Source organism: Anopheles coustani, chromosome 2 (genome assembly GCF_943734705.1).
Source record: "Anopheles coustani chromosome 2, idAnoCousDA_361_x.2, whole genome shotgun sequence".
NCBI classification, from domain to species: Eukaryota; Metazoa; Arthropoda; class Insecta; order Diptera; family Culicidae; genus Anopheles; species Anopheles coustani.
Window position 1 is genome coordinate 69,342,354 of NC_071289.1, and position 286,587 is coordinate 69,628,940.

A 286,587-nucleotide genomic window follows, 5' to 3' on the forward strand; every position below is an offset into this window, starting at 1 on the left:
CCCCTGGGAAGGCAACGATTCGAAGCGCATCAGCACCCGTCATGTTGCGGGAAGCGACAAATAAACTAAAGCCACATACTCGAGCCCAGCCCGGCTCGATGGCGATGGCGACGAAACTGTAGAAGTTTTATCGCGCAAAAAAAAAAAACAGGGAAATATCACAGTTGAACGCAATACAAAGAATGACTTAACTTGTGAGAAGTAAAATTCGACGAAGCTAGACCGAATCAACCCGGGGGAGATTGCGAGCCCGAGCGAAGAAAATGGCCAAAGTAAATGCTTCGCGTGGAAGCAAACAAACCACTCCCCGACCGTCTGGCGTTGTTTAGAGGCATGAGATGTCTTTCAAAGGCTTTTGGGGCTTAATAAATGCGGCATTTCGAGTTCTTTGTAGTTGAAATTGAGCACAAAACCACATCCAAGGAGTGTCCGTGGAAGCGGACACCTGCGCGCACGTGCTAAAAGGTGATTGATAGGTCAAATTTATAGCTAGCATTTTAAAACCATTTATCGTTAAAAACATCAAACGTTGATGTCAATGCAACGATTTCGGAAATGAGTTATTACCCGTTATTATGGAGGCGCGTTTCGATTCTTGTCTCGATCTCTAAATAGAATGGAGATGTCGAGTCGGGGTGAAAAGTCACACTCATTTCCATTAGGCCCATTTCCGTTAGGTCCACTCGCATTCACAATTGACGCCACAATTGGCAACGTAAAAATAAAATTTATTTTTGGCGCGTTTAGGGAACGGTAGCCTGCAGTTCAACAATGGCGGCCTAACTTTGATTACCCAAGGTTGGGGGGTTTTCCCGAAGGTTAGGGGTTTTTTTTCGGGCCGTTTACTTCCTAGACTGAGGCCCCCTCTCCGTTGCGACGACCAATCTCGGGGTGTGTTGTGTTGTGCTGGTGCTGCCAAGGAAACGGCCCGAGTTCCGAGGAACCGATTGGTCACGCGCATCCCCCCCAATGGAGAGGGAGTTCGAGATCAAGGAGCTTTACGCTAACCAATTGATCTTGCCAAGCGATGGCCAATTGGTCGCAATTTGCCCGGCTGGCTGGAAACAATCAACGATCTCAGCATCGACACCACGCTCGGGACAAGCAAAAGGGCTCGGAACCTATCCCGGCCGTTTCGTGGCGTGGCGGAATGTATTTGCGATCCCTCGAAGCCCTTTGACAACTTCTTCGAAGCGTCAAGCTGAAAGTTCGATCGGGAGAGATGTTTCGCCCCAAACCGTCGATTAAAATCAATGAAAGAGCAATAAAGCTCAATTTACTCATCACGTTGTGGCCTCCTTCCGGTGTCGTCGTCAAACCCCCCTTTTTCCTCACCCGAGTGCAACACTTGCACTGTTGACTCGCGGTTGACTCGCGCCGATCGTAAACGGATCGATTGCCACACAGGTTGTTGGAAACAGAGGATTCGATTGGTTTGCGCAATCCCACTCCTCCCGTTCGAGGCAAGGGAGGTGGTCACGTGAGTCGAACTGAAATTGACAGATTGACCCATCAGCAGCAACTCGTCAATCTAAATGCGAGCGATACGGGTGTTTTATAGACAACGCAGTTCAACAGCCTTCCACGTGGCCCGGGATCGTTAAATGGGTTGCAGACAAAACAAAAGCCAACTAGTGCTGCACTAAAACTACAGTACCGTTCCGATTGTGGTGAGCGATAAAATTTAAAACAATATTCGCGATTAAGATTTAAAACATTTTGTTCCAGTGTTAAATCTGGTGTCCTTTATTGTTCGGTGTAAAGCAACCGTACAGTATCACTTAAAGTAAATGATACACTTTAGTTTTGAAGTACTTTAGAATAATTATTCTCTCAAAACAATAAATAAAATCTTTAGAATGAACAATTATGATGATGTTCAATTCAGTAAGAAGTAATTATCCTGTAGGTCTTTTTAATCTAAATTATTACTCTCAAAAATAAATATTTTTGTAGCTAATGTTTAGGTTACGTTTCATTTTAAATTAAAAAAATTAACACATAATCATCAATGGGCTTGAATCGTCAATGGCTTTGAACTGACCGTAATTTCTACCCTAAACTGAAAATGGTCAATTTAAAATGTTATTTGTAAACTTAGCTTGATTGATTCGCTAAACATGTTTAATTTGACTGATTGATTTTAAAGCTATATTTCATTTTTTTCCTTTTTTGTACAATGTTTCTTCTGCGACAATTGATTTAAATTTCCAAAACTGCACAACACCATAATCGATAGTGCAGCTTTGTTAACGAGCGTTTTCATTTTTATTCTTACCGTAAAAGTGCGCAATATAACTCGCATCGTACGGCTCGTGCCAAACTAACCCGATCTTCTTAAAACACGCCGCAAACATTCTCCCGTTGTTTGACGGTTTCGCCAATTTGATGTGCCATAAAACTCGATCATAAACGACGTACGTAAACTCCGCATCCCTTCTCAGGTGCAGGTGACGGAGGGAAGAACTTTATGGGCCGTTTAGGTGATGGAAGGAAGAAAAAACAACTTTGAAACGTGTCAGTGAAGCGTGCCACAAACACGTACACGTTGGGGTAGGTTGGAAAAGCTTTGGGTCAGCTAACCGGTTGAAGCGGGTCGATCATGTGCGGTTTATATCGTCGGACGAGGAGACTCAAGGATGCGTGGTAATGAAAACAAGAAATAGAAATAAAAAAAACTCTATCTATTCCCCGTTTGAGATCGATGGGGAGGAGAGGGGTGATGATCGTTTTCAAATGTCATGTTCGTGTGTATCGTTTCGTTACGCCATGCTACACAAGCGAAGCACGTGTTTTATGAGCTGGTCTTTGCCCTGGCATAATTAATTAACTGATTTGATCGTTTAATTTTATTTATCCAATCATGTTTATCTGCTGGTGAATCCTTTTTTCAGGTAAAACGCAGCATCAGAAATTCTCAACTTATCTAAATTATCTAAAAACCACACCCTACACCACCCTGTTACACCCTTGACCGGCTGATCATGACTCCAACATTCAGACGACATAGCGAGTGGCCTTTTTTTGCGACAAAAAGACGTAAAACAAATTGAATTGAAACGCGGTGGAGGTTGAAAACATGAGATCACTTTTCTGCACCGTGTCAACCTGCCACTCGTCTGTACCACGCAATGGAGGCTGGCGGATGCCGATTTATTGACTCAATGCCAAGCGCTGGAGCACGTGCCGTCATCAATTAGATTAGTTTTCAAGCGTTCCTATGTGACACATGTTCTGTCGAACGAATTTGATAAACATGATCGTATAAAAATAAAAAGATGATCCCACCGGAAGAAGGATTTCAAAGTGACTAATTTCTCAAAGTTTGAACGGATGAACGAATTTGAAGGGATGATCGTATAAAATAAAAAGTACGATCGCGCCGGAAGAAAAATTTCAAAGTAACTAATGTCTCAAAGTTTGAACGGATGATCGTATAAAATAAAAAGTACGATCGCGCCGGAAGAAAGATTTCAAAGTAACTAATGTTCAAAGTTCGAATGTCCGGTCTAAAATGATCTTGACTGCTAAAAATTTAAAAAAAAAAAAACAACAAATTCAACCTGACTCGCGTGCCATTCGTGCATTCAACAGCGTATGTTTTTAGGTTCGCTAATATTTACTTAATAACACACCTAGAACGTTACGTCGCGTTGGAAACACGTTATAGTCTATTTTGGTATCCATCAATTGATCCTTTCATAAACAGGTTTGTGTTTGCCCCTTTGAACGAGTTGTGGGAGTCTACCCTACATGATTCTATTTTTAGGAACCGCCAAAAGCACTTTGCAAACAGGATGTACAGTTTGCACAAGTCTGGTCGCATGTTGGCAAATAAGCAATTTCACCCGAAATGAACGGAAACAACGAGGCTTTTGAGGGAACGTCATCGAAGATAAGCTGTTGTTGGGTGATCGGGGTGGCTATACTTCGCAACCTGCGACTGACCCTATCAGCATCATGTATTTCCTATCATTTTAGCAACGGGTGCACATAAATAAGAAACTCGTTAAGGCAAGGGTCAGAACAAGACTGAGCGATAAAGATGATTTTAATAAAATCCACAAAATAATTAGATGGAAAAGAACTGACCCAAGGGTCAGGGTAGCTACCAAACTACTGTTTTTATGAACAGAAAAAAAAACGATTCTGAATTCACAACAACGACCGTAATGGTTTGATTCAAAATAAGCGTCCGTCAAACATCGATGGTTTTGTTTGATGAACCTGTTTAAATTGAACTTTGAAAAATTTAAATTTCAAGTTCATGTTTTATATGATGTAGTTTACAAATTAAAAAAGGTTTCGAGCGCTACGTAAAAATAAAAGAACGTAGGGACTACGTAAAATGTAAAGAAAATACAATCGACTCCAACTCTCAGGTTGATGCAGTTTTTAGGTTTTGTTGAAAGATCAATGAGGAAATATTTATAATGCAGTAAAACATGCAGACACAAGAACAAAACAGGCTAGCCTAAACAAAACAAAAACCAACCAAATACCAAGCAAACATTGAGAAGGGTTTTATGTAGGAATGGAAAAGCAAGGAATCATTAAAAATCCTCGGTGCATAACGTAAACTAAGCGTACATAAATCATGAAACTTTATCATGAAAATAAAAAATAAAAATATGAAAAATGTGATAATCGTAATAGACGAAATTTAGCAATGAAAAGCGATTTAAACAAGCGATTTTCCAACGATAGTGAATCATCAACGACGTGAATCGACCACGAATGGTTTCATGTGCATGGTCAACATTCTTCCGCTGCATTTCCGAGCTTCAAATTTCGAACGTGCCCCGCACGTTGCCAGGGCCTGAAAGCCATACGAAACCGAACCCAACAACACGGGAACACTCTGCCGCCACACGGCGCAACACGTGACCGTTCCAAAACCGGATTAACGATACGGCACGCATCATCGGGCAAGGGAAGTGGTCCTGGCTGGCGGCGAGGGAACGGTGTCTTTAACGGCGTTTGTACGTTGTTCTTTGGCCTTCTTCAGCCTTCGGGAAACCTTACGCGGATGGAAGAATCGGGCCGAGACACCCGATGCACCCGTGAGCCATATAAAAAAAAAGCAGGCAGCATAAATGCACCTTCGGTCCTGGTTGGGTTCGAAACGTGCTTTTTACGTGTTCCGTTCCGTGGTGTTCGTTCCCGGTCGCTTTTCGTTTGTTTACATTCTTTCGCTGTGTTCGCGAGAGGACACCTTTGGTGGTTTCTTCTCCACCGTCTTAACCTTTCCTTTTCCTTCCGCACGGAAACATACACGCACACAAACTCACAGCAACCGGCAAGTTGCCCTTAAGGTGACCGCGCGCGGTGTGTGGACAAATCGGAACTCGGGGGTAGTTTATGTTGGAAGGGCACGAAAATCCAAGTAGCCATGCCTTTTTTTACCGGGTAGATTATTTGTCAGGCGAATGGCTCTGCGTGTGTATGTGTGTGTGATCGCAGCATGCTTCATCATTATCATCATCATCATGATCATAGTTCGATCGTGAAGTAAAGCAATTTTTGGGCTCATTCCGGGTGAGTGATTTCGTTTCTAAACAGGCCAGAGTGAGCTAAAGAAGATGCTGTGATGATCACCGATCTTTAATACGCTGACTGCCATTGATATCATTTTTGATAGCTGTCATTAGTTCTAAAACGGGTTTGTCTCATAAATAAATGAAAATGGAACATAAAAGTTTTAGTAATATTCAATTTCAATTCTCTGGGAAGCTAAAATAATAAAAATAGCTTAGCCTTCAAAAATCGTTGTTTTCATAAATGTTGTAAGCAAATTGTATTAAAAAATAATGTACTAAAAAAGTGTGTCGTGTTGAGCAAGTGAAAAACAACACATTACCAAGATGAATCATTTCACCTTACTGGCGTTCGAAAATGTTTGATGATGCCAATCATAATGATGATGACGTAGGAAAGCCTCTTCGAGTACAATTTTCTCGATCACGTTCGACCCAATGAAAAAAAAAACCACAAAAAACGTAAACAACAACATCTCGAAACGGAAACCACCAGCTCGAAGCATAGAGCAATGCACTGTGCAAACCAACAAAAATCTATGTTCGCTCTGGGTTTGTGTGTGTTTGTATGTGCCTATTGAGTATCGAAACACATTGTGCGCTGTGTTTGGGGAATATTTTCTCTTTTGGGCTGCCAATGGATAAAAAAAAAGACCCACCGGCAATTTCTAATACGTTTTTTTTTCGTACTGCAAACTGCACGCAAAATTCCTCTCACTGAGATCGATCGCAAACAAGATGATTTTTTTACGGTTTGTTTTGGTTTGCTTTCCGTTCGTTTTTTTTGCTAATACGCCCCTTTAAATTGGTTTCCACCAATGCCCGAAACACCACCCTTTCGAGCAGTGGAGAAAGGCGCCAGCAACAGTAGAGAGGGGAAAGTGCGCTGCGAAGATGGAATTATGGGAGGGAAGCTGGTGGAAGCGTGGCGAGGGGTTGGGAAGCTGCGATCAATGCGAGTCCCATTTGTGTGGCCGTTAACAAATCCACTCGATAATCTTTTGCAACAGTATGATGTGAGTGTGACACATGCTTTCCACGATCGATCAAGATCCTCACTTCTAGACACTTTGCACATCAAAAACAAAAAAAAAAAACAAAATCTTGGAAGTGCATTAGCATCGACACGCACACGCACGTGCGCACTCGCGAGTGTAATTCGCATTCTCATTTGTTATTTTGTTTCTGTTTTCATTCACCGCGACGGATCGGTTTCGATTTCACGCTCTATCCGAGCGAAATGTAACACACCAAATCAATCGGCCTTCTTCAAGCCCGCGATGGCGCACTGTTTCGGTATGGGCACGCGTAACACCAAACTGCTGCTGCAACTCGTTCGTGCTGCCATTTGCTCTATCGACACCTCTTGCTTGTTGCTTTTATTTTTTTTGCGCATGCATTTCTGCTGATCCGACTGGCAGAACGCGAAATTCGAAACCGATTGATCCGATCGCCCGAACACCGGATGTGTGCCACCGGATACACACCTACCGTTCCGCACAAACTCGCGTCCACCGTGTATCCTACAGCGATTTTCCTACAGCGATACCGTTTTTTTTTATTTTGGTCGCTGTTTTGTTGTCACACCAATTGCACCAGCAATATCGGTTAGCGGAATGGCGATCACTCGTCCAGCGACGGGAAAGGCAGCTTACGGGAAACGTGTTTTGTATGGAAAAATCGCGACAACAAAGACAGAAAAATCAAGTGTCCAATACGTATACACGCGCCGCGAGTCAAATCAGTACTGAAACGGAAAACTATAACCGAAGTCGCAACCGTCAAGGGGCGGTGCGTCACTTTACGAACTATGCGCCCGGCCGTGGTGTGCTGGCCAAGAAGGGATTGGTCCGGCCCAATGGGAACGAGACAGGGTGAGGGTGAAAGCGAGATGGCCGACAGTCAAGCACTGCCTGACGCACCGGTTGAAAAGTTACCGGAATGTAAGGAGTTTTCTAGATGCACACGATTAGCTTTGACATCCAACGTTCCCGCCTGAAAAGAAATAATCTAGTTAATAGACCGTACATTTATTAGATTTTTTTTTTGCTATGAATTTTAGAGACTTTGACCTATTCGGTCATTCGTCTTTAAACTTTATTAGATTATGTCTGTTGATGATGGAATAATTTACGCAAAAGTTTAGTTTTATTCCTGAACTATTTCTTAGTGATCATACTTGAGAAATACTTTGAGATTCATTAGTTGATTGATTAAAATGATTTTAAAAAAAATTCTTAAGCGAGCAAGCTACACAATAAATAAGGAAAATTATACACTCGGAAAAAAACGGAATAAATTATAATATTTTGCCTCAAGCATCATTGTGCGGAACATGATTAAATTTAATAAATACAAATAAACAGTTTAATTAGTATCTTAGGGTAGATCTGAGTTTCTCTTTTTTCTTTCGAATAATTGTCGGTAATCAAAGGTATTTATCGGTATATAATAATTATAGCATTAGTATAATTCGAGCACGTAAAAATGGTTGCTGGATGGGCATAATTCTATTCTTAAGTGATTAAAAACCTTTTTCTACCTCCAAATTAGTCTCAATCAATTCTTACATAGTTTTCTTAAACAGCTATCCAAACAGATTCCTTTTTTCATGTTTCAAGTTCATTTCTAAAATCTAACTACCAAACTTTCTTCTACGGAATAAAAGTTGGAATTGAAAATAATATTACTGAAAAAAACTCGAATTAAAAAGAAATGATTAAAATTCAAAAGTTAAAACCCATCGTACATACATTTTAATTTTTTAAATTTTCTTCTACCAACTTATCCACCCTGCCGGTGTTCGCGAAAACTCACGCGACCCTCGGCGCACTGGCATTTCGCTGTTGATCATCATGATGCTGCTTCGAGTGCCCACCGCCACCCGATGTCCGCTCTTGGCCTACCAGCATCTGATCGATACGGATGCTTACCAATACCAACACCGTCACCCCTCGGTGATGACGATGACGATATGGACGATCTTCAGGAGCTCACGCGGCAGGGAAAGCATCATCTCCTCTCAGGTGGAATTTGCTGCTCGCAATCTTTTCCACGCGTTCTTTGCTTTGCGCTTTCCTTCTTTCACGTTCTTGCCTCCTTTTCAACCTGAATCCTCCCCCATCCCCTACCCTTCACAGCCAACACATGTTGTGTTTCCCTTTTCGCATGGTTCGTTTTCCCTGCCGCCACCATCGCCCCTAGCGTTCCATCTTCTCCAGTTGAACCATTTCTTCGCCGGTCGTCTTACCACCACCCCATTTTTTTGGCAGCCTCTTCTTTCGTTTCCATGCCTAGCAGAATAGCGACGATGTTTTTCGATGAATTCGAGCACGATGATTTATGATCGCGGTGCAACGCGGGCTTAACCTTGAATATTGAGTCGCGGTTTGTTCGGTTTGTTTGATTTTCCCCCCACGGAACCGGTTCACACGAGAGGAGTTTGTCCAGGGAGGTTCGTCAGAGCCATTTTTGAATTTTTTTTTAAATTCAAGATTAAAAATAAATTGTTATAGATCGATCATAAATTCAAAAGATTTGTTAATGGTTTTGTTTGATAACCTCGTTTATGGTTTAAAAGACATGAATGATAAAACATAACTTAACCAATTATAGAAAAATATTGGCAAAGTTGCTTTTAGTCAAGCATAATTTTAGGAACAACATGCACGTATGTAAGCAAAGAGAAAGATAACAGTAAATCAAAGTCGTTAAGTGAATGAATCACAGGGCGGGTTCCTAAGAAAAATATGTTCTTATCTGCAAAGGGAGTATCCATTGCTTTCATGGATTATTTGATCTTGCTACTTGTTTTACAAATACGGACATATACTACTATAAAATCAATTTTAAAATTATTCGTCTGTTTTCTTTGCTTTCTTAAGAGAAAATAATGGAACAAAATCAATGATATTTTAATGAAAAAGTTGTCTATGTTTTATTCTATCAACGCAACTGCACTCAAATCAAAACAATTTATTTTTAAGGGATGAATTTTCTTACCGTAAAATCCTTTAAACATTTCTGTCAAATACTTTAAACATTGCTGATTATGATGCAATACTTGCATCAACGCAATATTTCACATCATATTAACAATACATGGGCGAAAGGAACGTGTTGTCCAGAAAACCAGATTGCAAACGTCATTAAAAGTTCAAAATAATATCGAAAAGCAAAAAATGCAAAATATTTCATTGTTGTCCGCTTGTAATACGACCACCAACGTCACGTCTTGCGGCTTCGAGGACGTGAGCGGACTTTAGAAGTGAATAAAATCTTGTCCTTCATCATATCTGGAAAGAATGAAATGCTAACGAGCGACACAATATTCACAGCGTTGTGTAGCTAATGAGTAGATAATTAATGTGTTTCAAATTAGAAGCACTTCTACATGATTTTTTCTCATTAACCATTCAATTTTTTTTTTTTTGCATGTCATCACCACCGACCACGTGAATTTGCGAATAGGTATTTACTTTTATTATGACCGGAAAACTAATGCCAACGCAAACATAAATAAATAAACAAGACCATTATTTGTTATACATTATCGGTGTGAAAAGACTAGATTTGTGACGAAAGCGTGAACCGGAAGGCGGGACGAAGTGTTCAGAGGGAAAGAAGACTATCTCCCCAAAACCAAGCGCACGCTAATTGATGACGTCGTGGTGCTAACGAACCGAAAACATGTTCCATTTAGCGGCCAAATTTTACTGTTCCATTACAGTACGTCGGTAACGTATTTGCATCCATTTAGCGTCGGCTGGACGTTACCGTATTTAACGTTCCAATAATGAAGATGCATCGCGCGCTCCACCGGACAAGGACGACAAGGGGGGTAAAATAAATAATAGGAAAAAATATTGGCAATGGACGAGCAAATCGTATTTAGCTGCGGAACGCGAATATCAAGAGTTTTTTTATTTATTTTAAAGCACGATAACCGCTGGCGTAAGGTACCATCGATTAGCGGCTTCGTAGACCGGGATGAACCGGCTCCGGCAGGTTAAAACAGGCCAGTTTTGTTTTTCCGAATCAAAGCCCGATGTATAACAATGAATGGAAAAAGTATGTCCTTAGGAACCATTAGCAGATGGGTGTGAAATCCGTTATACCGCACACATTTCTATTTGTGATGCTTTGATTCTTTTTTATCGGTTTGTGAAGAAATGTCAAACATTCCCGCGACGGGACGGGCTTATAGATGAAGGTTTTTGTTTAGTTTATTTATTCGTCAAGTATTGTAAGAATACATTGCCATGCAGGGTGTTTAAGGTAGTTGATTTTGATCCTTGTCGGGCAACATTCGCACGATTCTTTTACTTTTATACAACGACCGCGTAGAATTTTTAATTTTTATTATTTTTTATGATCTTCAACCACCGGCCAACCATTTTTGTTTCTTAACGTTCTTCCTTGCATCTGTTGAACATAAAATAGAACAGCTGGAAGTTGTTTTAAATAAATCTCACATGAGTATCGAAAGAAAGAAAAATAAACAACGCAAGTTACGAGTTAACCTGTTAGTAATGTTACAAACAGCTTGTGCTCTTAATTAATCCTCAACGTAAACTGTCCTTCATTTGTGACTGCGACTCCGCCGTTCAAGGACCTATCCACATCTACGAATGTACACGGTCCTCGGACGACTACACTTTCGTTTTTATCGTGGTCGTTCTCACTGTTCACACCGCATATACACACTTTGTCAGGCTGTCAGTATCAACTCCTAAACGCTAATGATTAGTACAAGATTCTCACGTTGTTTAGCAACCGGCCGCTAATAGCCGAACGTCCGCCCTGGGTGGTACTTTCGAAGGGACGCGAGCCGAGCACAAGCCTACGTCACGCACGGGCCACGTGCGCTGTTTTGTGGGTTCAAAATAAAATAGCCCCAGCCAAACACACGCCACTTTTTCCTGCCTGTTCCAACAGCAAAGTTTATACTAATGGTTTGATTAATTCGTTGATCAATATGATGCCGTATAAAATTGTACGTAGGCCTGTATGTATGTGTGTGTTTGTGGTGATAGGATGCGCGCTCTACATGAGTTAGACGTATGTAGTTTTAATTTCTTCGCCACGGTAATATCTAAAGTTTGGAATATCATTCAATCAGACTTCTGAAAAACCCCGTGCGGGCGCGATAAATAAATCATCGATCAATAAATATCCGGTTCTTGTTGGGAATGGGGGTTGAATAAGGGAGAGCGATTTATGATTTAACAAGCGCTAGTTTCCTTGTAGACGGCACAAATAAATAAATGAATGAAATAGCGGAGTTAAAAGAATACGCGATTGAAATGATAATACTCTCCGGGGAATATACTACACGAGCAGACAAAAAGGATAACTTTAAAGGGATACTGATCGTGCATTTCGCTGCACAACGCATCTAACAAAATGAGAGCAGAAATGTAGGGGCACAAAAACCATAGCTACATATGGATAAAACAATATTCAAAACAACAATCGTGGACATTAATACTGCACAGTGGCCACTGAACGATTCAAAATAAGAGAGAGAACGAAAACTAACCGTACATAAGCCTAACCTTAGACACATCGTCGCTTGATGTGATGTTTGTAAATCATGATGAAGAATCACAAGATCCATTCGCGTTGAACGATTGGAGGAAATGAAAAGGGAACCCTCCTGCCTAATTTTTTTCTCTGTTTTCTGCTCTGCCTTGACCGGACTTCTGGTTACCTTTTTTGCTGTTTCCTTTTTTTTGTTTTACGTTATTTTAACAATACCTTAGATATACATACAGTAGCTTCCCTTTCGCCATAGACATGAAGCAGCTTTGTTGTGGTAGCCTTTTAACACACTGGTAATGCAGTTTAAGGGTATATGAGCGAGAAACCTATCGTGACCGGGGGCTCGGGAGGGGATTAGTCTTGGTCTTGTCTTTTCGTACCGCTGTCGTACCAAGCGTTCAACGCAAGCACTGGGTTTCCGCGGAGGTTTAGACACTAACTATATCTCTATATATCTCTCTAAATATATATATATAATACACAACTAAGATGTACACACTGACTGATGAAGAGAGATGGCGGTGATCTTCTTCCTTGGTTTCCTTTTCCACGATTTCCGCCCAACAATCAATCGGTAATTGCAACACCACACGTACACGTAGTGGAAATAAAAATCTCGATAGAGAAGCACGGAGGCCCCAAAAAGAGAGAGGGGTTTAGCCAGGGTAAGCAAATAGAGAAACAAAAGTAGGTGCTAACAAAACAAATATCCTACGAAATAACAAAAGTTCCACTGGAGGAGTTATGGTGGTGCCCTACGTTTGAAACGGTTGTCTGGGGGTGAGGTTTGTTGTCCCGTTCCCTAAGTTTTCCACTCCACCGGGAGCGTGCCTTTAAATCGGTGGCAGTGCCCACAGCGTGGCCGTCTTGTCTGCGGACGTGGAGAGGAAGGAGAAGTCGACCGGATGCCAGCGGCCCGATATCACCTTGTCCGTGTGCTGCGCGACGACCACCGACGGTAATGGCATCGTGAGATCGCCTTGCAGATCGGTGAGGACGAGCTTGTTGTCGTAGCCGGCGGTCAGCAGATAGTACGCGGAGGGTGAAAACCGAATCGATCTGAAAGATGAAGAGAGGGCATTAGGGTATCATTAAGGAGTGACTTGGCCGTCGTCGTTGACTTACCTAACGTCGGCGGAATGAGGTTTGAAGCACTGGATCGGTCGGTTGCCCCGGATGTCGTACAGCACGCAGGAGCTATCCTCGTGTCCGGACACTAGCAACCGGCCGGACGGATCGACGCAAACTGCCGCCACCGGTGAGCCTTGCCGCGATCCCGGCGACGTGGCGGGGGTAACCATGTTGACGCATCCACGCGTACGCAAATCCCAGAAGCGTACGGTTTTGTCCTAAAAGTAAAACACAAACCATTAGCGAACCATTCGAATACGTCCGACCTATAGCATTGGCTTCTTCATCCAAAAATACCTGCGAACCGGAGACGAACATCACACCACCCCAGTTGTACAGCGACAGCACGTGACCGCCGTGTCCGCTGAGCGCCTGGAACGGGGTGGACGTTTCGCAGTCGGTGACGTAGATCTTGCAGTCGCCCGCTCCGCCACTGATCAGCAGACTCGATTTGTTCGAGCTGTCCTCGAGGAAGCACAGATCGCGCACCGTTCCGTCGTGCATGGTCAGCTCGATCTCCTGCCCCTCGAGCTGCTTCTGCGACTCGCTGAAGCGCATCAGCTTCACGGTTTTGTCATTCGAGCCGGTCGCGATCAGGTCCCCGGCCGGCGACCAGGCCATGCAGTAGATCGAACCTTTGTGGTGCTTGGTGCGCTTAAAAAGCACCGTCGGCTGGTACGTGCTGTGGTCTTCCCTGTGATGGGAAAGGAAAAAAACGTATAACAAATTAGTGAAACGAATCATTTATTTTATTCGTTTGTAACATGCTTGATATAATCTATCTATCTTTTGTTTTTCTCTCCTAATTCGATAAACATTCTTTCTTAACGTTAAATGTTCGTGCATTCCATCACAGCCAGACTATGTCTCGTACGGAAGCACAGATTTGTTGTGGTGTACTGCATTGACATTGACAAACATCAAAACGAGCGGATGCACACGAATTGAGTAGCGACATTTTTAATTAAACGTGAAAATTGGCTTTACTTTACTAAGGCACACCACCTTTTTGACATCAATACAAACATTAACAAAATTTCCAAAAGATGTGAATTAATATTTCCCGAAATTTATTAGCAAAGAAGTTAAAAGTGATGAAACAATACCAGAACCTTTAGAAAAATGCGTTTTATAATTTGAGACCCATGGGAATCGTAAAAACCTTGTACCTTAGGGTTTGTTGTTTTGAAATGTTATTATATCTTCAGGCTGTAGCATACTGCTCGTCTCTAAATTTTCTAAATAGTGGTGTTTGTATTAAAAAATAGACACTATTCATATTCTAATCTTCATGCACAGAAACGTAAAACGCTTGCCACTTTCTGTTGAAAGTAAGTAGAAAGAAAGTAGAGTAGCATTTCTTTTAAATTCAGAACAAGTTTGACAATTTTATCAATTAAATTGAATCCTCCGTGACCAAAATATTAAACCAACTACGTTTACATGTTGGAACATCCAGCTTTATCGTGGGCCGAACTTTTTAGATGTTGTGAGACATTTCCTGTCCGCCGAACTCCAGTTACTCAAACAAAACGGCTCGAAGCTCCTGTCAAACATGTTTTCGTAAAATCACGACAACTTGATCATCATGGATGTTGTAGTTTAATTAAAGCCAGACGAATGGTAAAAAAAACTTGGTACTTTAACCTGGTCATATATAACTAATATACCCCGCCGCTATTAAGGCGCCATCTGAATATTTTTTTAAAGTACTAAAAAGATAAAACTTCACAATAAAATTTACTTCATTCAATTAGCTTGGTCAATTTTTATCCTATCGCCGACGACAATCTCTCTACTTTTTAAATGGAAACATCATAATAACAGTTCAATATGTTTTATGAATGCCTTCTACCATTATCATTTTAACTTAAACATTCCCAAGAGAAATAAAAACCAACATGTCTTTTTTGTTAATAGTTAATCGAATCGTTTAAATCGATTACAGATCGTCCCTTTCTGTAACACAACGATCAAAAAGCACAACGAGTCATTGCGGTCGATCGCGATCATACAGCGATCGCAGCATCACAGCTTTGCCAATCAATCCGGTCGGATGAAAAAAAAACAAAGTGGAGCTGCGTGTTTGGTTGTGGTTGCGGTTCCATTTCACTTGCAACTTGGCAACAATGTGTTTGGCCCGGCGGTTAGCCAAAAGCGTTTAAAAAACCCCCCAACCAACCCGATATCATCCAAGACTTTCAGTACCGGTCTTATTACTGCCCCCCTAGCTGTGCGCGATGTGGAAGGAATGGAAGGAAATAAAAAGGGAAAACTCATCCATTTCCGCTCACCAGCTAGTTTCACATCTTTTGCTGCGTGCAGAAGAAGAAGAAGAAGAAGGAGAGACGTATGGGGAGGAAAGAAAAAGAGTCAAGAAACACGTTGATTATTGTTGACGGCGTAGATTACACCGTGTAGAGCAGATGGTGGAAAGGATTGACTCTAGGAGAAAAAAAGCTCCTCGGTGCGATGTGATGCATGAGGTGCAACAGAAAAGACGACTAGAGCCTTCGTGCTTGTGTGTTTGGGCGATGCTGATCGCGAACGAGACTTTGACGAAGGTGGTTCTGATGCTTTCGCATGCTTTCCCGGCATGGTCCGGGAGGTCGATCGTGAAATGGAGGTGCACGTTTGCAGGCAAACGAGTGGCATGCAAAGCGAAACCAAAATAAAACCGGTAGTGATTTACGAAAAAATGGCACAGGATGATCCGTCCCCAGCCTGGAGCAACATTCGGTGATTCGGTGGAGAAGTGAAATCTAACCTCTAATCTAAGCACATGCCGGAGACAATGGATTTTATACTTCCGATGACTCGGAGCTTCTACCTTGCATGTGTGGGTGTGTGGATATGTTGGTGTGCACTTGAACTTGAGGTTGGATGACCTTAAACATGATTTTCATCCACTATCCAATTCCTTACCTTATCTCCGAAAGCGACGGGTACTCGCAAATCCGGAACGTCTTCGAGTTGGAGCCGACGGCGTAGATACGCCCGTTCGGGTGGAACTCCGCACACCGTACCGCCTGTACATCCTCGAGCGTCGTCACCGCCACAAACCGAGGCCGATTTTGATCCGATTGCTGGAAAAGGGGAGAGAAAAACAAGGAGGATAACATAAGTCACGATGTACCACGGTTGGGGAGAGGTAACTCAAATTGATCATTTTGCTGCAACTTTGCTGTGAGACAATGTAAGGCACCTTCAGAAAAAAAGGTTCCGGTAAGTGTTGTTGAACACGATATGCAACCCCCCCCTCAACTTCCCTTCTTTGCACGGGAAGGTCGTTGATTGCCTGCGGAGAAGGAAAAGTGCAACGGTCCGGCCGGTTACACCCCGTATGATCGATCGATAAGGTATTGTGGACAGGATTTTACGTTGCGAACGTAAACAAGGCGAGCATGGACACGATCGCCAACATGGGTGCCCAAAGCATGCATGCTGATCCTCGAGGGGACGACTTTCTTTTGCGGTACCTTTTTTCTTTTTCTCCATACGGACACGATGACGTTATGCTCACACGGAAAAAGGTCAACAAACCGTGGGAAGTTTGCAACAGAGTAATGTTGAACTTTTTGTCGGCACACGAGCCCTATAATCTGCATAATATTTACGGTTGATTGAGTATGGCGTTCTTATTTTTTTATGTGAGCCTTAATTAAGTATTATATGATCATATCTTTGTTTTACTGTTATACAACCTTTATACAAGCTTCGTTTGTCGTTTAATGAAGTTTATTCACTCATTTTTCGTGCCTAATTGTTACCAAATGGACACCAAGTATTACCAAACCAATACCAAATCCATAACAATTCAATGTTTTTCTGCTTTGACACAAACTCTTGTTCTGAAATATTATTTTCAGTATTTTAATCAGGTTGGAAATGTTTAAATTTGATGCTTGGATAATTCTAGATGTTTTTTCGAATGGAAATATTCAATGAACACTAGAACTACCGGATCAGTCGTTTTGACTGGTCAGGTACTTTTTCAATCACATTTATTTCTTAGGGCTGAACAATTCTACCAAATGTTAATGCATAACTTTCACACATCCAAATCCAAAATAAAATTTTCTTTTTAATATTGAAAATAATTTGCGCTAAAATTTCAAGCGTAAAAACTGCGATAGTTCTTGTGTTAAACTAGCAGTCGGATATATACAAAAACACATAGACGGAACAAATATATCTACTTATCTTACGTGCCATTTGCAAGAAACACAAGAACAGATAGTAAGAGTTGAGTAAGAAAAGGTTTGCAACAAAGGTTTCCACTACTTAATGACACGAAATAAAACTTAATTCCACACCAGCTCCACGCTACAATACCATAACAAGGGCAGTTAATTTAGAAATAGACATGAAATTAAATGTTCGGTCACCAACGTCACGGTGTAAAACATCGATTGGGTTGCCCTTGCCATAATTTTATTTGTCCTAGTTGCTAATTGGAGCGCCGTTGCCTCCAAGTTTGACTATTTTAAGACCATTTGTGGTATTTCACAATGAAGCTAGTAAAGTTTAGGCATAATGTAACGCATTCCGTTTGCTAATGTTTGCCTTCATGGGCAAAACAAGTGTTGTCATTATATTATTTATTTGTCAGCCGTTTGTCTGCCGGTTCAAAATCCTCATTAAAAGGAAAGCACCACAGCTCCGTTGCGTTGTGTCCTGTTTCGGTGAAAATGATGTTTATTGCTCGAACTTTATTACTTACGCAACATTGTCCGCGTTCACCAATTCGTGCGCAATGTCAACGTACACTAAAAGTGGCCCGTAAACTGTGTACAGTGGAAAGTAAATGGCAATATAACTTTCCGCGCCGAGTCGCATTCGAAGCCGGATGTAGGACTGCACCATAAGGATCAGGGCTGTGCCCGGGCTTGGGAGGTTGGCAACCGGCAGCCAGCCAGCAGTTGGGGTGCAAAAGTTTCACTTTAAATCGATTATTATTTAACGGTAGCCCCGGCGTCGGGGTGATTACTTTTCCGCTCGCACCAAGTGGCCACCGATTTGAGCTCTGGTTGGAGACACACACACACACAGAAAGAAAAAAAAACCAGACACAATTGTCCGTTGGTCAGATGGCAACCTCCGACTCAAACCCGTCCAGACACATGATCACACTCTCGTCAACGGTTCGCACAAATCCCCATATCCCGTGGAAGGAAAATCCACTTTCCCCCGCAGGGTGAGCGCAGACATGTCGAAACCGGGTGGATGTGCAATTTTCTGCAGCCCCATTAAACCCGCTGGCTGCTTGCACATAATTACGCGGATAGACTAGCGCGCTTAGTTCTCCGTGGAGACATTCCAGAGAGAACTAAACAAGACGCACAACCGTCTCGAGTGCACCATCTTCAAAAGCAACCAAAATCAGGTCCTGTTTCTCGTTGGAAAAACAGTTTCACAGTCAAAACAACCATAATAAACACCAGCTTCCCCCGGGGTTTGGTAGGAGGCCATTGCTCCGCCTTTCTGTCCAATGTTATGTTGTATCTCCTTATCATCGGAGGCAAAAGGAAAAACCCCCGTTGACCGATGCAAACGAGCTCGGATAAGTGAGCTGGCGATAGATAAGAGGTGTTATTTTCACGCCATTTTCATTGCCAAATCTCACCCCAACATATGCAAACACACAGACAGCGAGACACACTAATTCGGCCTGCCAGACGACGCGCGCGCCGCAATCATCGTAACAGCAAAATCGTAGCAAATGCGCTTTGGGGGAGAAAGTTTTCCAGTGGCCGTGCGAGAGATAATTTTTCCATCTGCACGTCGGATTTTCGTCTTCCGGCTTTGGGCAGAAGCGAAAAGCGCAGAGAGTGATTCGCGAAACGGCAAGGACAACAACGGAGCAACACGAACTGTCAGACCGACTGTCAAACGGAACCCATTTTCCCGAAGCCCCATGTTCGAGGCAAGCTTGTAATTAATTAAACACCGCGGCGGCAACCCGGTTGGTAATTTAGCGGAAAGTGAAATGATGGCAACCGATGCGCTCCCGAACTCTTTCCCTCCCTCCACCCCTCCCCTCATCATCGAACTGGTTAAGCTTAAAGCCCGTTGAGTAATAAAAGTGCATCATTCGTTTCAGATGCACTTTTCGATCGGCTTGCTGGTGGGCAGGGCACACACCGACACATGCACACAACGGCACTCTATAAAATTGCAGCAATAAAAGTCGGGGGGTCTGGATCTTTTTCTCCTCTTCTTTCCATCTGCAGCTCGATCTGCCAGCCGGGTAATACCAATGCGGAGCTGCGGATTCGAGCAGCGCCCTTTCGCTCGTTTCGGAACTTTATCTTTACCCGGCAACGACTTTCCACTTGATTGCGCGGTACGGTGCGGTGCGGGGCTGGTGATGCTGGTCATTTACTTTTCAACACGTCCAATTATCGTATTTCTGCAGGCTTGAACAAATCGAGCATGGAGCGAGCGCGCAAAATGTGTGACGACGCTGGCTTCGGGATCCGCAAAAAAAAATTGCACATTTCTAACTCGATTAGTGTGTTTGTGTTTTCCTTTTTTTCTTTCTGACGCTGTGCAGCGGGGATCAACCCTTTTTTCGTGTGCTTGTGGTGTTGAAAATGAATGTGACAAGGGAATAAGAAAAGAGCTTTTTACTTTTGAAACCAACGATGGTTGAAGTTATGTAAACAGTTTCAAAGGTTCCCCATTATTAAGTTCATAGAATCTTTCATAAAGAGAAAAATAAAATACACACAAGAATAACCCGAAAGGCATAATCTAAAACCTCACCATAAGTAAGGTAGATAAACTGACAAAAGTAAACGAGCGATAAACTCCTTTACAAGCAGAAATTTGAAACTAAATCGGAAAAACAAAATACTGCTTTACAAAACATGTTTTCGTCCCATTATTAGTTACGCATCTCCAGTTTGGAATACGTAATTGTGAACTATTATAACAAGTGTCAAATGAGTAGCATGAACTTCATAAATCAACTTGTCCTGCAAAGGAGATAAGCTAATAAATTAGGCTAGGTTGAGATTTAGGTTTAAGAAATGTAATTAATTTTTTTTACTGAGGGTTTTTTTCTATTTTTTTTTCCACGGTACGGATTGCAATGCTCTTCAAATATTCAAAATGGCAACGCCAAAAGGTATTCAAAAATATTGACGGAAACAAAAAGTGAACCCGTTACAACAATGTTATGGATGATGTAAATCACCAAAGTATTATTACTAAATAAATCATATACTTTTAGTACTAATATTACTACTACTAGAGCCAGTTGAGTTCCTGTGTGTGTTCATGTTGATAAAGAGAGCTGTTTTATTCGGTGTAACAAAACAGTGTTTCTTTGCTCTAGGAAAAAGGTTTTTTGTACGGTTGAGTGATTCAGATTTCATCGGCGAACATTAACACATTGTTACACACAACTGTAACGATAATCTGATGCAAGATTATCTTTTCTTTAAACCAATCAAACGTGCCAGAAAAACTTCGTATCTTCAAATCATTGCTGATCGATCTTTTTCGATGCTGCGGCGTTTGATTACCTTTCCGCCTGTACCCGCCAGGGTAGAAAAGATCGAAAATAAGTGAGTTCTTGCAAACCAGGGCATTAAGATCAGCCCCTCCCCACGAATACTTGCATCCGGTGTTCTCAGGCAAACGCCCGATAAGTATTTGCATAATTTACCCATTAACCCGGCACGATTGGCCTCGCAGCGCTGAAGACCTTTAGCTCGGTCAGTGCCTAAACAACGCGTCAGAAGAGTGGTCAACAACGGCTAAATACCGCCAATTTCTAACGCACTTGTTTCAACAAGGGGGCCTTTCTTGAAGAGGCAGAAGACGATAACCACGTGAAATCGTGCGCAAGCGAACCTACCCAACCTCATGTTTCTACTGGTTTTGTTTTTTTGTTGTTTTCATCTGGTTCGCATCTTCGATTCGCTTTCTTTTTCTTATCAAGTGCACCTACCGGCGAGCTCAATTGTGATGGAAATTTCGTAACATTTTCTTCAACGAGTTTATCGGCCGTATTCCGTATTCCGGAAGCCAACAAAAACGCAACACAATCAGATGCTGATGGGAGGATGGAAAACGCGTTCACGAAAAAAAAACGATATGAGGCTGGCAAATTTTGGCGCTCTTTCCACATCCCGATCGGATTTCCTTCCCCGCCACCGCCACCACCACCACCGCCACCACCAACCAACAGCAATTGCTCGATCGGTTACACACATAATTGCGCGTTCGTATATCGCCATAACCCTGGATGAGGGGATGCGGGACGGACGCGAACAAAGGTGCCGGTAAAGATCCTCGCGCACGTAATAATGGCACACGAAAGAGGAGCTGCCGGATCGGGATCTCATCACGCCGAATCGATAGCAATGGTTCGACGATCCACTTTAGGCGATCGCAAATTGTGTGTACGGCAGTTTAAAGTGGCGCAAAAGGAAAACGGCGTGATTTTTAAATACCACAAACACAAAAAAGGGACAAACTTCCATTGCGTCCACCAGTAGAATTGTGTAACGTGTTTGCCACCCCATTTTTGGGTGGGGGGATAACTTCCACTCAACCCAACTCCAACCGTTCACTTCCTCCCGTAGGTTTATTTCCATTTCGTAACGAACAATTCCCCCGGTAACAAAAAGGTGTGAAAATGGACACGTTTTTCCATCCGCGGGAAGTGCGGGGGGATGGCGAATCGAATGGGGAGAACGCGCGGCCCGCCAGCAAAGGTGTGTCGATCTGGTCCGCCCCTTTCTCTCGGTGGTCCGGGAATGAAAAGGCGCTCGGGAAATCGAATTGTGCCAGGCGAAGAATGGAAATTGAATACTATTAGGGGGCCCGAACCTAAATGCCGAAGAAGTGGGTCACCGACCAACCGGGTCACGGTGCGCCGGGGGAAACCGCCGACGGTGGCCGACGGAGGGAAATCGAATACCTCAGCCCGGAATCCCGTACCTCCAGCGAAAGGGTAGATCTCTCGCTCGCTTAGCGAAGGGTTCGCTCGTTCTAAAATAAAATAAAAACCCCCGTTTGTTTTTCACCCGATCGTTTGGGCCGGCACTGTACCGGCACTGTAGGCTGTATATGCTGGTTTATGAAGTAATTACGGCCCGGAACCAGATGCCTTCGGGCGGCCGTGAAAGGCAACGCTAGACGCGGCGCTCCGAGGTCTAGGTTGGACTTTCGAACAAGGTAACGACGACGAACGGGGCCCATTCCCGCCGGTGGGGACAGGTACAGTTAGCTCGTAGTCAGAATAGGCTCCCTAAGAGGGGAAACCTCTGGCATCAGTCCTGCCGCGGGGGGCCCCCGACTGTTCCGCATGGAATCAACCGAGGGCATCAAGGGTTAGTAGATCGGGAAAATGAAATTTTAATGACGATTAAATCTATATTTACGGCGTCCACAAGCTTCTCCTTCGGGAGAGATTAGTGACTCAAGTTAATAGCAGAGAACTCTCCAACTCCGGAGGTTGGCAGAATGTAGACAGAGTGTTAATCAAACTGTTCACTACGGTAGTAGTACAAACCAACCGAAGGGAATGAGTGTTCGTTCGGTGGACTTCGGTTCTAGGATTCGGGTCAATCTTCACATTGGCTGTCCATATCAGAGCACGGGGAAAAGAGGAGGAGGGGTCTTGCCCGCTCACCCAACAAGAAAACAATAAAGTACAATTAAACCTCATCAGCGATTACCAGTCCGAGGCGGGTCTTCAGCACCATCCACGCGCCGAAAGTGATCCGGCACACAAGCACACTAAGCGCGATGGAAGAAGATAAGACACATCGTGGCAGAGTGGCCTTACCATCCATCTGACCACACACTCGGGAGGGAGTTGCGGTTCGGCACGGTTCGGTGGTGATACCTTCATCCCACGGTGAAGATTAACCAACCACACGATTCACATACACCGTCGTGCCGGTCGCGCACGTTTTAAACTTCAAAAGCAGGTCATGTGCAGCACAATCGGACGCGATCGACGACCTCGTTGTTGTTCGTTGCGGGATAAGAGACGCCAAAGTGTTGAGTAATTTCTTGCCGCGGCTTGATAAGCGGCCACAAGCCCACCACAGTTGGAGGGGTTGGAGAAAATCTCAAGTGAAATTCGACGCGTCTGCGATAAGCTATTTACAAAAATTACAAAATTTGATTCAACGTCGGTCGTAGGTTGGATAATGAAACACAAAGTAAAAAAAAAACCTAGATTTGTATAAAACAAAACAAGATACCACTCATACTAGGTTAGTCAATAAGTTTTGAAAGCGACAACCTTGGAGTAATAGAAAACCCAAATTCCTCCAAATTCCTATGCCATTTTAATATTTCATCTTTCATATGATCTTGCTCCAAATCTCATTTCGATCCGTCAACTCATTCGTGTATACAAGCGTTATGTAGTTGACGTGTTGGAGCATTGTGTAATGATGGAAAAATCTGAATATCGTTCTTCATTGTTTTGGAAGATTTATTGTCGACTGAGATCCATGAACAAATCATAAAAAAACTAAAGCAGTCTTCTCCTTCATTTCCAACCATTCATCGATAGGTTTTGGAGCTTAAGTCCAAAAAGTGCATCAACGCCAGAAAACATTGGAAAAATACAGGATAAGGTTTTGGAAGATCACCGAACGACTGTGGATGTGATAGCTGACATCTCACATGGAACAACTTGGCATATTTTGGTCGAGGTTTTGGGGCTCAGAAAACTGTGTGCAACAAAAACATGTTCGTATTCGGGTTCTGAGCAACATTTGGACCGATTTCGAAAGAACAAGCCCGATTTTTTACGCAGATTCATCACTTTGGATGAGACTTGGATCTACCATCACGATCCTGAATCAAAACAAGAGGCTAAATAGGAGTGTTTGTGTTCAGGAGTCGGCCAAGAAGGTGTTAGCTTCAGTGTTTTGGGATTCAAAAGGGATCTTGTAGGCAGATTATCTTCAAACTAGTAAAACTCAATCAGCTATGACTATTATTGGTTATAGCCGTCGTAGAGGAGTATTTTAGGGACCAGCCAGAAACCCATTTTTACCCGTTGGAAGATCGTTGAACCAAGTGCATTGATCTTCTGAGAGACTATACTGAGCAAAAAAATGATAACCTAAAAAAAGGTGTATTTGCATGACCGCTTTCAAAACTTATTGACTAATCTAGTATCTATTAGGTTTGCGACTGATATGATGTACCAAATGTTATCGAGAACAGTTAACACACTTATTTTAAAAATATACAGCACACAAAATATTGGCTTCAGTGTGTGGTAATGTGATCCAAGCCAGCGATAAATACGACATTTTAATGGAGCCACGATTCATCACCCACAGAAAACATTCAGACTTATTAGTAGTAAATATTTCTTGCAAAATGGTTACACCTCCATTAACACAATGACGAAACGATTTTTCCCCGCGGAGGTAAAATGGCGTCCTTCACATCCATCATGTCTGCCTCTGTTTTGGCCTCTATTTGCTTTATCACCCATTGCAAAGTGGTTCCATATTCATCGATCGCTGCATAATACGGATCATTAGCAACCCCTAGCGCTCCGAGTCCGATCGAGTGCGATCCGGAGTCGCATCATAACTTCATTAGCGCCCCAAAACGATCGCAGATTGTACCACCGGACGACGCTAGTTGGAGAATATGTTTTATGTAAGCAAGCATCGGCAATAGGTGAGAGGATATGGATGTTGGAAAAGTGAAAACCACCAACAGTGGTCCACCTTCGTTTTTGTTTTTTTCAAACAGGTTCACGCACCAATTCCGTGCGGCATCAAAACAGAAACAAAACCCTTCCCTTTCGAAAGAGCAAATTAACATACGCCCAAAACGATGACAATGCACCGCAAGGGATTGGCCCCTTGCTCCGTGTGTCCAAGCCGTGTTGGAAAACCCCACCCGCTCGGCCATTGTGGTGGCCAGTAGTGGAGCATTAAACTGCACGGTTCATGCAAAAGCGGCCCAGCGGAAAGAAAATCGTCATAAAGAAATTTCCATAATTCTAATGCGAAAGCGGAGCGCGACTTCAAGGGCTAGTTAGTTAGGTTTAGCTGACCGCACGCCAACCGGATGAACGATGCTAGGGAGAGAGGACCCTCTTTCAACCCTCATGGACGTTTTATACATATGTTTACCATATGGGTTGCACACCGCCAAACGAAAAATCGCAACTGCACGTACAAATACGCGAGGCACGATCGCAGTGGAGAGATTTTATAGGCGGTGGTTTCACTTTTATTTTCCACCAACAACCGAGCTCAGCTAATGAGTTGCAGAACACTGGCAACCCAGCAACAACATTCCGTCGATCGACCGTGTGCTCATTAGGGTTAGCTTCGTTTTTATTTTTTTGGTCTAATTTAATACCGGCTGCTACCGATCGTTTCCGAAATGGAAAAAGCAAAAACCGGTGAAACTCTCGGCACAGGAAAACAAAATTGCAAACCCACGCATACGGCCTATCCACTCTTGACCTTCTTTAACCTTTGCAACACATAGGCGTGGGTGTGTATTAATAAAAAAAAAAACAAGAGTAAGAGAGTAACAACACACGATCAGACCAACACGAACTCGGTTTTTTATGATTTGGCCTTTACTCTTTTTTATGATTTCAGCTCCCCGAAGGTGAGATAATTGGCAACCGGGAAAAAAAAGATTTCCCTCCTGTTCCGACGTGCAGGTGTCAACATGGCTATTACATGTTTCGCACCGTGATCTAGATTATTTGCCAACTAATCGGTGTTTATTAGGACGCAAAGCGTTTTTAAACAAAACGAACTGAATGATACGATTGATGATATTTTAAACTTTCTTGTGCCAATTGATATTTTGAGGCCCCATTGGCGGATGGGGTCCCTCTTTTGTGCAGTTGTGTTGGTAAAACAATTTACTTTCCGCGCACTTTTCATCTGATTTTTACTGAACTGTTTCTATTCATCAACAAAGATAGGAAAGTGTATTTCCTTTTAATATTATAATTATTTGTAATTCAATATATTTTACGTTTTATTGTTGGGCACATTTGAAAGCTAAATAAGTGGAGTAAAATGTTGTGAGCAATATAAAACGTCTCATCTGAATTCGAAACAGGTTTGCTTCGCACCGGAAAACGGCCACGCAAAGTCCCACCGGATCGGAAGAGCAAGCGTAATTTGCAATCTGTCCAATGGAACTAGCGGTCGGACTGTTGGAACATCAAATTGGGCAATCTAAATTAAAAGTCCATCAAATCGAGCGAGCGGAGACCAATAAATCACGGACGAGACGCATGCATCCCTTGCGCCCGGGCAGCATAACGGTGACATACAGCTCATCACAACCGCGAAAAGACCTGCTGGAATGCATGGAAACAATTTCCGGCAACGGGGGTTTTATGTTTTCTTTTTACTCACACAATTTTATTGGGTTCCGTTCAGTCGGCCAAATCAACCGGCAAATGCCGCTTCCTTCGCCCCGAGGCCGGAATCGGATCTTTTAAGGAACAGTTTTGGCAAACGAAGGGAAGAAAACGAGCGAAGATGGCCATAAATCCCACAGGGAAGGTAGAGAAGATTCCGATCAACACCTTACTAAGCGTTGGGGCCATTTAGTACGGAGGGAAGAAACATCGATCGACCCGTAAACCGGTGAACAACTGGTGTAAGGCGCTGTGAAACAAGAGCTGTTGATTTTTTCCCGATCTCTGTCTCTCGCTCTCTGTTCGAGTAAAATAAAATGATTTTATAACACCCAAATTAAATACAACCTCAATTTAGCCAGAACCATCTAAGGAATGTTGCTTCTCCAAATTATGTTTAATTTTAAAAGAACTTTTTCTACCATTTCCCAGGCAAGATAAAATACAGTAAAGGGAAAAATCGGGGTGTAAAATACGTCACGAGGTATACTCGAATCGAATTTCTCCCGGTGTCAATTTTCCCCTCTCGTTTTCCCCAACGTTGGGCCTTCGAATGCAACTGGGAGGATCGAATTGTGGCAATAAACAAACGAATTGGTTCCTCCAGCACCGGTTCCCAAAGCAACCGCAAGCAAAAGAAAGACGACGACGGAGACATAACAAAAAAAAAACAACAACACATACACAGAAGAGTTAAAAATGACACCTTCAAAGTCGTTCGATTGGCGTGGAAAAAAGTAACAATAGCAGGAAAATAAAAGAAAACATCCAGCTTCCAACCGGCAGCAGTCTGGCTTCGAAGGTGTTTTCCACTCCGCGACGTGAAAAGATCGACCACCAGTCAACCCACGACACAAACGAGAGCAACGCGAGACCAAGCGACGAACCCGCTGTTTCTTCCTCCACGGAATTATTGTTCCACGAAACTGTTGGGTGTGTGGTTTTGGGCGAAGAAAGTTCCCGTATATTTTCTTTCCCCATCTCTTCCTACCACAATCCAATCAATCCCCCTTCTCCTCCCGTTCACTTCCTTGGTATAAAGTCGATGATTTTAATTGTAATTAACTTAGCGGACTTGGGTTTCCTTTTCTTCGCCCGACCATGGTCTGTTTCTTCCGCGCCACGAACGTTGGTGGTTGTGGGCTGGGAGAGTCGCGAATTATTGCGGTGCTGTGGGTTCGTAAGGTAAGGAGGAGGCAGGTGCCGAAGCGGCCTATCCAATAAATCACACAAATGCTACGCACTACATGATCGCGGAAACGCCACACCCGGAGTATTGGCGGAGGGCCCGTTGGAAGTAATTTCATTTTCGCATGTTCCAACCCCGTTAGATCCGACGAAGCGTAACGGAGGTCGCCCGGGAATTTCCCCCCGCACCCCCACCCCACCAAATGTTGGCATATTAACCTGGTAGTACTGGCTGTAGTTGATGTCGACGTTGTCGAGCAGGTTGTCCACCGAGCGGTGGTTCTTCAGCGACAGCAGCTTCTTCCCGTGCGTCGGCACCGTCGGATGCTGCGCCGGACCGGACGCGTCGTAGCTATGGCCACCGTTGAGATTGTTGCCGAAGTTGTTGGTGTAGTGGCGCAGGGCTCGCTGCTTGCCGTGCGCGTTCGGCGCCGAGGAGGTTGACTGGTTGGGGCTGACGACGCGGCTGTTGCTGCCGCCCAGATTGTTCGTGCCGTTCGCGCCACTATTGTTCAGCGGATGGTGCTGCTGGTAATGCGGCTTGCCGCTGTGGCCGTTCGCAGGCGACGAACCCGCCGCCACCGACGACGCGCCGGACGTCAGGACGTTCTTTGTACGATACTTGTAGCTGTTCTCGATGATGAACCCGCTCGAGCCAAAGTCTTCCATCGACTTCGAGCGCGATCGCGTCGAGGCGCTCACGTTGAAGAACTGCTGATGCGGTTGCTGATGGTGCTGCTGCTGATGGTGCAACTGATGCTGCTGGTACGTTTGATGGTGGTGCTGTTGTTGCTGCTGCTGCTGCTGCTGATGCTGCTGTTTTTGCAACCGTTGCAGATAATTGTTCTGTTGCGTGGTCGAGTGGCGCCTGGAGGAGTACGCGTTCGCACGTACGGACGAAGATAATCGGTCCGATTTTACCGACACGACACGGCACGAGAGAGCACATCGTTACAGGTTGACGGGGAGATTGGTTTGGCGGACGCGTGGAGAAAAATTGGTGATGGTTAGAAAACTGTGCGAAACACGCAAAACGCACCTTGCGAAGCGGATTTCGCAAGCAAACGGGAGTCTTGGCTTTGTTCGGAAGGAAAATGTGTCCCCAGGCGTATTTTTCATTCGAGACAGTTTGCAACGCGGGCCTAGTTTCACCCAAGTTATGTTGAAATTGTCTTTATTTTGTGCATTTCATTTTTCTTCTTTTCATGTTTTCGAAAGGAAAGCTTCCGTTACATATGAATGTTTGTTTATAGAATAATTTGAGCAATCAGTTTTTGTTCCAAGTTTATTTCTGCACTCCTTCCAGACTATCGCTTTTAGTAATGGCAGACGCAAATTTCATCTTTGAAAACTATTTTTAATTGGGATGCAAAGGCATGCGATTCTTTTAATGCTATTTAAACATGTTAACTAGTCTTGTGCCTTATGAATCTTTTGGCGAGATTCATTTATATGAATCTTTCACTTAGGATTCATAAATCTCCGAATTCGAATCTTCAAACGGTTATGAATGTTTCGAAACCTTAATGAATCTTCATGATTCTTTTATGGATCTTTGACGAATCTCTACGATTCTTTCATTGGCGTGGATCATGCAACAAAAACAAGGGCCCTTCTATCCAGGTTTGGCTCATCACTTTTCATCAGTTGATGAACCTGATGGGATTCATGAATCTCTCATTGAAAGATTCTTGAATAGAAGATTCCAAGAATCATTCAGATACATGAATCTGAAACTGAATTACACAAGTCTAATGTTCACTATTTTGTGAACTTTTTTGTAGATTTTGAAAAATTAAAATGGTTAGCAATTGATTAGGAAAAAGTCAACAATAACAAAACAGAACAGCTTTTCTAATATAAAACGTTAAGGCAACCCGAATGGTTCCTTTTCAACAATTGATTTCCAACTACGGCTGGTAGAAAAACAGGTTCAACCAACTAGTTAACATTTGAACATTGCGTGACGTGCGATAAAATCACCAACTATTTCCCGTTGGGAGTATGTTGGACGCTTTTAGCTTTACAAACAACGAGCTAACAACAATCTCCATAAATATGAATCACAACAACCTTGGAAGGCGTTGCTCGAAAGGCTAACGTCGCCGATGAATAATTCAACTTCGGAATCGAAGAGGAAACGTTTTCCTATCGCAAACGCAATTGACGTTTTAATTGGGGCCAAATCTTTCGATCGGAAACGGAACATGTTTTCCACCGCAAACGAAACCTACTTCAGAGGCCCCCCCGAAAAGCAGCGTAGCAGCTCCTGCTTAGTGAAGTGTAAAACGAGTTTCCCGGCCAGTTCCTGCGGCGATCGTTCGCAGCGTTCCTCCCTTTGCCCTAGTTGCACATCACACCCGGGGTGGATTGGAGAGGCGCCACCACCCGGCGTATTAGATGGCATTCTTTTCGTGCGTGGAGAAGCGGAACTGTACGTGACCAAAGCGAAGTCACCGCAAAACTGGTTCTCCGCCGGCAGTTCGGGTTCGTTTTCATCGCTCGAAAGCAAACAGTCCCAGACCTCATTTTGAAGGTTTTTAGTGCATCGGTGCGCATATGCACCGAGTCCAAGAACCAGTTTGAAGGCGTTGCACATAACCCTAACCTTGATGGCGGCACTAGCTCCGTTTTGCATGCGGTACGAAAAGTGGCTCAGAAAAAAGTCAATACACGACAGTTTAGTTTTTCTCCTTCACGTCCAAATGGAGCGCGGCCACCTTAAACGGTTTATTTGCGGTTAAAATGTGGAGTGTGCCAAATCTAAATAAAAAACAGTGACCAACTAATGGTGGCACCGCATGCAACGGGCATAAATCAAGCGGCTGTAAATTGTGTCCAGGGCAGGCGAGGAAAAACATTTTCAATCCGAAGCGATTAACCAACCGGGGCGGGAAAAAAAAGGCGACCGGTACAATCTTCCCTAACGGAATTAAATACCTTCTGGAAAGCGAAAAAACATGCGACTACGGGGGGCTTCCGAGATGCACCCGGAAGAGCTGGAAATCGATGGTCCATTGAAGTGCAGTAGCAGGTTACAGTTACCGCACGGAGACAAATCTCCCTCATTGACCTTCATACGGCTAAACGGAATCCTATCCCCGAGGGGAGGAAAATCCCGTCAGGCGTCGGACCACCGATGACGACATCGGGGAAAAAGCTTTCCTTTCCAAGATAAAATTGATTATGTTGTCCCCAGGGGGGGTCTTCCGGAGCATGATGTTTTGCATGCCATTTCTCTGCGATCCAATCATTAGCGCCGATCTGGTCGGTCGTCACCGTGCTAATGGGGCGATCCCGTTGGGCGATTCGTTTTGCTGGTGGAAAATGATTTCCCTACTGGCAGCTGCAATTATCGGACTATTTACACGCCCCGCTCCGGGAGATAAGACCCGTGAGCGCTTCCGAGTTGATGCGTGAGCGCGTGCCACCACCGCGATCGCGGAAACATTAACCACATGACCAAACATCAGCCACGGGATATTTGATACCTCGAGCGCTATATTTTTTTTTGTTTTTCGGTTATCTTTTTCATTTCCATGCGAGATAAACCTGTCAAATCCGATCAATCCGACGGCTCTCGGAACACCTTTGACAGTGCGGAACGGAGTGAAAGTAAGGATAATCTCTTTGCAAGCAAACCGTAGCAAATTGGCAAAAAGTGCAACTGCAAAGCAAACGGAAAAGGAGAAAAGGCCGTTCGTTTTGTTTTTGCAACGGTCGAAGGTAGCTTCTCTTCGGTCAATAAAGCTGTCAGGCCGGTTTTTGGCCGGTGAGGATGCACGACCTGTATTCCTCCTGTGGCATGGAGGAGTTTTGCTGCCCGATGAATCATGCAAATATTGAAAATGAGTGATGAGGGTTACTACCCCGCATGAAAGATGATCGTGAAAGTAACCTTATATCACCGGTTTGGCGTGCAAATAATCGAAAATATTTTGCAGAAAAGGGTTTCGACCGTCATTCAATGAATGAATAAACGAATATGACAGGTGTGTTGCTTCGACTAACAACTATTGCGAAGAAAGCACTTGAGATTAGTTTAACAGGTGGGTAGATAAGTTGTTGTCCTAAACATAAAAACTTTTTTGTATTCAACATAATTGTCTTCGAGGGCAATGGAGCGCATAAAGTGATCTTCTATCTTTTCAATGCCTTTTATAAAATAATTTTTATCTCTAAAATCTAAAATAATTCTTTTACCTCTAAAATAGGCCTCTGCTTCAGCGATTACTTCATCATTGGAGAAAAATGTCTTCCCAGCAAACATTCTGTTAAGGTCTGCAAACAGAAAAGACAGTAGATGGGGAAGCAATTCGAATCCCAATTCGTGGAGTTTCGCCATCGTTTTTAATGGTTTGTGACACGGTGCTTCTGATCGAATGTGAGAGATCACGCGGCACTCACTTTGCACAAAGCTTTCGCATATCCAAATCTTCGTGAATCATATGATGCACACGTTCCTTAGATATCACAGAAGCTTCTGCTATTTCGATCAATTTTATTTTACAGCTAACAAAACTATGTTGTGGACTTTTTTAACACTTTCTTGCATTGTGCTTCGGTTGTGTCAATACGGCCACTTTTAGAATCTCGAAAACCAATACTTAATGGTTGAAAGTGATGGCGCAGAGTTCGGGTAATACGTATCAGGCAATTGTTTGGTTTTAACAGTGTTTTTCCTCATCGAAAAGCAACGATGGATCAGCACATGAAATCCCTTACTATCCATGTTTCGGATCATGGCGGACATGGCTCCACTCAAAACAATATATCTCGTAATCTAATCAACTGACAACTGTCAAACTTTGACACACATGTTTTCAAGGCTGGACAAAACTGGTTAAAAATTAATATATATAAGGACAACAACTTATCAACCCACCTATTAACTGGAAAAAACTTAAATGCTCTGGACAGAAGCAAAAAGGGCTGCTCAAGATTAAGCTACTTTTTTCAATATAAGCTAAAACGTTAGCAAAGATGCTACCAAATTAATATTTCAAAAGTAAGAAAAACTTATTGAAACTCCAATCGTAAGCCAAAAGCGACGTAACAAACTGTAGGCAAATAAACTAATAATCGATTTTTGTATTCACATTTAACTAATCTAAAGTTTTTCCGCTCCAGCTCGCTTCTAATGTAAACATTGGATTGATAATTGAAAACATCAATTTCAATTCCAGCGCAATAATAAAAGCATCGTTTTGTTGCATGAGCAACATTAATGCACAACCCATTGCAAGAAATTGCTGCCGGAAGGGAGCATGAGATAACAGATATGCAAACAGCGAGTGAAACGGTGCAAAACACATTAATCTTCCTTAACACCCTTACGGGCGAGTTAATTACAGACTTAAAAAAAAAAGCCGTCTACAATCGTTTGGCAATTTGCAGAAAACCACTATCAGCGGAAACTTGACGTCCAACAAATCGCTCGATCTGGTCGACATTCCATTCCTGAGGGCATGTATTCGCCACAAACACACACTTCGAGCGTGAGTAACCGGACTTCCCTGACTCGCTAAAAAAAAAGGGAAACCAATTTCCGTTCGATTTCCGATTTCTTATCCCGGCCATCGGTGCGTTTGTTATTTTCCGATCAGAAGGCGCCCACCCGAGGCGCTGGGGACATCCGTCTTGTTTTTCCTTCCGAGCAGAGCGTCGCCTCGACCGTTTGGCCGTGTGTTCGTGGGGACCGCCACGCGTGTACCTCATGCGTCGAACGACCTCCATGTTGCTATCGCTGTCGACGATCGCCGTCATGCCGGCGATGTTTTTCACCTTCCGCGAGGCGATATTGTTCACCACGTAGTTGTTGTTGAAGTCGTACCCGGTGGCCGCCGCCAGCGACGCCGACTTGACGTTGAGGAAGAAGTCGCTGTTCTGGCGCTTGAGGGCGCCGCCGGGCGGTGCGTACAGGTACCGGGGCTGTGCACCGCCCCCGCCGACGCTCCCACCGTAGATGCTTCCGGCGGAACTGCCACCGGCACCGCGCAGCCCCGGGAACCCCCCGGCCACGCCGGGCGAAAGGGCCGGACCGAGGTCGGACAGGCCGGCCGACATCCAGCGCGACTTTCCCCCACCGGCCATCGGGACCACCACGGTCGATCCTCCTCCGCCTCCTCCACCACCACCGGTGGATCCTCCACCTCCGCCGCCCGGGATGCCGTAGTTGTAGGTCGGGGGCCACGGCCGGAGGCGGCGGTCGGAGTAGCGCTTTTCCGTCATGGCGTTCACCGGAAGGGCGCGATCGTAGCGCGTCATGGGCGCGGGGACGATCGAAGAGGCCGCCGTCGTGGTGGCCGCCGTCAGCACCATCTTCTCGCACTGCTTTTCCTCCCTTCGCCCTTCACCGGGGGGGTGGTCCGGAACGTGCGGAAGAAGGGGAGCAGCTCACAAAAACAACAAGAAGAAAAAACCCCTCGCGCAAATCTCTCTCGAAACCGTCTGAAGCGAAAGAGGTTCACTTTCGCCCGGCGAGCGGACTGCTAGAACCGTGTGCCTTCACGTGCGTTTGATTTTTCCAACGCTGTCGACACTTTTATCACACACTCACACACACTGACACTGACACTGACACTTTTGCCGTTGGATGCCGGTGCCACTTCCGCGCGGAGTTTCTTCTCAGGACACTGAGTCGCTTACGATTGCCTTCATTTTTCAGCTTCAATTTTTTGTCGTTCACCTACTACCGATCGATTACAGATTTTTATGATCTCGATTTAATCACTCGTTACGAATCACTCACTGAAGGAAAATGGAAATTTTAGCTTAAGAAAACATATTTTTAATCCGATTGTTAAGTCACAAAGAAAAAGCTGCCACAACTCAAACCCCTTTTTTCCTTCCGCAGCGAAGAAAATTTCAAAATTTGTCCGTTTCGTATCCAACCTCAGAGAGGTTGAGAGGGGTTTATCGTAAATTTTCGCAAGCTCGTTGAAGTAATTAATCCCCTCAAACAAAGATGATAGATGGACCGCAGCAGCTTTCCGCACGTAGGTTATTTTTATCGACGGTGGTTTGTTTTAATTTTTTTTTTAGGTTTTGCGATCGATCATTCACCCGCTTGCGTTACAAATTTGGAAACTATCGTGCGTGTGAGTATGGGATATTTTTTTAACCTTTTTTCCCAAACACATCAAACGGAAAAAACAACGAAAAACGCATGTGTTTGCGTGTGTGTAAGTGTGCCCATGCGCTACGCTTTCGAGCGTGATTTACGATGACGGAAGATGACGCGGCACCGAAGACGGTAACGGATGCGGGAATTTCGAATTCCACCGATAAATAACCTTGTCCGGCAGGACGTCGTGGCTGGCCGAAAAAAAACCTCCCTGGACCACTTCAAAATGGGTATAAAAATATAAAATCATACAAGCACACACGCACTAGAAATGTGTGGCGTCGGGCGAAGAGAAAAGACTCTCCGCGAGGATCCCGCTAGAAAAGGCCACTTCGCTCGCTCGTTCGGTTGCTTGCTTGCTTGCTTTTCCTTCGTGTGTGACCATTAGGGTGCAACCGACCGAACACTACACCCCGCGTATTGGGCCAACCTGGGAAAAGGTGAGAAGAAAACTGCCTCAAACACACTGTTGCACGACGAAAAAGCGCTGCTTAGCCGAGGGAACTTGCGGGAAGAAAAACATAAAAGTTCAACGTGGGGAACGTGGTGATGGGAAAGAAAAACAAACGCCACAAAAGTGTGGCAGACAATGCGGGCCTGAAGACGAGATGGCGACGACGAATGGGGTCCATACCAAATGGGAAGTAAAACGAGAGACAAGCTCAACGGTGAAAAAACGGAACGGTGTAACTGTAACGTCGCGCTCGTAAAGGGGCAGTGTGTGTGTATGTGTGCGCTACTTCTTGAGCGCGCGTGTTCTTCAAATGTTAAATTCTGATCCTCCACGAGAGCAAGGTGTTTTTCCATTCATCATCCCGCGGCGGTTCGGCGAAATGGTTGTTCGGTTCACTTCCATCTTTTCGAGCGCAAACACTCTCCACTACCATCATCATCCCACGACCATATCTCGCGACGATAATCAATGGGTGGCGGTTGGGCACAGTTATGTTATGCTGCCGTGCTGGCAGCAGACCATCATAACAATCCTCTCCTCACCGCCGCCCCTTGCCGGGGGGAAGCAACCTGTTTCCCGCGTGGCATCGGCGCAAGAATGTGTACACCGGGCGGCGGCCGTTTCCCGTTGCAGGAAGATGAGTATGGCGATGAGAAAATCCCCACACCGATTGGCACAGATATGGCCGCCGCCGCCGCCGCCGCCACCACAAAGCAGCACGAAGAGATGATCATCATGATTCAGAACTGCTTTCGATCGATTGCACGTTTTTCTTTCCGCTTCCACGAGATCATTTCCAGGAAGTTCTTCGTTACTTCTCGTTGCCACTAATCAAGAAAGCAGAGAGAACCGATCGCGTACGTGTGTATGTGTGTGTTTTTTTCTTCCACCTTTCTCCCGATTAAGATGATGATGATGATTATTATTATTCTCGACGTATGTAGCACATTCGTGTTTTGGGGTGCAACGGAATGAAACTTGCTGTTTGTTTGCAGAATATTTTCCTGCCTTCGCGGTGTTTCGTCTTGTTTTAAACTCTTGCCCGAATGGTATTCTCACAACAGGCACGCATCGCTGAACACATCCCTAAAACATAAAGCGCTACTAAATTCGCCATGGAGCGAAAAACGCCGTTTCGCAAACTTTTTTCACACAACACATTTTATAAGTTTCAGATAAAACGCACCACTCTCGTAACGGGCAAGGTTTTCTTTAGCTACGGATTTGAAATTAAAATGTTAAACACTAAAAAGAGGCACGTTAATTAAACTACACACACGTTAACGTTCAGCACGGTGCAACCGTCCCGCGAAAAACCCGTCCGGCACGCGTGAGAGCTGTCTGCAAACTGAACCGTCAGCCTTCCCTCGGCAGAGGTGAACCCCTGGCGCCACCGTCTCGGTTTTCTCCGAGAGTCGTGAGCGTTTCTTCTCACTCGCGAGGCGGAGAGGCGATCGGGGGGTTACACGATCGTGTACGGCGCGCGAGATGCGAAGAGTTTGTGCAGCTTTTCCCTGCCCTCCCCAGAGGAACCTTGGAAAAACGGACCCCAACCGAGGCGAGATGGGAGTGGATCGCGTTAGAAGCGAGTTCGGGTGATGTGCGGGGCCACCCAAAATGGTATCATCACCTGCCCCCGTGGGGAGAAGGTGGGGTAGGAGAGTGCTAGCGAACGCGAAACTGAAGCGAAACCCACCCAGACGGGTTGTTCAAGATGGACCAGGTGGCTTGAGCTAGCTTGAGTTGAGCTGTTCCAGATGAATCTCTTGCACGAAGCTTCCCGTGATCTTTCTCTCGGCAACTATTTTTTTTTTTAAGGAACACACTCCTAGTTCTCTTCCACTCCAACGCTCTTTTTGGGAGGATGGGGGATCTATCGATGATCTATGTAGATCATAAGTGATGATGTTGCCACATAATCGAACATTGATGCAGATTTATTTGCGTTATTTCCATCATCACTATAAACAGGAAAATCAAAGAGATATTGTTGGATCACCGTTTTGCATTTGTCTGCAACCGTTTAGGGGCCTTTTTACTTTCTCCCGGGGTGTTTGATCATTACTTGATTGTTGAATCAAATTTAATAGCCAAATTTGAGTACAGTAATTTCCTATGACATCACGAGTTTTTATTTAGGAAAACGCGAAGATAGCGTTTAGGCGGTGGAAAATGCGCAGATAATTATAGTTTACATCGCACCAAGAGGTGATTCATAGGATGAGCAAATTAATCAGCTGCTTGGGGCCCCAAGTTGTCGAAGATCCCGTCCTTTTAGCCCATATGTTTTTTATATTAAATTTTTAAACTAATTTTTATTATTTTTCAAAAAAGCTACATGTCTTATCAAATTTGCCAATAAATTGTTCTTGGAATAAGAAGAGGTCAGCAATCGGCACATTATTGTGTTTTTAAGTTAAAATATAAAATATGGATGCACTAACATATATAAAAACGATTAGTGTAAAGATGGCTTTGCAGAAGAGGAAAATTCTCAGTATAGTTTGAGGACATGAATCTGCAAAAGAATGCCCAGCACATTTCCAAACATAGTTCTAATGCTTTGCATTACACTAACCTTTCCTTTTTTTTTGAACTATTCCCTAAAAAGGACTGTTTCGGTTTTTAAAAGACTCAACAACTAACAGCCTCTAGAACACTTCATCCGCCTCTGATTGCACCCCCACTTTTTTCTTACTATTTCCTCCTGGTAGCTTCCTTAGGAAAAATTATTTTCAAAAAAATGAAAAGGATTTCAAAGAAGAGAAAAATTATTCAGTGCGTCATTGACCAAACAAAAAGCAAGACAGTGTGGAATCTCTACCCGTTCCTTTTCCTCTGGCTTTGAGATGCGCTTCAGTTTTCTCTCGTTGACTATTTTTATGATTTTGTTTATTCGCTTGTTGTTATTAAATGTTTACTACTTCTCGCATTTCTCCTGATTAATGTTCCTCCTTTCTCCAGCGACGAAACACAACCGGTACGGAACAAGAAGTAAAAGTGTGCGCGAGTGTACGGCACACTAATACATAATAGGCAGATGAGCGGAAAGTAGATTAGTTACAGTTTCGAAATTAATTAATTGCTTCCACCAAAAGGGGCTGATAAATTCGAGCGCCAAATTTAACAAAAGGGTATCTCGGGGTAACAAAAGGGTAACAAAAGCTGCTCGTCGTGATGTGTTGGTGGGGGGTGGGGAGGGGTTCGAAAAAATTAGCCACATTTCCATGCACGATGGCTTCTCGATGGAGGAAAGCCGAGCACCGAGGGCCCGAGACACACGCATGCAATGCGTACCGAGAAATTATCTCGCCGTTGCCGAGAAAAATATGTAAATGATGCTGTGCGCCGCCTCGCGCCACAAAGCGCCCGCCACACACCCGGGGGGATGGAATGGGTCGATGTTTAAAAGGCCTGGCAAGGTAATGTTGGATCGGCGGTAGCGCGGGGGTTGCCGGAAGAAGCCGTTACGCGTTGAATCATAACAATAATTTTTGTTTTCCTCCGCGCTCGCGATGCTCATCGAAGCCGTCGAGATGTAATACCAAATTTCGGTTTCGTTCGATTGCAAACCAAGAGCGGTGCAATCGAAACCGGACACTTTGGGCGATGAGGTAGCCGCCGGGACCCTTCGCTTCCCCGACTTCCCTCCCCGTTTGGTTGAGTTGAAGTAAGAGGTGCTTTCTTTGCCGGCAAACTTTTTCCACTCCAAAGGCGGCTCGGTTTGGAAGCGTCGATTTTCTTGAGTGGCCTTCGCGGGAGGGAGTGAGATTTTTCGGGTAAGGTACCTTTTTTTTCCTGCAAGCTTCGGGAAAATCGAAAACAACAATAAAACAAATTGATCACCCATAATGCACCGAACCAATGCAGCTATACGCGGACGGTCGTTGCATAATGGTGGCGAGCGGGAGTGCACGAAAGCAGAAAACATTTCGTCAATAGCCGTTTGAAAAACATAAATACCGAACAGTACGGAAGCGCTAGTGTTGATTGCAAATGATCACTTGAACCGGTGTGGCTCGCGGCATTCGAACGGAACGGGAATTCATGCCGAACCCGTTACGATTGAGAATAGAACGTGAGATTAACCACATAAGAACACACTCTCAAATTTAGAGATAACAATGATAAAACAAAATTTCAACTCCGAGCACCAATTATCGATTCTAAACTACGGCGCGGGGGAAATTTTCCACAGCAACACTTGCACTTTATCCGCCACGGCGTCCGTACAAACCCTCCCACCTGGATTGAGGTCACGAGTGGAAGAAATAAATGGGGAGGTAAAAAGAAGTACTCTCGTAGAAATTCCTTCGCAGCAAAACCGAACGCGCAGGCTAAGTAAAGTATGAGAAAGGGGCTCGGAAACAAAAGCAATTCACTCGCGCACATCATAAAGCTAATCTCGGCTGACGGAGTTGTTGTATACTACGATTTCATTTTTGCTAATTCATCGCCAGTTCTTTTCGCTCGCTGCACTTCACACTCCCGAAGCTGCCTGCGGTGGTTGCTGATGAAGGTTTGTGACTAACCCTGCAAACCAGTAGCGCATCTAACTATTTTTGTTTTTTGTTACATCCTCCTCAACCGCCAACGTCAGTGAAGCGGGAAAAGTTACTAAAATTTGAAAAAATAACAGCCTAAAGAAATGGAATAAAATCGTCCACCGCAACGCACAACGCACATTAGGGCAGGAGGGAGGTAACACCCCGAAGGGTGTGGTGTGGGTAAGAATTGCTGAAAGCAAGCGTTTTTCACCCCTCCGGGAGGGAAAAGTCAATTAAAAAAGATGAAACCATTTTTTCCCTCCCAAAAGCAGACAATGCTCCCCGGGGGTATTTTCCTCGCCGCGCGTCTGGAGCACGGATTAGCTGCGGCGGATCAAAATTGGAGGTTAAACAAAACACAGGCCCGTAGGAGAGAGAAAAAAAAGAGGAAAACCAAAAAGAATTACTCTAAATTAGTTCGGTGTGTCTTGTCAACCTGAACAAACCACACCCGTGCAAAAAAGAAAGAGCGAATGAAAAAAGGCCAACTGGTTGAAAGAGATGCACTATTTATAGAGATTAGCTGCCAGAGAGCTTTAAATTGCTGCACGCGGGGGACGTGAAAATTTTCGCTTTCACTCGGAAAAGCGACATCCCCCGCCGAGCGCCACCGCCCGCCGCAAGAGGTGACGCGGAGATGGTGGCAAATAGAAAAAAAAAAACAGTGAACCACGACACGCCTTGACAAAACAAAAGACTTCAACCCGGACCAGCCAAGCGACGAACCCGACCGGTTTTATACTCGGCGACCGAGGTTGTGCGGATGGTTTATATGCATGACACTTGCTTGTTGGTATTTCATTTCACAAAACTGCGCGGGTCATCGATGTCAAATGGCTTCGAAGATTTTTTTTCCCTCTATTTCTGGCATATTTTAAGCCGTGGTACCAGAAGAGACTTTACATCAAAATTTCCGAATTTGACCTCCCCCACACCCGGGGGTCTTCCTTCAGGGGGAACTTTCTCCATGGGCTACCCGCGACAGACGGGAGTGTCACTTGCAGTTGTCGCACAACAATCGGAACAGGAAACTAATTCACTCGAGGCACAATAGGGTTGTACTCTGGCGACTTGGAAGTTGGCCGCACGACAACGTTTTGCACCTTTCGGTGGCTGCGGGCGCCAGCTGCTACTCTCTGTTACCCGACAACCCCTTTAAGGCATTAACCCCTCATCTCTTGCACCACACGCTCTTCCTTCACTTTTCCCTTCGCCGATCGGGTCGAGTCACAACAAAGTCATTTCGGTTGGTATGAAATAGATCATCCTAATGCGTTGGTACGCTTGTGAAATGAACATAGCCGGATCAGGGAAATATAACAGCACAAACACACACACGGGACACGGCTTTCGCCTCGTAAAGTGATTAAGATATTACGAGCGAAAGGACGCCGCTGATCCCGTGCCGTGGTTTTAGCAAGAGGCGCGGCATGATTGATCGATTTCGAGCAGATTTAACTCTATTTGCCTGGAACGATCGATGCAGAAGAAAGTTGGGAACATGCAACAGACTAAGCGAGTAAATTAAGGCACATCTCGCACATGTAGGAAACAGATTATTTGGGTTTAATATTGACAATCATTCAGAGATTTGGCTCTAGAATACATTGCTTTGGAATCTGTGATATTGCTTTTTAGTGGCCATTTTGATCGCTCTTTTTAAGACGCTATAACTTCTCTGTTTTTAAAGATTTTTCTAATTCGCAAACGGATTATTTATATTTGTTGGTTATCTTTTAGTCTTTTTAATTTTTTATGCACCTTTTCATAGCTAATTTCGCTAGCTTGGTGTCTCCAAAAACCAAAAACGCCAAAAGATAGTCAACAAATATACTAAAAAGCAACAGATTTGAAATATACCTTCAAAAACAAAATAAAATCGGAAGCGTCTTAAAAAGAACAACAAAAAAATAAAAAAGCAAAGTGGTTCTCGGAACTGGTCGAACAGAAAAATAATAATTTTTTGTTTTACATATATCTTTGGAATTTAAGAAAGGCCTTTTTGAAAACTTGGCTGCAGTTTGGTTTTGAAGCTATTAAATTTTAAAATTGTGTTGCGGTCAAAATGACCGCTTTTTGGATTTGAGTGTTAAGCGCGTGTCTTAAAAAGGAACACAAAAAACGGGAAAAACCAGAACAAAAATGAATGTCAAGGAAACACGGCACCATTATTATTTACACGTTCGTGTACGTTGAAACATTGTTAAGCTATTCGTGTTCTGTCTACAACCTCCAACAACTATGGACAATTACCGTTTCGACACATGTCATCGGTAATCGTTCACTTCCGACTACGGTCACCGTTTATCCTTGCTCCTGTGACATACTCTAAATTTTATTTCGGAGATATCGCACACCAGTGCGGGCAACGGAAACGGATTTCCAAACCATTTTCCTCAATGCCAATGCGACGGGGTGCAATTTGTCTAATTGCTGCGCACAGCAACAACGCGACGAGCGGACGAAATAAAATGCACGAGAAAAACAAACTCAGCCATTCTCACACAGAAAACGTGAAACAAAGGCGTAACTTAACTTAACCCTGCACCAACGAAAACCGAAAAAAATGCAAGTCAATAGCAACCTCTATTGCTTTCCGTACCACACCCCTTTCCGCCCTGCCGTTGGGGTGGTCGAAGGAAACCCATCCAAGCGCGGTGCCATAAATCATTTCCCACCTGGTGACATTGGTCGTTGCATCATCGCGTTTTGCTTTTCCTTCCTGCCGCCGGCCGAAGGAGCATCTTCCCGTCAACCGCTTGATTTTTCCCCCGATCCGCACGGTATGGAGAAAGAAGATTGCCGCAAAAATTGGTCGCCTGTGGGAGTCGCTCGGGAAAACAATCGCAGCCTCAAAGATTTCTACCCCCGCGTTTCTCACACCGTGGCGCAACACGAACAACAGAGATAAGGCCACCATCGCCAGCAGCAAAGGTCGGGTTGAGGTCTCTTTTAGATTGGGTTCTTTTTCGCTGGCGACTTCCCAGGCCAAGGCTGGGCGATGGGGGGTGGGGTGTGCGCTTTGCGCGTTTGAGGTGGGTGTTGATAAAAATTTGCTACAATTATCTCTTTTTCCTATACTTTCCCTTTTTTAGCCTGTGACCCTGCCCCGCACCGGTCACCTGTGACGTTCCTCTTCCCCCCGTACCTTTCGGTGGGATTTATGATGTCTGTGCGCGCACTCTCGGCATACTTTTATTGCGCGGAGAGTTGGTCGAATTGTGTTCCCGCGGATTTGAGAAAAGAAAAAAAAAGTCGCCATTTTCTGTGGCCACACCGTTTCTGCGCCGATTTTCGAGGGAAACATTGACGAATGTGTCGTCAGTTGTGTACCGCCGTTTGCTTTTTGTTGTTTCTTTTCTTTTTTGATCGAAACCGAAAGCGAGCAGATTCCACGCTTCTTTTTTTTTTTTTGGTTGAGAGAGATTGATGTGCCTTACGTCACCCGTCCTTCGCACCGGCACCCCATCGTCCGGGGGCGGATATTAGGTAAAATCGTGGAATTTTTCACATTGGGACATTTTTCACTTCGGACTCACTTTTAAAATTTCCCAAATAAACGCTGTCACTCAGCGAGTGATGAGAATTTCAAGCGATTGGAGCGTTCCATGGTTGAAGGAAACCTGCAAATCAAATTTTGTCACAATTGTTTTCCACCTTTTCCCCGTCCGGGGGTACAACGTTGGTACACGATATGCGATAAGAATCGTTTTGTTCATCATTCAGAGCTGTCTCACTCTGTTTTTTTGCTTGCGTTTTTATTTTCTGCCAACCGATAAACAATCACGCCAACATAAGAATGGGTGAGAAACCATCATTGAGAAACAACTTTTCGAAAACCCCGAAAATCATTCCGAGCAACAATCAAACCCAACTAAAGACGATAGGAATGGTAGCCCGGTGTTGACTCCCATCTGTCATTAATATGATACACGATTAGGAAAAGCGAAATGGAGAGCAAAATCTTCTTTTTGAAGCATGCCGATCGTAAAATGCTGGTCTTGCTAGCAAGCAGCTTTCACTGATTCGGTTCCTCCACAGCTTTCGGCAAGCGCAAAAAGTAACTAAACGCGAGAGAAGGAAGCCGACATGCGGTGGAAAAATTATGAAATTTAAATTAGATTAGCATCCCACGTCCGCCACGGACCCCGACCCCGGGAGGGAGGTCGAGGAAAAGGGAACTTGCGGCACTTTACGTTCCACAGCACAGGTGGAATCAAAACAAAACCGAACGCTGTGTGTGACGTAAGTGGAAATCAATCCACCGAGGTGATTTCACAGCGTGGAGCTGTACTTTTGGTGGTTCATCGGGAATCAATAGCATATCAACAGCCGGGGAAAGAAGGTAGAAAATTAGGAGGCAACATTCTGGGCACATGAATATCTGTCGGTAGGAGCACATGGCATGCCCGAACCAACGCAAACGATGCAGGTACTTCTTTGGCATGGAGCACACGCTTCCAAAGTTCCATTGCCCTAACACCTTCGAGGTTTGAGTTTCCATACCGCAAGCGAATAGAATACAGCTGGATGGTGTAATGATGCAATTATTTCCATTCAGAAAACCAGCGCGTCGGAACAAGTACGCGTGTTCCGTTTTGCCGTTCCGATAATTTAGATAAACGGAATAACTACGCAATGTAATTTCCTCAGTATGGCTGCTAGTGATGCCTTCTAATCCCTTTCAAGGCATCGTTGGTAAGTAGGAGCGGAGGTTATCGTCGGGTTTTAGGTATCAATACTTCATGGGCCGCGTGCCTAAAAATAAGTTCTAGTAGCCGGACGCGTGCTGGTATTATTAACAATTTTCCGTACGCGTTCCGCTGGCATCGTTACCACCATCGGCCGAACATTAAGGAAGGGAATATGTATGTATTTCTTCACTATCTTGCATCACCTGGTCATATTGTAGTTAGCGTTAACTAAGGCAATTTTTCGGCTCCAGCTGCCACATACCTTTCATTTGCAATGGTTGAGTTGGCCATCTCAAATCGTATGCGTCTCTTAGGATCATTATGTCGCAATGCTTACCTAAAACGAGAAGAAGAGGAAGGGTAAAGGAAAATATTTAAAACCATTCGATAAATGTGACGAAAATCAAACACACATGAAACAAAGGTGTCGCATAAACTTAAACGCTACGAAGTGAAAAGCTGTGATCCGATCCCAGAGACGGGTGCCTCTGAGGTAACACCATGGTAAACGGCCACACACACACACTGTTTGTTAACTTGAAGCGAGATAAATGCCACCACCAACCGTACGGCCTTAATTGCAAGGTGGGTGAAAATCTTCAAATAATCGTACCACGCTCACTTGGATAACTAGGTGTCAAAAGACGACAACTGGGTTGTCAAATTGTGTTTGCCCGTGTCAGCCTCCTTCGACCGACTTTTGCGCCGAAGAGGAAAACACATCACCGCATACATCAAGCATATTGGGCTGGGTGGACGAAAAACCCTGACCGCGACGTTCGCTAAGAGATGAGCAAACGGTTTGTGTGAGAAGGTGTGGCTGTGAAGATTGGCCACCGTTTCGCTGAATTTTCCATTTCGTTTATGAATCCGCCCCGCACCGGTTGCATCACGCCATGTGTGTATGTGCCCCGAGATTTGCTTTGTTTTACGCCGCCACCGACTATCACTGTTGGACGCTTTTCTTATGCTTGAAAGTTTATGATTACGAAATCATCCTTTTCCCGGTAAGAGGAGGCAGAAAAAAGAAGTTGCCCACGGTGCCCTCCGCTGACCCTTTTGCGACATGTGAAATGTTTATTAGCCAACTCGTACGTCTCCGAGGGCTAAGCGCTCTGCCGCATCCGGTACGTCGATGGTTGTTCGTTTCCTGTTAAACTGCCGTGACAAATGGTGTACTGTTTGTCGCAACGAAACCCGCCCATGGAAAGTAGAGCTGCCCTTTAAAAAAAAACCTCCCCACAAGTGACTAATCCACCGAGCACACTACGCAAATGAGGACCTTCCCATGGGTCGTTGCTTACGCGCTGTTTTGGAAATTTAAAAAACAATCACCAAAAATACTAACTCGCCTAAGCCCGAATGCTTTCCCGACCATGCTGGGAGCATGCTTTTACGCGTGTCTCTGGCTGGGAACTTAGCGAGGCATTGCTAATTGCCTCTCATTAGCGTATTATCTATTCCGGGAACGGAGAATCGTTGGCGTTGAGTTTGGCCGCTAATCAAAATATCAAATTGGTGCGTAAAAGTGTAAAACATAAATTTAGAACAACAAACAACAAAGTATGCATGTTAACTTTGGTGGCGCTAAAATAGCTTCGATGGCACTGTCGGCATGTTTTATTTTCGAATGTTTTACTTGGCCTTTTAGTGATAGAAAAAATAAACAAAACTTTTATTAACCATACTGAGATTTATTTAAAACGATACTACGTTGCCAATCTGATTTGTGACCCAGTTTGACCAATCATTGGACCATTTATGAGAGATAGCGAAAAACTACATTTCTGGGACAAAAAGTTTGGCAACTTGTGCCAGTGATGGTTTGCTCAACCAAAACAAGAAAAGACATTTATTTAGAAATTGACAAAACTTTGACAACCTAACAAATCATTTCAGAAGTCAGCTACACTTATAAATATCCTGCAAAAAATTACGGTTTCACAGAACTTAAATGTTGAAAATGTTCGAAACTAGTGGTGGGTAAATTCGACAAAAAATCGGAACCGCTTCCGAATGACTCCACCAATATCGGAAGCGGCTCCGTAAGGTAGGTGCAATACTCCGAGCTCGGAACCGTCCGGAGCCGTCCGGAACCGTCCGGAGCCGCTAGTTGACAGTCGGAGCCGTCGGAGCTGTCGGAGCCTTCGGAGCCGTCCGGAGCCGCTAGTCAGCAGCCGGAACCGACCGGAGCCGGAGCCGTCCGGAGCCGTCCGGAGCCGTCCGGAGCCGTCCGGAACCGTCCGGAGCCGTCCGGAACCGTCCGGAACCGTCCGGAACCGACCGGAGCCGGAGCTGTCCGGAGCCGCTAGTCGGCAGCCGGAGCCGTCCGGAACCGTCCAGAACCGACCGGAGCCGGAGCCGTCCGGAACCGACCGGAGCCGGAGCCGTCCGGAGCCGTCCGGAGCCGTCCGGAGCCGGAGCCGTCCGGAGCCGTCCGGAGCCGTCCGGAGCCGTCCGGAACCGTCCGGAGTCGCTAGTCGGCAGCCGGAACCGACCGGAGCCGGAGCCGTCCGGAGCCGTCCGGAGCCGTCCGGAACCATCCAGAACCGACCGGAGCCGGAGCCTTCCGGAGCCGTCCGGAGTCGTTTTGAGCCGTCCGGAGCCGGGTCCGGCGGCCGACTAGCGGGTCCGGACGGTTCCGGACGGTTCCGGACAGCTCCGGACGATTCCGGGCGGAATCGTGGGTTTTCCAAAGCCGGAATCGGAGCCGGTTTAAAGATGCTCGGAAGCGGTTCCGGGCGGTGGGTGCGGTTCCGAGAACCCATCACTATTCGAAACAAATGTTGCCAATTTGTTGCGCCAGATGGCGCTGTGAGAGACAATCGCATACAAGTTGAGCGGAGTAGGCCGTTCGAAACAAACCGCGATCGATTTATTCAAATCGATCAAAAACTTTCCTCCATATTAGTTTACACAGTCCTATAAGGTATAAACAAAACAACACATATTCAAAATGCTAAAAATAACATTTCCATTACAATCCGTTAACGTGCAAGATTCACTTTAGGCATGGTGACGCGATACTTCATTTGAATGACCTTTTTCGAACGGAGTTTAAGAGATGCAAAAATAAAGACATAAGCATGACATGTTAACACACCGTGTTCTGACGCACACTTATTGCGTCGTGTCCATTTATTTTGCACTAATTAATTTTACATGGGTTTTGTGCAGTGCAGAGGCGTCGTTGTCTCCGCAACAATCAGCAAAAAAGATCCCCGTATGAATAGCACTTTACCGCCACCCCTTGGGCATCGCAATCAACAGGTTCGTTGGTTTATGATCGTGGGAGGACGATTATTCAAAAAGGTACCCTCTCTTAAGACATCAAATCAAATGTGCGCGTTTAAAAATGTAAAACGGAAAGACAAATGGGAGGTACAAGGCAGGGTACAGAGTAAGGGTTGGGTACATGGTGTGTGTCCGTCGCCACTCTTTTTCTTCGCTAATGCCACCATCCTAAAGTGCACACATTCCAGGCACGATCGAGATTTTAGTACCGTACAGCAAACTGACTTTTAATGCATTGTCTTTGTCGTCGGCGATTGCAGCCAAAATATGGCGGCCACAATTGAAAAAATGGGGAAAAATCACAAGTGACACAGCGGAGCGGACGGATCTCGATTGGGCGGCCAATGTCGAACGCGACGAGATGGCCAGAGATTGACGATGGAGATGTCGATGACTCGTCACCGTCCGTGTCCGACGGCATCCGGACGTATAAGGTATGGACCGGACAATAATAATATATTGTCGATGCGTTAGAAGGTTCCGGGCAATTTGTCACCTTCGATGACGCCTTGCTTTATCTTAAGTTTTGTGTAAAACAAGACACCAGTGAAGCAAACTAGCACAGCCACGATTGATTGAATGCGGACATGGCAGGGAGGACCACAGACGTCGAAGCTGGGCAATAAATAATGTATCCCAATAGCTTTCTATTCCACTTTTTGTAGAGAGAAAGAGTATTAATAAATGATACACCAACGTACTGATTTGCAATATCTTTAGGCGATGGTTTGGGGGGGAAAGAGAAAACGTTGCATTTGGGATCAACATTAGCATAATACGGACCAATATTCCTACTACTCGCACCCTGACCTTTACGGACATATATCTTAACAGGATACAATTGTTAGGTAAGGTTGTAATTGTAAGGTGATAATTAGTGGCATACAAAAGGATTCTATAAACAAGCAATCAACCCATTAAACGTCCTGTACAATAAAACGGAGAATAACGCTACCAGATGTACGTCAAGGGTGTGCCTTCCTTGGTTATGTTAGATTTCACACATATGGTACAATACCAACCTGTCGCGTAGGGTCAAATATTGGAAGAGCATTCCCCAAATCGGCTGCTGGTGTTTACAGACCTTGCGGGGAAGCTAAAATAAAGAGCCTCGTAAAATCAAAACGAGCTCGACGGGAATTAAGACGCACGCACGCATACACCCCCCCACCTACAACCTGCGACGAGTGCGATCGGTATACTCGACAGGATCTTCTAAGACGATTCTTTTGATGGCACTCAACCTCCAGCGACAACAGGTGCGCTGCTCTCCAGTGGCGAGCGATAAAACACCTCCTCGGACGGACTTCCCAAGCAGTCGCGAATTACTTTACGACGGCAGGGCGCCACCAGCGATAGATACAGAAACCATCACACGACCACCATCGGTTTAACGATCGCTCGTTGGGCAACGTGCTGAGGAGAACACATAGAACGACGAAAGAAGTGTACCACCACCACCGTCAAGAAAACGATATGGAGTAATGTCGTCTACATCCGCGTGAAACCGTTTACCTTAGAAGGCGTGAACTAGAATCCCGATCCTCAGACGAACCTCAACATTCGAGAGCCAGTCTAAACATCCTCCCGCCTCTAGCCTGCCCGCCAACCAGACGCGGCCCAAGAGGTTTATCTCGGCATAAAATCACAATATTTTGTCAGACCATTTTCGGGTGTGCGTTCGGGAATCTACCTCCCGAAGTGTGCTCTAAATGAACTCGCCATCTACACTACATACATGATGATGATGATGATGATGATGATGATGGTAGAGTGGCGTTATTAGGTCAACGAAATCGGATCTTCATCGAATACAGATCGAAGCAGAGAGCTTCTCTGGTGTGGTGTGAAAGTGAATGTGTATGTCGAAGAAAAATAAAAAGTTTGGCAAGCGCTTTTTTTGAAGTCGGTACACATGACGCGACTTTTTAACAACAAGACATAGCTCTTAACGCTCTCGTTACTCCGGGCCGTCCCCGAAAGGAAAGGGAAACAGGGAAAAACAAAACCATCAACAACAAAGCTGCAAAGCTCCGTCCAGACTCCTAAGTCCAGTGCTTTGATCCATCCATTTTGACGGCTCAGGACCGTGTAAGGAAACGAGATCGTTAGGCTCACGAGTACCCTCCTTCTTGACTGCCAGTCGACCCGGTTGGCCAGTGACGAAACGTCGAAACGGAGCCCCCAGAATCGGCCAAACTTTAGCGCGAGTGGGTGGTCAGTTTCGCGTAACGAGATGTGACAGATTTTTCTTCACCGTTTTATTTCTTTGACATTCCGCAAAGCGCAAAGGAAAGGAGCGGCTGGAGCGCTCCCTCTCTCGAACGACTCAAAAACAAAACGTGTTCAATGAACCCTCGAACGAAGCCGTTTCGCCAAAGATAGACACACCGCGGGACAAATGGGAACTGAGCTTTCGATGTCATAATAACGGATCAAAAATAAGTACCGGATGATTCATGCCAATGCGTTGTGTGAATGCTTTTGGAGTGAAGCATACAATCATCGATGGTTTAGGATGATTGGAGGAGGATGAACGGAAAGACACCGACGCCGAACTCCTTCATCTGCTGGATGGGGCCGCCAAAACCGAAACCCTAGAACTTGTTTGCTCACTTAACACGTCGATCACGTTTCCCTCCGGCGACGAATTATCAAGGGAAGTGCGACATTACATGCAGTTAGGAAGGTAACACTGGCGTACTGGCAAAGAAGGAAACGGAACCATTTGCATACTTATCTTCCTTCGTCATCAGCAACCTGAAAAGATTGCATACGCGATCAGCCCGGCTGGGGGCTCCACGCTCCTGCCTAACCGGTGTAACGCCTGTTTTGCGGCAATCGCTTTTAATCATAGTACTTTGTAGTGACATTGTACACCCCCGGCCCTTTCCACACCGCGCTTGCAACGCGCTAGAACTTACGCCAACGACGGGGAGCGCTCAAATCAGCTGCGAGATCGTCACTCCGGTGGGCGGCTGAATGTACCCGTGGTCAAAGGATTTTGTCCAGGTACAAACCGGACCCCCACCCGGGCTGTTCGGTAGCGTGTTCGGATTCGGGTGACAGCGGCTTTCTTACCGGGCAACCAGTTTACTTGCTGCCAATCAGGCAACTTTTGTGTTGTGTTGTGTCGGGATGTATACAAGATCGTGTATGACATGCGCATGACTCAGCGCCGATCGCCACCTTCACCGTCGGAGGGTAGGACGTTCTAGATTGACCGAAAAAGTTACCAACCTTGCCTGCCACAGGGGAGAAATCTGTGGTTCTTTTTGAACACCACTAAGATGCTGCTATTTACCAAAACAATTCACACGGGCGCGCGCTCGTAATGAGCAACGAGGTAAACAACGTTAGCTTGGAAAACACCGCTAAAAAGGTGATAGAAAACCTCCAAAACAAATTGCACAACAGAAAGCGGTTTGCCTGGTGATCATTTCCGTGATTCTAATAAAAATCCATAACGTTCACCCACGCACACAATGGCGCCACAACCAAACGGAGAACCGATCAATCCGCGGCACCGAATCGAGAACGAACGAACAATCGATCGAACGTCGTTCGTCGTGTCAAGGATCATTACCATTTCTATAATCACCTCGCACAATTACAACGCTTCCATTGAACACCGTAGTTCATACAAGATCGTCTCCATCGTGCTTTAAAGGGACTGCGCGAGACCGATGCCGTTCGCCTTCAGCCGGCTTCCGATCCTATTTTGTCACTGTGCGGCTGAGGCTGGTTGGTTTGGTTCAGCTTCGATCTCGTTGGGTTAATTACACAAGCCGGCTTTCACCGGATCATTACCGGATCGCGGGAAACAGATTGAACCGCGCGACCTCCATTCCATCTCGGCGACGGCGTGAAGGACGCTCGCGCGGGCCGTTCGATGGCGCTTCACATAACCTCAAACAAAACGGCCGACGACAGCTGGTAGCAGTGGCGCTCGTGTCTACACCCGCCTTGTGGCGCCAAGCCAGAGTCGGAACGGTATACATCTTCTTGTCATATGTGGAGGAAGAAAGAACCGGGAAGAACGAGAAAAGAACAGAACAAACCGATGGGAGCGGTATGATTGAAATTATGCAAACCACCGCCCTCGGGATGTGCTTCGGTGCTCCGGGCAGGAACGGTCCGTCCGTGAAAGGAACGTTTTATGATCCACGCGATCCGGCTCCGAAGGCTCCGGCCTGATGATTCGACCGATCGATGATGCCGATAGCACCATCTTTGGGTTGCTCCGTACCGCACCGGGGAGACGTGGGATCGTCCAACGCGTGCTGCCACCCGTGTTGAGTGGTTGAAAAGCTTTTGAAAAGATCTCCGAACACACAAAAATGTGCGCAGTGAGTACTGGCGAATTGCCATTTATAGTCGTTCGCTGGTTCGCGGATCGCTGGATCGGATCGGATCGGAGCCCCGTCGGTGTGCGATTATGATGACGGTGTGTGATTGTTTTACCCTACCCTCTACCCCACCCCTTTTTTGAGCTGATTTTTGCATATTGTCCTCCACCCGATGTCGTGGGTTTTTTCATGGTGATGAATTATTTTAATAGTAATTGAGCGATCGCGTGCGCTCGAACACTATGTCCGAGAATGGAATGCTGCGTTGTTCTGACGCCGCAATTACCTCATGGGTGCTGGCCGAGTCGTCGCCGAAGCTGCTCGAGAAGCTACTGTTCAGCACCTTGATGCGATCGATGTCGTTGGTGGGACCGCTCCCGACGCTCCCGCTGCTGGCACCGTCCTCGTCACCCCCGAATAGGGACGACGCATCCGAGAGTCGGCGCGAGTGTCGCCGTCCGGCCACCGGATCAAGCGAATCGATCGAGATGCGCCTTGAATACGACGAGTAGCTGGAATCGTTAGAGTTTCGACGATTGTTGTGGCTGTTGTTGTTGTTGTTGTTGATGATGATGTTCCCGAGGCCCCCGGGTGGTGCCGGGGAAAAGCCGAGCGGTTTCGCATTGATACCCGAATCGAAGGACAATCGTTTGGTCATGTCACACAGCTCGTGCTCACCGCTGTCCTCGCTGTCCTTCGACGGCGAGGCGGCCTTCTTCAGGATCGAGTGCAGCTTCATCGACGAAAGACTATCGTCCAGATGGAGGCTGCTCCGCTTGCTGTTGATGCTCGAGCGGCGACTGACCCCACCTCCACCGATCGAAGGCTTCCGCCTCAGGTCCACCGTCGACACGGAAGTGTTCCGCAACATCGACGGAAAGTCGGACGGGTGTTCCATCGGTCGATTCGCGGCCGGCTTGATCACGTTCAGCACCGGCATACTGTCCCTCCGACGTGGATCGGCAAACCCGGATAGGCTCTTCCGGGCCGGGGCCGTCTTCATCTGCCCGCCAGCCGCCGTCCACTCGCGCAGATCACTGATGCTAGCGATCGAGTTACGGTTGCTCAGCTTGCTACGGCGCCGTGCGGCCATTTCCGCCTCCCGCCCAACGTTGTAGATCGACCCATAGGCGGTGCGTCCGCCGACACTCGACAGATCACCGACCGAGCTGGCGATCGAATCGCGGCGCTTCACCGAACACACCGAACCGCGCCGGTGACTCCCGTGGACACTGCACCGGCGACTCGTGTGCGTCTCGATGATCTTCACCTCGTTCTCCTTCTGGTTTTGGTTGAAAATTTCCTCAATCTTCTTCAGCTGCCGATCGACGCCACAGAACGATCGATGACGATGCGGATGGTGGTGGTGATGATGGTGATGATGATTGTTTAGATTTGCCATACTGGTTCTTGTTTTGTGGCTCGTTGTCCGGGAATGTATGGTGTCACCGTAGCTCGAGTTCCACCGCGTTGCCCAACACCGTTTGTTTTGTCAACACTTGCTTCACCTCACACAGCGATTGACAAATCGTGACTCACTACTACTGATCGCCAGACCGATGGAGCACTTTCGTCAAACAGATCACCGTTCCCGTGCAGAGCATAGTTAAACGCTGAGTGGTCCACAGACTGATGACACGGCTTGTCCACTTCCAGAAAAGGGAAAATACACACAACACTTTTTCTCCACCAAAGGGTTTACCTCAAGCTAATAATCTCTTTAACCTTTAACAGGACGATTGATTAATTGGTAGGTTGTTCCAACCGCAAGAAACAGGCCAATGATAACTAAATCGAAAAGAGTGAATCGAAGATCAAATTACAAACACGCACTGGAATACCAACCCCGAATGAGGCAGTACGCAAACTTTCCGCGACACGATCGAACCGACGTCTCCAGCAGAACTGATTCGTTTGAACGTTCTGTGTCGCAACCGATCTCCCTGGGCGGCCAACGAAGACGACGACGACGACGACGACGAGTGTCTCGCGCTGTCTTGCCGTTTCGCGCGACTCGCGACTTCCCATCGTTACCGCATGACGCACACACGCTTAGGTGCCAGTCCAATAGTTGCGTATTTATTTACGACGCCGACATCCGAACCCCTCGCAAAACGGATGAAAAAGGAGAAGATTCTTCGATCCAGAATTTATGTTTGACGAATTCGATTTCCAGAAGAGTGAAATGTAAGCCTTAACCCAAAAAAAATGCAACAGCCGAATAAAATCATCTTTTTTCCTTTATATTGCGAGACATAAATCCATCTCAAATTTCACCGCACTTCCCTCCGATGGCATATATTGGCACGTTATAAAATTAATTCAAATTGCAAACTCATCGATGTGAATCCATTTTTGGCACATCTGGGGCATAAGGTTATGATTTTTCCTTCGACGGAAGCCAACACTGTCAATCCCTCAAACTCCTTTTTTGCTTCGTTAACTTTTCAATTATTCACACTGCATGTAAACTCCGGTCCCGTGCGGTGCGGTATGTCGAGCAGCTGATCTCAAATTGAACGCCCTTAACCCACCACACATATTGGTCACTAACCTACATAAAAACCGATTGCAAATCATCGCCCAAAGCAGCGGCAATGCAACGGCGAGTGACGAGCGAACTACTGGCTGGGACTTTCGTGGGCGACATTCAAGGTTCACCATCATCGGCATACCATCATCTTGTCCAGCGTTCCTCACTGCTTGTGCCACACGGTGTACTGAACTCACTGAAGGATTTAAAATAAATTCCATTAACTGTTTACTTTAACTAGCTCTTTAAAGAGCATCTCTTCCATCAAGTGACGGGGCCGTACCGTCTTTTCTGATCAGCGATTGGATTGAGATTGCTTTCGCCTTCGCCGTGAGTGTTCGGAAAAGGGAAAATATAAATGTTTTTCCCGTACGAGGGCCACTCGAAAAACACTTTCCATGCGGTAGAGATTTTGCACGTAGGCAAAGGCATACGCATACTAATCATGATTAATGCTGCAACGAGGTCAAACAGAACCGTCCAAGCTGCATTGCGTTGTGCAGGCCCTATTGGCCGATTGGTTTAATTGAAATGGTATGCGATGCTATAAATTGATGCCTTGCATGCGGACAGAGGTGGGTGGATGTGGAAAGAAGACTTTACTGCAGAAGAAATGAACACACTTAAATGTGATCCAACACAGGGGCTTTAATAAATTAGGTCATCAAACTCTTCTCTGGGAGGTACTCTTCTAAGGTTTGTTTTAAAAATGACAGTAAAAATTATTCGTTCAAACAATTTCGCCTCTAGCGTCATTTATAAAAGCAAGCATGTTGTTGACAAACATTTCAACCCTTTTCTACCGTCCATCAAACCACCGTTAATTGACGATTACGTGATAAAACTATCAATGACTTCTGTCACTTGCGTCACACACAAGCCAATGTCGGTCGATGGTTTAAAAATGAAAACTGACTAATTCCTCCAGCCGGGCGGAAAGGAAAGGGGGACCAGCCTATGACATAGAATCTTTCGAGCGCGACCCTATCATCGTCCCGTACTCACCCCCTCGTTCCGTGTGTTCCTTCTGGGCAGCGTTTCGCAAAGAGTTAAGCAAATATTGGCTCATTCTTGAAACTCCAATCGACGACTACGGGCCGCCGATTCGTTGGTACATTGAAGTGAATGAGCGTATGAGTTCGGGTTATGGATAATTATTACCCTTACGACGCTGGGTTGGTGGTGTTGGCGTGTGGGAGGCGAAACAAGTATCCCGAGCAGTCGTTGACTGTCTTTCGTTAAGCATGTCAACACGAAGAGGATTCGAATTTTGGGGGCTGAGAGTTAATGGGGACGTTTATTTTTTTATGTTAACGCCATCACCTCATCCGAACAGACACTCTTTTTTATGCTCTGCTGCTTGCGACAAGTGGACGCTGATCAATCAGTCCAGTGAGCCTGAAGTGTTTTGTGGTTCAAATCTACCTATCTTTGATCATAAAAAAAACCCTTCATTAAAATCGAAACCGTTTCGCCGAAAGGCGCCACCAGCCGATACGCCAACTTGCAGACGACTGTCGCCAGTCAATAAAACGTCCAACGACTCCGCAGGACGCATAAAAGATACCCGATACCATAAATGATCGTATCAATCTCTATCGGGTCGAACATCAAATCAGCGGGAGATCGGGCTCAAGCTCAACCGGAAGCGTGTCACGGTGCGAGAGTTATGATAGTGTCATGATGCGACAAAACACTTCCCATCGCTTCGGTCCCTTCGGCTACGAGATCGTCGATCGGTGGCGGTTGTTTCTTGATCATGAACTTGCCGTAAAAGGGATGCTTCACAAGCTCGTAGAGTTGGGGCGCACGTTGGAGCTTTACCGGAACGCTGAGCAGCACACAGTGACGCGATGGCATTGGGGAAGGAATTGCGGCCGAAGGTCTTTGAGTGATCCCACATCGTTTTGATGCCCTTAGCGAAGGGTGTCGCAGTAGCGCGGGCCGTTTTGTAGAAGCACACACCTCAGGCGTAGGCAGAGTCCATACTGCGCTGCATCAACGACACGGATGGAGATCCACATTCACAAGGGGGGACCCTATTTCCAAACAACATTGCACACAAAAGCACAAAGTGTACAAGTGCTGTGTGCAAGCTTGTTTACAAGAGATCAGCTTGAATTCCCCACCGATTGATTTTATTAAATCCACCACCCATCCTACCCAGCTCCACACATCCTGCCGAGAGACCACGACTTAACAAACGTGTCACTGAATTAACAACTCCACTCTGGTAATCCGGATCCGCCTCCGATTAGCAGGTCAGGTCTCGCACGATAGTGCAAAAAGGTAAAACCGGGTAGTCGGGCGTCCCACACGGGATTCCGGCCGTTGTAGCGTTCACCAATCCTCAACTTCAACGCTTACTACACACAAAGCACAATTAGAAACGGATCAAACTATACCGTGCCTCGGACCAGTTTGTCACAACACAGGGATGACGATGAGCGGATGGACAGTGTATATATGTATATCTATTTGGTTGCTCCAATTTATCGGCCAACACACAAACGCCCACGCTAAGTCGGAGATATCGGAGGCAACTGATTATTTGCAATCAATACTTCCGCACCCGGACCCGGATCGCCAATTCGCCGCTTTTGCGGGCTTTGCGTGCCAAAGATATTCAAATGATGCGATTGAGGTGAGCAACGTTACGTTTTTGGGGAAGTGGTTGGTCTAATTTGCTGATGCTTATAAGTAGAGTTGAATCTTGTTTATTTGTTACGCTCCTACGCGCTAAAACTTTGTTTTGGAATGGATTTTGATTTGTTTTTCTTTAAAAGCGAAATAAGAAAAAAAAAAACTCATACTACAACTACAGACTACATACTACAGGGTAAGTATTTCACACATCTAAAGCATGTATCATAGGAAATCTCAGATACATAACATAGCAGCTCTTGAAGAGCACAGCAAATATCGGTAAATGAGTTCCTTTTTTTAGGGCGTAAATATGTTAAGACATTTTTTGTTATAATTTTGAACTTAAAAACCTTCTAAAAAGTAGCAATTATTTAGATAACCAATGTTCATCAATTGCCACAAATACTTTTCTTTTGATTGCTTTTCTTATGAATTTCTCTTCAGACGTGCATATTCGCATAACTTATTTAGATGAAAGATATCTATTTAACGATATCCGAAATATGTAATAATTATTGTTTAAGACGTATATGATCTTCTTTGAAATCTTAACTATCGCGACTGAATCAAGAAAAATTATTTATCATTCCAGCTTGTATTTTGTTTATAGAACACCAGAAAAATATCACTTTCCTCTTCTACCCATCGGTGTAGAAAAATTATTCTTATCGAAGTGTTTGTCCTTCAAATAAAATTATTTTTAAATGTTGCCTAAATGTATTGAGCACAATGGTTTCCGAAACCATTTTTCATATCAACCTACAGTTTAGCAATACCGATTCGTGCAAAACTTACCTCGAAATCTCTGTTCCCGATAATGTCCTCCGATGGGTGCGCTCCCATCACCACCGGGGGCATCCCATTCCCGTTGGTCTGCACGGGCGGTGGAGCCGGCGAGGGGGCCGTATTATTCATGTGCGCCGGCGGAACGATGGTGGGATTTCCGTTCATAATGTAGTCACTTTCTTTGTTCTGTTTCTGTTGCTTGAATTTTTCATACAGTTCACCTCCACCGGCACCCGAATTACTGCTGTTGCCGTTGGTTGCACCGTTGTAGTTGTGAACTGCGGGTGGATTGTGTCCTGGTTTTGCTCTAAAAAACAAAAATAAATTATTGGTACACTTTGTTAGAAAACGTACTTTAGCAATTTGTAACGATTACAAGAAATACTCACGTCGGTTTGGGCTGGTCGTAGATAGCGCCTGCAACGATTGGTGGATGTGGCACCCCCGGCGGCGGTATCAGTGGCACCGGACTATTGGCACTGTTGGGCCCGGCCGTACTTCCGGGCGTTGAGATCGCCGATGCTGGCACCGAGTGTGGTTGACTGTGGTGCGGTAGCCCCGTCGGGACCGGCTGCTGGGTCGTCGTTATCTTCTCCGACAGTGAGTCCCGCCGGGAGCTCTTGGCTGTCGAGCTGGTTGTGTTGGGACTGTCCCGCTCGGCACTGTTCTGATGAATGTCGCACGCTTTGACCACGGCCCCGGCGACCGCCTGCAGATCGGGTGATTTCGATTGCACAGAAGCGATCTCGTCGATCGACGGGAGTCCCTGCTGGATGTGGTTGGGCAAACCAAAACAAGAGAGACACGTAATTAGTATGCGTATGATACTGGTGACCATCGATTGTAAGCCGTGGGAGCAGTAATGTATGAATGGGAGGATTTGCAATTTGCATTAGCCGATTCTAGCAGACCTTGAGCAGGTTGCAGCGAGTTTTATGCCTACGTCCGTCATGCAGAGCTCCCACGTTAGTTAGGAACCAAGACGTTCAATATTACTATCTACCTAATTGAAAACAACAGAATATCTTATTACACTTGCTTGCTCACTGCACCGCTTAGCGCAGGTATATAGTGAATATGACTTACAAATTACATGACATCAAACTAAAGTGAACAAAGAATGACATCTTAGAATACACTACAAAAATGTGTCGTAACTCATTCTAAAAAGCGGAATAAAAAACACCTTCCAAATTACTTTTTTGATTGTATTGTGTTTCAACCTTGCCTCTTCTTATGCCCTACGACCTGAACTGTCCCTACAATGTACCCGTGACATAATTCCCTCCGAAATGACCGAAACGTGATCCCAGCTGTGCTTTTCTACTTCCGGGTTCGTGCACTGCAATCACGATAAATCTCTATCCCCGTTTCATCCCACGAGTTCCCAATGATTCCGGGGGTTCCGTCCCGATTGAATGGAAAGTCAATTCGGTTAAGTAAATATTGACACTCCGTGGTTCCGTGGAAAAGCTGCACCAACATGGTGAAGGCCCGAGGTTCCAAAAGTCGAGAGCGAACAAGCGAATGGCTCTATGTGTATGTTGTATGTAGTAAATGCAAACAGTGTTTATGTTCGGCCCGTTCTTATGCATTGCCTAAGATTTGTTTGTTTTGCCGTTATGTGAATATAGTGTCATTTATCATCGTTCAAGTTGCGGACAGGCGTTTGCGTTTCAAATACTTTGTTTACACACTTCCTAGAGAGCGATGCGCTGGTATCATTTAGTTTTTCAGTCCACTATGAATGCAACCGAAGCAAAGGGTACTACTTTCTTCCTGACACCTGACGGTGGTATGTTGACAGTCTAGCAATCAGGTAGAGGTATTCCTAAGCATCTAAAGACATGAATTTCTGCCATGCACACGAGCGCATACTCCACGTGCCATTCACTACCTGCAGTCATTGACCCTACGCGAGCTTATCATTATCTTTATGCATCTAAACGGTTGGCCACAATCCACCACCCGGAGCGAGAGCGAAAGAGTGGGGATTTGGGTTTGATATCGATTTTTCTTCCTCTTTATACCACTCGCAGAAAGACCTACTTATTTTCCCTGTACTCAAGGTAGCAAAGGAATCCGTCGACACTTTCTATCAAACATAAGTGGCCCGTGCTGCGGTAGGGCCGTCCCTACTGGTCTCGTGTAGATTGCGTTGCCAGCTTGATTATCGTTTCTTAATCTATCACCTACTTTTTCCCCCCCACGATAATAACACGCTACTACGAGTGGCTTGTTAAAACCGGTCCTAATGGTAATGGAGCACACCACTCGGAAGTGTCTCGTTTACTACAGGTTACCCGTTGCATAATGAAGAAAAAAAAGTCACGAAAGGGAAAAGGGACACGGGGGGTCGGGCGCAAAATTCGGCATACCACCACGGCAGGTTGCTCCCTGCTTCGAGTTGTGGGTTTGGTATCGAGGAAACGAACCTGATACTCGGCAAAGTTACTGCTGCGGTACGCTTCGCCCCCGTCGCCGTTCTCGAATAACCGGTCCACGCTGGAGGTCATCAGTTTGCCGCTGCTCGGCTTGATGCCGGTTAGGTGGAAACTGGCGAAGCTGGAACGGGACATCGGAAACGATTCGTTCGGTGCTTTCGGATCTGAAAGAGGAGTTAGGAAGCAGGAAGATACGACTCGTTAGTTAATCATAACTGCTCCACTACTAGGGTCGAGCTGCCGGGTGCCAGAACTCACTCAAACAGCTCGAAACGGCGTCCAGCGAAGGCAACAGCGAGCGGGTCATGATGTCGGCCGCGCTGCGGGGTCGCGTGAATGGCATCACAGAGTGGGGGAACGTTTTCGGTTTGATCGGCGTGATGAGCATGTGTTCGGTCCAGGAGGTTTCCAACGACGGTTTCTCCAGCCGTTCCACGTCCACGTTGAGCGTTTTCTGCTCGAACGGCACCGAGAACGTGTCGGCCGGAATGCTCTGCAGCCAACTCAGCAGGGAAAGATCGGAATCGGTAAATCCTGGCAAGAAGGAAAAAAACAACGAAGAGGTTTATTTATTATATCGTGCTAATTTTCAAACATCACCAGCCAAATTATTAATTGCGGATGAAACTGCAATACTTAAATTTTTAACTCATATACTTAAATATTTTATTGTGCCTTTATGTCAAATTATAAATGCCATTGACCTTTCAAATTGCCATTGACCATGCAAAGTAGTGTCATATTAAGTAAAAGCAATATATTTTTAGAACAAAGATGTAACGGACGAAATCGAGTTACATATCGTCACTTTGAGAACAAATTGTTTTAAAGAAAATTATCCTTTTTCTTGGTGAAAGTCCATAAACCACATAAAATAACATACTATTACAATTTTGGGATCCATTTTCTATAATTAGATTTCTCAAAAGTCCAAGTGAAGCAAATTTTATCAATTACCAGGTGTCACATAAATGGATGATACAACATTGCTACTCTGGCTACCAAATAGATCGACATTACTCCGCAATTCCAAAACGATGTTCCAGAATCCGTCTAATTTTGAACTGGTTGGCCTACAAATTTAAAGGAAATCCTTCATTTGCATTTAAGAAATAATCGCTTCCGGAGTTTTCGGCTGTTGAATTATGATTGCCATAAATTTTCATGACTTCACTCTGCTATCACAGAAATTTCCCTAACATCTATTCCCATTTGAATATTTTGGCACATCGGAATAACGACGCTCTTCTAAAATAGTATCATCGATCTACAACGAAGCTGCATATTTGGCTTCCCCGTGGCAACTAGGAGGACGTTATACTGCATTCCATTCCCTCGCAGCCAAATCGATCGCCCGCGCACGAGGAACCTTTTTTCTTGCATCTCATAAATAAATTCCCACCGTTTCATCGGCACTGCGGCACTTGAGGGCAATCGTTACGACTAGAAGTGGGTCACCGCAGGGACCCTCGCATCAATTTGAGTCCACCTTCATGTTTTCTTGTCGGGGCAAACATGGAAAAAAATAAACGGCCAGAACCGGAAAACCTACCTATCGAGCCGTCCAGCACTCGCGAGAAGTTAATCTTCTGACTCGCCGCATCGGCCGCCCCGGTTGCCTTCACCTGGCAGTAGTTCACGCACGACTCGTACAGCACACCCTTGATCAGCAGCTGCACCAGCCGGTCGTTCTTCGCCGACGCCAGCCCCCCTCCTCCCCCGGCGCCGCCGGCCGAACCGAGTTTCTTGTCACCCGGCAGAAACTTTTCCACCAGCGGAAAGATCTCCCGGAAGCACTGGACGCGCGCCTTGCTGGGGTTCCAGTCCCGGTACTGCAGATGATCGCCCAGCTTCGGCAGCGTCAGCAGCAGGCAGAGCCCCGAGTACTCCTCCTTCGTGGGGCACAGCTTCTCCAGCTCGCCGAGCACCTGGACCACCTCCTCCACCGCGCCCTCGACGTTGTTAATCAGCGGCGGACCGGCCGCGAGCCCGCCCGCCTCCGACTTGATGCACAGCAGCTCGATGTACTTGTGGCGCAGGATGCTGTACTTGAACTGCTTCATGTCGAAGTTCTGCAGCGCCTCGAGCGGCTGGATGAACTCCACCACGTCGTCCCACTGGCCGTCGAGGATCAGCTGCCGCAGGAACAGCACGTCGTCCGAGTACTGCCCATTGATGACGCCCGTTTCGCGTTCGAGCGACAGCTGCGAGATGTGCAGCTCGCGGTTGTTCAGGAACTCCAGTGCCAGCCGGACGATGTCCTCCTCGCGGAGTGATAGTCGCGCCGGGGCCATACTGCTCACATTAATAACGGGGCTGGGGCAGAGTCTTTCAGTCCTGAGCGCACCTCACATACAATCGTCCCCTCCCGCTCTTCGGGACGGTCCGCCCTAAGGGACGGCTGGAGCAACCTCCACTCCAAACACACACGAAGACGTGAAGATTCTGCAAATAGAAACGACGGACAAACGGGGAATTTATTAAAATTGTAATTACATTCCATTCAGATCGAATATAGAACCCCTCACCCGTAGAGGGTGAAGTCCTTAACGCCCCCACCTAACCATAAAATAAAGTGGGAAAACACAACCGAATACCACTCACGAACAAGAGGGTTTAATAATGTGTTCCGACACCACAAAACCACCACGCGAACAATCGAAAGAAGAGGGATAAACATACTCGCCCATAAAGCCCACGAGCGGCTTCGAGAGAACAAATCGAACAAATATCTCGTAATGGATAAAGTTAGCTAGACGGGGTGATGCTCTTTCCGTTTCCGCTGGTCGTTAATCTCCTGTCGGTTTCCGTTCCTCATCGACTGTCACATTAAGCGAGTGAATTGGGGGTGACTTTAACTACATTTGCTATAGAGAGTAAGTGGAGGTAACAATGCAAAGGAGGAAATGGTGGAAAAATGTTTTCATGGGTTTGGTTCATGCATAAAACATTTCAGCAATGGTTAGTATGCTTTTTTTGCTGATGAATTCGTTTTCTGTTGGATAGTAAATGTTTTGAGGGCATAATTTTAAGCAAATTCAAGGAATTTTAATCATTTAACATGTTTTCTGCTAGGTTCTATTTTAATCTGAGATGATTGATCCTAGCAGAGTCCTTCATGGAAGATGGATTTACTGGTGAGTAACTTCTTCTTCTTCTTGGCGTAAACGACCTCTTGGTCATGCCTGCCCGTTAAGGGCTTACTTGTTTCCCTGTTGTACGTGGATAGTCAGTCCTCTCGTACAGGGGAGGGTCCGGTCTCGGTTGGGATTCGAACCGGCGCTACCGCTCGGCTGTCGCGGACCCCTGGTGGACTGGTGAGTAACCTGATGGTTGAATTTATATTTTCCATTTCTTGAAAGAATTCGAATGATTTCTGGCATTAATCACCGGCTTTATTCCTCCGTTATGAATCACAAGCAAAATTGATCATAGATTAAAGTGAACCGATTTAATAGTTCGATAGGATCCAGGGCAATTATTTTGAACTAAGTAAGTAATTCGAAATTACAAATAACCGCATGAAAATCACACCCAATGAAATTTCACATCCAATCACAATCCAACGAAAGCCTTTAAAACTTTATATCACAGTGTAAAATAAACTGACAGAAATTAATGTACAACTAATAGGGAGCAAAAAAACAATTGCTTATTGACCTACCACGCTGTAAACAAATTCAGGCCAGCAGGTTACGAGGTTAGACTGACATTGCATTCGATTTGATATTTCCACCTCTCTGGGCGGAGGAACTTCGACATCGGAAGCACTCGCGATCGAGAGGAACCAAAAAAAACCAAACAACTAATTAATGTAGAAAAAAGCCCTGCTCCAGAGCCCACCGGACAGCGCACGAAAGGTCGACTAGGCCCCGCCACGGGAGGGTCTTGATCCCATAACTTTCACCGGAAGGCGTAGGAAAAGCTCACCCTCTTCACCATTGCAAAACTCTGTCCAAACATTAATGGGCCACCATTTACGACAAAGTGGAAAGCATCTGTCGGGCGGCACGGGATCCCCGGGTAGGAGCCCTCGGTTTTTTTTTTTTGCGCTCGAAAGAGATAGGCTGAAGATGAAAGTGTTTTATGGAAAAGCATAAAAATGGGTAGACAACCATGGGTTGCACCACCGCGGGCCGGTCGGTCGGTCGGTCGATCGATGATGATGATGATCGGACGCCTAACGCCGGCTAGCGCTAATTTATGCTTTACAAAGGGGTCAATAAATCTGCAATGGCTGCAACAAACCCACGGGCTTCCATAGCAGGATGGGTTGATCCAGTTGGTTGACGACGATTACTTTTGCAACCCGCAACGTCCAAGATGGCCCACATGGAGGAAAACACGCAGGAAGGCAACGAACGAGGCAACGGCATTTATAATTCATGCCATGATTTATGGATCCACACGTGTGTGCAGGAGGATGGCCGACACGTTCTTTACCGAAAATTGCTGAATTACGTTACGGTCGTTTCAAAGACAACGCACGCCAACTGCATGGAGGGACGGAAGTAACTAGTTTCTTCGCCCATACTTCCTTCATTCGAACCCAAAGAGCCCTTTCCCATTAATTGATTACCTGTGATGAAACGTGAAAATTGCGTTTAGGACGCTCGTTGGTGCAATTTCCCGTCCCGCGGTGCGCTTATGGGCGAAGGAAAAGTGAAATCTGAACGCATTTTGCTTCACGTGTTACCTCTGCTCTCCCTCCCGATGGCGTTCCTTTGCGTGCAAAAGGAGGAAATAAAACATGCAAAACAAAAAACAACCACCAAGTTTAAATTCCGGTTCAGGAACAGACAAACGAAAGAGAAAAAAAAGTACACCGACGTGAAGGAAACCTCCCAACGTTTAAACAGAAAAATGGACAGCCCGAAGTGAAAACATGCATTTTTCGAATTAATTTCCCACCGTGCGGTGCCGCGCTTGTGCCAAAGAAAATCGCAAGCTGACCGCCCGTTCGGCAGCGGAAGTAAAACGCACCACCGACGACTCTCTTTCGACGAGAAAAAAAACCGGCGTAAAATCGTCTTGTCCAACCGAACCGAATGGACCCTTCCGGCAGGCCGTGTGCGGTCATGCGCAGGCAGCGGACGAAAGGGAAAGGTCCAAGGGGGACCCCGTCGTAGAATTTTCCGTTTTCAATCGAACCAATATCGATCCAAGCGGGTAGAAAAATACAAAATAAAACGGGGATAAAGGCTGTGACCGGCAGTCGTTCTAACGAACCGTGAAATTAAAGTCGATCGTCTTCCACCGACCGACGCCTTAGGTCGGTTTCGTACACGATTTCAATCCACAATCCGATTTGCTGCGGGTGGAGCGCCGTGGCGTATCGGGATTATTTCATCCGCATGGGGGAATTGTCGAAAAGGACAGCCGAAGGGAACGGAGGGTTACCGATCGACCGAATAATATGATTACTACAAGATCAATCTGTAAACGGCGGAAAATGGTTAGCAATGGCTGATCTTTTTAATCTGCTGCTTCGAAATTTATTATTCAAACGTACTTGCGAAACGATCTCAAAACGAAGTATCATATTATTTTTTAACAACAGATAATGATGTATGGATCTATAAAGCTCCAGCAACTTATCTCTAATGAGGAATCGCTTTCACAGCACGTGGTAGATAAACGTGCAATCAAACGACATGAATAAACCCCTATCATTGTTATTATTTTCTTCAGATTATTATCACACCGTCTTAAACCCGTATCGCCCCCAATCAGTACCGGGATTAGAAAAGGTTACACGAACCGAAAGCCCACCCAGATAACGTCGAAGCACAGAAGAAGAAAAAAAATGCTGGTGAATAATCGCGCCGGAAGCGGACGCATCACATTTCACATCACCTTTTATCTTTCCGACCCGGTGGAGCCGTGAATAACTTCTTCTTTCCGCCGGTGACTCAAAACAAACGAGCTAAATCACCAGAATCATGAGCATTTAAAAATGCATGAGAGCAAGAAGATGATGAACGGCTGAACGATGAAATATGGAACAAGACGAATGAAATCGGAAAACTTGGCCGAGGAGGTAAAAGACCTGGCAAAGAGACAACCAGAGTGGAGTAGAAAAAAAAATACAAAAACAAAAACTACAAGCAGGAGGGTACCTTAAATAAAAAAAAACATAGAAAACATAAAATAGAATGAGCACAGAAAAGGGGTACACAGCGGAGGATAAAAAACATTTCCGCACGTGTTCCAGATGTCCCAGATGCACCCGGAGGAAATCTATTATAACAAATAATTCCACCATGGCAGCGATTCGTTTGCCGATATAAAAGAAACTATTTTTCCGTGCATTATCATTTGGGAAATGGAAAAAGTTGCATCTCATGACACAACCACCCAAACAAACTGCACGGAACTGCGTTCCGGGACACATCCCGAGGCCCATGAAATCCACGAGGAAGTAGGGGAACAAAAACGCGAGTAGGCACTTTTCCTAAACGTACACTCCCCAGACACTACCAGACGAAAATATCGATTCATGACGACGTGTGCTTTCAACACTTCGGAAATGGGACAACGGCCACGGCAGCGGAGGGGGGGCACAGTGAGGGAAGCCGAGAAGCAACCAAAGTGCTGCTGGCAACTCATAATGGAAAACGGAGAAAAAAACCGAGCCCTCCCGAGGGAAATGGGGAGACAATTGTTGGCGAGAAGTACACTCGACCCAGCGTTATTATCAAACAACGCCGAGACTGGCCCTTCGGTAGGAGGAAAAGAAAGAAGTGACTTTTCATAACCAGACCAGCCCTCCCCTAACCGTACTACCCCTTCTTTGAGGGTGGCAAAAGAAACAACTAAACCGATAATTTCCATTTTCATTTGCCATTTAAGTCATTCCTTTCCTCATACAATTTCTGCCTCTTTTTGGTGTATTTCTACCGTCTTTTCCGCACCTTGATTGAATAACTTTTGTACCCTATCGAATGCGTCATTCATTAAAGATTTTCCCCAAGCCTGGCAGCTATAGTTTGCGACCTGTCAGCGGTTTGTTTTACTCACTTACTAACTCACTCGGTTGGATTTTTTTTCATTCACCGAGGCGGACCCGCGCAGACAAATCGACGGCAGGTTTGTTTACAACCGGTGGGTTTTGATTTTTCCGTTTTTTTTCTCATCGCGAAAAAACGATTTCCACCAACCCTTCTCTTCCGACCATCTTAGACACGCGGTGCGCCGAACGACGATACTTCTCGTCAGCCCGTGTCATTTATAGCAACCAACACGCCATCGTTTTTCCAAATCAGCCAATCGATCAGATGTTCCCCGAGCGAGCGCGTGTTGAAAAGGAAAACATTTCCCTCCACCCATCAGCGGTGGCCCGTGACGGTTTGCCAGACGTTTCACCATGCGTTTTTCCACCATTCGTGACTTTTCAGCGATCCGATGTTGGTCTCCCGGGAAGCTTTTATTGTATCATGTTTCATTCGATTTCTGGCGACGACAGACAGGAGCGGCGAACAACCTACACCCTCTCTCCCTAGGGTGATCGAGAAAACCATACCCACGTAGGACAACTAAATCAACCTCTCCATCGCTAGGCCACAAGTTTATTTCCATGGCTCGATGTTCTCCAGCTGCGATTCGATTCCGCACTCAAGGTTGAAGGAAAATAAAAGACCCCCGGCTCGCTGGGAGGTGTAGCGACCGCGCCGGTCGAAGGAAATGTTAATGGATTTTTAAATTCCACGTGTTTACGGTTAGTTCGACAGGAGATCAATTTAATCGCCTGGTCCGAAGTGGTTGGAAACAAAATTTATTTAATTTCCACCAAGTGGGAAACAAATTAATCAATTAAGCAGGGTGTGTAAAGTTTATCAAACGATCAGCCGTTAATTATATGCGGCCTACAACCATTCATATGTCGGGTTCACATTTGTTCACATTAATTGGTGCCATAATAACCGCACCCGAAGTGGATCTTTAATCCAAATCATATTTCCGGCGTAAGATAGGACGCATTTTGAACTAAGACAGCCGCTTGTACATCAGGCATCATCCGTTCTCGATCGGTAAAGTAAAAACGAAATAAAACATAGTTCCACCTTGGTGGGTTTTGTAGCTTCCCGTCAAATAAACACATTGTTAAGCACAAAAACCCCCCATCGAACTCGCCACCACAGATGACTGCTGCTGTTTCGGTGGATGAGTTTTCGTGCGGCGTATGTGCTCTGAAAAGGGCCTCGGACACCACGCGAAACCAATCCAACCCGATTTGCTGCTTGGAAGCCAGCCGGGAGAAGGAGCAAAGGAACGGCAATTATGCGGTTGCACCTTACCTTCGCTTTTGCACTGGAGCGTTATTAATTATGCTTCGGTAAGCGGCCGACGCAAATGAGGGAAACAGACTAAAAAGGGAAACTAAGGGGGTTCAGTCGGGGGGGGGGGGGGGGGGGGGGGGGGGGGTTTCACGTTTTTATGCAACCTTTTACTTCTTGCCGAGGGCTTACACTTTTCCTCCAATTGGTTGTTGTACCATTTCAATCGATTGGTATTGGCTAACACCACACGAAGGAAGGTAACTTTCTTCGTTGGGATTAGGATTATTTTTGCATACTGTTATTAGTTTCGTTCCAATCTTGCACGTGCACTTTTCTACTGTTTTTGTGTGCATGCATTCGTTTGGGTTAATTTATCGCTACGCTCTTACCTAAAGGTACCAATTACCAATGATCGAGCACACTTCATAGGGTATTTTCTTGTTTTTATGCACTTCCGATTAATAAATGGTTGCAAGATCAATAAAACAAAGTATATCTTGCGGGGTGATGAAAGAAAAAATGTGAAGGGTTTTTAAGAAATCTTTTTAGCATCTCGATGGAACAAGCAAAATATACCCTGATCCGTGGCGCACCTCAGTTCGAACAAATAAACCCCATTTCCCACCTACGACAACATTTCAATCGAATGCCGTTTTCTGTGGGAGCTGAACACAAAAAAAGGCCAAGCTTAGCGCCAACGAGGAGGGAAGGCACAAGAATCGGCAAACCCACCCACCACCGGTTTCAATTTTACCGCCACAAATACCGACGTCCATCTAAGGCACGATCATTTCCTCACAAATCCCACACGACAAAAAACATTCCGCAGACACCGAAGAAATCAGCCGGCTATAGTTTTGGGCGCATTCGTTCTGACGCATTCGAGTCGCGTCATTTTCCGCATCAAACCGTCGCTCGGCAAGGCGGCGTTTGTCCTCCCCGACGTTGGTCATAAAACCATCCGCATGGCGCATTGTTCTCCCCCATCTTCCCCTAAGTCGAGCACTAAAGATCCACTATCCGATATGGCGCAGAGCAGATCATTATTCGCGATCGTTTGGATGAAGAGAGGCCGCGGCGTTCGGTGACTGATTTTGTTGTTGTGTTGTTGTGTTGTTGTGCGCCTCCCCGAGCCGACCACTTCTCTGCGCTCGATGGTTGGCTTAACGAGCGTTTACTACTAGAATAAGGCGGCCCCGGAACCGGGCGTTCCCCGACGATCGATCCACACACACACACGCCTCGGCCCGTCTTGCCCGGCTAGCGATGATAATTAAGCCCTGTGTCGGATCTCGGGAGGGGAAAAGAAAACGAAACGCTCCCCATGTAAGGTAATTAACTTCAAGCATAGAACATATGATAGAGCACCGAAAACACTTCACCCACCGGACCACCAGTCCACCAGATCGTCGGGATTTTGAGATGCTTGTTCGTGCAAATATTTCTTTTCCATGACACGGCCCGGACCAGAAATGAACCGACAGTGCTAAGTGAAACAGCCCTGCTACTGGGCAAGTGATTTTAAAACACACTAATGAATGAAAGAATAACGCACAGGGGATGAGGATCAAGGCAAGGCAAAGCCACCGTAAAAGGGTTGCAGGAGGTGGTGGGGGGTGAAAAATGATAAACATTAAAGCGCAACAGCACAAGCGCGCGAGATGGCAAACCGACCACGAGATGCAATCTTGAGCGAATCGAACCAATAATAATTGCCACGCCGGGTTTGCCGGAGCGAGCGATGGCCATTTTCCGGCGGAGGATTTGCATTGGCGTACCTCCCTCCACCGCCAGCCTTAGCAGCTCGGCAGTCTTTCAGCTCCATTGGCCAGAACGGACGTGGGTTGGAGGAAATGGAAAATGGTTCTTTGCCGGTGCATTATTGTTCTGTAGCATGCAACTTTTTCGCTGCACCAAGCTGCGTTTTACTGCGCCCAGCACTAGTTGCACCACCAATTATCGACGAAACGGAGCGATTGGAGCGATAAAGACGCAACGGTATCGTCGTGCAGAGTGTGTGGGAGGAGGGTGGGGTGTTGGGGGTATAGTTGATTATGGTACAGTAAAATGTTTCACATTTTATAGTGTAAGAAAATCGCTCCAACAGCTCGAAGCACGATTATTCTTCGAATGCATTCTTTACTTTCGTGCGTAATTCCTATATGGCTTTAGGGTAGAGTGAGGCTATCATGCACCCCTTTCAGTTAAAAAGTGGAAAAGCCAAGGAAAAAATCTTTATCTCAGACATATCCAATTTTAGACTGTTTGCCTTTGTTTGTTTGTCTATTTTTTTAAAATAATTTTCAAATAAAAACGTGTTATGCAAATGTAAACATTTGACTGAAACACTTTTCATGTTTACGATCATTTGATGATGACAACAAAATTATAAGAAAACATTTGGAGAATTTTTCCAGGGTACTGGGAGCTACCCGGTAATATTACAGTCTGAGAAAACTCAGCAAGTAAGTATATTGCAATATGATAAAGGTACGAAGATGAGTGTGTAGGATTTGTTTCATTTATTTTTTTCCAATAAACAAATGTTGATTGAGATGTTCTTAAAAATTTTAAAAGAACATTACGTATTTTTAACTTAAAAGGTAAATCGGTCCATGAGCGCCGGGGCGCACCACCTCGACGGTGTGGGTTCGAATCCCAAACGAGACCGAGACGTACACATAGGGAAAACGTCTCGTAACCCCTTAACGGGTAGGCATGACCAACACGGTCGTTACACCAAGAAGAAGACATTTAAAGGATACATAAACCTTTCAACATCATTTGTGGCAACTCAACCAAAACATTTTACAAAAAAATTTCAAAATTTTCCAACAGATTTATATGTAATACTATCGAGAACAATTTTATACACTTTAAAAGAATAAAATGTTGCAGCCACTACTGGCTAACACCTAAATAGCCCTTCTAGTAGATTTGCAACACTCGCAAGCGCCAGTATGCCCCACGTTACTCTATTTTTCTAAATCATCATCTGTTCTTATTCTAAGTGAATAATAAAAAAGTTATGAGAAAATGAGTAAAAATAAAATGAAAAATACCTTTCTTATTGCTTTGATTAGCTCTACACAGGTAAATAAAAGCTCTCGGAATTTGTTAAAATACTTCACCGACTCCTATTTTATCTCGACACGTGCTACGAGACACACATCTGCTAGACACTTTCGAGCAACACTGCTGAAAAATTCATCAACCGAAAGATATTTATATCAGCGGGCGGACAAAATCTTTTCCGCAAGCAACGGAAAAAGACGCGAAAAAAGGCATCCACGGTCCAACGAATGCGCAATCAATTTGGCACGGCCTCCACCCTAGGTGGTGGTGGTGGTGGCAAATTGCATCCTATTTCACGTCACTTACCCCGCGGTTTGGCGCATCCGGTGATAAACTTAGGAGATGTATTTTTTTTTTTCATTTCATCCGGCTGCTTCTTCCGTCGAAAAAAGGAAGGAAAACTCAGCCCAGTCACACGGAACGTACCGGGCGCGCGCCAGACGTCTCGTGCCCAGACAGTCTCGGAAATGTGAGATATGTACATGCCCGTTTCTTAAAGACGCCTTTTGTGAATGAGGAAACGGCCGACGTCTGCCGTGGGGACGTAGGAAAACTCCTTCCCAAATGCAACTGCCATCGATGCGGCTGATGGTGGTGGAAAATGCCTCCAACTTAGACACAAATCCCAGCTATTGGCCCACACGGACGACACCAATGTCCGGGCAAGTGTGAAATAGACAGCAAAAGAAAGGAAAAAGAGAAAAAGAGAGAAAAGCAATACAAACGAGCTACTCGCACGCACCTTAACATCGCATTTTTACAGGAAACTTCAGCGAATAAGGTGTTTTTGGTTTCTATCTGAACGTTTCTTGCGCCGAAGTGAAATTGCACCAATTTGCCAATTTCTTTATGGTACAATCATAGCGACGTACACAGCAGGTTTGTGTGTGTAGCTACATGTGTTTTCTCTTATTTTTATACAACAATCAGCCCAATCATCGCCGAATTTCGTGCGGTTCTCCGGCACACTGGGCCAACCAATGTCTGAATTGGGAGCTGTAAACAGGTCATCAATAAGACAAAACATTCCACCCTTGTTTTTTTCTCAACGATAGCCGGCAGACTTAAATCAAACGAAGAGGTGGTACTCGAAAGTAGATATATAATAAATTCAGTTTGTAAATTAATCGTACATATAAAACAATTCCTCGTGGTGAAACAAATCGCCTGCCGCCCGAGAGAAAGAAAAAAACCCATTTTCCTATTCTCTACGCCACATGATCGCCGAGGTATGGAAAATGTACAAGAATGGGTCTCTTTTTTTATTGGCTGCCGGAAAACTTCTATCGAATACAAGCTGCATGCTGTTCCCTTTTATCTCAACGTGAGCCGAATCAAAGCGGGGTATTATTTTGTGTAAGCGAACCCAAACAAGCTATCGAACGCATTCCATAGTGCGTACCAATGAATATCAAAAAAGATTGATCTAGCTATGCTTCTATTCTTGCTTAGGGGGAAAAGTTATCGCTTTATCAAAAACCCCCCATTCGGCTGACAAGAAACAAACATTGATCTTCGTTCACCTGTCCAGGTAATCGAATGAAGAAAAAAAAACCGGCCGGCGAATGACAAGGCAACTATTTGCCAAAGCAAAGTGAACAAGTAAACATTAGGAAAACGAAGAGGCGAGGGGAAACGAGAGAAACGCACATAAATTCCATCGCACGCATGATCACGGCTAATTTCCGCGATCCGCTTTCTTTGATAACGCCACATCACATCGCCATTGCGGGGAAGGAGAAAAAGGCATCGTTGTTTTTTTCTTCCAACTCATTTCCATACAAGACCATCCCGAACAGGCGACCAGTTTTCACTCTCCCGGTCACTTGACCCATCGGTGTAGGTTTCGTTCGCTGATGAGCCATGAAATTGACAGCTGATGGACAAGTTGCGTACGATCAGATGGGTCGAGGAGTCGAGTTCCGTTACGAGGACGATATAAAGGGAGGCATTATTTACACTTCACTTAGGCCTTGAAGGTGACTTCCGAGCGGGAAAGGAAAGCTTGGGCCGGGTTATCAACGGCATCTCGAAGAAAGTTGTCCGTTGCCTTCGAACGGGTTCTTGAACCAGTCACCTCTCCTCTGCTTGGACGGCGCCGGATGAGCTATCAGAATGTGTGCGCTTACGATGCTGTTACATCATCCGAACGTTGTGTATTGTGTTCGGTGGAATGTAACGTTAATAACCACTCCAAAAATGGGAGCCTAATTAAGTACCGATTAGGGGCAATGGTCAATGTTTGACCTGCAGTGTAATGAGTGTGTGAATTGTAACGGAAAATATCCCGTAACGAATCTTTCCTCGATCAATCCTCCACATTAAGCTTATAACCTTCCAGCGAGTGCCTTCTGTTACCAACACCATAAGGTTTTTGTATGCCATGCGAAAAATTTACAAGAATTCGAAGATCGTTTGTGTTTCGATACCTTTTGATGTCCGTAAGATTAAGTCATTAAAATATAATTAGGACACTGCATGTAATTGAGCAATCAAGACAGTGTTTTTCGAATAAAATTTCAAACAAAAATGAAAACCACGAAAAACCAAAGAAATAAAAAGAAAATCGACGGCAAAAATTTCAAACGTGTTTGATTAGAATTGATATAAGGAAATACTTTTCTAATCGTTTTAAAGCTTTTCAGGGCACCGGTTAAAATTTGAAGTCACTTCCAAGATTACATTATTACAAGAATATTTTTTACAATTATACTAAAGTATTGCATTTTATAAATCAGCATTTGAATCCACTAATTTTTTTCTTCTATTAAACGATCCTTGGGGTCAATAAATAAAATGAAGATGAATTCTAATCTGTTTTTCGCAACGCAGTATCTCGGTTTCGACGACATTTCCAAACAAGAAACATATTTATATGAACACTGTAAAACCCAAAAAGTGGGCTCTAAAGAGAAAAACGTAATGAAATTTTAATGAAAATTTCTCAAAATAATAGACCAACAGTAAAATGCCGGAGCAAAGAAATCCCTTAACTTGCTTGACTTATGTTATAAACTAGTGCCCCGGACTTAAATAAAGGATCATTATTTTTCAACACTTGTTCGCCAAGCAGGACGCCTGTGTCAACGTACACCTTCTTTTCCGTGGAGAGAAAACTCAACTTCTCGCATTGCTTATCAACTTTTCCATCTTGCGTTGAAGTGTGGAAAGAAAAATTGCCCCTAAATAAACACAAGCGAATCGTGCACGTGAAGCTGGCAGTGCACTATTTGTTTTGCTCTCGCCGTGTCGTGTGACCAAAAGGGATTAGGGCGAAGTGGGAAAGGGGTGGGGTGAGGGGGGGTTGGGGGTCTTAGGGAAGGCTCAAAAACACTCCAAAGTCGGAGTGGACCAGGCAAGCGATCAAACAACACGATGGTGGTTCCTTTCGCGCGCACACACCAGGCAAGTACCAGACTTCCCGAACAGTGCCGCTCCACACGTGCACCACCACCACCGGGGCAACACACAATAGCGGTAAATGCATAATTTGTCCATCATTTATGAATTCATCTCGGGTCCCACCTCTCCCAGCCCTTTGAGGGCACCCTCCGTTAGGTTTCCTCTTTTTTCCAAGCCGCCCCGAAAAGAAGTCGACTCAGTATCTTTCTTTCTTTCTTTTCGTCTTAAACGATATGAAATGGGATTTCATAAAACGTTCACTTCAATCACACACACCTCTCCCGTGGTACAGTTTGTTTGCCCCCCTTTCTTTCCCCGCAGTTATGGTTTAATGTTTCTTTTCTTTTTCGTTAAAAAGTGTCTGCTAGAAAACTCATCTCGTTTCACCGCCATTGGCCTTGAGTTAAACCGGGAAGACATGCGATGAAAATCGTCACCATTATGGCACACCATTGGGCCAGATTTGGTCGCGTGCGCCCGTGAGACACCGACTCAGCCAAGAATCGTGTGGCCAACGTACGGAGGAGGCCCAGTTTTTGCCGGTGCAAATCGACCCCGTTTACTTGGCGCATTCCGACGAGGCAAAATCGAGTGTCGAACACGACTTGCAACATAATACAAACTCCCACCGCTCTTTCGCTCTCTCTCTCCCTTCTCAAACGGAAGATTAAGGAGCGAACGGCGCATAATCCATGGTTGGGTTGAAAACTGAAATCCGAGTCTCGGAACGTCCCGGAACATGGGAGACCGTGTGGAGCCGGCCGGGATACGGAGCGCCGGGTGTCAATTCTGCTGCAATGCAACTGGTTTTCCCTTCGTCCACCCTTATCCTCTTCACAGTCTCCAACTAATCTGTACAATTCGATGCACCAGAAAGCTAGCGATGCGATCCGTTAGACCGATTTCACGTCATGTATGACGTTCTTCCACCAACTCACACACAAGTTGATGCACATCTTCGGCCCGGTGGCGGATTATGATTACGAAAACGTCTTTGAAACGGATGGAACGCAACGCATAACGGCGGGAGTAGAATTGTGACCGTTCGACAAAAGGGTGTAAAAAATGTGCTGGAAAATTACACCGATGCTGATGAGCTTGTTTCATCAATTCCAGAAGCGAATTGGGCTGAGTTAAATAATCTTCGGTTGTTTATTCGCTATTATCCGTGGATGGTTAACGGCGTGTAACATTAGAAGCAATAAATTTGAATCACCATTATCAATTTTCTATCCTTAATCAAATCTTGGGTTCGAAGGGTTCAAAGAGAAGAAGAATTACCATTAAATGAAGGGATTAAATTAAGCAGAATCGAAACCATTTCTTGAACGAGCAAAAGATATTTAATATTCATGGCCACAAGCAGTAGTGGTGGGACTTTACTGCAACGCACTACAATTAATGAAATTACTGTCAAATTTATGTTCTTTCGTCAGACGGCCCCTCGTTTGTGTACGTGAGGCCAATGCATTTTTTCATGCAGTAGAGTCAGAATTAAAAATATTGATATTACCGAAGCACCGACACGCAACGAAAAAGAAGGAACGTGTGTAGAATTTAAACGAAAGGAATTTCCCCCTGCCGGCGTTCGAATGACGCTGACCTAAAAATACAAACATACACAAATCCGTTACAGTCACCCTCTGTTCGGTTCTCCTTACCTCCCACCTCAAGGCATCAAAAGGCCAGTATCCCCAGTGGTATTACTGTGCAGAAGTGGTAGTATTACGGCATTACCGTATTACCGCGCACCCGAAGAAAAACAAGTCCGCACCGCAAGGTCAAGGCGAGAAGGATGGGCGAAAGAAATGCGGGAGCAAAAACAAAAGTAGACCGCGACATGGGATTATTGCAGGACGCGAAACGCAACCAACAGAAAAGCTAAGAAATATCGATTCGAAGGGATCTTAGGAAATGGTAGACTAATGTGGTAGCTGTCAAGCATCGGTTCCTCCGCTCATGTATCTTTTTCCGGTTTTTGGCCTGTTGAAAAACTGGATCCCCCACCGCACGGGAACCTGAGAACAAGCCGGCCCGGACCGGTTTCGAGATGGTTGCATGTACCGGGCGTTGCCACACCGGCCTTTGGCTTGGTTCTTGAATTTCAAAGAAAGCAGACATACGTCAATTTTAAATAACACTAGCAATGAGCAAAGCAACCCAACCCCGCGCGTTGAGTTGGAACGTTTTGGAATATCCCGTGTGTCAATTCATTTCGAATATTGGAGCCTTTTGCGGGACCGATTTGACATTCAAAACACATTTCGTTTGTGGCTCGCGGAATAACAATGCGTTGCCAACGACCGATCGAACACGGAAGAAAGTTTCACCAAATCGAATGAAACTGTCGAAGAAAGGCGAAGACGATTTCCATTATCTTTGCACCACCACCCCGATTACTCCAACCTACCTTTTTCTTCCCGGAGCTCCTGGAGTGACTGCGAGAGCTAGAAGCGAATCCGATTACGTCGTCCTATTGTTTCCGGTGATCGATTTGCTCGAAGATGAACAGCTGACAGACGATGGTTACTGGATTAGAAACACTTTTCACGCACAGACACACACACACTGTCGATGACTACTTTGCATTGGAAATTTGCAAACTCTGTGCAAGTTAGAAAACCGGTCAACACTTCTTTTTTAGGTTTTTTAACATGAAATCATTTCTCTTTGCACGATGAAGATACAAAAAAAGGGAAAGCAATTAGATGCAACGCAGCAAGTAAGGGCGAAAAGGAAGAAAAACGACCCTCGATCAGCAGCCGGCAATCGTTTATCCATCGATAATTATCTTCGGAAGGTGTGGTGTGGGTAATGAAAGGAAAAATAGGGAAAAGGGGAAAAGTGAGCTGATTTTGTTATTGCAGCGGTTGTCTCGAGCCCCAGAAAACGAAACAGTTAGAGAAGGGGATGACGAGGGGTGAAGAAACAACACACTCGCGAATGCATCAAATTTGCATACGATTTACGAAATCAGCTCCACCGCCACTCTGCTGCCGGCCTGAGACGATCTGCGAATCGTTTTCCCTTTTTCCTCCGTTTTCTGCCACACAAAACGTGTTGCAGATGAATGGATTTCATTCGATTGGAGCTGTTATGTTTTCTTCTCTTAGCGCCGCACCTTATGCTGTCCAAAGTTGGGGTTTTATTCTTGAAGGAAAGTAAACGTATTTTAGCTAAAAGAAGAAAAAAAACCTTGCAATCAGTAACATTTTCCTCAGTTTGTAAATGACATCACCACACGTTTGGGAATGGATGCCGATTTTCTATCCGTTTTTCAGTGACATTTATCTCGCCCACTTGGATTGCAACAGCTGCAGTGGAAATGAGCGATGATTCGATATGGCTTATCGAAAACGATGGCCATCGCATGAATCATGCCTGGAAATCTCTGGAATACCCAGGAGGGAAGGACACGGAAACACTTTCTTTCCACATTTTTCGTTTCGGTTCTTCCACAGGATACCGGCGCACGCATGACACTAGCACGAAACCGTGGATTGCCCTTCGTTTTATATTGTATCGTCACAACAAAGAACAAGCACCACTATTGCACCGCACTAGAAGGGTCACACTCCATGACCAGATACAATTTTCTTTACGACAAACTCTCCCGATAAAGCAGACTACACGCCTCTAACTTTCTACTAAGGGGTTTTCCGTAGTAGGAATTTTCTTGCTGGAAAAATGTGATCACACCCAAAACAACCACACAGCTCTAAACAATATGGACATGCCGGTTTTCCAAAGGTAAAACACCAGGTTTTCTTCTTTTTGTTGCGTGTTCGTTCAACATTTACTTGTCGCCTTGGTGTCCATTGTTTTATGCAAGGACCTTTATGATAGCACACTTGTTTTTTTTTTTGCTTTATGCTTAATTGCGTGGGGAGCGACTCCCTTTCTTTTCTCGCCATCGATAAACGGGGTAAACCAAACAAATTGCGCACCTTGGAGAAATACTCCCGACATTCACATAAACACGGACACGGGTAAATATTTTATCGAGAGGCTTTGGAAGGGTTGCAATCTTTTTATCGATTACGCGCCCTTGTGCGTATGCACTTGGGAATGCAGAAAGAATCAATGTTCCACCCGAATGACAGCTGGAAGCTGGAACAAACGATCCTCCTTCTTCGAGCTGCAGTTTGTGACTAAATGAACTGGCTGTCGAATGAAGCACTGCGAGGTACGAGCTGTCATTTGTGCTGACAACAAAATATTTACCCTTTGACCAAGGTTATTAACAAAACGCCTCAAATACCTTGGAGATAAATTCAAATTTTTGTTGATTTTACTAGTTTGTTGAAAAGTTTTAGGTGACTGAATCGAATTTTACAAGTCAACCCACACATAAACAGTTCTTTGAATTCAAAGAATATTGTACGGATGAGATTTCTTCACTCCTCTTATTTTTTGAACAAAATGGTAGTGTGGGAAAGATGTAAAGTAAAACCCCAAAAAAATAGGTTTAAACACCATTTCGTAAATTAATTCGCTACCATATTGAACCGTCGTCCGTGCTATGATTTCCGTCGTTTGCTACGGAGAACCGCATTCGATTCACCATAGCAAACAACGGATGTCATGGCACAGACGACGTTACAAGGTGGTAGCGGCTGTATTTATAAAATTCTTATTACACCGATATTTGGTTCTTGAAACTGATTTGCAGAATTAACCTCTTGCTTTGGAAAAAAAGGTTACTTGAACAAAGCTAATTCGAGCCAATTTTAAACTTGATAATTTTGACCGATTGAGGGAACCGTACCTATCCATTGTCCCAATTGTCAAATGGTAAATAAACACAAACAACAACAAACTGGAAAAAGTCGTAACAAATAAAGGAACATAATTTGCGGTGTTAGATTCAAAATGTTAACAAGTCTTTTGCAAGGAAGATGTGTGCGATTGAACTGGAAGTCGGTCGTGTTTTTGATGATGTCGCTCATATTATCGCATATACGAATTACACAATCATGTAAGTTTGGTAACCTTTGTAAGCGAGGAGTAGTCGTCGAATTCGGCTAATGATTACACATTTTACTTTTCCAGCCGTAAATTCCAATAATCCAGAAGTAACTGTAAGCAGAAAGAAACACCCTATACTGTGCAATGCGTTCTAGTCTCACATGTTATGCTCTTTCTTTTAGCCTACAAAACTGGAGAAAATAAGTTCCGACATTGACCGGTCGGCTGTCACCATCAATTCGAATGTAACGAACCGTAACCTTTCTGCTCGTAGAAACCACTACTTAATCACATCAATTTACCATCATCCACCTTTTCCAGACCAAATCATCTTCTGATACAAGCCACTGCCCCAACGAAACTCTCTGCACGGACCTGCCGAACTCCTGCCTACAGTGTACCTACATTCCCCAGTGCAGATACGGGGCCGAAATCAACGTTTCCTGCCTCCCGAAAACGAATGTTGTCTGCCACGGAGATATGCTAAAGACGACGGCTAACCCAACCGAAGTCAAGCGACCCATGATCTGTCGTTACTGCTATCAGACCGAACGATGGGAACACAACTGCGAGCAGAAGGGTGGATGCAATTCGATCGACTCGCAGTACAAGACCAACTGCACCGTGCACCCGGAAATACTGTGCATGGGCAATCGGACGTTCATGAAAAAGATCCCGTGCAATTGGACGCAGGGCTACCGTTGGTCGACGACGCTTATTGTGAGCATTACCCTCGGCGGGTTTGGGGCCGATCGGTTTTTCTTGGGCCACTGGCAGGAAGGCATCGGCAAGCTGTTCAGTTTCGGTGGATTGGGCGTATGGACGTTGATCGATGTACTGCTCATCTCGCTGCACTATCTGGGACCGGCGGATGGGTCGCTGTACATCTAAGGTACACATTTTCTGAAAACATCTTACTAGTAAGGCTAAATTGTGATACGACGTGTTAGTAGAAATAAACTCAACCATACACATTGTCATTCAGGAATAGTCATCACCCCTGCATTTACGAAAAGGCTTGAAAGAATTTAACCATTGGAAAATTATCGCTCATAGAAAATGAAAACTCAATTTAAATTTTGCTATTTTTTTATTGGTTTTCTTTTTTTTATATGTTTCACAAGTGTCGACATTAAACCGTTTTAGATTTGTCATTTTCTTGCGGATAGAAATCGCACTTCGGTGCCTCCGTCTACTTGGATATTAGTTTAAGACGAAAACCCGAAATACGCCCTCTTCCGAAGAAAGATGAAAACGTCATCTTGCCTCTGTTGTATTCAGCCGGTTGTTGTTGCTGGGTACTCTTGATGTTGATGTTGCTAAATTTCCCATCGCCTACTTTCGCGTTTCCTTGATGTTGGTTTTTCATCTCTCGAATCAACTCGAATCTCTCGAACTGGTGAAGTTGTTCCTTGTTTGTGTCCACGTTTTTCACGATGGGCTGCTTCCCATTCACTCCGGCACGATCGAACGCTGTCCACCACCGCGTGTTGCGTTTTGTTCTTACTTAAACATTAATAAATGGGTCTCCTTCGATGGTTCCCTTTTCTTCCCTATGTGTGTTTTACTTCCCTTTGCTTATTGGATATTCTTTTTTTGTTTATGCTTCTTAGAACCACTGCATTTATTTGTGGTAATTGCTGTTACTAGGTGGCGTTCACACTACATTGCATATTATTGTTATTACATTTATTCATAGTATGTTTTGCATCCTCTTCCGCTCTACCCACTGCCTCACACCTCTCACACGTTCTTCGCACAGGCAAACTGTCCCCATTTCTAAGTGCTCCACACTGTTTTGCTTGGCGTCTCCTCTTTCTCTCATCTTCTTGTTGCATTCTCACGCATCTTTATTACTAGTACATAGTGTGTGTTTGCTTTTTTTTGTTGTTGCATGGTTTCCTTATTTAAGATGATTTTTACGATAGTAGTTTTGCTTACCTTTGCTTTGCTCTTAAAATTTTCCACCTTTGTTTGCTATTGTTATGTTCGTTAATCTTTAATTGATCCTTCTTCTGCAGCAACTTAATTTCCGCACCTTCTGCGTATTTAATCGTTTTAAACTATGGAGTTGCATTCTTAGTTTTTCTTTTTTAATGTTAATCATGCGATCTATATTAACCGGGAATAAAGGATTAATTGTTATTTCATTTCAATGTTTCTCATGCTGTTACTATGGTTGTATGTTTTTTTAAATGTATTTTGTTTTTTTTTTGTAGCTCCTCTTCTCCGGATATTGACGGTGGAGAATTGCGTTTTCTACTGTTGCCTTCCAACCAGACATTCCCTTCTTTTTGTAGCTTACCGGCAACTATCGTGTATCGTATCGTGTATTAATAAATTTCAAATTTTATTACTTAATTTCATTGTATCTTGTTAATTATACCGCGAGAGTTTGTATCTCCACTTTCAACAAACAAAGGAAAAAAGCTGGACGTGTGTAATAAAATAAAAACAAGGAACACAAAGCCTTACAAGAATCTAAAACAACGCCTAAACCTTCTGCTAGATACTGTGGATATATCGGCGAATTTCGGACCGTCCGAGCATACACTGCCGGCTTCTGCACAAGATTTACCTCCTTCTTCCTCATCTATTCATGGTGGTTCTCCTTCGATGACGGTGGATTCGGTTCAGTGATTCTCAAGGCAACCAAACACTCCAAACACACACACACACACACAAGCGGCAACTAACGGTGCTGGGCCGGTTTCAAATTTGAGCGCTTCCACAGAGAAATTGCTAAAAATATAATTCTTGTGCCTTCACACCGGTGCGTTCGCCGTTCGTGCACGGCCAGTGTTGTTGTCTATTTTGAAACGCGTTTTCCTTCACGTTAATGGAGCACACCGCAACACCATTAGACAAAAATGCATGATGAGAAAAATGCCCACCCGGGGGGTGGTGGTTTGCCGGCAGAAAGTGGTAGTTTCGGCTTCCCGAAAACGCTCTCACACGAATATCTACCGATGGATTCTTTTGGCGAGAGAACAACATAAAAACGTTGTCTTTTTAATAAAAGCACAAAACAAAACCAATCATTTGTACGCTGTTCTTATGCTAAGGACTTGCTTTGTAAAGGTAAGGTAGCGCAGGTTTAAATTATACAAGCCAAGGGGTGTTTAAAAGACAGAAAAAAAATAAAATAAAATACAATGGACCACAAATCGTTACACAAACGGTCGTCGTGGTCGTGTGCTGTGTTCCAATCGGAGGATTAAAAAACTAAAACGAGACACTAAAACAAAAGGTAAAATGAAATCATCAAAGGGTGTGTTTTATCAGATAAAATCAAAATGCGACAACGCAACTACACACACACACACACATTTTAAAAGGGGATTAAAAGGAAAAGAAAGCATGAACGTGACTCATCTTCGATAGAGTAAATTAGCAGCAGTCAACTAAACTTCGATCCTAAGAATAGGCCGAAAAATTAGGGGACAATGGCGATCATCACGTGGTGCATGTGATCGAAATCGCTCGCTGCCGACCACGTGATCTGCGAGGTGTGTAAGGTTAGAAAGATGGAGAGAACCTAACCACAAATCGCGAGCGATCCCTTTCCCAATAGTTTCACGCTTTTGCAGCAATTTTTCAATTGCAATTATCGTTCTCTTTTCTTTTCCCTTTGCACCGCCGGTGTTGTTGATAAGATGCTCGCTAACCTTCCCCAGCATATGTCCGCTCTGTCTCTCACTCGCACTCGGTTTGCCTTCTAAATCAACTACAGTAATTATAGACACGGAAAATCTTGGGGACTGCGCGACTGACTTCATCCACAACTTGACCCCTGGGGCTCTGGTAGCTTATTTCGTTTAAACTTTTCGCGTGTTAATTTCTAGTAAAAACCTTCACGAGGCTGCAAGTCCGCGCGGAACCACTCCTACTGGCCTAACGTTCCTTTCGCTTCCGACACCAAGACCAACGGGGGAGGGTAGTACAGCCTCGTTCCGGTTGATAAGACTGTTAGAGCTTATTGTTGCTGGTTGCAAGTAGTGTATAATAATTCCTTTTACATTCGCTACTCTTAGCGTTGCTTGTCTCTTGTTGCACGTAACTCCAAAAAACTTGCGGTTATATTACTCAATGAAACTCAAACGCACACTCAAATATTCTCCCGGGTTCCTTTTTGCTTAGTTTATTTCATGTTTTGTGTGGTTTTGCTTTCCATCTTGATCGTAAAATTCCAACATCATTGTTTTGTATTGTGTTCTCCCTGGATAAAAGTTCAAGATTTTACATTGGACATCTTGCTCCTGTGGCAACATGCGAACAGCCACTTAGAAGTCATGTATTCTTTTACGTAAATGTTTGCAAGATGGTGTAAAACGTCTCCAACGGAAGCCATCGTAAATGATTAAAGAAAAAGTTAAACCTGCTAAACTATTGTTGAAAGGTTAAAAAATGGGTTTTCCCACAACGGCCCAACCTTTCGTGTGACATTCGATCATCCCTTCTCGGTTTCAAGGGGAGAAATGATTTACATTTCAAAGTTACGAACGCGTTACGAAAGAAATAACTAATTTTGTTTGATAGTAGTGTAATGTCGTAGTTGCAGAAGTACTAGCATCATTTTATGGGGTTGATTTTCTCTTTGTTCATTTCCACCACTAAGTTCTTCTTTGTAGTGGTTTCTATCCGAAACCTTCAAACCGAGCGTCTCGGCCACACACATCGGCTCTAGACAGTTCTCCCTTTTCTAACAGGGGGAGGAGGAACACCCTGCGGTTTCATAATACCAACCGATCAAAACACCATCGGAGCACTTCAGTTCCTTTGGTCCTGTCGAATGCATCTTTGCATGGTTTCAGCAGGTGCATCATTGTTCGTCCTTTCCACAAACACAAATGGGGTCCTGTTTCTTGTTGCTGTGTTGTTTGATGCAAGCGATGTTAGCATACCCATACGCCTGGCCTGTGCGCTACTGGACTGACACTGCTGTGTCCCCTGGTGTTACTATACTTGCATTCCCTTTGGCGACTCTTTGCCCTCCAAACCCTTCACAACCCAACCTCTGCTTCTGTGTCTCTTCCCTTTCTTTGGCGTCCCCTTTTCGGGCGCGTCGAATGGCGAGATCTTTCAGGGACGCGCGCCAGCGGCAGCAGCGGCAAATCAAGTTCTTGGGGATCTCGTGCGTTCTTGATGGATGTTTACTCTCGAAATTTCAACACATGATATAGTTGTTTTCCATCTTTTCGCGTTCGCGCAAGGATTCATCATTTGCTTTCCATATAGCTATATATCTGTGTGCTGTTCCCTTTCCTACGAGTTTCTACGAATTTTTAATATTTTGTTTTCTGATCTTTACCCATACTTCTTCATAACGCCCGTTTTCACACGCTTGTTTCATTTCATTTTGTTTTATTTAATATATGAAAATGCTTCACACTTCTTCCGTTTTCCTGCATGATAGGTTTTTTTTTATAAAGGATATCGGTTCATTTCATCATATTCTTGTCGTAATCAATGCAATGTGTATTATGCTTTTGTTTTGTTTTAATCATTAGTAAATGGTATACTATCTTTCTTTTGCTATCGGTCTTCTTCTTCTTTACGCTCTCCGGGTATTCGGGTATTGATCCCGTATCCGATTTCTGTTGTTCGAGGCCTTTTGAACACACGCACCGAGCAAGGACGAACGTCGAAAACGGACGGCGTCGATATAGGATCGTTCTTAGAGCAATTGATGATGACAACGGGATCGCGATTGTGTTCCTCACTCTTTCTCTGTATCTCTAATCTAGGACACCTCTTCCTTTATCGCGCCTTTTTGACGATCTTTTCGTACGTTTAAATCTTTTAGCTGTATGTTATATGTTTCTGTCAACCACGCGGTAGTGGATCAGCTGGAAATCAACTCATTCGGAAAGAAGGATATAGTAGGCTGTACTTACACACTTCGTTTCCTCGACTTTCGCAGGGTTGAAAGGGGAACCCAATGGTGTTGAGCGGTTCCGTTGGCGCCAGTTCGATGTGCCTTGCATTCCTCGGAGTGACGGTCAGCCTGCTTTTCTTGATGTTTCCATTGTGGGAGTTCCGATTCGAGAGGGCTCGGTGCATGTTGTGCCGCGCGAAGATGATGCTGTTAGCGCGCGCTCGTTTTTCTTCTATGATGATCTTCTTCCGGTCGTGGTGATGATGATGGTGGTGGTGGTGGTCAAGAACCCACCATCTCGTGGTCGTCGTCGTCGGAACCGTTGACTTACGCCGAGCTCTCAGTGGTTGTGTTCTGGACGGCATTGTTGTTGCCGCCAACACCACCGTCGTTACGCTGGCGCGGAGCGTTGCGACCACGGCGTGGGAAGCGACCACGACCACCGACACCACGTCCCTGCATGCCACCGCCGCGACGCGGAACCATCTGCTCCTGTCCACCGCCGTTCTGCTGGTAGTCGTTCTGATAGTCCGGTCGGTATCCGCCACGGCGTGGTCCCGGTGGGCCTCCCATGCCACCACCGCGTCCTCCGCTGCGGTAGTTGCGACGGAAGAACCGGCGCGGACCGCCACCGCCACGTCCACCCTGACCACGCATGCCACCGTTGTCGTCCATCATCTGGCCCTGGTCCATGGGGCCATTATCGTTCATCACCATGTCGCGACGAGGACCGCGTGGTGGAGGGCGCGAGTAGTACGACGAGTAACCACCGCGGCCACGGGGGCGATAGCGGCGGGGTGGTTGCTGCTGCTGCTGCTGCTGTTGATGTTGCTGCTGTTGCTGCTTGACGGACTGCTGCTGATGCTGCGGTTGCTGCTGATGTTGTTGCTGCACCTGCCCATCCTGGTGCTGCTGCTGCTGCTGCTGTCCATCACCCTGACCACCGTCCTGCTGCTGGCCGTCTTTCGGAGGGCGCGATTGTCCAGGGCGGCGACCGCCGCGCTTCTGCCACCAGTGCCGGTAGCCGCGACGCTTTTCCGCTGCGTACTGGCTGCCCTTCACCGGTTCACCCTGCGGGCCAGTAACGTTGGCTGCTTCGTTGCCCTTCTCGCCGATTACCACATCAAACTCCACCTGCTCGCCGTCGCCCACCGATCGGACCGCCTTCTTCGGGTTGTTCTTCGCGATCGCCGACTGGTGGACGAAGACGTCCTCCTGCGTGTCGCCGCGGTTGATGAAGCCATATCCGCTCTTTACGTTGAACCATTTTACCACTCCCGTCACCTTGATGGCAATGATTTCTTTTTGGGGTTGGGCAGGTTGGGCGGCAGCGGCCGGTTTCTGGGATGCATCCGGGGCTGGTGGTTGTTGCACTTGCTGCTGCTGTTGGGGTGGTTGCTGCTGCTGCTGCTGCTCCGAAGTTTCCGTCTGCTGCGGCTGTTGCTGTTGTTGTTGTTGCGGAGCCGGGGCCGGAACTTGCTGTTGCTGCTGCTGTTGCGGTTGTTCGACAGCGCTCGCTGCTTGTTGGTCAGCCATTTTGCAATGTACTGTTTGCTACGCGATGCACCAACAATTAACCAACTGCGGCTGTGCTGGAGAAATCAGGGAGGGTTGGTTTTTCTTTGGCTCTGGATTTTCTGAGCGGTACACACCCGGTGGACAGTTAGAGCCCGTGCGCTCGTCGCTGGTTTGTCGAGTTTCTAGCGAACGATGGTTGCTGCGATCTGCGGTGCGGTGTGGTTAGGTTTTCCTTGCTGCTCCGGTGGTTTACTCTTTTAATGCGGAAGGTGTGTAGTAAAGGCAGACACACACGCACACAGCACCCCGTGCCTAGCTCGCGATGGACTTTTGCAGAAAGAAAAACTCGGATGTTCGTGCGCGTTTCGCGGGCCGATTTTTAAGGCTTTTGCTTACTGCTGCTGCTGCTACGATGTAGCGTTGAACGCGATAGTCATACTATTCGGGAGCGTATATTGATGGTGAAATTTTCAACGTTTTATCAGATCGCCATCTAAGAAGCACACATCACATTTTTCTCTTTTCACACCGGGTACCGCATGTCGGAAAATGTCATGATGGGGTTGCGATGAAAGTTCCGATCCGCACCCCCTTGTCGGTGGGTTCGTTCCTGACAGCGGAACGGTGGACCCATTTCCGAGAAGCCGCAATTGCCTTCCGGTTATATTCAAAAATTAATCGAATCGCGGCGCCGTTGTAAAGCATTTGATGTAGATTTAGTAAAGATTATGTACAAAATGATATCAGACGAATCAGAGGTTAGTTTTGAGGTTAAAAAACGGACTGGGGAAATATTTTGCATGTTCAATTGAAACACCACGCTTGAGCCGCCATTAGTTGCTACGCCCGACGAAGCTGTGGTTACAATCACCCCTTTTTATTTTTGTTTGGAAATACTCAACACAGATTTAAATTGATATCCGTGTTGTTAAATTATCCTTTTCTCTGAAACATCAAAGTCAAATAACTTCATTCCTTTTTTTTTGTTTATTGCCACTTGAGGTTGCACAAGTTTCCTTTATGTTGTAACAAAAAGTTAATGATTGTCCTTTCCAAACAAATTTCTAAACGATTCAAAGTAATAAGCGATAAAAAAAGGAAAATGTATAATTATAAAGTTTATGCAAATATTTTAACCATTTTATTTTAATTAAAAATTTCGGAGTGAATCAGTTTCGGACAAATCAAAAATAATTCAGATAGCGTATTTTTTATTTATCGCACAGCTTATGTATCTTCCATGCTTTGCGGGTAGTTTCAGCTTTTATTCATATTATTTTCCCGTATCATTATATCATCGTTCTCCCACTCTGTTCATCCATGTCACATTTTTTGTTTTGCTATCTCCTCTGGATTTTTCAATCTCATTTTTTCCTGTGAGCTGTGAGGATCAGTAATTACTTCTAGTCGATTTGTTGTGTATTGTTTTTCTTTTCTTCAACTTTTGCTGCTGTTATTTTGATTTGAACGCAATATACAACGATTACAAGTGCATTTATTCTCACTTTTTGATCGATTTTCCTCCTTCTTCCCGTTCCTCTCTTTATTGTGATGCAGTATAGTTATCCTATTCAATAATGCTGCCATCGATCACCGACAGTGTGTGGTCGCACTCTTTTCTAGCGCACGTGTCCTTTGAGCGCGTGTTATTTTTACATGACATACTTCTATCCATTTTCATTTGACTCCAGGGGGATCATCTCTGCTAAGGAGAGATCGAGCTCTGGTCAATCGATAGAACAGAAGGAAACAAACGAAAAAAAAAAACAACAATGCCAGCAGCAGCAAGTGTTGGAACTTTTCTTACGCCATTAAATTTAGGGTACGGTTATAAATTAAACATTATAACATATTACTATTATGTATTATCACACAAATGTTTGCTTATCCATTCTTAATTCTTGCTCGCTGCTAAAGTTGCCTACCGCGCACACACACACGGGCGCTTTCGTTTTCCTTTCATATATTTAGTTTTGATTTCGAATCGTATCGAACGTTTTGTGTGTCCGGCCATACTAGCACGGTAGTATTTGCGTACCCCAGAACTATGACACATTCTGTCCTTAGTGTGTTGCGGGCCATTTAGAATTTCAATAACATAACCACATTAAATCCGTAAAGCTGGAACGAATGCACAAGTCACGCTTCGCGTTCGGTTTCTCGTCATGAATAGCAATTGAGGGGAAAAAGGGAGATATCCCGCCGAACATATGAATACGTTCAATCTCTGGAGTCAAAGATCAAGTATAGTAGCGTGCGTACGAAACGTACGCACCAATTCGATCAGATGGCCGGATAAATGGCCGTTTAAAAGCTTAAGCACTCGCACAAAGACCGGCGTGTTAAAAATGGTTGATTGCAAACAACATCCAATGGTGGGATACATTTTTGTATGTTGGTTTAAGTATTTCCTGCACTACATGTGCGTGGATTTTGAATGTTTTCTTAGAAGAAGATACTGGACTCTCTGCTGTGCCTACCGAACGGGAGCATTACATTAAGATGTGTGCAAAATAGAAGCTAAACTAACGACCATTTATCCATAATGATAATGGAAATATTATTATGTTTTTACAACGGTAAACCTAGATAAAAAAGAAGCCGTATTCATTTTAAAACATAGAGCATAGTGATGCTAGTCGTTTCCCTTACGTTAACACGGTTAAAAGCATTGAAAATAAAGCTCGAGTTTTTTTTCTATACATAACCTACAGTCATAAAGTTAAGAGGAACCGAATCGCAAAATATTTGTTTCTTTCCCGTCCTGCTGTAATCGACCGGTTGTGTGTGGGCTATCAGCGGATTTCCTGCTTGTGGTGTTTGCTTATTCCTGATTCCAGGTTATCTTGGTTAGGCTTTGTCGATAAGAACGATTCAATTGCTCTAACTAGCTGCACTTAGGAAAGGGGACACACGGGAAGCGAAGGAACGAAAGCTTGTACTCGTTTCGTCTAGTAGAAGAAAATATCGAATTCGACAAAAGTTCGTCACTTCGATCTTGATTTGCCAATACGTCAGACACGAAAAAAAAACTATTTGTATACAAAAGCAAATGCCCACTCCCTTTCTAAAGGAGTGTCTTTTCAAGAATGCTAGCAAAACTATTCGAACTCTACCACCCGATTATGGTGCAAGATAAATCGCACGATCGATCAGGGTTGTTTTCACAATAATACGTGAATTTCTTTTCTTTGCGTACGAAACCTGAGGTGCACCAAGCCAATAATGCTGCCCCCTTCCCTGTCCCTGCCCCTGTTGTGTCGGCATCAAATTTGAGCTACTCGTGCGAATGTATACGTGCACATGTCCTGCGCTCCTACTACTGCTGTGCAATTACTAAGGGGGGGTGGAGGTGGAGAAAAAACTTCAAAATATCAAAAATATTTTGCGGTCTGCACATCTTGTTTACTTGTGTTTGTTTGTGTCTCTCAGTTCTCGTGTGACTCTTGGCTTTTGTTACGCAATTTGTCTAAGTTTTTAATTTTTCCATTATTCATCCGTGTTTCCGTTTCACTGCAACCCTAGCCGGCCTTTGAGATGGTCGATGGGCCAATGTGACGTGGCGGGGTGTTTTTTTGTATCTACTACACCGACTGGCGTCTCACTACTTCTTATGTTATAGCTGTTTTCACTTGATATCCGTCTTGTTAATAATCATATTAATAAAATATATACTTTGTTTTGTTTTGTTTTGTTTGTTTGTTTCGCTTGCTTGTTATTCGCAATCTATTCTAATATTACTGTTTGCTGTTCACCACCATCTTTCGCCCTCTCTTTCAAAAAACGTCCTGTCCTGGTTGATTCATGAGTTACGTTTCTTTGATCGTTTTAAGTAGTGTTAGTTTGTCGAAGGACGATCACTGCTTCCCGCCAGTCACTTTTGTGTTGTTGTGCGTCCCTACCCAATATTATCTACGTTTTATCGAATCTTTGCTCAAGTAGATTCTAAAGAGTAAGTTTGGTATGGTTTACTTATATCTTGTTGTTCGTTAACATAGCATATTAGCTGTCCTCTCTGCGACCGATGCTGTGTGTGTGTTTTTTGTGTTAGCAAGCGTGAAAGATGAACGTGCACGTCTTACAACTATGTGTGCTGCATTATTATTCATCCTCCTTACGCCTGGATGCTGAGTTGCCCCTCCCGGCTGATCTGATCACATTCGTCTGTATCGTGATTTGCCATAGGGTTTTCCGACCGCTGTTCATCGTCATGGACTTTATTTTGTTTATCCTTCCAATAGTTTGTGAACCGCCCGTCGTGCTCTGTTGGAGAAAGTACGCAACCACTTTCGGCTATTGGAAACAACTACGGCGAAAGGATCGTGAAGTCATATTCAACACTACTAAGGAAAGTTTCAATTTGTCGGATTGAGCCCCTCAACCCTCCTCCATCATCATCTGCTTGACTAACTGGTTTGACTATGTTATCTGCTGCATCCTTTGAATAGCTTTTGTGAATAGCTGCGCCACCTTTTCCGTTGAGGTGTAATGTTTGACACCGTTGTCTTTGTGAAGTGGATGAATGGTTGAAAACCAACCGGGTGGATTTCCAGTAAAATAAATAATACTAGTTCAACCGATAGTTCAATGGTTGGGGAAAGAGAAACAAACAAACTCCCGATTGTGTACACACCACACACACACACATTACGAATCCTTCGTTAGCTCCTTTTGATAGGCGATCGGACTGACGAGGGCCTTGAGGAAGTCGTTCTGCGTCTTCAGTATTTCGTGTATCGTGTTGAGCCAATCGTTGTGCAGCTCGACGGTCGGAGCGGTGCAAACGAAGCTCAGACTGGAACGTTGCGGATCGATTGAGCAAAGTGAGAACCGGTGGCTGGCCTGATCGGATAGATCCTGCAGCGTCATTTTGTTCACCTGAAGGACAAACGTTGTAGAGAAGGAAAGTAAATTAGGTTAAAAAAACGAACAAACGCACACAGCTAAACAGAGTCAATGTCTTTTAACCGACTCACCTGAATATGTGCCTTGTAGATGTAGTTTGGACTGGTGAACTGCGTTTTCTTTCCTACTATCTCCGCAAAGATGATGTTCTGCTCGAAGAGAAACACGTGCAGCTCCTTAGGTTTTTGTGAGTTGTACGAGTTTTTATCACTACTAGAGGCACCTTCCACACAGTACAGTGGACCGTGCAGCAGTAGCTTGCCTTGTGCTGTTATTTTACCCTGAAATAAAACAAAAAATAAGATTTCGTACTCTTGATGGGTGGTAACAGTGGAATTAAAATATTATACAAGCTATTGAAGCTTTTCACATGGCTACTATGACCATTTATAATGGCTGCTTTGACCAGTTCAATATCTTTACAATTTATCGACCACATACAATGCAGAAATGCCCTGTTCCATTTGAACCTACCTCAAACTTCTGTAACCGACCGACGTCCATCATGTCGTTGGCAGCCTTAGGAACTACTTGCATTATATGCATCGCTTCCTTCAATACTGGTAGTTCCTTGGTGAGACCGGCCCGCTGAGTATGCTTCAGGATATCTTTCAACAGCAACTCGTACTTCATTATTCTTTGGACTGGTTTGATGAGCATATCTCCTAACTGTGAGACAATATAAAATATGGAAATTGGTGATTAACTAGTACTTCCTCAAACCGCCTTATCGATGTTAATACTTACACATAGTTTATACTTTAATTTTAAGCGTAATTCATCGAAGTAACTCATATGCTCCTGCACGATGTGCTCCGAGACCGGCTTGTTCTGACAGTAGACGACGTACAAGTGGAGCTTCCGTTCGCTTCGTTTTATCAGCTCTCCGAGCTCTAATGGGTCGTGTTGACACTTTTGTAGCGACTTGAGGAAGTAACTGTTGTAGGGAAAGTTTATGCATAAGGGTTAGTAACCAAACGCGAGTTGATCCAAGTGGAAGGGAGTGCTTGGTACTTACTCTCGGTGCCACTCGTATATTGCTTCAACGTTACCGAATACCATCCGTTCCTTGCCCCCCTTGAGATCCTCCGGGATCGGTACCGTACTGGCGGGGTTGCGAATTTCCGCAATGTACCTACAATCGAGCGGGAAAGTGAAGATCAGTTGTTGATCTCTCTCTATCTGCTTTGTCCCATCACATCATGCACTCACCCGTTCACTATTTGCGAGAGATCGTTCACATACGCTTCTTCCGTCGTGATCAGTTCACGCAGTGCGTACGTTCGCTTTCGCAGAATATCCTCGATGCCCTGCTCCTCGGGTTGATTCTCGTCCGTAGCTTCCGTCTCGGAGAACTGCGGCGAAATGGCAGGTTTGGCGATCGTATGCCCACCAGCTCTACCGTTCATGGCCGACGTGCCAACCGAGATGTTGCTGCTGGTTCCATCACCCACACTCAGGCCCGCGGCCGTCATGGCACCACTTCCATTGCTTCCATCATTATCGAGATACTTAAGGCTTTCCACCTTTTGCTTGACAAACTGCTCGATCTCGGCCAGATCCGCCGTCGGCTGTGCGCCGGCTGGTTCCTCGAGTGACTTCAGCGAGAGCGCTTTCGTGATCTTATTTGCCGCACCGGTGGCATCCTCGGAGGACGACGGTACGACGGTAGCAGCGGCGGTGAGCGCGGTGGCCGTGTCCTGTATCGGTTTCATCGGTGGCGGAAGTTCGATTGCGGTCGCCTCCTCGTCCTCCGCTTCTTGCTGTACGGCGGCAGCAGCAGCGGCGGCGGCGGCAGCGGCCGCTGCAGTGGCATTCGATTGTTCCAGCTCGCTCGAAGATTTTTCCTGCTGATTGGACTGTGGTGAGAGAAAAAAAACCGGTACTTGTAAAATCTCCCCTTGACGTCAGGTTCAATGTCACACCCCTTACCTTAACCTTCTTATCGGAGCCCTTCTTGTTGACGAGTGATTTCTCCACCGGGGGTAGCTTATCCGATTTGCCGTGCGACAGTTTCCGGAACTGCGTCGGAAGCCATTTTTTCCTGCAAGAACACGAGGAAAATCGGTTAACGGTTAACCGTTTTGTTGGGAATACTTTTCAAACATATTATTTTCAAAAATTAACTTCAGACGTATGTCAAAGATCACTGGCTTTTGTTTCGTTCCATAGATTTCATTAAACAAGTCATCGATGCATATGTCACTTAATCAACTGCTAGAAGATTTTCTCCTTTTTGCTTCGTTTTTCTGTGTTCTATATGTATACATTACTATCATCGATGATAATATTAATTGTTTTATCAACCACACTGTTTCGGCAACACTTATCAAACCAATCTTTCGCTTGGAACTGCGGTTTACCCCCATGAAGCGATTATCTGACGACACAATAAATTGTTTAGTGTGGATGATTTCAAACCCACCGCGAGTTGCGCAAACGTTTGTATCTTGTTTATCTTGTTTATATGTTAATCGTATTTTTTCATAGCCTCTAACCGGTGTTATGTTTTGCAGGAAAGTTAGAAGCCCCACGTTTGTCACCCTAAGGACTTGTTTGACTGGTTGAAAGGAATGTTCGAGAAATGAAAATGAGCATTGTCCGGTTGTTTCCCATTCATCACATCATCCCCAAGCCCCGGTTATTGGCGTATTGACACGCTCGATAACACTGATAACACGTCTAGTACACAGCAATACTATATGGTCCAACCTGCGGAGTATTCCATGCATTACGAACGGGACCAATCTCCATCGGGACGTCTTCGGACGAAGTTCACTTGAACTTGGCATGACTCACGCTCACCGGATGCTTTACTTCAACGCGACCGAACGATGCCACAAAACTTACTGAAGCAAGTTCACCAAAAAATTTCCCAATAGGTTACGCGCCCAACAAACTTGCCGGCCCGTGATCACCAACACCACAAGGTTGCTTATCTTTACAAAAATTCTTCTAAATCAAATTGCTTATCAGCTTATCCACCAGCAGCAGCACTCGTGTGTTTGTGGCTCACAATCGTTCCCCGTTAAAACTTCCTTGCGCGCGAAGGAAATGACCACACTGCGTTCCTACCTGCCACCACCATCGGCAAGGTCCAGCGACCCGGGTTGGTGTAGGATTGGTTTTTCCTCCACTTCATGGTACTCCACCGAGGCGTAACTTAGCCGCTGGTCAGCACTTCCGGCGGCGCAACAGTTGAGGCAGCACGCCCGGACCTCATTCCACCACTGTAGGCAAAGCGCGGGACACGACATGACACGCTAAAGGCAACGGTATAATACCGGTCGCATGCACCAAGAGGAGTTCTCCAAGCGAGATGTCTGGCGATTCACTAACTCTTCCACCTCGCGCGTATCAGTTGAAAGATTGATACCGGAGTGGTTTGGAGATTCGATGCAACAACCACACGGTCCACGATTTGTCTCAACCACCACAAAACACCCTTCTGTCTCCTCGACGCCCCTGGGAGGGAACGGGGGGAGGGGGAAGGCGCGAAGATTCCACCCCGAATTCACACGCCAAATGATTTATTTTATTTGACGTTTGGTGAGCCGTTTGGTGTCTACCTTCGCGGAACGCACCTTAATTACTGGAGGAAGAATAAATACAGAAGAAAAAAGCAGCCCCACAAGCCTCTTCACACCGAACTGATAAAAAGCACGTAACCTTCCTTTGCCGGTGGCAAGCGGAGCGCGCTGGTCGGGTTGTGTGCGTGCCGGGTGCCAACGTCAGGGCACCTCAAACGGCGGCGATGTTTTGCTGGCGCGACTCATTCTAGTTTTCGGTAGGTTCGCGGCGCGTTCCGTCCGTCATCGATATAGGTTTTTCTAACGACGATGACGACGCCGACTAACTATTCCATTCCCACCCTCTCTTGGCAAGGGGTGCGCCTACGTCTGTCGATGCCTTGGCCAAGGCACACACTCACAAACACCGAGGGAACGGTGTGACCGCTACGGTGGCGTGCATGTTGCGGCTGTTATCTGTACGTTCGGTCGTTCGGGTCGCGCCGTATATGGAAGCGGGATAGGGTTTCTCTTGGCCGTCCGTGCGGGAGGGTGGTGGTGGTTTTGGTATGGTCGCATATTTTTCCCCTTCAATGCACGCGAAACGGCCACCCTTTTGCGCTCTGTCCTGTCCGTTCAGGACTTCAAGCAACAGCAGGGACTGTCACTCTCTCTCTCCCTCTCTCTCTTCCCTTTTTCCTAGCTGGGAACAAGCACACTTTGTTGGGTGAGGTTCATCAGAGGAAGTTTATTTTGGAGAACGTGTCTTATCAGGGTGCGTCTTGGGGTAGGAGAAGAAAAAAAACCCACCCGACACCCCTTCTTGTCGTGACAAAAAAGCGGTTCCAGTCGCTTCGTAGTTAGCGGTCGCGCGCACGCAACGCGTATTATTACTATTATTTCGCGAACATCGTTTTCTTTTCACCACCCGGGCACCACCCCCACCTACGCAAGAGCTAACAACGGATTGGCGAGGAAAATGCCATCCAGAAAGAGGACACAGTGTGGTCGTGGAAATGGTGTGTCGTGGTTGCCGTTTGCTGGCTGCTATCAAACACTCAACATCGCGTGCGGCGTCATATTGATTTGGCCACGCCATGCTGACCAACTTCTTTCTAAGCTCGGTCCGTCGTCGTCGTCGTGTATGGTTGGTGGTTCCATCCGCGTGTATACCATCCAACCCGCCCCCCATGTCATCCGCCGCATAAAGTGTGTGTGTAAATATTTATAAAATCAAAATATTTACCACAACGGTACAATCTATCCCTTCTTTCCATACCTATGCTCTTCGCGGCACGCGTACGCGTTTCCGTACGGTGAAAGCGAAATACAAAAGCGATCGTACCCGCTTCCATTCTTGAGAGCACACAACCGCATCATCCTCCGGACCGGGATGGAAAAATGGCAATGGGCGCTCGATTCCACTCCCGGATGCCAGCTGCTCGGTGCTGGTAGCTAGACGTTCCCGGTGGACCGTCGATTTGAGCCTGATGGAAACTTCCCCATTCTTCTTCTAGCTTCATTTTCCGATGGAATTCTTGTGTGTTTGTGTGTATTTTTTTTTTCGCGTCGACGTTGGAGTGGCGTCGATGGTTTGTTTACCGGTTACCACTTTATCACCGAGTGTTGACATGTGTACGTCGAACTTCGATCAACAGTTGGAGGACGCAACGTTCATGAAGAAGTTGAAGATGGTGGTGAGCGGCCAGGTGGTTTCGTCGTTCAAGGGAAAAGATTCTCTACTCTACTGCTTGGTGGTAAGATAGCAAATGCGAAAAAAAAGCTGTTAGAAGATATGTAGCACTGACACGTTTGTGCAGCTGGTGGACTCTTTTAGCCGATGCGCAAGACGACTGATAAGGATTCTCCCAGAGCATTTTGCAACTTTGTGATGGAGTGTACTTTTTTATTTCTTGCTGTTTTAGATTGCAATTTGCCAATGTTTTCTCCGTGCTATACCGGAAGTAGCGACTTATACATATTTCAGTGATCGTGTGTTTGTGCAACACTCAATTCTTTGCATATTGACCTGAAAATACACCTAAAAAGAATCATACCAAAGTAGGAAACAGTTTTTTAAATTTCAAAACATATTTACCAGTACCAGTAATGAACAGTTTTGGAAAAAAGGAAATAAAAAAGGAAAGAATATGCATTTTTTCAGTTTTACTGCAAAAGCAAAAACAAGTAAAACGATAAAGAAAACTAAACTTGCTATCAAATAACGAGAGAATCCTTATTTATACAAGAAATGATAATTTATTTTTAAAGTTTCAAAACTGGTTTATTAATTATTTGACATTTCGTTTACGAAATTCATCGATTTCATTAAACTTAATAAGAAGGATGCTGTCTTTAATTACTATTGAAGATGCTTGTTTTAAATTTTTTATATTTTTCAGAAATTTTTTCGAAATTCACATTCAATAATATTCAAAATGTTGAACGTGGCATTTCAAACTTGTCGTTATACAAGGTCAACGTATCACATTTCTCCCTTAAAATAAGCTTGCTAATTACAACTTGAAGTCTGCAGTAACACTTTTCATTGCAACTTGTTTACATCTCTTGGAATGGTTTTAATTATTTATGCTATTTTATACGGGCGTCCTTCTAAGGTTCTTCTAGGTTAATAAATCACGCGACAGAACATCCAGATTGGCTCGTCCTTCGTAGGCCACTTGGAAATCGGGGACGATTTCCACCGATAATTAAATGCGTTCTGCGCAGCAGAATGGTTTAAATATACGCGCCTTCAGCTAGAATTCATCGGAATGCTCGTTCGCTCCTATTTACCATACGGAGAAAGGTCGTGCGTAGGCGCATTCATAAGTAAATCATAAGAGACATTGGATGGAAAAATGAATCCTAAACGTTTCATCGTTGCATAAAGTTGTGCAATAGATTACCCCCGCTTTACTTGGTTCGCGCCCCATTCGGAGATTGGAAGAATTGGAAACCGGTTGCTTAAGAAGTTTTTAATTTCCTCACTCCTTTCCGCCGAGGGTATATTAAGTTGCAATATTTCATCTGCCAATGGACGGTATTAGATTCAACACGTCCGTTTCGAGGTCGTGGCCGCGTACGTCATCGTATCTGGGTGTGGATAGCAAATGAAAAATTGCTCTATTGGCATTCCAACGCAATTCCGCACTACAACTCTCATTCAACAAGTGTAATCAATTTTGTCACCATTCATTTTAAATTGGGTTAACATTTCGATGAGCTTCAGTAGCAAAAACCAAAACAAAAAAAAAAGGCTAGCAAGATATATGAGAGCGCTTACCCGGACCCAAACATTCGGGGACATTTTAGTCGGGGTGAAACTAAACACGCCATCAGACGACGTCCGTAAATAATACACCAGAGAAGCAGTACAACATTAGCTATCCTTGGCCGGTGGCCAAGGCAGTTTTGTCACCAAAAAATGATTTTTTCCGTTCTGCCTTGGGATGAGTCGCAGCAGCAATATTGGCATCGAATGTATGCGACTTGTCCTTTTTGTTGTTGCTGCTGTGCGTCCTGGTGATCATTCGAGCAAATTATTCGGACGGTTACCCATCCTCGTGACCGGGGTGGGAGGGGGACATCCATCTCTTAATTAACGTAAATCGACAAGGTTGTCGTTCGAAAGTGCATCTGACATTGCGCTGAAAGTGCAGTTGAAAGAACGCCCAAGCGGAAAAACGGCCAGTATTTTGAGCGGTTGCAACATGAGGGGGGGATGGTTGCCGATCGAACGGTTACATCGGTCGATGGTAACCACCATAGGAGGACACAGATGATGCCTTCGGAGCCACCGTATGGAAAGTGATAATTGGCAGCTTACGTTACGTAAGGAAATCTAGCTGAAATCACACTGTTATGTCAATTATTTTTATCTTCAATTGTTGAGTACTTCCCGTCCCGACCGGGTGGTGGGGTTTCCCCGACACCGTCCAGCTGCATGGAGATAAAACTATCGTTAGAACGGTTTAGAACCTACGGTCGGGGGATTTACTTCCATCCCGGATAGGACAATTACTCTATCAATTGGGAGTACACGGCGGATAAACCCGGTTTGGATATGATCGTGTTTATGCAACAAACAAACGAACGCAGAGGGCATATCAATTCGATCTCACGTGTTTCACCACCCCACCTTTCACGTGTACTCACTCCCTCTTGTGGTTTGACTTCCAACCGACCTGATCCGGAGGAATTGATAAGTCGATGATGATTTACATAAAAGCGGGATACAATACTTTTGTTTCACTCTCTCCATGTGTTCTTATGCCCCGGGGGGTGGGGAGGGGAAAAACGATCACGCTGTAACCTACCTGACGCACACGTTTCCCGCGCACAGTTTATCTTTGTACTGATAAAGTAACGCCATTTTCACCGCTGCACCACCCCACATGGCGAATGTCGTCACACCGCAGGCTTGTGTCACCGAAAAAAGGGGCGATAAAAACGCGTCGAGAGTTTGGAGGCTTTGGCTGTTTTCCCTCCGCGGGATTAACGGGCACGAATATCACAACACCGTAACACGCTGGGTGACCGCAATAATCCGTAGTCGACGTTCGGCGCAGTTTGGAGTACACGTAACCAACTTAGTCAAGGGCAGCAAGCGTCACTGGCAGGAAAACGGGTTTGGTGTAATAAACCACAAACACACAATCACCGCCCTCGCTTGAGGACAAAATAAATGTCACTTTTTTTTTTTTTGTGTGTCTCCCAAAGTCCCTCTATCACTCGAAGTGCACGTCGCGAATGTTTATTAAATTGTCTGCGGGTTTATCAGGCCTGTGTTCGGTCGGGTCCCGATTGGTGACCTCAGCTTATCGGACATGACTGGCGCGCGCTTCACTGCTGGTGTTTGATGATGAACCAACCAATTATGGCACTCATTAATGCGCGCCCGATCACTGAATGCTTTTATTTTGAGGGGGGGCGAATCAAGAAAAATAACACAATAACAGTTTTCCGAAAGTAATTTTTAAATCATCGAATCACGAGTAGAAACGGTGAAAAACGCCCGATGCACTTGCGATCAAAACTACCCCCAAAGAGGAAACAATGTGACGATACTCTTCCTGGCGAGCGGTAGAACAGGCGTGTGTGTTTGCACTCGTTCGAATCCGTGCCCGAACTGAACCGTGCTGGTGGCCGAACGGTCGCGCCAACCCGACCCCGGACACGTTCGGAGAGAAGATCTGTGCTATACACATCCGACACCGCCGACGATCGAGCGGGTGGTAGGCGACTTTTGAGGTGTGAGACACAGACATAGCGCGGCCGCGGACCTTTACGAGCTTGTTTCCGTGCCGGTGCTTGTTGTTGTTGTTGTTTTAGTTGCGCGCGAGAGACCGCGATCCCAAAGGATCGTGTGTGAGTGTGTAAGTGGGGGGGAGTGGGGATTGCCAAGTCAATCCACCCAACACAGGGTGTTTCAATCCATGTGTTGTTTCCAAGTGATGGTAGATTTGTTTCTACCAACCGGGTGGAAAGTCAATCAAAGACAGGACAAAGTTTTCTTTGGAGGAAAAATGCACCGACCCGGAAGTAGGAGGGCGACAAAGAAAATTAAAAATTACCCTCATAAAGGAGCGCGGTATGCAAAGTAAAAAAAAGCAAGCGAAACATATCTCGCTGTTCATTTTTATAACCTACAAATGCGAAGAGAAAAACCAACGACAAATCTCTGTTTCGCCCTATAAATAGTGGATTAAAAATTTAAATTAGAACGCTCGGCAAATACTAAATACGTACGCGATGGCATCCGACGAACAGATGGGAGGAAAATAGAAATACAAAAAAAAAACAATATTGTATCATTTTTCCCAACCTCCCCCCCCCCTTCCGAAGCAACGTGGCCTTTTCTCGCACTCTTTTCGATTAACGCTTCCTTCCACCACAATTAACCCCAAAAAGGGGGTGATATAACGGTGGGAGGAGGACACTCTCAACGAGCGATTTAATTACCCTACCACCTCGGGTTGGCAGTGGCGTCTATGCTAATGGGCCTCTCGAAAGACCGTCCCGGTTAATATGGTGCTGATAAGGCGAGCAAGCCAATTTGCTATCGCACGTTCAGCAACGTGGAAAACTGGGTTTAAACCACGTGATTCACTTTATTGAATGGCAAAGGGGTACCGAAGAAAACTTCCAGCTCAGAGACGGTGAACTCATCTCGCGCCTGAAAACTCACTCCGTTCCACTCGAAATGGACAGTGTTAATGTTGACCGCTTCGGGGGAAAATGATTTTAACAAACAACCAATCTTCGGGGTTCTGTTTTCCGGGAAACAAACAAAAACTATGCCGATGGCGACCGTATTTTCCCCACCACCTCCCTCCGACGACGACGCACGGAGACCGATGATGATAATTGAATGCTAATTGTTGTGCTTCGGGGAGGTTGGCCGTCACTTCCACACCCCCGAAGTACTCCCCCCCCCCCCCCCCCCCCCACACCAAAGCGCCGAAAGGACTCCGTACCGTTCCATTGATGATGCAGCTTTCGATATGCTAATAGCAACACGCTGTTTCGCAAAATAATGCCAACGTCGGTTCCATGACGCACGCTTTTGCAGGAATCGTCGAAGTGGTGGTGTCTCGCGGTGTGTTTTTTCCTGCCCTCTCCGCCGCTTATTAGCGGCGGGAAAAACGGAAGGTTTTTGAATGGGGTGCTATAATTAGGCCCACCTTGACACCGAGCTGCCGTTGCCCGTTTGGTGCATCGAGATGCAGGAGGAGAGAGCGTAGACACTGCGACAGTGAGGGAGCAATCGGCCGGTTTTTCAGTGCAAAGGTTGGCAAAGGGAATCGGTAAGTGAGTAAATAGCAACGGTTTAACGAGAATTTCGTTTGCAGTTTTCCCGATGCAATAATGGCATTACTCAGCGAAGGTAAGCGTACGCACCTTGCCCACCTTTCGTAGAGGGGGGGGATGTGTTTTCATCCAGGGGAAAATGGGGCAATACGCGCATCAGTAATGGAGGGTAATTTATTTCTTTATGATATAAATTTAACTAATGGATTTTCCGTAATGAAGAATTAAAATTTTTCCTATGAAATAATATGACAACACCAGAAAGACACAGTAGAATACATGCTTGATAATGTATTTAATGTAGCAAATGTATTGGGTAATTTAAGGCTGCTCATCGAATATGAATTGCGTTTGATTTTTGGAACATTTGTGTTTTGAAAAAAAAATAAGTATTGACATTTAAATTGTTCAACGTTAACTGGAGATCATTTTACAAAATACGCCGATACGATATTAGTGTTCTTTCTAAATCAACAAAACGATTAAACCTTTATTTGAATTGTCTGATCATTTTAACTTCAACAGATTTGTAACACATCATTATGAAACGACCAACATGCTAACAGTAATTGATATTTAACCCTTTCAGGACCATAAGCTATTCAAGACTAAAATTGGCAATACAACACAATATTTTGGCTATTTGTGGTGTAAAATAAAAGAATATCACCAGAAAAACCTAGCAGCCAGTGTAGGTTTTTTTTTATAATTTCACGGGAAATATTTTTCCCTATGGACCATAACAGTAAATAAAAGACGAGTATAGTTAAGATCAGAATTTATTTTATTTGCTTTCCAATACAAATTGAATATTAAAAGTTCTCAAAAAAAAAAAATCTTAGCCATTTCTGTAAAAAAAATAATAAATTCATCAAGTCTAATAAACTTTCCAAATATTGTTAGTTGAACGAATGGTTTGGTTTTGGAGCAATTAATTTTGACAGTTCTTTTTTGTTTATTCTTTATACTTTTGTTTTGTTATTTTGTATTTGACAAAATGTTTTCATTGATGTTTCGTTTCAAAAATATCGTTTTGATAATAGTTGAACAAACAGTAACGAGTTTTGTAGGTGGGAAAAAAATTTCCCTTGGTCGTGAAAGGGTTAAAGCATCAATAGACGAATACGACAACTCTTATTGCAGCAATTTTGGTGGGTTTTTGTATTTATCTATTTTAGTAAAAGGATTTTTTCAAAACAGCAGCTAGACAGTTAGTGCTTTGACTTTCGAAAAATTTGTCACCCTTCATATAACTAGCACATTTATAAATGTTTCCATTTCTCCACACTCTCTCTTACGTTGCTCTAAGCAAACGTGTAGAAAACGGCACATGCCAGCAAAGAGAGAGCATGCCCTTTCGCATAACGGTCACACATAGGGCGACGATGGACGTTAGGTTAGAGCAACCCTGATCGGGTCAGAAGGCTACATCCGGTCGGAAAATTATCCCGCCTCATTTACCACCCCTCCTCTTCCCCCCGGACACCAGAGCTTGTCGTCGTGTGTAATTGTGGGATAAAGAGAAAATTCCCGGCATCAGTTTCCTCTACCGAGAGACACGACGAGCTCGTGGTTCATCAGGCAAGAATTCCCCGTTTGCCTTGCCTGAGAAGGTAATCGGTCGCTACCATGGTCAGATGATGTAGTGGAAAATTGCTGATTTATTAGTGTGTACACACCAGCGCACCTACCACCACCGGTCGGTGATGAGGGGTTTTTTTTTCACGTGACGAGCCGACACAGATTAACGTCGGTCAATATGGAAAGCCACAGATTTTTATAAATTAAACCTTCAAGGAGGCTTTTACACAACGCGTTCAACTGGAGGAAGGACTGGGAACTGGTTCACTTACCATGGTCTCATATCGGTCGTTTCCGGTGAGGATAACAGGTTTAATATTTGCATCTCAAAAATGAATGAGAACAACAAAGGACTTTCATCCTCCCCTGTGCTGCGGAAGCCACAAAAGGCCAACGACCTTAGTGCTTGTGGGGGTTGTGGGGAGTTTTGCCAAATTCTAATTATCCTTTTTTATATTTCGTCTGGCAGCCTTTCGTTGGGTCTACCGGTCAGTTTTTACACCCGAGCACACAAACAGAATGAAGAAACTTTCGGTAGAAAATATTACCGGCGTTCAAAAGCGGTCCATCACCGCCCTTTCTCTCTCTCTCTCTGTTTTTCCTGCTGGTCCCCGTACGTGGAAATGTGAAATCTCATCTCACCCGACATTATATGCCTACGACCCGGGGAGGAAGAGCTTCTACTTCTCTGCACGAAAGGTTAAACGTCTACTGCTACTTAAGAGAACCTATCCCAACCATGAAATCTCTTCCTTTTAGGCATCCGTTAATTCTACCCCGGGCGCTGGTTTATTAAATTTTATCGAATAGGGCCTGGTTTCCCTTTTTTTCCCACCGTTTCCTCCCCACCGTTTGTTAGGATGCTACTCTTGACCTTTGGGCAGGCACTGGGCCGCCTTCGGGGTGAGATATGAAAAACACTGGAGCATCATAACGATCACCATCACCATCATCACCGTCATCAGGTTCACGTTTCCAGGCCGGCCATCGTAAGCCATCGGAAGAGCTGGTTCGTCGTCATTAGCACCATTCGAAAAGGGTGGCAACAATAAGAGGGTTTTTGGTGCCCATGAGGCTGTGGCCTCGTAATAAATAGGATTGCCCCGCGGGATGGACCGATGTTGTCGACACATATTGCTTCCGGAATTCATTTGGTTTTTTCCCCTTTTCCCTCTCTTTTGTAAACGAGAGAGGATAAAAAAAAACCCCGTTCGCAGGCTTCAGCAAAACGTTGATTTCCAGTCCAGTTCGGATGGTTTGTTGTCCTGGTTGTTGGCTCCACCAGGATGGAATTTGAAATCAGCAGGGAGTGTGAGTGTGTATTTGCAGCAGGAAGAAAAAAAACAAGCAGATTATGAGCCGCCTCTTTTCCCGAACCGGACGACTACCAAAGGCCGCACGGTGGGATGCTGGACAAGTGGACAAATCATGCTCATTCCTTGGATGGTTCCATAAAGTGTCCCCCAATGGTGTGACGATGCCGATGCCGACCACCAGCGAAAGATCGCTTGCTTTTGGTGGCACGAGTACGGACGACCACGCAAAAGGTGTCAATGGCGAGCTGGGCTTTCATCACATTTTTATGACACACTCAACGCTTAGCAAATGGGCCACAAAGGAGCTGCCCTTCGGCCGGCCGAGTCCGTGGGACCCTCCGGCTGTGGAGTGGCGGCAGGGGATTTGTGTACGGGGAAGGGGAATATATAGAATGTTTGCACCTCCCGGGCTAATGGTGCGCGCGCGCCTTGCTTCGGTATCCACCGGTGGAAGGTGGAAAAAGGAAAAACAAACCCCATCCGGTCGGGCTTGTCTTCTGAGAACACCTTGCCCAGGAACGGGCAACCCGAGGTGGATGGATTGCGGCGAGGGGAAAGTGAAGACGAAAACTACGGAGCCGCACTTAACCGTTCGTCATAAACAAGGACATCGGCAATTGTGGTTTGACTATTACGAGCGATGTTATTCCTTCCCAGAAGAAGGAGGACAGCTTTCTGACAAGCTTCTGAGCCTCTGCTGTACGTACGGGCGCGTACATGTTTACATCAATATTCCGGCAGCGTTTTGGGCGACTTTTTCCTGCTGTTCCGAAGGAATGTTTTGATGGCGAGCCAGAGCGGCCGGCGTTACTGCCATCGAGGGAGCTTTGGAGGTGGCGCCATGCACGCTCAACATAAACTATTCATAAGGAATGTTTGTCTATGTGTGTGTATGTGTGTTGTGTTATGGGCCTTCGTCACTCTTCAAAAGGGGGAAAAAAGGCAAGCCAGGCTGCCATTAATTTCTATCACGCTTGCCCGAGGCGCCTTGACAATGTCGTTGCTGTCGTACCGACGGGACCATCAAACGAGTGAAAGGAGAAACTGGGAAAACGCTACGGAACCGGAACGGTCGTCGGTTGCGGTTTTTGGAATCTATCATAATGGTGATCCGTCTCGCACCATATGAATTGGTGGATGCTCGAAATAAACCACTCACAATATGCTATTAACGTGTGCCGAAATGAGAGAAGTTCAAATTGGTTTATTATTGAACACCAAATCAACTCAAGTTTGAGAAATTTTGGCTTCAAAAGGTTAGTCTAATGGAAAAGTTAGAGAATAATAATATAATAAATCTCTACCGTAAACAAGCTAAGGAAAAATAGGTGGAGTAACTTCGTGTTTATAGAAAAAAAATTGAAAATTATGTTCTGCATTTCTTGGTATAACACGTTGACTACCAACCGTTTTTGGCACACTTTTTTAGTTCATTCTATTTTCATAAAAAAAATTTAACACGTTGAGTACCACGTCGCCCAAAAGTGGGTGACAGCAGCAGCTAGTTCTAAAAAGTTTGTGACCCATAAATAAATGAAAATCCAACATAAAAACGGTAGTAATATTAAAAATAATTTATTTGGGAAGCTAAGTTTTTGCTTGGCCTTGGAAAACTATCGGTTTGACAAATGTTATAAACAAATTCTAATTAAAAAGATTGAGCTAAAAACGCTTGGTACTCAACGCGTAAAACATTTATCAAACCGACGGTTTTCGAAGGCAAAGCAAAGACTTAGCTTCCCAAAGAATTAGTTTTTAATATTACTACAATTTTTATGTTGCATTTTTATTTCAAACTTTTTAGTACTAATGACAGCTGGCTATCAAAAATGATATCCATGGCAGTCAACGTGATATTTTGAACTTGATGCAAACAATTCACAAACTGCATGAGATATCTTTTGTTTGCCTAGAAAGAAAGCTTGTTTGCCTTTATAAGAAAGCACACAAACAAAGCAACTTTGGTCAACATTTTTGGCAAACAGGACGACAAAAACGGGAACAATCCTTCCGTTTATACTTTATCCTTACCCTAGGACCTTATGCCGAGACTCTGCGTTTGACTTGGAGGTACAGGGACGAATTAGTCAACCAAGTGCAAACCTTTGCTATTTAAGAACCCTTTTCTGTAACCCATCTCACTTACCCGCTGAAGCCTTTCCGTTTGTTGACGGGCGATGTGTGCTGGTTCGGTAGTATGCAATCATTTTCCTGCGGTACTTCTGCAAATAAACGCGAGAAAAAAGCAATGAGAGTGTGTTAGGATTAATAAAAAGGGGGGAGAAAAACGAACACGGTGGATGGTTAAATGATACGGAAGTTAGAAGGGTCTGTCGGAGGCAATAAAGGAGAAACATCCTCCCCAACAAGTATCTACTGTAGAGCAGGTTGAAACAATTCACTTTGCAACCTGCAAAACTCGCATCCTATATCTCGTTTGCCTACCATACATATTGCTTCTCCGGTGCCAACAGGTTCCGCGAAATAAGGATCTCATCGCTAGCACGAACGGTTGGATTCTGCCCAAAATATCAACCCTTAAATAGCACAATTTCCTTCACGTTACTCCCAAGCAGAGGGCGAGCCGTTCAACAAATATTCACTTTACGGCCGGAAGAATAAAACTGTTCCTTGGAACTTCACTGTACAATCTTTCCTGATCGAGCCTACGATTTACACTGATGTCTTTCTTCGCAGAGCGGGTTCCTTTACCATACCTTGCAGCTATGGCGTAGGTAAAAGATACCCGGAAAGGTATACCCTATGATCTTCAGCTAATTGCTTACGACCGATTGCTATCCACTACCCGTTTTGTGACCTCCTATAAATAAACCGTTTTGGTTAGACTAATCATAATGTGTCCTATGTCTATTTTTTGAACATAAGGTAAAGGACCCTACCTATATTCACTGCGACCGTTCGAATGTCTACTATGAGGGCTAGAGAAACATTACAATTAATATCGCACGGTAGCACGTGGCAAGTGCTGATAATACTTTGGATTGACAGTCTCTATTATTTTTTCTTGGTTACTAACATCTACTTATCACATTCTATACTACAAGAAGTCTTATGCCGGCTTGAGTGGAGAACTCGCCGTACTACATCTCATGTACCAAGGTACCGTCGTCATGGTTTACCTTTATTAAAATTCATACTTTGGCATGGATTGACACTGGTTTGCATCGAAAAGCTGCACGAGATCAGGTTGATTTAAGTGGCGTGAGGGTTACCCCCGAGCAAGCAGACCTTGAGCAGATGTAGGTGTTTCTTCGCTTACAGATCGAACATCCATGTGCACGGTTGGTTTCAATAATAACTCTTGTTTGTGTTTACCTTAGCAGTTAACTGCGTGTGACAAAAGATTACCTTTGTTCCTCCAACTGATGTGTATGGTTAATTGATTGAATAAGGAAACCTACGCGTAGTGCTGCTTGTTGCTCTATTAAATAATTTGCTAGATAATTATTTTTTTATCTTTGCGACGTTGTTGTTCAGGCAACATATTTTAATCTTTTTTATTGAGTGAACTCGATAAGCTCGGTAAGTTCGTTGAAAACCAGTTTCTTGTTCACAGTAGAACCTACTGCAATGTAGTGCTCTGTATCACATTCCGCTCGTGGTCGGCTGGCTTTAGTTTCTTTGAACCTGACCCTGGTTTACCAATTCAATGACAAATGCCTCGTTCTGATGAATTCATATTACATAGCATAACTATTACGAAAACATATATGACACGCGTCGTCTGTGTTTCGCACCGTGATAGCGTGGTGGTCAAGGCTCTGTCATGATGATGATTATTTCATCTGTACGTTCGCTTCCAACTTTCTCCGTAGGAGCTCTTATCGCAGGCCAACAATTGTGCCGCCGGTGGTGGGATTTTAAGCAAAATTTTTGTTCGTGTAGTAGTTCAACGTTGCTCCAACCAAAAACACAGTAGCGTTCTACAAGCTAGTGCGTGTGATATCCTGGATACTTCAAAATAAATCCCTATCTGCTGGTTCTAATCGCATACATCCGCCAACCACTTGATGGTTAATGCTATAAAGTGGAAAATTGTTTATCGTACGTACATTCTGACCATGAATCATCTTCTTCTATACATATAAAATTCTTGTGTTACGGTGTTAGTAGTTAAACTCCTCCTAAACAGCTGAACCATTTTAAATCAAACTTTGCACACATGTTTCTTAGGCTTGAGAATAGGGTTTTAACTATATCTCACGTCTGGAAACTACATACTTTTTTAATTAATTACGATTTTCTATCGTCATATATTTTTTTTGTTTGTTTACATTCAGTAATGACATAAGCATAAAAACAGTATGCCTTTTCATACAGCGTGGTGAGTTGATTTCGAACAAATCGTTTCTTGTCAATAACCAGAAAAATAAACTTTTTTATTGGTCGGTGATGATAACAAATTTTGTCTAGTTTTGGTATCTATGACATATGAGTGAATGTAAACGTCGATCGAAAAACATGCAAACGGCGAAGAGTTAAATTTAAACAACAAAACTTAGGCTAGATTTGATATCATATATTTTCATCGATCCAGTTTGCAATTCCTACGAAGCTGTAAGTTATCCGCCATAATTTTTGAACTCTTTTTATAGAACATGGCAGCTATAGAGTGAACAATCAAAATGTGTAGTAATAAATAAAATATTTTCAACAGCTGTATGTCGTTTAAATGTTTTACCAAGCCAGCTAGTACAGCTATATCATGCTAAGCTAATTACGTTTTGGATTTGCTTTTTGTCCTAGAACTCATCGAAATGATAGCTTCACTGACATTGACAATGTTATTGGCACTGGTCACTATTTCATAATGATTTATGCCATCATTTGAATGGCAAATGCACCAGCAACCAATAAAAAAATGTCTATATTTCACACACCCTCTATTCGCTTCCATTTCCAGCGGAGAAGTGCATCAGAAATGAGAAACAGGCGTTTGCTGGCAGCTCTATTTTTAAAAAAGTCATTAAATATTTATTGCCTCACCATCGAGGGCTTCCCTAGGACACGCAATGCGGCCGAGTGAACAAAATTAAAGCCTCCACATCGGGCCCACTTCAGCCAAAGCGAACTGTCACGACGACGCTCATCGGTTGCGGGTGCATTTCGCTAGGCCAGGCCCCACTCGGCCAATTCGCTGTCATTCGGAATTATTACAAGGCTAAAGCTGGCCGTTCACACAGGCCACAACTGAGGCGAGGGAGGAAGGGGACCGTTTGAAATCAAATGCAATTTATCATTTCTATTCCGGGCGGGAAAGTGGAGAAGAAGCTGGAGCAGATTGTTTAGTCTGCCCTTTCCCCCCCTTTTTTCCGGCGCCTTTGAAACCGCATAAACACAACACACCACCGATTGCGCCGGCGACGTCGTCGTCGTCATCGTCGTCGTCGTCGTCGACAATCTCTAGCGCCGGCTCTGTTGACTCGGGTTGCTCTGGGATTAGAGCATTGCAGCCCGCCGGGGGAATATCACGAGGGCACTGGAGCACTGTTTAATGGCCGGTAGTCACTATCCGGGGATAGCTCCCGGTCCACACCAGTCACACACACACATATAGCGTGTTGTTTTCTTCTCCTCTTTCGCATGACTCCAAAGCTGCATTTTATGACTGGACCACCTTGGTCAATTGCCTGGTATAATAGCAACTGACACCTATTGGAAACCGCACACACCGGTCGGCGGTTTGGCTCGCCGTGGTGCGGGCCATGTATGGAGAAGATTCAATTTAGAATGCCTATTTTTGGATTAAATCTGCCAAGTGGCCCGCTTGACGCCTAACGCGATGCGAATGAGCAGGAAGATCGAGGGTAAATGGATGAAGTATGTAGTCATGTCGGTTGGAGCGATTTTTATGTGCCTTTCGTAAGGAGTTAGTCGGGAAAAAGTGATGCAGAAAGCTTTTCGATTAATTAGCTTATTTAACAAAATGGAAAACATGATTGGTCATGAGGCAAAATAAACTAAAACATTAGAACATTTTAAAAGCACATTCTCAAAATGGTTTGTAAATCAGAAAAATTAACTAATTTCAGTAACTTTGAGATTGTTTTTCCTGTTCCGTCTCTTTGGACAACGTTGCTTACATTGAATTGTCAACTCGTCGGAGCTACTCAAAGCCTACTTTCAAAGGTGAAAACAAATAAAGGAGCGTTTTTTCAAGCTTCTTTTTTGATTGAAAACTTCTGTCAAACAAACCGAATAAACGATTACCACAGCAACGAGGAAACAGATTACAAATTTAAGTAAAAAGTGTCTAAACATTGAATTGACTTCAAACACACAAAAAAAGCATTTCCCGCATCATCTGGCGTTTTAAAATCCGTCCATGAGTCAACCATGTGCCGACGTGAGCTCATCTATAAAGTGCTTCTGGGCCACCGGGAGAACCATCGACTTCGAACTTGGTCCACACATGCTGAAACCATTCGGCTGAGGATAATTAGAATTAATCACAACTGACCTAGTTAATACGCCTCCGCTTGTGTTTTAAAGTATAAAGCATCGGTTACAGCGCAAATAAAAAAGAAAATAATGCCATAACACTGAACGACGGGAACGAACAGATCAATATCTGTTCTCCGTGACGTCCCTTTTGGTCGGTCGAACTGCTGAAGTGTATTCTAGAGCAAACCGAAGTATGAAATTGACTTTCGAGAAACGGTTGGAATTTATCGCCAACATGCGCTGGGGGCGCATCATGATGATGGCATCAAAGTGTTGTAGAGATGTTCACAGCCGTGATCGGTATCTTCTCCAACACGACAAACCCCTTTGTGTTCTACAAAGATGGTGACGATAGTGTCCACCTTAAGCAGTAAAAAAAAACAAGCAAAATGAGAAAGAAGAATTTATTTTTGGAAATAAAGATCATTCTACGTTTCATTTTTGCATGCGCCCCGCACGGGACGGGTTGTTATGGTCTTTGGTTTCGCGTTGTTTTCATGGCGTGACTCAAGTAGCAGAGAAGATGCGTACGTCCCACCGACTGCTGCTGACCACGTGCAGAAGTATGCAAGATGTCAAACTATCGATGATTTATTCTCCTCCGGTGGCAAGAGAAGCTAAAATAAAATAAAGCGACCAGTTGAGAACGAGTTACACAAATACTGTGCTAGCCGTTTTTTTTGGAGTGCAATGAAATATTTTCCTCGACAGAACTTCTATCCCGCAACCCCGTGCGGTGGGCCAAGGTTACTAGTCTCTGGTGATTTTCCTTTGAAAGCGACTGGATTTGACATCGAAAACATGTTGTTTTCCCTCCCAACAAATGGGTCGTGCTGAATGACGTCGTCTGTCTCGAAGAAGACCGCGTGTCGAGTATTGATATTGCACAATGTGATGCATTCATGGAGCCGAACCTTCGGGCAGGGCTTGCCCTCGCACTCCGTCGTGAACGAGCGGCATTGTAGTGTTTAATCTTTTGCGTGGTTTTTTGTTTTCCAGCATCGCAGGGTTGCATGGTGCAGTCTCAAACGTAAAAAAAACTAAAGTACTAACGACCTGAAGTGGCCTAGTGCGAGATAGAAAACGGAATTCAATAGAACGCGGTTTTTGCCGTTTAAATTGCGTGGATACTGGAGGCAAGATTAGCAACAGTGTCCTCCCAAAGGGGTGTCCTTCGTTTGCGTCGCACCGGTTTCATATCGCTTGCTTCGGGGGGGATGCGAATGTTGCCTTTTTTAGACACAATCTCCAGCCGGCTTGGGGGCGCTGTAATGGCACAGACTTGTAGATATAAAGTGGTAAATTAAATTGACAAAAAAAAAAGAAAACAAACAAACTCGCCTCGTGGCGCGGCACCTTTGACAAACGGCGAACGGCAAAACGCGGTGCTCGTCGAGCAAGCGAAACATAACCTCCAAACAATCAACCCCATGGCCCGGCCACTAACGACCTTTTGCCCGGGGGTCGCTCCGAACGAGTATTGTGGCGCCACTCAAAGAGAGATAGAGACCGCCTCGTGCCCAGCGGCCAATTGCAAATTGGCATGTAATCGCGTTAATAAAGACCCGGGGCCTAAGGAGCGACGACGCCAGATTCAATGCCCACGTTTAACTCGATTTGCGTCGGGTCTTGTCTTGCGGCGGCGAGGAGAGTCCGATCTTCGATCAATCAGCCAACCAAGAACTCCCACATTCTGGAGTTTTCCGACAAGTGACTTCAACTCGCAATGCGGTTCGTTTGCTTTCGACAATTAACGCAACGAACGCCAATTGGTTGGGGCATGGTTCGGCGTGTGATTGAATGCGAAATAAATTATAGTTGTGTAATTCAGATTCAGATTCAGGAATCTGAATGACTCTTTGCGTTTTAGAGATTCATGAATCTCAAAGATTTAGCAACCGATGAAAAGTGATGAGCCAAACATGGGTAGACAGACCCAATTTTTTTGGTCGCATGATCCACGCTAATGAAAGAATCTTGGATTGGAGATTCGTGAAAGATCCATGAAAGATTCATGAAGATTCATTAGGTTTCGAAAGATTAATCAATATTTGATGATTCGAATTCCAAAAGATTAATTGATGTATGTGAATGAATCTTAGGTAAAAAATTCATATGATTGAATCCTGCCAAAAGATTCATATGAATGAATCCCGCCAAAAGATTCATAAGACACATCACTAAAATAAATGGTTCAAGGGACTTCCATGACGTACCCTTCGGAAAATGGTTTATTTTAACAGCGGATGGAGGTGGATAAAAACTAACCACAATCCCGTAAAGCCTGGTAATCTTATGCGTGCCCGGTCGATTCGTTTCGATTGAAGGTAATTCAATTAAGGCAAAACCACCACCAGCCGTTTCGGGTAACCCCCTTTCGCCCGCCATCCATTTCCCCTCCACCCCCGTACTGGTGGGTGGATGGGAATAAATATTCACCAGCCGAGAAGGGGAAAGCAAAAGTAAAAAACCACCCCGAAGGAAAACTAAATGCCGCGGGTTGGATGGATTGAAGTGTAACAAATTTGCGGCCCAGAACTATAACATCCTACCCCGGCCCGGCAGGCATTCATTGCGGGCAGGTTTTTTTTTTCGTTGCGACTCTCGGAAAAGCCATTTATCCATCAACCCCACGCAAGGATTGCTCTTGTTTTCTTTTTTTTCTGACGCGAGGAGTAAATTGCGCCCGATCCGGCCACCAGGGAGCACGGATCCGGGAGCGGCCACGGTCATCAATCTCTCTTTGGCTGGGCCATGCAAGAGGTAATTTGCACCGCTCTGGTGGCGGGGGGGTTTGGCGCGGAGATCGATCCCAAAACGTTTTCCCTCATCGTATACGTGCGTGGGTGTGTGGGTGTGTGTGTGTGTGTGTGTTTGTGTGGGAGGACGCAATATGAGCAAAGTGTTGATTCAACGTCGACCACAAACGTCATCCTTCTTCGTTGCGCTTTCAGGCGCTTCGGGCGGAACTCCTCCCCATGGTGGAGTCAATTTCCGGTTGATCCGGGGGTTCTCCACAATCCATTGCACACACACGCACACACATGATGCTCCGGGGAGACCGGGCTGCGATCGCGATAGGAGGTGGATGAAAGCGAATGGATTGATTGCACGCTCTCCAGGCACGAGAATCGATGACGTCGAATGTCCGGGCAAATAGAAAGCCAAACAAAATGGGCAATGAAAGCGAACGAAAAAGGACGAAAATGAACAAACACGTATCATAATGGGAAGAAGGGGAGGGAAAGGGGGGAAAAGGAAACCCCGAGCGTAATGAAATTGTGGTTCCAACGTGGTAAAACATTAACCATTATGGGCACCGTTTGGTATCGGGATCAATTAATCGTAAGTGTGCTTCCGATAGAAATAGATTGTGGGCCTCTGTCTATGTGTGTGTGTGTGTGTGAATTTGTGGGAAATGGAGAGGCATACTAGTCAAACGGGGCTGAAGGTTGACGTTCCCGGAAGAGCGGAGCAATGGAGCGTGAAATGCTACCGGAAGTTCGTACTCCGGCGTAATCGGTTCAGGATGCGCCCATCGGGGGGAGAGGAACGGAACGAGGGGATGGGCTGCAACGGGGGGAGGTCAGAGGTAGACACTTACCTCCCAGGGTGTCCGTGTCGCGCTGTTTGTTGTTCAATTTGCTGTGGGAGGACGGTAGCGGTTTCAGGACGGCGACGGGTACCAACCCTTCCTGCGCGTCCGACGCGTTGACCGCCAGCCGGACGAGGCAGAAGTCGGGCGCACCGGAGCAGTTCATGTCCACCACCTCCACCTGCTGGCCCTTGCTGACGCTCAGCTCCGACGAGCCCGGGGCCGCCGTATGGTCCGCGATGACCCATGTCATCTCCGACAGACCGCCCTGCGAATGAAAAGAGGAAAAAACCGAACGCTTTTAGTACTACACTTATCGACAGCGGTTACACGAGGAAGCGCCAGTGGCAGATGGCTACGCCGAGGTCCTGCGAGGACCCTTTTTTCAGGCTCGTGACACGAACCGGGTGGCAAACGCTGCCATCGAAATAATCGATAACTGATGCCGTGGAGTTATCGATTTGCCTGGTTAAATTATGCGAGTGTTGCGAGCACCAGGTACGCGGTTACTGGCCCTCTTTCGGGTGAGCACACAAGCCTTCAGGTCGTTGGCATTTCCAGGGAAGGCCATTCTGAGCGGATCGCAGTTACAAGCATCAAATTAAATGAGCATCATACATAGAACCTGTTTGTTGGAACGGTTAGAGCGCAGAATATTGATTTACAATTCTTTTTATAAATAATTCCAATCTTACGCAAGCAAAGCATTAGGAATTGTATTTATTAGGCATAGAAAAACCCAAAAAATTGAAAATATCGGTGATAAAACAACAGGAATCGTGATTTACTTTTATCACGTTTATTTATGTATTAAGGTATCATTCTTAGACATGCTTCAAACACTCGCAGATTCGACGAACTAAATATAAATAAGCATCGAGATATTAGTTCACGAAACACGGGTTTGCGTTGAGGAGATCTTATTTTAGAAATTCTATCAATGAATATAATAACTAAATATAGATTGTAATAAACATGGTGTCGTAATAATACAGTAAGGCAGATCAGGACATTCGTCATTACATAGCCTGTGACATTGATGCCTTCCTTTTCTCAGAATTATGAGGGGCGTTTCTCCTACTTCCCGATACTGTTGATAAGGTTTCAGGTGAAAGTTATAATTCTATCAATAACTTAAAAGGACTCCCCCAACACTCGCTCGACTAGTCCCGCTCTCCCGCCCCCTCCAATGTTCTTCCATTGCCGGATGTCAGCCATTAAAGACACAATCTTTATCACACATTTACATATACATGCATACTAACATTCGTACATTTGCGTGTCATGTTCCGGCCGGCGCGGTGTTGCCGGCCTCCATGGAAAGGCGTTGTTTATTTTTGGAACTTTATTAATTCGATTAAACAACGATTGTTCTGGCCGGTGGCCGTTTAAAGAGCGTAATGATGCCAACCAATTGCCCCTCGGGGTCACCGGGTGGCGGCTTGTGTGTGTTTTTGTTCGGAGGTTCCCAGAAATCGATGGAGGATCGTAACGAGAGGAACAGGGCGCGTGAAGGATTAATCCGATGTGAAATATTAAGTGGAAGATCGTCCTTTACACCTCTATGCAATCAATCAATTTAATGATGAAATAGTAATAAACGCGTGGTAATTCACTTTGGTTACACGAACCAAGTGCGACATGAAAAGACCGATTTGGTTCAGGTAACAAATGAACAAATAGTTTACAGGATATTTGGTAAAGAAATGCAAAAAAACTTTCGTACCCAAAACAACAAAAAATAAATTAAATCATGCATACCCAAAAGCGAACAGCGCAAGGGAGGCATGTTTCAAGGAAAGCAGCTTACAACGTGGTGTGCAGTAAAGAATGCCGCATGAATTCACCAGCAATGCACGAAAAGAACTCGTGCACGGAACGGATGCCAGATTGCAAGACAAGACGGCGGACAGGTGGGCTGGCGCACATACGACTTCGTGTACAGGCACAAAAAGTTGCCCACGGCAGTTGCCCATGCTTGGATAACGGAGCGAAAGGATAAATCTTGCACGAGCATTACACCGGCGGAACGCTGGAAGCCGCCCATCGCACGGCGCGAGCAGGAAACGAACGAAATTGAGGTCCTTGGGTCGGCGTCGCCGTCGTTTCATCTCGAAAGAATCCGATGGAAAGCCGTAGGCAGCAGCAGGTATAGGAAGAAGCGAAAGAAAATCACCATTTCTCGTAAGAGAAGTTGCCCCCATTCGAGCATCTGCCTGCTTTTCACGAACAACACACACACACACACCGAAGTTCCGGAGCCCGGAGAGCTGCGTTGCGAGGAAGGCGGCGGCGTTCGGGTGGGATGGAATAACATGAGAGATTAGAGGGTTTTGGATGCATCGTACAGATTGCACAGCTTTTTTGCACACAAACATTACGTAAGCGAGCATTACAAGGCACGGGCGTACGTCGGGAGCCAAATGAAGGCCGAAAAGGCTCCGAACCCAGGGAAACCAGACCCTTCCGGGGACGCTTGGGACAGGCGGGACGACGCAGAACACACAATCTGCGCTCATCCAAAACGTCAGAATGCTGATAACGTGATTTCTGCTGCAATGCAGCATGTTGTGAGAGGCAAGTTTGTAGTCGAGTCGAGCTCATCTCCCAAAGTTAGGCGGAGACTTTGACACACACACACACACACATACAAATACGAGGTAAACACAGTACTCCCTTGACTGCCTTCTAAGAGGCTGTACTGCAATTACCGGTCGATTAGGGCGAGAAGTTGTACCGAACGGCAAATGAAATTCCCATCGCAGAATCTCCGAGCTAAACGAAGCAGCAAGGAAAATGCAATTTTGCACAAAAATCGAAATAAAAACCGCCTGCTTTTTAAACTTTTAAAGGTATGATAAAACATTTGTATAGTTAGCTACATGTTTCAACTAGTGTTGTGCCTTATGAATCTTTTGGCGCGAATCTTTCTCCTAAGATTCATTTAGATGGATTCACGAATCCTTTGGGATTCGAATTCTCAAACGTTTGTGAATCTTTCGATAACTTAATGAATCTTCACGAATCTTTCATAATTCTTGCACGAATCTCCATGATTCTTGCGTGAATATTGCGACCAAAGGGTGAATCTTTACCCATTTTTTGTAGAGTTGTGTAATTCAGATTCAGATTCATTCTTTGTGTTTTAGAGATTTTTGAATCTGAGGATGAGAGATTCATAAATCCCAATGATACATCAAGTGATGAAAAATGATGGCCCAAAAGTGGGTAGAGGAACCCCCTCTCCCTTTTTTTTTCGCATGATCCACGCCAATGAAAGAACCGTGGAGATTCGTGACAGATCCATTAAAAATTCTTGAAGATTCATCATGGTTTCGAAAGATTCATTCAGGTTTGAAGATTTGATTACCAAAAGATTCGTGAATAATTTTAAATCAATCTTAGATGACAGATTTATATGAATGAATCTCGCCAAAAGATTTACTAAGCACAACACTAAGTTTTTGGTCTTTTCTTTTCTGTTCTTTTAGCATAAATGAATCTTTGGGATTCATGAATCTCTCATTAAAAGATCCATTATTCTCTAAAATGATGCAAAGAATCATTTAGATTCATGAATCTGAATTTGAACTATACAACTCTAGTTTCAACCCAAATTATCTTACTCAACACTAAAATAAAAGTGAAAGCATTATTTAAGTATTGGAGATTTTGGAAAAAACATCTTCTCTGTTTCTTCGCTTCACAAGTCTGGCGGAACGCAAATTATAGAATTTTTGATTGTTTTGTTCTTGTTGATAAATATTGCTTCGAAGCAACGATTCTTTTACGAAAAACAAAAATTGGTGAATGAAATGATAATGAATTTTTTTTCAGCAAACGGTTGGTTTTTTTAAAGGGGCGGGAAAATTTTGATATTCTACTTCGTGCTGTCGGCATTTCATTTCTAATAACACTCAAACGATAGACATAGTGATGTGCGTATTGAGTAAGAAGGAATGATTGAGCTGAATCTTACTAATGAAAGATTGATTTAAATCTCAACGGATAGTTTTGTTACTCCTTTTTTATTTGAATCCTTAACAGGGATTTTAAACCCAAAAGAGTAAATGCGTGAGTAAAAGAGTTGCTAGTCGTCATAAAGATTAGAATCCCAAGTGAAGAATCAAACCCCAAGTAGAGATTCGAATCCCGAATAAGGAGTGGATGGCTGGACGCCGTAGAGTCGAATCTCAGACTGGCCCTTAATATACGAATTATATATGAATACACATACAATATGAGATTCGAATCCCAAATTGGGATTCGGCTCCCTGTGGCGACAAGTAACTCTTTTACTCACTTTTAGGATTCGAATCCTTATTTTGGATTTGAATCGCTACTTGGGATTCGAATCTCTATGGCGACTAGCAACTCTTTTGCTAACTCATTAACTCTTACGGGATTCGAATCCCTGTTAAGAAATCAAATCTTCTCGACCACTAATAAATCATTTTACACGTTTTAAATCACAAAAGAACTGTACGTTTCCAATCATCGTGATGATTGTTCACTCTGATTCAAATCTTTCGAAATAGTTGTTATTCTCATCACTAGTAACAATCATAATTGCCATAAGTGTTTTATAGATAAAATTAGAAGAAAACCAACAATTCCACAAAATAACACACGGGATAAGAAGAATTCAAACAATGACAGGACAATGAGGAGAGCTGTTGTCACAATAAAACAACCGAGCACACGCTTCCACACGTCCCACCAAAGCTAAGCGCAAACCAGCTTGTATAACTCTGCCTTACGCGATGATAACTTTCACGTGTTAATCCTGCTGCTGCAATTGATAACGGTTTGTCCGTAATCTACCAACCAGTCTGGATCGTCCCCATCGCCATCGTCAGTTTCAGTCATTTTATCCACCAGTTGTTTCGCTCGGCGCCGGTGGGATTTTACCCGCTTTGGGCCTACAAACTCCTCCCCACATTCCCTCCCCACACGATGTGAGAGAGTGGTGGGTCGCGATTACGTGCTATTGTTCGAATGGGATTCAATTTGCATTTGCATCCAACTTTCGCGAGGATTTTGCGGAAGTGTGAGATGATCCCGCGGCAAGTGCAAGTGCAAAGTTTAATCAATTGTCAACACGCTTTCCATCTACACATAATGCAATTATTAGATGCACGGTGGGGCGATAAGTAGAGAATGGGCATATGTCATTGCCTAGTAGGGTAGGATATAATTTGATTGTAATAATTATCAGCCACACATACACCCACACCCACATACAGACGGGCGCAACGGAAACACAAATGCGCGCTAATTGGGGCTTCTCTGAGGGGCAAAGGCAAAACGACCGTCAACATCATACACAGGGACGTCGCTAAAGGTTATGTGGTTTCACTTATCGCATAAAAAGGTGCCAAATAAACAAGGTGAAAACGTATTCCACACACTCTTGCTAAAATGTCGATGAGTGGGTTTAATTTCAAAACAATACAAAATGAATACATCAATATTCTTTCAACGTACAGTTTTCGACGGGTCCACAGCACAGAAAGGCGTGAATTTTTCCCTTCTTTCAGAGTTTATTATGGGCGCGAAACTGTATACCTACATATTTACCAAACATAAGCGAGCGATATTTATCAGCAAAAGCCAATAGGAGAAAAAATAAGGTTCGATAGGTTAGAGCGTGGTGACGACGAAAACGGCAAAGAAACCCACAATAATGACGCAAACGTATCCGAAAAAAGGGCAAAACAATATGATGGAACGTTTTGGTGACATTATTGATAGATGGGCGCTACTCGTTACGTTGTATTGTTCCACAACACACACACACACCTTCGGTAAATATTACGACCAAGATCAATTCAAAGACTGGTCGGGTCAAAGCTGTTTTCTGCTCCTCCATTGTTATGACAGTTGGTTTAAAAAGTGTTTACAAACATTCTTGCATATTCGTGGGAGATCTTCGCAAAAATCTTCGCGAAATAAGTAATTGGAAATTCTGGATCACAGTGTCCATGATTTTGCGGATATAAAAGGCTCTTTTGTGTGACGTCATGGGATATGAATCCTGATGATTGGTAAAATTAAGTGTGATGGTCGTCCTCGCGCGCAGTCTTTCTCCAGAACATATTCCTAAAGTCTCAATGCTTTGCTCTGTTGATCAAACATACTAAATTTGCAATTTTACCCACTTTCCTGGCTGCTCGTAAGAAGTAAACAAAATTCCAACCAACTGTCAAAAATATTCTCACGATTTTTGGCTCGCGACATGGTTTGCTGCAACCTCCTTTCCATTGATCTTGATTACGACCCACCCAAAAAAAAATCATCTCGTTTCATAATTGATACTAGATGATGGTAAATGTTTAGGTGATTTTTTTCAAAAGCTTCGCATTGGTAAACCTGAAAATTTCGATATAAAGCAAACATGTGGTTTCAATGGTGAACATCTTACTTTGCGAAAGAACTGAAACGATCCCGGCGAGTCGATCGTGTGCTGGCGGGAAAGGGCCGCATGCGACGGGACGCTGCTCTGCCGGAACCAGGGCAGCGAAATTTTCCGACCACTTTTCTTCGTCGAGCCGGTCGACGACAGCCCCTTCGGTTGGCTTTGGCCATCGCCCTCGATTGCGCCGCCGCCGCCGCCCTTGTCGACGTTGTTGGACGCGGCCTTCGACATTTTCAGCGCACCGTAATGCTAATTGTTGGTTGATAATTTCTACTTGCGTCGGTGGTCCGTCGACTGATCGTATCGAGGAGGAACCGGATAACTTCCATCCACCCGAAGCATAGCTAGCGGAGAAGGGCGAAGCCCTGTTCCACACCCATGCTGCTGCACATCACTTTCATATCACATTGGGGGGTCATTGGGTAATTCTACTGGTAACAATTTTCTCACTTCGGCCGTCTGTTGCCGCACGTAGAAAAAAGGGTCGGCTTGTGTGTTTTGTTTCTTAGTTCCACGGTAAAGCTTTCGCGATTGTACAATATATTTTTAACACACGCCTGCCGGCTGGCGTCACAGTTAACACTTATCACTAGGTTTGGCGAATACAAATATATGTAGCTGGCAAAAAATCACTGCTAGCATATCAACATAAAAAATGAGCACGTTTTTCCCTCCGCTGTGCCGTACAACCATCCTCCTTTTGGCGACGTCGTTTTCAATGCTTTCAAGGTAGGACACACACACACATCGCAGGATAATTATGAGATATTGTGTTCCGGAATTCACTCACGCAACTACGTACGTTACGCAAACCAACTGACCACACGAAAGGGAAGCACACATACAGGACACCCCAAGAAAGGAGGGAAAACGACCTTGAATAGCACCAGCATTCCCGATTTTCGGCTGCTTTCGGTAGGAGTATTTGTTTTTCGTAGTCGAGAAAAACATAACCCCGAAATCATGCCGGCCTGGTGGTATCGCGAATTTTCCAAGTCCAAAATTTTCCCACAAAAAAAAATTGACCCATCAGGAAATCGGACTGAGCGCGAGTGGGTGTGTGTTTGTCGGTGTGAAAGCGAGAAAGAAACAATTCCCGCACGAGACTGGAATCGGAATCGCGAAGATGATCGAACGTGCGAGAAAAGGAAGGAAACTCTGGGGGGAAAAACGGATCAACTACAAACAGAAAAAGGGAGGAGGAAGAAAAGGGTAAGGGAAAAGAAATCTTCATGTGAACGCGTGTGTGGCTCTGTACATGGCGCAGGTTTACGCCTATGCGATACGGCACATTAATTCCATGAAACTCCGGAAAATTCATACCAACCAGCTCCTAGGCGTAAAAAGGTGTAGGGAATGCTCGGAGGCGAGTTTTTCAAGGATTGCAATGGGTGTTTTTTTTTGTGCGTGCTCGTGTGACGAGCCAAGGGCCAAGCGGAGGGCGGACTGGGTGAGCGACGACCGAGGGAAACATTTCAATGATTCGTAGCTTTTCCCAGTGACGACGATTGTGGATGGAATTTCTTTGTGACGAAAATAAAACGAACATCCGCTTTCGCACACATACACACAGCAATGGGGAACGTGGCCACCAATGTCACCCGGGAGAACCGGTGGGTGGACTTTATTTTCCCTGGAGGGCAAAGGAAAAAAGAAAAAAGGAGGAGGTCCGCGGTCGACCGGTCTCGGCATCCCGACGCCAAACCGGATCATCATCCGTTCAGGTCTTTCCATCCATTGTATCATGGAACGATTTTGCTGGCAATTTTCTCTCCCGTAGCCGGACGATTACGACTCTCAACCACCTACTGTGTGTATGCTAATGTGCCCGTTTATGGGTGCGCTCCCTGACGTATCGTTTGTGTTCGTGTTTCAACCGTTTTTCCTCCACAGCGCAGTGGAGCATCCTCTTTAAAACTATTTATTTCCATTCTTATGTATCCTTTTTAGGACGTGCAGTGCAGTGCGGCTGTCTGGAGCGGGATCCCTGGAGCTTACATAACCCACGATTAGCAGCATGAAGCGGTATAACCAACCATACAGCCCGCCACAACGGACGGGACATCGTCAAAAGGCTCAACAGTCAGGTGCCAATCACGCACCCCGGCACGTCACGCGTTCCGAACGGACACACGCCAAAGTGACGGTTGCGATCACTTTCCTTCATCCTAGAGACCGTCAAACACTCACGTATTTCTCACTGTACTTCTAAAAAGAAAAAATCAAGAGTAAAAATGACAAACTTTTTCCCATACACCTTTTTCTCGCGCAATTTACGCCACAAGTAAACCGAACCGGGAACCAGATGGATTGACTTTGGTTTACTGACCTACACACAGAGTGTGTGTACTACATATACATACTCCTCCTCACTGCGGGAGGAAAAAAAACCCCCCGTTTATGCTTCTTGACCGACCCGGGACCGAACCATGACCCATGTTTGAGTTTTATTTCTCCTCCAGCAAATGATTTTATGACCCCACGGGGAGGAACGGAGTTGGCGTCGTTTTTTTTTTCTTCACCGTGCGGCGGCATCCCGCGGCAAGCTGATGCTTCCGCCCTGGGGGCAGCATACGCTGGGCGTACACTGGAAGCGGCAGTAATAAAATTTGAAACCATTTCAAACCGGCCGTGGTCCGGCGGAACAATACCGAGGAGCACGACGGTCTGGCACGACGAGCCCAGGGCACGTTCTTTCCAGGGTGCGAGCATCTTGGCCGGAGCGTTCTACGCGAATCTGTGTTTATTTTTTGGCTTGGTAATTTTTCCTCCCCTTCCTCACCCGCTACTCCCCTCTGCTCCTCGTTTGCCTTTACGGGGTGATTGGGCTTCGTCACTGTCCTCCTGTCCTGTGCTTCGTTTTCCCTTTTCGCTCGCCCATCTTTCGCCGACAGCGTTGTTCCTTTCGGAGCTAGGCCTGGGGTGTAATCACAACAGATCTAATTTATGGCCAACTCAACTCAAGGGTAATGTTTTCACTTTTCGCCCCGACTAACGGCTGCACTGCTGTTGGTGTGGTCTGACCTGGCCGCGGAAAATCGGCACGCAAAGCGCCGCGACCGTAACCGCAACAACGTGTGCCCGGTCGTCCCCCCGGGGGGAGGGTGGAGGAATTCGCTTTTATTAGATTTTTAATTTTTATCTCGCCACTGTTATTGCGTTTTCATCGATGTTCTTTTTTTTTTTTTTTGTTGTATGCATCCCGATTTTTATTCTTCCCGCGAACAGAAAGAAGCGAACGTATGGGTGGTCGATTGCATACATACAAGCCGAGCACGCGCAAGCAGCGGTTGCAAATTGTAAACACTGCGAATCGTCGGCTGAGAGTCCATTTTTGCAAAGTGATTTGAGATGCGCAAATCAAGACAACAGACGTTGGCTGGAGATGCCAGCAAACAGTATTTTTATTCTTTTTTTAATATTTATTCTACAAAGCGCAGATCCATTCTTGTGTAATGCTTGAATATCTATTATTTTTCGATTATTTTTGTTCTGTTGCATTTGTTTTCGACAATTTGCTCTTTAATTGTTGAATCTGCGTTTCATAAATAGTTCTGTGCCTAATGAATCTTAAGATGAGATTCATTCATATGAATCTTTCGCCTAAGATTCGTTCAGATTGATTCATGAATCTTTTGGCATTCGAATCTTCGAACGTTGATGAATGTTACGAAATCCTAATGAATCTTTCATGGATCTTTTACAAATCTTGATGACTCTTTCATTGGCGTGGATCATGCGACCAAAAAAAAAAGGATTCTCTCTACCCTTTTTTTGTCTTTTGTTTTCTGTTCTTTTAGCATTCTTGAATCATGAAAAAGATTAAAAGATTCATAAATTTCTAAAATAATACAAAGAATCATTCAGATTCATGAATCTGAATCAGAATTACACTACTCCATTTACGTACGTACGTAATTACGTAGTCCATTATGTATGTTTTTTTTTATGAAAAGCAATATTTGTGTTTCTCATTTTCATTTCCAACCACGAAACATTATTCTAATTACAGCAATATGTTTTAGATAACACTTTGGGGTTTCATTTAAAAAAAAACTATACTCCGCTTGGTTTGTTTTTAGCAAGGAATATGGTAGCCATTTCAAATATAAATTGTTCAGCTGCAAAAATGCCATCAGCAACCATCTGTACCTTTTCCTTCCGTGGCTCAAATTCCACCACTTCGCCAACGCAAATAACATTTTCTTTTGGGGGTAAAAAAAACCGGGCGGCATGCAAAATGTAAATCCCCCCCCCCCCCCCCCCCCCCCTCGACGGTCGGACGGTAGAAGCGCAAGCCAGTGAATGAGATCGAAACTACGTAAATAAATAAGTATGACAGACGCACTACACCCCCACACGAGACCGGTGGGGCGGCCCTCGAACGGTCGTGGGAATATTTCATTCATTCCGTTGCGCGCCGCCACCGCGCACTGCACACAGAAATTTCAATAATTCAATTTGTCATTCGGTCGAAAAGAACATGCAAACAAATGTTCGCTCGATGGCCCGAGTGTTACACTTTTATATGTTTACGCCGATAGTGTAGGATGGGTGGTGGCGTTACGGTTTGCGAGGAGCCTGAACACTGCTTGCTCGAGGCTGGAGCTAGAGAGCGACTAGTGGGTGGTCCAGGGGAGGGATGCGGGTGGTGTGTAGACTTCTAGAGGTTGTTGATTTGTCAGGAGAGGTCGGAAAAATTCGAACAACCCACGCCAGATCAAACAAACACCCTCCCAAAGGTGTGGACCTCAGTAGAAGAAGGGAGTTCCGTGACGTGTGTGTGTTTGACCGGCCGGGCTCATGACACCTACAGCTCTCCTTCGTGGAAATGGCCGGCCACATTCCAGTGCAGTGGTCGGTATAAGTCCCGCAGTGGGAAAAGATCAACACAAACACAGACACACGGGGTGACATTTTGGGGGGCAACTTTACACCACGAATGCTGCGTATCCAGCTGCCATAAAAAATTAATGGCACAAACCGCACACAAGCTGGCCGTTTTTTCCTCAGGACTCACCGATAGTGCGACGACTTAGACGGCCGTTCGTATCGGTCGCAAGACGCAAGAAAACGAAAGTAACCCACCCGGTCGGTCGGTCGCGCGGATTGATTGCCGGATTGACGTGTCGTATCGCGTTTCCCTATTAGGAAGTTTTGAGATTTTGACCGATTCAACCGAGGAGCCGTTCATCCAGCTCAGCGCTTTGTGGTCCACTTTGCGGACCAGAAAGAGGCAAGTAAAGGGAACGTTAAAAACGAAACCTGCCACCTGCACGAGGCAACCCGGTTTCCGAGCCCCTGGTCGTCCAAAAGTGCTCCGGCTATCATTATCTTCTGCCATCTGTGCAAACAACGCCAGTTTTCGGGCGTGGGGTGTTCGGGAGGAGTTGGAAAAAAGAGGAAAATCACACGACTTCCCCTGCGAAACGGCACGAACTCCTAACTAACCAGCGATTTTTGAAGCTGGATCGAAAGTTGCGTGGGAGTCCCTGGGAATAGAAGTCCCAGAAAAGCAGCCTCCAGCATGGAAAGGCTTTGGTAGCACATCTCCTCTCCAACGCGGTGACCTTTTTCCAACCCCTTTCCCCCTAACTCACTCACACACATACACAGAATCATCACATTTCGTATCGCTGGACTCTCACCGCGGGTCTAAAGCGGGTCGATTAATATCCACCGCTTGTCAAACGCGACATAGCGATGGATGATCAAGATGGATTATGCAAACGCGTCGTTGGGGGAAACAGAAACACATCGGGAGGGGTGGGGGCGGAGGGAGTTTGAAACCTATACACCAGGGTCATGTCAAGTGGCCAAGATGGTTTGGGACCAACGATACGAAGGTTGTATTCCGGGCGGGGGGGATGCTTTGAAAGCGAGAGAAAGAGAGCGCGAAGGTGTGAGAGAGCTAAGCACCAGCGGGAGCATAAGATGAGGTGGAAATCTCGCACGTGAAATTGAGAGTTTAATTATGATTTCTATGCGGCGCGTGAACGAGTTTAGAGAAGGGCATCCCACGGTGACAGTGTGCCCCGCGAGGTCAAGGTAAGGTGTGCCGCGAGCGAGCAGCTCTCCGCCCGCGTCTTGCAATTTAACAGAAGAAAGGAGCCTTGGAAGGGCTCTGCCGTTTTTTTTTTTGGGAGGCCATTACTTAGATAACAGTCCTTTGCTCGATCGGACCGCAAAGTGGAAGGCGGTGTAAGATGTATCTCGCTGGTTCCAACGCCACGAACAAGATAAAATAAATGGACGCAAGCTAGGGCACACACACACACACACGACACGCGTTACTGATATAACCACTTTTTTGTCGCTTATTTGTGTATCATTTTTGGGCCTTGCTTTTTTGTGGGGTTGGCTTGTTTCGCATGCTGGTGTACACTTCTCGACACACTTGGTTATCTGGCCAGTTTACCCACTGCTGGCGGGTTCGCACACTTTACTCATCCGCAAACATACACACACACACATTCCCATACACACCCATCGCCAATCGGTTCGCTTGTAATTTTCACAAATTGCGTTCAGCCCGACCATCTTGCCGCCGCCAACATCGACACTCCGCTTGCTCCGCTGGTGGTGTGAACCGAGGGTGCGTTTTAATTTTAATTGCTCTTCCTCTGCTTGGTCCACCGAAAAATGCAACGCACACCACACACCGAGATTCGTGTTGCAAGAGGCCGAAAATTGCGATCGCACACTGTTTTTCAATCACCGCACGCAATGGCACACGGGGTAACTGATTTTTTATTTTGTCGTGGGAGGACTTTCTTCAACATGAGATGGGACGATGAGGTTGGTGTGTATGTCCATTTTTGGTGAGGAGGAATGCGAGGGGTTCCAGTTATCGGTAGATGAGACAGAGGGACACACACACACTCACACATAAAATTAAGGACGCTCAAACGCGATTCTCTACCGCACAAAACAAAAGGACATAAATAATTCGCGTTCGCAAAAAGGGCTACACACGGCATAAAATGTCGTTCCCGGACGTACAGAAGTTGGTAAGGTCGTGTCTCTAATCACCAGCACCACCACCACCGCTGCCACTACCATCCACTACGGTAGGGGTGTTCCGGTGTTCGTACGTCGCGATCCTTCGTTCCCTCTCGTCTGCGACAGAAAACGGCAACGGACACGACACACGGCAACCGTTCGAACATAGCTCTGCGGGCGCACTGATTAATGACGGTGCTGTCGAACCGCCACGGACCGTGTCACAGCCGACGACGCCAAGGAGGAGACACACCGAGACCGTGAGCAAAGCGCGAAAAAGTCGGCCCTTGTTTCTTCGCCACCGCAGAAGAGAACGCACACTCTCCCTCTATCGCGGGGATTCGTGTGTGTGTGTGTGTGCAAGTGTCATTGTAGTATGTTTTACTAAGTAGTTTGCTCTCCGTTGGCTCCAATGAAAGATAAATTCACTCCACTCTCTGCGCTCCGAAACAAAACCAGAAAAAACATTTTACACGATCCGCAGATAAACCGCGGGTTACATCCCGGAGCCGAGGCAGAGGAATGGGCGGGGGGATGATCCGTTTTTTACTCACTCAAGGATCCAAAACAACCCCCACGACGGTGCTGACTGGCCTACCGTATCCTTCGCTCTTTCTCTCAACGAACCTGTCTCTACAAGCGATGATAAGAAAATTCTCGGGAAAATCCAACCAACAAAAGAGAGTGTGGAGAGTAACCGCGTGAGTACTAGAGAGCGAAGCCGTAGTACACGCGCGGGGCGGGAAATATACATTCCCAATTTTCCGGTGCGTGTGCTGGCCACTGACGCAAAATGATAACCCTCTGCCGATGTCGGCGCTGGTTCGAGATAAATCGAATCGCTCGCGGCTCGCTTCAATTGAGAGCGAGTCACTTCCATGTAGTGTTTGTAGTCGGGTGACACTCCCCCCCCCCCCCTCCACCTCCTCACGGCGAGAGCAGAAGCAACAAGCCGCCGGTGGAGGCGAAAGATCGTTCACGGATACTCAGGGGGGGCGATATGTGACGGGGTGGCCATGTTCATTCGCCATGAGTGTGAGCTCCACATGTTCCCCTTCCGATGGGGAATGATGCAAAGGTGGAGAAAAATAGTGAACACTCGTATCCACAGCGTTTCACAGTGCGGTGCTACTCCGTTCATTCGAATTCAGCAAAGCGCAACGGATCCACTACACCAGTAGTACATATAGGAGTCACGCTAAGTAACCATGGTGCAAAGCGGAGATCTCTCGCATGTACACGAATCATTTTGCGTGCAGCACAGAGGAAACATTAAAAATACAATATGATACAAGGAACAAGGGTTGAGATTGTGTGCTAACATATTAGATCTTTGCTAGCAATTAACCACAGACTAAACACTTAAAGAACTTTTTCTTCCGCTTATGTTTTTATGTAACGAAAGCCAACGTGTTTAAAGTCGGTATTAGTCCTTAGTTTAGTACGTACAGCGAAAATGTACATCGAGAGCAAATTTGAATGATGTAAACACGTAGCAAAATATATTTTTTTCTTTTCAACGGATCGAGAATAAAAAAGGAAAACCTGAAAAGCAAAGGAAAAAGACATACAAAAAAAATACTTTCATCGTTGTTGCCAGTTCGAAACCTCTACGAAAGATTGATTGTATTTACTTAAAAATATGACACTTTGACTTACGATTTAATCATTATGACATATTTAAGTAATTGTATCATCTATAAGCTTTCTTGAAACCGGAGTAACTTTCTGCTAATTATATGTCTAAATTAAAATGAATTCGGAAGCCAAGAAGATTCTACAACGAATTGTATCACAGTATCCCGAGGGTGCGGAAGAACAAGAAATTTCAGATAACTCATTCTATGCATGCGTCTTCTTTTTTTATTAACAACACTTTAGCCTGAGCTGACAAACCAGATGATAATGTATGATACGAGGGGTCGTTAAGAACTGGAAAACGCTGATGCGACAAATTACCCGCTACATTCCATAACATAGATGGTTTATAGGCAGCCGGCTATACATTTGAAAAAAAAACAACGCATCCTTCAACCACAGTACTGTTAGTTCTGCACCATTCTAATCATCTGATTATCTTGGGAGAGGACCTTCACCATCTTCTCACACGCGTTGCCGCTACACGTTTTATCTCATCTAGGCATGGTTACATCATTATGCCACCCGGCGTTATCGTGCCCGATGCAATCAGAGCCGCATGTTTGAGATGTAGATGAGCTATAAAATTTCGATTCCTTGTAGAAATCGTAACTAAAGGGAGAAACCTGTCACTCACCATCGGAAATCAAAGACCGTATGAAACAAAACTCCTTTCACTTTTTAATTTACGTATGGGAGCAAATGTATGGTCACGCCTACCGGAAGGTAAAATTAAGACAAAAAAAAACATTGAAACACAAACCACTTGACCGGAGAACACTCCGGAGAGCGGGCCCTGCAAACAAAACAAAAACAAAGAGAGCTCCCAACCGGATGCAAACACGCGAGAGAAAGCGGTGAAGATAACGCGTGTGCCGGGAACTGGTGATAAAAAAGAGAGACAGAGAAGGAAAGAGAAAGAGATCATGAGGGAGACACAAGCTGAAGCATGAACCAATGGCAGGAAGCAAGGATCGGAAAAGTGTCCTTGGATCAATCTGAGGAGATAAAATTATTATGTAACCGGGAAGCGAAGCGCTTGGCGTTCAGTTTCAGCAGAACCGGCCGTGTGGCTGCCTATGGAAGGGGAATTCTTTCGGAATTTGCTTTCCTTTTTCCTGTTTAAGGGTATGCAGACAGACTGTTCAATCATACTCAGATGGAGAAGATACGATGTAGGTGTTTGAGCTAGCGAATTTGTATCCAAATTCCCAAATTCTTGCAGCATCATATTTCATACCTCATGGAGGCGCCTGGTAGTTTGTAGATTCTTATCGTTAATTTATTTGCGAATCATTAAAATGCAGCTTACAGATGCGAAATTCGGATCCATTGTCTTAGCAAATGGTTTGCGGTATGATTCATTATAATTTCTCCGTTATAGCAAACAGTAATTCCCTCGTTAATTTGGTGAAAAGAAAAACGTTCACCTTCAGTAGGTATGAAATTTTTGTCAGAATCGTCAAAACCATGGACTCGGGTAGCAATTAGGTAAAAAATTATAATTAATTGCAACACAACACTGGTAGGAAGTCGCTGAAAAGAATCCCCATCCCTCGGGCGTCGTCTTTCTGCCTTAATTCGCCAGACGAACGTTTGTTTTGGCTTCGTACTACCGCTCCAGCTCTCTCTTTCTCTCTCTATCTCGCTTGCCGTCCGTCGAGTTCGACGCATGCTCATCAATTCGAGTCAGCATTACAGACATACCGCATTTTCCAAGCATCCACACCCCATCCCACCACCTGTGGTACTTGTGTGTTTGCCTTCCATATGCTCGAGTTTGCGTCCGCCCCTCCACTGGCCATACCCGCGGCGTTCCACACTCCGAATTCCGCATGCAACTGTGGTGTTGCTGTAAACCAAAGTCCTTTCAAATGATCCTCCCGTTACACGCCAAACAGTAGCGCCAACACAGATTCGCCAAGGGTGGTTACACGAACTGCTATCCACTATCTGCGTTGAGTCAAACAAACTCCCTACTGGGGCGCTCTCGAGCAAGACCAGGATTCATTATAACACCCTTGAAACTCATTATGGCATCGTGCTGCCGACGGTCGCCTTTGTGTACTGGTTTCTTTTTCTCATTTTGTTTTGGATTTTTCCGTCCGCGACTCATTCCGATTCAGCGCAGCGCTAATGTGGTGGCTGCTGTCGTTTTGTCCGAATGCGGTTGTGGAATCGCGAATGTTGACGCTCGACGAGGGAGAACCAGAATGATAATACTTAGGGAAAACATTTGTCAAGTTCAAAACATGCTCAAGAGTGTGACTGTTGGCTGTGTGGTTTGTGCAGCGGTCAGGAATAATGAGCGAGTGGACCACAAATGCATGTTGCATGAGTAGGACGCACACATTTTTGTAAGAATGTAGTTAGATTTGAATACGCTTTGAAATATTGATAGTTTAGAACAGGTAGCAACAAGAAAACAAGTTTTACGTTATCGCTAAAAAAGAAAAGTTTGGGAAATTATAGATGTCCTTACAAATATTTTGCCTTTTTGGCAAACTAATGTTTGCATTACGTTTTGTTTGATTATTTTTTCGTACTGCCATCTTTATCTTGGCCAACGAACATAGCTGATAAGGATTTTTAAATATTCTGTAGCTTGTGGAGAAAGGTTTAAAATTCATTTGGATCCATGGTTCCGGTCACGGTCCGTGCCAGCATGGCGTCCGACGAATGGACATGATTGAAGTTTCGGTTAAATACCCTAGAGCCACCTAACTGGCCATCGAAATATTTTTTAAAAGTGCTAAATTGATATATCATTACAACCAAATTTTACTTCGTTCAATTATCTCACGTAGTTTTCTTTTCAATCATCGATGAAAGTTTGAGCATTTTTTAATGCAAACGTTAGCACAAAGACTTGGATGGGACGGGTTCGTTTAGAAATTGATTTAATAAATGGAATGAAAATGTGCAGTAGAATCTTGCTTGCAAAGTAACAATTTAAGGTTAATCAGAAACCAATGCGTAATCTTGGCAGAACGTAAACAAACGAATCAATAGATCATTCGATCGCGAATATTTATCGAAATTCAGTGATTATTTAGTGAAGTTTTTGTATCTTCAACAATGTACAACAAAAAAAGAAAAGCTGTAGTTTCAAGAAATGTTGCAACTTTTATCAAATTGCAAAACATAAACAAATCACAGATGACGCTTGACCCGAATATCGACGATATACGCGAGACCAGCGATTACGCTTCATTTACCGTGCCCTTAACACCTACCTTCTCACTGTCGGTCGTATTTCCTGAGCCAAAGCTTGCCAGCGAGCTGCCGTCCTGATCGTTGTCGTTCAGCGTGTCGTCAATGTCCTTGGAGAGCCGCTGGCCAAGATTCTTGCCGCTCACCTTGGCCGGCGATTTCAGCAGCGAGAACGACGAGCTGGTGAAGTACGTCTCCTGCATGACCTCGCGCATTCGCTTCACCCACGTCTGCTTCGTCTCGAGGCTGTTCGCTTTCAGCACTATCCGGTAGTCGGAGAGGATCGGCGCCCGGCCGGTCCAGATGGCAAACTTACATTCGTCCCCTTCGATGTGTTCCGTCACACCCAAATCTGAAAACAAAGGGTGGATCGTTTAGCAAGTGGACAGCGCGTATGTAGAAATCTTCCAGCACCAACTTACCGGACGTTAGGAGCTTATTTTTGTAAATGTACTTCACGGTACCGTTGGTGTCTTTAACCTCCTTCGAGAAGAGGATGTACAGCTCGAACAGAAACACGTGCCGCTCGCGGCCCTTCTTGATCAGTATCTGCTTGTTGTCCCACACCAGGAACGAGTCCTGCAGCACCACATCGCCCAGGTTCTCGATCGCGATGTCACACTGCTCGAGCAGCGACAGATGCATCACATCGTTCGCCTTCTTCGGTACGTTCAGCATCACCTCCAGCCCGTCCTTTATCTCGCCCTGCCCTTCGTCGCAGCACGATTGGAGATCCTTCAGCAGCAGCTGATACTTGGTGATGCGCTGCACCGGCTTGATCAGGTACGCCGGCAGCGAGTGTTCGAGCTTATGCTTCCGCTGCACCTCCTCAAAGTACGTACCGCCGTGCTGCACCATGTAGTCCATCGATTGCGGTTTGTTCTGGCAGTAGTGCACGTACATGTCGAATTTGGTCGCCCACGTTACGAAGCAGTGCCCGACGTCCTCCGGCATGGTTTCGTATTTTTCCAGCTCGCGCAAGAATATCTTCTCGTGAAACTGGAATATGTCCTCGATGTTCGCGAACAGGATGTGCTCCTTGCCGAGCAGGTTCGTCGGGACGTTCTGGCCGCTTTTCAGCTCGCGCAAGAACACACCAATGCACGTTTCGAGATCCTTCACGTACGTACGCTCCGTTTGCAGCAGCTCGGCCATGATGAACTCCTTCTTGCGTGCCGACTTTCGCTTCTCCTCGTTGATTTCCTTTTGGACGGCGCCGACCGCCCCGGGGCCGGCTGCGGCCGCATTTAGTTTGGTTTCGAGCGATGGATCCGAATGGCGGTACTCGAGCACCGATGAAGCGGAGGATCCCGTCGACGGTGGGCCCGACGACGAGGTGGAGGAACAGTGCGGAGTGCCGCTGGTGATGCTGCTAGCATCCGCTCCCGCCATCCGGTCGCCACCCGGTGCGGGATGATAGGAAACGGTGACCAGACTCGAGTTGGAACCCGCGGACGAAATGCCGGAGCTCGAGTTGACCGAAGTTGAGGAAATGGATTTGCTGTTGTTAAGACTATGACTGCTACTACTATTAGTGTTATTACTACTGCTAAGGTTATTGTCATCCGGTTGCTGTATGATACCAGGTAGGCCAAGCGTTTTCTCCAGGTTCGATCGGTACAGTTCCATCCGCAGGCTGAAGTCCTTGTAGCGCGAATCGACCGTTGCGACCCACTGCTTAATGGAGCTGGCGTGCGCGTGCCCCTTCTCGACCAGCGTGTCCGCCAGCTGGATCAGCAGCTTCACCCGTTCGCGTGTCTCCTTGGCCGTGCTTTTGAACTCGTTGTGCTCGCGCAACAGCAGCTCCGAGTCTTCCCGCGTCGAGCAAAGTTTGTTTTTGCGCGACGATAGGTACGCCTCACCCGTGTCATGGATCCACTCGATGGCCTGCTTGGCCGAGCGCTCGAACAGCACAAATTGCTGGCACTGATCGAGCCGTTTCTTGCGCTGCGTCCAATACTCGAGCACTTGCGTTTCCTGTGTGAGTAGTTTGTCCAGGATGGCCTTCACCCGCGACTCGCTGTTCACCGCGGTCGATTTCACGTGGTAGAACTGCAGCGAACGGGCCGCATACTTGAGAAAAGTCTCCGCGGTCCGGCGTGCCAACGTGCACGCTTTCAGGAACGCCTCCTTCTGCTCCTGATGCTTTGTGATAAGCTGCACGATCTGTTGACCCTTATCGGTAGAGCCACCGCCACCGCACCAGTCTTCCTCCCGGCGGTACTCTTTCTCGAGACTGTCCAGTACGCTGCACACCTGCTCGGCCGTTTTGAAAAAGTTCTGCGACGCCGTCACGAGCTTGTGGCGCTCTTCGGCGCACGTCAACAACTTTTGCCACTTCTTCGTCACCTCGTCCGCAATGTCCTTGATGCTCTGCGGATCGTAGTGGTGCGCGTTGATGAGCGCATCCGCTCGATACTTCACCTGCACGGCCGAGGTGTGCGTACGCTCGATCGCCACCTGAAACTGTTCGTGATCCTTGCGCAGCTGCTCCGCCTCGGCGAAGCTGTTCGGGATGGAGAAGTTCGCCATCAGCATCGCCTCACCGTTGCGGATCCACGAGATCACCTGGTTGGCGTCGTTCTGAAAGTGGCACAGCTGCATCGATTGCTCCAGCTTGATGCGCTTCGTCTCCGCCAAGTCCTCCAGGTCGAGTTCGCGGTCGTGTAAAAATTCTAGCAAATATTGCACCCTCGTCTGGGCCGTATGGTTGGCGTCCGCCATGATCAGCAGCCCGGACGACTCGAACAGCTGCATCAGCTCTTGGCCCTGGTTGATCACCTGATACGTGGTGGTCTGCATCTGGTTCACCGACTCGTTGTGCAGCCGTAGAAACTGTTCCGTCTTTTGGAAATCGCGCGATACTTCCGTGTGCTGCAGCTCTTCGGCCCACATCTCCAGCTGGGAGGACACTTCCAGCGCGTCCCGCTCGAAAATGCGCAACCGAAGGTACATGTCGATCTTCATCCGACGCGTCTGCCACAAGCCCTCCAAATCCAACCGGTTCTTTTGGATCCGATCGAGAGCATTCTGTACGGCCGTTAACGATCCGGAACTGTCTTCCTCCTCGATCGCCCGCAACTCTTGCAGCAACGCCTCGCCCTGTGCGATCGCTTGCATGCACGTCTTCAGCGTGCTCTCTTCCTGCTCCTTACACTGTTCCAGCATTCGCTCCGTACCTTCGAGATGCTCGTTGGCCAACTCCAGCGACTCTTCGTTCGTTACCTCCGCATGGAGCTGCTCCTGCCAGGCGGCTATATCTTTTTCGTTCGAATAGAACACCACGGCCAGATCCAACCGTCTTCGACGCTTCTCCACTCGTTCCGCAAACGATGCCACGTTCGTCTCCAGCTCGTGCACGACGGAAAAGATCTCCTGCGGGGACACTTCGCCCGAGCGGGCCAACTCTTCCGCCGCCGACAGTAACTTTTCCGCGTTGCGGTACGTGTTTTGAGCAACGTTTTCAAAGTGCTCGTGACTCGTCTGGTAGATGCGGGCCTTTTGGAGGCTCTTCCCGATACCCTTGTTCTTTCGCAGGAACACGTCGCCATGGTTCTGCAGCCAGTCGAGCACCTGCTTCACATCCTCCTGGAAGAGGCGCAGGGCTAGCTTCTGATGCAGCCTCAGTTTGCCCGCATGCCACTTGCTCTCGAGCGCACGGTGATGGCCGAGAATCTGATGTATCACCGCAAGGACGTGCGAGGCACCTTCACTGTAATCGGCCGCCGGGTTTCCACCGTTGAACAGGGAATTATCCTACAAAACAACATGAACATATTTGTTACACGCGGACTGCCCTTCACACGGACTGCCTTTCACGGTTTACTTACATTCTTCCTCGTGTTCACTATCGGTGGCTTGTTGCAAACCTGCACCAAATGGTCGAGCTGGTACAACAGCTTCTTGCTCGTCGAGTGTACCTCCGTGTATGCCTGGCACATGGCCTCGTACAGCGACTGGTGCGTCCCGATGGCCGTCTCGAGGCTTTCCACATTCGTCGGCGTTGGAATCGTGGCCTCGCAGGCCGCCGCCCAGCTACTAACACTCTCCGTGTACTGCTCCGCCTTATGGTGAAACACGACGGACAGCGTCAGCACGGCCGTCCGCTCGTCCAGCGTCGTCACAAAATCTTTCCACGTCTTTTCCAACCGCGCCGCCAGCGTGCGAATGTGTGTGGCCGCATAATGGTTCCCCTCGTAGAGCCGCGCGGCCACCGCTAGGATTCGGTTGATGTTAACGCACACGTTGCGGGACGTTATGGCAAAGCGCTGGTGTTCCTCCTGCAGGTTCTTAGCCATCGCGTAGTTGTGGCCGATCTCGACGTACGTCTCCTGGAACACGTCCCGATTGTGCAGGATCCAGTCGAACATCTTTTCGCAGTCCTGCTCGAACAGGCGCAGCTGGAAACATTGATCGAGCTTCGTCTTGCGGTGCTGCCATAGGTTCAGCAGTTGTTGTTGGGCATTTCGTACCGTTTCCAGTTGCTGCAGCACCTAAAAATGACAGAAAGAGATAAATAAACACATTAGCACAAATTGTGACAAATAACCAATCCTCGCGCGAACCGAACTACCAATTAGCAACAAATTTTCCCAGTTGTCTCGCCTAGGGTGCCCATCTAAATACGATTAACCTAAAAGACACAACCAATCTCGACGGCAGATTATATATTTCAGGCAGGTAGAAGGACCGTCCTAACGACTACGAGGGGGTTTCCGCTACCCGAAACTTTTTCAACTTTTATTATAGATGAACAGTGAATGGTAATAACCAAGCAAAACTTTCAATGACTTGTGCAGACATATGAATTGTAGCGCCTCCACTACGGTTCGATGAAAAAAGTGTATGGAGTTATATTGATATAAACATATATGTTTATGGTTGTTTAATCATAACCAGCATGAAAGGCAAACATTGTGTTGATAGGGAGTTATGATTCCCGGACGATGGTACGATAAAAAACTTTGTCACAAATCGGTTGCCCCAAGTTTATCTTTTTTCAGACCAAAATTAGTGTAGACCACAATTCAATACACGAAAAGCATCTGACATGGTGTACACGATTGATATTCATTGGGATTTTTTTGTAAGACTCAAATATTTTACATTAATTTGTCGTTTTGACATTGAATGATTGCTATTACAGGGTTTCGTTCTAATTAATGGAATATTTCAATAGATAGAGGGAACATTTCAAAAGCATAGGGGATATTTTCAATCGGAAGAGAGAACATTGCAATCATAAGGGGAATGTGTCAGACAGCATACCAAACGGGTAGTTTTGCAACCGTTTAAGGGAACAAGCTGTCAATCCTCGTTTGCTGTAATTTCTTTGTTTACTTTGATCCACGTCGGAATCATTTCATGTTTACCACGAAGGATCTATTGGTTGAACAACTAGCATAACAACTCGAAATAAAAAAGGTGAAAAACGGGAGAATGTTTTTCTATTTTAGTTGAAAACAATTTTCTTGATTGAAAATACGGCTTTTCAAACGTTTTTTTGTCGATAGGAACATCATTGACTTACAATTACGTTGAGCTTAGCGAAGGTGATCGATTTCAAAGTTCCCTAATTGTGTTTGCACGATTCTCCTTGTGCTATTTGTAATATTCCGGTGTATGGTTGCAAAGTTCCCCGATGTGTATGTAAACATCCCCTGTGTCGATGAAACTCTTCCTCTACCACTTGAAACATCCTTTTTATGGACCTAAAACCCTGTAGTGTCCATCCAAGTATATGGGTAGTTTGAAGGTGTGCTCTGTCATAGGTAACATTGCGGTAAACCGCTGGGGTATTGTTTCCACCGGAGGCATTTTGTCAATGTTTCGAGCCGAATAAGCAAAATACTTGACTTTTCGAGACGGAGATAAATAGAAATGGACACCTTTTTCTCGCCGGAAGGCGGACAAACAACTTTCGACAAAGTGCAAAACAATACCATCTCTTGTCATCTCAGCGGTGTCCACAAAAAAGGAATTGTTTGCTTTTCCATTGCACTTTGCAGCATTTGTGTTTTGTTTTCACGATATATTTTTCTCATCTCCACGCAAAGTTGCTACAGCCCGGCGCTAGGTAAGGGAAGGTTTTCTTCCTGTGTCAACATTTCGACAAGTCTGCACAAATCTAGGACAAAACCTCCGCACACGGCACGGCCGCTGCAACCGGTGTCGCTCTTTCTCTGCAAGAAACGGGGCTTTTGGCCTGGTCGAAACGGGAGGGAAAGGGCGACAAAAATACAGAAAAGGCACACTTCAGAATGGTTGGCCTGGTTTGAAAAATAATTCCTACCACACCGTTTACGTTTCAACACAGAGTCGTTCCCTCGAGAGACTATCAATTAGTTGGACCGTTTTTTCCCCCCTCAACAATAACAACAACCATCGGTGCCCGGGTCGGGCGCGTATCGTTTTCGAGCATGCAGCACAAGAAAAGAAAACCGAACGAAGATAGCCCTAGCATCTTAAGACAGGCTGGCGATAGAATTTCAGATAAACATCATTCATGAAAATCAAAACAACACCGGAATAAAAATTAAGCGACGATTAATGTGGCCATTTTTTCTGCCGGTGCCGATGGTTTCTACTCGGCCGAGCGAGTTTTCCGCACGTTGGAAAAGGAGGAAAAGGGCCGGGCGACGGGGATGAGGCCGGAAAAAACCGTTCATTATTACTTAGGCTTTTTTTTGGCGCAGCGCAATATCGGGGCGCGCACCCGCAAGCACCGAGCTCGTCGGCCGAAGTGGAGACATTTTAATTATACTGCCAGCAAATTTGCTGCCTGTCCGCCGCCTCGAACGGACACTTACGTTACGCCGGAAAAATGGGCTGTAAAAGTGGAAAACGTACACTCTCCGTCGTGTGAAAGCGCGGTTCACCCGGCCGGTTCCGAAATTGATTAGATAATTTCCACGGCCAGGGTTTCGTTCGGTGTCGGTGGCGACCGTGACGGCTGACGCACATGCAGTGGAACGAGAAAGGGATACAGGGAGGGGGAGAGAAAGAGAGACAATCACTCCGAGAGCCATTATAATCATCATCATCACCATCGACATCCGCGATTCCGGGCTTCGTCGGAGGAACCGGAGCAACGACGACGACGCCGACGACAACAACATAGCACAACACACCTCGAGGGATTGTTTCACCTCGAAGCATCTGCGATGCCACCTCGCGCGTAGGGTTTTGCTCCGGAATCGGTATGATCTCTAACGATGGACTGCACTCACTTGCCTGCGTTTAACGCGATCGCGACGGTATGATTAAAACCGAATTAATTACCATCGTTTTTGATGAATAAACAACGAAAAAGTGAAACTCTTTCACTGGGCGCGTAAGAGATGCAGCAGCAACGTTGTTCGGACGCAGATCGTTACTTTCGGTCTTTAAAGGAGGAAACGGATGGCGGAACACCGCAGTTAGCAAAAGCTTATGGCAGCAATTCCCTTGCAGCACACCAACAGTTGGCACTTTGGTTCGGGGAGAAAATCGAACCCATTTGGTTCGGGGCTCTCTAGCCGAGATTTTCTGCCGACGATTTGTTTTCAAGGGTAACCGTTTTGGAAGGCAAACGGGGGAAGTAAAAGTTGCAATTACAGAATAATTGCACCCGTTTTTACGGACTCGCGAACTGATCGGGCGAAGTAAGTCAAACAGTAATTACCACAAACAAATGTTTGGTGAAAATACGTCTTCGTCTGGTGGTGCGTACCGTACTTGCTTCCATTTAAAATTAGGACAAAGACTGACCACGTTGAATGCCGTGTTCCTTAAAACAAAAGACTAGGTAAATGATCAATTTTTATCTACTTTTATTAAAACTATTCTCAAAACAGGATTTTCAAGATATAAGTAACAAAAATCCGAGGATAAATACTCAAGAAGAAAGAGATATTAACCATGTCAATACTATATTTAGATGAGCGACACAAAAATCTGAAAAAAAATATTCTTGTAAAAGCCTTTTCAATCAAGATTGTTGTTTTCAACTAAAATACAAAAACAGTCTCCTATTTTTCACCTTTTTTATTTAAAGTTGTTATGCTAGTTGTTCAAACAACAGATCCGTCGTGGTAAATATGAAATGATGCCGCCGCGTATCAAAGTAAACAAAGAAATTACAGCAAACGAGGACTTTTATGGGATTGACAGCTAGCTCACCTTTGTTATGAAAAAAGTTATGAACCATGTCAATATTTTATCTGTTTTTCATGGCTTTACGAACTATGTCAATATTTTATCTGTTTTCTGTACAAGTATTGACACGTGATTTAAATGAAACATACCTTGTACACATTTTTATTTTAACCATATCTTATACAGAAAAAAGTTATGGAGCATTAAAAACTCTATGTTTAACATGAATAATAGTGTCACGTTGATTGGGTTGCATGAAAGAGCTGAGTAAACTCATCTGATCGGATGGCTTAGTAAACACAATTGTTCAGGTGGTTCTTCACCTCAGTGACTAGCTTAGCTGATCCCTAAGCTCATCAATCTCGGTTGCTCCGCCACCCATATATGACCTGCCATAAAAAGCAGAGTAAACTGAATTGCTCAGGTGGTTCTTCATCAAGCCTAGCTGATCTGTAGGCTCAACAATCTCGGTTGCTCAGTAAGCGTCTCAAACAACAAACAGGAGCCACCAGTTGGTAGCCGGGCAAGACCGTTGTGGAGCTACCAATTGTGTGTTCTAGGCAGGTGGCACAAATCTGTGATATGAGCAGGTTACCCACGACCCAACATCAGTTAAAGTTGGTGTTCAATGTGTCCACTAAGGTTGTGTGAGAGGTTGCGATTCAGAATAATGAATTTGGACGATTCTTCGCATCGTTTTAGAGATCCATAAATCTTGTAATGAGTGATTCATGAATCCCAAATATCTCCCAGAGAACTAAAGACCAAAAAATTGATAGAGAGACCCCCTTTTTTTGGTCGCATACTCCACGCCAATGAAAGAATCATTAAGATTCATGAAAGAGCCAAGAATGATTCATGAAGACTCATGAGGGTTTTGTAAGATTCATCAAAGTTTGAAGATCCGAATCCCCGAAGATTTATGAATCAATCGGAATGAGTCTAAGATGAAAGATACATGGATGAATTTCGTCTAAAGATTCATTATGCATAACATTTTAAAAGAAACGTAGATTTAAAAAAATACATACGTGCTAACTGAAGATGTTTGAAAAAATGGTAACAAACATAGTGAAACACTTAATGACAAAAAAAGTTAATAAACGTCTATACTAAAAAAAAGGTATACGACCGATAAGACAACCGTCAATCAAATAAACATTAAGCGAAGTAATTAAATTTCCCCTTTGTATGGTAAATGCAAAGCAATCCAAATAGGCCGATTGATTTACGTAAATAGTAGCCTTTCCAGCCTATTGTTGTTAAAAGAGGATCACTGTCGAACGATAAGATGATTTCACTGTTTAAAATTCCGCTACAAAAGCGAACGCACTGTACGTTCTCCTTCCGACCCCATACCCCCCCTCTCCGGGTTTTAACGAATCGCCTCCGGAAAGCCGGATATTGCATATCATTGCAACCGCAACCGATCCGATCGACGGCTACCGCGATCACATGATGTTTCCGTTTAATGATCCGGGGGAGCCGCGTTCGGGTTTCCGAACCCGGTGGCACAGACACAAACGAGAGTGGAGTGATTAGTGCCGCTTCATGGGGCCACGGAAAATCACGTAAACGGATAGAAAATAGAAACATTGCACACCGGTTCCGCGCGCACAACCCAAATGCCGGAGCTGCAGATGCGGAGACGCCGAGAAGAAAATCCTCTGGACGCAGAAAACTTCGGTATGGGCGATGTTTATGATGCTGGGTATGATATGTTCAAGCGCCCATTGTTTACACGTCGCCTTGTGGGCCACCGATGGTCGCCGGCTGCCAAGTGTTCTCCCCGGGGGATCAGCTGGGTCGGATGGATTTTTCCGATTCGGCGCACGGTTCAAACGGACAATATGGCGTCGTCGGATGGAGATGGAGAGCACGTCGACCGCAAACCACCTTCCCCCGGAGACCGGATGGTAATGACGGCTCACGATCCGCGGCGACGATGAAATGCGGCTTCCTGAGGAGTAACTGATCTTCGACGAAACAAACGATACAGCACCCAAGCACCAAGGGAGGAGAGAAGAAAAAAACCACCGCCCTTGCGGCATCGCTCGAGAACTTCATTACGTAAATTCGATGCGCTTTGTTGGGAAATTTGATGATCCCTCGCCACAGCACCGAGAGCCTGAGGTGCGTCTGACTCTTGCTCTGAACTTTCCAAACACAACGGTTCGTGAAAGTGAAATTATTTTCGTACACCTCCACCCCCAACAAACACACACACTTTGTATCAGTGCACTCGGTTTGCGTAACCGCTTGTAGAGTTCGATCCACCCCACGACGGCAGGAGAAAAGGGACACAAACCACGGCACAAACTTACATACATTTCCATTCATTCATAATAATAACCGCGTCCGCCGCAGCAAAGCAACCGTCTGCGGAGGAAGGCTAAATTTTCCCTCCCAACCCCTCGCAATACTCCTCCCCCGGTGGGCGGGGGCAGAACGAACGCGGAAAGTGAACTTTGTGAATGAAAATTACAACGAAACGAAATCCATGTTTTCGACCATTCCGCCGGTTGACGAGCCGGTGTTGTGTGGTGCTTCACCGCTGTAAAGTAATTCACTGCAACAAATGTCGACAACACGCCGGCCTTTATATCGACCCCTCGGCAAAAAACATAAAGCTGATCAACAGACTGTGTTTTGAAAAAAAAGTACAACCAAGTACTAGGGGCACTTTTCGGCCGGTCGATTATTGCTGCGTTTTGCTGCCACCAGTTCACCATGGCTGAGCAGATACTTAGATGAACTATCTCTAAACCGAGGCTCCGAAGCGTGTCCGCTGGCAGACATGTTACGCCAGGCACGTTTTTGGTATGTAATAAATAAAACATTGACCTAATTATTTAAGGCTTCTCCTGACAATACTTTCGATTGCGCCAGGCTGTTGGGTGTCCAGTGGGTGGAAACATTTATACAAATTCTTGAACCGGGGTCAGTGAACTACGGCCCGTCAAAGCATTGAGGTATTCGGAGCGTTGATGTAGGTGTTAACTGAAATTGCTCAATCACGAGTTCAGCTGAAGTATTCGTGTTAGAAAGAGGCGTTATTTAAATTTTGTTGCACGCGCGAATCTGACAAATATCCCAAAGTGCATCTTTTGGAATATTTTACCATTAGTTTTTCTACCAAGAGCTAGAAAAATATAAATTTTTATTATAATGCACTCTTACTGTACAGAATGCACGTAATCCGACATTACGACCGACCATGATCAGAGTTGCATCTTATCTATCTTTTGCCGAGATTTATTTCTTTGGACTTTTCAACCGGGTTCATGTTAATTTCGAATCATTCTCCTAAAATAAATGAAATTCCGATTCTTTATGATGCGCCAAATATTCCTGAACCCCCAAAAATGCATGGATCGCTTTAATTTTGTACATTATTCATAATCCTACAAACCCCTCCTAAACACATTAATCGACGCGTGGAGATACCGGGATTTTCAGATGATGTCATAACAGTAGCAGCATTATTTCTAACTACAGCACATGATACTCCAACAGCATCAGTTGATTTTATAACGCGATCATCTGACAGCTCACAAAAAAAAAAAAATTAAAAAACGACATGCAGTTAACATGAACATCAGCACTGTTTGTTTAAAAATTCCTTTAGTTTTCTAATTAAATTAAAGTGATTCATGCGAGATGAAAACACCTACTATGTAGATCAAGCTTGGAGTCTCATTCGTGCGATATACGTTTATTTCGTGCTAGTTACGTACATCGCTCGACCTGCCATACCAACTTTATAACATCAATGGCAACGGTTATAATTTCTACTGACAACGCTATGATAAACATGATCGCGTAACAAAATCAACTGGTACTGTTGGAATATTATGTGCTGCAGTAAGAATGAATATTGCTGCTGTTATGATATCATCTGAAAACCCCTGTAAATAATTGATTGATTCATTTTAACATTCAAAACAAAATTATTTTCATAGATGGCTTAGTATATCGGCTTTCTAGTGCACACTTTTTATTTGAAATTTAAATTTTTAATTAAAAAAAATTGAAAGGAATTTAAACTCCATTCAATTCTGTTTTTTGTTTTGTTTTACATCAAGCTAGCGGAATGATGAAGAGGAGTATCAAAAAGTTAAAAACGGTCAAAATGACCCCTAAAACGCATTCAGACAAGATTCCAAAGCAATGTATCCTAATGTTAAAAATTGACCCCTAATAAACAATAATATCGCAAGATTTCAAAGGAATGTATTCTAATGTCGGATTAGTGAATCTGATCCCGCATTATCGAACTCCAGACTCTTTCGGTGACCCATTCCAAAGGGACTCACCTGATTCAACGCGGACGCAATGTCCGGATTGTGGCACTTTGCCGGGGACGAAGTCGAGTGGCAGCCGTCGTCGTTCCGGTTCGAGTAGGTTGTGAGCTTGCCGAGCAGCTTCTGGCCCTGCAGGTCGAGGTCCTCGATCGGCAGCTTCAGGATCTTGCGCTTCATCTCGTTGTGCGCGTCGATGCTGTGCTTGACGCCGTTCACGTCCTCCGGGCACTCCGAGTGCGTGAGGTCCTCCTGCAGGTCGTCGATCCGGTCGAGGATGTCGCTCGCCTGCCACAGGAAGTCCTCGAACGCGACGCGCAGATCGATCCACAGCGTGTGGTCGTAGTGCAGGAAGCCCTCGAAGTCGGACGTCAGCTGCGACGGCTCGACCAGCTTGCCGAGCGACTGGATCGAGATGGTGGTCGTCTCGAACTTGTACTTGGAGCTCGCGATCGACGAGCGCTGCTTGTGCCAGAAGTTGTCCGGCTTGATGATGACCGCCTGGTGGATGACGTCGGTGCCGAAGTTCTCCTGCAGCACCTTCAGGATCATCTTGGCGCTGGCGGCCGTGTTGCCGTTGCCCCGCATATCCACGATGATGGTGAAGCCGAGACTCTTGCTTTCATCGCTGCCGGTTAGAAAGAGAACAACGAAACCGTTTTAATAACGCAACGAACCTGGACGGGCGTAATTAGTATGCAACGGTTGCTGGGGCTCACAGTCAGTCTACGGGAATGATGGTAGTGGCATTCTGGACGGGTTTTTTGGCACGCCGAGAAGCCGGGGGGTTTGCAAAAGCGCGTTGGAAGCGCGGTGCTGCTAAGAATTTTTAACACCCGCCAGGGTCTCCGCCTACGACGCCTCCCTCGGGGGAACCGGTGGGAAGTGAGCGGCGAGGCAGGTGAGAAGGAAATCAATTTTATATCGTTACGCTTCAAGTGGACGCAACGCATGCAAACCAAGTCGGCCACGATCCGCGGTGAAGATGGAGGCCGCTGTGGATTCGAGGGGATTTAAATCCAGCAGCAAAAATAAAAAGACCATCAAGCTGGTGTGTGGATATAAACGGATCTTTCGTCTTGGCGTGGTTTTTCTCTCTTTCGCTTCTCTACCCCCTCCCCGGTTAGGTATTCACACCACAATCCGTATCACATCCGATTTCGCGGATCGAACGGACGTCGTAAAGTAGCACAGCGCAGCGAAACGTGTCCAAAATTGGCGCTCGCGGGTTGAGCGAGTGGGTTGTGTGAGTGGGTGGGAAGGTGGGTGGGCAGGCTGGGGCTAATTTACAAGTCTACTCCGGTCGCCGGTGCAAACGGAAGATTGCTCGGCATGGAAAAACGAAAACAAAAAAAAAGGGGGATGCATAGTACAAAACACTTGACCAAGGGTCGCTTGCTCCCGAGGCACGGGGATGGTGGAGTAGTAGTGGTGCTAGTGATGCTAGTGGCCACTTCAGTATTGAATCGTGGGCCCCCCTTCCCAGGGGCTTGTATCGTCGGTTGTGATTTTAAATAGATTCGATCGATACTCATTTTATTTTGCAGGTAGTTTTGCTCGCACTAGAACATTATAGGATTGAAATTGGCTTTGGTGTTGGAAAATGTGGAATTGTAATCATCTTGCATCAGAACAATTGTCCAGCTTTCCGTTCAATTTTAGAGTACTTAGAATTGATAACAATGAATTTCGCTCATAACATCTTTGTCCATCTTTCTAACAAGCATGAGCATAAAAAGGAACTTTAAAATCGGTCTCTTTTTTTTTAAATTTATGAAATACTTATTCTTTGCACTAGAGATGAATTTTGACCAATTGTTAACATTTTATGATTAAAATATGTCACACTACTAAACGAAACGAAATGTTATCTTTCGTGCATAAATCGAAAAAAGCATATAAAATTGGTCGAAAATTACCTAGTTTTATCAATTCGACCAAAATCACTGTTCATGGTGCAAACTGGGTCAGAGATGTGCAAAAAAGTTAGTTAAAACTGTTGCCAGGCATCAACGAACCGCCATAGAACCTAACAGAATCAACATTAAATATAGAAAACTTCTAAAAATAGTCCAAAAATCAATTAAACTTGAATAGAAGTGTCCAACTTTACGTTTGACTAACCAATTTATGGCTTTTGCAGTTTTTCGAACATTGCGCCGCTTGGTGACCGGTTTTTAAGCTTCTTGTTTGCACATGTTTCGTAGAAAGACGGACAAATAAGATGAGATGAGTGAAATTCATTGTTCTAAGTACTTTAAAATTAGAAGGCAAAGCCAGACAATTGTACTTTTTTCAGGTGAATTTTCTTTACATTGGCTTCTTGAATGCAGGATTACATTCTACTTTTCTTCGAATAGTTAGAAAACAAAAATCCATTCAACACACATAATCACAAAAAAAACAAAACTTCAGGTCACATCTTCCTGAGCTTTACTTGAAGCAAGCTTCGTTCTAGTAACCTTGCTCGGACAGTATAGATATCCATGGTTATAAAAAGCAATATTTTCTATCCAACTGGGCTTGGAACAAATGGTTATGGAATTTTATATTTGTCTAATTTTTCATACTTTAACTACCAGAAGCTTAAAAGATATAAAACATAGATAATTTTTAAGCTATTTAAGTTGCTGCCAACATGTTGACAGACAAACTCTGCATTCGTAACATTTTCAAAACAGTTTGAGCATCTTTTGTAGAATTCAGGAATCGAAAACACACAGTGGGAAGAATTCCTGGTCTTCATGGAGTCGCAGAAAACGAGGAAAACATGCTGCTCGAGGACCAACATCGTCATCATTCGCTAAAGAATGGAAACGAGATAATTTAGCGTCATCATTGCCATCGAATAACCATCTGACCGACCAGTGGGTTCCGTTCAAGTGGATCTCGATTATTAGAGCAACCTGAATCGAACCGGCGAATTCCCGGTGCGGTCTTCGGAGCAGCGGATCGTGCGCAACCCGGAAGCGGTCTAGTAAACGTCTCGGCTCTTTTCTACCCCTCTCCGGGGGGTCGAGAGATGTTGTGGAAAGTGAAGTGAAGGCTCGCGAATGATTGAAGACCCGCGCGCCGTTGAACCCGACGGCCTGGAGAGAAAGAGGAAGGAGCGTGCGCGGCGCAAGATGGGGTGAGAGTGCTTTGCATCCGTCCGCACCAAAACACGGGTCCGCCGATCGTCGGTGTTGTTGTTTTGTTATTGGCGCTATTTTTGGAAATGGACCAATCGAGGTTGTTAGTTTCAAGAACTTGCTCTCCTCCCAAGAAAAAAACATCAACATTGTTGGTGTGCGCAGGGGTGGGGAAACTCTCACGGGATTATCGGGTCAGGACAATAAAAAAACAAGTAACAGAATCCCCCTCGCCCGCCAGTGTCTCCTTCGCTTTTCCGTGTGTCGGAATGCTCCAATTGTTGTAACGGGCGGGTGCCGCAACAAACCGACCGAACGTCCGGTCAAAAGAAGGTTGTGTATCTGTCCGGCTGCGAGACACTGTGGCAGTATAACCCCCCTCACCCGGTCTGCAACATGGCCCACCAGCAGCAGCATGCCCTCGGATTGCCTCCTCCGTTCGGGTGCAATAAATAATTCAAATTCGTTCGACGGAACGAACGGACGGACGGAAGCATTGACGAGAGTGACCTTACAGCATACGTGTATGTTTCTGTGTGTATGTGAAGGATGCGGGTGGTTCTCTTCGATGACGATCTGCTTTAGAGACCGGAAAATACAGCATCGCGTTCCGCCCGGACGGGGAAAAAAGGTACGTCGCTTTCGGGGACGCAAATCCATCCCGAAACCGGCGATCGGGGGGGACAGGACCGGTAGGAAGAGGGCTGGGTTGCAAAGGTCGGCCGCCACGCTACGGATGACGCAAAGGCCGAAAAGAAGCTTACCAAATAAACCGACGGTCTCGCTAGAAATGGGGACGGGAACGAATGGTGGCGATGGGGCCTTTGCCATCATATTTTTCCCACATAAACCGCCGGCTTGCCGATCCTCAAGGGAGGAAAACCAAGCCAAACACCCAACAGCGTCAAGCGCCAAGTGTTGCAAGAAAATGCTGGTCGTTTTCGGCAGAGTTTATGAACATTATATTATGGGCAGGTCATTCCGGTCAAATATCAAATATGCGCGACTACACGCATTACGCATAGGGAAATCTAACCATTTCCATGTGTGTGGGTTGAAAAACCCGCTCGTGTGCATTATTGGGACATTTCACAGCTGCAAATTCGATCCCCTTAATGGTCTTACACACACCCGACCGAGTGTGCTAATTAACAACGATTCGCAAACACATCTCCCAAGCAAGGGCGTAATGATAGCAGTATTATAAATGATGCACATTTCAATTTATGAACTTCCCTGCAAGTTCGGGCGTCGCATAGGCTTCACCGACCACGATTGATCAAAACCGAACCGTGACAAGGGAGTGTGTGTGGGTACATTTTAACTACCATCCGTACCACGCGGGACAACCCTGTTACAGATGGCGAACTACTATTTGAATGGCCAAATTGCCCATTAGCGAGCGCAGGTGATCCAAGCTGCATAATTTACCGGGGCGCACTTTCGATGCATTCGATCGATCCTGCACGTGCTGTTGCGGCCATATGGTTGGGGGGAAAGGGGAGTTTGTGTGGCATGTGAGATGCATAAAACATTAAAAACAACAGTTCACTAATCAGCAAGGCGAATCGTCAAACATGCTAAATCACGGCGTGTTGCAGCGCATCCACAATAAGTGCATATATTTTTGACTACAATGAATTGTGATGGTTTATGTTACACGCAACCCGACTGGAGGGAGAGCTTTGACGATATCTATCTCCGGTGAAACAAGGACAAGTTCAACAGAATCAATGTGGAAACTATGGAAAACTAACCTTGCGTAAACAGTGGGAAACAATGGGGTGATGAATATTTTAATACACATTATGCGAAAATTCATTGAGTACTTCATGGCACAATATTGCGTTTGTAAATAACATGTAGGTCGATTAATACTGTAACTTTTTGCATGTTTTCTTTTTTGTGCTAAGTTAGCTTCGGAATTGATTGTTAGAACTATATTGGTTTAAATGAAAAAAAAACATAGTGTGAAAAGTGAAATTCAGCAGCATTTGCAAGAGTCTAGACCAGGGTTCGGTATACAATTACTTAAAAGGGTCGCATGATTAAGAGGAAACCGAAAGCGCGGGCCGGATACCTTAAACGATGATTTAATTTTAAGGTATCCGGCCCGCGCTTTCGGTTGCCTTTATAATAGTAGTTATATAAAAAGGGGGAAAAAGATAAAATATTATAAATTATATCGTACAACTTTTTTAAACCTTTTCATACTTATTCTCGATGAATTTCGATTTTTTTTTCTACATGAAATAGGAACACCTCATTCAACAACTTTAATCTTCTTGTATGGCTAGAAAACAAACTAAACACTTTTTGTATAAACCACTAAACCATTCTTATGGGCCGTATAAAATCAGTTTGCGAGCCGGACTTTGCCGACCCCTGGTCTAGATTATTTGAAAGAAAAGTAGACTGCTTAATTGAATAACATTAAACTAGTACATTAATGCAGCTTGACCCAGAATTATTTATTATGCGTATAATTTATTCACACCAGGTCAAGCGGGCTTTTTGTAATTTGTCCGTGTAAAGATTTAAACTAAAAAGGCATGGGAGATGGTAGAGCAGATCGTATTTGTTTAATGTTACTAATAAATTTGAACATGATTATGAAAAAAAACTTTGTATGAACAATGGATCATGAACAGAATAGCTCTTTTTACTTGTAGGTTGCAAGATTTCTTTTAAAACAAATACATTTCAGGGTGCATGACAAATTTGAGCGGTAAATTTATGAAAATATAGAAATTTATGAAAAATAGAAAACGTAACAACGTTGACCTAAACGAGCGTTCGGTCGGCTACCAATCTCTTATTTCACGCCATACATGAAAGATATAATACGATCGATAAATGTGTAGAAATGGAAGTTTTTTAGTCATGAAAGTAATGAAAGTCATGAAACCCCATGTACGGTTAAATTTATCAGGGTATATTGTCAAATTTCGATAAAAAATCAATAACATCGATAGGGTTTATTTAAACGGTATGAAGCTCAAAAATAATCTTATCGGTGTTTATCGACTCGGTATCTAAGTTTCATGATGCCTTGATGGGCTAGACAGTGCTCCAGTCAGAAATAATTATGATATATATCATATATATTTATTTTATGAATTAACTAAATATAAATAATACAATATAAGCCTTTCATACCCAGAGAAGTGGACTGCTAGTGATGTTGGAAAAACATATATTGTTTAATTTCCCTGCTTATAAAAATGGATTTTAAAGTACGGAGCTTATCATGAATGCTTGTTTTGATTACGACTAAAAAGTAACCAACCTTTACGGCGTTCTAACGAGCGCACCCAGGATGAGCAGATAAACCCCCCTTGTAAACGCATCTTTACATCCACCACTTGTGCGGTTTGCAAGAAGCTTTGGGTTTGAATGTCCCTAATGAACAACATTGTCGCGCTCGGGATTTTTATTGTTTGTGGGCCATTCTTTCAACTCGCATCTAAATGAAACCATGCTTGCGTAGTTGACTTGCGGACTACCACCGGCAGCCATCGTCATCGTCATCATCATCATCATCCCCATCATCGTCGTTGCAAAGATGTCGTAATTGTCGTGAAAAACCTTCTCACCACCATTACGCTGACGATGGTGGCGTAGTTGTGCGCTCCATAAATAGAGTCATAGTACCGGGGGTTTGGTGGCATTAACTTTTTGCTCAGCGAGTTACCTGCCGCGGGCTGTGGAAAATAAGGAACGCATTGCTCCGTCGCTGTCTCTGTCTCCGCGACATCCTGCCCACACCCTTCTGTGGTGGACTTTCTTCTTGTCGCCCCAGGTGCACTAAGTACCTTTTCCCACTTCAATCCAATTAGACAAACCCGGCATCCTGGCGCATAGAATTGCGGAGGTGTACGGCGAAAGGACGAAAGTGAAAGAGTTTCAGTGGAAAACGCGTAGGCGTTCGTCCATAGGGTCGTTTTGGTGTGTATGTTTCGTGTCTCGCGCAAAAAAAAGCCGCCATCCATCCGTTTGTCTATTTTCAACCGACGTGTGGGATGGGGTGAAGGGAGTTTTCAAAGGCGGGTTTTGTTCGCCACCCTCTCGGGCAAAAGGTTTTATACCGAACGGCAGGTTTGCGGAAGTGGACCCTTAAAAAAAAAAGCGACAGAAGAAGTTTCTTTGCAAATTGACGGGTGCATTGACATGACGAGCGCCAGGTTCAATTGTCAACTGCAGGCGAATTTCCAGGGATTAAATATAAATTTTAATCCGTCTCCTATTTCCAGCCATGGCTCCCAAAGCGCCCCCAGCGCGAAAAGGGGTTGTTCTAAGTAGGAAACTTTTATGTTATTCCACTGGGAATTACATTTCTACGGCACGGAAGCAAAAGCGAAACGACTCTCGAGGACCTTCCGGGAAATAACATTGCACACACTTTTATGAACCTCAATATTTTTGTTTCATTACAAATTTCTCGAGAACCAAACTCGTACCAAAATGGCTGGTTTTCACCGGTTGCATTACGTTAACGTTGGATAAGTAAACCCGGCCCCAACCTGCAGGACATGAAGCACAGCTACTCAACGGCCACCACTCCCAGGACTCTCCAGGATCTTTATTAACCTGCATTCCCTGCACATATGCTCGACTTGCTGCAGTCGTGTGGTGAAATATGAAAACATGAAACGAAACCGTTGCGCTAACCGAAGCAGACCAACATCTAATATGGCCTCTGCAGGCCATAACAACAGCTGGAAGGAAAGAGGGAAGGAAAAAAAACATAGAAGAGGGCAGAGGGGTCGTAGAATTTGCGCCACCACGGTATGCTCATTACGGACGCAGGTCAGTTGCCAGCCATTTTTTCATGGCCGTTTATGAGGCCGCCCTTTGGCGGGTTTCCGAAAAACGAAGCGGAGCACCAACAACAAACTCGGCACCCTTGGCTAACTGTTTTTCCCAGTTGAAATGGGAACCGTTTTGGTGGAACGGGGCTTTCTCTAAATGGTTGTCACCAAAATATTTAACGTCGCGTTGGAAGCATCAAGTCTGCTAAATTTTTCGTAATCATTCAAAGAAAACTAAAAAAGAAAAAAGCAAACAAGTAAAAGAAACCCCAAAAACATAAAAATTTAAACCATTAAAGATCGAAATGTGACTGGTTGAAACATAAACGTGCAAAAGTACGGTATTTAAGCAATTGATGTTGCTTTCTTTTTCAGTTGAATTGCATGTGTAAGAAAGATAGCGGTAAATTGTAATATTTATGTTCATTGAGTTGTACTGTATTGTATTGAAATTGTAGTTTTTAAACCATAAAATTACCTCGGTATGTTGATGAAGTAGCTCATGATGCGCTTGATGTCTTCCGGCTTGATCCGCTCGCGCTTGGTCGTGGCCGGGAAGCAGATGATGGGACCGCCCCGATTGTCCCGACCACCGGATAGCAGCGCCACGCGCTCGTTCAGCAGCGGCAAAATGTCCAACGCCCGGTGTCCGTCCATCGTGGGATTCCGCTGACGATTCGCGCTTCCGGAATTCTACGCTTCCTTCGTATTGGGTCACTAATTGATTGGGATTGATATATACGGGACGCTCGGAACAAACCCGATTGCGTTATCAAGCGGCGTTGCTGTTTACAACCAAGCTTACACTGATTTATTGCATCGCGTCGTGATAAGAATCGCTGGTTTTGCTCGGTTTGGGGCAGTTATAAAAATAAAAATCTCCGTACAACAAGTACGGACACAATCGTGCCGATGATCGGGAGGAAAGTTGTTTGGGGGTTTTTGTTGTTATTTACTCTTGGTGTTTCGTTGCTTTTGCTTCTGTTTATCACTTGTTTGCGTTTTGGGGTTTACGGAGTAGCTTTCCTACACACTTTCTTCTTCATAGGACACTGGTTTCCATGGATTGCTTTGATCCCTTCGGTGATGTTTCCGGTTCTTTCACGATTGATAACGCGGATCGCCGGGGTGGCGTTTTGCTACCGGAGTTCGACTTCCGGTGGCGCAATCCCGCGCTGCCGTTGGACGTTCCCTTCCGAGGCGCTTCGCTGCGCATGCTTCCGACCGCTGCGGAGGACTCCAATCTAGCGACCGGAGCGGAAGGCGGCACTGGCACCAGCATTGCCGGCGCCCGGCGATGACAGCTCACAACAACAGCGTCGGTGCCGTTGGTTGTCGAAATTCGTGTCGGGCACCGACCATCACTACGAAACAGTTGCGACCGCACCGGGACGACGATGGCGGTGGCACATAATGATGCCCGATCCGGTTTCCGGTTACCCGCGGGATCCGGTTGCGCAACCGTCAGTGCGGCGGGGGCCTTTCGCTCAGCAGCCGATCAACAACTTGCACGCGCACATTTAAACCACACACCGGAACGAACGATCCGCACGATCCATCGGCGATATTTTTAACTTTCTTCTATCGTAGCTGCTATGCACTATTTCATCCAATTATCACTAATGCACAAAGGCGCACACCAAAACCCCCAGCGAGCCCTTAGGGGATGGAATTTATCGCTTCTTTCGCCGTCATCGCGCAAGATCGCACCATAATCCACCAACACAGACGGTAATCACACACACATACACACACGGACACACAAATACACTCGCTATAAACACCGGTGCGGTGTACAAAAATGCTTAAAAAACATCAAAGCCTACTAGCTGCAGCATACACTAAACGGAAAGCACTTTAGCCATTGCACATTTTGCACACCTTTTACTACGAATGTCGCATACAAACTTTCTCTAAAGCATATCGAAGGTATAGTATGGGTTATTTCGATGTGGTTCTATAGAGACTTGGAAAAGGAAGGAAATTATACTGTTAGTATTTCTTGTGCCATAATAAACTCCAACTGAAACGTTATTAAATATTGAAGTTAAACTTGGTTAAGGCTTATCGTCGTGATTGGTCCTATCGATTATGATACACGCACTCGTTTAACTGCCACGATCCATTTTATCAAACCAGAAAGGTGGAAAGGTATAACCTTTTTTTGGCAGAATCTTAAATTCATGCCAGTACGTGCGTTATCGTACCGGAAGATCAAATATTTGCGCTCATTCCATCGTAAGCGTGACACGTTCAGGAAGAAAAATGTGACATCGAGGGTGATTTTTCTTCCGTCTTGAACGTTCTTTTTCCCTCGTATTCAGCATCCGAATACCGATCGGGTTGGGGCATCCAGTGCCGTGTGAACAAAGACGCGTACATCCGCTCAACGGTGCCATGTTATCCTTCAAGTGTTTGTCGGTTCTGTTGCACCAGCAAATGCACCGGGCAGGTTCTAAAATGAACAAAAGACTGAGTATGGTTGTACGTTGAATTGAGAAAAAAATGCTTCAAATTCACACATCAGCCGTGGGCTCATAAATCAAACCCCAAGCGGTTCTGGACCGTGGAGCAGGAACATACATGGGCCTCGCGTAACGCGTCTTCCATTTTTCAGTCTTTCCCTTCTGGACTCTTCCGGTGGTCGGTAAACGAACGTGTATGGCTGTTGTATCCTTCCCTTTTTTTACTTGCCCATGTTTAATAGCATTATTGGATCTGGACTAAACGCATTATTACCCTGCAAACACTCTACAGACACAACAAGACCAACCAATTATACTCCGGACCGCGGTTTCTTCGTCCACAGAGATGATGCTTATTTGTATTTAGTCCGGTTTGCGGATGGTCTTCCGCACGAAAAGTTTACATATTTTTACGCACGGTTGACTGATTAGCGCTTTAGCGGTGTTCGGCGTTGCTAGCCATACATCCGGAAGTTGTGTACAGGTCCGCACGAAAGCCACGTCCATCTTGATACAAATTCCCGACCGGGGAAATCTCTCCGGTACAACAAAGCAGCTTGTTTTAAAACAAAGGTTTTTTAATGCCACCTCGTATCTCGCCGTCTACAGATGATTTCTGCGGTTTCGTACACTCGTTATTTTCACGGCCAAACTACGACCCATTTGCGTTTTCAGCGCAACAGCAGGTTCGACACATTTGTGCTTTTGGAAGGTTGCGCCTTTTGTTGCTTGGAGCAACCAAAACAAAAAGCCTCTGCTTTCGGCGACGCGCACGCACGCCAACTGCGATGATTTTCCGATTTTTCGATGGAGTCGCGGGCCGAGAGCGAGAGGGAGAGAAAGAGAGAGAGCTGAACGGTTGGTCTTTGAATAAAACGGAGCAAGTGCGAGATGAGCGATGGAAAGATGAAGCATGGACATTAAAAACAAAAAAAAAACAAAGAATGTTGCTGCTTTCCTGGCAACTGTCATCTTGGTCGATTTCATTTCGAGCGAATCCGTGTTTCCGTTTGTTTGCTCCCGGTCGTTGGTTCGGGTGGGATGGAATCTCCGACGTCTTCCGACGAGGTGCCAATTTCCGGAATGTCTTCTCCATCCGACCCGCCATTGTTCGAATCGGCCTCCCTCCCCGTGCAACGATGCGTGCACCACCGCCCGCGGGGATCGATGACTGGAACGAAGGCGATGCGCTGCAACTACTGCTGCTGCTGCTGCTGCTTTACATCCTGCCAGCAGACGTTCGCAGTAGCCGCAGAATGGGGTTTCATTCATTTTCCACCATTCCCTGGCAGAGTGGATTGCCAGTATTGACGGAAGTTAGTGGAGCGAATACAGCGACCACCCTATAGGCCAGTAGCAATATGCACCAATCCCTTGGCGGAAAACACAACACAACACAACATAACAAGAAAACATACTGCTCCATATTGATGCTCCAGCGTAAAAGCGCTCCAGCACACCTTCACATAAAACATCGTCGCACACTAAACACAACCGTATTGCGGGATCCGAGGAAGAAAGAACTCCCAGCCCGCGGAAGAAAACAAGAAAGAACACACTAAACAACTTATCTTCGCCCTTTTTTCCCTTGCGTTCTTCGCCAACAACTTTTACCCTGCGGTTCTTCTTCTCTTTCGCTCATCTCCCGTTTTCACGCACGCATACAGCAGAGCCCTTTTGCTAGGCGTTCTTGCTGAATGCCTTTTTCCGAGGTTTCTTTTCGTTTTTCCGTTTGCCGCAGAACCAATCTTCCAATCTTCAGCGATGACGACGACGGCGACGACCACCGACAAAGGATTTTTGGCTACACCGTGTTTTCTTTTTGTTTCACAAATGCGGTCTCGCATTTGACCCCTTCTTCCTGGTGCCCTGCGGCGGGGCGACGTCGGTCGGAATAATGGTCATTACGATCGATCGAAGCAAACTTACGACGGGCCTATGTTGCCAGATGCAATTTGTACGCAGTTATGCGGAGATTCATGCAATAGAGAGCACATGCGAGCGAAACGCAAATCACTAATTTCGGGGGAAAATCACTGCCATCGGGTGTTCGGGAAGAAAATTTCAGTTGTTTCGCGACGGGACGCTTTTTCGCTACTGAGTAAAGTAGAGATGGCAGAATCGGGATTTGGAAAACTCGATCAGGGGTGGGATCCCTTTGGACGGATTCGAATCAGATTTGATTCGTTTGGGAGTCTATTTGATCCGATTTGATTCAGACTTGATCCGCATCTATTTGTGTTTAATGTGACTCGATTGAGTCTTTCTTTTTGGTGTCTGTACAGTCAGTATCCGACTTACGCGGATAATGGGGACCAGAGAAAACCGCGTATCTCGAATTTCCGCGTATCTCGAATATTGCTTGACACATAGTTTATACTAGGAGGTAAGAGATCGAGCTCTTGTGTATATGTATCATAGGATATTCAATTTTTTTCTTTGTCCATTAATATGAATGCAATGCAAGCGTATTCAAACAACATAAATTGCAACAAACGAAATAAACAGCGTAAGTTATGCAAATGCGTAATTTACATATTTATTCGTGTGGTTGTACATCTCAGGAATTAAAATCGATGTAATAAACCCATTCTACTGTCAAATTTTGAAAACCGCGTATCTCCGAATCCGCGTAAGTCGAGAACCGCGTAACTCGAGAACAGACTGTATATCTTTGATATATTTTTGGTAAAAGTGTAAATGAGACCCCGGGCTTCGTTTTTACGGTCGTGCCCTCACCTCTTGTGCTACAATATACCTAAACGTATGCAATTGGTGATACATAAATTCGTTAAATCAGACCTACGAGTATTTGAACCGTAGTGTGTACCGTTAATTTCGGCTATGGAAATCAACCTAGGCGTGGGGACTTATTTCTCCAAATTATAACAAACTCTCTTTTTCAATAGTCCTAGCGCAGTCCGCTCGCTGCGCTTGCTGCGGGCGCGCCGCCGTTTCCAAATAATTTCTTCGGCTTAACTCATTGCTGCATGCTGTCCATCATGTGTGGTATGATTTAAAAGGTAACTTAACATGTAAAAGTAGGGGGTTCGCGACAGCCGTGTGGGCTACCACCGGGGCCGGTTAGAAAATCGGTCCATGAGCGCTGGGGCTCACCACCTCGACGGCGTGGGTTCGAATCCCAACCGAGACCGGACCCTCCCCCTGTACGAGAGGACTGACTATCCACGTACAACAGGGAAACAAGTCTCGTAGGCCCTTGAAGGGCAGGCATGATCAACAAGGTCGTTACGCCAAGAAGAAGAAGAAGAACATGTAAAAGTATATTAACCTACATTCAACCTCCACTGCGTGATTAGCTTAAACCGTTATGTTCTTTTAAGCGAAAAAAAAATTAAGCAATTAAATATTCGAAAAGAATGCATGCGTCGCGCTTTGCATAGCTTCAGGCGCTCAATGTAAACCAGTAGGAAGAGGAGAATCTAGCCCGGGGCCTCATTTGCTCTTTTACCTATTTTTTTTTACAAAAAAAAGCGAGTTATCAATTTTTTGGTTTGAGGGGGATCGGATGTGGAGATACGGATCTTCGACCGGATTTGAATCGAAAGAATCGAGTCCCTGAAGCGACTTGGGTTTCCCATCACTAAAACAAGGAATTCAAAAAACGAAACTCAGAGCAGTGTTGCCGGTATGTTCAAAACATTTACCATTTTACGAAGATTATTTCAACAATTTTCAAACAAGGAGTCACGATTTGATAAATAACTTTTTAGACCCTAGACCTTCAAGAATAGACTCTTCTTAGTTTCTACGAAAAATCATTGTATGAGAAAGAAACAGTCGTTTGCAATTCCAAAGTAAAGATTCTTTGTTTCACAATTTATGCAAGTTCTCAGCGGTTTGCATATGGTTCAGCTCGAGGTGTGTTACTTAAAATAGTGTCAAATGTATTCATGTTTTCCCAGTGTTGAAACATATCAAATGTTAAGCACTTTGTTAAATTACTTCTTCTAATTTCAAATCAAATCTAATATCAAATCAAACTTGCTTCAAAAATACGTTTAGTGACAACACCTTGTACTGTAGCCCTTTGGGCAGTTGGAGTAATGTCATTTTTTTAAATTCGTATGTTTGTTTTTTAATTGTTTTGAAACGTAACGCGTCGTTTTGGCGTCCGTGCCCAACGAATTTGCCATTAAAAAGATCTCTGTTTCGCTCCAAAATGGATATGGATCCGGAAAAGGAAGAATATGAATTGCAGCATTTCAACTTTTCATCGGAGGAGATTGTGGCACAGAGTGAGTAAGCGTTCGCTAATTGTTTCATCATTGTTTGCATGGTTTACCAACTGTCTCGACCATCTCTAAACCTACAGATACACAAATGGTTCAAACACTGCTCCGGTCATCGTTCTCCGAGTTTACCGAACAGTTTATACAGAAACAAAAAATCCCACCAGCCGCCGCCGATCAGCTTCGAGCGAATTGTACCAAAACAAGCATCGACATGTACAACGATTGTCTTCCGGCAATCAACGCGCTGAGTGCGCTGTATCGTGAAACGTTTACCATTCCCGATAACGTGCTGCTACCGACGGACCTACTGCAAACCCGTGGCCAAACGGAGCAACTCGTCAACGAGCTAGCGAAGGAGGTACGCAATGCGAAGGAGGCCGTAATGCAGGGTGCTGTGTTTCTTGCCTCGTTAGACGCGGAGGTTGAATTGCACCAGGCGCTCGAGCAGTGTCACGAAGCGGAAGATGCCGTTGTGGAACTGCTGAAGGATTTCCAGGAGGAGGATGTCGATTCTGATGAGGTGTCGGATTTGGTGAAGCGATTGGAAATCGCCGGCATTATCAAGAACGATTGGGAGCGAGAAAGTGTCGAGTTTGATAATTTTTTATTACAAAAATAACAAACAGCCGGTGATTGTGCCCTTATTAAACAACAAAATCTGTCCCGCAGCCCCGCAAATACCTGTGTTAGCTGTATCTTGTTTCAACTATAGCTTCGAGAGGTCACGATGTTGGAAATATTCTAAAACTGGATGAAAATACGCAGTCGGTAACGAAAGATAACAAAAACCAAGCACTAAAAGAGAGCCCCCATCCGCGATTGGGGAAGCGATCCGTCTCTACAGTCCCGGTGCAACGATGTTGAGGAATTTCATGAAAATCTCCACACCGATGAAGCAGGCCGCATTGGCCGGGAACGCTCGCAGCATAACCGGCGTGACGCCCTTGTACAGGGCCAACGGTCCTTCCCGGCGCATCAGCTCCCGAAACACGTCCCGGATGCCGTTCGGGTACGTTCCCTCCGGTGCAGTCTGCAGTCGCGATTTCAGCACATCCGCAGGCATACCGATGGCCCAGTTCGCTATGCCGGCCATACCACCGGCAAAGATTGTCCCCAGCAGGCCAATGGAAGTGTCCTTCTTCTCGCCCTCCTTCGGTGCCAGCGCCCGCTGGATGTACTCGTACGTGAGGAAGTACATTCCGGACGCCGGAACGTCACGGAGCAACGTGGCAAAGGCACCCTTGTAGATGCTACGCATGCCACCCTCCGCGTACAGCTGCTTGGCACAATCGACCATTCCGCTGTACTTTTGCGGTGAGTTACCACCCTGCTGGATCTGCAGCAAACACTTGATCCGTTCACCCGGTGCCATCACGGTGGTCGTAAAGATGCCCGAAAACGCTCCGGCGGCAAACAGCTGCGTGTAGTTCAGCTCCTCATCGGGCGTTTTCTGCTGTAACCGCTTGCCCACACCGAACCCGAAGAAGCTGACGGCAAAGATCGGCGCCACACCGGTTATGGGGGCCGACATGCCCTTGTACAGTCCCCGGAAGCCCTCGCGGGCGATCGTCTTTTTGGCGCAGTCCAGTGTTCCGGCGTACAAGGGCGCTTGGCCAGCGGCTGGCAGTGGCATGGTTTGCAATCGCACCTTGATCGTGTCAAGGGGATGACCGGCCAGCACTGTGCACACACCACCAAACCCGCCAGAAAGGAAGTACTTGATCGGGCTCTTATTTTCCGACATCGTGGCGTTCGTTGATCCTTTCTCTTTTATTGTTGTGTGTGATGTAAACACCGATCGATTGCGGGTGCAGAAACTAAAACGATCAACTCAAAACCGAAACTAATGTGAACCAAACCGGCTACACTACTCGGCAGGCACTCTTTTAGGCAGGAACTAGCGAGCGGGGCAACCTGCAGATAACAAACAGTTTAACTAAATACCACCGTGATGGGACAGGATTTGTTGGCAGTTCAAAGTACACGGAATAGATAACCAAAATACTACAGTCTTTTTCACAACAATTCATTCGCGAATCATTTTTCCTAAACCGTGTAAATTATATTTAGGTAATTGTGTGTATAAAACATCGAAATGTTGTAAAGTATAACAGATTTAACGTTAAATCAAGGGTTAAACTTTTAATTATAGTGTAAAGAAAACTTGTGGAAAACGAAATTATACTGATAAACACCGTTGACAGTAAATTCGTGACGTATCCGATATCTGGTATTGAAATATTTCATCGAATTATTTCAAAGTTAACTCTTGCATACGTAGCACATGGATGATTGAGTAAATAAAATGTTATAAAAGCTATCAATTTATAATTTAAAGAAATTCGTTTATTATTTCATCTGTTCGTCAGAAAACCTTGGTTCATCTTATCTTTAGCGAACAATCAGTCTATAACGTTATTTATGTAATAGATGAATACATCATTCTTGAGTATCACGGCACGGCAGGAAAAAGGCTCGAGCTTTCAAAACTTTTTAAATTTATTGTTGTTCCAGCATCATAACTCAGAAATGATAGATTTGTAACATATTATTTTGATGAAATATTCGAGGATTCGCGATCGGTAAGAGGTTACGCAGGTTATATGTACAACAGGCTCAAGAACGCCGAGGCTCTTCCTAGATGGCGTGGGTTCGAATCCTAACCAAAACAATACCCTTCCCGTTACGAGAGAATTGACCAAGGATATGATCGAAAACGACAGTTAAGCTAAAGAAACGGATAAAAAATCATTGCAACTGAAAGAATTCATTGGGAATATTTTTTTGTAAACCAACTGAGTGCATATATGCAGGGTTCACCCTGCAATATACTGCCTCGCGTTATTTTAATTATGCATGATTGTTTGAGTCAAATCGGATCTAGAACGAAAAGAAAAAAAATTGAAAAAAAACAACAAATAATTGAATTGTCAGGGTCATCTAGCAAATGTTTTACATTAGTATTGAGTTCAAACTCAGGTAGATTGCAAGATGGACCATGTGATGTTCATCTAAAATATTCACTCAGTTTTCCAGCAGCATGGATGTGCACTATCGATGTTAAAAAAAAAAAAATTAATTGGAATTGAGATTCAAAGGCATCCACAAGCCAGACGAACACATTACTTTGGGCAAAAAGGTTGTCCAACGTCGACCATCCTTCCAGAATTTCTTGCAACGCAACGAATCTGTTTGAACTGCACTGTGTTTAAATGCTTATAAGCTATAGCCTCGCCTAACCTGGACAAGTTTACTGCAACATCACTAGCCGGCTTCGTTACCCCATGGGTTGTAATTTGCAAATTAGCAGCAAAATTTGAGGTTACATTAAGATAAATCGATTCGCAAAGGTAAACCCGACTGAATCCAGAACCGTATCTGCTCATCTATTTCTGGACCGGCACGGGCCCAAAAGGGGCTGGGCCTTGGAAGGGGTGTGTGTGGGTGTATGTGGTTTCTTCCTCGTTTTGGGTCGGTACAAATTGGGCCTTTGATTGATCATCTTCGCTCCCGGTGGAGCCTTTTGCTCAGCCCCAGCGCCACCTGCCCTCCATCGTCATCCCCGCCTTGTCCAGCGAGGGAATGTGTGTCTGTAATTCCGATCCGGTGCTAGCAGCGAAGGGAAAGCATCGTTCCTAGCACGTTCCAACGTACGCACAAGTGAAGGCATGTTACGCATTCCGCTTCGTTGGGGGAATGAAACACTACCCCTAGCATAGCAGAAGCGGCATTTTTCTCTATCACGGCACCAGCTACGAGGAGGCAGATCCAGTGCGCCAGCCAGCCTTTTACTTGATTATTTATTTACGGATCTTCACACATGCTTAACGGGTTCATCAAAAATTCAGGTGAGATCGGTATGAATTCTTTCCGGTACGCCATCTGCTCGGTACGCCGGCATATTTCCGACACCAGACAGGTGCGCCTATCCCCGTATGCTTCCGAGGCCGGTAGGAATTTGTGCTCGGCGTGGGGTTTTTGCATGTGAAGAAGAAGCTGCCCGTTCTTGGTGGAAGGATACTAGGTTAGACAAAGGAAATATGTCGGAACTTTTTAGCAATTAGTATCGGATGAGTTCGGAGCACGAATCTTCCATATATATGACTATGTTGCTGGATATTTTGACAAACTTCTAGTTAGATACATAAGGCCAAATAGTCTACTCCTTAGCTTTGTGAAAAAAGTTCAAATTTATACATGGCAAAACAGTAAGCCAGCGAATATGTATCTAAAAAAAGCGAAATTGTTTGGTATTGAGGTCAATTTTAAGACTACTTCGATAAAAACATAATGAATTGCTCTCATAGGTATAAGTTACGCCATCGATGTATACTAAGGGAACAATAGTAGTAAGCCCTTACTAGAATACATTGCTTTGGAACCGAACCGTAATGCTTTTTGGCGGTCTTTTTGACTACTATTTTTACCTTCGCTATAACTTCATCATTTATGAAGATTTTTCAAATCTCTCAACGGCTTCTTTTTAGTATATTTGTTGACTTACTTTTTGCGTATTTTGTTAAATTATGTTAACCCTCTACACAGGTACAAAGCAAAAAAGGTTGGGTTTGAATTCTTTTCAACATTTACAAATAACGCTTCCCGTTTGTGCATAATCCATGGTCATGCGTGTAAAATAGCGCGGTCGTAAGGACTGCGAAGAAGCATTTGGTTTTGGTCAACTTGGTTTTCGGAACAGAAAAATCTGCAATTGTTTTAGATAAAACTTTGGATTAAAAAAAAAGCTTTTTGAAAAAAAGCTATTGAAAAATATTCAGTCGTTTTTGAGATATTAAAATCGAAAAATGTGTAGCGGCCAAAATGACCGCTATTTCGATTCTAGTGGTAATGGGGCAGGTATAACCGATAATGCTGTTTTAGTTTCAACGTCACAGGAGTTTTTTTTTCTTTCAGGATAACAACCCAGAGAGTTTCAAATAGCATAAAATTAGATACTGCTAAAACCTACCCCTTTCTGAACACTTTTTCACTATTCGCATTGAAACGAATAGGCCAATGACAAAACAAGATGTGTAATTATACAAGGTTTGAAGCATATCAAAGCAAGAACAAATAATAAAACAGCAGCAGGAAGAAATTGCGCCAACAATAATAAGTACCGCACGATATTTGCTAACAGTCTAAGAACCTGAAGATAAAAAAAAAATAACATACTTAAACAACGACTTAAACCTGGAAACGAAGAACACAAATTGGATTGAGGATGTCGTTTTGATGATATTTCGTAAATAGGTCCACAAACAAGTTTTGATATATTGTTTTAAGAATCTCTGAAATTGACCTGAAAACCAGATAATTATTCTGTTTTCAGCTGTGCCATTTATCGGTTTAAATAGTGTAACTAAAAGGTTGCTCTAGATTTGATCGAATCATCTGTTCAAGATCATATCGAAAAGAATCGAAAACATAAGCCAACACCCAAAGTTGCCTAAGTTTTGTTGCAGACTTCGTGGAAGGAACTTCTTGTGAATTTTCACCTGTAAGCAATCCCACTAGTCCGCCTTGAAGGTTAAGAGTTATGGAAATGGTAAACGAACGTGCTAACAATCTTTGTGCCATTTCACTCTCGGAACTGCGCAGTGGTCGAACAGGTATTCCTATTCCGTTTTCCTGCCTACATTGCCTCTGTTTGATGGTGGAAAACCGAGCGTCCCTACACTCTTCGTTCGTCGTTGACACACCTCCAAGCACGCCTTTTTCCTCTGGAGTGAGGTGGATGAGAGGAATGTCGAACACGCGCGATTTCCGGAACAACTGACCGAAGTGACCTTGGGTTTTTTGTTCCGCTTGTATTTGGCATCCCGTGTACCAACAGGTGACCAACGTATCGTAGACAACATTGTAAGTAACACCAACAGGAACCTCCAAAAAGCCAGGCCATGTACAATGTCCGGAAAAGGATCGGGGAGTGAAGGACTAACATGCTCGACCACTCCGAAAAGGCTTCATATGATGTGGCTTAGTGTCGTATGTGCGAATCGTCGAATGTCCCCGTAACCTAGCCCGACACTGGCAGGTGAAGAATCGCGGAAGTAGACCCAACAACGCCACAAACGGGCGAAACACAAAAATCTCTTTTCGTTAGGGTCGGTACTTACGTCGCCGGTCCGTGCTTCAACCACCGGCCCCGTTACCTCCGCCGACGCCACCGTCACCATTCGATGACAATGAAAGGACGTTGGGTCGACCGCAGAGGAAAAAGTTTTTATTTCAACCGCAGCAATTAGCTTCCGTTTCGGTTTTGTTCGGACGGCGTCGTAACGAGCGGTGGTGAAGAAAAGGACCAGTTCCGGACCAACCTTCCCAGCCATGTCCCCCTCGCTTTCTCCCTCGCTTCTAGCGCCTTTCTGGTCGACCCGGTGTGGCTCGAACAGAATAGCCTTCAGCCCTCCGGCAAAAGCGGAAGTTCACCGACGGTGAATTAATTTGGATAATGAGTGACACATCCTTCGGCTAACGCATCGCCGTACGGTGATGTGAACCGTAAGGTTGGTGCCCTAGGCCCCCGGTACGACCCGGAGCAATGTTGGACGGAAAATGTGAGAGCGAAGGAAGGCTCGGATAAAAGGACAGCCTGGGTTTGTAAGGTGATGGTTTTGGGTTCGGAAAATGAGCTCTTTGGGCCGATGGGTTTGTGGATTGTACACAACTACACTGAACGAATGCAAAAATAGAACCAACCTGTGATTATACTAAATTTTTTGTTATTTCCATAGAATTTTAGCTTTTCATTGCATATTCTCACAAACGTTAAACGATATGCACATTACCAAACTTTTTGAGCTTATTCCTAGATGTGGACTGAAAATATAATAAACAGTGCGGTTTTTATTTAAAAAATCATGAAGGAAAACAACTATATTGTTTTTGGAATAACAAAAACAGCTTTTAAACAATGTCAGTGTTTTTAATTATGATCTATGTGTTTGTATCTCTATTTTTATCTATTTATGATATGATGAATGTAAGAGATTAAAAGAGCTTTAAAAAAAGTACATTTTGCCATTTCAATACAGATCCATCAGCAAACATCTCGTCAAAAGTTCAAGCATAAGAGAATGAGCGTTCAAAAAGAAAGGAGTTTAAGTGCGTAATAAAAACTGTTGTTTGTAAAAAAAAGCTTAAACAAGCTCCAATAACGTTTCTGTTTGATCTAATTTAGCTGTTTCCGGGGAGTTTAATTTTGATTAACCAGAAAAAATACTGACGGTTAATATGCTTGGAAAAATGGTTATAAAGCCAAACAAAAAATCAACTGTTCACGCAAACGATCGTTTTGTTTCATACCACTGGTTTTGCAAATAACTTTTAACTGATAGGTTTTCCAAGTCAGTCTCTCATGCCTCAGTAACAGCTTTCTAAGGCAAGAACAAACCCTCGATTTTTACATCGTTCTATTCGGGAAATTTCCCGTTTCTGTTTACTTTCCTTTCCTCATAGAAACGGCTTACCAGAGGCGGCTTGTTAATCCCATCCTGGGATGGTTCAGTCATAAACACTATCCCGATGGAATTTTGGAGTTGAGATAAAACGCATCTGAAAGGTGAGTGTCTAGTGAAGTGGAAACAAACCTGTTGTTGTTTGTGCAGTTTTCTCCTCACAAGTGGATTCATCCAGTGGTCAACTTTCCGGTTGGAGACTAGAAACTGTGGCAGCCAATAGGAATACTTGTGTGGCAAGGACTGAAGATTATTATTGTTTTTTTTTTAAACGTTTTCATTAAGGAGAGTTATCACACCACACTTTCCAGCAGCTCCGTTCCTGACTGGACATTAGGTGACTCATTTATTAACATTTAAGTGCTAAATCTGGAGCAGCTTGGAATAGAGACGATCGAGACAAACGCTCTGGCAAAAGGACGAAACATCAAGATCCTTCACCTCAGTTGCAACAACATCGCTTCGCTTGAGTCGGGAGAATTTGATAATCTTATTTCACTTGTCCTTCTTGAACTGGACAGGAATAACCTTTCTATCATCCCTCCATTACAAACTAAAAATATTCAGAAAATAGCGTTTATAATACAAAAACAAAACAAAAAATTATACTCGTGGCCTACAGAATATGATCTTCAATGCAGAATTGGTAGAATCCCATAAAATTAGTTGGTCCCAATTGGTAGAATCCCATAAGATCAGTTTGGCGGTAATACCATGCCGTTTAGAGCGTTTAATTACATTTAAGCTGTCAGAAATCCTTACATATTGATACTTTTTTTTGAAGATAATCACCAAGCTTAATCATATCAGCTTGTAGTACCTAAACTCTAGCGCTATCTATACTAGTAATTATGTAGAAGAATTTTTACATTAACACAGAGGCGTTAAATCCCATTTTATTGCCAAAAGTCTTAATGGAGTACACAAAGGCAATTTTCGTTCGATGCGAGTATGAATATCTTCGTCCAAAAATGATTAAAATTATAAATAAATAATCCTAGCTCTTTATGATGGGAGAAATAGTTAGACAAACCCTCTATGCTGGCATCTTGTCTAAGTAATTCGAAAATCAAACAATCTCTTTGAAAGTTCCTCCTCTGGTTTCCGTTTGTATGTGATTAGATTGTTAATATCGTGTGGTATTTCCTTCCAATATCATGCCACGAAATAAAAATGGCTAAACTCTAGCAAAACGCCCAGACTAATGTCGGCAATTATTTCATCTCCAACCTAATCTAGTCGGACAGGATATGTATCAAACAATTTCACACAAAAAAAAGACAGTCAGCCAAAAAACAGCGCGTGCAAATTCCACACGCAACGAAACTCTAAGCCCGATCAATGTCGGCCTACGTTTGCGTTGAGTTTTTGTCCCCTGTGGGATGGTCAGTTGATTGTTTTCTTGTTTTTCGTTGGCGGATTCCATCGTTGCCGAAGATGGCCCGTCCGAGAGCAGAACACATCACCGTCGCCCGGTTCGAGAAAGCAATACCAGGGATCCGGCCGGACCGGAGGTTCTTTATCAAAAAGCAATCAAGAACCATTTTATCCTCGTCCCGCACCCCGGTCGTGGCTTGCCCGGGGTTTTGTCTTCCCAAAATCCTTGCCTCCAAAACTCCCCTTCCCTTTTCTCCCATCCTCTTTGCCAGTACTTTCCCCAATGCAAGTGCTAACGGAACGGAACGGGAGCGCACCAAATCCAGCGGAATCGGACGGGTGTAATTAAATTAAACGTTAAAGTTTCGGCGTCTCTATTAGTGGTTTTGCCCAATTAGGGATAATATTGATTTTCTGTTGATCGCTGTTGCCCTGGCCCTTGGTGGCCGCATGTACGTATGTATGTATGTATGTACGTGTATGCATCGTACGGTGTGTCTCGTGGTTGCTTTTGTCGTTCGCAGAAGCAGCGGGAGTGAGTGTGCGGGCTTTTTCCGGGAAACGTTGTCCGGCATCGGGTGAAGGAAGCTTCCGTGTTCCGTGTCCCGATTCCGAAATGAAACCGAGCTTGAAGAGCGGTCGGGGTTCCGGGTTTGGCGAGTGTTGTCTAGTCTCGAATTTGATCGTTATTGTTTGTTTAGTGCCCACCACGAGCTGCTAATGATGATTCCGGTTCGAGAACTTCGCCGCTTGTTTGGCGGTGCGCGGGGCCGGGGCTGTTGGTGGGATTTTGTGTTATTAAAGTACTATCAGGTTCGCTTGCGCTGCCTTCCCGGTTTTGGACAGATCCGAGTGGTTCTACCGCTCTGAAAGACATTATTACTCCAGCGGGTATTGAAGTGCTCCTAGAGGTATGAAATTAGTCTCTCTTTCTCTCCTTTTTTCCATCTCTCTCACTCATGTCCACTTTGGAATGGTCTTGCTTTAACGGTTCGCGTTATTTTCCACTCTTTAATCTACACAGACGATCACCCTGCCCACCCGATGATTCTTACCTTACGCCCTACGCACTTAATAAAAGTCCTTGAGTGTTGCTTTGCGTTGAAATTACGTAGTGTTTGCGATAGGTTTTTCCTGGGAGGCTTTGCGGGAGGCATTCTACTAATGGCACTTTCTTGTTTTCCCGTCCATTCCGAGCTTGGACGCGTTCCGCAGGGAAATTATTGATTCAGGTTCGTCAGCGGGCGAAGTTCCGAAAAACAGTCTTCCAACAGTCTTCTACTAGAAATAATAGTGCACGATGATTTGATTCAATGGAATCGGATCAATGTTGGATGGGATCTCGACGATTTTGGGCCACGAGGAAAATCATCATCCCAAACCGGCAATTTACTGTTAGTAAGCCCACGACCCGGCAAATGGGCGAATGGCGGGGGTCGTGTTCTGGGAACTTTTCAACCCGAAACTATCTAAGGAAAATTCTCCAGCACCGTCCGACTAAAGGCAGCGAGTTCGTTCTACGAAAAACTCTTCTTTCAATGGCATCATTTGAAGTGCGTTATATATCCTTTTACGATTGATTAGTGCAGGGGCTGGCAAAAGAGGTTCAATGGGGCTCAATGATTTATTTTTAGTGAAAGGGATTTCTGAGGAAGCATCTTTCTATTACTTTTAATTGTAAATAATTAAATTTGTGTTTCAAACTTGACTCCATATAATGTGATGTATGGTTTTTGGCAAGTAAAATAAATTTAGTGTTTAATAAAAACTTCATTAAAATTTATTCAACTGATTTTCCAAACAATTGGCTACGCATGTTTTGTGAAGTAATAGCTTCTGTGAAAGAAAACAAATTATTTATTAAACAAGTTAAATAAAAGCAGCCAAAATTTCCAGTCCTATGTTCTAAAACCATAATTTAACAATTTTAATTTATAGCATTTTTTCGCCTCAACAATAATGCAAGAATGACTAGAAAATGCATGCTTTATTGTGTTTGTCAATTTAATGCTTTTACTTGTAGATTGGTGTTCAACTTCTAAACGTTGTCAATGTTCAATTATAGCCAGAAAATATATTTACAGTTCAACTAGAGAAATACGCGATAAGTTGAATTGTTGAAACTTTACCTTTTCTGTATTACACAGAAATTTATGTTTATGAACCACAAAAACATGTGTTACGAGCCGTACCTTGCGTATCGGGAAATCCTCAAACATCAAAAGATACACACGCGAAGTTTAAAATTGAGCAGCAAGTAAATCAGTAGTTCCCAAAAATGGATTCGTTTCGGGGAGTTTCGTAGGAATGTTCGTTCAATGTATACCATGCTGACTAGCAGTAATAAATAATTTCCTCAATTTCGTGGTAGAAATGCTAACATGACTCACGGTAAATCCACATCCTACTGAAAACGCGAGCATCAACTGTCGGATTAACCCAAGCGATTACGCTCGGGAACAGACTGCTTTAGACTATTCGCTTTGCGCTTTAACGCTGGCTACGGGCCTACAATTGTTTATAGCTCGAGCAACAAGCACAAATCACCGAAAAAATCCCCAACGGTGAATGGCCGCGCCATTCGTGTCGTCTTATCGGTGGCCTCGACTTCGACCTTCCAGCCCTCACCAGCGGTAAGCGGTTTCGCTCGGACGGCAATGACGTTAACTAACCGCAACTGATTGTCAACACGAGATCGCAACCGGCAACAGAGTGTCCATAAATTGCCGGTTACCGTAAATTAATGCGTAGATAAATTCACCTCTCTAGCGCAACATTGTTTCCCCCTCAAACCGCGCTCTATTGATAAAACAGGAAATCCCCGTTGAGAAAAACGCGCAAAGGAATTGGCGAAAATTTCCGTCGGAAACCGTCGGGTTAGCCGTTACGCTGGATAAAAGACAAGCTTAGCTGTGGTAAAGGGTTTGCATTGGACGAACGAAATAAAACCATGGCAAAGGGCAAACATAAATGGAAAAAACATAATAGGAACACGTTGGGTGGCGCGCATCAGCGCATAAATAAACATAAACAATGGTTTCGGGTTGTTTTTTTTTATTCTGCTGAATCCATCTGATTCTAGGATAGCAATGGGCTTTTGATTTAGATGCACGACGGCCGTAACATGGGCCAGCTGGTTCGGGTAAAAAACGATCGCGTCGAAACAAGCTCCGGAAAATTCCATATTAATCCTCCTATGGAGTTTGAGGTAGGTTATGGTGGTGCGTCCTGTTTCAACGGATGGGTGTGTATGTTCCAAAGCTATACTTTAGTGAATAAATTAACTAACTCAACGCACAATTGGTTGTATGTGTGAGTGCGTTTTGGCTATAATGCGACCTAATACAACCACGAGTGGCAACAATGTTGCCATTCGATAGCGAGCCTCCACGCACGTCGGTGGAAACTTTTCTTCCGCAGTAATCCGACAGCGACCGAACCGAGTCTGGCTCAAGTTTATCCATATCCCTCCTTCCACTCTCCCTCCCACACCACCGCCACCCACGTCAATGTTTCACGAATGTGTGGTTTGCGGATGGTCTTTGTGGAAATTAATTACCTGCGCGGGAAGAGATTAAATTACTCGATGCCTTTTGCAATAAAACACGCTATTGAATTTACCGCAACCGAGGGAATGAAGGTGGTGGTTGCTTTAGGAAGGTGACAGAAAGCGGAAGTGGTGGTGGTGGTGGTGGTGGTGGTGCTATGGCGAAAAGGTGATAGAGTTGAATCAACCGTACGAGTTTGATGCAGGTTGCGCTTTTGGTTGGCTTGTGGTGGCTTGGGAAGGCATTGTGTTGGTTGCCATTTTGAAGTTGAACTAGAGCAAGTGGAACTGTTTGATAGCGGGAAATTTTCCACGAGGTTTCATCAATATCATATTTAAGCACAGAGTTAGGTTTGTTAGGAATGTGAGGCGAGAATGCCGATGTTCGTACGGAGTTAGGTTTCTTGCATGGGCCAAAAGTAATGGAAGTGTAAGTAAAATGAAAGGCATAAGAATAATGTGTGAAAACATGTTTCAATATATTAAGCTTATAAAAAGCTACTTTAATCGCACACAACTTTCTGTATTTATGAACTGAGCTATTCCGAACTCAAATTAACTATAACTAACAACTATGCGTTTTCCACTTCATCTTTACTTCTGATTACAAATATCTCTATTCTGATTACTTTAATCAGTCGTCTGGCAAGGGATAAGCAAATATTACTTTTATCACTTATTTAGCCGGAATTCTAAATAAGCTCATAGTTTCATACAGTTTTACCCTATGCAATGCTATCGTATGCACCTTTCAAGTCAATGAAGAGATAGAATCTGTCATCTTCTTCAGGACTTGCTGCTTGGTGAAGATTTAATCAGGGGTTGATCTCCCTCTTCGGAATCATATCTGAGAGTTTCCTACTATCTCTCTTCAGTGCATGGGTCAAGCCGTTCTTTGAAAACGAGGGAGAATATTTTGTAGGCGGTATTCAACATTGTAAAACTCTTGTAATTACTGTAATCTAAGCTATCGCCTTTTTTTGTTTAGAATCAATAATATCCTTGAAAACCCTATCTAAGTTATCCCGTTTTTTGTTCAGAATCAATAACATTTTATCCTTGAAAACCCTATTAGTGCTATCACAAACTAGATTTATGTATAATAAAAGATCGTCGAAAGATTTATGCATAATAAAAGAATATTATTTTGCTAAATTTTTCGAATTCATTGCTGCGTAACATTAACGTATTTGGTGAGGTAAATAAACACGGCATAATGCTGAGCTAAAAGCGAAAAGTGTTAAACACGGATGGACGATCCCAACACTGGCAAATGCAGTATTTCAACATGTCGAAATGAAACGAATCAATGATTTCCGTACACATTCTGTCGCCCGATAAAACCCACCCCCTATTCAAACGTCCAAACAAAGGTTCCTAACCAAATGTGTGGGTGTTTTCCCCTGCCCGGCACTTTTCGTTCCCATTTATTGTCAATTTGGGTCGCACGAAAATTGTACACCCTTCTCCCCTCCCCCTTGGTGCAAATGAAGACATTTGTGAATTCATAATACATTTTTATGTACTAACATCTCGTAAAAGAAACCCACTGGCTCCAGGGGCAGGTGATACGGTTTCGTGCCCCACGGCGGCGAAGGGGATGTGTATTCAAAAGGATACTGAAGGAGCCAAAGAATGTGGGCCGGGAGCGAAGAACGAGATTTTTTCACCCGAAGGAAAAACGGGTGGTTTCTCGTGGAAACGCATTTGAAATGTGTTGGCGCGCCTCGGGAAGCAATGGATGGTATGCTAAACGGAGAATTCGAGTATCCAAATCCCGCTCAGTTCAAAGGAGCGAGTGAGGGGTGAATCCGCTGGCAAGGAGTGTTCCGTATCTAGTGGCCTCGTTCTCGAGAATGTATTCCATGCTTTTTCTTATTCAACGTGTGTGCGTGTTTCTTCCACTGTTCGCCACTAGAGAAACGCCAGCTTTAGGCCGTTCCGACGCAAGGCGAGCGCACCTTGCTGGGATGGAATAACCAAAAAAGAAATAACCATTATCCGGTGGAATCCGTAAAATGGAACCGAATCCCAGAAAGAGACCCCGTAACGGCACACCGCAAACAAAGTGTGCACGCGCGTGTGTAGGGACACATTTGGGCGAAAAGCAAATTATAGCGCGAACGCTTTAAAATACAGGCAAAACTGTGGCAGCAAATGAATAAAAGACGAGGTGGGTATTCGTTTCCTGTGCGTTTCTTTTTGTCTGCTCCCTTTTGTGGTTCGACGCCCCCGATCCCCCCCGGGGGTTGTTTTTTTATTTCCTCCTGTAGGCCTTTCTCTTGCCGCGAAAGCTAGAGAGCATGTGTGGGTGGGTGGGTAACGTTTGGATTGAATTTCCCGTGTTTCGTTTTATTCCTCGGTCTCGGCTCAACCGGCCGCTAGTTCTGTTCGGGGAGTTGGGCTGAATGTTTGAGCGTCTTGTTTGCGTGCCTCCGGGGAGTTTCTGCGTCGCCGGCGGCCGGGCACCGAGAGCCCGGGAAAACAGAATACACACGAGCCTGAAACTCGAACTGTCTCGAAAAAGCATTTAATTTTCATGAACCATGCGGTTGCGTCGGTTGCGAAAAGCTCCACTTCCATCGGTCCAAACCGCTCGTATGGGGCGGATAAAAGTAAAATAAAAACTTAAAAGAAGAGGAAAACCCACCCGCACGGACCGACGGGGGCCGCTTGCAGATGGGGGAAAATATCGGTAGCATGCCGGGAGCAAAGGAAAACCATTTCTTAGGATTCCGAATGTGCAGACACGTCGCCGCACCCAACCCTGGGATACGCTTCACCCCTCGCGTGGGTGGAAAGGGAGGGTTCATTCTTATCAAATTAAATGAGCTTAGCTTTCTGCTTAAGCGCCCGTTACACTAACTTGCCTGTTAAATGATGTCTTCCAAGTAAACTGCCTCGAACGATGGCAATCACCAGCCCGTTGGGGGCGGGGAGAGATGTTTGCGTGTAAAACTTTGATCGGGGATGCGATTTTTGGTGTTCTGCTTCATGTCCCGAAAATGTTATGAAAGGGTTTTTCTAGAGTGTTTTTTTTTCTTTATGAGTCTAGGTCAACAATTGTCGCAAAGTCCCCTTTCCCGGATTTGATCTGAGTAACTCGTACTCGCATTGTACGCTCGATGAATTATTTATTCATTCGTCAACATCTGCCTTGGTTTTTATTGTTCGAAGAACCTACTTTCGGACGTAGGCAGATATTTTTGAAGAGCTTGAAAAATTACGGGAAAATGGGTAATGTTGAACAGAAACTTCCAATAAATGGCATTCTCTAGAAAATTGAATCATTTTGAATTGTTTGATATTTTGCAATCCAAATAATTCCATTCGGTAACAGTTTTAACATTAAATACATGAAAAATATTCCAAACGTCCCACGATTATAGTCGCTACCATTCCCTTTCCTCGGAAACTCTATGAGCCTCTCTCGTTTATTATTATTCTGAGAATCATGGTTTTAAACCACCCAAGATTTCATGAAAGCGCTTGGAAAATCGTTTTCGATAAAAGAGTTTCGAAAAAACAGGTCCGAACAAATACTTTGTTGAGCAAGATAAATTAAGTTCCATCTGGATAAACAAACTATCTGTTGATTTATCTTAAATAGATAAATTTTCAATGATATATTTACAATAATATGTAAAAAAAGCTTGTTAGGTTTTCCAAAGTTAACATATTTTAACTGACACTGAGAAATATTTTCAAGATTTTTGCTCATCTTACTGGTTCAACTCGGTTTCTGGTGATTGTTCGTAAATAAAAATAATAATAGTTTGTGCTTCGGATTAATGATTTCAATGAAAAAGCACCAAAACGAGCATTTAAAACCGATTACTTTCAAAATGATGCACAATGATTTCGTACAACCTTCGCCACGTCATCCACGGGTGGTGTGCCTTTTTTCAATAAAAGAATTTTTCTGTCCCCTCTGTTCGGCCGGAAACTACGATGGGGATGAAAAATGATAAAGTAACCCCTTGCCGGACTGCAACCAGGTTGCGGTAGTGTCTTTGTCCGAGGATTTTAACTTCGTTTTTTCTCTCTCTTGGTAGCATTTTGGTTCGTTAATTACAGTTTGCAGAACCATGCAGCGAGTAGAAGCAAGTTTTGTCCCTGAGCGATGATTAAAATGGTCTTGATGGGGGCGCCTGGTCTTTTGTAGAAAATTACAGTGTTTTTGTGTTTACTTGTTGTTTCTGCCTTTTGTATTGTTGCCAACTTTTTGTGTTAGCCTATTTTTGTTGCCAACTTTTTGGCTTTCGGCGGGGGGAGGTCTTCATTCGGGTTTTCACCGCTTCATTAGAAATCACTTGCCGGGTATTAAAATGGAAGACGTCGTTGAAAAGATCAATCGCTTGGACGGTTATTAAGGTTCATTAACTATGCATAGTCTACGTCTAGCTGCCAAAATGTGGTATTGGGTACTTGACTTTCCTACAATTGCTTACTAGCATTGGTTGGTTCACTTGCACATCCGAATAACGAACCGACATATTCCACAACAACAATAGCGAATTTATCGTGAATAAAGGGATGAAAGTAGACGAAGGCATTACCCGGCCCTTCCATCGATCACAAAAGGAATAATTCACTCGTACGAGACATTTCTACCTATAATTCCTGCAATTTCTCGCTGAGTTGGTTGACGTGCATCTTCCCGTGCTCTGGATGATGGATGGATGATGCGATGGACGAGATCGATGGATGTTCTACCATCCCTGCACAGGGGATCCGATAAGCCAACGTCCTGCGACGTACGCCAGCAGCCAAAATGGCTACGTGCATAAGTAATGATGTTCGTCAACAATCCCGTTTCCTGATCCCCGGGATCCGCCGTTTGTTGTGACGACGATAAGCTCATGGACGATGGCAGCGTCAGCACAATGTGCTCGCACGATGCGCTCAGCTACGGTATCGTACGCTAATCCGCTTGATCGAAATGCAATTTTTATCATCCATAATATGTATCGGGGACGAAAGTGGGGCAACGCTTTAACGTTACGACGGGAACAATTTAACAACTGGTTGATGGGTTTGGTCGAAATCAATTGCTATTAATGAAATAAATAATGAAATGTGCAAAAACCATACCGCGTGAAGCGTCGATTGTCGAAGCAGAGTTTTCTACCAAATATCATAAACGGAAGTTCTTCCATCGCATCGATGAACGAAATCACTGAAAGGCAAATTTCAGTGCACAATTTTTCCATGATTGAATAGCATTAAAAATCTTTGCTGAAATAATCTAATCAACGTTTGATTGTGTTTTTGTTTCGATCAATTTCGTATTCAAATCAATATTTTTTCCCCCCGCCGTTCTACCCTGCCACATGTCCCCGTAACAGAGGGTGGCCTATTTTCCAGGCATGGAATCGTTTCTTCCGCTTCCGGACTTAGATGCGGAAGAAAAGCAAACGGAAAGCCTAGAACAAAACCGGAACAGCACCTGTCGGCGAATGAAATACTTTCTCGATTTTTGGTGGACTTTTCGCTTCGGGGTGGATTTTTTGTTCCCCCGGTTGATGTTTATGTGTGGGTAACTTCCCGAGTCCGACCACGACGATGATGATGGCTCTTAAATTAGATTGAGTGGGACGATGGAAAGGGGGGAGAGAGAAAGAGAAAGAGAACAAATGTCTACGATGGTGAAAGACGATAAAGTGTCACCTTTTGTGAAATGTGTTACTTTGTGTTCCTTTCGTTGCTCTGTTTTACCTTCGCCATTTTGCTATCTCCGTAAACTTCTCCGGAAAAGTGAAATTCAAGGGGGCATAAGTTTTTACATTTTTGCGCTTGTTTTTTTTGTTCATTTTGCAACAAGAGGAAACGATTGTAGAGTACGAATCGATTGCACTTTTCGTTTTGTTTTTTGGGTGCGCCATCTTTTCGTACCATTTACGTCTAGCGGGCACAAATCCGGCAATCACTACTCTCGGGCAGAGTAAATATGCTTCGAAAAATTGAGCAAACGGAAGATAAAATAGAGCAATAGACAAATTTAACGAAGAATTTGCTTCCAGCCAACATTGAAACAACGTTGCTCCGGGTGTGTTTTGTTTTCCACACGTTTCAGTTGCGAGCGGAAACTAAACCGGGTTGAAAATGGGATACGAACCAGCGCCCCGCAAACAATAGAGGAGCCGGGAAAATGGGGTAACACGGGAATAAATCACACGGAAGCAACCTGGGCCGTCGAAGTAGCAACAGTTCCGTCCGGGTGCAAAGATTGCTTTAAATGACTTTACTTTAGTTACAACTTCTTCGCCGGTGGAAAATCTTTTCCTTGTCACAAATCTTTCCCTACTGCTTCGCACACCTGCCACAACCCGGGTGCGGTTCCCGGTCCCGTAGTGGAGTGCAAAGTTTTCGCAGCGCTCGGAACCGGGAGCGTTCCGTGCCAGCTTTTGGAATGCCATGCCGGAGTTTCTGAAACCATTTTCCGGATTCCAAGAGTGCAGCGTGCAGTACTACTTTCTAATGGAAACGGGGGCTTCCCTCTACCGCCGGTGTTCGGTGCCAGGTATGCGATTGCCATATCGGTATCCGGTCGAGATTCTCGAGATATTCGACCGACTTCCCTTCGGTTCGGTTCGTGGGTTCGAGTAATCGAACCGATGGCAGTTTGTGCAGGCAGGCCATGATTTTCATCAGCCCACTCGTTCAGCATACCATAGCATCGCGTTGCCCTAGCGATGGAAGGGGAGCGATTGTTTACATTAACGCCTTCAGTTCTCCATGGGTCGATTCGAGAGGAGGAGGAGAACGGAAGAACTTTTGCGATGAAACAACAGAAAACGCACCTGGTCGGTCCCGGTTTCATCAAACTCATAGACGCTAGTCAAACCGTCCGAGTTTTCCCTTGCTATTACTGGGAAAAAGCTGATATCTTCTCGTGCCAAGTGGATGCTAAAACTGCCATAAAATCTTCCCCGAACGCAATGCAAGCCATGAGTTTATTCGGCGCAACGAGCTTGCAGTGCATCTACACACGATTTCACCGGTGAGTATTAGTGTGTGTGTCGGTAAGAGAGAGAGAAAGTGTGTGTGTTTGTCTATGTGGCCGTACCAATGAACCAGATAAGACAGGTTCCGTTCGGCGGCAAGAACCTGTGTGCACCTTATCGATCACAGCGGGTGAAAGTTAAAAGCCGATTGTGGTAGTCAATCAAATGCATCGTCGGAAAATTTTCCACCCGCTAAAGAAACGAACTGCGGATCGGTTCACCTGTCTAGGGAAATCGATCGGGAAAATGGTAAAGAAACCGTTTAGCAGGAAAGCTTAACGCTAATGACGGTTTGATAGTCACGACCTTAATTAGCATCTTCGCAGCGGGGCGCACCGCATCGGATGCAGTTTTCCACCGTACGGTCGCTGAATGCACCGGCTGCTGGTGCAATATTATCGGTGTAATTATCACCATCAAGCTAACTTTCCGACGTGGTGGTGGAGATGGTGATGTGGTGGAGGAGATTACGGGATGAAGCTGTTTAACAGGATTTCTAAATGAGCCATTACCAAGGTTCGGCCTGAAGGCGTGATAATTGCAGCAATAAAAATTGTGATAAAATAGATAAACTTTAATACGCTTTAGTGAACAATGTACTGTATCTTGTGAAAGCAGTTTTAAATCAATAAAAACTTCGTTTCTAGCTGTTATGATGAATTCCAATTGTGTCAGCCTTTTTCTTTCAACTTCATGCTACAAGGTGTGTGGAAACATGCAAAGAAACTTTGAAAGAAGAAAAACCGAGGTATAAATCGAGGTACTGCAGGAAAAATCTGTCGCTCGGCCATGTTTCAACGTTTTCACCCCCCGAAGCGTAACGACGAAAAAGCCATCAACCGGGTGGAGTGATGTTTTGCCGTACGCCACAAACTTCGACAGGCACATTGTCCGCCCCGCAGCCGTATTTTTGAGCTTTGTTTTCACCGGACACTTTTCCACGGTCGGACGGTGACAGATAGAAGTGCCTTCGGTTGGCTTTCGGTCGGGGTTTCTTATTTTGCATTTATGGTGCGCATTAGTGTTTCGCCCAAAACGAAGAAGAACTCTCGCCCGAAAGAAAGTTTTCCATGGCATCGGAGTGCATCGGGAAATGCGCGGTGAAACTGTCGCGCAACTTAAGATAATACGTTCCTCGCATCGAAGCAGCGCTCTTCGCCGGCGCCCATTGTCGCCATTGCACCATTTAACTGTCGGGAATATGAAAAGTTTCACCGAAAGCACTCCCGAGGGGAAGCGAACAGAAAAAAGGGGGAGAAGGGGAGGAGAAAAAAAGAAAAACATTCATCATCATGTCAGCTCTCATTGACGTGGGAAAGCGGACATTATGTTTGTGTCCGTATGGCGGGAGGGCGCGCCGTTGTTGCAGTCGTTTTCTAATGTTTTTCCCCCCCTGGCGTCGGCATTTTCCGACCGAAGCACCCGAACGACGACGGCACTGAAAACTCAATTTGCTGGAAAAATCAACCATCGTGCGACCAAGTTTTTGCCGAGTGTTTTTTGTTTTACTCCCGTACGTATTATGGTATTCGCTTTCGATTCCTTTTTCTTTCGAAAGACGCGCTGGGAAGATCTGCGGAAGCGGCTCTTGGTAAGTTGTTTCTGTTGTTGATCGAAGAAGGAATTTATTTTCCAGGTGTAGTGTTTTATTTTTTTCTCTCTATTTAATGTTCTTCATGTTGCAAAGTTTCACAATTCAAACTCGAAAACAGATTCAGTTGGTATACGTTTTTTTTGTTTTGTTTCCTCTTCACCAACTACCAAACTTTAATGGAGTTGATAATTAAAACGGTGGAGTTCTTAAGTGTAAATAAAGTGCTTCCAACTAAGCAACGGAACATACCTTTCTTCAATTCAACGTGTTTTGCTGGATGGAATGCTTCCAAATAATTTATATTTTCCTTTTAATGCAGATACAAGATACACGACCACGATGAAACCCTTCGAACTGGCGGAGTTGTTTCGGATCACCTGGTTTTATGTTAGAACAGAAAAACTTTCTTGTGGTGCGATCTACGGACGGGGGAGGTGCTGAAGCATCTATTTCGGGAGCACAATCGGGTGACATACTATTTGATGTTCCCTTTTCGGATGCCACAATATGCGCTCCTTTATGGGGCACGAGCACATCCTTTCAACGCAGCAGTAAAAAGCGGAATAATGAACCGAGCTGCCAGATTAATCCTGTGGCATCGTTGCGCATTCAATTTCCAGACCAAGCTGTAACATTTCTTATCTTTGTTTCGGTCGTGCTGCTTTCTCTCTGGAGGTAACGAATCGTACCGTGGGTCGCGTCACCGAAGCGCACTCCGAACTCGAAAAAAAAAGAAACCAACGATAATGAAACCGGGGAGCGCTTGGAACATGGAAGATGTGCTACACCGTTGACAAGAAACCATTAGAGTATCCGAACAAAAAGTGTTGTATTTTTGACTTCTTCGACCTGCACTCGAGATGAGGACACGGGCAGCATAATTGAGCTCTGTATGCGCTTCGGTTGTTTCATCTGGCCCTCTGTTTCCTCCTATCCTTTGCCGAGTCCCTAATTCTGGAGTTGGGACAAGGTTGACATGATACTACTTTATGGTGCGCTCTTGTGCTGATGGAACGGATCAAACTGTCTGCTTACTTCGCCCCGGTCCTATCGGATCGGGGAATGTTTCGTTTTTTCCCAGTCGTCCCAATTCTTTGCTCACATTTTTATGGGTGACTCCATTTTCGGGCGACTTCCAACTATGCATATTACTCGAAACGGGTGGAAAACTGTAGCACAGTTCCTTCGCCGCACGTTGAATGGAGTTTTCTTCTACAATGGTTTCATTTCGTCGTGACGTCGAACATGCTGCCGAAGTTACGCTCGTTAACGTTAATCATGTTTCATTTCCCACCGGCCGAGTGGAGCACTTTTCTTGGCATGTCTGCCCGAGAACTACGCTTCCGTTTGAGGAATGCGCTTGGCGAACTTCACTAATGATACCGAAACTAACAAACGTTATAACGCTCTTGGCGATGGTTTGTTGTTTAGGAATCCGTTTGTCGTGGGGCCCTTAGCTAGCTGCGCAGGATTTCTTGGAAGAGCTGTCACCCGTCAGTAAGCCGGAAGGAAGAACTTTTCCGTTCGGGGGTCATCGTTACGATTTTCGGACGGTTTGGTCCGTAGGGCAAAATTGAAATGAAATCTTTACGCTTTTGCCCGTAGGGAATTCAGTCCTCTCCCCTCCCCCCTCCTTCCTCGTCCCGGTCAGCACTGGCAACGAGGGGAAGAGGTCGGGTAGATCCGATTCCCTGTCCGATTTCCCGCCTAAACGAACAATTTTCCGGACGTTTGATCCCGGCAGCTCGCAATCACCGTCGCCGGCGGTTCGATCTTTTTCCAAGTCAATCGCTTAATCGGTCGTGATTGACTTGTTGGCTTTCGGCTTCCGTTGGCGCACGGAAGGCAAGGAATGCACGCCCTACTTTCCCGGTGGCTCCCGCACTTTTCCTTCCCGGCCCGATTCTTTACGCCCATCCGTCAGGCTCGTCCAAACGCATAAATGTTTTTCCTTCTCGTAGATGCGGACCGGAGTTTTCTTTTTTATTTGTTCTTTCCGTGTAAAGCACACATCAAAAGAAGCTGTGCTGCCGCTTTGCCCGGGTACCCCGGAGTGGACACGTTCCGGATCGGACGATAAATTATCGATTCGCCGGATTGATGTCGTTCGAGCGATCGACGCTCTCGGGCCGTATCACGATTGGGCCCATTTTGTGCCTCGATGCGTCCCAAAGTCCGATTCGATTAGGCAACAAATTGCACGGAACACGACGGACGGCCGGACGGTCCGGTTTACTGGACAGCGTCTTTTTAGTGCCATGTTGCCGTGCCGTGTATATACTTATCGGAAGGATGTATGGATACTGTGTACCCCGAAAGCGAAACGGGATTGTTCGTTACGGTACGCCAGGCTCGCATAACTGAAGCTAATGGTGTCTCTATCAGGTCCACATTCTTCGGAGTTGAACGGTCGGGAGAAAATATTGAGATAATAAAGTGTGCTGTTTATCATTTCGCCGTAAATAATAGTCACGTTTTTAGCGAAATAAGATTCACCGCCACCCGAAAAATTGTAAATAAGAGTCGGTATACAGTTGACAAAGCAAGAGTGGCTTCGACCAATATTACGGATCTTGACGAGCTTTGGCCATCGATTTCAAGCATTTTCATTTGCGCGAGTCAAGGGCATTGACGTAAATTTGTAGTATATTTTCCTTTGTCCTTTGTAGATTCAAATGAAAACTAAATTTATAACGATTTTTGTTCTGTATTTATTTATTTTAAATGGACTAAGTTATTGTTGATAATGGTGTTTGAAAAAGAAGAATACTGTATTTTCACGAACATATCATCAAGTTTGTTTCACTTGAAATTTTTGCAATCAATACTTACGTGTTATTATGTTCATCATCGCTTTCACAAAATTGAATAATTAACTTTTGATCGGCAGAGCTTCTGTCACTCTTTTTTTATTTTCTTGCCAATTCTTTTAAATAGTTTGTAACTCTTTCGTGTCTCGTCAGTGATGGACAACGTTTTTTCAATCTTCAAAAATATAATAAAGATAAGCGTGTGGAATACCGAAATTAGTAAAAATTAACAGGTACACTTATTTTGTTTTAACCCCACTTCTAGTTTTTGAAGTACAAATAGTGGATGGGAACGTTTTTCTAATACACGCAAAAATACCGTAATCTAGCTCTTCTTTCGATCATAGTTGGATTTATTACAATACGCTTATTCAAATGACCATCTTATAATCTTACATTGAAATAAATCTTGATCTGTTCTGCTAAGAAATGGTGTGTTTTTGTCGTATTTCTACAATCAATCTCCCACCGCAAGTCGGCACAGACCGGGGGCCCATCGCTACGGACAAACATCAGTGTCGTTGATAATTAAACGTTCATTTATCACAAGTTTTCTGCGCCAGAGTTGGATGCATGTTTTGTGTCACAAGTCGACGCGACTCGGGCAGGGGGAAAGAAAATGTTTCACCATATACCAGAAAAAAACAACAACATGAAAATGTCCGAAACATCGCCCGGTCTTGTTAGGGACGGCTTGGGAAAGTTGGTGGAATAGTTTGAAACATTCAAGAATACGGCAAGGTACACTGTTTCTTGTTACGCATTGGAGTGAAGAAGAGAAGGAGGAAGAGGAGGAAGAGAGGGTGGAAATGCAGCATGCCAAACACGCAAGAAAAAGGGCAGTCCGAGGACTTTCCATGAATATATCGTGTGTATCGTAGATGTCGGTGGATAAATAATAACAATAATGCGAAGAAGATAGAGCGCACGGAAAAAGTGTTTGGGGAAATTTATTGCGGTCAAGAAGCCACATTCATCATTCGCCACCGGGAAAACGGGTCTCCAATGGACTGGGCGTGTCCTCCTACCCTGGCCCCCTGCGCGGCCCGGACGTGGTGAAAGTTGTGCTTTTCTTCGCCCGAAAACTTTGCATCCTTCTTGTGTCGTCTGGTTCGGGCGATGGCGCCGTTATAGTCTACTGTTGATTACGTGTGCGTGTGTGTGTGTGCGGTTGGCTTCTCGAGTGATAAAGACTTTTGAGATATGTTCGAAGTTGTCTAAGGCACTGCGGACTTCTTGCCGTGGACTGTGGGAGGGTGGTTTTAGCTTGCCATTGCTTCAACATGTTTAACATTTTGCCAACACTTGATATTTTCAGGTCAGGCGTTTGAATTCGTTTTCTCGGAAAGGAAGGACAATGGTGAAAGTTTTTAAAATTGAATAATTGTATTCAAAAACACTTGTGAAGTAGATCGATGGGTTTTTTATCTCAATGACTGTATGTAGTATTGAATGGGTAAATAAAATGAATTGAGCAAAAAGCAAACGCACTTAATTAATATTTTCCCTCGCGTCGATTCTACATGATGAATGCAACTGATTCTCCGAATCTACGATTTATTAATGATTGACGAACGAACCTGTAAAAGGGCGTGATTTTTTATACCGTGATTGGTATTGGTTGAAGGAAAAAAAAAATTACCGGAAATAAATCTCAAAAGAAATAATTGGCCCGTTACAAGCCGCAAAACCAATTTTGATTACCGAACGCTTCATAGCAATAAGCATTCGGGTACGAATGGGCCGAAGGCTGATGGGAGCCATGTAATCATATAATTAATTTAATGAAACTTGTTTCAGGATTCGGTTGAGCGATGAAGGTGGCCCTCCCCTGGGTATCGATGGTGGGCGTGGTATTGCCAGAGCAAATACTTATCCGTCGGACTCTCGTCGGTGCAATTGTTAATATTGACTCGACGCTCGCCCGTGACCGGATGCTGCATGCAGCAAAGGGGGTGGGTGAGGGCCGTGCGTACGGTCTGGTGGGTTGGATACTTTTCCCGACCCCGTTCCCTTGCCCTGCGAGTCATTTCGTTGCACTGTTTAACACTTCCAACCACGGGAGTTCGGTGCTTTAGTTTTGCATTTCAACGGACCACGCCGGACGGAAGTTTGTATTTACGGAGTAGTACAATGTGGTGCGTGTGGTTTGAATGTTGTTTAACTGTTTTTTTATTGGTTCCCATCCCGTTGACATTGTTCGAGAGTAAGCATGTATTGTATCAGTGCTTAACCAAACCCGTTACGTGCCGTATGGAGTGTTTAATGTAATTAGCGAATGTAATAGTTAATTTTAAAATCTATTGTTTTATCAATTTCAATTCGAATGATTTATACAAACTATAGAGATAATGAATGTCGTGTGTAGAGTCAATAACAGTAACAGACTAAACCGAGGGTAAGTTAAAAGGGATTTGAACTAAAGGAACAGTATGCTAAGATTTTAGAAAGAGAATTAAACCAGCTATTTTTGAAATAATTATAACAATCCAGCTGTTTTTAAAATATTCACAATAAAAATATATACTATTCATAACGCATGTACTGTCTACAAAGTCAAATGGCAGCTAGTAGTGTTTAAAGTTCACACCATGAATTGAAATATAAATCGGGATTTTAAACAGAGGCAGGTTAAAGTGTAAGTAAACTAAGCAGTTGCTTAGGACCCCATGTTTCGAGGTCCATTTATTCTTGATCCATTTTAGTTTTATGTTTAATAGTGGAATTATTTTTAATATTTTGCAACAACGTTGATTCTTTTTATTAAATGCGTGATTTGTTCAAATGTGAGGTTTTGGGTTAAAACATGCGATTGATGCACTAGCGTAAATTAAAGAGATCAGTGTAACGATTCAAGGATAAATAGTTTAAGGATAATGAGCATGGATTAGCAAAAGTAATGTCCTGCACATTTTCAAACATAGTAGTTTTGCTTGCAAACATTTCACGATTGTCAATTGTAAATAGCATAAAAAAATATTCAATTAAAAAGTAATAAAATAAATCACTTGTCAATTTCTCTCTGGGAAAGTTGTTGATGGTTTCGCATGAAAGAAGGCTTTGGAAATCAAGCTTTTGACAATTAAAGCTTTTCAATTAAATAACGTTACGGAAAATTGTACTTCAATTTAAATTCGATCCTTTATTAAAAATATGTGGTTCTATCAAAATTGAAATTTCATAAATTTTAAAGTAAAACATTGAATGGTGAATGTATTGAACGTTTCTGGACCTGTCAACTTACAGCTGCTTGGGGCCCCTAGGACGCTTAATCCGGCTCTAATTTTAAGTGTTGTCATAAGATGATGTTGAGGTATTATTATCTACTACATATTTTAGCTTTTTTTTATGTATGGAGTTCTATGTACACTAAAAACTCAACCAATATTGACCCGTCGCTTCTGAAACTTTTCACACATTAAGTTTAAGTACTGCAGATGTTGCTGAAGGTTTGTTTGATCACAATTTTGTAATAAAATCATCTAAATTTTACAATTGAAACTCAGTTTTACTAACACAGACAAAACAAGCATGTAAACAAATGTCAAGGTGTATCCAACATAGTTACCCTAAGGTTTATACATCAAGTGGAAATTGATGAAATATCAAACATTTTAAATATGTCGTTATTGTAACTATTAAATTCAAACATATCTTTCAAGTATTAGTCAAAACCATAATAATTTTCACAATCCCTTCGTCACCGAGCAACGCCGGGGCGTCAAGCTAGTTTACCCTATTTTTACTTTCCGGTCGTATTGTCAATTGTATGGTTTTTAGTCATTTGGCCACAAACAAGGCACCGTCGATTTATTCAACGACTGTTCCTTGTTCAATAGTTCAGCTGTACTAACGTCTCATGTAGTTGCTACTCGTCGACTCGAATCGAGCACGAATCGTTTCCAGGACCTTGAGTACACCGCGCACTGGCTTCAGCGAGTCAACGACGCCATTTACGACAATCATCGTGGACGACGGGGAACCATTCAAGATGGAGTTCGCGAACGGGACCAAAGCAAAAAGGGTGCCGGTGTGGAACGGGTGCGTTATCGGTGGCTTTTCGAGACTGAATACTGTCGCGCTTCGGTGCCGGCAGCATGATGCCTTCTGCTGGCCGCACGGATCGGTCACGGCCATTAAAAAGCATCCCCGTTGCCATTCGGACGGGGGAGGCTCAAGCGCCCACGCTAATGACCGGAAAGCGGGTCGCTGCGCCGGTGCCGGGGCGGCCGTGGGCAGGATGTGTAAACTAATGGTGACTGGTTCCGTGACCTGTTTGCCGGACGGTTTCCGGCACCATCCGGGGTTTCATCGTGGGAGGGTGCGAGGGCGAGACCGTTTGAATAAATTAGACGGTAATGGCTGCCAAGCTGCTCCGGGTGCCATTAAGCTGTTACCTGTACGTCATAATGAAGGATGGCGTCCATTGCAGTGGAGCTGATGAACGTGCCTGCCGGGCTGGCCGACGGGTGGCGGAGGTCCTGCGAGGAGAAAAGCTCCCGAAAATGACATCAATATTTGTGTAGGTAGCCTTTTCCCGATGCAATTATACTGTGGTGATGATTTAATTCTCTCCACTGGGAAGAGACGTTAAAATATACATTCCGTGGCCGGACAACTGCGGGTGTTTAGTACGGAAAAGTGTCCTTTTTTCGGCTCGTTTTGTGTCGCATTGAAACGCTAATTGAAACTCGACCAAAATGCTACTAATTAATTATAACTTACGGTAATCCGGTCGGCTTGCCAAAGCTGGTGGAATCTAAACTAAAGGACTAATTTTAAGCGCTGAAGACAAATGAGAATAGATCCATCATTATACTAGAAGATCTTCTTCTGTGCTCTCCACTTCAAACCTATTTTAACCTGTACAAGGTAAATTAAAGCTACAGATCGCGTGTTCATCAGATGAGCCCCGATAGATGTAAACTTCTTACGAAAACCAATTAAATTTTCCTCGAATGAACAATGCGATGCAATCTTATGATTAAGACGGAATCGTACCTTTCCATGACGTACTCGATTTGTTTGTAGAATGTACGTGAGTCTGTGTGTGTTTGTGTGTCTATAGGAGGACCATGCTCGACAAACGACAACTGAAATACTTACCAAAATCCCTCTTTTCGCACTTCAAGAATCATCGTCACCCGGATAGATGGTGTCTGGGATAAAAATCGATAACGATTCTCTCTCATTGTCCTATCCCTGGGTCCGTTGGCTGCCCGTCAACCCAACAAGGAGGAGGTCTATCATGACATGGAGATAAATCTAATCAAAGGATAAAATATCTACGTGGGGGGAAGTAGACGACTGGCGGTGGCGATGCTCTGTGTGATTTATATGCGCCTAAGTGCTCCAAAGTGGTACCTGTAACGCACACCATTGAAACCTGCTACAAGAGGCAGCATGCAGCGTGTTTCTTGTCGGTTCCAGCTGCTTGAGTTACTCGCAACAAATTACCAACACTACCATCTGTCGTAGGTAATCAGTAGAATTGCGACCTCTGACCCAACAGGCAAACGGACCTTAAAGCAATTCCACTAGGTACCAGAGGTTTGCTAGACAAACGTATTCGATGTAATTTCTATTACTAAATTCAGTATTAGAGTAAAATTTTCAACAGCTTGAATCCATGAACAACCAACGTACCATTTGCACCAGAAAGCATGCATAGTTTTTCTTATTTTAAATTATGTGTGGATCTAATTTTCGTAAATTGCATTATTTTATTAAATTTTATTCAATTGAACAAATCTTTTCGTTGATGTTGCATTAAATATTTTTATAGTCATGCCTGCGTTTTACTTTTATTAATTTCACATTCTCATCCCACTTGCTGTTTGTTTAGTTATTGAATGGGTCAGACATTTCATTTCTCTTATTGTTAATCCTCTCCTCGAGAGCCTCTATCACGCGGTCTGTATTTGCGAGTACTTCTTTTAGCTCTCTGACTTCCTTTTCCATCACATCGTGAACTTTGCGCGTTTGTTCCAGTCTTTTTGTTGCTCGTAGATGTTGCGAATCCAGCACTAGGAACACATGCTTTAAATGTTCAACATTACTTTCTTTTGGTATCGGTGCTACATGATACTCATTCGCCTTGCGACTTATGTATGTTGAAATCTGCTTATCATAGGAAGTATGATTCATTACAGTATCCGCTAATTTTTGTTGTACCGCATTGAAGACGCCGTATGCATGTTCATTTTCACTTGAATATGGAATTTTGAGTCTCCCTGCCGCGGTTTGAAGTTGATTTTGCACTACTTCAAATATATCTGCGTGCGGCTCGCACTTCGTTAAGCACTGTGCAGATGCACATAAACCCAGAGTAAGAAAGAGTCGAAACGTTTTCGATTCCATGATCAGCAAGCACAACAATCACCGTTGAAAGATGAAGCACGACTAGCTCGAGAAAGTAATGGCCCTGATAGGAACATCCGTGATCGCTATTCATTCAGGCTACCCTATCAACATAATCAATGTTGAAAAGTAGATTCACATTTGAGCGAATATGTTTTATTGGATTAACACCTATCCAACTTAATCAATAGCTCATAAACCGACTTAAAAACAAAATGAAGAATCGGCTTTTGAAAATAAAAAAAAAATGAATTTGAGATCAATGAGAGATCAATGTAATTGTTTTTAGTAACATAGTAATTCATGTTTATTGTGTACGTTAAATATTATTTTTGCACAAATAAATGACTATATTTTGATAAGCACTACATCTTGAAAATCTTCTAGAATAAAAACAAATATGTTTATGTTATGTTCAAAGATTCATTTTTCCATTTTTGTATCATCCATTGTTTGTCATTTTGTTCATTTCCTCTAATTGAATTTGTAATTCACGCTTTCGTTTAATTTTTGCATCCAAAAAATGTTTCTGCTTTTTTATTTCCATTTCCAAATTGGTTAATTTGGTTTGCTCGTTGCCTAAATCGAGTTCCGATTCTTGGTTTCGTTCGTCAATGTGCTGGAAGATTTTCTCCAGCATCGAAACGTCATCTTGCAGGCCCACCACTGATATTCTGAGCTCCTTTAGTTTTGCATGCACGAAGGTATGCATTTCAGCTTTGTTTTGTCTCCCACTCTCAATTGGTTGGTCGTAGCTGCCAAGAAAAAGTTTTAAGCGCGTGTACGTTGAATACATGGTCGTTTGGTTGGTTTCCATTTCGGTTATTTTAGAATTGATTCCTTGAAGCTGATCTTTAATAGTATCACAAGTTGCATCCCTCATCAAACCGAACCAACCATTACCAAGAGCATCACCAAATGAGAAAAGCCACGTTGAAACAACAAACAGCATGATAGGCCTCATTTTTCCTGGAAAAAAGATAACCAAATAAATGTTTGGAAATGAGGAAGAAGTGTGAATGTGGCTTGAAGTATAAGAATGCTTCAACCTGCTTCCTTAGCTGGTAGAACGTTAATCCAGGGAGCGTTTCAGTTGCGGACTGAAGTAGCGATTGCCAGTGATAAGGGTTTCCATGCACAGTGTCATGTGTTGGTAAGGACATGCGATTTGAAAGCGAACTCATACAAACACATTCTGCGATAAGTGGTGCACAGGCAGTATAACGCGTGAGTTTAATGGGTTTGTTGTGTTGCTACTATTTTTATAGTTACTATGAAATAAACAGATACATGTAAGGACAAAAGAAATTGACTTCTCGAGAGAAAATTATCTGGAAATTTCGATCACTCATGAAAATGTGAAACAGAAAATCAGTCAATGTGATATTAAAAAAACAACATAAAAGTAAATGTTTCACTTGATGGTAAAAAAAATTAGTTTTTTAAATTTTTATTGAAAGTTGGATACAGTAACCATCAGAACCAGTTTAGCTTTTCCCCTAACTTCATTATTTGCCATGCTAAGATTCTATTCACAAATCATTTCACAGTCATCAGTAAGAATAGATTTTATTTTGGTTGATCCTTTATTATTTTTTTATACTCCCTTCGGCATCAATTTTTTGTTGGCAATTATTGTCAGATTTGCATTCAAACTTTTTGCCTCAACGTAGGTTTGATTGAGTTGTTGAAATTTTCCTTCAAGCGTCGCATGAGTTTCCGTAAGCTGATGCATTTTCCGTTGTAGTTCATCAACTTCACTGGTCAGCGTATCGTATTTTTTGTGCTGTTCCTTCAGGTTTTTTGTGGTGATGTTATATTCACCGTTAAATTTCTCTAATTCAAGTCCCAGCTTTTCAACATCGCTTCGACTAGAATCAGCATCGTATCGTATTTTGGTCCTTGTGTACGATGACATTTCGCCAGTGTAGGAGCTAAGATCTGAATGGATTTCTTGAAGTTTTTGTAGTATCGCAGTGAAGATGCGGTATGCATGTTCATTTTCACTTGAATATGTAATTTTGAGTCTTCCTGCCGCGGTTTGAAGTTGATTTTGCACTGCTTCAAATATATCTGCGTGCGGCTCGCACTTCGTTAAGCACTGGACAGATGCACAAAAACCCAGTATGAGAAATAGCCGGCATAGTTTCTTCTCCATGATCACCAAGCACACCAATCTCCGTTGAAAGATGAACCACAACTGCCTGGACGAAGCCAAACACTGGTAGAATCATCCATGATCGCGTTTCTTTTGACCCACGATTACTTGGTATACTCTTGTTTACTTAATCAAACGCAAACTTGAAAATAATAAAAAAACGAAACGTGTGTGAATCCCGAGCGAGGAATTCCCCTGCGACGGTGATAATGGATGTTTTATTATGCAAATTGACGCGGCAACATTGCAATGTCATGACACGTTGTACATCAATACGCCGTTGAATGGAGGTTCGGTCATTTAACGATAACCTCTCGGAATGAGATCACTTAGACAAGAACTCTTTGGAATTCGTTCGTTTTGTACAATGTTCAATATTTTATTGCCTTACTTAAGCGTTTGTAATGTAGTTCCACGTTGTAGGTTATTGAGCTAGCAGAATGAGCTTCGGAAGCATCTATTAACCTTGAATAGCTGGAGGGTTGCCATTGATCGTAGCTTCGAGCTGTTGCTTCTTCTGTTGTTCCTGGTTTATCTTACCCTCCATATCTTTAATATAGCCCTTCGATGCGTTTATATTTCTCTCTTTCTCGATTATGGCTTTTTCAAGATTCACTTTTTCTTCCTGCAAATCCTTGTACTCCTCCGTTTGTTGCGCAAGCAGCTTTTCGTAGAAATCTTTTCGATCCGCAACGTGTAGGAATACTTTCTCCAGCTGTGATGCGTCATCCTGCAGACCAACCACCGGTATACTGAATTCGTTGAGTTTTGCATGTACGAAGTTACGCATTTCAGTTTTGTAGTTTTTACCACTGTCGATTAATTGGTTGTAGTGCCGAAGAAAAATATCTAAGCGGTTGGACGTTGAATACATGGTTGTTTGGGTGGCTTCCATTTCGGTTATTTTGGAATCGATTCGTCTAAGCTGAGCTACAATGTTATCACAAGTTGAAGGCCACATATAACCCAACAATCCACCAAGGGCTCCACCAAATGAGAAAAGCCACGTCAAAACAACAAACAGCGTACTAGGCTTCATTTTTTTCTGAAAAAAAGACAGCCAAATACCAATTTGGGAAACGTGAAAAGTTGATGAGATGAAAGAATGGAACACTGCAACCTACTTCCTTGGCTGGCGCAACGACAATCCAGGGAACGTTTCAGATGCCGACTGAAGCAATCGGTGGCGATAAGGGTGTTCGTTCCAATCTCGATTTGATGTGTTCGTACAAGGTTGCCCTCTGGACGCGATCAAACAAACACATTCAATTGCGTGTGTCATGAACATCGTTTAAAAACAACTATTTTTTAGATCTTGCTCAACGTTACATGAAATGCTTGGGTTTCAATTGAATAATAGTTATGGTTGATCAGTGAGATATTTGCCTATCGTTTATTGAGGATCAGTTGATAACCCTTTCCATGCTCATCAATAAATTACTATTAAATTTAAATATTATTATACTTAAAATCGAAATTGAAGCGCCGTTATCACTCATGAAATGTACAGTAAATTTACGAACAATAGAATTCAATCGCCCTAAGATTTCAGTACGGTGATTTATTTTTCGTATTTGTGCAGTCTCCAGACTTACTTGTCCGAGTGCCCCAGGCACGACAGGAAATGAACGAGCAAAACAAGTAACTAGAGAATTTCCAACGGTCCATAGCACGAACGGTATGCGAAAGGATTGTTTTAACTTTTCATTTGCCGGCTTTATTTCTTTTTCAGGAATCTTCAATATCGAATTCTGCGGAAACATTGGTTTCTTTGATGCGGGCGAGGAACGCGCAGCTCGTTAAAAAATGGCAAGCGGAATACACTTCTACCGTTCCAGCAAAGGACGTTCACGGTGCTAATGGATAGAGGAAGGAGTTCAAATTAAATGAAACGACTGTTCCCTCATTCGAGCCGGGAACGGGAACATGAAGGAGTCGGTCGAAGGGAACTTTAATTGTTTGCGGCATATTTCTTGGCATTAGCGAAACATTGCATTTCTCAAGCTCATTCACCCTGGTGGGCACTGATAGGCTTGGAATGGTTTCATTCGTTAACATTGTACTCCATTTGCATTTCCTTCCGTTGCGCTTTGGACCAGAGAAGCCTATGTAAAGCCACCGGGTCTTTCGGTCTAGTAATTTGTGCGTTCCGTAAGCGCCTTCATTAATTAGATGTGTGAAAATTGAATTAAACCCGGTACGGTATTTTCACACCACCATCAAGGCTCGTTTTGTCGCATCCGTGCCGTGCAGAAGACGCTACACAGATACTCAAGGATTCAGGGTGGCTTCTTATGAGTAATTTCATTACGTTATTCTGAGAGTTATCGAGCCAACCACGGTTTCGGGGTCGGTTAACATAACAAAGCAGAGGCCAGTGACTTGACGTAAGTCTGGTTATTTTTATGCCGCTATGATAACCTTTCGGCTCATCAAAAATCATGAAAGAAAGCGAACGTTTGCTCGTTTTGTTTCAATTTGTGTGCGTTGTTTATGGGCAACTGAATGGGAAATTCCATAAAGTTTGGTAATATATTGACTACAAATAAACGAAGTTTGTGCACTTATTTTTTGACGACTTTGTTTGAGTTTTCTTCTGAATTTGTCTGTTAAATCGTATTCAGTTAAGATTGAAAATGTCAACGTCCATTTGATCTTTGCAGTTCTTTTCTTCTTCTACTTTTCCTACTATAAATTACTCCAAGCATAACCGTTGTTAGCGTAAATGAATCGATTTTATTTCCCAATCAACAAACGGTCTCAACCGGGTTGTCCTGCTGACGAGTTTGATGTCAAATAATGGAGAAAACATAAATATATTCCATTGATCTCGAAATATGGAAGGAAATCATTAGGCAAGGATCCTGAGTTTTATTCGCTTCCAACATGATCCGAGGAAAATTATAGGTGAAATAGTTTTGCTAGCTATAGTTTAAATTTTCCAAGAGTAATTTTTTACCTTCACACGGATATTCAAAATAACTTCGTTGGAAAATCGCACATTCCATAGCCAACCGTTCCAAACAGACCCCAGACAGAAGGAATTTCTACCGTCACTGTCGCCGTAACCACCTTCCATGACGGGAGAAAGTGTCGTGCCGGTGCGTCTGGCCGCGACGGGGTGGAAAATAACATGAAATTTAACTAAAAACTTTATCCCTTTTCCGGGAGCACTCGTCGGCGACCATCAAAGTTCCGGCAAAACAGCACCTCCGACCCGCCGAACCGGTCTTGTGGTCCATGGCAGCAACGGGCAGCGCAAAATTTATTGCGGCCAAAGTGACACATTCATCATAGTTCCGCCCGGCCTCGGCCATACTGCCGGAAGCACGGTGCGAAAGTTTTGGCCCGGTAATCTTGTGCGCCTTTCAACAAGTTTTGTTTCGGGCTGCTGATAAAACACTTCGATGGCGTTTTCGACAAGCGGAACCTCGCACGGCAGTCCCTTCCAGGGCCTGGCGTGGGTGGTTGGGGTTGGAGTGGGCCTAAGTTTGGTGAGATATCCATAGGTAGCACCCGGAAGCTCGCCATTGTTCGTGCGGGTGAGTACATTCCAATGTCCAGGACATCCGATACCGGCCACATGGCCAGGCTGTATCGTATCCTAGCGCAGCAGGGACGAGAGCTTGGTGGGTGACGGAAATGGAGAGTTATTTTGGGAACAGGCTGGATTCCTGGTTGTTGAAACTATTTCAAATTCGTTGGTTGGTGGCTATTTTACCGCAGCCATAACGAAAGGTTCTGATAACAAACTCTTCACGGCGATGAAATGTGTTTGCGAATAAAATAGCTACTCTTTGGGAAATCTTGAAATGGCTGACATTTTCTATCAACTTTAACTGGGCCAATATCAACGTATTTTGATTCGTAGAAGGCCTTGTACCAAGACCGTTAAATAGATAGATCGCAGCATTGAGCCAAAAAGCGTGGAAATATTTTTGGCAGTATCTTTAAATTTTTTCTCACCTTTCATAAGAGACATGAAAAGTTTGTGAAAAACAGAAATTTTGGTATATTTCACAAGTCAACTGAACAAGTAATTGGGGAGTTTGTTATAATTTTCCGACGATCCAAATCCCATGATTTTGACGCGAGGAGGACTTTCGACTACTCGGGACATTATTTTGAGACACTAGTATGTTCGCAAACACTTTCTGAACTAACTGTCATAACAATGGCTTTATACATACTTCTCTTTTTACCGATTTTAATTGAACAGTGCCCCAGTTGTGCGCTATAACTGCAAATGTAAACAAAAATGTGCCTTTCCGTCTAGTTTCTGAAACCATAATAGAGAAGATTATATCTGGTTTGGTGATAGCTTCGTAAGGAAGATTTTTACTGATAAAAATCTCAAATCCATAATATCTATATATTCTCTTCGTTTTGTATACTCAAGTTTAAAAATATCATTTGAATTTGATCGTCTCCGCGGTTGGTATCTTACTAAATGTAAGCTGGTCAAATTTATAAAATACTTTTTCACTGTGTATCAAAATTCTAATCACTAATTTAAAAAAAAAGAAAAAACACGCCCGTCTTGTCGGTCACTGTACATTTGGAACAAAATTAGCTGATGAATAAATGAAAAATCTTAATTCAACGATGCGACGAACATAATGTTTATTTTTGAAAATCATACACATTTGTACAAGCACGCACAAACCTATAAACTATTCCATTACAGAGAACGTTATTAATTCTTTAGTATTCTAAAAGATTAATCAGGAATGAACAAACCGCATAAAAAGTAAATAAAAACAGACGTTTTATTCTTTTTTGGATCAAGTTGGACCCATTCCATGCATGGCTGGGTGCCATTTTACGTCGAGATTGTGGCCCCGATTTCCTGCGGGCGAACTAAGGATTGTTGAAAATAAGCAAAAAAAAAAAAACAGAAAGCACCAAGCCGAACCGACCGTCTCGTGGATGTAGCATTTTGACGAAAAACCACAAACAAATAAGGGTAAACTTTGTGCATGTGTCGGTATGTGTGAGTTTATGCTCCGGAATGGTGAAAGCGATATCCTTAGCTTTAGAATCGTGCAACACAAAGGCGACCCCTACGACGAACCTTTTGGCCGTTGACCGGTGGTTGACCGGTGTGGACTTTTGGTTTTGCCGGTGTGTGGTTGTTGGACACCAAGTCGGTACAAACAACGGGCTGCCTTTCGGGGCCGGTATTGATACATAATTCGTGAAAAGTGTAATACCACTTCATGTTGACAATTGTGGGCACACTTGAGTTCATTCATACAAAAACGCTTTACAGCGAGCGGCGATAACTGTTTACCGAGTGAAACGATGAAGAAAAGGTCAATCCTACGGTGGAACGTTTGATTTTCTTTTCCCGGGCACAGAAATGGAGCACAATGTGGAGGGTTCCTCCACGACCAAGCCATCAAAACCGCCTAGAAAGGCGCTTGTTAGGCTTTGTAGCACATCGTGCGCCATAATTCTGCCTGGCATAATTTGATTTCTACATTCGTTGACACATTTCCAGCCCGGTCCAATGGAGCACCAAAGGGGATCGTAAATCTTCACAGGAAAACGTTCACTGGAACTCACGCTTACCCGGCGGGCTTTGTCCTAAGCACCGGCGTCAATCATTGGGGATTTTCATCAGTAGTTTTGTGCAGCGAGCGATAAATTTCCCCTCCCCACGCCAACGGCTAACGCGCACCGGTGCGATGTTGACGTTAGTGCAAATCATGTTCCGCTTCGAACTTACCTCACCTTCACTAATCAAAACGCTGTAAAAGTGTACGGTACGGGCGACACAAATCATTGCCACGTGGAGACGGATTAATTTGCCCGAGAAATATCGCCCGTCATTCGTCATTTCGTCGCAAGAAATTGACACCCCCAGCCCGCGGGGCTAATGCCTCCTCAATGAGGGCTTTGTGACGGGCTTTGGGGTGGAAAATTATTAACGGGCAAATTTTCAAAGGTGATCTTTGAAGTCTTTCGGTTTTGTTACCACGAAAAGACCGGAAGCAAAAGCTGGCGAAGAAAATTGACTAGAGAATAACGTCGTGCAGGATGTGAAGTTTCTACGCCCCAACATTGAGAGATCCTCGGACTTTTTATTCCTTTGGAAAGTAAGTTAGTATCGGTATGATTGATCAAGTGCATAGCGTTTTACACATCATCTAGTAAAACGAGCAGTCTACGTAGAATGTCAAACGATGCAAGCATACTGTAAAGCAAGATCGGTGAAAAAAAGGGTCGTGGCATGTCATGTAAAGGGCCAAAAACCGTGGGAATAATTTTGACAGTTGGTTAGAATTTTGTTTACGTTTCATGAGCGGCTTGAAATGTTTGTGTAATACAGAAAATTTAGTATATTTCCATAATTGGACAAGTAGTTGAGGGGTTGGATAGATGGTTGCACGTGAGAAAGGCCTGCACACTTGAATGCGGTCATATCAGGGCGCCCAACTAAATCCATATTCTATGTCTTCGCTTCGAGGAGCACTTCCGGAATCTCGGGATATTATTTTACGGCACTATCTGAAAGGCCATGTGTAGCGGCTGAAACACTGTGATCTAGAATTTCCGGTTACCTATTCCGTGTAGAAGATTCTTGCGAAGATCTCCAACATAATGTATGAATATTTGTAAACACTGTTCAAACTTACTCTCAAAATAATGGCGGTGTGGAAAATAGCTGTCCACGACCTCTCGTTTCACAGATCTTACTGTAAACCTTCCAATGACGAATAGCTGGACTTATAACTTCAAACGGATCAAGTAAACAATTCGTCGCATTCTAGGATTTACCACCATGATAGCTATCGCATGGATGTTTACTATAAAACTTTGTTGACGGGAAACAGACATGTCCGTGCTCGCTCCGATTAACTTTGTTGACATGTCTGTCATGGATAGACGGAGAAAAGTTGCATCATTTCAATTGAATGTGGTTGTTTCGCATGACCTAACAGATCTAGTTTTAAGATTGATTTAAAAATACACATCCAAGACACAATGAAATACGGGGTAGGCAAGATGGTCTGGGGTGTTTGTGTAGCTTTAAGTGGAATATTGACGGCAGATTTCAATGTCATCATCATCAGGACAAGCCAAGGTTTTGTATCTCAGCACCACAACGACTAGGAGTATTCTGCCAAGTAGAATAAATCTTTTGTCCTCTCTGGCCTCCTTAAACTACTGTAATAGCCATCAAGAAACAAAAATTGGTGTAATCAATACAAACAGCATGTGCCGAAACATTGCGTGTAATTCAAGAGGTGGACACTGTATTTAAGGACTCGGTTTAGAAAAGTAGATTGCACACTTGCTCAAATTGAAATAATAATCAAAACATTTTTAATCGATGGTTTTAACTGAGAAAACTTAATTTATTTTCTCATCAATGCTAACAGCAATTCCCAAAATTGTTCTATAAAATTTTTCGGGTGCTTGGAAAACCAACTGTGAGGAAGAAAACTGTATATGTTGAGCAAACGTACATCGCAACATGCACAATTCACAGCTTCTTCAGCAAGATGCACTCCATCATTTTCTCTTCCTAGAAGAATATGGTGAATGCTCAGCAAGACTCCACCATTCTTGTTGCGACAAGGAGCTTGTACCGGGTCGGAAAATTGGCCCACTTTCTCGTATCGCTGTTTTAATTTTGTTTGCTCTGGAGTGTACGCTGGTAGCTGCCGTGGGTGCCGAAAACAGTAGCATGTGTAGTTGGTTTCCGCCCCGGGAGCGAGAATGTTAGAAGTCATGATGAGTTAATTAAAATGCAAACAGTTTAGTGTTCGGCTGCGGGTGTTTGCGGCGTTGACAGGGCTCCGTGTGTTCGCCCAAGTTCGCACACGCGAATAAACGGGATTCGCGCAGCGATTCTGCCGCTTGCTCAATATGGAAATACGGGCCAAAGCCAGCCATTGCTTCAACCCCGTGAGGTTGATCGAACCCCCTCGGATAAACCAAACTTGGCGTCGTGGAAAATTTCCCAGCCTCGAGTGCATGGTGGCGTTGGGACGGGACTCGCGGTTTATTTTGGAGAAGCCCAAGAAACAACCACCAACGTGCGCCCGACGCTGACGTTGTGGATCTTGCCACTTGCCAAGGTGTAAGCGGTGAGAATAAGGTTATGTCAGACTGGGTCGCTGGGTCGCAATTGAAGGAGCCTCCCCGTTTGTAGTGGTATCCATGTTGTGTCGGGGGGGTCGCCCAACGATCGGCTTTAAGTGATCCTTTGTTTTGGAGATGTAGACAGGTTAGGGCGGACCTCGCTGCGAACTACAGAGCGAAAGGATTGGCCTCTCATAATGTAGTGTAACAAAAAAAGAGTGCCATGCGAAAGGGATTATGTGGTAGATAAAGTTTTCGGTCGTGTTGTACGAGCGGATTAAGTGCGAGATAGAAAGATTGTCCGCGCCAAAGGACACATACCTGCCGTTGGTGTGTGTTTATGTATGTGTGGCTGTTCTGGAAGCTTATCTGCAGTCGGGACGGAAGGATTTTTATTGTTGCAGGTGCTCTCCATTTGGCGCCCAGGTTGGCCATGTTCCTTACGCTTCCCTCACGGTAATGTAAATCGTATTAGTATGCGCTTTTCTTTCACCCACCGTTCGGCTGTGGGGGCTTACGGGAAAGCTCCGCACGGATTATACCGAGGTCGGCAGCCGCAATGTGTGCGACACCCCTTAACGAAGCTTTAGAACGGCTTAATTGAAAGTGTTGTTGGCACTTGATTAGCTTGTGGTATTGGACAGTCAAATTAGGTGGGGTTGGTTTTATTGCTTATCCCTCGAAAGCGTTACACTATGGTGAACCGTGTTTGAAACAAATTTCAAAATAAAAAATAAATTCGAAATTATTTAGACCAATTCCATTATGTTGTCGCTAGCATAAAAAAGAATAACAATAAGAACCAGTGGATACCGTTTTTGAAAGAGTTCCCGTGGGTTTGGATCTTAACCAATCTCTATATGTTTACTTTATTTATTGTATAACTATAGGCTTACTCTGACTCTTATGAATTTTAACCTAAATTATGAACATCATTTTATCGACATGAATGCTCAAGTTTTATTAAAATTTAGTTCTAGCAGCTTTTTATTAATATGTAGTAGAGCTTATAACATCATTTATGTTATATGCAAGAAGCGTTAATGTAGCATACAATCCTGCTAAAGCTTAAATGAAAAATAAAAAATAGCTTGTGATAGAGTAAAAGTACACATGATAAAATTATAAAAATAAATCGATATGTCTTAAAGGGAAAAATGGTTATCTCACATTTTTCAGATTTTCTCACATTATCACACATTCGCAAGGATGTATAAATGTGGAAAAGCACAATAAACTGGACAACATGAATAAACAACTAACTAAATTAGTGATGGTATAAAAATCCAGAAACTTTCTATTCACATTTTGCCCGTTGGGGTTTTAAAAGTACACCGAACTTGTTTTCTCTTATCCAACATCGACCGAATATCAACACGAATATCTAAAGGTAAGCGTAAAAAACCTTAATTTTAAACTTTCGAGCACTCTTTTCCGATCAATATGGCCGTTGTTGCCAGGTTTTCCTTCACGTTCGACAGGTTTTCTTTTTCGCGACAGCGTCGACTTCCACTTGTAAAATTAATATCTTACTAGACTGCCACTAGCCAGCCTGCCGGTTAGTCGGTTGTTCCCACTGCAGAAACGTGAGTGCAACGCGTTTCGAACCACGGGACCATATTTTGAAATACCGAACAATGCCGTGGCAAACTTGATCACCACCCGTAAGGCAGGTGGGGCAAAGAAAGGGACGATAACTTTGCGGTTCGGAGACGACACGAGTGGGAACTACTTTGCGGTAAATTCGCGTTCGCGGTGCGGTAAACGGTAGAGGATAGGGGAAATGGAAAATATGGCACGAAATAGGAAATTTAATAACAATTCCTATCCCAATCATCCTCAGCGACACTGACTCTCGTGCACGACACCGCTCGAGGTTGGGGCTGGCTTTTTTCCCGGAAAATGACTTTTCCAAGTGGGTGGAAAGCACGTGCTGGGTTCTCGATGGGTTAACAATGGAAGGAAAAATTGAAAACTAGAAACCCAATCAGATGGCCTGGGGGTGAACCGTTCACAGCTGCCGGCGGTGCCCGGTGTAAGATGTCTATCGGCAATAGTTGCTGCGAATATTTCACCCGCCCTCCTCTGCACCGTTGCACTACGCCATTTCGGTGAAGACAGAGAAGCGCAAAACCGCAGCGACAAAACACTCGACCGGTTAAGTAGAGGAGCCCGACTGGAGGCTATCAGATCGAAGATAAAGGATAAGGTTATGAACGATTATGTGCAAAGTCAAAGAGGGAAAAGAAAGTGAGTTGAATCATCGAAAATTCTATCGTTGCTGCCAAGAGAAAAAGTAGCCGAAAGGAAAAATAAGCAGTGGAAAATAATTAAATACCTTCATATAAAGGCATGATTGTTTTCAGTGGGAGACAACGCTTGTACTTTGTGTGCAATTCTCTCGAGGCGAAAATTCCTTGGTTTGTGTATTCATTCTCCTCTAGCGTTGGGTATTTATTTCTAGTCTATTTTTATCTGCCCGGTGTCTCTTCCTTCACTCTCCCAGGCTCCTCAGCATCGGTAAAAAGTTGCTCGAGCAAAGCCTCAAAGAGTGCTCGTAGTCAATTATGCTAGGATGGTGCAAAATTGAGCATTTTTATGCCATCTCGTCCGGTGTCCGGTGTCAAAAGTAATCTCCTCTGAGTCCTTTGCCAATAAGCAGTAATCAAAACGGAAATGTTGCCAGCAACAAAGCGTCCGGAAAGTCGGTAACCGTCCGATGGAAGGCATAAGGCATAAGTGGGTTTACTCCAAGGGGCACGACGCTCCGGGCAAACCGAATACCCGGTGACGTTGCGGTGAGTGCACCAGTCGAAGGCTGTACCACAACACTTCACTGTCTTATCATTTATGCAGCGAACGGCTTCGGGCTTCGAGGAGTGCACCGAGAGTGCACATTCCTATGCACATTCCGATGAGGACCCCCGCCTGAGGAGCGTGCGGGACGATGGCCGGTCGGGCTGACACATATGACGCACATCCAGCCGGCAGCCGACAACCGCACCATTCATCATTCCGATGTGGTAACGATTTTCTCGGACAGATTTTCACATCCATTGCACTAATCTCGAACCGGGCGGAGTGTCGAAGCGGAGTACCGAAAGTGCATCCAGCACTGGGATGTTCTCGTACGTGCAAGGTGTGCGCCCCGGAAGTGTCATAGTCCTAAAAGTCTCCACCGAAATGAAGTGTATCCGGAGTGGAGCGGGTCCTTTGTCCGGGGTCCTTTGCAATCTGCACCACCCGGCACGAGGATAAGGAGTCAACCGTTACGGTGGAAGCTATAAATAAAATATAAACAGTATCGCACGGGATGCACCGAGGAAAAGGAACTGTGCACTCTTTGCGTCACTAATGTCACGAGCGTCACCCTTCGAGGGCGGTCCGTTGTGATCGAACGTCGCCAAGAAGCACTTTTCGTCAGACTCCACCGGGCACCGGTGTTGTTCGTTGTGTCGACCCCTTGATTGATGGCGCTGACAGCGATGTGGATCTGTCGCCCCGTTGCCGGAAACTGTTGCCATATTTTGAGCGACTCATCTTCGTTCACTCTTCGGCTTTCGTTGAGAATATATTTCAAACGAGGAAGAGCTCCGTGCCACCAGGAGCAATGGCAGCTGCACTTTTGAAGACATTTTTCAGCCCGTTCTACAAACACTGTCAGCACGTTTGCACCCGGGATAACAACTGTCCGTCCGTCCGTCCGTCCGGGGGAAACGTGAATAATGCACATGGAGTGTGCATTTCGTCGGGATTGCTTCCAGAAACTGTCCGTACCGGTGTTGCATTCATCATTCCCAGTGCGCGCGCGGGGAAGTTGTTTGCCGAAAAACAAGACTATATCCGTTCCCAGCTGGAGGGAAACGTTTCTGCCCAACCGCAACGACCATCCTCGTTCGCCTCGGTTCCATTTCCCAGGGGGAAAGGGAGGGATTTTTCCAACGGACATGCAAAGTAATGAGCTGAGAAAATAACTAGAAACACTCCGGCGGGGCTCCAGTGGTGGCTAGAGTGTGTTCTACATGACGTACGGATTATGAGATAAGTGGGCAACGGTCTGGGCGCAGCAGGTACGGAAGGTGGCCGCGGCGGTGTGCTAGCGACGGCGTGTTTATGACTGCTATCGCAATTTAATATAAATGAACTTACTCAGCAATGGAATGAAATGCAACCGGAAGGAGCAGTCTTTTTCGGAAGCGGAAAAACGAACATAAGGGAACGCCTTTTTCGGAAGCAACAGATGGAAACTGAGCGGTCTTAAGCCTCTCTGAGACTTGTGTGTTTTTCGTTTTGTACACGACTGTCCCTAATCCATGACATAAAACTGTTAGCCATGTTGTTTTCTTTCCTGCAGTAATATTCTAGTATGCGGTCAATATTGTTCTGTTCGAGAATGTTTTACACAGTTTTTCAACATAAATAAACCTTGTTAATGAAAACATGTTTCCATGGTTTAGCAATAATCCATCGATGACACTGGTAGGGGTGGCTGGGGTTATATGCACCCCAGAAGAAAAACGAGCCTTTTCCAAGTTCTCATGAAAAACGCGTTTTGGTCGCGAAAGAAAATGTAGTCTCCCTGCAAGAATGAACTAAAATATTGTCACCCTGTGACTACATCAACAGATTCGAGAAATAAAGGGAAAATAAGCAAATCACCGGCTAGGACATGTTCTGATGTAATTATGTTGACCAGAATCATTAGAATCCAATAAACATGTTTATTAAACACAAAATAAACATGTTTATTGATAAAGGCATTGTTTATTTGAATTCAATTTACTTATTTAATTTACTAATCACAGGAACATTTTGAACTTTTTCATTGATCTACATTTGGTTTTTTGAGGTAGAGTACATTTTGCCCCACGGTTTTGAAGTGTATTGTAACTTTGTTGTGGTGTGTATTGCCCCAAGAACCCCTATACCCAATTATTAAAGAAACCCTGAAACCGAAAGGAAAGGTTTGCTAGGATTTTTATTTCTTTTCCCTATTCTTCTAAGTAAAAACACAATCTTCTATCAATTATCTTCTCTTCCAACGATAACAAATCAACGTTAGAAATTGTTGCTTAAAGATTTCGAAAATTTCCCCGCGCGAAAAGGAAATTAGATTCCCATCCCGGCACAAATTTGAACAAATCCAAAAAGAGGCAAAGCTTTCCAAATTAGGGCCACAAAGGTGGTCATTTTGGCCGAGCGAAATCGGACCGGCCGCCCAAAAGAGGACAAACGAAAGGGACGATCGTTCGGGGAGGAAAAAAGAAGCTTAGCAAAAGTTTCGTCAAACAGCGAGATGTGCAGTTTTGGGGCCAAAAAATCAAAAAGAGACCACATCAAGGTGGGGTAAAACTTGCCTAATTCAGTTATCATTGGAATCCAAATCCACCCGGAAAACCCGCGCTATGCCGAGGAATCTGACCAGGGCTCGAAAGGCAAACGAACGCCAAATATCCTGCCGTTGTTCGTTATTGCCTTCTCTTAAAAAAAGAAAAATGTTCGAAATGAAAATTAAAGTTCATTTTCCGACTCGCACCGTTAGCCGATGGGATCGGTGAGATAAGATTTTCGTCCAAAAATTGCATTGGTTCTTCTTTACGGAAGAAGTTTGGAGCGCGAGAAAAATGTGACATTTGTGGACCGGTGGAGGTTCAAGCGGGGGGAATTATTTCGTTTGGTCTTTTATTTTAACTCTCTAGCTCCTTTTGTCAATGAACTGGTGGATAGGAAAAATCAAACAACACTCAAAAAGATTCCCAATTTAACTCATCAACGTCTCCATCGTTGGTCTTTTATCTCTTCACCAGGCCCACCCTTTCTCCGCTTGGCTTCATTTATCTGTGTGTATTCTTTCTCCTGGACAGAAACTTTTGATTAATGTCACTTCAGTTTCGCCCAAGGTTTTTTTTTGTATTTTGCATTTGCCAAAACGACAGGGGCGTGTTTGCGCATCAGCTGAAGGTGTCCGCGTGGAAGGCAAAATTTACATCCGCAAATTGAAGCGAACCGGACCAACCTGGAGGGCCGTCGGTGCGTGTCAGCCCGGCACAAACAGCCATTAATATTGTGCGAAAGTTGCCGACTCCGAACGCCTGGCTGGTCGTTCGTCGGGTTGGCCCCTCGAAAGACACTGCTGGACGGCGAGCTGGACGAAACTTTTCCTATTTTCGTTCGCCTTTGCTATAGCGCGCGAAACCGGTAACGGTTCACTCTTTTGCCTCCCCCCTCGGCACCGTTACGCCCGTTCCCGTTTCGTTTCGGGGCAGGAGAAAATGAGGTTCCGGCTGCTTGGCACCAGCCTTGCCGATCAATTCCGGACGGGCATCATCGTTGCCGTCGTCGAGCCGGTTGAAAATTTCCACGTCCTGATGAATGTTGACTCGAGAGTGGAGTTTTTGAAAAATGATGGCCCATCCTAACTCCGGCTCCGAGGATGGCCGGGCGGGGGCAGCCGGTTGTGAGGGAGGACGAAAAATTGATGGCACCAAAGAACGCCCTCCGTTCGCCATCGCAAACTGTCACTTTCGGGCAAACTGTTTATCGGAGTTATTTAAAATTGATTCACGTCCAACGACCGTTGGATGTGTAGTTTTGCTTTCCCTCTTGCCGATGAAGGCGGGATCGGGGTGCGGGGCGTAGCCAGGCGAGGACGTGCCGTGCAGGTGATGATTGGGATTAGGCGGAGCCGACAAACGCGAGAAGAACGTGCGGGGCCGAAAAGTTTGCCGTTCTGTCGCGTAGATCGTTGCAAACGACAGTGGACAGGTTTTGGTAAAAGTTTTACCCCGCCAAGCCGCCGAGTGTCCTGCTGCGTATTTCTTTCCTACTTCCAATGCAACAAGCTGTGAGATGCTCCAATGCTGAGAGGTTTACACCGCTTGAAGGGTTAGCAGACGGTTGGAGGAGAATGGCGAAAGTATTTCCAACTGAACGAAACCGGTGTTTGTTTGAAGGAACTGAAAACAATCTCATTTGCGCAGCGATTTTTGTAGTCCATTCATAAAGTCTCTTTAATTACTGCCCTTTTCAGAACGATGTGCTGTTAACGTTGGTAAAAGTAACGAATTCTCAGCTTGTTGGAGATCGCGAAATGTGGAGCAATTTATTGTGGAGCTAGGAAACTGGACAGCCACACTAAATTTTCATCCCCGCCTGGATGGATCCAAGTGGGAGAATTAAATTTCTTCCAGCTCGCCCAGCGTAACCACGGCTATCTAGGTCGCATCCCCTCACGCCCCCTTCAATAACCTTCCTCTGGCGTCTCTTCCACTGGCATTACCACAGCAATAACCGATGCGAACTAGAAAATTAATGGTCGCACATAAATAAATCCGAGGCAAGTATTTTTCATTTGCCGACGCATAAACACTCCACAGCCCCGGTTTGGATCGGCGGTGGAATGCTCGGTTACGATTGACGTAACCATCCAGAAGGCCGAAGGCTGCCGGCCGCTCGGATTCCGGTGTTCCATTCCATCGGCCCCGCGTTCTCGAAGCTGATGAATGATTCAATTTGGGTCTGATTTTTGGTGAAATGTCGAATTTCTGACGAACGATGCGTATGATTGGGAGCTGGGCCAGTGAAATTTGCAATTCACCACCACTGCAGGCCACATCCACTGAAGTGTCCCAACTAGAATCGGTGTGAAACATCATGCTCATGCCCTGACTTTGGCAACTGCACCGTAGAATAGCGCTGAAGGGGGCTAGTTCGTTCTGTACTGTGTCAATTTGCTTCCAAAGAGACTAATCCACTGTAACTTAGCAATTGAACGAGTCAAGAGATACACTGCGCCCCAAGATGAGAGCCTCACCTAGTTTTTTTTCATATATTTGTTTATTTAAATGATCGTAAGGGAAAACTATACAAATTTAATCCATTTCTTAAGAGAATAGAAATGTGTTTCAGCTCTGGTTTTTCAGAAAAATAATTTATAGTATTATAAGCTCGAAAATAAAAAAAAACCATCCTGAGTGTCCCATTATGATAGGCTCAGTTAACAAAAAAACATTTAAATAAACAAAGCAACCCAGTTTGATGCTTATCGTTTTAATGGGAAGTCGCATCGTGAGCTTGGTGTGTTATCAAATAAATCCGCCAAAGGCCATAATAACTAGGTGAAAAATTCGAGTTCAAATAGGCTTCTGAAGTCTACCGGTCTTTCTCAAAAACTCGGATATACGGAGATCTTTTAGAGTTGATTCCAATTTAACCAAAGCAAAACACTGTGTTAAGATCGCTGAATTCTTCACCTGTTTTCTAACAATAGAACCCTGTTCACAAAGTCGCTAAACGTAAGTTATCAGCTTGCAGTATTGTCCAGGATTTAAACTATTAATTTATTTTAGGTGGTTTGAAGCACGATCGAGTATCAAAACAATATCTTAGCCAGCCGTTACCCCAGATCTTAAATGGATAGACCATGTTTGGGGAATGTTAGTTCGAGAGGATTATGATAGGATACATTACGAGACCATACAGGTGCTTGAAATTGCTTGAAAACCAAAATGTTTGACGTTCTTTATCAGTTATTACGTTGGAAAAATAATAGAATAGAATGCCATCAACAATTTTCTAAGTAATAAACTGTAATGGAGGACCCTCTTCTATATCTATCTATATCTATTCTACATGTATACATCTTATCTATCTATCTATCTATCTATAAATTATAAAATTTAGCAAAGCGCGCTTACAAGTTGTACAATCTCATGTTGCACGCAATCTCAAGTTGCATGCAAGTGTGCTATGCAACCAGTAACGTGCTGCTGGAATAGGGAAAACTATCCAAACCAACAATCCCGCAACAGAATAACTGAATTAGCGTCTTCATGATCGGTCCTGATGCGCTTGGTTCTCGGTTTGAAGTCACTAACTTGCCACGAATGATTAGTATGTTTAGTTTGTCCACAAAAATGAAACATGAACAAAAATATCGAAGCCTATTTACTTTTGACAAAAAGTACCGACAGTTACATAGCATTGATTGCTATAGCAACCAGCTTGATTTGGGAAAGAGTAAAGATACTTGGATTAACAAAAAACGTTAAGTGAAATGAAACATGTTAGATATTGAATGTGGCTTTGTAGAACGGTAATGTTACCATGCCATAGATGATGCGTTGTTGCCATTGTGGAGATGGTGGAGGTGGTGGACTTGCTGCGTCGCGGACTTTAAACGTTTAGAACTTTTTCGCGCACATGAGTCGCGGGCGGACTCTGCTGACCGGACAACATGGAAACACTTAAGGTGTTTCCCAAAAACACGGTACGGAACGTTGGGAAGCGTCGGGCCTTACCTCGGGTAGGGGGACTTCGACGTTCCGGGAGAAATCAATAAATAGACTCGAGGTTTAATTTATCATTATCTCTGATGAACTGGCTCTCTTGTCCAACAATTGGTTCTTTATTTATACCATCTTTTTGAACGATTTTACACGGTTTTTAGGAAAGTGTTTGTGACGGTTGCCGAAATAGCTGACTCGGCTAGATGATGTCAACTTGTGTTATAATTGGTCAAAGTGGTAAAGGGTGGCTTTCCGGTGCGAGCTAGTACATAGCCAACGCTGCACTTTGAGTGCGTTTACCTCTTGTTTACCAGCTAGCTTGTTGTTTATGCAATAATATGTATAGGTGAGGTGATTCTATCACACCATTATAGAGCGCAACTTGTCAGATAAAACCTGGCACTTGTTGGTGTTTTGGTGGTACTTTGGAATAAAAAGCCGGGAAACGCTGTAATTGATCCACATTTCTTAGCAATACATATTTCAAAGCTTCCTAAGATTAATATGAAGTCGTACAATACCGATTTAAATGGTTCGACAAGTGACTTGGACGACAAGTGAACAAGTGATAACTGAACTTGGAATAAAACATTGAATGTTATATTTGACTAAAATTTCATATTCCACCTCCTAGAAGATATTTTTTAGATAAAAAAAATTTATAGTGCCCGTGTAACCGGGCAAATAAGCTAGTATTACCCAATTATGACTGTTTGATTCATTTACGCTATTTCCTTTAGTTATTTAATCAAAATCCTCAATGAGGCTATCATTTTAGGACACCACTGTTTTCAGTTGCTTGCTGGAAAAGGGATTGTTTTTTTCGTTTTTTCCAAAAAAACTATTAATTGAAAGTATTCATTGTATTCTCCCAAATATTCTTGTTTTAAATCCCCTTCTTGGTAGAAGCCCTGCACATAAACTCCCAAAAACAAACCCTATGGCCCATTACTGAGCTGTAGGCGCTTATATGGTTGTAATTTGCTGCCATTTTGTTAGGCATCGTATTTGTGAACTGTTTCAATGCACGTTCCTTGCAAAAATGTCGTTTAAACATTCGAGGACAACCATCGGGATGGTGATTTCGCCGTAAGGATTATGGAAAACACTTGACGAACATGGTGACCAGATCGATTCCTGAGGTAAATCCACACTACACTACCGGGAGATAAGAGCATTAGCATAGCAGCCCTAAAATAACATCGGAAGCACCGCACAAGATGCTGACTCGTACCGGAAAGAGATTCGCAAGTTTTCGACATCGTCAGACACCAGGCGCCTCCATGGCCTTCGATAATTTCCCAACCAAACTGCATCCATTGTCGGTATCTCCGCCCTACCCAAGATCGGACTCAGGATTAAATCTGGGGAATTGAAATTGAATAAATCTACATCCTTGCATTGTAATACGCAAATACGCACGCACTTCACACCTGCACGCCTCGATGCGGGCGAACAAACACACACACACAGATACATACACAGACACTCAAGTACACATTCGGGTTCGTCTGCAATCCGTTGGGAATGCTCCCATTCCTGCGGGACGATTTCCAATTGCATCCCAATGCGTTGGCGTGTGAGAACAACCAACCTACACGACTCCGCCGGGGAGCCCGAGCAGAATGTGATATGCAAATAAATTGTCACATGCTCCGTCGCAACGGGTTGCAACAACTACCGGGCAGGTACACATTTCGGAAGAGAATTTACATGCGCACACCGGAAGTGATGAAGATGGATGGGGTATTACGGCATTATTTCCATTCGTGTTATAATTTCCGGCCCTCACCCCCTCTTACAGACAGCTGTTCCGCCAGGTGATCGTGTTCTCTTGATTGAACGCATCAATCGGAGGGTTGAGTGAAACGTGTGGGGGGTTTCTTAAAGGTTCCAAATTCTGGAAATGAAAATTGAACAGCCCACGACCCCTTTTTTCGACCGAATTTCAAAGATTCAATTCTTCTTGCACTATCAACTAATAGTTTCAACGTTAACGACGACGACGACGTTATAACATCATCCGACAAAGCGCCAACCCACCCCTTTGGAAACGATGAGTGCGCACAACATTTGCCATCGAACGGCGGGATTACAGTGAAGGTTAAACACTCGATCCCAACGACACACTCGAACACAAGAAAGACATGATTAACGATCTATTTGCATATCCGCTGCATCAGCATGTTCATTCTTTTTGCATCTACAAGGAGCGCTTTCAAGAAGTGCACTCGTGCCCGCCGAAATAGCTTTTTCCAACGTTGCGTACCGCTCACAAGTTTGGTCAATGTACCGGATGTTATAGGAGAAAAATTGATGACTGTTTTTCTACTACTCCGTTTCCGAGATCGCATCGCTCCGCAGCCGGTAGATCGATCCGTGGATGGCAGAAATTGTGCCGAATCGGTGTCTGGATGGCTGTTTCATTCGTTTTATCGACTTTGCTAACGGGGCGTGTGTAAGAATATATTATCATATGTTCTGGTTACCGAGCCACGGAAAAGTTCTAGTGAACATCTCGTACATGTAACTAGATAATTGGGGTTAAGCAAATGACGCTGAAATTTCTGAAATTTCATTTTGGCAAAAAGATAATACGATTTTGTCTTTGGCACATTTCGCAAGATTTGAAAGTGATTCATGTTTCCTGATTTGATCAGCCATCAATTACATCGACCGTTTATTCATAATATTTCGGTAGTTTGAACTAAGCTCGTGAAACCCGTATGAACCTGACATCAAAGACACAGTTGACGATACGGTCGGATCCTTAGCCACCGAGTGGAACTGTTGACACTTAACTACCACGCGCATACTAGGCTGCCTCATTCACGCATAATTTACCACACAATGTTTGTCTGTGTTGTCCTCTCTGTATACGGGGGAGCAACTCACTGTGCTTCCCTTTCATTCCTTTCAACTCGCTACTCCTAGAAAGTTGAAGATGACGCGAGATTCTCAATTAGCCCATTCTTATCTGCGTTCTTTTGCGCTTCGCAGCGTCGTACGTACGCCTTCTTTGAACGCCGTGCTGTTTCAATAAAGTAAGTTTCGGCGCGAAACGAACGTAAATAAACATCGCCTGAAGACAACGTTACCACGCCGTTGACGGTGGATTCAAGCTTCAAATCTTAGATACTGCAGATTATTCGACATTGATTGTCAGTTATCTCATGTCATTCAATGTTAACTAATTTTAAAATTAAATTTCTTTCGTATTAGTCAAGAGTAGCAGTTGTGACAAAACTAAAAAGTTCGCCTCTAGACTTGAAAAACAATCGAGAAAATGAAAATTATTGGGTCTGCCACTAGGTTCTCGCTGTTTATCAAAAAATATTGCTTGTAATGACAGTTGGCCTATTTGGACGTATCTGAATCGTCATAATTTTAGCTTAAACATATAGTAAACAAGCTGTATCTTCAGATTGGTGATTTTACTGTTACATAATATTACATAATATAGTTATATTTTCTGGAAAATGTTGAATTTCGAGCCGAATTATCACCATTTGCGGGAAGTGCTACTTTTCTTCCTCAGTTCAAAGAAAACAGCTGCTGCAACGTTTCGGGAGCTTCAACATGCTTACGGAGACGATACTACTTACTAAAACTACGTACCGTGGTTGGTGCGCGTCAAGGAAGATTGCATTTTTAACAGAAATACACGGAGATGCACGACAAACTCATGCTCCTGAACGACAACGCTCGGCCTCACATCAGTGTTATACCTCACCCACTGTATTCACTAGACCATGCCCCATTATATTTTCACCGGTTCCGGTCCATGGTACATGATCTGAGAGAACAATAATTCAGAACTCGCGAGGAAACTCAAAAATGACTCGATACGCGGATAGTGTCCAAAGAGTAACAATTCTTTTGGGACGGCATTCAAGCTCTGCCCAAAAGATGGGCCAAAGATGTGGCAAGCGATGGTCAATACGGTGAACGAGTTATCTTTAACCATTACTTTAAAAATAAACAAAAATGTTCATAAAAAAACAGCGAGAACTTAGTTGCACACCTAATAGAAAACGAAGACATAAAAAAAAGAAAATAAAAAAAACATATTTTTCAGTTACATTCTTATATCCATTTAATTTTTGGAATGAAATTAAATGAAAAAACAAAAAATTGATAACTAATTGAACACTAATTTATCAATCTTACTGTATGCTTCCCGGTGCTCTAAAGAACTGGTCCATCGAAACACAATCAACAATGCTGGCGAGAATGGCAATGCTTCTGTAACTGTAACACCAAGGCCAATCCCGGCAGATTTTTTTGTGGAACCAACCGTAAAAAAAGCATGCCTCTCTTTTTGTTATAAAAATGCATACTTGTTGCATAACAAAGTACTGGCTGTTAAATTTAAGTCGGAAAACGAAAACAAACAACCAAATGCTGACGAAAATTGTATCATATCGTCTATTTGTTCGATGTTCGAAGTTTCGATACTTTATGCTATTCGGCATTAATTTCAGGTACCATATAAAATGAACAACGGCGATTACACAACCTCAACCTGATCTATGTTAACTGATGTAAAAAGAGAAATTTTAATCTTATTTTATAGAAGTAACTGTTCCATCTGTTCGTTAGAGGCAGCGGTTGTCTCATATTGAATTTATCATACGGTTGGCTTTAGTTTTCGCCTGCGTCAATCTTATCTGCGTATTTGTTAAATATTTGATCGTACTTTAGTATGAGCGTGTGGATGTATGTTGGAAGAGGAATGTAAAGCATTTTTGTCAGTGCACGTTTAGATGACAGTTAGTGAATAGTTGAGTTGTTGCACCATATTTTGGACCTTCTACCCGAACCACGCATACAATTGAGCTAACGAATGTTCATCGATATGTCGATGCTTTTTCAACGGTAAGGCACAACACATTTTTTTTATTACGGAGTACCTGATACTATATACGTACCTGATACTATATTCTTTTTTGAAGAGTATTGTTCTTTTTCAATTCATGAAATACCGTATATTCTAACTATTGTTCAATCCTCAAAAATTCGACAGGAATACAAAACAAAAAGACAATCAACGCTGCAGAGAAAATTACTGCTGCTATGTCGCAAAAAGTGTCCCTTTTACGTCGTTTTGTATCAATATTTGCTCCTGCATGGCGTGTCTTAACATCTGTTTGCAGAACTCATACTTTATCACCAAGATCAATCCACGCAGCAGTTTTCATCTGACCCAAGCATTTCATAGCATGCATTTTGCTTCTTGGAAATCCATCCGATTACAATGTATACTACTGAAGTATACTACTATAACAAAATACTTTTGCAGCTTATCAAACGGACAAACCTGCCAGGTAAGTCCGAAACCCTCTACAATTCACTATGGAGCAAAAAGAGCAAATTGCCGGGATAAAATTCGGAATGAAATGTTTTTCAATTTTTTCATTGTAATATCGTGTAATACTATTATATTACACGAAATTATGATGTTTCTGGACAATCCCGCCAGGTGGCGCTCCAAAAACCACATATTTTTGGAATTTTCTATGGGTGCATTATTTTTTCAATCTTTCTTTTTATATTAACTTAAAGTTTTTTTTTTTAGTTTAATATAAAACAAACTAGATTTACTACAAACTATCATTCAAAACATTGTCATCTAGAAAATAATTGATATTCAAAGCATCTAACGCGGACATAACGTCGTCGCCTAACGAAGAGCTACTATCTGAATATTCTGAACTTGTACCATCATCTTCTTGGTTTTGAATTGGCAAGGGATTGTTACTATTTAAGGAGCTGTAATCTACGAAAAATGTTTTTACTGCGTCTGGGTATGGGATTTTTTTATTTTTCAACGATTTAGCCAGAGATATTGTTGAAATGTATGGATCGCATGATTGTAATGCTCTCATAAAAATGTCTTTAATATTGAATTCTCGTAACATTTTACGGGCATGTTCTCTTCTATCCCTTCTTTATATTTTATTTCTACCTTCTGCTGCTTCCTCTCCTAAGGATCCCAATGGTGCTGGGACATTTACATGCGCAAGAACTTTGTGAACAGTAGAAGGCATTTTGTACCAATTGTAATGATGTATGTAAAACATGTATGTGTCATGGCAATATAGACTCATAGTTTATGGATTTAAAGGCTGTGAACAGTTGATGGCTATTAAAATATTTTGAAACCTTTCTATAAGTTCTGTTTCTATTTGCAAAATGTCGCTCAATTTTTCTATGTTTGAAAAAGCCCGACGACAAACATTTCCCGTCGTACTATTTCTACCCATTTGCTTTGGTTCATCTACTTTAACACCAAATTCCTTGTTCATCTTTTCCAATAAATTTTTTTTTTCGATCATTGTACATGTTTTTATAATTTTTAGTAACCTTCCATTTTTTAATTCAATTCTGTACGAAATGTGAAGCAAGCATTCGAAAAATCTCATCCAACAGTACAGTGGAGATATTCTATAAGATAAATTCTCAGGATTTCGAATAAATCCATTTCCTAATTGCTCTACACTGTTCATTTCTGTTGGTTTTGCAACATATATACAACATGTTTGCATAGACAGAGTGTCGGTTAAATATGCCAACATTTTTCCATCAATTAAACTCATGTAAAATGAATAGTTTACCGTCACTTAACTTGTTTCATTTAGCTGAATTGTATAAGGAACTAACCTGGTTATTTGGCTTTTGATTTCATCTACTGTTTATAAAACTTTTTCTTTTGACTCATTCGCAAACTTGATCACAATTGGCCTGCAGAACCAACACTTTGGGGCATCAAGTTTATCCAGATGATATCTGAATCGTCACTGATGAACGAAAGACGAATAGGCGTTAATGCCGATACTAGTAATTCACTGTCTGATGCAGTATTTTCTCCGGAACCATGAGGCGGTTGATTGTAAATGCTATGTCCACTAGATCCGTCAATGCCCCACGAGCACAATAATACGACGCTTAGTGAATCACACAAAGAAGATGAAAGGTGTCGCAAGATTTCTGCTTTTTGTATTTGTATTTGATTTCTGCATTTGTATATAATCTACACGCAGTGTGATTGATGCTTACGGTTTTATGCTTACTTTACTTTCAATGAACTCTAACGCATACCAAATATTTTCCTTGCAAGAAGCATTGTTTATCAAAATGTATATGAGATGTAAGGGTACAAACAGAACAAAGTATTTGTTGTTGATTCGCGTTTCGGAGTTCGCACAAGAAAAGGCGACACAGTAGATATTTTTAAAGCACTATGAGAAGGCTAAAAATTCAGTCAGCTTGCCGCAAGTGTCGGTTCGCGAATGACCTATTTTTGTTTATTATTTAATGTTCTTCTCGGAAGTACCAGCGCCATCTGCTGGATCCTGTTTATCGGTCGATCATCAGCATCGATCGCACTCGATCGAACGTCAATAATTTTGTCAACAAAAACATCAACAAAATTATTGACATTCCCACCCGTGCGTTGCCTCCAACGTACTCTTCTCTCGTTCGATCAGTAGCACCCGGCCGTTCCAGTTGGCGCATAGTTCTAATAAACCCAAAGGCAAGTTCCAGAACACTACGGGCTGCGGGATGTCGATCGCTAGTGGCTGTCGACGCACTCGCAGTCGTGGCCACCGATGAACTGCTGCTAACTGTCGATCCGGTGACGTGACCCGAAGGGTCGCTGCGTATGGGAGGCCGAGGTGGCGGTGTCATTGTTGGTGGTTTTGGTGGCGGTCCAGATGGTTGGCCGGGTAGGTCACGAGGCGGTCGGGCGGTCGAAGCCGGCGACTGAGGCACGGACACTGACAAAGACGAGTCAAGACAACGCCAGCGTATACATTGTGGACAACGCCATCGCATACATTGTGGACATCGCCAGAGCATACATTGTGAGTCAACATTCGATCATCGCGACGCGGCCCCCGGACCATAACATTATGCTGAGTTGCAGCTTCCCATAGCAACGCGGACCGCCCGCATTATGCTGAGATTGCAGATTCCCGCAGCGACGCGGACCACCTAGAATCAGAAGACCGTGAACCAACGATCCAGATCGCGAACCGATCATCAGTTGGTATCCAGCATCCGAACACGATAGTTGGGTATTAACCCGCACATATGTTGTAGGAAATAAAGTTTAAGTTTTTTTAAAACTCAAACACCCGCAGCAGTGCGTTAACTGGCGCCCGAATAGGGACCGCGCTATGTGAAATTAAGTACAAGTGAAAGTGAAAGTAACCACGCTAGAGTGATAGTTACCACCCAATCCCAAACTTAAAAAGACTTTCCTGATCGCCGAGTGCAGCCGTGTAAAAAGGATCCCGAGTCACCTGTGCAGTTAGCAGCTCACACAGGACAAAAAGGAGCCATCCATTACACCGAGAAGGAAGTCATTCACAGCCGGTTTTCCAGAAACTAAACTACGCCCGCTAGAGGAGCAGTAAAACACAACGCCCGTCATCTAAATCATAAAACCATCGCCCGATACAGGATGCGTATGGTACTGTAAGTAACAAAAAAAACAGTAAGTAAAAATTGTGAAACAAACACAAAATTGTGAAACAAAAATCAAGTGATTACAAAAACGCGATTAACAAATATTAAGTAAAATTACCTAGTGAAGTGAAAAACGTGTTAAAACAAACAAAAAATCCTGGAGGATCTTATTAATTCATTACAATCTTTTTCCTTTAAAATGTCGAGACCAGACCTTGACCAAATTATTAACCGCATTGCCGCACTCGAAGCGTGCAATGTCGCCCCCACTCAGATCGATTATTCCGATCCACCGCTTTACTTTACAAAGCCAGATGGAACAAGTGTAAATCCCGAAAGTTTTGAAAAAATCCCTGATTTGGTAAAGGATCTACCAAATTTCACTGGGGATCCCAGCGAACTGAATAGCTGGTTGAGTGACGTAGACAGCTTGGTAAAACTGTACCAAACTAAAAGTACAGACACACTTGAACGCCAAAACAAATACCATATGATCTGCAAATTCATTCGCAGAAAAATCCGCGGTGAAGCGAACGATTCACTCGTTGCTTCAAACGTAGGCATTAATTGGAACCTGATCAAAAAAACATTGGTCACGTATTACGGTGAAAAGAGAGATTTGGAAACATTAGACTTCCAACTTATGAGCGTGCAGCAGAAGAACCGCTCACTGGAAGTATACTACGATGAAGTAAATAGATTGCTCTCCCTCATAGCAAATCAAATAAACACTGACGAAAGATTCACACACCCCGAAGCCTCAAGAGCTTTAATCGAAATGTACAACAAAAAAGCAATCGATGCTTTCATGAGAGGACTGGATGGAGACGTTTATAAATTCATTAGAAATTATGAACCGACATCCCTTGCAGGAGCGTACAGCTACTGTATTTCATTTCAAAATATTGAGTGTAGAAAAATGCTAACCAAACCAAGGCCATATATTCCACCAACGGCACCAAGGAATATGATTCCCTTACCGCCACCAACGCCCATAAGATATACAAATCCACCTCCGCCACCAAGGCCTTACCATCCCAAACCGTTCACGGGAAACAGAAATTTTAATAATTTCGCCCAAAAGAACAACCAACACTACCAACAAAAACCATTTAACAATTTTCAACGTCAACCGCCACCAGAGCCTATGGAAGTTGACCATTCCATCAGAACACAACAAGTGAACTATGGAAACCGCCCTAACTCAAACAACGTTCGACCCCCAAAACGTCCCAGGGTCAACAATATCCAAACACAGCCAGGACACTCAAATACGGTGAACCACATAACGGATGCCAATCCGCCACAACAATTCGAAAACGGTAACCCCGCGAACAACACAATAGATAACAACACATTACAATCGTTCGAGAGATACCTCCGAACCATTGAAAAACAAGAAGGATGCAACTTCAGTGACACTGTCGAAGTCGCAGAACTTAATTTTTTAGACTAAACTCGGCGTTGCCTTATTTTCTTTTTTATGGTAACGCCTCGGAGCCATTAAAAATGCTCATTGATACCGGTTCTAATAAAAACTATATCCACCCGAAACATGCTAAAATTTCCCACAAAATTGATAAACCATTTTATGTATCTTCTGTAGCAGGAGACATAAAAATCGAAGCTTATTCACAAGCTCGACTATTCAAACCATTTTCAGATAAAATGTTAAAATTTTACCATCTTGAAAACTTGAAATCATTCGATGCCATAATAGGGCACGATTCACTGAAAGAAATCAAAGCAGTTATTGACACAGCCAATGATGAATTAATCATTAACGGTACAAATGTAATACCCCTACAACAATATGAACTACAGGAAGTAAATAAAATAAACATCCGCGATAGTCATCTCAACCAAAACGAAAAAATACAGCTACATAACCTATTACAGGAATATCAGGATCTTTTCCAACCACCTGATTCTAAATTACCTTTTACCTCACAAGTAAAAGCTACCATAAGGACAAAAAATGAATCCCCAATCTACAGTAAAACTTATCCTTATCCCCAAGCACTTAAAGGTGAAGTTAACAGGCAAATTGAAAAACTACTAAATGATGGAATCATCAGACCTTCAAAATCTCCATACAATGCACCAGTGTGGATTGTTCCAAAAAAACTGGACGCTGCCAATGAAAAAAAATATAGACTTGTCATAGACTACAGAAAATTAAATACTCAAACAATAAGTGATAAATATCCTATTCCGGATCCATCTACTGTTTTAGCCAATTTAGGCTCAAATAAATTTTTCACTACCCTTGATCTAGCATCAGGATTTCATCAAGTACCCATGTCGGAGAACGACATCGAAAAAACTGCATTTTCGATAAACAATGGAAAATATGAATTCGTACGCATGCCCTTTGGATTAAAAAATGCACCCTCCATATTCCAACGCGTCATGGACGACACATTAAGAGAACATATCGGAAAAATATGTCACGTTTACATCGATGACATTATCATTTTTAGTGAAACAGTTGAAGAACATCTGCAAAACTTGAAAATTGTCTTAGACACATTGCGAGCCGCAAATTTCAAAATACAGCCAGACAAATCCGAATTCTTAAAAACTGAAGTAGAATTCCTCGGATTCATTGTCTCAAGTGAAGGACTTAAGCCAAACATAAAAAAAGTTGAAGCCATAAAAAAATTCCCAGAACCACAGAACCTTAAAGAACTGAGAAGATTCTTAGGACTGTCAGGTTATTACCGCAGGTTTATTAAAAACTATGCACACTTGGCAAAACCCATCACAAAACTCCTAAGAGGGGAGGATGGCCATCGCCAAATTTCAAAAAACGAATCAAAAAATGTTCCTATTAAATTTGATCAAAATGCAAAGAACGCATTCCAAACCTTGAAAGACATAATATCTTCTAATGATGTTTTAGTTTTTCCAGATTTCCAGAAGCCATTTGAACTGACAACAGATGCATCAGATAAAGCACTAGGAGCTGTGCTTTCACAAAAATGCCACGACGGAGATAGACCAATAACCTTCATTTCCCGAACTCTTTCCCAAACTGAGGAAAATTATGCAACAAACGAAAAGGAGATGCTTGCCATCGTGTGGGCACTACATACACTGAGAAATTTCATATACGGAGCGAAAATTAATCTCCATACTGATCATCAACCATTAACATTTGCTTTATCACCGCAGAACAACAACGCAAAGCTGAAAAGATGGAAATCATTCATAGAGGAACATGATTACCAGTTATGCTACAAACCAGGAAGATCGAACGTCGTAGCCGACGCCCTTTCCAGAATACAAATTAATTCACTAACACCAACCCAGCACTCAGCTGATGAAGACGATAATTCATATATCCCTTCAACAGAAGCACCTATTAATGTTTTCCGCAACCAACTAATATTTAAAATCGGAACTAATTCCTCTTCCGAACTAATAAGCCCTTTCCCGAAATTTAAAAGGCATATTTTCATTGAACCAAATTTTACTTCTGATTTTATCAAGGATAAATTCAAAAAAGTTATTAATCCAAACGTAATTAATGGAATTTACACAGATGAACAAACAATGGGAATTATCCAAGAAGTTTATAAAAATCTTTACAATCCAAAAACAGTTAAAGCTAGATTTTCTCAAATTCAAGTTGAAGATCTTTGCGACGTAGAAAAACAAATCGAAGAGATTAAAAATATCCATAATTTTGCACACAGAAACGCTAAGGAAAATTCATTGCAATTTATAAAAAAATTCTACTTCCCCGGAATGAGAAAAAGTATTCAAAGTATTGTTAAAAATTGTGAGATATGCAAAACCGAAAAATATGATAGAAAACCACAAGTATTTATACCAGTAAAAACACCAATACCGACATATCCAGGAGAGATAATTCATATTGATATATTTGCATACAACGCAAACTTTTTATTTATCACGTCAATCGATAAATTTTCAAAGTACGTTAAAATTCGACCGATAAAATCGAAATCAATTGCTGACATAAAGGAAGTATTACTACAACTTTTATATGACTGGGACTTGCCAGCCCAAATTGTTATAGATAACGAATGTACTTTTGTATCGAATGTAATCGAACAATCAATATTAAATATAGGAGTCAAAATCTTCAAAACTCCAGTTAATCGTTCAGAAACGAATGGTCAAGTAGAGAGATGCCATTCGACTATCAGAGAAATAGCGAGATGTACGAAAAAACTCAATCCAGAAATGAGTATCATAACATTAGTGCAACAAGCCGTTTATAAATATAATCATACTATTCACTCATTTATAAAGGATACACCGAGAAATGTGTACGTAGGAGAACGATCAGATGATCCACAAGAAAGAGCAAGAATAAGAGAAGCTACAAATGAAAGAATACTCGAAATATTCAAAAAGAATGATGAAAAAATCAAAGATGAAAAATATAAAGACTATGAAGAAAATGAATACGTATATGAAAGGAAGAAAACAAATAATAAACGCGAAAGTCGTTTTAATATAATAAAAGTAAAGGAGAATCATCCAACTTATATAATCGATTCGAATAATCGAAAAATTCATAAAATGAATCTAAGAAAATAAGGAAGAAATATTAATACACTCTTTGAAATTCTTTTAACTATCGTTACAGAGTGATTACAACCCTGTCGATCAAGCTTATTGTAGCAGATATAAGCATATATGATCTAAGTAATAATCCGTTAGCTATAATACCAATAAGTAAAGCTAAAGTTCAAATCGGATATGTAAGGACGATACATCCAATCGATTTATCAAACATAGAAGAAGCAGTAGAGAAAACGTTAGAAGAAATTCCAAATGGAATCTATACGGCATCAATTGAAAGTTTGATTAATATAAAAGCTAGAACGCTACAGGAAACCTTTAGAAAGATTAGACCGTTTACAAACAGAGAAAAACGATGGGACACGATCGGAAAAGTTTGGAAATGGATCGCAGGAAATCCAGACGCCGACAACCTACACATTATTAACTCAACGATAAACTCCCTAATTGCTGAAAACAACAAACAAGTAGTTATCAACCAAGGTTTAAATGAACGACTCCAACAAATAACAGAAGTCGCCAACACGGTTATCAACATTGAAAATCAACGATACGCAATGCACCAGACAGAGATTCGTCAACTGATCCTGTTATCAAACATGAACATGCTACAAGAAAAATTAGAAGTAATTGAAGATGCCATCATACTCGCGAAACACGGGATTCCAAGCAGCAAGCTACTATCCCTAGATGATCTAAACTCCATAGCCCAATTCCTAGAGAGTAACAACATTACTTACCGTACTCCAGAGGAATTGCTAGGGCAATCAACTGCGCAAGTTGCTGTAAACCAAACGCATATTATCTACATACTAAAGTTCCCCAAAGTAACCACACAAATGTACGAATACGAATACATTGACTCCATAATCCAGCACGAGAGACGGATTATCGTAAAACAAAATTTCATAATACGAAATCGAACGCATGTATTCGAAATTACGGAAAGATGCCAAGAGCAGGAAGATTTCTACATATGCCAACAAGTAAATCTGCAAAAACCCACCAAATGCATAGAAAAACTCGTGAAACGAGAAGACGCTGAATGTCAATACGAAAAAATTTACTCGAAAGGATTGGTGAAACGCATTAATGACGCCAATATTCTCATTAATGATGCCATCGCAGAAATATCGTCAAATTGCAGTAATGCAAACCAAGTATTGAACGGGTCATACTTGATACAATTTGAAAATTGCAACATAATCATCAACGGAGAAATTTATTCAAACAATGAAGCCATCATTCCCGGTAAGCCATACCACTCGACAGCGGGAATAAAAGTCAACATAAGCGAAATTGAAGACAGACCACCGATAGAATATCTAAACAATCTTACGTTGCAACATCGAGAAACGCTACAAAGTATAAATCTAGAAAACAACTCCATCAAATGGAAAATTCATGCATTCGGAGGAACTTTCATGTTACTATTCATATGCGCAACCGTAATCTGCTTATTTGTCAATAGAAAGAGAATGGTAAAAGTAAACATAAACCAAGAACCGCAACGCGGAGAAACATTCGTAAGCAGACCAACATCATTCCACGCAGCAACAAGACTTTGAGGACAAAGTCATTTAAGAAGGGAGGAGTCAAGACAACGCCAGCGTATACATTGTGGACAACGCCATCGCATACATTGTGGACATCGCCAGAGCATACATTGTGAGTCAACATTCGATCATCGCGACGCGGCCCCCGGACCATAACATTATGCTGAGTTGCAGCTTCCCATAGCAACGCGGACCGCCCGCATTATGCTGAGATTGCAGATTCCCGCAGCGACGCGGACCACCTAGAATCAGAAGACCGTGAACCAACGATCCAGATCGCGAACCGATCATCAGTTGGTATCCAGCATCCGAACACGATAGTTGGGTATTAACCCGCACATATGTTGTAGGAAATAAAGTTTAAGTTTTTTTAAAACTCAAACACCCGCAGCAGTGCGTTAACTGACGGTTCGCGCGTCGTACCGAGGTAGTTAGCGGGAACGTTCAGTTCCGTTTGCATGACCGATGGTGGCGTTGGGCATCGCGTACTCTGATGTTGGCGTACACTGATCCTAGTCGCCGCTATGCCACCAATTTGATCCTTTTCGGCCATCGCCCGCTGTGTCGGCCATCGCACTCGATCGAACGTCAATAATTTTGTCAACAAAAACATCAACAAAATTATTGACAGTATTAGTGTAGGGTACATTATTCCGAGGAATTTTAGGTATAAAAAGATGGGTTTGTGAGCTGTAGAACAAATAAAAGCGACCTGATACATTCAAAGCAAGCCAAAGCAAATTTTATTCTTTGCCAGTGACTTGGCTTGTCTTTCACCTTTTACGTGATGTTCAACCACTACCCTGCTTCACATTTTTCATTGAATGAGAATTTCAAATATTTCTTACCGCCGAGAATTTCAAATATTTTCTTATGGATCCATATGGTCTCGAGACGCCTAGTAGGTGATAAACTATAAGCTTCACATATAAAGTACAAAATAACGTAAAGATGCGCGCGTATGCGCAAAGAAAACTATCATTTATTGTTACAAAACATTCTAGACTATAAGTGGGTATGCATCATACTACAATCTTTCACAATCCTTAGCGATGGCGTAAGGTTAAAAACAGAAAATTGAAAAATTTTCCAGGAATTTTGCGAAACAATGCTTAATATTTTTTGACATTCAATTTCAATTTACTCAAACAGTCAACAATTATAAAGCATGATAATATACCTTTCCAGAACTGTGCTTGAAATCTGATCCCGGCTATTATTGTAGGAGTTACAGACCTTCAAAGTTGATGAATTTTTTTCAATTTTTCATGCAATATTTTCACAAATCTTGACTTTAACGGGCTGTTTCTCAGAACCTGGAAGAACAGAGGCTCTAGTTTTTGGGTCATTTCTTAGTTTCATCTTGTAGTTTAAGAAAACATGTTTCATTTTTCTGAAATCCAAAAATGAATTTTTGATTTTTATCCCGGCTTCGCTCCATCGTGCAATTGCGCGGCCTAATCCATGTCGGAGCAACGGTTTATCAGTAGTAAGAAGAAGAAGAGTAAATCGGTAGCTGTTTTGCCCGTGGCCTTGTCACCAGCTATGTAAACGAGTGTTTTTTCCGATGAGATTGGTCGCGAATTTACGCTCCGTGTAAAACTTTGTCAAAGTTCTCTCTCGTTGAAATTCAGTTTTAAACATATCATCAAAAGCAACTGTGTTTTCCGTGATACAAGAATAGCTGTGCAGTGTAAAAGTGTGTAAACAGCATCCGTTTGAAGCGCTGACTAAACTCTGGACCGAATGCGAATGGGGAAGATTAAAAAGAAGAGCGTTTTATAGATATAACAAAAAAGTATTCAATTTCCTTCTCAGTGTCGAAATCATACTCAGCCATGCAGCATAGTGTAGACAGTTAACGAAATGATTAAAAAAATATGAACCTTCTACCACGCTACGTTGTAACATAATGTTTACTGATTGTGGAACAGTATCATCATTGCTTATACCGCTTTTGCGACTTGTGTTCGTTTGTGATAGAAATATAAATATCCACAATAACTCCCATAAATTCATTGTGAGTTCAAACAAGCTGGGTTTTGTTTAACACTATGTTCGACATTCGTTCATATTAAAATAATTTCGTTCAATAATAAAAATAATAAAATCACCAAGGTCAATCCACGTAGCAGTTTTCATAGATATCACGGCTGCACGTAAAACACCATGTTATTCACAGTCTTTTTCTATCTCGGAACTAGTGGAGAAAACCTCATCTAGCGAACAAACCACTTATTACACTTATCTTATGTACTGATTAATCGCAAGAAATTATCAAAATTAATAAAAATATTTTGAAAACTGGTATATAATTTACCACGTTGCGTGTAATAGCAAGAAATGTATTTCAATTATTTATCATCGTGATGTGATCGACGGGGACTGAAGCCGGGAAAAAGCATGCGCATGACAATATTAAGTGAGGCAGAGCGAAGTATATGTCGTGTCTTTCGTCACACATCCCATGCCCGCGGTAGCTGCAGCTGTGTAAAGTGGTTGGCCTTCGATGACGTTGGCTGAGAAGTTGCACACCAAGTAGAAGAATGTTTGGTCTCCCTCGACCCATTGCATTTGAGCACATCCCACCTTTGTTGAACGATCGTTTATAATATTTGCCTCGTTTTCTGTATTGGTACTGAATTGCAAAAGAAAACAGGTGCCGGATTCATTCGGTGACTTTAACTTCAAACTCAAAATACTTACGATGCCGAGTAACTGCTGACGACTGCCATCTCAATGTAATAGGGGGTGAATTCGATAGCAGCTGAACTTACATAATTAATTTTTGCACCATCGGATACTGATTCAAAATTAGCGCTCGGGACAGAGTTAGAAAATATCATCTGCCCGACGTTGGCATAATCTGCAGTATTCCGGCAAGCATCTCTCCCGATGACGCAGGAACGTACATTGTGACCGGCCTGTGTAGCTAAATTCGCGTCCCACTGGAGCTTGAACATTCGATTAGCCGGCTCTCCATAACTTCCCGAGCCAAAAATATCGCGGTATGAATTAAAAAGATTCAAAATGGACGTTTGTTCTGGTTCGAGAAACTCCAATACTTTTGCACTCTTTCCATCGCATGCTGATCCTCCAGTGATTGGAGGTGGGTTGCACCCGACATTCGTAAGCCCCGTAGCACAGTAGGCATTCAGAGCACAGGAGTCCGTCGGACCTGGATCAGTGTGGTAGATGGTGGAGGTGGTGGACTTGCTGCGTCGCGAACTTTAACCGTTTAGAACTTTTACGCGCACATGAGTCGCGGGCGGACTCTGCTGACCGGACAGCATGGAAACACTTAAGGTGTTTCCCAAATACACGGTACGGAACGTTGGGAAGCGTCGGGCCTTACCTCGGGTAGGGGGACTTCGACGTTCCGGGAGAAATCAATAAATAGACACGAGGTTTAATTTATCATTATCTCCGATGAACTGGCTCTCTTGTCCAACTATCGGTTCTTTATTTATACCAACTTATTGAACGATTTTACACGGTTTTTAGGAAAGTGTTTGTGACGGTTGCCGAAATAGTTGACTCGGCTAGATGATGTCAACTTGTGTTATAATTGGTCAAAGTGGTAAAGGGTGGCTTTCCGGTGCGAGCTAGTACATAGCCTACGCTGCACTTTGAGTGCGTTTACCTCTTGTTTACCAGCTAGCTTGTTGGTAAACCCTTCGTATGCTAACCAATTGGTTTGCGCCAACCAGCGCCTGTTGTTTATGCAATAATATGTATAGTCGAGGTGATTCTATCACACCTCCCTTCCTAAAAGAATTTCGTAACGCAAAATTTTGAAGTGAAGAAATTCTAAAGTTTAATAGCTCGATTTTTGTGTACTATTTGAATCGTTCCTAAATCGTTTTCGATTACTAAATTTGTACCTTCTATTTGTTTAACTTTGTAGGGTCCTTTGTAAATAGGATCTAATTTTTTGCGATTTTCGTTGGTAATGGCTATTTCGTCGTCTATATTGAATGTTACAGGGTTTAGGTGATTCTGTTTTTCAATTCTTTTGAGTTTTTCCTTATCGATATATTTCCTTGTTCGTTCATGTGCCATGTGTAATCTGGTATTTAGCTCTTTAACGTAGTTTTCGGGGTTATATAATGGTATTTTAGCATTGATTACTTCTTGATTGATTTTTTCATTTCTTCCAAAGACTAATTCAAATGGTGTATAACCGTGTTCTAAATTTGGGGTTGTGTTGTATGCGAATGCATAAAAGTTTACCCATTCATCCCAATCATCATTATGTTCATTTGAGAAAATTCTTAGATATTCGTTTAGACATTTGTGGTTTCGTTCCAGTGCACCTATTGTCTGTGGATGATAAGGTGTGGAAAATTTGTGCTTATAGTTGAGCAATTTGGCAATATTGTCGAATAGTTCGTTTTTATATTCTGTTCCCATATCTGTTCGTACTTCTGAAATATTTGTTCCAAATATCAATGTGAATTTTTCGACGAATGCTTTAGCTACTGTTTTAGCTTCTTTGTTTGGTATCGGTATAACTGTTATATGTTTGGTTAAATTGCACTGTATTGTGACTGCATATCTGTTATTATTTATTGTTTTTTGGAATGGTCCAACTGTATCTATTGAAATAATTTGAAATGGTTTTTCAGGTGTGTCTGTTTTTTCGAATTGTTCTATAGGTTGTCTATGGTGTTTGTTTAGTTTACAAAGTCTACATTTTTCTACGAATTGCTTGATTGTATCTTTCATGTTCTTCCACGCAAATTCTTTTCTTAACTTTTTATACATTTTACATTGACCTAGATGTCCTCCAGTTGGGGTGTTGTGTGTTTTCTGCAGAATCTCGGAGATTTCTTCTGGTCTTGTTATAACTTTTTGTTGTTCGTATACTAGTATTTTCGTTTCTTTTAGCGCTTCATTGGCTGCCTTTTTCACTGCCTCAGCAGGAATTTTCTTGAATATATCTTGGCCTTTAGATATAGCTAGCATTTTTATATTTCTGTTTTTCGCGATTTCTTCTAATTGCTTGAAAAATTGCACTAATGCACAGATTTCAGCACTGAACCGGATATCTTCTACTAATAGAAGTTCCTTATTGCTTCTTTTGAGGAAGTATTCTTTTATTTTCATTATTTCTTTTGTGCGCTTTTTGTTTTTTATGCATGCTCTGATTTCATACGTATTGTCGTTCTCCTGCATCGCTAGCTCTAGTTTTGGTAAATTCATTATTTCTTCAAAGGTTAAAGCATTAAACATTTTGAGGTGATCAATCTCTAGTTTGTCTTTTACCATTGTTTTCGTTTCTTCTTTGCTTGCCATTTTTCTGGTAATTACGTTAACGTTTTTTATTTCATCCGATGTTATTTGGATTCTTGACAAAGCATCTGCGACTACATTCTGTTTTCCTTTGACATATTCGATATCGAAGTCGAATTCTTCTAAATCAAGACGCATCCTCGTCAGTTTTGATGACGGGTTCTTCATTCCGAATAGATACACTAGTGGTCTGTGATCTGTTTTTATCTTGAATCTCTTGCCGAAGAGGTATGCTTTAAAGTGAAGAATTGCCCAATGTATTGCGGCTAATTCTTTTTCGATTATCGCCTTATTCATTTCACCTTTCGTGAATGTTCTGCTTGCAAAAGCAATTGGTAAATCATTTCCGTTATGTTCTTGTGACAAGACTGCTCCACAGGCTGTAATTGAAGCGTCTGTAGTCAATATAAATTCTTTAGTGAAGTCTGGATACTGTAGGATTTTAGGATTAATAAGGGCTTTCTTGAGTTTTTCGAATGCTTTTTGACATTCGTCGCTCCATATAAACACTGCTTTTTTCTTTAACAACTTATTCAAAGGTTGTGCTGTTTCTGAAAAATTTGGTATAAATTTTCTGTAGTAGTTGCAGAAAGCTACATATCGTCTGACAGCGTCTGCATCAGTTGGAACTGGATAATTTTTTATGCTGTCATATTTTGATTCATCTGGCAGTATGCCTTTATCTGTTATTTTATGTCCAAGATATGTAACGTCAGTTTTGAAAAAACTGCATTTCTCAGGATTAAGTTTGAGATTGTAATGTCTCAGCCTTTCAAATACTCGCCCTAAGTTTTTCAAATGATGATTCTCTGAGCATCCTATCACTACAATGTCGTCCACGTAAACGAATGAACATTCTGGTGATAGTCCAGCTGTAGCGATGGTCATCATCCTCTGAAAACTGTTTGGAGAAATATTTAATCCAAACGGTAATCTGTTGAAATGATAGTGTCCTTCTGGTCCAGAAAATGCTGTATATTGTTTTGAATTTTCTGCTAATGGAATTTGATGAAATCCTGACATAAGGTCCAGGGTGCTAAAGAACTTTGCCCTTCCTAACTGATCCAGTATAGAATCTATTCTCGGTAACGGAAATTTATCCGGCAATAGTTTCTTGTTTAGCTGACGAAAGTCAACTACAAGTCTCCATTTCTTTTCGTTTGATGATTTTTTTGGTACAAGCAGTATTGGAGAGTTGTAATGCGAGACAGAATTTTCAATAATTCCGTCATCGAGCATCTTATCAATTTGTTTTTTGATCTCTGCTCCTTGAGCATGGATTTGCTTGTAGTTAGGTATGTACACAGGCGTTTTGTCCTGCAGTTGAATTGTTTGCTCGTAAAAATTATTCGTCGTTAGTTTTTCTTCAGGCATGTGAAAAATGTCGTTGTACTCTGAAATGAGTTTTTCGAACGCATCTCTGCCTTTTGTTGATATATTACCCGTTTTTACTTGCTTTTTAACGGCATTGATTCTATAATCATTTTGCTTACATCCAAAATTAGCTTTGTAAATCGTGTACTCTTGTAATGGTACTGAATCTATATTTAAATCTTTTAATAATATTGCTTTTTCTAATGTATTGATAATTTTTACGAATGGATAATTTTTATTTATGATACTACCTCCAAGCAACACTCCTTCCGTAAGTTCCTTGGGTTCTACTACTTGATCATCTGTATACTTTGTGAGCGTACTGATACGTCTTATCACCTCACATCTTGGTGGTATCAGTATGGCTCCATTTACATTATCTTCTATAGGTATACTGATTGTTTCATCTTCAAAATTAAAAAATAATATTCCTAACTCGTAGTCTAGCTTACATTGATATCTTTTAAAAAAATCTCTTCCCAATATACCATCCGTTGGTATCGGAAAATCTTTACCAACGACTTGAAAAGTGGTTGGGATATGTTTTCCTTCCGCATCTAAAGTAGTGTGAGTACTACCTATCGACTTTACAAGCCCTTCGCCTATACCTTTAATAGAACAGTTTTCGGTTGGATAGCAAATTTGGTCCAACTTTACTTTTGAGGCTTTAATTATGGATATATCAGAACCGGTATCTACCAATAGGGTACATCTACTGTCTGAAAATTTCAATTTGATGTTTACGAAATTTGAGACAGTTACGTTTATTGTGTAAGCTGCCCCAATTCTCCTCCTAAAGGGTGGTTCTGTCCGTGATTGGTATGTTCTTGCTGTGTTTCAGTTGCTTCTGCAACGTAGGCATTATGGTTTCTTTGGTTCGCGTTGTTTTGATATCCACGACCAGAATTATTTTGCCTGTACGGAATGTTTTTTCCGCGGTTTTGATTGCTTGTTTCAGGGGGGTTGAAGGTATTGGGTAGGTTAGATGGATATTGATTATGTGCATGGTTGCAATTTTGGCAACGTGCACTTCTTCCTCTACCTCCTCTTCCGTTTCTGAAGTTTGACCTTCTGTCTTGACGGTATCTGTCCACTTGGTATCCATTGTTGTTCCTATGCTGGTTATTGGTTCTACTCGCATAAAAAACATTGGTGCGTTCTACACTATCAATGGTGTCCTCATTTTCTGTCGCAACTCGTATTGCTTTTGCTAAGTTTTCGCATTTTGAAAACTTAACGGTATTTTTGGTGTCTTCATTTTTAGCACCATTAACCAAAGCTTGAATTCCCGCTTTATTTGCTAGAGTCTTTGCAACATCTTGTGGGACTTTGTTTTCCACATATGCTAGCTCGAGCTTTGCGCTTAGTTTTTCTATTTCGTCTGCAAAACTAGCGAAATCCTTTCTTTGTTTCGAAATTGAAAGCTTGGCAATAATTGTTTGAGGTTCTGTTTTAATCGAGAATTTCTGCTTTAGGCTGTCAATGATAGCGTCGATGGTTGTCGGAACCGCTGTAAATATTTGACTTGCCTTTCCTTCGAATTTGGAGAGTATCACTTGGATCAGTACATTTCGGTTTGCATCAGAAACAAGATCTTTACATGCTGTCAATGCTCTTATCACGTTATTTAACGATTCGGCGTTACCATCGCACTTTGGTACGAGATTGGTGATAACATTTAGCGTTTCTGTTAGTGTCGCCATTCTGACTTTTTTGTATCTTTTAAGAAGGTTTATTATGCAATGTGCTATTGTTTTAAATTGCACGTGTTGTGGCTTAGACAAATGGAGATTGATCAACTCTGTTATTTTTGTAATGAAATTCCTTGATTTGAGCATATACTCTGTAACCTCACTGTCGTTATATTTGCTCTCGTGTTTCAACAGAAAGCACTGCAAATTTTTATACGTTTCATCAGCTGTATTTTTAATTGCCTTTAAAGTAACCTTTCTATGGCGTTTGGTAATATCTTTGACTCTATCGAGTAGCCTTTCTAGTTTTCTCAGATCTTCTTGCGGTTGCGTCATATTCAGAGGGAAAAACGTACATTTTTGTTTTTTACTTATCTTTTACGCATTGTGCTGCCGGTGTTCTGCGCCGATAAACTGCTATTGCTGGTAAAGTCATCATTCGTCATTTCTGCTGACGGCTGCTACTAGTCTTCCAGGCTGCCACTGCTTCAGGTCTGCACTGCTTCGATTTCTGCACTGCTTCGATTTCTGCATATCCGCTGGTTCTCCACAAGCCGCTGGTCTTCCGCTTGTCGCTGGTCCTCCGCTTGCCGCTACTTCCTCGCTTGCCGCTGGTTCTCCGCTTGTCGCTGGTTCTCCATAGGGGTTTTGTGCAAACGGGCACAATTTGTTTTCACTTTTAGTCCGGTTTTTTTTTCACTTATAGTCTCGGTTTTTTTTTTCACTTATAGTCTATGTTTTTTTTCACTTTTTTCATCGTTTTAGCTTCCCTTTGGCATCTTGTGTCCATTTCACTATTTTATTTGGGAAGCGTCAAAAGTCGTACAGAGCGACTTTCCTGGGCTACCAGTAGTTTATAGGTGTATTTTAACAATCTATCCGTAAGAAAGATTGCTACCAATATAATTAGCACGGCTCTTTTTTTTCATGACCTGAACCATATGGTGCACTTAAGGTCACTTAGCTCACTCACTGCATCTATTTACTGAACTTTTCTGCACTCTCAACCATCAAGGTTCAAATTGTTCTCTTCTTCAGTGATGGTTCCCATTAGTGATCACACTGAACAGTCGTCACGATGATTCGAGTCTTTTTAATCACTTGACTCGTTCTTTCTCAGTATGCACATCACGAAATTCCCATCACACCGTCACGGTCGCCATGTGGTAGATGGTGGAGGTGGTGGACTTGCTGCGTCGCGAACTTTAACCGTTTAGAACTTTTACGCGCACATGAGTCGCGGGCGGACTCTGCTGACCGGACAGCATGGAAACACTTAAGGTGTTTCCCAAATACACGGTACGGAACGTTGGGAAGCGTCGGGCCTTACCTCGGGTAGGGGGACTTCGACGTTCCGGGAGAAATCAATAAATAGACACGAGGTTTAATTTATCATTATCTCCGATGAACTGGCTCTCTTGTCCAACTATCGGTTCTTTATTTATACCAACTTATTGAACGATTTTACACGGTTTTTAGGAAAGTGTTTGTGACGGTTGCCGAAATAGTTGACTCGGCTAGATGATGTCAACTTGTGTTATAATTGGTCAAAGTGGTAAAGGGTGGCTTTCCGGTGCGAGCTAGTACATAGCCTACGCTGCACTTTGAGTGCGTTTACCTCTTGTTTACCAGCTAGCTTGTTGGTAAACCCTTCGTATGCTAACCAATTGGTTTGCGCCAACCAGCGCCTGTTGTTTATGCAATAATATGTATAGTCGAGGTGATTCTATCACATCAGGAGTGAGGCCTCCAAGGAGAAAACATGCTGTGAAAGAAATTGGTGAACGAGAGAAAATGATCAACAAGAAGTTCGCTTTCAAAAGGCAACGAAAACGATCCATACTTACAGAACACTAATTTATCCATCTTAGCTTTCCGGTGCTGTAAAGAACTGGTCTAGCGAAACTCAACACTGGCGAGAATGGCAATGCTTCTGTAACAACGTCTCGAAACATGCCCCTTTTAAACCGTTGAGGTATGGATATCTGCTTCTGCGTGGCGTGTCTTAACAGCTGGTTTTTAGAAAGTGTGCCTTATCACCAAGGCCAATCCACGTAGCAGATTTCCTGGAACCAACCTTAAGAGAAGCACTCCCCTCTTGTTAAAAAAAAACCATGGTTTCTTGGAAAAGTACTGGCTGTTAAAATAAAGCTACGTCGCAAAACGAAGACAAACAATCACATGCTGACGAAAACTGTATCACCACGTCGATTCGTTCGACGTTCAGAGCATTGATATTGTACAGTATTCGGTATTAGTTTCAGGTGCCATTTAGAATGAACAAAGGCGATTATACAACCTGATCCTGATTTATATTAACCAATGTAAAAACAGAAATTGAAAAATCTTCATTTTTAGAAGTAGCTGTTCAATCTATTGGATAGAAAAAACGGTTCCTTGCAGGTTCCATCTAATAATAATGTAGTATAGATACATAAGTTAGTTGTATCATGATGTAATAGCTCATATTGAAACTATTATCCGGTTTATTTTAGTTGTATTAGTATTACGCGGTTATTAAAACATGGCTTCTACTGCTTCAATCTCATCATTGGATGTATATTCGAACATGCTTTAGTGTGAGTTTGTGTATGTTGGAATCTTCTGTAGCACCCCACCAGACTCAACAAACAACTGGTCGAGTCGTGAAGTCTATACGTGGAGCGTTGACGCAAGACGAAGTAAAACGATCAGGTTCAAATCAGAACATGTAGCATTTTAGTCAGAGCCCGTTTAAATGCCAGATAGTAAACAGTACAATTTTTACACCAGATTTGTTTAACCAAACATCGGAAAATTTTAGTTTTATCTTAGGCCAACTGATCGAGGATGGGCATGTCCGTGCCCCGTTAACAAGGTGTTAACATCTGTATCCAAAACGTGAATCTGATCACCAAGGTCATATGCGACAACCATCTCTTTTGACGACGCAAGCAAGTGTATTGTGACCGGCTTGTGTTTTTTTGCCCATGCAGGGAACATTGTTTCGCCTGAACTCGATACCGAGTACATCTGTAGTGGTGCAGCCCGTGGCTTTGTCGCCAGCTTTGTAAACAAGATGGCTTTAGATGAGATTGGGCGCGATGTTGCGCACTTACTTGAAGCTTTCACGCGTATCATGTATTATTAAAATAGCCTTTTTTGCGTGGTACGAAAATATGATTCGAATGGAAAAAGACAACCAACAAAAAAAAAGTACCACTCCTTAGAGTAGTATTATAAAATCAAGCGTTTAAGAACTACTTCAAAACCAATTCAGATGTAAGATACGAAATGAATATTTCCGTTCAAGAAGGTGAGTTCCACAGGTAAGTAAAATGTAAATAAAAAACCAGGTGAGTAAAATGTAAATAAGAAAGTACGAGTGGAAATCTGATACATTACGTTACTTTTAATATTTTTATGATGACCAGGGCTAACCAACTCGACGGCGTGGGTTCGAATCATTACATGACTTACAAGGTCGTTACGCCAAGAAGAGGAAGAAGAAGAAGTAATTACAAGAAAAAAGTTTTAATTCGATGCTTAATGTATCTTATTTCTAACTTTTTTGCAAAAAAGCCCAAAATGCCAACAAATATACGAGTGGTCAAGATGAGCGATTTCAGAAATTCTGGGGGTGGTCAACTCGGTGCCCCGAACTAGTTGAACATAAAAATCAGAAAGTTTTGTTTTAGATGAGTCTTTTGATTTAAAAAAAAGCTTGTTTTGACTTTTCAGCCGTTGTCGAGATATCAAAATAGGGAGCATCTTTCCTTGGTTTTACCATCGTGTCCGTGACTGTGTGTAACCAGGTTAGACGATGGCATTTCCTAAGAAGTTGTACATCAAATAGATAGTTGCGTACCCTACTTCCTTTGCTCAAGTCATAAGAGCCCGTCTCACCTTATTTGCGTGACCGTTTATCACATTTTAATAGACAATTATTATTTTGTAAGTTCCAAAACACCTATCATGCCGACTGACTACTGATCAACGCTTTTCCATTTCAACATATGACAAACTAAAACTGACCCCTTAACATATCGTTAAGTTTTGATCGTGCAGCAGCACGCAGGCCGAAGTATTCGAGTATCGTCTGACCTTCGTTGGTGAAATCTGCCGCATTTCGAACACCATCTCTCTTGACGACAAACTTCTAAAAAGTATTTAGTAAAATATTTGTATGTATTGTCCTTGTGGCAAGCAGCTCACTCTGCTTCCCTCTCACTCCTCTTCAACTCGCCTCTCCTACATTGTTGAATATGAAGCGAGATTCTCACTTGGTTCAGTCTGCGTTCTTTCGCAGCGTCGTACGGCTTCTTACTGGCGGAAGCTTAAACAAAGCACGCCACGCGATTCTTTGAAAGCTGTTTCAATAAAGTAAGCTTCGGCGCGAAACAAACGCAAATAAACATCGCCTGAAGACAACGTTCTCTCAAACGATGTCGCCGGTGGGTTCGAGTTAAATTTTAGATATTGCAGATTATTCGGTATTGATGTTGAATCATCTCATTTAATGTTAAATCATTTTAAATATCAATTTATTCCAAAGTAAAGTAGCCATTCAATCGGTTTAATAGACTCTCAAATCTATACCTCATACGTCTATCCTGTTCAACTTGTTCTAAGAAATATCTCTTGTTGAAATTATCATCTGGTTTACTTTAGTTTTTCCAGTTTCACGCGGTTGACAAAAATTCGTCTTCTGCTCCATCACTCTCATCATTGAGAGTGCGTTTGTGTATGAGGGAAACTTCTGGCAACCCCACAGATTCAACAAATAGGTACAGACTATGAGACAAAACAAATACAGACGAGACGGTCTGCTGCCGCTTCGTGGGCCTACCGCTTTCCAGGAATAGAATGCTGGCCTTCAACGTATACATTTCTTTTCAATCATTGTTCCAATTTATTCAAAGTCTCTGAAATTAAAAAAAAAAAAATTGTTCCGATTTGTAAGTAAGTTTAAAATGGAATCGAAATCAAATGTGTTACTGAGATTCGGCTCGAAGCGTGCGCGAAGACCCGAAAACACGGAGACACGCAAGTAAAATTGGACAGTTAGCTTTCTTTGTCGTTTGGTGCCCTTTAAGTGACTTAGGTCGTTCTAGCACCACATTTATGAGTTGGTCACTATTGTTCCTTGTATCACCAAGGGCAGTCCACGTAGGAGTTTTATAGGAACCAAGTTTAAACAAAGCACGCCACGCGCTTCTTCGAAAGCCGTGTCGAATGACATAAAGAACACCCATGATTTGGGAATGTACATTATTCGTATTAATGCTGGGTGAATATACAGATTGATCAGCCAGGAATCCACATTTGCATCCTCGTATAAGTGTTAACATAATGTAAAAGTGGAAAATTATTTCATAGCCGATACAAGTTGTTATTACATCGGTCTACTGGTTCTATCTACTAGTAATACATCTATTTTTATATCAAAGTTCGTTTGATTTGTTTCGCTTAAAAATATTGTCTTAACTAATATTGCAGTTCAAAATATGCTACTACTCCCTGCACTAGCTCTTGTAATGCCACACACAGCATGCAAATGCACGGTAGGTAGGCAATGTACAGTACACATAGTTTTGTAACAAAGAAATTTGTGATTTTTTAAATGTATAATATATGCAATTTTCAAACCTCTCAACATATTACCTTTCCAACGATGTATAAAATATCATGGTCATAGTTTAAATACTCGTAAAACGATTGCCATCAAGCAATCAATACAAATTCGCTAGCGTGGACCATTTTTTATCACTTTTTTGACATTGACTAATTATTTCTCGAAATCTACTAGTTCTAAAAGGCAAAAAATTTGGATTGGTCTTAGTTAACTTGTCTACTGCATGGAAATGTAACTAAATTGTTCATAGTCTCCATCGCCTTATGTCCGCCTTTTCCCCATAGTGTGTCGTTCCGCAGGGCTCTTTTATCCGCGACACTCGCCAGATCGCTGCCCCTAGATGTTGGTAGTCCACAATGCCTTCCGGCGCCGCGCCTGTGATGCAGGCAGCAGGACACGCGATGGCAGCGCACGATCAGACGTCGGGCCTAACTCAGGGCCGCAAATCGGCTCACTCCCGAATTTAGGCACAGCACACGCTTGAATCTTCGCTACTTCCTACTTCTCCACTGCTTCGTATAGGAGCTCTGTAAAACAACAACTGTTCGGTCCGCGCGCTGACTCACCAATCCCATACGTCATACGTCTTCCACATACGTCCATCGTGTTCAGCTCAAGGTATAAAACACCTTGTATTGATACAATCATCCGATTTGCTTTAGTCTTATCTCTTCTGTTATCCCACTGCACTATAGAGCAAAGCCGGAGTAAAAAATAAATATTTTTTGTAAAACCACAATAAAACTAACAAATGAGCCAATGAATTTTTGAACCCCATTATTATTACAATAGCTATTTGGATTGAAATGCAATTGTTTTATTTTAGTTTTGTTTAAAAACAAACAATATTTGGTCTCATTATACATAAATGCATCTGGAAAACAAATACTATATAAAGCGTCCATTGTGGACCGTCTCCTAACGAACTCTTTTTAAATATTCGCATTTTATTTCATTACCTTCCTGCTTTGTGTTGGAGTTATTGTAATCTACAACAACTGATTACACAGTGTCTGGGTATGGGATTTTGTTGTTGTATTGTTATTGTTTACTCAAAATTTTATTCTTTGCCATTGTATGAAGGTTTTTTCATATACACCAGATGTACAGCTCCTAACCAACTTTACAATTTCCCAATGACATTTTTGTGTATGTGTTGGGAATTCCAAAAATTTCTCACTACACACGCACAAAATGCGATGGAGGCGCCCAGTACTATATAAACTATTAGCGTCACAAATAATGTAATAAACACGGCAAAGGTCGTGCGTGTGTATGGATCAAGTTGCAATCTTTTGCAATACTTAGAAATGGCATAAAGTTAAATAAGGAATATTGACAAAATTTTTTGGGAGTTTTTCGAATGATTAAGGCCAAACATGTAACATTGAGCTTCAAATTCAATCAAACCAAACATAATTTAAAAGTGTGATGTCCGACACTTTAAATTATTACATGAGTTAATTTAAACTTGAATCTGCGTCTAGCTACATTGAAAACTTTAGCGATAATAATCCTTTCGGTCCGTTCGTAGTGCGATTTTATATCGCTCAACACTAATGCCCAAGTATGCCGCGTATGTTGTGCCCCAGGTGATCGCTTTATGATGATTGCTTTTATTTCAGTTATTCATCATCGCGATCGGTTTGAACGAAGGTGTGACCACTTTTCGGTTGTGCAAATAACGTGTAGACGCGTGACAATATTAAGTGAGGCAAAGCGAAGGATACGTCGTATCTGTCGTTGTACATCCGATGCCCGCGGTAGCTGCAGCTGTGTAAATTGGTTGACCTACGATGACGTTTCCAGAGTTGCACACGAAGTAGAGGGATGTTTGATCACCCTCGATCCATTTCATTAGAGCGCATCCCACTCTAGTTGAACGATCGTTCAGAATATTGGCGCATTTTCTGTATTGGTACTGAATTGTAAAAGAAAAAAGGTCATGCGTTTTCATTCCGTGATTGTATCTTAAAATTCAAAATACTTACGATGCCGAGTAATTGCTTAATGATGCTCTCCCATCGATATAGGGGAAGAAATAATAATTAGCGGATATTAAAGCACCAATTTTATCATCAACGGCTAACGTTTCAATGAAACTTGTCGAGCTAACGAAAGTAGCTAAAAGCTGCCCGACGTTGGTGTAATCTGCAGTATTCCGACAAGCATCTCTTCCGATGATGCAAGAACGCACATTGTGGCTAAATTCGCATCCCAGTCGAGCTTGAACATTCGATTAGCCTGCTCATTTCCAACCTCTCCCGAGGCAAACAAATGGCGGTAGACATTGAAAGCAAACGCGATGAAAGTTTGATCTTCTTCGAGAAGCTCAAATACTTCGGGACTCTTTCCATCACATGCTGATTCTCCAGTGATTGGAGGCGAGTTGCATCCGACATTCGTAAGCCCCGTAGCACAGTAGGCATTCAGAGCACAGGAGTCCGTCGGACCTGGATCAGGAGTGAGGCCTCCAAGGAGAAAACATGCTGTGAAAGAATTCGACGAACGAGATTAAACGATCAACAAGAAGTTCGCTTTCAAAAGTCAACGGAAACGATCCATACTTACAGAACACTAATTTATCCATCTTACTGTATGCTTGGTGGTGCTCGAACGAACTGGTCTAGCGAAACACAATCAGCACTGGCGAGAATGACAATGCCTCTGTTACTACGTCTCAGAACGTGTTCCTTTTAAACCGTTGCGATTAGTGTATGTGATATGTGTACTCAATCACAATGAAAAAAAGCATGGCTTCTCAGAAAAGTACAGGCAAATACTGGTTAAACTTGGAAAAGTGCTGGTTGAGGCAATCTACGTCGCGAAATAAAGACAACCAAATGCTGACGAAAACTGTATCACTTCGTCGATTCGTTCGATGCTGAATGCTGCGTTATTGTACATTATTCGTCATTATTTTGGATGCCACTTACAATCAACTACGGTTTTCATTCGGTTCAGGCGTAAGACTGTTAAAAATATGGCTTCTCCTGATCCAATCTCATCGTTGGGTAAATATTTAAACATAGTGTAGTATGAGTTTGTGTATGCTGGAATGATCTTGCAACCCCAAAGACTCAACACACGACTGGTCTTGCCGTGAAACGTATACATCGAACGTTGACGACCACGAAGTAAAATGATCAGGTTTGAATCCGAATATGGAGCATTTTTGTTTGGCTTTGACCCGTTTAGATACCAGTCAGTGAGCAGTTACGCAATGTGACCGACTTGTTTTTTTCTTGCCCATGTATGGAACATTGTTTCGCCTTCGATGCCGAGTACAACTGTAGTCGTGCAGCCCGTGAATTTGTCGCCAGCTTTGTAAACACGATGGGCTTAGAGGAGATTGATAGTCTTTTTGAACACCGTGTCAAACTAAGTCGAAGCTTTCACACGTATCATGTGTTATTAAAATAGCCTATTTTGTGTGGTATCAGTGAAATGGAAAAACAAGTGAACCCACCCACATCACATCAAAGTTGTGGAAAAGCTTCAAAAATGCACCGCTCCTTAGAGTAGTGTAAAAAACTTTGAGTGTTAAAAAATTCAATCGCTTAAGTTCCATCTATGAAAGAATTTTTTTAAAGAGTATTAAAAACACACTCCTTACCTCTCACACGATTCAGAAATCTGAAAGCATCGTAAGTTGTGATTCTATCTCCTCATTTTGCGGTACTATAATGTTTGCTGATTGAAGAACAGATGCCAATAGAATTCTTGTCACTATCAGTTTGTTAATGAAATACAATGAACAATGTAACAAGCGCTACAACGGCTTCCGATTCTAGGGAAGGCTTCCGAAATCATCAAAATTGTTTCACCGAAAAGCACGTGTCGATATAGGAAAATCCAAATTGCGTCGCATTTTGGTATATCATCCAGCATGTCGAATTTTGCCAAATTTTGTAAGTATCGCGTGAACGATCACGATTTACAAAAAAAATCGGCGCGATACACAAATGCTATCGGCGCATAAAATGTGCCATTTTAATGCACCAACTTGATACCATTTAAATCTTGGGCAAATGTATTCTTTATTCAATGTACAGCAAGTAAAAAACGATACTTTCAGAATGACATGTACAAAGATTTCATTCTGCTATTTAGTTAAGGCTGATTCGCACGTCGGCAAGTGGCAAGTGCAAGTGGCAAGTTGCCGCGTACCTACCACGTGCGAATCAGGACCTAGCAAGTAGCAAGTGGCAAGTAGCTACTTGCCACTGGAATAGAACCGAGTCTATTTTTCAGGCAAGTAGGTGGATGTATTGGTTGACAACTCGTGTAATTAGAAGTTGTCAAACAAAAACTGTTTCATTTTCGTCATTTTTAGAGGATAACTTACGACTTATGTTACAGAAATATTATTTTATTGCATCAATGATCGATCTTTTTTATTTATTGAAGATCAAATCATGGTAAATTAAATTTCATAACTTTCTGTTTACTTGTGTTAGTGGTTTAGTTACCGGCAAGTACTTACTCCAGTGTGAACGGCTACTTGCCACTTGCCTGCTTACTTGCCACTTGCACCTGGCCACGTGCGAATCATCCTTTACCCGAACCCAACCGATTAAGTTCATGGTTGATTTTGTTGAGTTTGCGATTACAACTTCAACAATCGAGTAGGCTATAGTCATGTAGTAGACTATGATGAATGTGAAGCAAGATATTATTCTGTATTTCTGTTCAGTACGTGTAATAAAAGCAGAGTAGCGCAGTGGAAGCGAATCAAATAACCATCAGGTTATGGGCCCAGAATCTTGAGCGTGAAAATGGTGGATACGAATTTCTCGATACAAAAGTTGAACGATTTCAATTATGAAATCTGGCGTTTTCGGCTGGAGTTGTTGCTGACCAAGGAAGGATTGATCGACGTAGTGAAAAATGAGAAGCCTGATACGCCTGATGCTACCTGGATTGTTAAAGATGGTAGGGCTAGAGCTTTCATTGGTTTGTCCATCGACGACAACCAAGCGTGTCACGTCATCCGTTCCGCAACTGCAAGAGAAATGTGGGAAGCTCTGCGGAAACATCATGCACGAGCCACGCTATCCTCCAAAATCCATGTTCTGAGGAAACTGGTTCGTCTACAATTGCCCGAAAATGGCAACATGGCAGAACATCTTGCTGAAATAACGCAATTGTCGAACCGACTCGCAAGTATGGGAGATGCTCTGAAAGAATATTGGCTAGTTGCTATTATTTTATCCAGCCTGCATGCATCGTATGATACTTTGATAAGCGCCCTAGAAAGCGGACCAGAAGAAGATTTGAATTTACAATTCGTGAAAGGAAAGCTTCTAGATGAATGGCGGAAGAGAGTCGAGCGTGATGGCCATGGAAATGGAGAGCATTCTTGCAAGGTTGTAAAAACGAAGCAACCTGTGCAGAAGAAAAGGCTCTGCCATTATTGTAATAAAGAAGGGCATATTAGGCGCTACTGTTGGAAACTAGAACAGGATCGATTACTGAAAAAGACGGAGGACCAAGCTGTGAACAGATCGTTTAAACAGAAGGCGCATTTGGTGGATGGAAATGCAGAAGTAGAAGTGTGTTTGGGAGCTAGATCTGAAAAGGAGAATTTCTCTGCGTCATGGATCTTCGATTCAGGAGCAACTTCTCATATGACTAGCAACGCATCGCTACTAGATGATATACGTGCGAACACCACAAATGTGAACTTGGCTGATGGAAGGGAAACATCTGCAGCAGGGTTTGGATCTGCTAAGTTTCGATCTATTAATGGAAATGAAAAGGACATCCTTGTGAGGCTGAAACATGTGTTTCATGTGCCGTCACTGTCAGGAAGTCTGCTGTCTGTAAGCAAGTTGTGTGATGAGAACTGCACAGTAAACTTTTCCAAAAATGGCTGCGTTGTGAAGAAAGACGGCAAAGTGTTGATGAAAGGACAACGCAATGGAAATCTTTATCAGCTCAATACCGATGTACAGCGTACACTGTTGGCAACGGCCGGACATAATGCTAACTGCATTGACATGTGGCATCGTCGCCTGGGTCACAGAGACCATAGTGCTGTGAAAATCATCATGTAGAAGAAATTAGGAGTTGTGTGAAAACGGAATGTTGCAACTCACTTATTGTCCCACAGAACACATGGGGGCTGACATCTTTACCAAGCCACTAGGAACAACAAAGTTCAAGAAGTTATCTAGGTTGTTAGGTTTGACCTAAGGGAATTGTTGAAGCGGTTGTAATTGAGGAGGAGTGTTGAGTTTGCGATTACAACTTCAACAATCGAGTAGGCTATAGTCATGTAGTAGACTATGATGAATGTGAAGCAAGATATTATTCTGTGTCTGTCTGTTAGTCTCGTCGGATGTAATCTGTTCAGTACGTGTAATAAAAGCAGAGTAGCGCAGTGGAAACGAATCAAATAACCAACAGATTTTTTGGCTCAAGTGGTTGTTCAGCCCTACGGCTTGGACCTTCCAACTAAACCATCGACATAAGATTTATAAAATTAGCAGAATTAAATCTTATCTTTTTTTCTGATAAATTAAAATTATGTTGACCCCCGGCGTTGCTCGGTGAAGAAGGGATTGAGAAAAGAATTATGGTTTTAACTAATACTTGAAAGATATGTTTGAATTTAATAGTTACAGTAACGACATATTTAAAATGTTTGATATTTCATCAATTTCCCCGTATTCTATAAACCTTAGGGTAATTATGCTGGATACATCTTGGCATTTGTTTAAATGCTTGTTTTGTTTGTGTTAGTAAAACTTAGTTTAAATTGTAAAATTGAGATGATTTTATAAAAAATAGTGATCAAACAAACCTTCAACAACATCTGCAGTACTTAAACTTAGTGTGTGAAAAGTTTCAGACGCGACGGTTCAGTAATGGTCGAGTTTTTAGTGTACACAGAACTTCATACATAAAAAAAAGCTAAAATATGTACAGTATGTCCCATAAAAAAATGCGAAAATTTTCAATGCTTTTTTGGGTAACTTTAAACGTTATTTTTACGGTGGTCATGTGTGTGTGTAATCATCTGGTAGTATACTATGAGAAGATGTAACCAAAGAAGTGATTCTCGAATAATAAAGTTGAGAAAAATGTACGTTAATACATTGTGATTAGTTTACTGCTCGCCCAAATGCCCGTAAAACAAATTGTATCGATCGCGGGATGCCACCTGGCTACTGTTTACCGTATGCAACGATCACTCCTTGATGGACCACATCCCATGATGCCAGGAAGTGGCCATTCACGGTCCACTCGCACGCCAAAGGGCATCAGATCAATGAGAGGTTGAGTGAGACAAAATCGTAGCAGATCGATTAGGAAATCGGCTAAGGAAGCCGATATTTCAAAATCTACCATGCATCGGTTGATCAAACATGACTTGAAATGTTCGTCCAGAGTCAAAGTAAAGCGTCACCTTGTAACAGACCGAATCAAACAACTACGGCTGGAGTTCTCGACACGTTTGGTGTCAACATCAAAACAAAGGAATACCGTCGTCGTATTCTCTGATGAAAAAATGTCCTTCGTCGATCCCGTCTCTAACACACGTACAGACAGGTTTATAACACCCAAGAAGATTGAGGATGTTCCAGAGACCCTGAAAATCAAGTTTATAACCAAACATTCGGCCGGAGTCATAGATTTTGAGACCATTTCGCCCAATAGCGTTAAAATGCCATCAGCATTCATCAAAACTGAATTAAAATTTAATACCGAGGTTAATATGAACATTTTGTAGGACCACGTTCTGCCATGGATAAAAGCAAACTTTGGAGCACCAAAACACATCATTTTTCAATAGGTTTCAGCCCCGTGACGTACTTTAAAAAGGACTCAACTATGGCTGAATGAAAACATGGAATTTTGGGCAATTACATTTGACCTCCCACCAGTCCAGACTTGAATCCTTTGGATTAAACAACATGGGCACATGCTCAGGTTAAAGCCTGTGAACGTTCTAGCACCATCGTTGGATCCCTGACAGCTACAATTGCCAAGGCGTGGATCTCGAAAACTGATTCATACATTGAGAAGATATGCTCTCGATTTTGTCCCCGTATGGACGAGGCGATCAAGAAAAATGGTATACCAAATTATTAATGTAATCATTTAAGGCTTAAAAAACGATTCCCTTCCTTAAATTACAATTTGTTTGATTATTTTGTTTGAAAAAACTTATTTGAATCTAAGGTACCGATTTTCGCATTTTTTTATGAGACATACTGTAGTAGATATTCTCTCGCTTTTGGAATATGTCTTCGAATGAAGTGCTTCGAAGTGGAGAAAGAGGGCAGGTCTCCTATTTAGTTTCTTTTAATTAGCAGCTTCTTCTTTTTCTTCTTCTTCTTTTCTGGTTCGCTCACAGTTGACAGTAGTGATGGGTAAATTCGACAAAAAACCGGAATCGCTTCCGAATGACTCCACCAATTTCGGAAGCGGCTCTAGCCCCTCTTATCCTTTCCTGTACATGGATGAAATTTTATTAGATGATGGCTACATATTTAAGAAGTATGTGTACCAAATTTTGTAAAAATCCCATCTCATAATTGTTGAATTATTATTATTTTTCTTCATTTTAGGTGTTCGGTGTTCGGGGATAGGGAAAAGTTTTCGGTTCGGAAAAGGGATGGAGGATATTCGAAATCATAAAAAATTAGCTACTCTCCAGCCTAGTTTGGTTAAGGTAGACTTATTAGATTTTGCGTTGAATAGTAGATTTTGCGTAGTGGGAGTCTTAGCTAAGATTGAACATTAAGAGTGAGGCCATTCGATTTAGAGACCACAAATACTGCGAAATTGGTACCCATATAGCATTTTTACTATTTTTAGGGTAGGGGGTAATTTGAGAGCCCCCTTTTCCCCTTGCCTTAGGAGGTTGAAATTTTAATCAAAGCTATGTCTCTTTGTAAGCAGTATGTGTACCAAGTTTGTGAAAATCTGTTCAATAATCGTAGAGCTGCAATTGGTTTTCCTTATTTTTATACGGTTGTTATCCGGGAGGGGTAGGGAGGTATGGGGATATCAACAAACGAAGTCCAAATAATTCATCCTTGTTAAATTAGCTAATATCCAGTCAAGTTTGGCACAAATCGGTCCGTTAGAGTTTGCGTAATGCTGTTGAATACATGATACGAAATAACGCTCTTCGTTTTGAGAATTGCTATTGTTATGCCGAAGAAGAGGAGGATAGAGGGAGTCTAGGCTAAGATTGAACATTAAGAGTAAGGCCATTCGATTTAGAGATCATAAATCTTGCGAAATTGATATCCATATTGCATTTTTACCATTTTTGAGGTAGGGGGTAGTATGAGAGCCCCCCTTTCCCCTTCCCCTAGATCGATGAAATTTTAAACCATGCTATGTCCTTACCAAAGCAGCATGTATATCAATTTTTATGTAAATCCAATGAGTAATGGTTGAGCTATAATTGTTTTTCATTAATTTTAGAGGGTAGGTGTTCGGGAGGGGTAGGAAGGATTGAAGATATCAACAAACGAAGTTCAGATCATTCAATCCTGGAAAATTAGCTACCTTCCTGTATATATATATATATATATATATATATATATTTGATATATATATATATCAATTAAATATATATAGATGCGATGCATCTTTGATTTTCAGAAAAGCCTGTTTTTAAATTTTCAGCCGTTGTCGAGGTAGCAAAATCGAATCGTATCGTGGAATTGAAATTAATTGGAATGTATTTCAACGGCAGGAAAAGCAAAACAAAATCTTAAAGTGTGTGTACAAATAATTCATTAACATTACCCTACCTTCCGTAAATGGCTATTTTTGTGCTGAGTCCATTTGCATACAAGATCGAGCAGAATTGAGTAGAATCGATCAGTTCACACTTTTCCTGAGAGGGGGGGGGGGGGGGAGGGGGGAGGCCATAAATCTTGACTATTTATGTGTATTGTCCTATCTGGATGCGGGCGAGCTGCTCACTCCTCTTCTCTTTCATCCCTCCTCAACTCCCCTTTAGGAGGTGAAGCGAGATTCTCACTTGGCTCATTCTCATCTGCGTTCTTTCGCGCTTCGCTGCGTTGTACGGCTTCGTGGAAGCTTAAAAATGGCACGCCACGCGCTTCTTTGAGCGCCTGCTGTTTCAACAAAGTAAGCTTCGGCGCGAAGCGAACGCAAACATCGCCAGAAGACAACTTTATCACGTTGTTGCCGGTCTTCCAGTTTCACGAACGTATGTATATATATATATATATATATATATATTATGTATTTATTATTTATATATATATTATTTATATATACACATTCGCACCTGGAAAATTATTGCTATCTGAAACGTATATTGAGGAACGTTTCCAAACTACTTTTTTAATATTCAGATTTTGTTTTTATATGTTTATTGTTTATTCAAAATTTTACAATTTTTTTTTCTTTTTCACTACGTGTGTCATGATGGAGGCGCCTAGTACTATATGAACTATAAGAATCATAAATAATGTTAGATAAAAGGTACAGGTGCTTAGACGCAGACAATATTCTCGTTTATTATTAAAAAGGATGATAGACCAAGAGTTGGGAGGCACCATGTTACATTTTTTTTCAATCCTTAGCAATAGCATAAAGATAAAAAAATATTGATAAAATTTGTTGGAAGTTTTTCGAAAGTCTTTCGCGCTTTTATACCGTTGCACAATAAAGTTCAATTATGCCGCAAAACTGCGCCAAACGTTATCATAGCTAACAGTTAAGTTTTTACACCAGATTTGTGGACCCTCTACCGGAACCATGCATAAAATTTAGTTTACGAAAGTACCGCTATGTGGCAATGATTAGTCAACTGTAATATGATAACAATGAAGATCAATAAATTTATGCAATCTAGAAGATGCTGGTACTAGATGCAGGACTAGCTAAATTCAAAATCCCTCGTGATTTTTTTTCAATGCTGGGCATTTTATAGCGATCGAGCTCGAGCTGAATGCGTCGATCGCCAATGAATAGTACGCGCTTGCCGGAGAATTTCTTCACAAGCTGACGCACCAGCCGGGTCTATGTTGAAGGGTGTTGTTGTTTTTCAATTCATGGGACATGTTTTTCTTCATGTGATCGCCCACACTATTGCAATGAAAAAAGCTACGTCAATATTTATTCGTAGCAAGCAAACTTTTACTATCATGATAAACTTATGCACCCTATCAAACGGGAAAAATTCAAAAGTAGGTTAAGAATGCTCTACAAATGCGAGTTTATCACATGGAAGGTTGTGGTGTATATTCGGTATCCATAACTCGTGGTCACCATGTATCTCCGAATACAGCGTGAAACCACTCGCGGTCGCGGACTTATCGAAGCGGAGGGTTTGTCATCGTATAGAACTTAGATTAAAACTCAGAAAACTGAACTGACCACGTCCGGTCAGTTTATGCAGAATAGTCCTCTGGTCTATTCGGTATCGATTTATTTATACGGTTTCTTAGGGCTAGTTTACAGGTGGTTGTATAGGTGTTGCTAATAAGGCTGACCTAGTTTACAAAAGTTGTTTGTCGGTTCTATAAATACTGCTCGGATATTTTGGTGTTTTTCAATAATGGTTAGGTTATTGACTCCGATCGTACAAACGTTTTTGCGCGCATCGTTCCCTGCCTGTTTCATAACATGCGGCCCGCCGTGGGTCATGCTTACTTTGCTCAAATGCCCGACGCCGGCTTGCCATGGGTCATATTGCTAGGGTGCAACGCTCGCGCACAATCGAGTCGCAACTTGTCTACGAGTTGCGCTGTTTCGATGCGTTGATGGAAATTTGCTTGTGCAGCGTCTTTATAATTTCAGTTGAATCAAGTATGAACAGATTGGCATTGAGCAATAAAAGTGTGTCTGGTTAAGATTGTACATAGCGTATGCTAGAGGGTGATTGCTTTTATTTCATTCATCCATCATCGTTACGTGGGCTATGATTCGACGGAGACTGATGTCAGGGAAAAGCTTGCGCCAAATATCGTCGGGATCAATTCGAACGAAGGCTTCACTACTTTTCGGTCGTGCCATCAACGTGACCTGACTATATTAGGTGAGGCAGAGCGATGAGAATCTCGTGTCTTTCGTTGTACATCCCAAGCCCGCGGTAGCTGCAGCTGTGTAAATTGGTTCACCTTCGATGACGTTGGCTGAGAAGTTGCACACCAAGTAGATATATGTTTCGCCTCCCTCGGTCCATTGCATAAAAGCACATCCCACCTTTGTTGAACGATCGTTCGCAATATTTGCCTCGTTTTCTACGTTGGAACTAAATTACAAAAGAAAAAAGATCATGAGCTTTCATTCGAACATGACTGTATCTTCAAATTCAAAATACTTACGCTGCCGAGTAACTGTTGAATGATGCACTCCCATCGAAAAAGGCATTGAAATTCATAAAATAACTGATTAAGCCATTAGCTTTAGATGCAGGAGTACCAGCTACCATAGTGGTTGGATCACCATGATAACTAGATATCAGCTGCCCAACGTTGGCGTAATCTGCAGTATTCCGACAAGCATCCCTCGCGACGACGCAAGAACGTGCATTGTGACCGGCCTGTGTGGCTAAATTCGCGTCCCACTCGAGCTTGAACATTCGATTAGCCTTAGGATTTCCTAAAACTCCCGCGGCAATTGTGTTACGGTAAGAATTGATAGGGTCCAAAATTGCAGTTTGTTCTGCTTCGAGAAGCGGTACTACTACGGGGCTCTTTCCGTCGCATGCCGATCCACCAGTGATTGGAGGTGGGTTGCATCCGACATTCGTAAGCCCCGTAGCACAGTAGGCATTCAGGAGAGCACAGGAGTCCGGAGCTGGATCAGGAGTGAGGCCTCCAAGGAGAAAACATGCTGTGAAAGAATTCGACGAACGAGATTAAACGATCAACAAGAAGTTCGCTTTCAAAAGTCAAAGGAAATGATCCATACTTACAGAACACTAATTTATCCATCTTACTGTATGCTTGGTGGTGCTCGAACGAACTGGTATAGCGAAACACAATCAGCACTGGCGAAGATCGCAACGCGTTTGTAACTACGTCTCGAAACGTGTTCCTTTTATACCGTTAAGGTATAGATATCTGTTTCTGCGTGGCGTATCTTAGCAGCTGGTTTTTGAAAAGTGTACCTTATCATCAAGGCCAATCCACGTAACAGTTTTCCTGGAATCGTCCGTAAGAGAAGCACTACCCTCTTGTTTTAAAAAAAAGCATGGTTTCTTGGAAAAGTACTGGCTGTCAAAATAAAGATACGTCGCAAAACGAAGCCAAACAACCACATGCTGACGAAAACTGTATCACCACGTCGATTCGTTCGACGTTCAAAGCATTGATATTGTACAGTATTCGGCATTAATTTCAGGTGGAATGAAAAACGGCGATTGCACAATCTCAACCTGACCTATGATAAAAAAATAAATTTAATTCTTATTCAATAGAAGTAGCCGTTCCAACTGTTCGATAGAAGAAGCAGTTGTCTGCAAGTTCCATCTAATAACGATGTAGTATAGATGAATACGACAGTCGTGTCTTGTTGAAATATTGAATTTATAATTTGGTTTACTTTAGTTTTCTTCCGTTTTACGTTGTTCTTAAAAACTTGGCTTCTCCTGCGTCAATCTCATCATTAGTTGAATATTTGAACATGCATTAGTATGAGTTTGTGTATGTTGGAAGCCGCTTGCAACTTCACAGACTCAACAAACAACTGGTCGAGGCGTGAAGCCTATACGTGGAGCGTTGACGCAAGATGAAGTAAAACGATCAGGTTCGAATCAGAACATGGAACATTTTAGTCAGTGCCCGTTTAGATGCCAGTTAGTGAACAGTAAAATTTTTACACCAGATTTGTGGAACCCAACTTCGGCAAAATGGAGTTTTATCTTCGGTCAAGTGATCGAGGATAGGCATGTCCGTCTCCCGTCAACAAGGTGTTAACATCTGTATCCAAACGTGTACCTGATCACCAAGGTCATATGCGGCCATCATCTCTTTTGTCGACGCAAGCAAGTGCATTGTTTCCGGCTTGTGGTTTTTGTTGCTCGTGCATGGAAAACTGTTTCTCGTGAACACAATACCGTGTACATCTGTAGTCGTGCTGCCCGTGGCTTTGTCGCCAGCTTTATAAACAAGAGCTGTTTTGCGTTGTATTAAAATATCAGTCCGAGAGAAAAATACATTGCTATTGAAAGACAATCTTACATTGTCACACAAAACATACAAAAAATACGTATATTTGTTTAAAGTAAAGTAGAAAGGTCTTGCGCACAGGTCTAAGGTGACCGAATTCGGATGTAAGATAGGAAATTAATATTTTTTCTCTAGCTTTGGAATGTGTCTTCGAATGGAGTGCTTTCGACGCGTTAGAAGACGATAGGTCTACTACTTAGTTTACTATTATTAGCAGCTTCGTTGTTTTCCTATTCTTTTCAGCCATGCACGACGCACGTTGAGCACGACGTGCTGACATGGCCTGGTCATCAAGAGTCCGGCATTCTCATTACATGCCCCAACCAGCGGATCCTGCAGGCCTTCACCACCGTCAGGATGTCCAGTTCGCCATACCGCTCAGCTAGCTCGTGGTTCATTCTTCTCCACGTGCCCTGCTCACACACACCGCCAAAGATAGACCGGAGCAGAGACCAATATTCAAGCCTCGGTTTCTAGGGCTCCCCTCGCCCGACCTGAGCCTTAAGGTCTCTGATGACGATCTTTGCAGCATGTTGTGGGCAGCGATAGTACTCCGTCTCGAGCTGCGTATGGAAAGCGTCCTTGTCGTCATCACTGCTCGCAAGTTGCGGGCTGTGCTCATTTACAATTCTCATGTTGAAGAAGAAAGAAGGTTGACTCAAGCTGCATCAGCACCAATAACAAGGAACGTCGTACCGAGCTCGTGCTTGTCGACACCATATGTTTACATATGTAACGGGCTGAGTACCAACTGATTACTTTTGCCCGTGGAACTCACGGGCAAAAGGATATTAAGAGGGTCCACAGATGTGGCACACTCAGTGTGAAAAAATAGCCCAGTAAAGGACTAATTTTTTAGTTTTTCTCACAAAAGAAACTCTCAAAGAATTCCTTTATTTCACACCCACGTTGCGTTTGCAACACAGCCAACAAGTGAACATATCCGCATCCGATTAAAGATGTAAAAAATCGGAAAAGTACCACTCCTTAGAGTAGTGTTGAAAAATCAAGCGTTTAAGTGCTACTTCAAAACAAATTCAGATGTAAGATACGAAATGAATATTTCCGTTCAAGAAGGTGAGTTCCCCCGTAAATTTTCTCAAAAAATAGTAGGAGTGGAAATCTGATACATTACGTTACTTTTAAAACATAATGTCATATTTATATGATGACCAGGGCTAACCAACTCGACGGCGTGGGTTCGAATCATTGCATGATTTACAAGGTCGTTATGCCAAGAAGAAGAAGAAAAAGAAGAAGAAGAAGATGACACACGACACTTAAAATTGCTCTTGAAGTAGAGGTATCATTGAAGTTTTCGTAGATTGTTTCCATTCCGTGCTTTGTTCTATGATTACGCACGTGAGCGTTTCGATGTGTTATGCAGTTTGCGTTACTATTTGAATTTACGTTATTTTAGTTATTTTCATTTTAATTTATGGCGTCATTTGTAATTACAAGACAAAAGTTTTGATTCGATGCTTAATATATCTGTATCTATTTCTAACTTTTTTGCAAAAAAGCCCATAATGCCAACAAATATACGAGTGGTCAAAATGAGCGATTTCAGGAATTCTGGGGGTGGTCAACTCGGTGCCCCGAACTAGTTGAACATAAAAATCTGAAAGTTTTGTTTTAGATGAGTCTTTTGATTTAAAGAAAAGCTTTTTTTGACTTTTCAGCCGTTGTCGAGATATCAAAATCGGGATCTTTCCTTGGTTTTACCATCGTGTCCGTGACTGTGTGTAACCACGTTAGACGATGGTATTTCCTAAGTTGTTGAACATCAAATAGATAGTTGCGTACCCTACTTGCTTTGCTCAAGTCATAAGAGACCGTCTCACCTTATTTGCGTGATCGTTCATCACATTTTCTTAGAAAATTATTATTTTGTAAGTTCCAAAACACCTATGATGCCGAGTGACTACTGATCAACGCTTTTCCATTTCAACATATGACAAACTAAAACTGACCCCTTAACATATCGTTAAGTTTTGATCGTGCAGCAGCACGCAGGCCGAAGTATTCGAGTATCGTCTGACCTTCGTTGGTGAAATCTGCCGCATTTCGAACACCATCTCTCTTGACGACAAACTTCTAAAAAGTATTTAGTAAAATATTTGTATGTATTGTCCTTGTGGCAAGCAGCTCACTCTGCTTCCCTCTCATTCCTCTTCAACTCGCCTCTCCAACAAAGTTGAATATGAAGCGAGATTCTCGCTTGGTTCATTCTGCATTCTTTTGCAGCGTCGTACGACTTCGCGGAAGCTTAAACAAAGCACGCCACGCGATTCTTTGAAAGCCGTGCTGTTTCAATAAAGTAAGCTTTCGCGCGAAACAAACGCAAATAAACATCGCGTGAAGACAACGTTCTCTCAAACGATGTCGCCGGTGGGGTCGAGTTAAATTTTAGATATTGCAGATTATTCGACATTGCTGTGAATCATCTCATCTCATTCAATGTGAACTTATTTAAAACTTCAATTTATTTCGTAACCGTTAATAGTGTCCGTTCAATCGGTTTAATAGACTCCCAAATCTATACCTCATTTTCAAATTATCATTCGATTTACTTTAGCTTTCTCAGTTTTACGCGGTTGACAAACTTCTGCTCCGTCACTCTCATCATTGAGAGTCTGTTTGTGTATGATGGAAACTTCTGGCAACCCCACAGATTCAACAAATAGGTACACTGACTATGAGACAAAACAAATACAGACGAGACGGTCTGCTGTCTCTTCGCAAGCCTACCGCTTTCCCGGAATCGAATGTTGGCCTTCAACGAAAACAATTCTTTTCAACCATTCTTCCACTTTGCAAGTTAGTTGAAAATGGAATCAAAATCAAGTGTTTTACTGGGATACGGCTCGAAGCTTGCGCGAAGAAAGTTCCCGAAAAGGTGACACGCAAGTAAAATCGGACAGTTAGCTTTCTTTGTCGTTTGGTGCCCTTTAAATGACTCAAGTCGTTGCAGCAGCACATTTATAGTGACCAATTTTGTTCTTTGTAATTATCACCAAGGTCAATCCACGTAGAATATTTATAGGAACCAAGGTTAAACAAAGAACGTCACGCACATCTTCGAAAGCCGTGCTGTTACAATAAAGTAAGCTACGTCGCAAAACGCGAACGCAAACCAGGATTACATGAAGAAAACTTTATCACAGTGTCGCAGTTTAAATCGGATCTAAAAGCTTTGGGAATGTACGTTATTCGTATAAATGTTGGGTGGCATATAGATTGATCAGAATCTATTGTATGATGGTATTTCCTCGTTTACTGAATTTGCAGCTACTAACCTGTTTCACAATTTGACAATGCCATCATCGATATTTTTGTGTATGCGATGAGAATATAATATATTTTTGATAAACAAAATCTTTCTCACTACACACGCACATTAATACGTGTGTTATGATGGAGGCGCCTAGTACTGTGTAAACTACAAGTTTCATAAATACAGCCTTTAACGATGGATAGAGTATGCAAAAACGCGTTGATCGCCTTTGTGAACTCCGTTACCGAATCTTGAAACCGGTATAGACATCTTGCAATCCTTCATAGCATCTGTGAACTTCGTTAATGATTCTATACACTCGAATATGCCATCCTCAAACTTCATTATCGCCCTGTCAGATTGGAGACCGGTATGTTGTGAGATGCAAATTATGTACACATACAAAAATAGCCAATCATTACTGGTCCTGGCAAAAATACGTTACTGGTTATTTATTCCGGTTACACGATCCAATACCGGAGTTTACAGACGCGATCAGCTTGTTCTATGCGCAGAAAAGGCGATATGGGTATCAATTTCGCAGTATTTAGGGTCTGTAAATCAAATGGCCTTACTCTGAATGTTTAATATCAAGCCAGACTCCCTCTAGCCTTCCCTTTTTCAGTAAAAAAGTAGCAATGCTCAAAACGCAAAGCGTTAATTCTTATCACATGTATGTAACGCCTAATCTACCAAGTCTATCTGTACCAAACTTGGCTGGAGTCTAGCTTATCTTTTATTCTTTCGAATATCCTCCTTCCCTTTCCCCCTTACGAATACCTGTCCCTTAAAATGATGAAAACTATTTTAATTTTTTTTTTCGTATGTTTATTTATACCGTTCGCATTTTATATGTGCATATGTACTCCATATAACCTAGGGAAGTATTTCATGAAAATCTTTCTTTTTGTAAAACAAAATGGCAACATTAATTAGCCCCTTTATTCTTCAGGTTATCATTTGCTTGCATTTCGATGAAATCAAATTGTAATTCATTGGAACTGCTTCGAATGGAATTCTCATTTCTATAGCCTTTGGATCCACTTTAGAATATATTGAACTGGTTTCGCAGGTTAATCATCAGATCACACGCGCAGTCAACTGGGAACTGTAGCTTTGATTCTTCTTGAATTTTATGGCACTCGGGAAAATGCGTTTAGTTTGTTTTCTGTAGCTATTCTAAAAATAACCTGAGCTTCAGATAATTATTGAACAAGATAGGGGTCTTGCGGGCCGCATACTAAAAATAGAATTTTCAGCAATTAGCGAAATATAAGATAGTAAAACTAAAGGTACTGAATGAAAACACTATTCCGTTTGAAATTTATGTCTACCTGTATAAAATCGGGTTAATCAGTTAGTATCTTCTCATGAAGTTACACGTAATGATTAACATGGTATAGTAAAACTACAAAAGCATGACAATATTGCATTCCAAAAATGTTTCATGAATTAAATTTCAATGATTGTTACAGGAGTTGGAAGTCGTTAGCGTAGATGCAAATGTTTCTATGTTTTACTCAAGGTCTTGACGAAGCTTAACTTTGATAGGCTTTTTCTCTGAATCTGAAAAGACAGAGATATTTTAATAATTTTTTGAAGCTTGAAAAAAAAACTCATTTTGTTCAAATCGAACGTTCAATGTTTGAGTTTCACACCTGATTTGCTCCGATTGTAGATTTGAACATGTTTTAGTGTGGGTTTGTGTGTGTTGTGAGCTTCTTCCAACCCCACAGGCTCAACAAACAATTGGTCGAGTCGTGAAGCCTACACGACTTCAGCGTGACGTAACACGAAGTCTCGTCGACTGTTCTGCTAAAAACTTATTGTGGTTGGTTTGAACAAAAAAGGCGGTACGTTAGAAACACAACGACTATACAGGAGGTGCTCATCATACAGAAACATTTTCCATGTGGTTTATATGTGGGTGTGTTTTGCACAATGAACATCAAAAGATGCGGATTCTGTCTTCTCACCCATGCTTGGAACATTGTTTTGAGGCCTTCGATACAGACTACATGTGTAGTCGTGCAGCCGGTGGCTTTAGCACCAGCTTTGCAAACAAGATGACATTCGATGAGATTGGTCGCGATGTTGCACACCGTGTCGAACTTAGTCGCGGCTTTCACACGTATCATGTGTTATTAAATTTGTGTGGTATTAAAAATCAGTCGAATATAATAGGCAAATAACAAGTGAACACAACTGCATCCAATTAAAATTGTAGTAACACCTTAAAAATAGAGCGGTATATTTTAGAATAGTGGTGAAAAGGCGTATAAAATCAACCTCGAAGCAAGGTATTAAAAACCCTTTCTTCCCGTACCAAACGCATTACCTCCCACACGATACAGAAAACTGAAAGTGAAGTATGTTGTGAGTCTGTCTCCCCAGGTTGGTAGCTTTTTTTTATTGTAGAACAGGGGCAAATAGGATTCTTGTCAGCATCTGAAAGTTGTTGAAATACAGTGGAAGATGCAAAAATGGCAAAATAAAGCTAAATTTGTATAAACTATCAGAAAGATCTCATGCATAGCTCATCTTTAACGTGACCAAATTCGGATGTATATTCGAAAGAAGTGTTTTAAAAGAGGAAAAAGGGGACAGGGCTAGGCCCTACTGTTTTTTTAGTAGCTAATAGTAGGAAAACAACGTTTAACATGTAGTTAAATGTTTAGCTGAGCTTACCGAGTAGCTGAGTTTAGAGTGCTTTTTGGGCTGAGCTAGTACGTTGAGAGACGCAGCTCGCAGGTGAGCTCGCTCATTTTGTGGCATCGGTGGTTTGATGCAATGGACGGGAATAATAACTCGATTGTGTGTGTGTGTGTTTTTTTTTTGTAGCTCAATTGAGCAAACCCCTGAGTTTTGATTTTTATGTTTAGTGTGATACTTTAATGCTGGTATTTACCTGAATACTACCTAGTAACCGTCACTTCAGTTCTCTCATGTCTTATAGCAACAAAGCCGTCCCAAGCCCGTGGAAAAAAAATGATGTTGATGCTCTACGATCAGCCTCGGGAATGGATACTTCTTGGGAACTTTTAAACTAACGCGCACAATAATACTCTCTACCCAAAATGTGGTACTCTCTACCCAAAATGTGGTGAGTTTTCGATTTTTAGATCATTATCTTATCTGCTTTCCATTTTACAGCTCCTTTATATCCGTCGAACATCAAATCCGGTGCGCCAAGCGTTTCACTAGCCTCAGTAAAATTCTCAGCGGTTAGCAGTTTGGGCAGACTCAGACTGATCGGTCTAATCTACGCGATACTATCTCAACTGGATTCCTCATGTCAGCTTTATGCCGTGCACTCTCTCTGGTTCCAAACACACAGTGGAGTTTAATAAGATAAGTGACATGAGTTCATGATCATGAGATCTCTAAGAAAATGGTTCAATTTTGGCATTGCTTACCACGGCGAGTAATGCTTAAAAATTAGATGGCCCTGGGTAAAATTTAAGCCATTTTTCGCGTATATAATGCATTAGTAATACCAAGCTCCAGGCTTAGTTTCGTTGCTTCTTCGATGGGTTGTGGGCATGAATGAAATGAAATCGCCGATGTAACAGATTTCATCATCTGTCATTTGAGGAAATCTGCGGCTTGCGAGGAATTGAGATGCCGTGGCTCGTTTAGTAGCTATACAAATCCAAACCGGATCATGTGGTCAGAATCGAAAGAAGATCGGAGCGTGTAGTCGTTTGGTACATCCAACAGATTTCAACCATCAAGCCGTCACGCAATATTGTAGTTGTACGAGGCTCGAAAATGATGGTGATATTACATCAAGGAATATTTCGTATTATATTTCCTGGGCATAGTTTTTAACTTCCTCTCCAGCAGTTCAGAGCGTTGCAAAGCATTCTCTCTGGAATAACTTGTTTTGAAATGTGACTGACGCGGTAGACGAACTAAGTAACGTCCAGGATTTTTAGTATGTCCGAACTAGCATATTCTTCACGTCTCGTAACATGCAACACGTAAACATACACCATATCTGTCAACAAGTTCTTTTGAGATTTAAAATACAGAAGGGCTACTTGATTTAACGGGGAACCATAAGCGGGGAATTGCAGCTTCAATGGGATTTAGAATGGGCACTGCAAAGAGCTACTTGACTCCATACACCAACTCATTATCCTTGCAGACACTGGAGCTTTTTCGACATGTGACGGCTTTTTACCTCTAGGGGTAGGCAATGTTTGTATATCTAATTTATGGACGCGAGCACCTTTCCGAGCCTCATTTTTCAAACCATCCGCCATCTTAGAAGCAGCGTTCCGTGTCGTCATTTTGCGCGCGCCACATTTCGCCAGGAGTCCTTTCCTTCCGTGTGGCATTTCGTTGGCGGGAGAAAGTTTCTACCGTAAGTGCCAAAGTGGAAACCATACGGTTACGGTCCCATACGCGAAATTGTTTCGACTAAGAAAACCTAGCATTAGAGGCGGAGGTAGAACATTCCGAGAGGTTTGGTGCACTTCTACGGGCTTGGTTTTGGCTGGCAGCGGAACAATCCCGCACATACTCCTTCGAAATGTTTTATTTGTGCTCTGTTTTCCTTCATCTTGGGGGACAGCATTTTTTCTTTCCTTCTCCTGTCGTTTGCTGCTCGCCGTTGTTATACACACACAGTCTGGGGTGCCATTTCGGGTAAGTTTCTTCTTCGGGGTTGGGTTCTTAGACGAAAAACTAGGCGACTCAAACAGCGTATGGTGGGGAAAGTTTTCGGGGGGTGAAAAAATGGTTCCATTACCGAGCCACTCATTATGTGCTGGAGCGGTGCTCCGGTTTGCCATCAGGAGACTCTAGGGATGAATGAGTTTTTTTTTGTATGTGTATGTGTGAGCGAGGTCGCAAAACGTGGCGAAAGGTGTGCCCCGGTCCGGGTGGTCTGGTTAAGTTAACGTTTTCGTTGCTCATTTCGGTGCGCGTTAGTTTCGTCTAGATTGTTCGCTCGCGCTGCTGGCGAGCCGGAAAAGTGAGCGGGCGCTTTACAGCACTTTGTGGAAATTAAGTTTGCCATGGACGGCAAGAATGTCGTCTCGGAGGACATTTCTGTTGTTATTGTGAAATAGTATTTTTCCGTTCGCTTCTGCGGGTATGACGGTGAAAAACAACGCAAGAAAGCTGAAGCGACACCGGGACGGGTTCGGTGGAAATGTCGGGAAAACGGCAACGCCCGGTACGCCCGTTCGTTCACTGTCGTCGGCAAACAAAGTTGACCACCTGGTTGGCAAACTTACCTCGTGACCGGGTGGACGTTTGCCAAGTTCGAAATGGATTAGTGGCAGTCCGGGACAGTTGGCCCGGAAAGTGGGTGGCTTGGGATGAATAAATTTGTCGAGTTGATATAATGCTGTAGCAGCAATTTGATCACTCGAAGGAATGAACTTCATTACGGTCAGTTGTTGTAGTTATTTGACTGCCGTTTTTTATGATGCTACTGATGGCGTTGTTTTGCATCCTGGTGTATTTTTTCCCGATTCATACTTATTAGCGTGCGTCGAACGATGTCAATCAATTTGGATCATTGTTTCCTGGATTTAACCAATCGTTTTTAATCAGTGCAACAGTTCTATGATCATGCTTCCCAAAACTTTTCTTCTCTAGCTTGCTTATGTTCTGTCATCCACAATCAAAGTTGTTATATTTCTCTTCGCAGCAGTGTTCTATAAACTCCTCAAATGTTTTAAACATAAAGCTGAATTTCTTTACATGTAATACCCAATTCTTTAATCTAAGAAGCATTTATTGTGTTAAGTTCTAGAATAGTTCCGCGGCAATATATAAAAAAACCGAATAAACATCTGTTCCAGTAAATATAGAAACCACAAAATAACCTGCACGGTAAGTTTATCGTGTGTTTCATGAAATGAAACAAACCTCAAAAGAGGTGTTCATTACTTTAACACGTTTTTAGCACACGTGTTAAGCACACGTTTTCAGTACAATCTTTGTAGATAAAATGTGTTCATAAAATAATTAAACCGGTGTTGTTTTGAGGACCAAGTGAAGAATGACCGTCATAACAAATTAGTTTTTAATAATACTATAGTTTTTATGTTGCATTTTCATTCATTTATGCGGCAAAAACTTTTTAGAATTAATGACAGGTGGCTATCAAAAATGATAGTTATGGTCGTCAACGTGTTAATTTGACAACCAGTAGGTAAGGACTTTTTTGAAATATTATTCACTCTTTTTCAATGTAAGTGTTTTACCTGGTGTGATCAACATTTGTTTGTTTAACAACTTACACCATATTTCTGAAATGGAAGTTTTTTAATTTTACTTTAACGAAGCAAATTATTCCTCGTTGATCTTACAAACAACTTTGCTTCATTTGCCAAACAGACTGCGAAACTAAACTCAACTACTACAAATCGGCCGTTAGTTTTACATACCACTTTCCGTTCGATTGAACCAACCAAGCTTTGGAACGTCCAATAATCCTCAATACAAATTAAACCATTCGAAGGGACGCAGTTAATGGGATGTTCTAAGTAATTTTCCGCTGGCAATATAATATGAAAAACGTATACCTGGTTCGACTGCCAGGTTCGACGCTCCGGCCGTCAATTAATCGAATTCCTAACGGCCGAAACGAAAGCATGGACTATGACACTAGGCGGCTCGAAATGGGCCGGGTTTCCCTCCGCGGAACCGAAAAGCCAATACATCAGCGTCGAAGTAATGGCTGAACATAAAAATCGTACATCACAAGAAAAAAAAAATTCGAGCACCGAAATAAAGGGCCAATTTACAGCGCACTCCTAAGGCGGGGAAAATCGTAAAAATCGTGCCCTCGCACGCAATGTAGCGCATGGGAACATCCGGGCGACGACGGGGAAAAGCTGCCCGCTACGGTGGGTGGGGCTCCCGCGGCCATGTCCCGCGGTGGACGCCACGAAATCCATCGTGCGCGCAGACGAACCGATAACAAATAACCTGCTGCTACTGCTGATGCTGCTCGGGAAGCTTATTGAACGTTTGAACGATGTGTGTCGTTGCGCTGTGGCCAGCACGGAACGTTGGTATATTTTTCTAATCGCCGACTTATACATCCTTCCCGTCCAGCAGCAATTGCACGCCCTCGCTGGCGTAAGCGTACAGTTTGGCTTTCGGTTTGGGGTTTGGGAGAGGATTTTTATTTTCCCGTTGCTATCCTTTCCGAGCACCGCGTTCGGTCCGTTGGTTCGCACGTGCCGCTCCGGAGCCGGATTAGGAGCCACCGGAAGGAAGGCAATGAACGCGCGCTCACTTTTCCTTCCACGTTCATCCCAAACGGTTCGAGAGCGCATGTAAGCGCTGTAAGCGGATTTTTATGAGCAAAGCTATAATCATTACTGAACCACCTGTTATTGGAAACGATTCGCCAGAGGTGCGGTCAGATGTGCGTTGTCACACCCCCTCGCGTCCCCGACGGGCCGACGTTCTTTCTATTTTTTTTTCGTTCTCATTCCTTTTGCCATCCTATCCCGGCAAAATGCAGACGAATGCGATCGGCGAGATCGATGGCGAATCGTTTGAAATAAAATGGTAATAAAGAGGAAATTATTCGGTTTACTATCTATCGGTTTCCGATCAAGTCGTTTTAAATTGTTCCTTCCGTTGGTGGTTTTTTTTTGCCTCTGCCTTTTATCGCATTCAAACTGACTGCTTCGTTTGGGATTGCGGAAATTTATGCCGACCGTAATGGAAAATAGTTTTCCATCGCGTGCCGTACGTGAGTACAGCGATGGTATAATTTGTGCATCCTTTACGTTACGACGATCAGACTTTCGTTATGTGTAGAATTTTAATTGTTTGAAGTTAGATCAAATTACAACAAAGCGGTATGTAACGATCTGTGCGTGTATGATGTTATGATAACCTAAATCAAACCAAAACTCATTCTCTGAATGATAATTGTTATTGTAGTCGTTTGAACATTGTAACCCTTTAATAATCGTATTAAAAAACATATTTCAAATTTAAGAAAATTTAGCATTTAATAGCTTGTGCATTAAATTATATTAAATAAAATTAGCTCAGTAGATTTTTGAAAAATTATTATCTTCAATTTTAATTCCTTTAAACCTCATGATACTCCTACTACGTGATTATTTCGTATGTGCAGTTTTAGATACAATTCTTTTTTCAACATAAAAACAGGGCTAGATAAACTAATTCAAGTAGGAATAAGTTTTAAATAAATCTAAATGAAGATGAGGTGTATACATAATGCATGTAGCACCGATGCTACCGAACTCTGAATTGTCATACGAATGACAAACTTATGAAATAAATGCCAATTGGCTTTGGAAACTCAAATATAAAGTACTGTGCTCAGAAAGAAGTAATAAACAGTCGGTTAACATTGTAATTGATATACTTAAATGGTAGCATTTCAGTTCCGGTAAAATGTAAACTGCCGTTTAGGTAAATATGTTGAACAAATAATATCATTTATTTTATTGATGCTCTTCATGGAAGCTAATAAAAACGTTTTATTTTATTGCTGTCCCTTAAATATTCAGACCCCTAGCAAGAAGGCAATTAGAGGAACCAAATGGTGCAATGCAAAAACACGAAACGCGAAAAAAATAGCCGAAACGCGAGCTCTGCGAAAGCCACTATGACCCATACATCATCCCCATATGTTTCGTGCAACAAACTATTCTCATAAAATGGCAAACAGTTTGCATACATTCACCAATGTTTTTTTTTTATTTTTCAAACAACATTTATTCATGCAATTCCGGTTGGAAAGGGATGGCAAAAAAATATGTCCAGCACGTGCTGTATAATTTCCTCCCTCTGGACTGTGGGTGAATCGTTTGAAGCTGTGGATGTTCTACAATGTCGCGGGGAATATGTTTCCTTTTTCATTGCATGGCACTGTGGGACAAGGGGGGGGGGACGGAGGGGGGGGGGGGGGAGGGGGGGAGGGGGGGGGGGCAGGAGTGGCGCTAGCGAAAATGACAGATCGCTTTAGGTGTCACATTTCCACTGCACGCTTTGGTTACCCGGAATCGGGGTCAGATGCAAAGTGGAACCACGGTCGCTCGCCAAACTATGTACATGTGGCGATTTGCTCTCGACTTGATTAGCATTATGACATGGCATTTGTTCGCGTCTGCCGACAGCGAGCGCCCGGCGTGTGTCATTTGCAGGATCTTTCTGCCCCACGGATGGAGGGACTGCGGAGGTAGGGATGGGTGAACTAGAGGTGGTTTAATTTGGCAGAAATTTATTAACGTACACTCGTCGCCGTCGTCGTCGTTTGGATGAAATTAATTATAAGCGCAAGGAAATAATGTGGTTGGAATTCGGTGCAACCCAGTGAGTCCCTGTTTAATTTTTGGTTCTAGCCCTAACCAAACGATCCGTCGTAACGGATAACGCACGTGGAATAAAAATGGCGAAATCCCCTGCGTAACCATAAAGCATGCACGAATTGGTAGCGGCGAACTTACTGACCGGAAGACCATCCAGGTCCCCGGTACCGTCGTGGCGGACAACCGTGGTCGCCCGATGGCTGATGATGGTTGGAGCAGTTGAACGCACAGCGCAAATTGTGTCAACCGAATGTCCCTGCCAGGCGGAAGCAGACTGATAAATGGATGCGAAACTGTCTCTTCATAGTCATTACCGCTTTTAGTGCGCGAGAGAGCCCATTAATATTTACGGAGGCGAACGGGGGCTCTAGGCCGGGCGGTGGGTTCCATCCCTGCCGCCCGGGAGGCTTTCGTTAATTGATGAACCCGATGGTCGACCTGTCGCTTCCCAGGACCATTTCCCGCTCTCCCCCTGTTGAATGAGCGACTGTAACAGGGCTTGAGGACAGGGAATCACGTCCATCGATGGGTTTCATGGAATTTACAAATGGTGGTCCTTCCCGAGGAGCCTAAAGCTCGGACCGGTTTCGTAATGAAACTGACCAAGGCTTCGACGGACGGACGCAATTACCATCCAAGCTAAATCAGTCATCCGGCAAACCGTGTAGTGGAGAACGAGGGTGGAAAGCTAGAAACAACGGAGAGGAACATTTCCATTCCATCATCGCTCAAGCAATCGTACTAAAACCATCGGAACGCTCGGTACGCCGTCACGATGAACGCCTAAAGTTCTCCGGAATGATCCGGTCTGTGACAATTACTGTAACATTCAGGGTCACTTTTACTACCATCTCCAGCGTACGTTCCGTCGAATTCCGTTCCCGAACCTACCAGAGATCGCCGTCCGTTTCGTCGGTACTCATAAATAAAAGGAAAACATTTACCAGACACAGACCCGGGCGTGCGGTGAGCGAAGGCCTGCATGCGGAATTGTGAAAATTAGTACAATCTGCTTCCCAAACCCAACCTGCTCAGGTTCCGGTCGTGGCCGGTACTGGGACAGCCCCTAATGGGTGTCCAGGAATGGTTTTCCCAGCGGACACCGACTCCTTTTGCAGATAGCCGTACCAGGAGTGGCCATCGTGTCGTGTGTCGTCCGTATCCTGCGCCAGCTAATGTCGCCGTCTCGGGAGGCTCTTAAGGCTCCGAAATAAGAGAATACGTACCATCGAACGACCGTGGTGCTTGCTTGAAAATCGAAATACGATATACTGCGATCGTCGCCATCGTCGTCGTCGTTGTTGGCGTCTATGGCGCAAGTGCCGTATAAACAAATCTTCGTAATCGGCACCGGTTGCCCCATCGTCGACGGTGGCAAATATCCCGCTTCGCTTCCGGCGCCGGTGCTTTGCCGGTTTGCGCTCCAGTCGACCACGAGTCTTGCCGGAAGCGCGTCCGCCGGAGTGAAATAGGAGTCATCATTAAATAATAAATCTCCTCGGGACGGAACGTTGCATTGTAGCGACGTGTTCTTGGACACCGCATCACCTAAGTACCAACGTTTCTCCCCTGCTTCCCGGCGGGTGCATTGTGAATGGGTGCGACTCCGGTTGGACGACACTTGACTACCGATTCCGCAGACCGGATTCTTGTCTTGCGGAACGCTTATCCCCGTTTCCCCGTTTAGGGCCCGGGTGTTTTGGACCCGGGAACACCGAAACACACGGTTTTTGCGCATTGATTCCCCGCCGGGGCGTGTGAGTAAGGATAATTGGTTTTTCAGTGTCGCATCGAGGACGTGGCACTCGACTCGGTGGAGGTCCCGGTCTTTGGCGATATTTCCTGGCCGTGGTTTGGTACCAATGAATTATTCGTCAGCCTGAATCGGTGCCATTCAATTTAAATGTTGTTGAAACCAACTAAAACATATCGATAGTGCGGATACTTTTATGGTAGCACGATGACAATAACTAGCGGAAAAAGGATAGAAATTGCTACAATCTTTCACAAGGTATTGACCGCTATTGGCCTTGGACCATTAATTAACCGCTAAGAACCCAGTTAAATAGTTAAGATGAATATATTTGGTATATGTTTTACTATAAATTAACAAGATTTTGCTTAAAAGATAAATAATTTAAATCTAATGATGGCATAATTTTATTTGATTTGATTTTAAAGTAAAATAAATAACTTAAATCAAAGTATAAATAACCAAACCCACGGCATGACTTGGTTTTATACATTATTTTTGATCACTTTGGTCACATAAAAATTATAAATTTAATCAAAATTATATTCCTGACCTTCTCTTATGTATACTATGTTGTGCATAAAACTTGAATGTAGCTGTGGCCAACGGAAAGTGTGCATAGACAAAAATTTAGGTGATACATTTGGAAATCAAGTATACTTCAATTCGTTTTCATTTCATTTTGCACTTCACATAATTTTTAATAAAGTCTTAACAATAGCCTTCGCAAATTATTTTCTTGTGCTGTTTTTTGTCTTATTTAAAAAAATGCCTTTTAGGCCTAAGATGTCTTGTTACTATATTGATTGCTTGCTGGGCTGCTTAATCAACATTAAAATAAGATGTTTCAGATAAACAATGTGGCTTCATAGATTACGTTTCATTTCTTCGCTCGAAAAAAACAAACAGTACGATGGAACCTCCCCAAGCTCACCTAGTTCTCCGATTTCCACCGTGACTCGCCTGATATCGTCATCAGCTTAATAAAATTACTCAACAAACACGACACTCCACTCGAGGGCACTTAATTTACGTGCGGTACAACATCCTTTGCTGGTGTAATCCACGGGCGATCAGTAAATCACTTAAATGTTTGATAGTGGCAGGCAGCCATGTAAGTGCTATTTATTTTCCCTCCCGTTGCCCGCTCCGGAAAAGCACTCGACCGGATCGTCTAATAACACGTTGACATCGAATGGACGGTACAAAAAAAAGGGTACAACGGGGCATGTTTTTGTTTTAAGCCCGAGTTCGAGCAAGTGCCACTCACGGTTCCTTTGGCGCTGGGTCACGCAAAACATCGCTACGGCGTGATGTGCGGGCCGATAAATATCATTAATCACCATGTTGCATTGTGGGGCCATATTAACGTTCGCTAATCGGTTCGATTCGAGAAAATGCGTCCCGGACGCGGACTGCCTGGCGGGGCTGAAAAGCTCCACTGCGGCGATTGCATGCAATGGGGCGATACAATTTGGGCCCCATTTTCGGAAACTCTTGAGTGTCACGATTTTCTTTTCCGATGGGTTTGTGTTTTTTGTTCGCTCCGATCCAGTGCGGATACCATTATTCATTACCGGGAATGTTGTCACGAAGCGAAATTGGTAAACCGTGGCAAACGATCGACGCAGGAAAACTCGTATCAATTCGTCAACCCCTTCGACCTGGTGAAAATGGTCGTCAGGTATCGAACGTCGGGGAAATCGAGGGCGAAAGCTTTGCAGTGCAGCTCGAGCTCGATCGGGAAACTCATTAGCTCTCATTGCATCGCCGCCCGCAAAAGGATGCAATATTGAAGCCGTCCGGAAAAATGGCCCAACCGGGTGGTCCGTAGTAAATGGCAGGATAAAGGTTTTACCCGTTGTTCGCCGTCATCGGCGTGTGGCGCAACGTTCGGTCACGTTTGTGCGATTCGACGCGCACGTGGTGCAGCAGGGGAAAGCCGTGCGCTGCGGAAAAACCAACAACCGCCCGGTTCGCCCCGTTTGGGACCGTGTTTTACTTGTGCTCGCCTGATGCGCTTTTTGATGTTAATGCACCGGATGCAGCCCGGTGCAGTCTGGCCGATGCCGAGGATGCCTTCCGGGCGGACGTTGTTTGGGTTCGAGCTTCGATCGCGGAACATCGTTGCAACTGATGGCCCGTTGTTATTATTATTTTTTTTTGCGATGGTCAACCCCTGCTGCACCCTCTTTTCCCGCCCTAATTGTAAAGTTATGGTTGCGCTTATACACACACACGTACACGCCGTGCAAGGAAAGCTCGTTCTCCCCGATTCCCGGCGTCCGGGGAAGCGCTTGCAACTAAATTGGCTTTTGTTCTACATTTGTTGCCTACCGTGTCGTGTGGTTTGGCGAAACAGCGATTTTTTCCCCCATTTTCCCATTCATCGCGCGCACTATAAACGCCCCCAAAAGTGGGGTGTACGATTTTTGGCCACGCTCCGGGAGGTCCGTTTATTCCTCACACTTCCGTGCGATCCTGGAACGCGGACCGCTCAGTCTATGGACTGTGAATAATAACGCTATTTATGTGCCCGCATCATAAACATTATGTCAAGAGCGATATTGCAACGGAATATTAATCCACACGGTTTCGGAACTTCATATCTCTTCTTTCATCCCTCTCACTCTCTCTCTCTCTCTCTCTCTCTCTCTCTCTCTCGTTCGAGCCGGGAGGCTGAGGAAATGGTCATATGAAACTCTGGAGCATTGTTGCACGGTCGGTATAAATGTTTGACAAATTAAACATTTGTCAGCAGATTCCTCTTTTTTGTTTGGTTTCGCATCCGATGAGTAGGGGAAAGGCAGTGACAAGGGGGGCGGAAGTGGGAAAATAAAAACAAAACCAAATGTATTGCCATCGTTAACACCAGGGATAGATAACAGTTTGGGTTGATTTTGGATCTACAGCAATTAGGTCGGGATAATGTGATCGGACGAATTATGTCGTTGCATAAATGCATGCACAAGGCCGGTTAATCGCAACATCGGAGCCGCTACATAAACAGAAAGAAAACGCTGGATTTATCGGAGGATTTTGGTCAAAGGGGTATACTCTACCACGTATTTGCATTGTGTTTTTTTATATTTTTCTATAACAATTGCTCCGCACACAAACCGTTTCAACAAACGTTGCTTGTTTACGCATATGTTATTGTTTTAAAGTTAAACATTAGAAAAAATATTTGAACATTTTCAAGGGCAAATAAAAATTCAATCAAATTAAATTCAGATTACACTGTGTTATCCATATGTGCGTGAGCCAATGCGTACTCAATTATTTGCACGCTTAATAAGATTACCTTTTGTAGGTTTTCAATATTGTTTACCCTAGCATGTGCGTGCTTTGTTGTCTTGTATTAGTATTTATTTTGTGTTTATTAAATAAATAACAGGTGTCAAATTCCTTTATGGCAAATTCATATCAGAAGTAGAAGCATCTGATAAGTATTTACCCAATGTGTTTTTTAATTTGAGATATGTCAACATAACCAATCTGTTGAAATATGAATAACGGACAAATTGATTGCTTTGCGTTTAGCGAGTGAAGGAGAGGCTCCACATAAATGAAGGATTTAAATTAGAGTTGTGTAAATAAGATCCAGATTCGTGCATTGGAATGGATCTCTGCATTTTAAGGATTCATGAATCTTTTATCGAGAGATTCATGAATCCCAAAGACACACAAACTGATGAAAAACGATCAACCAAAAGTAAGTAGAGGGAAACTCTTTTATTTTTTTGGGGTCTTATGGTCCAAACCAATGTAAGAGATTCGTGACAGATCCATGCAAGATTCGTAGAGATTCATTAGGTTTCGAACGATTAATTAAGCTTCTATAATTGCAATCCGCAAAGATTCATGAATCGATCTGAATGAATCTTAGGTTGACAGATTCATATTTCAATTTCAATTTCAAAATGCTAGCAAAAAGTAATTCGGCCGTGGTAGATAGCAAGAACGTAAACAATACTAAATTGTGAGCCTATTAAATAATAAATGCTTTAAACCAGTTCTATGAAAAGCGTGTGAACATCTCGGAAAATTTTGTGGAAAAATTGAAATTTATCCTAACGAAACCAATTCAGCAGTTTTGTTGCGTTGGAATTAAAATAGGTAGATTTACGTTTTCTGAAAACTTGTAAGCATGTTACGAAAATTTGAATAAGTTTTTGAGAGTATTTTGAGAATTTAATTCTTCTCTGGGATATCTATTTACATTATGCTTTCCCGCCTAATTAAAACGCTTTTTTTCTAAAGTAAAAAAATTAAGGAAGGAAGCAAACCTTAGTAGAACTTATTATATTTGATAGTTTCCGAGAGCAAAATCTGATTCCACCGGGTTGAGCGCCGTCTCTTCTTTGGACATACCAATTTAAACATTGAAACTAAAACAACTTCGGCACCGGTTTTGCCAAAGCAGTTAAAAGAAACGAGGAAAATTCATATTCCACCTTGATTCTCCATTCACTTCCATCTCTCGTACGCCTGGGCTTCCCAGTTCGTCGACAATGAGCTGGGAGAAAAGGATACGGCCTCCCCTTTTGAGAGTCGAGGAGTTGTTGTTTCGAAAGATGGCGATAGTCTTTCGCACCTTTGCCGGCTCCTTATTTTCCACTGTAGACGCCGTCCATTGTGATGTTTTGCGCTCGATTTCTCCGTCGCCAAGGTCGGTTCGCGGAAAAATAAGTATCGCTACGGCGCGGAATGCAATCATCGAAACGGGAGATGTTAGAGGGCTAGGAAAGCAAGGTAGAAAACTTGCCCGGGAAAACAGACAATGAGACTATGAGGGATCGGGGTGGGGTTAGCTGTGGGTAAAAATACTCTCGGGCCGAAAAAAGGTAAAATGAGCTTTTTTTACGGCTGAACGAAAATGGAAATTTTGTACAGCCACTTTTCCACGGCCCCGGAAAACCCGGGACCAGGCTAAAAATCGAACTGGCCGGAAATTGTTTCGGTTCAGCGCGGCTCGGCTATCGGGTAAGGATATTTTCGTACGCAGGGGGTTGCATGATTTTTGTCTTATTTCCGCCTTTTTGCTTTCTGCTCTTCGGAAAAGCCGAATAGAAAAAGGTGGGAGGACGGAAACCAGCTCAGGTACCTTGAGAGGGTGACGATTTTCCTGATTAGATTTTCCAGACATACGTTCGCAGGACGCTCCGATGATGCGCATCGGAAAAAAGCCCAGGAAAATGGATCGTTTTTCACCCCCTTTTTCACCCTCACCACGTTGCTCCCATTCCTCTCACCCTTGCATCGTTTGTGGTGAAGGGTCTCAGAGCAATAACATTATTCCTCCGTAAATCCACCCCAAGCGTCACCCAATTTTCTCTCACCGAATCCGGAAAACAGCCTATGCGTATCCCAGTACCGAGCGAAAGTAGCTGCCATTCGTTCGCTCGTCGTTTGCTGGCCGGAAGTGGGAACTGTTTAAATTAAACAAATTGCCTCCGTGCGGCTCGTCCGAGGGAGCCGGAAGCGGGTGACGGGTCCCATCGACAAGACTCGACTCGTTGCTGTGAGTTTGTCGCTGATTTATGAACCCTAAGCGAGCCCTTTCCCTGCGAGGGACTACAGTAACGAGTTCCGGGAAAATCTTACGACCGACGCGACGACTGGAGCAAGATGCAGATTGCTTTACGCGTTCCCTCCGAGCGTAGGTCCGTGCGTAACTTTGCCGTCAATCCGTTTTATTTTTGTTTAGGGACCTTTCTCACACTAGGAAGGTTAGGGTCGACCGTGCGGAGCAGACGCGTGGCACATAATTTAGCAAATGGGATGGGGGATCCCTTATTTTTCACGCCTGAACGGCACCGCCCCTCCCGGTAACCTGTGTAGCTGTTGATTGTTTGTGTGCACTTTGATTTGAGATGCGTTCTGCGTCTGTTGAATTGACTTCCGTAATTAAGGGGGAGTGTGGTTTGTCGTATCATGCAATATTTTACAATGATTGCACGACTGGAACTGTTTGGATGTCATAGGAAAAACGTAAAAAGTCTTAACACTTTCAACATTTACAAGAAGCTGGTTTTGATCTACTTGAATTTAACGGATTGTTAGTAAGGATAAAAACATTTTTACTGTTGTATGTAGTAGTATTGCTATGCTCTTTTAATTTAACAATTTAAATTTTGCATATGAGCTTTTTAAACAAAAATTGCCCAGTCTTAACCATTACTTATTATTCATTTACTGTTTTACTCTTCTCTTATTTTTCTGTTAATGTTAGTCACTTTGACTTTAATTTCAATCGCATTAGTAAAAATAGCGACCACAACTTATTGTTCATTGAGACTTATGCTTAACGCTCGTTAGATTCTCGATATGTTTTCTAGACGTCGAAGTATTTGTATCCAATTTGCATTCCGCAAATATTAAAAAAACATAAAAATTTTAAAACATGCTCCAACGGAGCTATTGAGTTTGTTATTCGATATTTGTCAAAAAATAGTTGTAGTAAAATTAAGCTTTTTCCAAAAATGCAAGCAAAACTGTCAAAACTATTATTTAAAGATCTAGTGCTAGTATGCACCTATTAATTAAAATAGGTAGAATAAAAATGCATCATGTTCTATTTCTGATCTTGACTCGATTATCCAAAACAGACATTGCGCAAAAAAAACCATTTCAACCGTCTCGCTCCATAAATTCATCTTTCGAACTCTCGATTGCATAAAATCGGCGCGTCCAAATCTCACGGCGTTAACGAAATTTTCGCACGATTTGCAGTTTCCGTTTTTTTTTATTTCGCTCGCCACCCACCATCCCGCCACGGAACCCCTCCCGGTTCGTTTGGCGAGCAGTTTTCCGATAAAGCGTCAGGCGCGACACTCGGTCTGAATTCTTCCGGTGGCGACATCGCCAATATTTGCTTCCCTGGAAATTGGAAAAGTTTCGCTGAATGGGGAAACGGTGTGACATTGTGGTATCATGATTAAACTTCTGGCTCGCCATCAAAGTGTCCGGTGACGCGCTTTGGTCGGGATTTTTCTTTTCTTTGGGTACTTGACTCCAACCAGCCATCGACGGATTTTTGGAAAAGATTTCTCCCGGATTTCACCGACGGCAGCCTTTGTCGTAAGATTGCACCCCGGAAGCGGTAGAGCCGGCAGTAGGCATCAGGCAAAAGCCACGCAAAACTAATCTGCTGTAAGTGAAATTCGAACCCGGTTGAGCTTCTCAAACCCGTGGTGGGTTGGTTTTGGAGTTGGCCACATTGTCACAACGGTGCAACGCACAGACAAAACAAACTTTTCCCTCCGAGAAGTCGTCCGGGAAGGGTTGGGCTGAGGGAGCACCTCGCAAGATGGAGACATTCTGCCCCTCCGATTTCAGGCAGGCATATACGTCGATGAATGAGAAATGGCTGGCGGTATAAAATTGCTGGCGCGGGAAAACTCCTACCGGAAAATATGTACCGTAGGAAAACGAGCTACTCCGACGGAGTCAGGAAATGATAAAGAATAGAAGAAAAAACAATACTTGGTGCGGGGAACCAGCGTGAAACGTGAAGCGAGCGGATGGAAAAATATCGGTATTATAATTACCCTCGTTGTCGGTTTATCGCCTGCTCATCACGAGAGAAACTTAATTAATTCTATGGTAATCTGTATAATTCGATTAAAACTAACTTTTTCTTTCCCATCGTCTCGGGCGGGTCGTACAAAAGCTCGGTTCGGTTGGATTTTTTTTTTAATTTTATGGTGAAGCAAACGGTGTCCAACAAGATGTCTGCCTCAAATGCCGGCCTTCTTCCTTTTCCCCCGGTCGGTTTCAGTGCCGTCTATGCAGCCCGTGGAGTGCATTCTGGATGAATTATGGTAAAACGAATCATGTCAAGTCTTGCGAAAGCAAATCATATTCCAGTCTGTGCGAGATTGTGTTAGCTTAGCGCATTAATGTTAAAGCTTTTACAGAGTATCTTTGTCTTTGTATTAAATCATGTTTTGTCTACGATATTAAAGGTTGCTTTTTGTTGAGTCTAATGATAATGTTTCGTAAAAATATGCTCGAATGAGTGAAAAGGGTTCTAACTCTGGGTCGATAAAGACCAAGGACAGAAGTGAACAGTAGACTTAAGAAGAGTAGAAAGAGCTAACAAATATCGTAAAAATAATGTTTTCGAAATTGCTACGGCTTTGCCTTGATGTTGATTCAAGTTCTTACAAACATTTAACAAAGTGAAAAAAGCATCACCTTTGACATTTAATTATAAATATTTCTTCAACAGCAATGTTAACGTGTTTTTTTAGTTATCCTTGTAATTAAGAACGCTTTTTCATAAAAAAACAGAATAAAACAAAACTTCCGGAGCAATAAGAAAAGATACTAACATTGTAATGCAATTATGTTCTTAAGTAGCACAAATTGCGAATTCAAAATAATTTGAATGCTTTCCATATAAAATTATCGCTCTTTTTTTGTTGTTGGCAATTTAAGTTTTTATTTTGTGTTACTCTATTTTCCGGTTTAACATATGAAAGCCATCATACCACATGCAAATCGAGTTCAACCGGGTTTTATAATATTGTTCATTATCACAAGGAACTTTTTGGCAGAACATTCAACTTTCTTTTTTACGGAATCAATCGAAATATTCTACGGAACAATGGTAAACATATCGATAAAAACATGATGGACCAATTCCCCAACCAAACATTGATACGTGACGAAAAACGGAAGCCAATCGCTGAACGGATCAAACCATTAGGATTTAGCAACAAAGCCGCACGCTAAATCCTCAATTATGTGCAATCATTTCAGCGGTGTGCCACAAAACGTTAAAACCTGGGGCCTTCCAGCCCAATCACATCGGCATGAAATCAAAGGAAGCCTAAAAATTGAATAGAAACGTTGTGGCAGAGCAGAGCACCATTATCGGGAAAACCCTTTTCCGGGGTAAACATTAGTGGGGCGAAAGCTTTTCTTTTTTTTTTCTTTGCCCGTTTTTATTTTGGGACTTTTCCTACGACCCTATCTCGCCACAATGTTTGATCACCTGCTTTGTGTTTTCTGTTTTTTTTTTTTTGGTTTGTTCGGCTGCCTTCCGCCCGACAACGACTCGACAGTGATTCGAAATAATAGGCGATCTAACGTTCGGTGCCGATGGTTTTGGGGACCCGGTGGATAAAGGACCAGCTGCTGCCATTGGTGGTGATTGTGTGTGTCGTGGCGATAGTGTGGGCCCATTTTCCACACCGAAGCCCAACTCCATCCCCCCTTTGTTCCTCCCCCTTGAGGCGCCCGAAATCTAAGTGAAACACAATAACCATAAAGATAGTGAGGTTATTTGTTTACTGTATTATGCTAAAATTCGCCAGGTGCCATCCGCTACTCCCACCACACCACCCACCCACGGCTCGCTACCACTCGTTTTTTTCCAAGACACGCCCGGGTGAGGTCACATTTCCACGCGATCCTTTTGCGAACGGCGTTGCGGCTCGTACTTGGCGCACATTCTGCGCATTTATTTTTCCTTCCTCCCATTTCCAGCCGGCGGGTTTCGAAATTGGATGAAATGTCCCCCGGTAGTCGCTAGTCACGATCGACGCTATATGACGCTTCTCCGCTTTCCCCCCTTTTTAGGGCTCCCTTGAACGATGTTTTTTTTGTTTTGTTTTGTTTACTACTAATACTATCATCCTCGCATGTGGTCTTCTTGCCGGGGTTCATAATGTTCGCACTGGAAGCCCCCAAGAAACCCACACCCTTTGCTTTAGGTGGCGTTCGTTCGGGAAAGTTACTCCTGCCCTGGCTCGAAGTGTTTTGCGCGTCCCATGGAAAGCAGGGAAAACTTTTACCTTTCCCACATCCTGCGCGCTGCGTCCTTCCGACCTACCCTTTTCCCTACTCGAATGGGAGGATGCTTTTTCTTCACCCCCTCCTCTTCGTCCGCCCCTCTCTCCACCCTTTACCCGATTTGTACGAAAGTTCCACCGTTTTACTATCCTACGGAGATTAACTTTAAGGCGGAAGTGTTGAAATTGGAGCGCACGGAACATTTGCCCAGGCGCTCGGGCTGTTATCTTTGCCCGCAAAAACCTTTCGCTTCCCACAATTTAACGTCATCATCCGGTGTTCCGATGTGAGTATTTCGCGATGTTGGCCGGATCGCGGGAGGATGTTCGCTCGCCGTGCGTGTGCATCGGACCGGGTCTGGGCGCAAAATCTGCGTACCTAATTGGTGGTTACAGGAGCAACTTGTACAGCTCGCCTTTCCTCGGGTGCTCGGTTACTGAGTGTGTGGTTGTGTGGCGTGTGTGTGTGTGATGGAATTGGCGAGTTAAAACTCTTACCCATCGCTGAGCACGCTCGCGATCGCGGTGGGAGTTGGCGTAACTTTGGCGCAACCACCTTGAGCCTTTCTTTCTCTGTGTCCGGAACGGATGGCTTTCGCTTCCCTCGGCGCAGCGCGAAAGGAAGTGGTGATAATTTCAGGCTTACGTTTCTAATATCATGTATCAAGTTTACGACTGCGAATAATTTAAGGCTGTTCCACGCGGAAAAGTAACTCCCGGGTCGTGCCGGAAGCCTTACCCTTCCTTTGCGGGGGTACTTCTCGGGCTTCTCCACTGGGGAAAACATATTGACGATGAAATACACTCCCACATACACACACAAATACACACGCCTCCTGTCTTTGTGCTTTTGGCGCATGGTTGTTTTTTTTTTGGTTCATTTCCCTTTTTTTCCTCGGCACTGGATTTCACATGTTTTATGACCACAGCGCATGGCTCGAGGGACTACGGGACGAGGGATACAGATTTAAATCGCGTTAAAACGCGTTGGAAACGAATGCCTTCGGCTGTTCGGGAGTTTATGTTTTTCCCACTCCAAGTTTGATAAACAAAACAAAAATAATGTTCCACCGCGCAGCATTACTTGAGTTAAGATGCAATGTCGGGACGCGTGTTCCATGCGGGATGCAAATAAACGTGCTACAGTATAATGAGCAATTAACGGCCAGATTAACATCGCGTGCAATTGAATATGCTGCGATGCTGCCGCCCTTAAAGACACGGCGCATAATGAAGGGAAATAAATCGTGTCAAACCGGTGCACGGTGACACTGGATACGGTATAATGTAGGAAAACAATCAACAATGCAAAAATGGAGAGCTTTTCCCTCGCATCAAGGACCGGCGGGACGACATGTATTGATTTTGTTTCGTTTATGTTGTCCGTTCCGAGCGGTGTATGTTAAACGTATGATCCATTTTTTCCGCTTTCCACGTCAAAAATGGGAAAATAAAATGTTTTAATTAAGCAAAAATACTGTCCGGTCCGGTGTCTGCGCCCCAGTTTATTACGCTCATCGACAGGCCAGAAACTGGCGAATGAGACAAGCGCCACCGCTAATAATCTACCCGTCAGCTGGCTGGGACGCATCTTAATCCCACATTAAGCGATCCTGGCGCGAGTGCCCAGAGGCTGCGGTGGCGTCAGCCGGACAAAGATGGCTTCAAAAACCAATTATATCGCACACACGCACTCGGTAAACTCGGTCGCTCGACCGCACCGGGTCGGAAAATTGAGATCGTGTGATGCAATTGCTGCGAAAAGCTTTTAATGAATGGACTTCTTTCATTTCCCGGGCAGCCATCGAGTGCTGCTTGAGCTTGAATATTCAAATATTTTTTTATGGCACGCATCTTTTATTTGTTGTTGTCATGTTCCTGTTACCTTTTGACGGTCCTTCAATTCAGTCGGTTTATCTGTCTGACTTTGTTGCGCTGAACACTAGAATACATTGCTTTGGATTCTTCCGATAAACTTGTTTAACGGTCTTTTAGTCCGCTCTTTCAAGACGCTATCACTTTTCTACTTTTGAAAATATTTCAAATCTCTGAACGGCTGCTTTTTAGTTTATATATTTTTTATTTATTGGCTACATTTTGGAGTTTTTATTTATTGATGCACCTCTCCATCATTCCGATACCTCGGTGTAAACCAAACAAGATCGAATTGAAGAGAGTTTGAATCACGTTCAATTTTTTTTTCTAGCAACTAGCCATCTATGAAAAATAATTTAATATTTTAAAGATCATATTGACCTTAAAGTAGTGGATTTTTTTAAATTCTCCATAGTATGTTTTTTCGACAGGGCGTGTTCTATTGTTTCATACGTTTCGATGCGCTATGGGGGAGGTGTTACAATGAAAATTGGGATTATTTTTAACCTTTGCGGTAAATTGAATATGTAATCGCACTGATTTTATTTTAGATTTTGCGTATAATATTTTGTTAACAGTGCACACTTTTTTAAAATTTATATTATTGATTTTGTTGATATAAAAATTAAAAAGAACTGAAATTGGATCTTTTTGGCTTTTCACAGACCTAACGGAATGATTTAGAGATTCATAAACCCTCAACTTCCAAAGATAGTCAATAAATATACTAAAAACTAGTCGTTTGCAGATATGAAATTTTTTCAAAAATAGAGATTTTATAGCGTGTTATAAAGAGCGGTCAAGATGACCGCTTATAACTAATATAGGAGTAGTCAACTAGGTTCTCGGAACTAGTAGAATAGAAAAATATAAAATTTTAATTTAAAATGTAGCTTTGGATTTTCAGCAAGGGCTGTTTTTGAAAAAAAAAAATTATTGGAATATTTAAAATTTGCGTTGCGGACAAAAGCCATTTCGATTTGGGTGTTCTGTTCTTTTTTTATAATAAAATGTGTGAAACAAGAAAATACAAAATGAAATAATCAATCTTACGAAGAGAATGAAAACAACTGAAAATTTAAAAAAAATTAACCGGCGATGCATGTCCAACATACTTTATAAAATTAGATTATTGTCACACATGTTCGCTTGAATCTCACACGCTTTTCACACGCATAGGCGTTAAAGTTATTATCAAAGTATTTGAATAGTAAAATACGTTTCATTCAATGCTCAAATAGAATTTACCAACAATAGGGGAGTCAATCATTGATTCAATCTCCGGTTGGACGAAACAATGAGTAAAGTTTCGTAACTTCCGAACGATAATTAAATCGATAAACTATATTCGCCATTGACTTGAAAATAGTATAATCGAAATTGTCAATGTCTGTGTCAAAAAGTGATGAAAAATAACTGTTCAAAAAAGAAATTATCTGCAGAAATGAAACGAAAAAATCAAATCTTGATTTGTAAAAATCATTGAAATGAGAGTGATTGGTCTTTCCCCATTACATTTTTACTGTTGTATACATTGCACCATTTACGCTGTTTGTAAACCTGTGAAAGCTCTTCCTATCACTTCTCCTAGTGGATCGTTTCTTGTTTCGCGTTCGATTTGTCATCCGCTAATGTGACAGTTATGTTACAGCATGGTAAAAAGCATAGTGTGATCTTTGCTCAAGGAACCACCAACGAAGTAGAAAAATGCCATCACCTCCACCACAAGAACGAAAGAAACACATCCCGGTGCGACATCTCGCTTGCGAATCGATATCGGTACGATTGCACAAAATGAAACGCTTTTCCGGGGCGTCCAAAACTTTGGCTCCATAAACGGATGTCGTTCCGGGTGTCAATTACCATTACCTGCGAACCCCGACACCGATTGGCGTATGTAAATTGATGCAATCATATTAGCGTCGGATAGGTTGTGAACTGTCGCTCTATCTCTCGCTCTTTCTCTCTCTATGTCTACGTCGATCGTGTGCCGCACGTTTTGAAGTGGATCGAATTTTCACGCGACGAAAAGGGTCGCGCTCTATCGCACTGGGAACGCGGTCTTGTAAGTTCGTTTGTGAAAATGAAATAAAAACGCATTAAAATTGAGTGTAAACTTCGTTACGCCCGGCGATAGAGGGCGGAGGACACAGACCGAGGACTTTGTGCGCTAGCGAGTGATAGCGGGAAGATTTATGAGTACCAGCAGCGGCCCAGCTCCAGATGATTTCAGCTCCATCAGCATAATAATCGTTCGGTGCACAAGTGCCGGAGTGCTGTGATTGCTTTGTGCAGGGTGCGATCCAGGACGCCGCGGAGTTCCCGGCGAGTTGCGATAAATATGTAGACATGATAAATCGACGGTTATGGGTCAGAGCGTTTCTCCCGATGAACTCATTCCGCGACACGCTTCTTTCACCAATCGATCGGGGCAACGGCAGGAAAATTCGATCAAGTGGGAAAACGTACTCCGATGGCCCGCCGTCCTATTTGCATTGAGTTGTGTTTGTAAAATGTTTTTTGGGAGATGGGGTTGATTTTAAATTCAAGTGTTTGCGTCGAATCAGCGTATTCGACTGAAAATCAATAAAACAACACTAACCCTTTTTAACGAACCTATGGCATAGCCGTTATGTTTCTAGCACCAAAAATAGAAAGCTTTTCCATCGTAGGCCATAAATTTAAAAATATATATTGAATAACAAATTTCCCGCCTACCGATCGGTGAATAAAATTAATTAATTTCCAACTTTCTGACAAACAAATTCCACACTTCATAAAAACGGGCAGGTAAAGGTCATGGCATCGCGAAGAAATAATTAGGCATTTTGAGGGATCTTAAAAACCCTTCCTTACGGGCGTTTTTAGTGTTTAAAAACCGGTACACACACACACACACAGAGCCATACAAACAAATAAACGTAACGGTCGATGCGGCCTCGCGGGTGCAAGGATCTTCTCATTGTAATTTGATACCGTTTTATTACCACGGTCGGAAAGGAAAACTCTCACCGCGCCGGAGGAAAGAAACAAACAGCCTTCGGGTTGAATCGATTCTTTTCGACTTTTCACCACCACCCCCACCCACTCCGCTGTTCGAAAAGCGCCACTGTTTTGCCAACGTTTTAGTGTACCCGGAGGGGGCGGCCGGGAGGATGGTTGGTGGATGCCTTCAGATGGATACAAATAAAACATTGAATTTCCAACAAATTAACGACCATTTGACAACAGTTTACATTGACTTGCCATTTGCCGGTTTTGTGTGTGTGTGTGTGTTTTTTTTTATTGCCATTCCGCTCCTCGTCTCCAACGTCCGGCGGGTTTAAGCATTGCCGAAGCAATGAAAAGCCTATTAAGTTTTCATTTCCGTTCGCCGAATCGACGGTCCCGGCGGTCCCCAAAGTGACATTTTCGGGGTCCCTTAATGGTATCGAGTTTTGTGTGAGTCGATCGTCCGCCCTCGATGGTCGTTTTCTTAGCATTCGCCCGCCATTTCGGTGGGTGGTGGCGTAGGTGCGGGGGGATTTTCCCAATAAAAACTTTCCACCCCCAGAACACACACACGTCCGTGTGGGTGGGTGTGGGGGGTACGTGGGCATGTTGAAAAGAGATCAGTAGCCCATTAGTGGAAAATAAGAGTTCAACCGCAACGGAGTATTAAAGTACGTGCTGGCTGCTGACAAATTGCGTGTATGTGTGTCCATCCGGGGGGTTTCTAGTTTTTATGTGGGACCAATTAGAACCGGACGATTGTTGGGTGTCGAAAGTGCTGTGCTTTGAAAGCAATTTATTTTAACGATTAAACCCGTAATTGATATGTCATGGCATGCTAGAACAATAGATGATTATTGATATTAATTGAAGAATCATACACAGCATTCCCTATTCATGAATGAACTTCGATTATATTTGTTGGTGAGAATGTCATTATCAAACAGAAAACTTCCCATTGATTTCAAAACATTTTCGGATGAAAATTAAAACCATAACTGCAGCAGAGTTTAGAAAAAGTTCGAGAGCATTTTTATTGTTACAGTTTCCTTAAAACAACATACTTTACCATGTGTGTCAGTGTGTACCGTGTACGGTGAGTGTTTGTTTGTTGGAGTGCCTGTTTTTAAGGGTTCCATTAAAACTTAAACTACCACTTTCGCTACGCACGGGATTCAGTTGGTAAAAGATTTCACAATCCATTTACTGCCGCTCCGTCGTACATTCCGATCGTTCCGGGAGGGAAGTCTTATGGACTTTTTACTATGTTGCTGTATTTATATGCTCCAATGATTACCTAGAACCCAGTGTTCGGACTCGTATTTCCGTTCCGTTCGCTAATGTGTTAAATATTAATTTTACTAAATATTACTGCGACACGGTATTTCATTCCTTTCCGTGCATTATAAAGCACGCGTCTAACGGGTTCCAACTGCATGTGGGAAGCTTTATTTACACATTGCCACGCTGGCAGACGGGCGAGTTAGCGCCCTTAACTTACCACGAGAAAATAACTTAGTTAATTTGTTTTTTTTGAATGTATACTTCCTGCGGCGAGATGGTGGCGGATAGTTTTCCCGGATTTTTCCTCCATCAAACTGACTCTCGCTCGTGAAGCAAGGTTCGTACTAGCGTGAAATCGCTCTTATATATATCGTACATAGCTATCTTTTTCCTTACCGATTTCTTAGACAATAACAATTTTGGTTTTCCTTAGCACGAGCTTAAATGAAATCTCAACTGGCGAACGGTTCAGTTCTGTGGGAAAAGGGAAAGCAAACGAGGAAATATTATCCTACCTTTTACATAATGCGGAGACTTGTCGCTAGGATTAACCGCCACGGGCGTTTCTTCGCGTTTGGTCGATAAACCAATGTTTTCTTTTCTTTTTGTTTTACCTTTGTATCCTTTCTTTATTTGGTACGTTACTTCTAACCGAATATGGGTGGATAAGCACTGGCTGTCTAGCCGGGACTTTACGCCATAAATGTTCACTTTTATATTTTTACATTCGCAATCCGCTAGTGAATGGTTTTAATGTAGACTTTTTTTTATGTACACAGTTTCTTGATATTTTTTTTCTTTTTTCTCTCTATCCCTCTCTCTGCCTCTTTGCTCTCCATTATAAGCCTTTCAGTTTTGTGCAGGGTTTCATTTTCCGTTCTCAGCTGTTCCTTCCTTCCGGGAAAGGGATATGATGCTATCGGGACCATTTCGTGATTGATGGTGCACAAAGAATTTTGTTTATCTTCTTCCCTTCGATTGTGCATAAATATGTGCATAAAGAAAAATGGCAGCAGGAAAAAAAAGGCAATCCTCTACCCCAAGGGTCTAAATATTTCCCGAAATGGGAACCGCGGCCGCCGGATTAGCTGCGAACAAAAAAGTTTTCGCATAAACGAAAGCAATTTGAAGCGCGGAAGGAAACAATTGTACTCTTAAACATGGTAATTTGATTTCTTTGCTCGTTTTGAGGGCTTAACGCGATTTGGTCGGACAGGAAAAGTTTTCTTCTGAGGGGGATGGGGAGGGAAATAATTTTTCGGGCCAATCCTCGCCGGGTAGGGATGGAATGGAAATGGGGATTTAAATCCGATGAAAATCCAAGGAGCGAGCATAACGAAAAAACACATTTCCTCGCGCTTGAGTCCCGAAAGGCATCAAGGCACCGCAAACGGTGGCCGTGTTACAAATTCGCTTCTTGTCATAAAATCTTTGGTATTTGGTGTGTGAGTGTGTGTGTGCGTGTGTGTGCTGTCGGGTCTGGGCGCCACCGACATGGTTTCATTTGTCTTTATCCGTACGCTCCCGATGTTTTCCTGTATCATTTCCTTGTTACTCAAGACGGACCATAAAAGGATAAAGATAAAGTATCATAAACTCGTAAACGGGAGAAAACTTACGACTTAATGCAGGCTCCCAAAAGTAGCGGGAAATGTGCGCCACGCTTGGTGCAGGCACCCCATGCACCACACGCGGGAAGGGCGGGGCGAATCGAGGGAAAGCTTTTCGATTACTTTCCGAAGATGGAGCCTTTTCTTTGCGCCGGGCCGCTTACTAGGCTCCGGATAAACGGGGCTGCGGCGTCGTTATTTATCGTCCTTACCATTCGTACCGGCGACGACAGTTGCAAAACGAATGGCCTCACCGTGGCTGCCGAAGTGAGCCCGGTTTCGGTTCAACACCTTTTCCCGCGGGACCTACGAGGCTTTTCCGAAAGCCCCGATGCGGGTGAGGGTGTAATTTTTCATCCATTATTACCAACTGCACCAACTGCAACTCGAGGTGCCTGGGGTTGAGCTTTTTCCCAAAATCTATCGCACGGAAAAGCCCCGTTGGCGGGAAAGGGACCACCTTTTGAATAAAAATACAAGGAAAACGGGAAAATTTCCCCCCCCCCCCCCCCCCCCCCCCCGAGGTGGGTAAAATGCGGGGCGAAAAAAGGTAATAAATGAGCCCTCCCGCGTTCTGGAGCTGACAGGAAACTTTTAATGCATCCCGGGAGCTGACAAGCGCTCTCTTCCCGTGGTGTGTGTGTGTGTGAGTGGGTCGTTTTTTTCTTTATTTTGTTGTACTTTCGCCTCAGGGAAGCCGCAAGGAACCATTTCTGCGAAGAACAACGAATGGATATTACCATCGTTTTCGGCTGATGTCGGATAATTTAGGGTCCGCGCTGCTAGGCTCGGTTCGGTTCGGCCCGCCAATCAAATCGAACGCCTCATCCAGAAGGCTGCCAAAAAAACCGTCCCGCTCAGGGGCTTTTCGGCGAAGGGCATTAAATCA

At 43.5% G+C, this 286,587-nt stretch overlaps 7 protein-coding genes across 8 annotated transcripts; 2 read left to right on the forward strand and 5 right to left on the reverse strand.

Moving 5' to 3' along the window:
* Positions 1-10,755: 10,755 nt before the first annotated feature.
* Positions 10,756-63,045, reverse strand: LOC131267172 (WD repeat-containing protein 47). 2 transcript variants are annotated; one of them, XM_058269960.1, is made up of 9 exons: positions 62,224-63,045; positions 60,930-61,205; positions 60,663-60,835; positions 58,617-58,993; positions 58,237-58,534; positions 16,137-16,297; positions 13,509-13,905; positions 13,206-13,429; positions 10,756-13,139 (listed from the first exon to the last, which is right to left on the reverse strand). In XM_058269960.1, exons 1-9 carry the CDS (start codon positions 62,963-62,965, stop codon positions 12,914-12,916), a joined length of 2,874 nt encoding a protein of 957 aa, XP_058125943.1. In that variant the 5' UTR covers positions 62,966-63,045; the 3' UTR covers positions 10,756-12,913. The 2 variants fall into 2 exon arrangements, with proteins under 2 accessions (XP_058125943.1, XP_058125942.1); XM_058269959.1 differs by having other exon boundaries at positions 58,617-58,996.
* A 17,204-nt stretch (positions 63,046-80,249) lies between these two features.
* On the forward strand, positions 80,250-81,367 carry LOC131263648 (TM2 domain-containing protein almondex). The gene is made up of 4 exons (XM_058265879.1): positions 80,250-80,405; positions 80,480-80,508; positions 80,578-80,640; positions 80,717-81,367. Exons 1-4 carry the CDS (start codon positions 80,300-80,302, stop codon positions 81,284-81,286), a joined length of 768 nt encoding a protein of 255 aa, XP_058121862.1. The 5' UTR covers positions 80,250-80,299; the 3' UTR covers positions 81,287-81,367.
* Positions 81,368-85,317: 3,950 nt separating this feature from the next.
* On the reverse strand, positions 85,318-87,809 carry LOC131263079 (Y-box factor homolog). The gene has a single exon (XM_058265226.1). The coding sequence runs from the start codon at positions 87,807-87,809 to the stop codon at positions 86,601-86,603; it is 1,209 nt and encodes a 402-aa protein (XP_058121209.1). The 3' UTR covers positions 85,318-86,600.
* A 1,196-nt stretch (positions 87,810-89,005) lies between these two features.
* LOC131266890 (triple functional domain protein) lies at positions 89,006-155,469 on the reverse strand. Its single transcript, XM_058269571.1, has 14 exons — positions 155,104-155,469; positions 146,699-147,311; positions 138,077-138,739; positions 134,669-138,002; positions 134,270-134,598; positions 115,985-116,243; positions 108,062-108,137; positions 94,629-94,740; positions 93,909-94,555; positions 93,715-93,831; positions 93,444-93,633; positions 93,171-93,365; positions 92,768-92,977; positions 89,006-92,669 (listed from the first exon to the last, which is right to left on the reverse strand). Exons 1-14 carry the CDS (start codon positions 155,280-155,282, stop codon positions 92,439-92,441), a joined length of 7,155 nt encoding a protein of 2,384 aa, XP_058125554.1. The 5' UTR covers positions 155,283-155,469; the 3' UTR covers positions 89,006-92,438.
* A 5,741-nt stretch (positions 155,470-161,210) lies between these two features.
* LOC131267499 (uncharacterized) lies at positions 161,211-161,978 on the forward strand. The gene is made up of 2 exons (XM_058270392.1): positions 161,211-161,349; positions 161,427-161,978. The coding sequence occupies exons 1-2, from the start codon at positions 161,274-161,276 to the stop codon at positions 161,963-161,965; spliced, it is 615 nt and encodes a 204-aa protein (XP_058126375.1). The 5' UTR covers positions 161,211-161,273; the 3' UTR covers positions 161,966-161,978.
* Positions 161,934-163,320, reverse strand: LOC131267498 (congested-like trachea protein). The gene has a single exon (XM_058270391.1). The coding sequence runs from the start codon at positions 163,088-163,090 to the stop codon at positions 162,185-162,187; it is 906 nt and encodes a 301-aa protein (XP_058126374.1). The 5' UTR covers positions 163,091-163,320; the 3' UTR covers positions 161,934-162,184.
* Positions 163,321-194,075: 30,755 nt separating this feature from the next.
* Positions 194,076-194,634, reverse strand: LOC131265779 (uncharacterized). Its single transcript, XM_058268089.1, has one exon. The coding sequence runs from the start codon at positions 194,618-194,620 to the stop codon at positions 194,120-194,122; it is 501 nt and encodes a 166-aa protein (XP_058124072.1). The 5' UTR covers positions 194,621-194,634; the 3' UTR covers positions 194,076-194,119.
* Positions 194,635-286,587: the final 91,953 nt, after the last annotated feature.

Excerpts from the sequence above, each read along its gene's own strand:
- LOC131267172 (XM_058269959.1), bottom strand. The coding sequence starts at position 62,965 with ATGGCCCCGGCGCGACTATCACTCCGCGAGGAGGACATCGTCCGGCTG. Across the intron at positions 16,298-58,236 it reads TCGGGAACAGAGATTTCGAG|CAATCGGATCAAAATCGGCC; the intron begins GTAAGTTTTGCA and ends CCCCTTTTCCAG. Across the intron at positions 13,140-13,205 it reads CCTCATTCCGCCGACGTTAG|ATCGATTCGGTTTTCACCCT; the intron begins GTAAGTCAACGA and ends TTCATCTTTCAG.
- LOC131263079 (XM_058265226.1), bottom strand. The coding sequence starts at position 87,809 with ATGGCTGACCAACAAGCAGCGAGCGCTGTCGAACAACCGCAACAGCAG.
- LOC131263648 (XM_058265879.1), top strand. The coding sequence starts at position 80,300 with ATGTTAACAAGTCTTTTGCAAGGAAGATGTGTGCGATTGAACTGGAAG. Across the intron at positions 80,406-80,479 it reads TATACGAATTACACAATCAT|CCGTAAATTCCAATAATCCA; the intron begins GTAAGTTTGGTA and ends TTACTTTTCCAG. Across the intron at positions 80,641-80,716 it reads CTGTCACCATCAATTCGAAT|ACCAAATCATCTTCTGATAC; the intron begins GTAACGAACCGT and ends CACCTTTTCCAG.
- LOC131267499 (XM_058270392.1), top strand. The coding sequence starts at position 161,274 with ATGGATATGGATCCGGAAAAGGAAGAATATGAATTGCAGCATTTCAAC. Across the intron at positions 161,350-161,426 it reads GGAGGAGATTGTGGCACAGA|ATACACAAATGGTTCAAACA; the intron begins GTGAGTAAGCGT and ends CTAAACCTACAG.
- LOC131265779 (XM_058268089.1), bottom strand. The coding sequence starts at position 194,620 with ATGTGGCCTTCAACTTGTGATAACATTGTAGCTCAGCTTAGACGAATC.
- LOC131266890 (XM_058269571.1), bottom strand. The coding sequence starts at position 155,282 with ATGGACGGACACCGGGCGTTGGACATTTTGCCGCTGCTGAACGAGCGC. Across the intron at positions 108,138-115,984 it reads CGACACGGACACCCTGGGAG|AAGTACCGCAGGAAAATGAT; the intron begins GTAAGTGTCTAC and ends GTTTATTTGCAG. Across the intron at positions 94,741-108,061 it reads AAACGGAAAGGCTTCAGCGG|GAAAAAATGGCTTCCGACGC; the intron begins GTAAGTGAGATG and ends GTGTTCTTGCAG.
- LOC131267498 (XM_058270391.1), bottom strand. The coding sequence starts at position 163,090 with ATGTCGGAAAATAAGAGCCCGATCAAGTACTTCCTTTCTGGCGGGTTT.